At 37.2% G+C, this 288358-nt stretch overlaps 1 protein-coding gene and 3 pseudogenes across 2 annotated transcripts; 3 read left to right on the forward strand and 1 right to left on the reverse strand.

Annotated features, from left to right (window-relative positions):
* The first annotated feature begins 10296 nt into the window (after positions 1-10296).
* On the forward strand, positions 10297-158557 carry LOC131064599 (probable RNA-dependent RNA polymerase 1; annotated as a pseudogene). Its single transcript, XR_009111297.2, has 4 exons — positions 10297-11939; positions 91074-92990; positions 156108-156258; positions 157613-158557. The product of XR_009111297.2 is annotated as a probable RNA-dependent RNA polymerase 1 (transcript).
* Positions 74468-75798, forward strand: LOC131064600 (uncharacterized; annotated as a pseudogene).
* On the forward strand, positions 85296-86598 carry LOC131064601 (uncharacterized; annotated as a pseudogene).
* Positions 158558-197934: 39377 nt separating the features above from the next.
* Positions 197935-198261, reverse strand: LOC131864634 (barley B recombinant-like protein D). Its single transcript, XM_059215272.1, has one exon. The coding sequence runs from the start codon at positions 198259-198261 to the stop codon at positions 197935-197937; it is 327 nt and encodes a 108-aa protein (XP_059071255.1).
* Between the last annotated feature and the right edge of the window lie 90097 nt (positions 198262-288358).

A 288358-nucleotide genomic window follows, 5' to 3' on the forward strand; every position in this document is an offset into this window, starting at 1 on the left:
TCCTAATTTAGTTCTTATTTCCCACTTTCTTTTCTTGGGCCAACACTTTTAGAGAATGTGACTACCACTTGTTGGCTTTGTAGACTAAATACTTCAAGTCAAGAATCAAGGATATTGTATTTAAGGATAACCCCTAGGTCCATAGTAAATCATCTAATCATTAAATTCATTTACTTTACATCACATAATTAATAAGAACTTTCATCAACACCTACATACCATACATTACACATTTAATTATTTTGGAATCAAAGAACACTGAGAGGGGGGGTGAATCAATGTTCTACCAGTAAATGAATTTATGAACTTATTGCATATGAACTAGTTAATAGAAAATAAAATTAAAGTATATAAACCAAACAACACATAAAGAAGTAACACCATAACACCAATATTTATACGTGGAAAACCATGTAAAGGGAAAAACCATGGTGGGGCTAATACCCACAATATCTATATACTTGATCAAGGTATACAAATATTACATAGAGGGGATTGCACATGCAATCAGACTCACCACCTAGAGCTCACTACTCAAACAAAAGTCTCATTGACTTACACAACATTACACAATGATTTCATACAAAAATGAACTTATAAAGTGCATCTACCCATGCTAGGTAAGTTCTGGTTGAAGCTCTCTCAACCTCCTTTGAACCGGTTTATTGATATCCTGCTATGCTCTGTTCTGCACTACCGGTTAGGATTGCACACATGAAACTGCACACAAAAGCTTCCACTCATTGACCAAATCACATGCCATCAATCTTTGACTGATTCGCATTCAAAATCACATAACCATTAACAACAAATCCATCACTAAGTGTTCTCCCTTAAATACCTTTTATCTTTTCACCATGTCGGCCTCAATGAAGAAAATAAACCTATCAGCTGCCGAATCACGAATCATGATATGCATTATTCTGATGATCATAATTAATGTCGGCCTTCACATGTTACCATAAATTTTACAAGTGATTTTATCGGGGTCCCAAAATACCTTAACTGGGTCCTATACTTAAGCGGGTCCCAAATACACGTTATCGGTACCAAGACTAACTGGTTAACAAGAATAAAGAAAAGTGTGTGTATATCGGTTGTGTATAGTGTATGCCAGTTGGACCAATCAATACAAAATGATAAGACAATTAATCCGGATGAGAAATACCAACTCATAAAGATGAGTTTCCATCAATGAAAACCCTAAATGTGATGCACCATACCGAATGAGTGTTAATTACCAATAATCCCTTTTGGCATTGATGGTAAAACTCATGTGAAAAATGATATCATCTTTGAATCTTCTCCCCCTTACCTATACATCCATGCAATTATATACATCTAGTGTCCTCCCCTTGTGATATACATCCATTTTTCACTGTACTCCTCCCCCTTTGACATCAATGACAAAGAGGGTGTCCACCAAAAATGCTATACAAACATATACATATCGGTTCCTATACATGTTTCAAAATGTCAACATATAAAGTCTTAAAAAATGAAAAGTATATGTCCCAACCCTGCTTAAGAGAATCAAGAATGGAGGTGAATCCATTCAAGAGACTGACATAATATTAAATTGCCTCAAATTCTATGGGATCCTTCTTCTGCATGTTAGATATACACTCTGTCTTATGAAATAACATGTTATCAAGTTGAGGACCAATAAAATTTCTGAGCTCTATAGCTCTCTTTATTATGTTGTCCCTTTCCTTCTCTAATCTCAAAATTTGATCCATAACCGCCAAAATTGGACCATCAAAAGAACTTGTCAAATTTACTGTCGAATTATAAGAATTAGAAATCAGAATCAAGTTATCTTTACAATCCAAATTTTTCTTGTCTATAGGAGTTGTGATCTTTGAAAAATCTAGACAAGTCTTATTAACCTTCCCACCTTCTGCTAATGTTGCATCTATGAACTACGAACAAGTTTGAAGCTTAGCCTTCTTAGATGCAATCATGTACAAAAATGTTTGCTTCCGGGCCTCAACAAATTTATTCTTAGCCTCAGTTATTGAAATATTAACCAAATAATCATAATGCTTAGGAATAAAACCAATAATCTCATGCAATTTACCGAATGAGCTTGTTCTCTCCTTTGCCTGAAATTCCGGTACTAACCGATTCAAAACCTCAAAAGTGTTTTGAGTCAATTCTTTATCCTTAGATTCCTCCTGGGCCAATTCCTGTGTTGCCTGTGCCTAGAGTGCTACAACAACCAAAATTTTCTCTACCGGTGACATCTTATGATAAGGCTTGTCAAAACTGATAGAAAATTGTGGCATTTTCCCTTTGGCTAAAGATGATGTGTCAATTGCCAAGCTGGAAGGGAAGTCTGTTACTATCTGGTTGTCTGTGTCAGTTGGTGACTTATCCTCAATAACCTTTACATTTTGTGCACTGGTGGCTTCGCCACTTGGTGCCTCACTCACTTTTGGTGCATCACCTGAAACCTTATCCTTTGAATCTTTATCCTTTACAATATCTGCCTCTACATCCGGTCCATATTCTGCCAGAGGATTCTGAGTATCCTCAATTTCAAAATTGGACTCACTAGCCGATTGAGTAGTAACCGGTGGAGTGCCAACTGGTGGATTAGTGTTTACATTCTGCTCATCGGATTTTACCCATTCCTTGTCCCGTGGTAATTGAATATTGTGTGACTATACAAAACTGTGACTCAAATCATATCCAAGACTCAAAAGAATTATGACCCATATATCTATAGTCTCCTTCCGGATCTCTTCAATTTTTTCTAACATTAAGTTATTAATCTAGTGTTTAGGATTGAATTTTGTTGAACCTGTCTTATTGATTAAATCTGCAATCTCTGGTGGAGTTATTGATGGACATAGATTAACTAATTTTGTTTCCTTTATTTGCTGGTCCAAAGTTTGTGCATGTAATATCCTAACCTCTAACTTATCATACAATTCCTTAGGCAAAATTTTCTCTAACTCAATCAAATTCCTACTGAAAGAATCAAGGTATAAAACAATTGCTTCTTCTAACTACTTCTTGTCTTTATCATCAAAATCATCAAAGAATGTAGAAAAATTGTCCAAATTACCATCATTAATGATTTTATCAATAATGTCTTGAGCATTTAATTTTTTCTTACCGGTTCTCCTCTTTGCTTTCGGTTTAGATGGCTCATCTACCTTAGGCTTCCACTTATGTACAATTATGATTTTGGGAGTCTTTCGGGGAGGCTCCTTCTCAAGTTGTTTCTTTTGTTCTTCTTTATTTCCCCTCACAAACCTTACAAAAAGACCTTTCTTCTTTGGAGCTTGTTTATTCTCTTCATTAGATTCAATCTCCTCTGAAGATATAGTCATGTATTGTCTAGCCACTTTTTGCTTCCTCTTCACTGATTCCTTTAGTTTGGGGCTGGCAAGCTCACCAGATGGTGCTTCCGGTTGTTTTGATGACTCAGTAGAAATCAGAACCACATTAGGAGTGGCCTGAGATGCCTTCTTCGCTTCTCTCTCCTCCTTCCTCTTCTATTTCATCTCTTCCTTTCTCCGGGCTTCAAGGATTTTAACTTTTTCTTCAATTTCAGCCATGTCATGACCCTCACTAATTAATGTCTCAACTGCAACCCTTTTCATTTTCTTTCTTATGGAAGGTGCAACTTATTTTTGATGAACTTTTAAACATTTTTATTGAGTTGTGCCAATTTTTTCTTCTTATTCATCAACTGAAGCTTTCAATAAGTGTTGTGCATAAGTGTCCAGCGTGGCCTCATCCACTTCATAAACCATAGGCATGATCCAAACTGTTCTAGGATGGACTACCTCCATCATGCATTCATCTTTATTAACCATAAAACAAATAGTATCTTTATATTTTTCTACAATTTCCTTAGGAATTATAGCCCTGTTCTTCATTTCTTCCTGGAAAGTTTTGAAAAATGCCCATAGATTGGCCTTCTATTGTTTATCACCTTGACTATCTAATATCTGAGCTATTTGGGTGGCTACTGGTCTATCAAAATCCCATTGTATTTTACCATAACCGAGAATCATATTCAAAAAGTAAAATGCCAAGCATATGACAAAGGATCCATACCGGAATATGTTTTTCTTATCTTGCTTTATTTTATGAAGATTTGTCATTAATTCCTTCAGCATCACACTACACAGGTCATAGTGTGCGTCCCCCTTCACCATTTGATATGCAATGAGGATGTTGTTACCAGAGACAAAGTTCAGTCGGTTTGACTAATAAACTTTGTAACCGATTACCATTATTGCAAATTTCACATCAATATCTCTTATATCATCAACTCTCATTGATCTACCATCGAAGGTGGTACCAGTGAGTTTTCACAGTTCGGTGTTGGAGAGTTTTGACCTAGGGCTTGGAAAACCTCCGACCTTATGAAGGCATGTGATGTTCTTGAAGACTTCCTCAGTGATTTTGTAAGATCGGTCCAACCATATGAATTCCCCATGAATGCAACTAAGAATATATCTAACCCATTCATCTTCATCAAATGTCAGAAAATCCATGAATTGGGTAAAACCCTTCCTCTGCAATTATGCATATTCTGGCTTCAGCTGATTGTCGGTGATAAGATTTTCAGTGAAAACACAAGACATTTATAGCTCCCAATCTCCTCAATATCACAATGGATATACACCCTAATGTCTTTGGTATGAATAACACCATGGAAAACATTTGAAAATGCTCCCAATGACTCATCCAAAAGATATTTGAAAGGATGCTTCTTGAGTTCTGGATGAGGGCGGTTCTTAATTTCCACCACCAAAGGAGTATCAACGTTTGATGATGAAGCCATGATAAATATCGAGGGTTTCTACAAATGGTAAATACCTTAAGATCTTGTCAGATGATGAAATGCTCTTTGAATGTTGATGCTCCCACAAATCGCCTTTGTACTCTTGAAATGCTCTTGAAATCACTCTTCAGAATTCTCGATCGTTGTGTGAAGAAATAACTTAACCTTTTCCCTTTCATCTCCATTAACCGTAATTTTCCACTGTCATAAATGCTATCGGAGAATTTGAACGGATCACATAATTTGCATATAAGCTCCGATAAACACTTGAAATCGCCTGAGTATCCATCCGCAATTAGAATTCCCTGACTACGGATCTAATCCGAGGTGTTTGCATGATCTTCAATGATTGCCTACCCCTAAGGCAGAGTGCCTTAGTTATCGGATGAAGTTCCTGTTCTCGGTGCAGGACCTAATGGCTCTATCGGTTGATCTTCAGGTGGAGTATCTGACTTCCTAACCCATCTTCTCTCATGTTGCTTTCTGATATCTTCAACCTTTTCCTTTCCCTTCTCATCTACATTTCCATCAGCTACCAGTGGATTCTTACTTCTACAATATTTAGCAATATGTCCAATCTTGTTGCATGCATAGCATATAATATTTTTTTTCTAAATTTCTAAGTTGTACCCTTGATTTCCTTGGTTTCCTTTTGATCTGCAATGGTTAGCCATATGTCCAAATCTACTACATGCATGAAATCTGACATTTCCAAGACTGGTGAATGATGCATTGTTCTAATTATTCCTATTTCTGCACTGACTTGCTATATGACCATACTTATTGCAAAAAAAGAATGTACCATAGAATTTGTGAGAATTAGGTTGTCTTACCGGTGATTTCTGGTTCCGGTTGTTGGCATGCTTCTACTTCTGACTAGATGATTGATCTTGTTGTGTAGTACCAGAGCTTTCTCCTACTTCATATCCAAGACCTCTCCTGTCATTAGCATCTCTCTAGCTCTTTAGTAGTTCATCAAGTCTTGCAGAGATGGCTTTGAACTTGTCTTTGTACTCATTTGCAGTGGCTAAGTCATCTCTCATGATTATTATCTGTCTCTCAAGTTCCCATTCATTATTATGGGACTGAATCAACTCAAGTTTCAACATGTCATTCTCATGTGTCAGTCTATTGCATTCCTCAGATCTGTCCTTCAATGCTTGAGCTAGGTTTTCTTCATTCTTCTTCCTGTCTTCAATGTCCTTTCACATTCTTATGGTTAGGGCTTACATTTAATTCTTTAAGGTAGTATTCTCCTAAGTAAGTTTTCAACATTGATCTTTCAAAGCATATTCCTCATCACTATTTTGATTTTTCTATTGATCATAGAGTTTCTTCCTTTTGGCTTGAACAACTGATAGCTTTCTTTGCAATGAAATGATGTGTTCTCTGGCTCACATTAGTTCATTCTTTAGTTTACTATTTTCCAGCTGCTCATTATCAAGATCCTCAAGAGCTAGTTGAAGTTGTTACTGCAAACCGATTTCCATTGATTCCAAGTTTCGGATCTTCCTCAAGTTGTTAGACTTCTTCCAAGAAACTAAGCTCTGATACCAATTGTTGGAATCCAAGAACACTGAGATGGGGGAGGGGGGGGGGGGTGAATCAGTATTCTACCGGTAAATGAATTTTTGAACTTATTGCTTATGAACCGGTTAACAAAAAATAAAATTAAATTGCATAAACCAAACAACACATAAAGAAGCAACACCATAACACCAATATTTATATGTGGAAAACCCTGTAAAGGAAAAAACCACGATGGGACTGATACCCACAATATCTATATACTTGATCAAGGTATACAAATATTACATAGAGGGGATTGCACATGCAATCAGGCTCACCGCCTAGAGCTCACTACTCAAAAAAAGTCTCATTGACTTACACAACATTACACAATGATTTCATACAAAAATGAACTTATAAAGTGCATCTAACCATGCTGGATAAGTTCTGGTTAAAGCTCTGTCAACCTCCTCTCAACCGGTTTACTGATACCCTATTTTGCTTTGTTCTGCACTACTGGTTAGGATTGTGCACGTGAAACTATGCACACAAGCTTCCACTCGTTGACCAAATCGCATACCATTAATCTTTGACTGATTCACATTCAAAATCGCATAACAATTAACAACAAATCCATTGCTAAGTGTTCTCCCTTAAATGCCCTTTTATCTTTTCACCATGTCGGCCTCAACGAAGAAAATAAACCCGTCGATTGCCAAAACACAAAGCATGATATGCATTATCCTGATGATCATAATTAATGTCGGCCTTCACACGCTACCATAAATTTTACAAGTGATTTTAGTAGGGTCCCAAAATACCTAAACCGGGTCCCAAATACACGTTACCGGTACCAAGACCAATTGGTTAACAAGAATAAAGAAAAGTGTGTGTATACCGGTTGGCCCAATCAATACAAAATGATGAGACAATGAATCTCGATGAGAAATACCAACTTTTGAAGATGAGTTGCCATCAATGACAACCCTAAATGTGATGCACCATACCGGATGAGTGTCAATTGCCAACAAATTCATCATCTATGCATCTTGCGCTTCTACTTGGCATTTATTACAACTTGTTCATTAGCAACAAGGATTAACTAGTTACCAAGAAAATTTCACTCTTTACACACTAATAATATCCACAAGGTGCTTCATAGGACTAGTCATCTTTAGATACACATTCATAGGTACTATTTAGAGCATTAGAGTATATGAAGAAAATGTACCATAAGGATAGAACCACATTAGGTAAATTGGATAATAGATGGTAGATGCAACTCATTCCAAGAGTAGAGTAGACATTCTACGCGTGCTTGTGATAAAGCATGCAATTTTGATTTAATAAGTCAATCATTGATCACACAGTCTACATTAAAGAAATAATCATCAATAATACACAAGCAATCAAACAAAACTAAGCACATCCTTACCCTCTCTTTAATATTTTTACTTACTGAACAAACTCTACTTTATATTATATATCAATTTATTAAATTTAAATTAACATATAACATGTTTTATTTTCTTACAAGTATATGTCTCGTAATAAAGTGAAAAACAAAATCAGACCCCTCCATAGACCCCTCAATCTTAAATTAAAATTATGTGGTCCCCTCAATATTTGATTTTAAGGGGAAGAAAGAATCAAAGATAAGGTTGAGCATGACTTCCTATAGATTCCTCCATAAACCCATCAGACTTAAATTAATTTTTGTGATCATTTCAATCTTCAATTTTAAAAAAGGGAAATAATAAAATATAAGATGATGATGACTTCCCATGAATTTGTCCAAATAAATATACCTTTCTATTTATAACTTGCAAATCTATCATTGTTATAGTTAATTTTGCTTAATTAATTGGTTAATTAATCATTTCATTAGGAAATTGCATTGTTTAATCACTTCTTTTGCTTGCATGAGAGACATTATTTTTACAAAACTATTTCATTAGCTTTTCCCTTTTTGTATGAGTTTTATTACCCTTTGTCCTACATCCAACATCTCGCTAAGAAGAACTTATAAACTTATGGCTTCCCAAAAGAGTATTGAGCTTGGGTTGACTAACCTATTCCATATGAATTTGGGTGAATCCTCTATTCCTACACAAGACATACCTAACATTGTGGAGAACCATTCCCCTCATAATTCTCATGACGAGGATGACTCTTCAACCCAAGTAACCATTGAACAATTGGGGAAGCTTGACAATGAATTGTATAGGCTTCAACAATGTATGAGTCAAGAACACTTGGGTGGAGAGGTAGTCCCCATGACTAAAGGTTTGAGGAGATTGATTCAAAGTGATGAACAAGGTGTGAATGTGTTGCATGACATTGCTCATATATGCCTCACTACCCTCTTGTGTTATGCTCACTTTGGCCCTATCATAATCAGATTATCTTAAAGTTCAATTTGTCCTATTTTACATATAAGTTGATCCAAACATAAAATCTATTAGCCTATCATCCCACTTCAATCTTAATGGTATGCAATAACTTCCTATGCAACCAAATATGGACGCGTCTATTCTGGCTCCAAAACGACAGTGCAGATTGACTAACACGCATGTTAGTCACACGTTTTACACCGTCAATTTTGCAATAAATGGATGCGATTGACTAAGACATCGCTATCATGCTGTACAAAAGGTCCGTTTTGGAGCCAGAATAGTCGCAACCACCAAATATATGCCTCGTACTTGATTGTAACATGAATATGTCCCTTGGGCATGACACCCTTGTAGCCTAGTTCTCCTAATTTAGTTCTTATTTCCCACTTTCTTTTCTTGGGCCAACACTTTTAGAGAATGTGACTATCACTTATTGGCTTTGTAGACTAAATACTTCAAGTCAAGAACCAAGGATATTGTATTTAAGGATAAGCCCTAGGTCCATAGTAAATCAGCTAATCAGTAAATTCATTTACTTTACATCACATAATGAATAAGAACTTTCATCAACAACTACATACCATACATTACACACTTAATTCATCATCTATGCATCTTGCACTTCTACTTGGCATTTATTACAACTTGTTCATTAGCAACAAGGATTGACTAGTTACTGAGAAAATTTCACTCTTTACACACTAATAATATGCGCAAGGTGCTTCATAGGACTAGCCATCTTTAGATACACATTCATAGGTACTATTTAGAGCATTAGAGCATATGAAGAAAATGTCCCATAAGGATAGAACCACATTAGGTAAATTGGATAATAGATGGCAGATGCAACTCATTCCAAGAGTAGAGTAAACATTCTACACATGCTTGTGATAAAGCGTGCATTTTTTATTTAACAAGCCGATCATTGATCACCTAGTCCATATTAAAGAAATAATCATCAATAATACACAAGCAATAAAACAAAACTAAGCACATCCTTACCCTATCTTTAATATTTTCACTTACCGAACAAACTCTACTTTATATTATATATCAATTTATTAAATTTAAATTAACATATAAAATGTTTTATTTTCCTACACGTATATGTCTCATAATAAAGTGAAAAACAAAATTAGACTCCTCAATCTTAAATTAAAATTATGTGGTCCCCTCAATCTTTGATTTTAAGGGGAAGAAAGAATCAAAGATAAGGTTGAACATGACTTCCCATAGAGCCCTCCATAAACCCATCAATCTTAAATTAATTTTTATGATCTTTTCAATCTTCGTTCAAAAAAAAATAAAAAATAAAATATTAGATGACGATTACTTCCCATGAATTTATCCAGATACCTTTCTATTTATAACTTTAAATAAAAAACATTATTTTATCTTATCCAACAAAATTTGAAAAATAAACCCCTGGTCCACTACCAATCAAATATTAAAAGATTCTAAAGAAAAACAAATCTAAGAAACCTGGGCAATCCAAGTTCAACGAATTTTCAAGACCTCCATTGCTTTCACCATGAAAGCTCATTCTCATCATAACCTGGCTTTTCTAAATTCTTTTATCCAAAGGAAGTTCCGAGAATTTTCCTCTGGTTCACCCCAGCTGGCCTCTTCGGAGTGCAGCAACTTAAGAAGCAAGCAAGCCAGTCAACCGATTGTAACATATTTTCCTATACACGAATACTGTAGCAGAATTGACCATGGTACTCTTCTAATGGCGTTCTTACACATGTGAATTATGGTACCGAGCACTCTCTTTCATGGGTACGAAGCATCACTCTGGCTTTGGCTGTGACTTATGGTACCGAGCACTCTCTTTCATGGGTACGAAGCATCACTCTGGCTTTGGCTGATAACAACATTTGATGTTTCATGTAATTATGATGTTTCTTATAATGCCGATACTGTAGCGAGTACAAACACTCACGAAAATCCTGTGACAAAGGAAGCGACCTTGAGCTTTCTCCAACTAGATTCCACCCAAAAGCAGTCCACAATTTGTATTCTATTTTTTTGTTTTGTACCACATACATTTCTTCGTTTAGAAGAAAGAATAATACCAAATATGATACGGAGATCAGGAGAACCAGAAGCTTTGATAAATGGGTTTCATTCTATGCATCTGAAGTATGTTTTAGTGAAAAGATGAAAAGGCTCTGCAGATCTCAAGTTTGTCAAGGCCTGAAATTTGCTTTTACAGAAGAACCCATTTTAGTAGTATTCTCCTAAATGGTTAGTTACACTGCCCTAAAAATGATCTGATATAATTCTCTAGCATTGTATGGTGGGTTCATTTTGCTTAACTGGATCAGAAGTGGGATTTGAAGAACTGTGTAGTTGCTTGATCTTGTAGATTCAAGGCCAAGGTTATTTTTAATTGGAAACCCTTCTCTGTAGTCCATGTGCTTCATAGATATTTGAGGGTCAATTATAATTTGTCACATTTATGTTAAACATTGCATTGTAGTTCCTCCAGCAATTCACTTCAACAGGCTTGGATCATATGCTGAATATCAGATATTGTCCAGTGATCAATTTTTTAGTGCATTGCTGTGTTATTGTGAGGACAAATTATAGGGTATGTCTCTGATTGGGGTCATCTTAATGTAGTTGTACTTCTTGGGAGCTTACCCATTCAACTATCAAATTTACCAGTATGATAAGGCTCCAAAGTGCTCATTCGACAGCATAAAGCAATTACTGGGAAGGGGACTGTGTATGCATTGTAAACTAAGGACACCCAATTCTAACAAATCAAGGATGTATGCTCGTGCAGTTTGAAAGCCACAAGTTAGCAAAGGTAGTCCATGATTTGGTCAGCAGAGGTAATATTCTGCTACGTCACAACGAATTAAGAACCCAATTTCTAGAGAGACAGAGTATCCAAGCCAAAAAGCAGAGGTAATATTTCGCTAGGTCAAAATAAATTAAGAGTCCAATTTCTAGCGAGTGACAGAGTATCCAAGCCAAAATCCATGACAAGTCGTATCGAGGGAGGGAAGCTCTATATGGGCAACCTTATATCTCAGAATGCATTCTCTTTTCTATGGAGTTCTGATAATTCTGCTGGTGTCGAGTTTGGATTCGGTATTAGGAAGCTGAGCTTCTCTCTGAAAGAGCAGTCAGTTGAGTACAAGTTGGAGCTTGGCTTCAGAGATATTCGGTATATACATCTCCGTAATGCAAAGGGTGTGAAGCTCCTTTTGGTTCAGGTTTGTTCACTAGGACATCTCTTCCCTTCTTTTGTTCTGATTTTATGGATACACACTCCAGTTTATGCGTCAGTTTAAGTCAAATGTTTATGGTTTAAGTACCAGCACTAAAATCAAGATGTTTAAGATTTTTTAAAATATGAGGTTTTAACTTTTATATCATCTATTGAGACATCTAGTGAGTTCTTTTGTCACTATGCATGTGAAACTGACAATTTAACACCTGTATTAGCTTCACTATCAAAGAGCATTCCTTGCTTTAAAAAACATATGGGCACCCACTATTTCTTGGTGGTGAAGAATATAAATCTATTTCTATAGAGTCATGTTTTACCAGTTTATCGAATTGAATAATTCTAAGACCTATGCTCTTGTTTAGGGGCTCAGCATTCATCTTGCATAGATGAATAAAATATTTAATTTTAAGTTTGTATAGATAGGTGAGTTGGTCGGGCAGAGGGTTTGCGCTCCATCAGTCTCGGGTTCAATTTCTCTTTCAGGTTTAATAAGGGGAACTGCTTGCGAGCTGTAGATTCACTCCAGGGACTAGTCTTGCTCCAGGCTTGCCTTTAAGTGGAAATGCTAGGCAGGGCCGTGGGGATTGGGGATACCTTGGATACCAAAAAAAAAAAAAAAAATCTTTTCTAACTTTAACTTTCCATTTTTCATTTTGGAGTTCACACAATCAAATTTGAAAACAATTCATATCAATTTTATTTTTAAATTTACATGGGTAAATATAAATTTTCTGTTATGCAACTATCATACACAGATGAATATTGTAGTGGAATAGTGATTAAATTACTTGAAAGAAAAGGATGATCTGGAGGAGAGGGACTGTCTCAAGGACAATAGAGATATGTTGCTACCCACAATGAAATTATACAGTTTTGTTTGAATTGCATATCAATTACAAATATATTGTTTATTCGAGCATCAATATGAGACTAATACAAGCATCTTATGAACAAACACACTAAAAATCCAAAATGTCTATGAAGCACTTAGGATGCACCTTTGACTATATTTATTAATTATTTGATAATTTTAAAAACTGTTGTATTCTGTTTTTTTAATAAATATACTAAAATGTGCATCCTGGGTGCTGCATAAATCTTGCTGAAATCACCTATGGAGACTAAGAGTCACTACTTAGAAATCTACTTTTATTTAGAAACCATCCCACCAACTATGGAAGACCAAAAGTCACAACTTCGAATTCCACATTACATGTCCCTATAGAAAATTGAACTTGGGTTTCCACAATGAAAACTCAATGTTTTAACCAATTAAATTCAACATGTTGAACAATGTTGCTATCACCAAGTTTTTTTTTTTACTTTCAAAGAATCTAAATTTATAATGACAACACTGAGCAGCATGTTCATCTCCTCATAATTATAACTGGTCATACCCATCATTTTTGGGATAAATGGGTGACCCACTGGGCAGCAAGCCCAGCCAATCATTTTTGTAGCTAGGAAGATTAAGTCTGGGTTAAATGGGCCTCCCCACATTTTTGGATAATGTGGTTTGTCCAATTATTTGGGCAAGGAGCCTGGATTCAATGTATCCTGCTGTGAATGAAGCAGGGAGGAAATAACTATCCAGTTATCAAGATGTATCATGGCATCTATGGTTGGATGCTACATAATTAAAATTTTGACTTATTATTGATGAAGACTGTTATTATTTATTTGATACGATGATACAGTAAACAAACTGCAAGCAATCTTCATGAAAGAGAAGTCAAAACTTAATATTATGTAGTATCCAACCATGATAACAGGGATGCCATAAATAAATCATTTTATGACAAAGTCTATAAAAGAAAAACTTATTCCCTATAATTCTGTAATATCCAATCATGAATGCCATGAACATCCTGATAGCATGGATGCCATAATTAAATCATTTTATGAAAAAGTCTATGAACATCCAAAGATGCCATAAATAAATCATTTTATGACAAAGTCTAAAAAAAATAAAACTTATTTCCAGTCTATAAAAGAAAAACTTATTCCCAATAAAAATTATGACTCCACTTTCCAAGTCAGTTTAATAGCTGCGAACATTTCAAATTCATGGCATTAGAGTATAACAAATATTGAATCGAATAAATGATCATATCAAATTTTTTTCCCCTGAAAATGCCTATTTCCTGTAGATATAGTATGCTCGCATCTTGATTGCTATTATTTGATCTCACTTGTCCGATTCTACATTTTGAGGACCACTCCTGTCCCAGATTTATTATTCTGATCCATAATCGACATTATATGTCATCGCATGATTTCCTTAATATGTTGTTTCCAAGTTATACGGTAAACACTATATTCAAATGCTTTAATATGATGCTTTTTACAAATTATTTGACTGCCATCTACATCATACATTTCCATGTGATTCTATGAATACTCTCATAAATGTTGCATGCATCTATCATGTTTAAAATTTCAACTACGCATATCAATAGTATGATTCATCTTACACTTCCAGAAAATATATGTTGTTTTTTTATCTTTTGTAATAGAGTGAATTTAACTAAAAATTCTTTTATTAGGAACAAATCTTGTATTTGTGCTTATCCATTTAATTCATTTATGTGTTTGAGATGGTGAATTAATTGTAAGAAATGAAATTATATAATAAAGGAATTAAGCACACCAACATAAGATTGATAGATATAAAAAATTCTCTCTGAAAACATTTCAGAAAAGGAAGCATTAATTCTTCGTCTTCATGATATTCTTTTTAAAGTTATAAGCTTATTTCTCTCGTGAGGCCTTCAAGGGCACCGACATTCTTCAAAAGCATTCTAAAACTTACTACTATCCTCCATCATAGGCTTTGTATTACTCACAATTCAATTTGTAGCATGTATCTCAACATTAAGAAGCAAGTGCCTCAAAACATTGCCTTTAATTGGGTTCTATAACCTTCTTTGAAAATTCAGAATATGAAGACAAAACAATGAGAGATTGTTTCCTCTTTCCGTACGTTGCATCTTGAGAAAATCACTACTTCACACAATTGTTTGAAACAAAAACATTACATTAGGTGGATTGTGAAAACAAAACACCCCTTTATGCAAGTAACAAAAATGAAACCACCCCTTTTGCAAAACCATTTCCTTATACAATTTAAAAACTGCTCCTTCATGTAGGTGATGAAAATAAAACCATCATGAACAAATGAAATTGCCACTTTGATGTTCAATAACTGTTGAAACTTGTAGAGGTTATAACTTTTGCATATAGAATCAAAATCGTGTGTCCTTTTTTGAAAGTGTATAACGTTTCCAAGTGGCTTTTCTCTTAAACAACCTATATTTATGAAGCCATAGCATTTCAAAACACTTACAATTGTTCATTGGCTCAACAAAATTAGATGATGTTCATGATGCAATTTCAAATTACATGATGTAGTCTGGAGACTTCTAGTCTGACAAAATCTCTATAACAAAAAGACAAGGGTTCACCTTCTATCCTCTCAAATGGGATACTTGTTCTTCATCATCATTCTTTGAATGGTTATGCTTCTCTCTTAGAGAGTGTCATTCCCTTCTATACTTTGTGAAGCTATTTTGGTCTTAGAGTTTGGACTCCGAATATTTGTTAGTTGACCTCTTGCACTCGTGAGTGTCTTGATCCATCTCTTGGAATGTTCTCTTTGCACTCTTCATTCCTTTCCTATGCACTCAATTATCCTTCATAGGTCTTTCTGCTGGAATACACATGCTTTGCACCTGGAGTGAAGCTCTCTCTTAGGGATGGTTGTACTAGAAAACTTCCTTGATCCTCACATTTGTCAACAAATAAAGAAAACCTTTATATCATGAACGTAGCTCACAAAAAATAACCAATTTTATAAAATTGTGTCCATGTCCTATTATTCATATTTTTTTTAATATTATAATTTATTATTTGCATCAACAATAAAATCAATATACATGAAAATACCATTGTTTCAACGAAGTTGCCAATATCTTGTAATGAAAGATTTGTATCAACACCCATATGAAATTTTGTATTGTGACAAATTTCAAAAGCTATATAATTTTTCATTCCCTCAAGAATGAGCCACGTTTTAAACTTTGTTTGTATTGAATTTGTACCCATACAAAGTTTTCATATTGTGTCTAATTTATAGTTGAACTCTTATCCTTTCATTAATCATGTTTCCAAGCTTCATTTTGTTGGTCTTTGTTGTTGTTGCATTCCCTCATTTTTCATTGTGTAAGAACAATGAGTACAATATACTCAAAAGTTGGTAGTCACTTGCATAGAAGAATCAAGGAGGTGTTTAAAATAGAAAATGTTCTTGTCCTTTCCTTAATCATGTTTTCAAATTTTGTTTTGTTGGTTAATGTTGTTTTCATCTTCTGTCATTTCTCATTGTATAGGAACAATGAATACAACACTCAAAAGTTGTTGGTCGATTGCATAGAACAATTGAGAAGGAGGTTTTTGAAACAAGAAATTGGTTGTATGGTTTATAGGTGCATACTAGCGTACAAGAGTGCACCTCAATAATGGGAAATTGCTCCTCAATGATAGGAAAATTAATTGCAATATTAAATGTAGTACCATTAACACGTTGGATGGGAAAATGCACTTCATACTAAAAGGTTCAAATTTATAATCTCCTACTCAAGGTCCACATCGCATGTGAAGAGCGTGATTGAATTTAGCAAGTTTTAATTGGAAGGTCTTAGACAAAAGAGTGTATATATTTGTGAGTTTGAGAGAGAAGTGCATGCTTTCTAGTGAAATATGAGAGACCTAAGGTCAAAGCTCAATATAGAGGAGCACAACTATAGGGTTGGGATGTACCTTAAAGAAGAATTTAAATTTTGCTCAAATTTGGACTTAAGGGCTAGTTCATAGTACGACACTCGAAGGTTTCGAGGTACAACTTTGCAAAGAATTGTTCTTTTAAAATTAAAATGTGAAATCTAGGAAGCTAGACTCACACCAATACATGAAAACATACTATTAAAATAGAATCTTAGGCATGTATACATACCCATGCACTAGAATGCATTGGGGGTCAAATTTTTAAAAGTATAAAAAATCATTCATAGAGAGGTATGCCTAGTGTAGAGGGTGCACACCTCATAAGGGAAAAAAAGATGGGTTTTTTAATAACAAGATCAATCTCATAGTGAGGTGTGCATCTAGGGAGCAAGGGTGTATCTTATTAAGGAATAAAATAAATGTTTGAATAAGTCTTTATCTAGTGTACCCCTAATGGATAGGGGTGCACACGATTGAAGAGAAATTTTAATTTCAAAATTAGAAGAGTAAACATTAGCTTATAGTTGTGCACTTAGCTTGCAAGGGGGGCATATTAATGGAGTTCAATTTTAAATTATATGTTGTAAATGCACATCTTACCCAAGGGATATTTCAAATTTTAGAAATATGTTTTATGTTCACGAGTGTGCAAGTGGTGATGAAGTGGACACTTGTATAAAGGAAATCAAAAGTGAACATATCTTGAGATTTATTTATTGCCAAAAATATTTGTAAATTGTGTTATTTTGAACTCTTTCTTTTTAATATTTCTTTTTAATCGAAGTTACTTGTGGCCTGCACTATTTTTAGTGAGTTGATCATTTTGAGGAGTTAGTTATTGCTAAGATATGAAATTTAAGTGACTGTAAGTAATAGTTTCAATCACAACTTAATTAAAGATTGTTGGTGTTCAATTTTAGAATTAGTAGGTACACTTTGTAATAAAAAAATCATCATTTTGTACTGAATTTCTAATTCTAAATATAGAATTTGTTATTCATTTGAAATGGTATAATGTAATGTAGACACCTAAAATTGCCCTGTCTAATTAAATAAATATTTTTATTATTTAATTATTTTATGCTAAGTCTTCTATTAATTAAATAAATATTTAATTAATTAATCCTCTTCTAAGCCTTTTCTCATTTAAATAAATACTTTTATTTTTTAAAATTGTCCTTTTCCCTATATTAAACAAATATTTTATTTATTTAATTGATCTCACTTCCTCTATTAATTAAACAAATATTTATTTATTTAATTAATTCATTAGCCTTTTCTACCCATGACACATCTCATTCATCTGTTAATTCTTCTCTTACCTACCCTCTTACTATTTTTATTATTTTCTTTACCTACCCTTTAATCCTAGCCGACCATTTATCCTTTTCACCTTTTAATCTTATCCCTCCATTTCTTACAATGTTCTCTATATAAGAGGACACCCTCTTCCTTTTCAACCCTAATCAATATATTTAATCAATCACATAATGACATAACCGATCTTATGCAATCAAGCCTTCTTGCGATCAAGCTATCAACCACATTTCCGTTATTTGTTGAACTCTTGTGCATACATAAAATCTGAGAGAAAATATATCAAACAAAATCAATGGAGATAAGAAGAAATGGAGATTGAAACTCTACTTGACATGTGAATGGTATACTTTGTTTTATTTTGTTGATTTGCATGATCTTAAGTATCTTCATTTGTGTATGGTGGATGTTTTTCATTGTTAGGCTCGAGCTTTGTGGTTGGATCTTTGTTAGTCTTTCAATATTATTGTTTTCATCATCCATTTTCACGGTATACATGCAATATGCTTATTTTGCTTCTAAATTCTATTGAAGCATTCCACCTTATGTGATTGTGCTTTTACGAATTGAAACTTCACAATTAATAAAGTTTTTGCAGTCATAGGTGTTAGGTTGATCTCTTGTAGTTTTAAATGCAACTATTGTTTTTGATTAATAATGCTTGTTGCTTATATTTCAACCTATTTGATTCTTGTGTACTTGTATTATTTTGTCTTTACTTTAAGTTGAATGCTTCAAAAGTGTAGTTATTATATTTATTTTTGATCAAAAAACAGAAAAGAATATTTACCTTAAGAAAGAGACTTAATTTTATTCAACATTATGCAAAAAATTTAAAAGATACTATAAAAATTGTAAATAACAAATATATATATATATATATATATATATATATTATCATTGGTCTAATGGTGGAGACCTTGTTCTCTTGAAAGAGAGGTCACAAGTTTTAATCTTGTATGGGATAAGGTATGTAAGCCTCGTTTCTATGGAATATGAGGTAGTCCCATATATTATAAATCATTTTCAAACCCAAAATTAAATCACTTGATAGGATGCCTCCTTTATGGAATACAAGATAGTCCCATATACTATAGCTTGTTTTTAGACCCAAAATTAAATCACTCCATATTGTGGGCTATAAAAGGATCTATTTCCACTTCTATTTTGAAATGCAATCCTTCGACACATTTTTCGACACATTTTTTATGCCAAGAAGGCATCTGGAGGTGTTATTTATTACTCCAAATAAAATAGAACCCTCGCCACTTGTCTCCAGCTAGATTCACAACTTATAAAAGGATCCATTTCCACTTCTATTTTGAAATGCAATCCTTCTACACATTTTTTATGCCAAGAAGGCATCTAGAGGTGTTATTTTATTACTCCAAATAAAATAGAACCCTTGCCACTTGTCTCTATCTAGATTCACAACTTTTTGTGTGCAGCGATTTAATGGATTTGTATTCTTGATGTTCAGTATTTTATAGAAACATTTATTTTACAATGATTTTCTTTTATTATAATAAGATATCTCACATCACATTTTAACCAAAAAAAAATAAAAAAAATCAATCCATTTTCATTTCCCCTTTCCATACTAAAATAAAATCTTTATTTATGTCCATTAAAAGATGCCACATTGAAGATACATACTAGAGAGAAAATCATCAAACTTTCAAACTTTGCAGGCCTGGTATTCAATCGCGCGCCTTTCTGATGGGATACACGAGTATATTTTCCAGGTCAAATATAAGAAAGGCACCATGGTACAGTCATGCACGCCGCAAAAAAATAGAGTTCTTTTTTTCGAGATTAAATAGTAGGAGATAGAAGAAAGAAAACACTAGGCGCGCGAGCAGACAGAAGAGATAAAACCCTAGTTACGCGACATTGAACACTGGGAAAGCTTTTGAAGTTTAAAAATTCGTTTGTAATGCACAGTTGTCCGCTTTTGTTTACCTTATGTTTCCATGCTGTTGATTGTATTTTCTGCATTAAACAGTATTCTTATTAAAAATTAAAATTGTGTAATTTTTTTTTTCTTTTTCTTTTTTTTTTGAATAGTTATTGTTTAGGAAATAAAAATAGGTCATTGTTTATTGAGAAAAATACTAGTGTTTTCATAAATTTCCCTTTCTTTTATTTGTCATAATATTTTCTCTATTCTTTTATGCGTATTGTTGTCCAATACGACCAGTTTAATTTTAAGGTTTGAATGCTTGCATCTATGTATTATTGTTTTTCAAATGTTTTTAATAAAGATCGTAGGAATTGGGTAACTTTCTTTAAACGTGACAGGTGATGTTGGCATGATATATCCTCTAATATCATGTGAGCGATCTTATGCTTTACCACAAGAAGCTCTCACCAATCGAATTTATACCCATGATAAACTTAACTTTTGAATTGATTCTAATTTGTTTTAACTTAACTTTTAAATTGGTTCTGATTTGTTTTATTGTCATCAATCCATCGCTCTTGTTATGTTAACCAATGTCAGTTGTAGTTTTCCCTATTATGGTTAGGTGTTTTAACCAGGATTCTTTGTAAAATGTTTGAGGTGGCACTATTTTGAGTGGAAGTAATGAAGTTAAGTCGTGTCTTGTGCACTTCATCTTATTCTTCCGTCCCAATGATGACATAAAATGGCCAAGATGTAAGTGATATATGCACCAAACAGAATGTTTTAGGATTAATGAACCTTCATAGTTGAACTTAAAAGAATGAGAAAGTGATTTTTCATTGGGGAACAAATTGTCATTGTCAAAGGAGAGGAGAATGGATGTTGAGAGGAAGAGAGAGGAGTTATGTATATTTTGTTTGAAGTGGAATAGAAGTAGAAGTGTATGTGTCATTTTCTCTTTATTTTTTATATTCACAATTGTTTCTTATTTTCTGATTTTTTAGTCATTCTGACTTTTTTTTAAAGATTAGGTTTGAAATTGAATTCTTTTTTATCCATTTCTATAGATTACTGACTCTGTTTTAAAATATCAACTAAAATACATATATAATTGATTCTAGAAGTAATCTTTTGAGTGCTACATGAATTGTAGAAAACTTTATAGAAACACATATATCATTAGAAATGAAATTATTGATAATATTTTATAGTAAATTAATATTTAATATTTAAATTTATAATATTATAATATTTAATATTAATACAACTAATATCATTTCAGTTGCCTGGCTTTTATTTGTTTAGGGGTAGTCACGATGCTCTTAGGGCCTAATGCTTGCTGGTCTTTTTACAATTTCAGATAGATATGTGTCCTTATGTTCTGCTTTGTTTTAAATTTTATAGATATGTTTAGTCAAGAACTTCTCATTCAGAAGAGATGGTTAGTAATATCATTTTAGTTGTCCGACTTTGATCTGTTATGTTTTTTATGGTTTGTCCACTATTTTACTTTGCAAACTCTCTTTTTGTTGTTTCTGTGAAGTTCAAACTTACTCTATTAATATAAAATTTTGAAAAAAATATTAATACAACTAAATGTTAAATTAAAAATATTAATGATTTTAACACAAAATAATTTTTGAATATCAAATTTATTAGTTTTGATTTTACACTATTTCAGTTGGTTGATTTTACTTGTGGGCATCCTCCAACTTATAAAATTTGATTTAATATTTATCTAAATCTAATAATATATAAAATTTTAAATATAAAATAATAATTAATAATTTATAATATATAGAAACTTTGTCCACAAAAATTTGGCGATGCATTAGATTTTTTTTGGGTCAAATATGAAAAAAAGTAAAATTGTCATGTACCCATCCTTTGTTAGTTTTAAATCGAGCAGAGAAAACACATAATAATTAACACAAAACAATAGAAAGCAAATTAAAGCAAGCACAAATAACACATAACACAAGTTTTAATGTGGTTTACCACTAAGTGGCTACGTCCACCAAAAAGCAAGGAATAACTTCATTAACCAACAACGTTTACATGACCTGTACTCATCTATTTATACAAATCATATTCAGCTATCAGTGAAGGGTCTATGAAGATGAACAGTCATGCGACCGTTAGACTTCATATTCCTAACAATCTCCCCCTGAAGGCTAATCAGTACATCCATGCACAACATCCCCGCTCTCTATTTCAATTCTTACAGAATCAGGTCCATGGAAGATTTTAATTTTGCTAGACTTTGTTCATGAACACTGTGGATAAAACTTCTCCAAACCAAATCAGAGTCGAAAAACTCAACTCTTATTACAAACACACACATTAATTTATACTCAGGAACAAAACACTCTCCATCAAAGGTTCCTGTTTCTGTGCTCCACCTTAACATAAAATATAAAAACTTGTCATCTTGCTCCGCTTCACCACCATGTTCATGCATTTGTCTATCCATGCTATCAAACGACGGTAGGTACAAAACGACGTGCTTATGGATGACCCACGTTCTCCCCCCAACTGACATAACCGTTACATTTTCAAAATCTTTGAGCTTTAACAGACCTGTTACATTTTCTGAATGCTTCCAGAAAATGGGTGCAGCTCCATCACAGACCACACAGGCCGAGATGCCCTTGTTCCAGTGGCCCTCATTGCTCGCACCAGTGAAATCAAGCCGCTTGGCTACGACCCCTGTGGCAATAATAACTGTGGCTGCCTCAACCTCCAGTTTGTCTGCATAGACCCTAAATGACATGACGGAAAGACCAACACGAGCGATAATTTCGGTGATGATCTTTGTCCAGAATGATTGACCCATCATGCCACGGGAAGTTACATACAACAAATCCAACTGAGACCCATCTTGTTTGAGGCAGCGAAGATATTCAGCCCGTGAAGTCTCCATAACCATTGTGAATGGCTTGTGTCGCTTGGCCATCAGTTCCTCATCCTCGGCCTTGAGGTGCAAAAACTTGAGGCGCTCTACATCTCCCGCTTGTGCTGCCTCATACACCTTCCCTGCGGGCACCTTATTGTAAAGATTAAAAACAATCGATGAGCGCCCAACACTCTCAAAACTAACATTCTGACTATCATATGTAGCACTTGGATGCATTCGAATGCTCTGCCGATCTGCAAACTTGCGTTCAACTCCAAATCCAGCATTAGAGTACCTAGACCCTTTTAAAGATTGCTCTAGATTAGTGAGGTACGATGACATCTTGGCATCAACAAGTCGTTTCAGTTTCGATTGTTGATTTTCATTTGCGGGCTCTTCCACTTCTACATTCTCCAGTCTAAGGAAAGTTGCTCGGTCTTTTCTCTCGAGCGTCTGATGGTCCAGGGATTCCGACTCCTTGAAGCACTACCAGCCCTTCGGCTCTGCCACTGTTACCACACATTCCTGCAGCACATTCGACCCACCATCATTTCTCTTTGCCTCCACCGGTAGGCCAAATTCGGCGTCCTTCGTTTTAGGACCCAATTTGCCCAAATCTCTATCAGCCAATCTCTTTCGATAGTCAATATCCAGGCCCTGTCGATAAACATAATCAATATTCCGGTCTAACCCATTTTGGTACTCAGGTAAACCAACACCTGTAGACACCTCTGACACCGTAGACACAACAATTTCAAATAAAGGTAAGAAGTTGGCAGAATATGGATGAGAAGTGGCAAGAACGTTTAGTCCGTTATCCGCACAACGCCTCACTTCCCTCTCCAAAAACGCATCACAGAATAAGAAAAACAATCTTATCACTGACAAAACTTCTATCGCCTCCTCAACTGCTGTGACCCTTTGGCTCCATTCTGGGTACCGCAAATGACTGGTCACATGTAATAATTCTTCCACCACAGACTTCCACTCTGTTGCTGTTACAGAGTCCGTTAAACATATCTCCTCTGCTAAGGGTCCGTTAAACGAACCAAACCCGACACCTGCATGTTCCAGCCAACGGACAAGACTGAAGTCCCTTAACCGAGCGTTGAAGGTGGAATCAAGTATCACATTGCAAGCATTTACATCGCCCAACACGGCATGAGCACTGTGAACAACCTCCACAACGTTGCCGTTTCGATTCTCTTTCGTTCTTATAGAAGTCGTGCCTTCTGCAACTTTCTGCAAATCATCAAACGAATTCAATGCAGATCCTCCAACGCTGGCAAAAGGATCATCATATGACATCGTATTCTGGCTACTGTTTTCCAGCTCTTCCTCCTTCACGCAGCTCCCCTCAACCTCAGCTTGTTCATTATCGACGTTGGCAACATCATCCACATCCATCCAATCAGGTTGGTGAATGTCAATGCATTCTGGTCGAGATAAAACATCTCCTCCATTAGAATAAGTATTAACAGATTCAATAACATTTTCATTAACTCCATGTGACGCCTGAAACCACCTGGAGTGATGCCTATTGTCTTCTGCTCCTGTCAATGGTTGCTTTCGCTTCAAACCAGAAAACTGACTTTTATCATATACTATGTCATCTAAATCCATAGGCTCATAGGCTTCTATGAAATAATCTGCACAAAGTTTGTCATCATCATGGGAGTGCCTCTTTATTTTTGCCAAGGCCATGCCATCCGCAGAGCTCTCCGAAGCCAAAATTTCTCATAGGCCTCCTTGCCTTGCTACCTCACTCCAATCTGCACCCTCCTCATCCTGGGAGTCAACAACAGATTCAACTTGAGTCTCCAATGGCATACACTTTTCCTCCCACAATCTCTTGAGTTCATCCTCTTCAACAACCACCTCTTTTTCAGCATCTTTCAGCTTAGAAATTCCAGCGTTTATATAGGGACTATCATGGTGTTCAACCTTCACCACACGAATGCCAATAACTTCCCGGCCATTAACAGTTTGGCCAATAAGTGCCAAGGCTGGCTCAAGGGGAGAGCAAATAAGAATCCCAACATCCTTTTCCTTCGCTGCATTCTCCTCTTCAGCTAAGTCCCCCTCTTTCTTCCAGCCATCCCACCAATGTATGCGGCACTTGAAGCATAGTTTTAAATGGAACGTAAAACTGCCATAGAAGTTATAAGTTTTACCTTCTCCTTCTTCCTCCATCTCTGCTCAAGCTAACATGGCTCTGATACCAATTGTTAGTTTTAAATTGAGCAGAGAAAACACATAATAATTAACACAAAACAATAGAAAGCAAATTAAAGCAAGCACAAATAACACATAACACAAGTTTTAATGTGGTTCACCACTAAGTGACTACGTCCACAAGTTTTAATGTGGTTCACCACTTGAAGCATAGTTTTAAATGGAACGTAAAACTGCCATAGAAGTTATAAGTTTTACCTTCTCCTTCTTCCTCCATCTCTGCTCAAGCTAACATGGCTCTGATACCAATTGTTAGTTTTAAATTGAGCAGAGAAAACACATAATAATTAACACAAAACAATAGAAAGCAAATTAAAGCAAGCACAAATAACACATAACACAAGTTTTAATGTGGTTCACCACTAAGTGACTACGTCCACCAGAAAGCAGGAAATAACTTCATTAACCAACAACGTTTACATGGCCTGTACTCATCTATTTATACAAATCATATTCGGCTATCAGTGAAGAGTCTATGAAGATGAACAGTCATGCGACCGTTAGACTTCATATTCCTAACATCCTTTTCACATCATGACAACCAAGTTCTACAATTTTGTGAAATCAAAATTGTACCAAAAGATCTCACATACGTGATCGATAATTTGAAATACGTTGAAGACAATCATCATGATCAGAAGTTTACTCATCAAAGGTTCAAGAGCACCGACATATAAGAAACAGATCAGGAGACCAAGGATTGACTAAGTTTCCATCATTCAACTCAATCATCGATTTTGGAACTTATTTCTTCTTTATCCAGTTTTGGATCGCTCCTTAAGAGGAATTGCCGTAGGCACATAATCAGTTGCATAAGGAACAATATCTATATCAGAAATGACTGTTGCAAGCATCAAACGACTTCATCAAACACAGCAGCATCTTCAGAGTTGCATAAAACATATCGACACATCAGACATAGCAGAAGACGACAAGTATTCATTGCATACGGGGAAAAGCAATTGAATCAAGTTGTAGATTGGAAGATCATCAATAGCATATACTTCAAAAGATCAGATCAGAAACAGCTTCTATTAATATTCCATTCACTTGGCATTCATTTACTTGCATCAATTAGGGAGAGCGAGTGATATTGGAAATATCAATATTTGTTTATATTTGTATTCAAACTACTGATCTTATATAATTCATAGTTTAAATCTGAAATTATAATCAATAGTAAGATTAAGATTTGAAGTAACTGTCTCTTACTAGCCTATAAACCTAGAAGGGACATTACATGGAAAAACTTGATTTTTGTTTGGCTTCAGAGTCCCTAATCATCCAAGGGAAAGAAGCATGCTAGCATTTCAACATTGTTTAAGAAATTCGAAGGAATTTATTATGGATTTGAGGTATTTGTGGTCATTTGGGCTTGACGGCGAGACTTTTGCCTTTTGATCCTATTGGAGACATTATGTGTTGATTTTACAGATTTTCCTCCAAACAATGAAAAGGAGAACCTCCATCATCTCGAATCAGTGTTCTCAAAAAAGCTGCCTCAACCCACAAATCTTTCTCTTTTTAAAAAAAGGAAACTTCTATCTCTATTCGAAGATATCAAAGAAGACTTCATAAATGTCCAGATGGAAACCTCTATCTTTGTTTGAAGACCTCAAAGGGAACTTTTCCCTTATCCTTCAATGAAAATTTAATTGGAGGTAGATATCCTATTGTAACAAATCCGAGATCATTTGAAAGAGTAACCTGAGTTGAGGACATCAAAAATTGAATTGGATATTCATGCCTATGTTTTAATTCATTACCCATGCCACCAAGTTTCCTATATGGGAGAGTTGAGGAATTCTAGCGAGGAAAGAATCATTCCAAAAATTAAGAGAAAGGCTGGAGTGTGTTTTGCCAGAGACAATGGAGAAAGAAACATGTATCGGTGAGTGAAAGGAGAAAGACAAATGCCCAAAGGGAGACTAGATCAAAAGAAGGTTGATGGTGTAGGAACCCTTAGCCATGACTCCTAGGAGGATCGAGTTAGGTGCTTTGGAGACCCCATTCGTGGACCTCAATCTGCTATTCTAAGCATGGGATTAAAACCAGAATAATTGTACAAGGCTGGATATAGTTCCTTTTAATATTAATGCATTTATTTTTAAAACAATTTTATTCTTAACATATAGGGAGTTATAATTATTAGATATTTTTGGATTTGTAAATCGATATTAATATATTCATATATATATAGATAGATATAGATATAAAATCCAAAAAAGATTAATGAACTATCTAACTTCAATCTTAAAACTGAATTAGCAACAAAATCAACTTATCGTCAGTATTTTTATTGAGGCAATTTAGTTAGTGGAGTCAAAAAAATATTGTTCAAAGTCATCAAGGTGTGAGATTTTAATCTGTTTGTTTGGACAACACAAAATACGATAGTATGTGAAGATAAATCTCTTTCTAGACATTAGGAGGGGAAGCTCTTTAAAATGTAATAAGCCTAAAACTAAGTCAAACCGACCTTAGACTAAAACTATAGATAAGATTTATAGATATGGAGACTATACAAAATTCATTAAGAAGAATTTGCATACATAAAAATGGTTACATACCCATGTTTTGTCTAAAATTCAAAGGTAAAACTATTTAATAGCTTGTTAGTATTTTAATTTGCACTTTTTAATGCAATACAAAGTGAACCAAACATGTAGCAAAACAACTCTTGGAATTAGAAGGGGCACCTCTTGTAAAATAAAAATTAACTTATTATGAACAATATTAGTTGCAATTTACAATCTCTACAATATTTTTCTAGGATTTTAAGTTCATGTAAAATAAATTTTAAATGTCTACTTTTTGGGTTTGCTATGCTCTTTCATGTTTTCACCACAAGACAAAGCATTTTGTATTTTTTGGACTAAAATGAATATTTATTTTCTACATGCTTACATAGTTTAGTTAAATGTAGAGATTAAAAAAATGCAAGTACACATACAAAGTTGAATAATATAACACATAAACATGGACAACATGGCTATATTAAATGCAAGACTCAATACAAAGCCATGATCTACGTCTTTGAACTCACAATATTAAGCTTACAAATTTGCCAAAACAATTAGACTCTTAGCATGCATAATGAGACATTTAAATAAATATTTATAAGCAAAATAAATTTAATAAATGTCATTGAGTAAGAAACAAATTTTGAATAATAATATCGCTAAATATGTATTGAATAATAATTTCAATATTATGCTGCGTGAAAATCATCATTGATTGAAGCTAAGTCCAAAAAAACAATTTATTTATACTATTTGCAATGTTTTGATTATAAGAATTAATAAAATAAATTGATTAAACTCCAATATTAAACTCCAATTCTAACTATGTCTACTTGCATGAAATGAAAGTTTTATTGTAAATTATTTTATCCACTAATTATAATATTACAATATGTAACTACTAGTTGAAATCAAATCAAATGACAAGATAGATGATCTAACAATAGTCAATTCCAAGTTATAAAAAATAAATGTAAAAAAACAAAACAAAAAAAAACTATAAATATAGACTTTGATTAAAATAATCTTAAAATACACTCTTCTATTTGAAAATGATGATGGTAAAAAATAACAAACAATTTAGTTTTTTCAAGAATGACTCTAAATGACTCTGAATCATGATTAATTCTTGTGAAAACACTTTGAAAATCTTTTACAATTCAAACTTTGAATCTAAACAATTATCAAATAATGGGACAATTTAGAATGTAAACGTAAATCTTTACACATTGATAAGTATTAAGAATCTAAATATGCATAGAGACACAGGCTCTTCGAAATTTTGATAATTTATTTTTGAATCTAAACCATTAGAAAACTATTAGAGTTTGAATACGAATCTTTACACATTGGTAAGAATCTAGATATCGTTTGTATGCTTTAAAAAACTGACTTTAAAAACCTACAGCAGCTCTTCCAAAGATATCAATGAACACGCAATATTTCAGAATATCTAGTTGTATTGCATCACTCAAATCCTTTATATCACTAGTTCATTCATTCGGCCCCACCTCAAAGATTTGAAGCTTCGATATTGCTCCACATAGCAAGTGTAAGAATGTCTATCGCTTTTTCCCTTATTGTCAAAATGTTCGAAGTTGTGAGCTCATGAAATGGTGATAAGTGTCAACTTACAGAGGTGGGCCTAGGCTTCTCTTTGTTCTTTGGCCCAAAGGAGCGACCCCACCCATCTTGAATTTGTGTTTAGGTTGTTATCAAGGGAATTTTAGGTTTTGCAGAGCCTGAACTAATAAATTCTTTAAAAAAATTATAGGGTCAATCTCTAAACGAAATTGTGTGACAACATACATTTTAATATGAAAATATATGAAGAGTTGTAACTATAATTTAATATGTAATAGCACATATATAATTATATTTTCATTATTGCATAAACTATTCTTTGTTCTCATATTTGGATTTGAATATATATAAGTAATGTAGCCCTTTTTTGTTATTTATTTTACTTATCATTGTCATGACATATGAGAAATATAAACTAAAAGTCTAAAACCCCGCCCAAATTATGGAAATATAGAAGTATTACAAAATTTATAATATATCTATAAATTAACAAATTTACAATTATGAGCAATGTTGGATTATCCTATCAACTTTTGTAGTATGCTCCACTGTTCAATTGATAAAGTTGCAAGTTGTTCTAACTTATTTTATGTAGAAATTGCTTGTTTGGGGATATGAACAATTTGATAGAGGCAAGTATATGGCATTTCATCTTTAAGAATGCCAATTTGCAAGGTTTGCATCGAATGAGATCTCTGCATCTGCTTATGGTAGCAATACCCTGAGGAAGAAAGGGGTCAATACAACCAAAACAGGGCAAGAACATGACATTTCATCTTTACGAATGCCTATTTGAAAGGTTTATATTGAATGGGGTCTTTGCATCTACTTATAGTTGCAATAACCTAAGGAAGAAAGGATCCAGTATAACAAGAACTTTTGATTGCCCCTATGCATCAGTTCAATTGATATAGTCAAAATTGATGCAAACAGGTTCCTAAGAATTAGGGAGTTGACTGTCAGTTGGTTTTTCAATTCTTCCACTTTTATTTCCTAAATTGTTGTTGATTTTTGAATCTTCAAAGGAGTTAATTTTGGATCTGATCTGTTTCTATTTGAACTGCTATTGTTTAAAATGCCTCTCAGGAATTAATTTAGGAATTGATCTTTTTGTTTAGGAGGCAGTCTTAGAGTTGTGGAATAAAAAGGGATTGCAAGAATTGTAGGATTCACTTTTGGAGATGTAATTTTCAGTTGGCAAAATAATAAAATCAGAATGGTTGTTTCCTAGATTATGGAGTCCAATTACTAACCCTATAGGTTCTAAGAATAATCTGCATCAGTTTGGTACCAGAGCATCATAAGATTTGGTAGTAGAGGATTCTTCAAAAGAGTTTTAAATTGTTCAAAGCATAGTAAATTTGTTGTGGTTGATGGGGTTTAGTCTTGACAGTTTGAGCTACTCAAGGGTACTTGTTGATATGGCAAAAGTCGTACATCTACTCTTTCGATCAAACACAATAGAATTTTGAGGTAATCCCATTCTATCTTGCATAAGGTGGCTTCTAGTGCTACTAAAACGATCACGAGATGACGACCTCAAGGATCAAACTGCCAGTTCTTGACTGTGGGATAGCTCAATGGTTCATGTGTCTTCCTGGTATACACAAAGGGACTTGCGTTAATGGGTACGATATGCTTCAAGGTTCTATAAGGCGTCCCTAAGACTCTAGAAGTCTTATTCTCATCAGATTTACATTAAACATAACACTGCTTGACAGATATTAACTTCAAATTTATAAAAAAAAGGGAAAAAGAGTAGAGAAGAGATACTAAACTACTCTAACTAAAAAATAATATTTGGGCAAATAGACAAAAACTTTAAAATTACCATGTTCTGCTTCGCCAATTAGACACAACTAGGCAGAACTTGGTGCAATCTTCAAGGGGAAATCAGATTTTAAAACTATTAAATACAAGCACGGAATCTACAATATACATTCATGCAACTTACAAGCATTTAATAGTCGAACTAAATTCATAAACATTTTCAGACTAACCATACAGGGGAATTGACAGTGAGTCAATCCTTAATGGTATGAACGTAAAATTTCTATCAGATATCTACCCAAATATACTATTTGGAAATAAAATGCATAGCATAAATTTAAATATGGAAGAAGGGAACCATGCATTCACAAGGAACATATACAGCTTGAAATTCCATGAATCCTATAAATATTTCGACAGAGTTTCAGCAACAATTTTGGACTTCTTACAAAAATAAGGGAAAACCAGTCCCCTTTAAATAGAGTTTCAAAACTTGGATGAATGGCTAGGATTAAAGCAAAACAAGTGGCCCAGATTCATCCAAAAAAACATGGCTACCCATGCCTAGTTAATATGGAGCATACCTTTCAACTAACTTAAAAACTACCAGCCATGAAGCTGCCCCCCATAAGTGTATTGCACGGAGCTCAAAAACTGAAGCCGTACTTTGGTACTTGGGGAGAAATAACTAACTTTGGGGACTACACTTTTTATCATCCCAAAGTAGATATTTTCCCCCTTTACAATAAAAATTCATTTTCACCTTTTAAGTAGCTTTTCCATATGTCTCGGTCTGCAGCTCGCTCTGCCCGAACATATTCTTGGAACCTTATGCAGATGGCCCTTATCTTCGGTCCAAGGGGTGTAGCTATGTAGTTGATTCGAAACATGATGTCCTCGCAATGATTTTTTACCCTTTGCAATTCCAACTCCAAATCTTCTTTGTTGGTCTTGTACTCTCGCATTGCTAAATGTAGTTTGTTGGCCACTACCATATCAATCCTATTGTATGGAGCCCCTACATTTTTTAACCGACTTGTCCAACGTATTCTTAGCTTGTTATATTCCATCTTAGGCCTCCAATCGCCAACCAAATTCTGTAGAAGTCGTGTACAATTAGTTCCAATACGTGCTAAGGTGATCTCGTAGTCCTCCCATCCATCATCAGAGAGGTCCATGTGGTCCCTCTTTAATCACATAGTTCGGTACCAGTTTGTGAAGGTGCTGAATTCTTGGGGTTCGATGATTTGCCAGCCTGTAGGGATTTTAGAGAAAGTCCAGAATAAGGTTGTGATGACTGGAAGTGAGTTATTAACCACCTCCCTTAATTTCTCAAGCCCCTCCTTGGTGGATGATATTGTCTGAGTGGTCCGATCTACTTCATGCTCCAAAAAGGTCAAACCCCAGAGCGTCTGATTTTCCATTTTTGTTACCTATTCAAACCACTCCTACATTACCCTGTTTGAAGCTCTCAACCTTTCAAATTCAGCGGTTGTCTTTTGTGCTAGTGCCATTGCAGGAACATAGGCCTCTTCAGCATGTTGCAATAGTTTCAGTAGATGATCAAAGTAGCCCTCGACTTGCTCAGCACGTGCCTTATACATTTCTCTCTCAACAATCATTCTTTCTAGCTGGCTTAATATTGTATCCACGAAATCCTTGAATTCCTCCACTTCCTGACTTTTAGTCGCCCTTCCCATCGGGATTGACATAACATTGTAATCATCCAATGTGAGATCTTCACTGGACATGCCTTCGGGTGGAGCAACAATGTGCATGGTTCCGTTCCTTTGAGCATCTTTAGTCACCTTGGAATACGTCCTTGGTTTCTTTTTTTCTTTAACTTGGGACTGTCCTATTCGGGAGAGTAGGTCTTCTAAGCTTATAGGTGGCCTTAAGGTGGCTTTCCTTTGGGCTCAGGCCTGCAACCATACATGAAGGATAGATTGTCCTGAAGTGACAACCAACTCCCTACTTTGCTCTCCTTGTTGTCCTCATTTTTGTTCTAAAAAATGAAGGACCATTACATAAATTTTTGTCAAAAAATGAAAATTTTACTCTATGGTATGCTTCCCAAGGCATACTTTTGCTTCGCCCTTGGATTGGCTTAATCCTTAGTCTATCCTCGAACCACATTTCAAATTTCGTTGCATTCTGGGTTTGTTTGCTATGTCTTTCCATCAATTTCGGGTTTTTTCTCCTTGACTGCAGGTGGGAAATTTTCCTTAAATTGCAAGTTTTAATAATTTCCTTTGTTTTAGTCTTTGTAGGGAAATTTTTTAGCTAATTACAAGTGCACTTTATTAAAAAAAGAACTTGTAACTTACTTTTTATTTCCCCCTTGATGCTTTTTGGCTTTTTAAGTCATAATAGGGATTTTTTGGATAAGTTATAAGTTAATTTTAAATTGCATATTTAAAAAGTCACTTGTAATTCTTTTATAAAGTTCCTATTTTAGTGTTTTCACTTGTAATGGGGATTTTTTTCCCCTATTACATGTGTTAAGTTATTAAAACTTGTTGAAGAGATTTTATTTTCCCCTTTACAAGTTATTATAACTTGTATATCTCTCTCAAAAACCCGATTTTGCTTAGAATGGAGAAAAGTGATATTTTAAAACTTGCAATTGAGTCTCAAAAACCCGATCTTGCCTTGTGAAGAGAAAAGTGAAATTTTAAACATGTAATATGAACTTCAAAACCCAATTTTCACTATTACATGCAAAATCGAACTTGTTCTTTATTTTCAAAAACTCGACCAGCCAAGGAAGGCGATTTTGTTGAGAATTTCAAGCAATTTTTTGTGGAGAAATCTTTGGAGGTAGAAGGCATTTTGAATTCCTCCCTATTTTTATGCATTTTCAAACACATATCACGCCATTTGGAGGTTATGATTGCTGGTTTTTTGGTATAGAACAGCAAACAAATTTTTGGTGAATACCATGATTTTCTCTTTCAAGACGCACGAACCCTTCATCTCCCAAGTCGTTTTTGCTTGTTATACCTAGGCGTTGGGGTTTGATGGAGATTTGACCGGTTCTTGTGCCTTTTTCCTTGCAACTCGTGCCACGTTTTAGCTGCTGAAGATGTTTTTCAAAACGGTGGCTAGGGTTTTCAAGTTTGTTTATTGCTTACTTGAGGGCTTTGTCTTCTTCAATTAAAGATTGTTCATCTTTTGAAGAGGCATTTCGAATTGAAGCAAGGTATGTTTTCTTTTCTTCTTGTTTATGTTGTTTTCTTGTTTTTCCATTCTAGTTGTAAATTTGTGCATATGTTGGTTTTGCCCCAAAATCAGTTTTGTGAGAGAGATTTTCCCCTTTGCAAAGCAATTTGTGAATTGCATTGTTCTTCCCCATTTTCTCTCTTTACTTGTATTCGGGATTTTAAATCCTGATTACAAGTTGGATGAAAATAATTGATCTTCCCTTATGGTTATAAGAATTTAACCATCTTTTGTTGAAATTTCAAGTTGCAAAGATGAAAAACACCCATTCTTCCAAAGTCGGGTTTTTAGAACCGGATTGCATGTTGAAAGTTCTTCCCGTTCTCTTGAAAATGACATTCCCAAGAGCTTCCCATTTTTACCCATCCATATTGCCTATATCCGTACTTTCCGTTCACGTCATTTCCCACACGTCTAAATCTCATTTTTCACTCATTTCTCCATTTTCCGTTTTACAAGTATACTTGCATTTGGGTTTTAAAAATATGATTTCATGTTCGTTCTTCCCCACTTGTATACTTGTAAAACTTTCCCCAAGATCCGAAATTGGTCAAAGTCAAGTTTCCAGCATTCCCATTTATTTCCCATATTTCTCTCACAAAGTTGTGAAGTGCAAGGGTTGGAGTTCTTCCCATTTGAAGAAGGAAAAATGTTAGTTGCAGCTGATTATGATGTTGCCTTAACACTTTTAAGTCTTCATCTCAGTATGCCAGGTTATCTTCCAATGTCAGATTTGGCATCATCTCCCATTCCGAAGAAGATGAAATATAATATGACAAGTACTAGAATGAAGTTTCACTTTCGCATGTTTCCTCTCCTTTGGATCGCATCAAGGACACGGAGATAGGGCATGTTGACATGTCAGAATTCATTAAGAGGGTAGAGGATCCGCAGGATAGCAATATGCAGCGGCTGTTGGACAACCACATCCATCATGCATCATCTTTTCTAGTATCTGCCCTAGAACCTGAATTTGTTCTCGCTTGTGCCCATCACTTTGACAAGGAGACGAGAACCATTAGAAATGATGATGGTGAGGCAATAATCCGCCTTGATGCAGATACAATTGAAAAAATCTTCAGAATACCAACAACACCTATCTATATGGAAATTTCAAAGTACAGTGCAACTGAGTACTATGTTAAGAGGGAAAAGGACTACAAACGTCATATTAACAGGTGGATTCATGAGCCACGAGCCGCCTTCACAAGATGGGCTAAGTTGTACTGTTGTGACTTTAAGTGGGAAATTGGAGACATCAATACTCTCCTCAGCAGGATGATGGGTCTTGAACACTCTAATGTTTTTGAGCACTAGATGTATCAGTTTATCATGTTCATAAGGCAGTCCCATCATATATCATTGGGAGAGATTATCAGTGATGCTTTGTGCGAGCAACTTGCAACAGTCCCTACTACCATGACTTTCTACATTAATTCATACTTAGTGTATTTGGTAGCGTCACTCAGACATTTCCCTGGTCTTTCTACCAAGGGTGATCGCTCGCTTATACCTATGTGGGAATATTATGATCAACTGCCTTTGAGACCTAGCAGATTATATTTCAGAAGAGTTCAAGATGCATTCTTTGGTTACTTCATGTGCCAGTTTGACAAGACACTGAAGAACAGAAGGGTGTCAGATGAAGCATGGAAAAGAGTCAATGAGTATGGGTGTCTGTTTCTTCAATTCCTGACCTTTACTTATATGAGAGTCGGATGCTATAGTGGGCAGCCATACATGCTTCCTAGATACCCAACCGATAAGATCATTCTTATGGAGTTGGGAAGACAGATCATGGCTGTACACGCTCATCAGTTTGTCAGACATAAGGTCAGAATGAGGATTTCTACAACAAACCCATTGAAAATTGGTCAGTATTCTCTTGTCACATCCGTCAAAGCCAAAGCTATGGAGACTGAGATGTAGGAGAACTAACTCAAAAGGTTTAAGTCCAAGGCAGATTTTGACTACCGGGGTATGAAGGAAAAGATCAAAAAGTCCTTCGTGCATGTGCATCGTATTGAGGATACCTGGGTAGATCTCCATACAGAAATGGAGGTTCTCAAGATGGACTACTGTAGGCTTACTATTGAGCAGGTTATTGATCTGAACTTGGTAGACATTCTGCAAGGAATGATTGATGATGGGAATGTACTCGATCCAGAGTATGTCTCATGAAGGGTTGAAGAAGCACCACTTCCTTTAATCCAATGGTCAAATAAAGAATGCACGTCCATTCTTGAAAGATTTCAGCCTATCTTGGCTAACACCAACACTTGGCTCAAAGGTAATGGTGTTAGACTCATCAAGATCAAGGTTGGAAAAGAAGATGACTCCACGGGGCCTCTTGGACGTAAGTCTGAGATTCAGATTGACAACAAGGAAGGTGCATCATCTTCAGGCACTAGGATCAAATTGCAGGTTAGTCGAGCAATAGTGCTTCCTCCTGAGGAGGCGATAGTTTGTGGAAAGGAAAAGTTCCATCTTCATGTTCATGTGATCGATCTTGATGATCCAGAAGAAGGACAACAATCAGATGATGCTCCCAGGTCACTAGCTTCAGAGTCACCTCATGAGATTCCCTCACTTTCCATGGAGCTGCCTCTATCTCCTCCTGACATAGTAGTGGAGGAGTCTCCTTAGAATGTTGTCTCTATTTCAGCAGTTGAGCCTCCTATTGATCATCAACAAGAGAGTCTACTGGAAATCTTCGAGGATACTCCTGCGTGCATTCATCTATCAGAGATTGATACCTCTACTTCTAGCTTTGAGGAGTTTATGAAACAAACTTCATGTCCTCTAGTTACTGAGCAAACCATGGTTAACATCCAGAAAGATACTTCCCCCAGGATGACCACGGTTGCTCAAACAGAAACTGCTTCTCCTTTGCTTGCTGTTGTCCTCATTTTTGTTTCCAAAAATGAAGGACCACTACGATGAAATTTTTGTGAAAAAATGAAAAATTTTACTCTATGGCACGCTTCCCGAGGCAGAATTTTGACTAATCCTTGGACTGGCTTAATCCTCAGTCCATTCTCAAACTACGTTTCAAATTTCGTCCAATTCTGGGTTCGTTTGCTATGCCTTTCCTTCAATTTCGGGTTTTAAAACCCAGACTGCAGGTGGAGAATTTTCTTCAAACTGCAAGTTTTAATGATATTCATTGTTGTGGTTTTTGTAGGGGAATTTTTGATCAATAACATGTGCATTTTTATTTTAAAAATGTCACTTGTAATTTATTTTAAGTTTCCCCTTTAATGTTTTTATCTCTTTATTGTTTTTTGGTCATTTTTAGTTAAAATAGGGGTTTTTTGGCTCAACTGCAAGTAAACTTGCAGTTTGTTCAAAAAACCCCTACTTTAATGGTTTTCGCATGTAATAGGGATTTTAAATCCCCATTACATATGTGCAAGTGTTTTTTACTTGTTGTAGGGATTTTATTTCCCCCTTACAAGTATAATTAAACTTGTCATTTGTCTTTTAAAACCCGATTTTGACATAAAAGTGCATTTTTGACAATTTTAAACTTGTCATTTGTCTTTTAAAACCCGATTTTGGCTTGATGAGTGAAAAAGTGAAAAATTAAACTTGTCATTTGTCTTTTAAAACCTGATTTTGGCATGAAAAAGGGAAAAGTGAAAAATCGAACTTGTTGTTTTCCTTTCAAAACCCGATTTGCTTCATTTTGAACAAATCGAACTTGTCTTTTGCTCCCAAAAACCCGAAATGCAAGGGAAAAATGATTTTTGACCATTTCAAGGCGAATTTTGTGGGGAAATTGTTGGAGGAAGGAAGCGTTTTGGTTTGCACCCTATCTTCATGCATTGTTGGACATCTCTCACGCCATTTGGAGGATCCATTTGCTGGTTTTTTGCCCTAAATCAGCAACCACGTTTTTCTTTAATGCCACGTTTTGAGGGGTTAAATCTTTAACAACTTGCAATCTCCTAAGGCGTTTTGCCCTCTCTCACCTAGGCGTGGAGTATGGGATAGGTTTCAAGTCATTTAATGATGCCATATCCATTATGCAACAAGTGCCACGTTTTTTTCCCTAACGTGAATCATTATGGCCGCGTTTTAGAAGTATTGAATGCCATGCATCTTCTAGAACATGGATCGTTTTAGCTTGAAGCATCAAGGCGTTGAGGTTTAAGAAGCATACAAACATTTTACATGACATTTTTGCTTGGTACCACGTTTTGCCATATTTGGGGCATTTTTACAAAAAACGTGTTAAGGGTTTGATTGTCCGGTTTTGCTTCTTCATCTCAAGAAGTATTGCATTGTTGGAGAAGCATTTTGCATTTCTAATAAAGGTATGTTCTTCCTTTCTTCTCTTCTTTTTATTATTTTCTTATTTTCTTCATTTTTCATTATTTGTTGCATTTTTGGCATGTGATGTTCTTCCCCTAAAAATTGGTTTTCATGAAAGAAATCTTCCCTTTGAAATGCAATTGTTAAATTGCATTATTCTTCTCAAAATTCCATCTTAGCTTGTATTCGGGATTTTTAATCTCGATTACAAGTTCGCTGGAAATTCTTGTTCTTCCCCTACGGTTAAGGAATTTAATCATTTTTGGTTAAAATTCCAAGCTTGAAAAGTGTGAAATACCCCTCTCTTGCAAATTCGGGTTTTAAAAACCGGATTACATGTTGAAAAGATCTTCCCATTTTCATGAAAATGACTATCCCGAATATTCCCGTTTCTATCCATTCACGTTCCCCATATCCGTACTTTCCATTTCCATCATTTGCCGCAAGTCAAAATCCCATTTTTCATCCATTTCTCCATTTTCGAATTTACAAGTGTACTTGTATTCGGGTTTTAAAATCCCGATTGCATGCATGTACTTTCCAACTTGTATACTTGCGAAAATTCTCCCAAGATCCGAAATTGGTCAAAGTCAAGATTTTCCCATTTCTACATATCTTCCCTCTTCCTCTCACAAAACCGTGAAATTCAGAGATCAAAGTTTTACCCATTTGAAAAAGAAAGAATGATATTTGCAGCTGATTATGATGTGGCCTTAACCCTTTTAAGTCTTCATCACAGCATTCCAGGTTCACAATCAATGTCAGATTTGCCGGCATCGCCAACTCCAAAGAAAATGAAATACAAATATGACAAATACCAGAATGAGGTTACACCTTCCCAGGTATCTTCTCCATTGGATCGCATCAGGGACACAGAAATAGGGCACGTTGATATGGCAGAATTCATTCACAGGGTAGAAGATCCACAGGATAACAACTTGCAGCGGCTGTTGGACAGCCATATCCATCATGCATCTTCTTTCCCAGTGGCTACCCTAGAACCTGAGTTTGTTCTTGCATGCGCCCATCATTTTGACAAAGAGTCAAGAGTCATAAAAAATGATGATGGTGAAGCCATAATTTGTTTTGATGCGGATACAATCGAGAAGGTCTTCAAAATACCTCCTGCACCTGTTTATATGGAAATCACCAAAGAAAGTGCAGCAGAGTATTATGTGAAAAGAGAAAAAGATTGCAAGCGCCACATCAATAGGTGGATTCAAGAGCCACGTCCTTCCTTCTCAAGATGGGCAAAGTTGTACCGTTGTGATTTCAAGTGGGAGATAGGAGACACCATCACTCTTCTGAGCAGAATGTTGGGCCTTGAGCACTCCAATGTCTTTGAGCCATGGATGTATCAATTCATCATGTTCATACGGCAGTCACATCACATTTCATGGGGTGAAATCATCAGCGATGCTTTGTGCGAACAACTTGCAGCGGTTCCTACCACTATGACCTTCTTCATGAATTCTTATTTGGTATATTTAGCAGCATCACTTAGACACTTTCCAGGTCTTTCTACCAAGGGTGATCGCTCGCTTATACCAGTTTGGGAATATTATGACCAGTTGCCTTTGAAACCTAGCAGACTGCATTTCAGAAGAGTCCAAGATGCATTCTTTGGATATTTCATGTGTCAGTTTGACATGGATCTCAGAAATAAAAGAGTATCAGATGAGGCATGGGTCAAGGTGTCTGAGTATGGGTGTTTATTCCTACAATTTCCCACCTTCACCTACATGAGGATTGGGTGCTATGATGGACAGCCATACATGCTTCCAAGATACCCAACCGATAAGATAATGCTTATGGAGTTGGGAAGACAGATTATGGCTATTCATACTCTTCAGTCTGCTAGACACAAGGTTGGAATGGGAATCTCCAGCACAAATCCATTGAAAATTGGTCGATACTCCCTTGTCACATTTGTGAAGGCTAAGGCCATGGAGGTTGAATTGCAGGAAATCAAGCTTAAGAGGTTCAAACCTAGAGCTGATTTTGATTAGAGAGGTATGAAGGAAAAGATCAAGAAATCCTTTGTGCATGTTCATCGCATTGAAGACATCTGGGCAGATCTCCGCACAGAAGCCGAAGTTCTGAAGATGGATTACTGCAAGCTCACTGTTGAGCAAATTGTTGACTTGAACTTGGCAGATATCCCACAAGGGATGATCGATGACGGGCATATACTTGATCCTGAATACACTTCACGAAGGGTTGAGGAAGCTCCACTTCCTTTGATCCAATGGTCACACAAGGAGTGCGTCTCCATTCTTGACAGATTTCAGCCTATCTTGGCCAACACTAACGCATGGCTGAAAAGTAATGCTGTTAGACTTATCAAAATCAAGGTTGGTAAAGAAGATGATTCTACAAGGCCTCTTGGACGGAAGTCTGAGATTCAGATTGATAATAAGGAGGGTGCTTCATCTTCAGGCACAAGGATCAAGTTACGAGTTAGTCGTGCAGTAGTGCTTCCTCCTGAGGAGACAACTAGTGGGAAGGAGAAATCACGGTTCCATGTTCAGGTGATCGATCTGGATAATCCAGAAGAGGGGCAGCAATCTGATGATGCGCCTAAGTCTCCAGTTTCAGACACACCTCACGAGGTCATTCCTCTAGTTTCCATTGAGACGCCTCTTTCTCCTCCTGATTCGCTCATTGATGAGTCTCCTCAGAATGCAGTTCCCATTTCAGCATACGAGCCTTCTCCTGATCAACAATGAGAAAGTGTGTTGAAAGTTCCTGAAGATATTCCCACTTGCATTCAGTTATCAGAAATTGATACTTCCACTTCTAGTTTTGAAGAATTCATGAGGCAATCTTCATGTCCATTGGTAACTGAGCAAACCGTGGTCGCTATTCAAACAGATATTCCTCCCAGGGTGACCACGGTAATTCAAACAGAAACTGCTTCTCCTTTGCCTACAGCTGCTACAGGAAGTGAGTTGATGACTTTGCCTCCATGGCTTAGTTCTTTCACCCCGAAAAGAAAGAAGCAAGAGATCTCACCTGATGCCTTTGACTACCAGCAACTCAAATAGTCCAGATCCAAAGTTGCTAAGAAGGCAAAGACTATTTCTAGGGTAATTGTTGATAGCAACAAGATGAAAGTAGCTGAAATTGTGGAACCTATTGCAGATAAACCACTTGATGAAATGTCAGCTGCTGATTATAAAGTTACAAGGGTAGAATTGGGCAAGCAAACACATGAGGTCATTAAACATGATGCTCAGTTTTTTGTTGCTTCACTAGTGCAAAGGTGTGATGATCTTCTTGCGAAGAAAGACAAGCTAGAAGAAGAAAACCGACAGCTTATGGCAGCCATTCATAAAATCACAAAACCTGCTGTTGAAGGGAGTAACTCCATAGGTTCTTCTAGTTCCCAAGAATCGATTCGTGGAGTGGAAAGGGCTGCTCAGAAAGTACAAGCACTGGATTCCTGGGTTGACCAGCTTCATGATCAATGCGTGCAAGTGATAAAAGACATTTTTCAAATAATGTATAAGCTGGAAACCATTGAGGAGAAATTGGATCAGACTTCTAACACTTTCAAAAAGAATCTGGAAAGTGTTGAGAAAAGTCTGGCAATCTGGCGTACCATGCCCCAACAACAGCTCAATATCCTGCAGGATCACGCCATCATCTCTTCCAGGGTCATGTACTTGGAATTCGAAGAACTCATGGAAAACAAGACTCTTGTTCTTAAATCCCTCATCGAAGAGATCAGTGATGCAAGGAGATTCCGAGATGAAGTTTATCAAGGTATTGTCTCACATTGTGAAAGGGCCTCTTGCAATATAGTAAGTCAGGATGGAGAGCTGATTCCAGAAGAAGAGGTTCTTGCGGATTTACAGATGAGGATTCATGGTGAATGGAGGAGTGAACAATTCTCGGCAGTTTCAATTCAAGCATTGATGAAACACCAAGCCTTTTTGCATGAGATCCAGTCCATCCTGGATAAAGACAATTCCGCGCTCCTTCGCTATCACGACACTATTGTGAAGACTATGGTTGTTGCTAAGAACACCCATGAACCGAATCCCGAGGAACTACAAGCGAGCATCCGGAAATTTCAAGGATTCGTGTCTTCACAAAGTTCAACTTAAGTGTTTTTCAGCACTTAGTTGAATCTTCTCTCTTTTTGTAATTTCTTAGTTATGCATTTGTAATTTTGTTTTGACAAGTTACATGTAAAAGTATTTTTTGTAAAATGCAAGTTACACATTACTTGTACTTTTGTAATTACATGTAAGGCAACTACAAGTTGTGTCCGATTAGGACTATAGTTGGAATAAGTCTTAGTTAGTTAGAGTAACTCTTAGTTAGTTAATGAAGTCTCAGTTATTTATTGAATGAGTCTTGGTGGTTGAGAGAATCTCTCAAGTTAGTTAGGATCCTCCCACCTTTTTCTCAAGGCTCCTATTCTATAAATACTTGAGAGGTCCATTGTAATTATTATCTTTTGGAAAGCAAGCAAAAACTCTGCCAAATTTACAGCAAGAAGTCTTTGAGCTTATGTATGTGAATTGAAGGTTTTGAAGAATAATAAAGAAGGATTACTCAAGTTTTGAGTCTTTGAGCTACATGTTTGAGTTTGAATCTTTTATTTCTTCTATGCAAAGTGTTTCTAAAGGAGCTTAGTCCAATCTGATTTGAAGTCTTTGAGCTGCAAGTAGAGAAGATTAATTAAAATAGGAAACTCTCTTGAAGGAGCAGCAAGTCTTTGAGCTTGCGTCTATTCTTGAGGAAAAATTACTGTTTGATAAGAAATAGCAGCAAGTCTTTGAGCTTGTATTAGTTCTTGTCTTTGTGTTAAAAGAATAGATTATTTCAGTCTTTGAGCTGTTATCTTTTATTCGTTGTAAAATTTAGTGTAGCAAAGGGTAGATAGGACTTCCAATAGTCAAGTCTTTGAGCTTGATATTGTTGTCCCGTCCCGAAGGAAGTGACGAAAGTCTTTGCGCTTTCAGGAAACTTCATTTCCTTTCTCTTATTTCACTTGAAAGTGGTTACTGCTGTTATTCAATCGCTATCCTTTTCTGTGAAGAGAAAAGGATATTGTCTTTCTTGAAAAAAGAAGAAAGATTGTTGTCCCATCCCATTTTATTTTCCAAGTTGTAGTTAGATAGGGGGAGCCTTCCCTTAATTAGGAGAGTTTTTACTCATGTGCTGTGGTTGAAACCACAATTTTGTATATTTCCCCAAGTGTACAAAATTTTCAGCCAACACTTGCAGCTGCTACTGAAGGAGAGTTGATGGCTTTACCTCCATGGCTAGTTTCATTCACATCCAGGAGGAAGAAGCAGGAGATTTCTCCCGATGCCTTTGATTATCAACAACTCAAACACTCTAGGCCCAAGGTTGCTAAAAAAGCCAAGATGATCTCAAGGGTAACAATTGATGGTAGTAAGATGAAGGTGGTTGAAATTGTTGAACCTCTTGCAGATAAGCCACGTGAAGAGATGTCAGCTGCTGATTACAAAGTCACAAGGGTAGAATTGGGTAAGCAAACGCATGAGGTAGTAAAGCATGATGCCTAGTATTCTGTAGCTTCATTAGTACAACAGTATGATGAACTTCTAGCCAAGAAAGACAAGCTAGAAGAGGACAATAGGCAACTTGTTGCAACTGTTCGTAAGATCACAAAATTTATTGGTGAAGTGAGTAATCCTTCAAGTTTTACCGAGGCGCGAGAATCAATCCATGGAGTTGAGAGAGCTGTTTAAAAGGTACAAGCATTGGAATCTTGGGTTGATCATTTTCATAATCTATGTGCACAAGTCTTGAAGGAGGTTTTCCAAATGATGGTCAAGTTGAAGACCATTGAAGAACAATTGAACCAAGTTTCTGATACTTTCAAACAGAATTTGGAAAAGGTGGAAGACAACTTGACTATTTGGCTTAAAATTCCTCAGCAAAAGTTAAGTGTTCTTCTAGAACGTTAGGTAATTCCTTCAAGAGTTGAGTACTTGGAATATTAGGAGCTCTTGGAGAACAAAGCCCTTTTTCTTAAGTCACTTATTGAAGACATTGATGATGCTATGAGGCTGCAAATGGAAGTTTTTCAGGATATGATCTCTCATTGTCAAGAAGCTTCTTGCACCATCATGGGTCATGATGGGAATTGTTGGTAGAAGAAAAGGTTCTTTTTGATCTGCAGTTGAAGATCCATCAAGAGTGGAAAAGTGAACTATTTTCAGCAGCATCCATTCAAATCGAGCAGTGACTTATCAAGTTTACTTGCGGGAAATTCAATTTTCCTTTGAGAGAAATAATGCCACAATCCTTCGTTGTAGCGATGTTATCATGAAAACCATGATCGTGGCCAAAAATACTAATGAATCGGATCCTGATGAGCTGCAAATGATTATCCAGAAGTTCGAAGGATTCATGTCTTCACACTGTGCAGCTTAAGTGTTTTTCAACACTTAGTTGTATCTTTCCAAAATTGTAATCTCTTAGTTGTAGTTTCTCTTTTGACATGTTTACTTTTAAAATCATTTTGTAAATTGCAAGTCAAGTCATTACTTGCACTTTTGTAATTACAAGTAGACGAGTAACAAGTCAATTTAGAATAGGACTTGTAACTTTGAATAAGTCATAGTTAGTTATTGAATAAGTCTTGGTGGTTGAGAGAATTTCTCAAGTTAGTTAGGATCCTCCCACCTTTTTCTCATGACTCCTCTCGTATAAATACTTGGGGGGTCTATTGTAATTTTTATCTTTTAGAAAGCAAGCAAAAACTCTATCAAATTTGCAGCAAAGAAGTTTTTGAACTTTTATGTGTAAATTAAAGAATCGAAAGGAATAGAAGAAAATTGCTCAAGCTTTGAGTCTTTGTGCTACATCTTTGAGTTTGTGTTCCATATTACCTTTCTTGCAAGTGTTTCTTTGAGAGCTTAATCAAATCTATTTTGTAGTCTTTGAGCTGCAAGTATTGGAGATTAATTTAGTTAAAGTAAAAGTTCTATTGAGAAAAGCTGTAAGACTTTGTGCTTGCACTTGTTCTTAAGAGAGTTTGAAAGTAGATCTTGTGAGAAATAGCTGTGAGTTTTTGAGCTCACACTTGTTCTTGATGTCTTGTGTAGATAGAATAAGATATTTCAGTCTTTGTGCTATTATAATTTGTTCTTGATAGAATTAGTATAGAAAAGGGTAGATAGGACTTCACATAATCAAGACTTTGAGCTTGATATTGTTGTCCCATCCCGAAGGAAGTGACAGAAGTCTTTGAGCTTTCAGGAAACTTCATTTCATTTCAAAGGTTGTTACTTCTGTTTTGTATCAGATTGCTATCACTTTTCTGTGAAGAGAAAAGGATATTGGCTTTCTTGCAAGAAGAAGAAAGATTGCTGTCCCATCCCACTTTATTTTTAAGTTGTAGATAGATAGGGGGAGCCTTGCCTTAATTAGGAGAGTTTTACTCACACACTGTGGTTGAAACCACAATTTTGTATATTTTCCCAAGTGTACAAAATTTTCAACTAACACTCCTGAGACTACATCTGATCCACTTTCTATTCTTGGTTGTTTAGTTAGGGAGAAAGGCTGATTTCCCTTTGTATTTTGTTCTTTGTTTACAAATGAGATCTCTCCAACTTCACTTAGCAATTGTCGAGGAACCTCAAGCTCCAGCTATCCTTTATCTCTAGGGAGGTCTTCGTCCTTGTCCTCCTTTTTACCCTTATCATTATCTCATTCTTTTCAGCAGCTGCCTCATCATCTTTATCATCTACCTTTTCTTGTTCTTTCCATTCGACATCTTGCTTGTTATCTTCTTCATTGGGCTGCATCTCCCCTTCTTCAATCTGGTTCTCAGGCCCATCTAGATCAAGGACCTGCGTCCCCGACTCTTTCATGTTAGGTTCTTGCTGATCTGTTGTTTCAGCAACAACTAAATCAATTTGCTATGTGGGAGGAGTGGACTTGCCCTCCAACTCAGTTACATCTTCAGTTGCATGGGTATCTTCTGGTGAGGTGGCATTAGATGACCTCCTTATTGGTAATTTTTCTCGTGCATGAGCCTCAGGTGATTGGCTTTTATTCTTCCTAGACTTATTTGATGCTCGTATCCCTTTATTGGCCTCTGCTTCCCTTCTCTTCTTTTCAGGCTTCTTCTCGACCTCCTCTTCTTCCTCTTGTGTAACACTTGATGCTTCTTCCTCGTCTGATGAATGGGACTCAAGGCCTCCCATCAGGTTATAAGCGAATTGTGTGCCGTCACGAGTTAGCTCTTGAATACGCTGATGGAGCTAGGTATCAGTATGTCTCTTGGGACCCTCCATTATGATCCCTAGGTCAATGACCAGATCCTGAGACCAGTTGATCGAAGGTGGATGATCCTTTATTTCTTCATATGCCTGATGTTGTATGTGATCCCCATAATCAACTAATTGATTTGGAACTTGGGCATGCTCAAAGGTTCGGATTTGATGTAGATTGAGCCTAGAGTACTCTCTCCTATGAATCTCGAAATCATCTGCACAACTTGCCCAATAATCCTCTATATTCATTTTATGCTTATAGTGGTGACCATAAGATTTAAGTCCTAGCAATGAAGGACAAATTTCTTTCTACAAGAATGCATTTGTAGGCAATAAGATGCCAATTCTTTAATTTATTGCTCGGTCTATGTGGGGGTTTTGAAGTATACGTCGTTATCCCCTATTGCCATTGGAAATTTGACCCCAACCATTTTCTTGTCTCTAATGATCTACCCGTCTACATGCGCTTGCCTGGCAACCTCTAGGAGCACAATTTTATCAGTGGAATATCCGGGGAGCCAGTAGGGAGTGCCTTCAAAGCCCGAGATTCTCAAGTAAGAGAATCGGAGAAACTGAATATAACATGTTTCATATTTCCATATTAGCGCAATGGCCTGCTTGGATAACCTTTATTGCAGGCCCTCTTGCATCGTCCTAACCATACACATGGTAAACACATCATTCACGTGTTCATATTGGCCTATTGCATAGGCTATGTTGTTCTTCTCCCTCTAACTTATGTTGTAAAAATACAGCTGAGGGTAGCAATCATATACCTTCATCTGATTTGGCTCATTTCCAATGTCACCTAGGCGAATCAATCTCGACAATCTAGGATGTCTTGCAAACATATATTCCATATAAGAGGACAATGTGAAATACCTCTTCTCTGCAAGTTGGACTAGTTGTGTATGGATGTTGTCACTGATGATTTGGGCCTAGTCAAATTTGACCTTCCCTGAAGAGAGCTCCTCTGTGAAGTAAAACATCCATTCCTCAAACATATTGGATTGAGGGGGTCCCATGACTCGGTTGAGTAGAGTAACCATGTCTCCATACTCCTTGCTAAACTCACTCTGGTAGACTTTCTTGAGGATTCTGGTGCTAGGGGGCCTCTTTTCTTTAAACCAATTTTTATTCATTTTGCCCTTGCACTTATTGGGATTCTAATCATATATGGCCTGAGATTCCTCCATTGTTACTATGATTACTTCCTCATGCAAGGGGATATCGAAAGTTTCTCCAATAGCCTCAGGAGTGAAATCCACCATCACTGTCCCGTTCACCAATTCCACCATTCTATCAAGCATGTAATGTTTTGAGATTTCCACAATAGGCTCGCAATTCTAGATAGTCTACGAGAATCATGCTGCCTGTACAATCCCACTTTCCACCATCCTCTTCGCTCCCTAGTTGTCATTTGTAGTGTATACTCTATCCCTGCACCGTTGGATATCAATGTGCCCAAAATTAGTGTCGCTCACATTGTCCCAATTACTTTGGACCTTCGACTCTTGCATCAACCCCCAATACTCATATTTCATCTTTTCCAACTTGTGGGGGTTATCAGCTTTGGATGCTCGGGATGTCCTTGGTACGTCAGGTGCCTTAGAGGAATTAGCCACCTTGGGAGGCATCTACCTTGTATACTAGGATGAGAATTATGAGGCAGATTTAAGAGAATAAACGTGGTTAGCAATGCCCAACAATGGCGTTAGTAGTGAAATCATCAGCATAATGACAATAAAACAACATGATGGCAAAATTTTAAAAGTTGTAACTTGCTGTTCCAGTTTTTCAGATTTCTTACATGGCTGGGAATCTTGGTTTTGGCATGGTTCAAGTTTAAAATCTGCTGGTTTTGAGTGCGTTTTGGTAGGTTTGAACTTTCTTGAAACTTGTTAACTTATGGCATTTTGGGTTTCATAGTTGTTTTCCAAACCTAAGGAGAAAATATTTAGCAAATCTCATTTGTCTAACCAAAAGATCCTTTCTTCTTCAAAGTTTTTGAAATTTTTGCTCCTTAAATTGAGCATATATTTTTCTATTACTAAATTGATTCTCTGGCTCCGAAAATAATATAGATATTACCTCATCTATTTCCTTCCATTCTATATATGAATGATCTATAATCATTTGCAGATCTAGACCAGCTAATTGTTCTCTGATAGATTTTCCTCCAGTGGCAATTTCTCACTCTTGAACTAGCCCAAAATCCCAAGAGAGATAATAAGCAATCTTTTATGCCCAGGATTCATACTTAGATGGACGTAAACCTTGAAATCGCAATGAAGTTGGCTTTTTAGCTGTGGGCCTAGTAATACAAACATTTGGATAGGTTTTTCTAATCTGTTCCCCCCCCTCAAAATCGGACATGAAAGTTTCCTCTCATCGGGCTCACGTAACTATACCAAAATGGAAAGTGATTATGTATCATTATGCAAAAAAATATTTTTTGCTCTCTATTCAAACTAAATAGTTACTCTTTGCTCAAGTTCCAAGTGAATTCGATTATTGGTTTACGATTCGTATTATGACATAAATATGGAATTAGTGAGCAGTCTCCTCCCTTTTGAATGATACATTTCTTTGTGAAAGACCTTCAATTCATTTGAAATTCATAAGGGATTTACTTGTCTGTATCTGGTTATAATCTATCCTGTAGGTTTCTGTTTTACTTCGATGGTTACAATACTATTTGAAGCATATGTGCGATGAATAGACTCCTATAACCATATCTTCTTTTTGGTCTAGAATAAATAAAGGATAATAAAAATGAAACAGATTTTTCATTCCATTTCTTTATTTATAATAAAAGAAATTTTTTTATGAAGTTTTTTGGCATTTTGAGGGGTTTTTGAATGATGTTTTGAAGTTTTCTCTCTTGGCTGCATTCCCCTGAAATTTTCCCAAGTTGATTTTGTGCAGTGCAGTTATGGGTTATGGTTGTGTTCATTTGATCGGGGGGTTTAGTTTGAGATACAATTTCCAAAGTATAATTCATGTGCAAGCGTTCTAGCTAACACTACCATTTGAATGCAGCATTTTACCAACATTTCTAAAAAAATATGGAACTTTACATATGTGAATGAGTCATACATACCTGGAGTCAGACAAAATGCCCAAAATCATGGGGATATTTGAGGGCCTTTGGTTCAAGTGTCTAACAAGGGTGATTGGGAAGGAAAATAAAACTTCAAAACATCCGTGTTCTTCCTCCTATGATGGAGTGTTTTGCCTTGGCACAACGGATTTGGGCAAACACTCGGGGTTTTTACAGGAATATTTTGGATTCGCCCTTCTCATTTTCTAAAAAAAAAACACGAACTTTGCCCTTTGATTGCTGAGTTCAATCATTTAGCGACTTAAAGGGAATACTTTGGCGATTTAGTTGCAAATGTAAAAACCATTTGTGATTTGAAGTGATCAAACCCTCCTTCACTTATTCAACTTGTTCTCTAGATTAAAATTCCATTGCTACATGCTCAAGGAGAATTTTCGGTGAATGAAGAGAAATACGTAGGACCCTTTTTACTTTGCGTTGTCGAACCATGTAATCTGACTTTTCCCTTTGATTAACATTTTGCACTCCCAAAGCCAAACCTTTTTGATAATTCTTTGCTTTTCAATTCTCTTTTCTTTTGATTTTTTCCTTTTCTTTTCTTTTACTTCACTTATTTGGCCAGTAAGCAATGAAGCCTACATGGTATTGAGCATTACAGTGGTTGTTGAACCAGAGCTTCAAATTTTGACTTTGACATAGTGTCCTTTCGATGAACAATTAATTTAAGCAAATTGTTAAATCTAAAGTGCAGTAATCACGATGTTGAGGATAAGTTTTGACGAGCAACAATATTTTGAATGGGAAGGTTTTCTAGACCAACTGAATTTCCTATGGGGCGTCCCGATGATTGAGCGTTTTACGAGAGTTAACATCGGAGAAATAGTAGAAAACAAACCTTTGACTTTGTACACCAATGCCACGCAGCAAACACAACTCCCCTACAAAATGATAGAAAAACGGCCCTTTCAAAAGAAAACCCAAACTAAATCACGAAAACAAACTAAACTAAAGTAGAAAACGGGGAAACTATTCTAACTATATACATGGAAAGGCTTCAAATGAAAACTAAGACTGGAAGTAACACTTAATAAATTGACCATTCATAGGCAAGGGAACGTCCTTGCCTTTTAAGGTCTTCAGTCAGAATGCATTATCTCCCAGAATTTCCAAAATCTGGAAAGGACCGAGCCAAAGATTATCAAATTTATTGTTCTCTCCTTTCCGTTCATGTGCTTTGTCCCAGCAAAGTACGAGGTCACACATGCAAAATGTTTTCACCTTTGCCCTTTTGTCAAACCATCGTTTGACTACCTCCTGATGCTTGACAAAGTTCTCTATGGCGTTGTCCCTCTTTTCTTCTAGACATAGCAGTTGGGACCACCTTACTTCAACAGTGTTATCAATTCCAAGATATTCTTGCATGAACTGCAAGGTGGTGATTCTCAGTTGCACAAGAAAACATGATCTAGACCATATACCAAGTGATAAGGTGATGTACCAATGGATGACTTAAGTCTTGTGCGGTCTACTCAAAGGCAAACCTTAGTTGGGTGTGCCAATCCTTTGGTTTTTTGCCGAGCAATTTTTTAATCACCTGTAACAGGTTCTTGTTCGTAGACTCGACTAGATTGTTCCCTTGGGGATAGTAATTAGATGAAAATTTTAATGTGATCCCATAATCAAAAGCCTAGATAGAAAATTTCAAAGATGCAAATGCAGGACCATTATCACATACTAAAGTGCGAGGACAACCAAAACGTGTAATAACATTCTAAAAATTTAACAACAGCATCAGCATTGCATTGTTTTAAAGCTTGAGCTTCAGAACACATGGTACAAGAAGGTGGATTGATCATATTGATAAAGTCGAGCGCCCATTGTGCGAACGACTTCACCTCCACGATCGATTGTAATGTTATTGTTGGCGTCCTCTCCTTAGTGGCAACTACTTGGCAAACGTGACATGTCTTCACGTGTTCGTAGGTGTCCTTGAATAGAGTAGACCAATAATAGCCTACATGTTCGTAGGTGTCCTTGAATGGAGTAGGGCAATAATAGCCTACCCTCAATATTTGATGGGTCGTGACCAAGCCTGATCCATGTCCCGTTCCAAACTTGTTGTGGAACTGTTATATAATGTGCTTGGCTTCCTCCCGATTTACGCACCTCTGGTAGATCCCCTTAGGTCCCTCCTGTATAGGATTGCTCCTTGCAGCATATAGCAACTTCTTTTCAACCTAAGAGCCCTCTTTTGCACTGCATTGAGGTGTGATGGACATCTTTGATTCAACAAATAAAAAGTAATGTCATCATACCATTCATTTGGTGAGACTTGCTCAAGTAAATATTGCTGACGTACAATCCCTGAGCACTCTGAAGCAAGCATCTGCGTTAAAGCTTGGCCTTAGACTAGCTTCATTGGTTGGATTTCTATATTATACTCCTAGATGATAGTCACCCATTTGCCTCTTCGTTCTCTCAACTCATTCTGCATCAGCAGTCTTTTTATAGCACCATTCAGAACTATGGCGTGTATTTTACTCCTCAGTATGTAGTGCGAGAATTTTCTAATAGCCTTGACCAGTGCGTATGCCTTCTTTTCCACGTTTGGGTACCTTAACTCAACATATTTTATGGGGGTACTCATGAATGCAATCAGATGTTCCCCTTCTTCATCTTTTCTCTGAGTTAAGATGGCAGCACAAGTATGCTCAAAAGAAAATGGATATATATAGAATGGCTTTAGATAATCCGGGCTTACCAAAACCAACACCTAGACAATGGCTTTAGATAATCCGGGCAAAAGCTTTCCTAGCTATTGGGGTCCATTCTATTTTGGAATCCTTCTTGAGCATGTGGTTTAAAGGCCGGACTATTTCTGCAAATCTGGTGATGAATTTTCTAACAAAATTTATCTTCCTGAAATATGATTTCAACTCTTTCTTGCTTGCGGGAAGGTTGATCTGTAGGATGACTTTAATTATGTTGGGATCAATTGATATCTCCCTGTCTGATAACATGGCTGAGTAACTTGCCTTCGGTCACCCCGAACATACATTTCTTGGGGTTTAAGGAAACCTCAAACTGTTGGCACCATTGAAATTTTTTTCTCAAATCATCAACATGGTCTTCCCTTTTCTTTGAAAACATAGTTAAATTGTCCATGTAGATGATTATGCACTTGCCCCCCAGGGCTTTGAAGGCAATGTAAATGATGCACTGAAATGTTGCACCTGCATTAATCAGCCCAAAGGGCATCTGTCTATATGCAAACACCCCCCATTTGGTTGTGAATGTTGTCTTCAATATGTCCTCATACTCAACCATTACTTGGTTGTGCCCAGAATACCCATTGAGAAATGACTTCATTTGGGACCCATTGATGATCTGCAACACTTCATCCAAAGAGGGAAACAAATAGTTATCTTTCTTTGAGGCCTTGCTCATATTGCGAAAATCCACGCACAATCTCATTTCACCGCTTTTCTTTCTCACAGGGACAAAGTTTGCAACCCATGTGGAATGTTTGACTAGAAAAGTGATGCGGGTAGCCAATAGCTTCTTCACTTCTTGGTAAATTAATGGCTCTAAAAGAGCATTGATTGGTCGTTGCCTTTGCTTGAATGTCTTTGCATCTGACTTAAGTAGTATGGTGTGCTTAATGATAGAGGTATCATAGGTCTTCAGGTCTTCATACCCCCATGCAATAACATCTGGAAATTCTCTCACGTTCCTGAGAATTCCATCTTTCTCTTGAGCCATGCACACCTTTCCAATCAGCACATTCTTCTCATTATCTCTTGTGCCTACGTTGACCTTATTGCACGTGCCACATTCAGAATCACTGTCTTTATGAGACTTCAGCTAATCCCAGTCAAATATCCTTTCCAACTATACCATCTCTTGGGGAATAGTGTTTATCTTGAGATTCAGGACACCTTCAATATAAATTTTCGCCTCTTCAAGCTATTCTTCATCGATGATTTGTGCGGAAAACACATTTGAGCTTGTGATGAAATCTAAAATATGCTTATCGTCCTCAAATACCTAGAAATTGGTGATATTGTCAGGGATGGAAGGGACCGACGTCAACTCAACAGTTAACTTTTTCAAACTACCAAGGAATCAGCTACCTGATTCTATGATCTAAAAATAGTTTTGATGTTAAAAGCATCAGAACTTTCAATTAAATCCCACACGGGGTTGCGGTAGCAGTTCAGTCTCTTGTCATGACAAGTGTACTACTTCCCGACCTACCTTTCCACCACCTCTAAATCTCTGAAGCAATGCAGTACTCGCGCTCCCTTGTGGATTGCTAACAACAGGCCATGAACCAGAGATTCATATTTTTCCATGTTGTTGGTGCAGTGAAATTGCAGTCTATAAGTGGCCAAATAAGCTTCACCATTGGGGCTTATCAATTCGATTCTGGCCCCAACTCATTGCTTGGACTTAGAACCGTCAAACCTTAAGGTCCAAGTCTAATTTGAATCTGACAGTGTGCAGATCTGAGCCTCCAAGTTCTGATTTTCATGACCTTTGTGTTGGAAAACATTTTCTGGACTTGCAGGAGAAATAGCAAGTATTTGCTGTAGCATATGTGATCTTAACGTATTTGAGTGCCTCTTCTATACTTGATCTAATGCTCTCTTGCACAACGAACATGTGATTTCAAAATGTGCAGCGTTGTAAACTCTACATCAATTAGGCAGAAGTAAATCTTCAATAGGAACTCTATGACCTAAGTGTTGTGCCTACTCTGCACACTTGTAGACAAAGTTTTTGAAGTTGTCAAACAACTCATTCTCTTCTTGGGATGATATAGCATCATCTTCATCTTCACGCACCTTGGTGCTTTCTACAATTTTTTCTGTTTGCAATTGGTTCTGAACATTGAACCAGTAAAAATTCATTGATCGAGCCCGTATCAGGCCGGTAGGTTCCTAGATTGGACTCTAAAAATAGAGTCTCATTTGTTTGATTGTACCTTGTGATCGCTAACTTAAGTCTGGGTTTAGAATCTATCTTGATTTGGTTTGACACACCTCTCCAAGGTGGCCACATGTGGGTAAAGCTTGAATGTAGCCATCCATTGAGGACTTGGGTCCATTCTCTTCTTAATAACATACCATACGCATTGGGGATGTCCACAACTTGGATATCAATATACATTTGTATGTGTCAATCCGCTGCCAGATGCATATGGATGTTGTTCAATTCACCCACAACATTTACTTCAGTTTTATCCAACTGAGTTACCTTTTTGTTTATCTTGGTGGGAGTGAGGCCTAGAGCATTGCATACAGACAATGGCATGACATTGGTGAAGTCCCTGAATCTATCAAACAATTATGCAGATTCTTGCTAAAGATTCTAAGTGTTAGTAGGAAAAAGGAGGTGGCTCTAGCTTTTTTGTGAATATGTCAATTGTGGACTCTAGCTGGGCCACTTCATTATCCAACACCCCCTTAACCTAAGCTTTTCCTCCGGTTCTCACTTCAACATTGTTCCTTGCAGGCTCATTAATTGGAGACTCCACCTGTGTCACGCGGTTCATCAATGCACCTCTAGCATGCGTTGCCCCTCGATCCCTTACTTTGTTGTTATTTCTCATAGGATTCTCAGGCAGAGCTCTCTGACCTGGGTGCTCATCTCTCCTCTTTTCTTAGGTTTTCAGGGTTTCTTTAAGGCTGCACAACACTGCCTCTCTAAATTTAGTAGCCCTCATCAATTCAGCCAATGACAGGTTGACATTAATTTTTTTGAACTCTTCTTCCACCAATTGGCCCAACCTATTAATTTCTGAATTATCAGAGGACCGTTTTGCTTGGGCTGATCTTGTGGTTGTTGCTTGGTTTGGGGTAGTAGTTGATTGATTTAGGAAGGCAAGTGCTCTAGGGGCAGTTGCCGCCTTTTGGGGTGGACCTTGGTTCACATATTGTTGTGGTGCCTTTGGGTACCTTGGGTTGTTATTCGCATTGTGATCTGGAGGGACTTGAATGTCCTTTGGAGGGTTAGATGTGGTATGCAGGCCACTATTACTATTTTGGTTATTGTTATTGTAATACCCCAGGTTGCCACATTGGTATTGCTAGAATGCATTCACATCCACAAGCTGGCTTACATCAACTACTTCATTTTCTTCCTGATTTGGTAAGAAGAAAGGAGGGATGCAACTTTCTAGGACCATAGCCGTGTCATATCTAGGTGATGGTACTATCTTATAACTAGTGGGAGGGGGTGACGACTGAAAATCAGTGTTTTCAACCTCTTGCTGAAATATATTGGCTGCCACTTGGAATTCGTTGCATTATAGTTCTGAGTGTTGATTAGTGTTGTGTAACCTGCACCACTTTGATAGAGCAACCTTTGCGAGAAATACCTTGTCTGCTGGTCTGTTTTCAGCAGCTGGTGGGTTATCAAGTGGCGTAGGAACTCCACCATTGTTGGGGCGAGTGTTCCATGTCCTATTTGGCCTTTGGTAGTTCTGGTTTTGGTACTGATTTTGGTGTTGATTCTGGTGCTGATTCCTTTGCAAGTTTTGCAATTGATTGTTTTGGTTGCATCGATAAATTACCTCGGCAGGGAGTTTCTTCATTTAATCAGTCAACTCCTTCATTTCATATTTCTCTTCCCATGTCCAGGTGAATTGGACAATGTTTTGCAGATACACAAGGTGGTTAGAAGGTACTTGGGATATAGGTGGTCTAGGGTGGAGTACCAATTGGTTGGCAGGGGCTAGAAGTTGGCATGTAGGTTGTGGGATTTGATTCATTATAGGTGTATGATGTGCTAAAGCTTGGCCTATCCCATAGATTTGGTTGGGCATAGTGGGTGCTCCCAGATGAAGCAAGGGTCATGCGACATTTTGGCCTAAACCTTTGCTAATCTCCATGGCCTTGGCATATTCTTCTATCAGGGTGGTTGGTGCAGGATGAGACTATCAGACAAACATAGCTGTTAGATTGTCCAAGGCTGAATAAGAAATTTCCCTAGCTGAAGCACCACTAACCACATAGGGGTCTTGCAATTTGGTATAGGCTTTATGAAATCTGTTATTGAAGGAGCTGCTTGGCTCATGCTCCTGTCTCTTTACCTTTACGAACTGTTTATACAACTCTGTGAGTGTGATGGGTATACCATATTTGCCTGTGAAAGCAGTTTTCATCTTCTCCCAAGAATTAATGGATGAAGTTGGCAGGTGGATAAACCAATAAAACACATCTTCCCCTAAAGAATAAGGAAAGAGCCTACACGCAACATCAGTGTATTCAATTTGCCTATTATGCAGTGCACCCTCAAAGATTTTTATATGCTCTTCAACTGTCCTGTTTGGGTCATTAACTTGGAATATTGAACAAAACTTATCCGAACGTTTGGGCATGTCATGATAATTAGTGAAGAGTAACGGGGAGAGGTTGTCAACCAACCAAGTCGCACCATTTGGAGCAGGTTGGTTATGTGCCATTTGTGGCTGAACTGGAGTGATTGGAGGAGCTATTTGGACAGTAATTACTGAGACTGTGGGTTGTTGATTTGAAGAACTAGATTCACTTAGGTCTACAACCCTGCGATACTGTCTACGCCTATAAAATTGTATTCCAACAAAACTTTCACGCTTAGGAGTAGACCTTAGGACCCTTTCAAACCTCTACGGAGAGAAGGAACTGATTCTATCCAGCTTGGGCCCTCCTTCTAGTGCCAATTTTGTTGATGTGGCAAAAGTCGTATTTCTACTCTTTCGATCAACACAAAATAGAATTTTGAGGTAATCCCATTCTCTCTTGCATAAGGAGGCTTCTAGTGCTACTGAACTGATCACGAGACGACGACCTCAAGGTTCAAATTGTCAGTTATTGACTGTGGGATAGCTCAATGGTTCATGTGTCTTCCTGGTATATACAAAGGGACTTACGTTAATGGGTAGGATAGGCTTCAAGGTTCTATAAGGCATCCCTAAGATTCTACAAGTCTTATTCTCATCAGATTTATGTTGAACATGATGCTGCTTGACAGATATTAACTTCAGATTTATAAAAAAAAGGAAAAAGAGTAGGGAAGAGATACTAAACTACTCTAACTAAAACAAAATATACGGGCAAATAGATAGAAACTTTAAAATTACCATGTTTTGCTTCACCAGTTAGACACTAGGCAGAACTTGGTGCAATCTTCAAGGGGAAACCAAGTTTTAAAACTATTACATACTGTAGCGTCCTAAAATTGCACCCCTTTGCGATTTCAACCACATTGGATCCTTACCTTAGCATTTGCGCCCCTTGGCCTTCTTGGGACCTGATTATGCTCATGCCCCTTCCATATTGCATCACATGGCATTCATTTGGCGCTTGGCCCTTGCCCCAAAATAGGGTAGGACCAGGGCATGGTGTCTTGGTCCTCATCCCCCTCATTTTTGGGCCCCTTACAACCCTTTTTCACATTTCAAACTTGAGTGGGAATTCCCTCTCTGTGTTGGCTCATGTTGGAAAATTAATTAGTTTTCTTAGCGGGGAAGTATATAAAGAGGATTTCCCCTCTCATTTGAACATCCACAAGAATCAAGAAGTATTGAGCACATACATGAGATCAATAAATCAAGCATTCAAGAGCAATTGAGCATTTTCAGTCTTCCTTCAAGCCTTAAAGCAACAATAAAGTCAAGATTCAAGCATTGAAGTGGAGATCTACATCCTATTTCATGAAACCCTAATTCCATGCATAGGCAAGCAAAACTTCACAAGGAGGCATCGTCATTCAATTTTCGGTCATAATTCAACATCTCCCTCAAAAGGAGATCCTTTCAGTCATTTCAATCACATTTATTTCAATTTCATGGTCAATTCCAAAACCGGGGTTTGACCTAAGGCAAGCCCCTATTCCCAACCTATTTCCCTTTCTTTCTGTGTGCATGAAACAGGTATAGAGCTGTACTTCTCAGAATAAGCTTCATTCATAGAGATGAATCAACCCTTTTTGACACGCAAAAAGTTCAGAGGACCGTGGTGCCACATCCTAGTCCCGACTTTTTAGGAGCTTCTTCGAGGGTTAGATCTGACTCAGCTTATACTACCCAATTCCAACTACCCAACTCGATCCCAAATCTGTAGCTCACTGTTTTCTCAGTTCTCTCTTCATTTATCAGCATTTTACTCCAATTCAACATTTCAACTTACAAAAGAGAGGAAACCCCACGACAATTAATCAATCCATTTAGTATTCAGTCCTTAGTCTGATTTGTGACTGAATCTAGTGGATTCCCTTCCCTCTTTTGAATCTAATGGGCTTTCAAGCAAAATTGATTTGGTGATTTCTCCCTTCTATGTTGCAAATTGCCAAATCCAATTTTAACCATTACAAATACAAGCACTGAATCTACAATATACATTCATACAAGCATTTAATAGTCAAACTAAATTGACTAACCATACAGGGGGATTGACAGTGAGTCAATCCTTAATGGTATGAACGTAAAATTTCCATCAAATATCTACCCAAATATACTATTTGTAAATAAAATGCATAGCAGAAATTTAAATATGGAAGAAGGGAACCATGCATTCACAAGGAACATATACAACTTGAAATTCCATTAATCCTGTAAATATTTCGGCAAAGTTTTAGCAACAATTCTGAACTTCTTACAAAAATAAGGGAAAATCAGTCCCCTTTAAATAGAGTTTCAAAACTTGGATGAATGGTTAGGATTAAAACAAAACAAGTGGCCCAGATTCATCCAAAAAAAAATGCCTACCCATACCTAGTTAATATGGAGCATACCTTTCAACTAACTTAAAAACTACCAGCCATAAAGCTGCCCCCCAAAAGTGCATTACACGGAGCTCAAAAATTGAAACTGTGCTTTGGTAGTTGGGGAGAAATAACTAACTTTGTGGACTACACTTTTTATCATCCCAAAGTAGATATTTTCCCCTTTTACAATAAAAATTCAGTTTCACCTTTTAAGTACCTTTTCCATATGTCTCGACTTGCAGCTCCCTCTGCCCGAACATATTCTTGGAACCTTATGTAGATGGCCCTTATCTCGAGTACAAGGGCTGTAGCTATGCAGTTGATTCAGAACATGATGTCCTCACAGTAATTTTTTACCCTTTACAGATCCAACTCCCAATCCTCTATGTTGGTCTCGTACTCTCGCATTGTTGAATGCAGTTTGTTGGCCACTACCATATCATTCTTGGTATATGGAGCCACTTCATCATTTTTTAGCCGACGTGTCCAACATATTCTTAGCTCGTTATATTCCATCTTAGGCCTCCAATCACCAACCAAATTATATAGAAGCTATGTACAATTAGTTCCAATACTTGCTAAGGTGCTCTCACAGTCCTCCCATCCATCATCAAAGAGGTCCATGTGGTTCCTCTTTAATCGCATAGTTTGGTACTAGTTTGCAAAGGTGCTGAATTCATCGGGTTCGATGATCTGCTGGCCTGTAGGGATTTTGGAGAAAGTCCAGAATAAGGTTGTCATGACTAGAAGTGAGTTATTAACCACCTCCCTTAATTTCTAGAGCCCCTCCATGGTGGATGATATTGCCTGGGTGGTCCGATCTATTTTATGCTCCAAAAAGGTCAAACCCCAGAGTGTTTGGTTTCCCATTTTCGTTACCTCTTCGAACCACTCCCGCATTACCATGTTTGAAGCTATCAACCTTTCAAATTCAACAGTTGTCCTTTGTGCTAGTGCCACGGGAGTGTTGACGTGTCTGAAATCGCATTGCTGCAAACTCCATACGGCCAACATAGAATAGAATAACCAGCTGAGTATCCTATCCTCTCTTGAGATAAGGAAGTCCCTATGCTGCTTTTTTTATATTTGATCAAAGGGGACGACCTCAAGGTTTCTTTTGTCAGGTCTTGACTGCGGGATCTCTCAGTGGTCTGATGTGTTTATGCTGGAAACACAAGGGGGACTTACGTTGAATGGGTAATTTATAGATAAGTTCTCTGGAACTTTCATAATCTTTCTATCAAATGATTTCGGTTAAGTTGATACTGTTTTAATTGGACTGCAGATTTTCTGGATAAAAAAGGGGAAAAAGGAGGGAAGGATAGGGAGAGAGAGAGAGAGACATGAAATGTAAATTCTAACTAAGATAGCAAATCCAGTCAAGCAGATAGACACCTCCAAGAAACTAGATTGAACATCACCAGCTACTTAAGCACAATGTTTGCATAAATCTAGTGCAATCTTCAAAGGAAAAACAAGATTTTCATGTTATCAAGTACAATATTAGAACTTTTACATTCATAGTACGTGTTTGATAACCGAACTGAGCATGAAAGGTCCAGATTAACCATGCAGAAAGAAAGGCAATCAGCCGTTCCCTAATGGTGTGGACTACAAGGATTCTATCAGATGCTTGCTTGAAAATGCTATGTAAAGGAAATAAACATAACTGAAAGATTTCTAAATTAAGTGAAGAAGGAGACCATGCACTCACAAGGAAACTTGAAAACAGTCTTAATCTTTTGCATTAATTCCTATAAAATTTCGCTAGAGCTTTTGCAACAATCCAAGAACTTCTTACAAAATGAGGGAAAACCAATCCCTTAAATAGACTTCAAAAAGGATGAATGGCCTAGATTTAATCTAAACAAGTGGTCCAGATTCATCCATAAAGTATGGCTTCCCATACTCGTAAATGGGATGCAAATATCAACAACCACCCCAACATGGGCAATAACTACCCAAAAAGGGATAATTAAATCAATTTGAAATAATCCAAAAAGGTGTATCAATGAAGTTTTACATTTTGTTGACTAGAAGTCAAATGTCACCTTTTGGTGCAAAAGAGCACTTTTAAGATTTAGAGGGAAAAAAACACTTTTGAGAAATTACTTTCTCTATTTCAGTCTCACACTCCTTTTCTAGAAATTGATCTTCGCCATGCAAATATTCCTGCCATAAATCGCGACCTGCCGCCCATTCCTCACGAACGTATTCTTGGAACCTGATGCATAACTGGAAAAGCAGACTGAACGGAGGCATGGGAGGATGGCGAATTTTGTATTGCATGCCTTCGAGATACTGGTCCACGTGCTTTAAACCGTCCTTCCAGCTGGAGCGATTACGCTCAAAGCATAATATGTCTGAATGGAACTGACCAGCAAAACTCAAGTCCTTAGCAGAATAGGTAATCCTATCCGTTCCCAATCTTTCTTCCCAGTCTGGCTGGATTGCATTATCGGACAAGTCGTTTATCCATCCTGAAACCATTGATCGGAGGATGGTCTTACCTAGTTCTTGCATGTTTCCCAGAATCACTTCACATGCGTCACTCTCTTTGTCAATAATTTCTTTGGTGTTGTTCTTCATGGTGATAGTCCAGTACCATTCCTTAAGAAAACTGATGTTATGAGGATCTAGGATGGCGGACAATGTAGGAATCTGTGCGTGTGTCCAGAAAAGAGCTCTCATGAGGGGAAGGGTAGTGGCAGCCACTTCGTGCATGTGAAGGGATTCCCTCTTTACCTCTAATAAGTTGACTAGAGTGAGCTCCTGATGGAGGGCCATTTCTTTTACTTCCTTAAGGATTCACTCTCCCCTTTTCTTGATGTCTTGTATCCATTCCCTAATGGCCCTTGCAGTGTCCCGTACTCCTTCAAATTCTGTTGTGGTCCTTTGCGCCAATGCCATCGGGGGAATATGGGATTCGGAGGCATTGTGTAGTGGCCTTAGGAGCTAATTGATGTATCCCTCGGCTTGCTCAGCACGAGCCCGATACATGTCCTTTTCAGCCGTTATCTCTTCGAGCTACCTGAGTATATTCTGCACTGAATCCTTAAATTTTTCAACCATTCTTGAGGCATTGTCTGGGCTGATAATAAGGTTAAGTCTGCATTCTATTCTTTGACGTTCCCAGCTGACTCACCACAGATTTTTAGCGGCTCGGCTACTAGAGGAGTGAAAGAGGTGCGAAGCTCTTTGCTTGCAGCTAAATTTTCCCCTATTTCACTGAACAACTGTCTGACATCTTCATGTGATGGTTGTTCCTCAGTCCTTTCGAGCTCATGAGTCTCATCTATCCTTTGCTCTCCTTTGACGATGGAGTCATCTTTGGCTGTATTGTGGAGCAGCAACTCGTGGCAGCTCTGTTGAGTAGGTTCATGCACTTTGGACCCCTGGGTGGACGGAATCTCTCCTTCCTCTATTTGGTTGCCCAGTTCGGTTGATTCGAGGGCTCTTAGCTCAGCTTCCAGCATGTCAAGTGCGGGAGGATCATCAGTCCCAAATGCATCAATGTCACTTTGAGAAGGCGGAGCAGGTATATAATCTAATTCCACTACATCGTTGGACGAACTGGGGTCCTTTGACGATGACGTGACCTCTGGTCTCTTTATAGGAATCTTCTCCCTTCTTGTTCTTTTGGATGTCTGAGTCCCTCTGCAAGCCTTAGCCCTCTTTCTTTTCTCTAGTTTCTCAGTTTCTTCTCGGGGTGCACTAGACGTTCCCTCATCTTCGGAGGACTGAGAATCAAGGCTACCCATTAGGTGGTAAGTGAATTGGACTCCTCCATGTATTAGCCTCTCAATCTGCTGATGTAACCATTGATCTGTGTACCTTGCTGGGGCTGCCATGACTGCCTTGAAATCAGTGATTGGGTCCTAGGACCAATCAACACCTGGCAAGAGATGCCTTACTGCTTCAAATTCTCGGACCTGGAGGCAATTCCCTGAATCTGTGAGCTGATCTAGGACCCGACGGTATTCAAAGTCACATTTGCCGCACACTCAGCCTAGAATATTCACGTTTCCGGACCTCATAGTCATCAGAACAATTCTTCCAATAGTCTTCAACTGATTCCTTTGCTCTGTACCGCCTGCCATAGGCTCTTTTTGCTAGATTATCATGATCGAAATATTTTCTTGGAAAATGGTCCTGTAGGCCATAAGAGGCTAGCTCTGCAAGGGATTCCTCTGCTAGGGTAGGGGTCTTTAGGTGGACATCGTGGTTGCCTATGATCATGGGAAATGTGAATCCAGCCTGCTTACTTTCTCTGAGTAGGATGCCGGTCGGGCGTGACTGCCTTGCGACCTCCATAAGAACTTTGTTGTCGGTTGGGTACCGTGGAAGTCGGAGAGGAGCACCATCAAAGCCTACTATTCGGATATAGGAGAACCTTGGGAACTAAATGAACCAGGCTCCATACCTCTGTACTAGAATAGTAGCTTGCTCGGAGAGCCTTATATGTAATCCTCCCTGCATTAGCCTGACCAAGCGCATTGTGAAGGTATCATTGACACGCTCATATTGGCCAACTGCATAAGCTGGGCTGCTCTTTTCCCTCTGAGCTATATCTTGGTAATGCAATTGCGGGTAACAATCATAGACCTTTACTTGGTCAGGCCCATTCCCGATTTCACCTTTCATTATCAAACCTAGCAGTGGCTGGTTCTTGGCGATCATATAGACCAAATAAGAGGTCATAGTGAAGTATTTCTTCGTTTCAAGCTCAATCAACTGAGTGTGGATGTTGTCGCTTATGATCTGGGCCCAGTCAAACTTAGACTTCCCAGCGAAGACTTGTTCTGTGAAATAGAACATCCACTCTTCAAAATAGTTGGATTTAGGAAGTCACATGACTCGGCTGAGTAATGTGACCATATCCCCATGTTCATTATGAAAATCACTTCTGGGGGTCTTTTTCACAATTTTGGCTCTTGGAGGCCTTTTCTCCTTGTACCACTCTTCGTTGATCAGTGCTTTGCATCGGGCCGGATTCATATCATATGCCCCTTGTGCTTCATCTATAGTTGTGGCTGTGGGATTGTTTGGAAAGGGAATGTCAGATGCATCGCCAATGGCCTCAGGAGTGAAGTTGGCAATGGTCATGTTCTCAAGGAGCACCAATCTGGAATTTGGCTGATAGTGTCGGGCGGCCTCTACCACTAGCTCATAGTTCTGTACTGCTAGAGGAAATCCTGCCGCTTGGGCGATGCCACTTTCTACCATCTGTCTAGGCTTGCCATATGCGTTAGGTGAGAAGATCCGATTCTTGAAGTCTTGAATGTCAATATGGCCAAGGTCGGTATCATCGACATTGTCCCAGACGCTCTGCACTTTTGACTCCCTCAATCCTCCCCTCTGATATTGATACTTCATCCTTTCAACCTTGCGCGGGATATCTGATTTGGATGCTCGTGATGTCTCGACTGCAGCGGACGTTTTTTGATGATTCTACCACCGATTTAGGCATTTATCCTGCACAGTCGGACGTGAATTACAAGGCGATACACAAAGAAGTAAGGCGGGTTAGATAGAAAATACCCCAGCATTTAAAGGTTAATTCAAAATTTAGATTGGACATGGAGTGACATTTCTAGCTAAAAGGGCTTGATCAATTTTAAACCAAAGTATTCATGAAGATTTTGATCGCGCATTTATACTTAATATTTTCTGGATTTTGGATTAATTTTCAATAGAGACAAAACATGAGAAATTCTCCTAAGTTTGAAAATGCAATTCCTGGCTAAACCTTAGGAGTGAATTCTAAATTTTGACTACTTTGAACAACGTTTTACAAGCAAAAGAGATGCAGATTTCGAAAATTGAAGCATTTTAATTAGATTTCGCACACATGTCTGTTTGATTTATAAGCATTTCAGATGATCAAGGAAGACAGAGCATACTTACCTGACGAAAACGGATGGTGAAGAATTGCCCGGCCTTGCTGCGTGAAGGTGAATGGACGTTTTTGCAAAGTTTCGAATTCCAACGGTTATCTCCTTGATTTAAATTTCTCGCGGTTGTTAGATGAAAGAGAATTTATCATTTTAAATGGTTCTTTTACCCTGGGTAATTGGCAATCTGAATTTGAATGATTTGGGATAGTTTATGTAGCGTTTTACCTTGAATTACCTTAGATCGCGCGAAATTAGCTTTCTTTCCCTTTCAAAACCGGACGTGGTCTCCTTTACACGAAATGCAACAGCGTGGAGGGGGTTTCATCAATTTTGAATTTCTATATCTGGGCCTATGCGCAGCGATTTCGGAGAAGTAGAGGACTTTAGAATTTCAAATGCTTTTACCTTTCAACTTCAAACCTTTTGGCGAATGTGGAGGCCCTTCCAAAACCCACACTTTGCATTTGCCCAGCCTATGTGAACTTTGGAGCATATGGATGTCTCTTTCTGCGATTTTCAAATAACTTCGGCCCTATGGGATTTCGCGATTTCTTTTAATGCCTCTGGCGAATTTTAGAGTGCTTGGGGTTTTCGGCGAACTGGAGATTTTCGGAGCACTTAACCCGGATGCCCTCTATGCAAACTTCGGAGCATTCAACACCTTCTGCGATTTCGGAGGTTTCGCACTTTTGCCCCTTTGGAGTTTTGGGCATTTTGAAGCATATTTTGAGATTTTGAAACAAAATTTGGAGCTTCAATGTTTTTTGCAACTTATCGAAATTTCGGACCTAAAGAATGATTTTGTAAAATTCGGGGCTCTTGGATGTTTTCGCTATTTAGAAGAGTTTTCGGACCCTATGCCCATGTTCGTAAATTCGGAGCATTTGAACCCTTTTGCGAATTTCATCGCTTTTTCAATCTCGGCTCTAGGGTCTGAAAATGGAGGTTCTAAGTGTTTTTCGGACCAAATCACATATTTTGCAAGATTTAAAAGAAACTTCAGACCTTTTCACATATTTTGCAAGATTTTGCGTTTTTCACATTTCGCCCCAGGGTCCGAAAATGGACACTTTAAGTGTTTTTCGGACCAAATCACATATTTTGCAAGATTAAAAAGAAACTTCGGACCAAATCACATATTTTTCAACTTCGATATATTTTCCAATTTACCCCCCAGGGTCCAAAATTGGGGACTTAAGGCGAATTTCGGACCTAGACCATCCTTTTGCAAATTTCGGAGCTCTCAACACCTTTTGCGATTTGTCATATTTTGAAATTTCGGAGCTAGGGTCCGAATTTGGAGGTCTAAAGTGAATTTCGGACCTAGAGGAGCTTTTTGCAACTTTTAACATTTTTCAAATTTCACCCCAGGGTCCGAAAATGGACGTTTTAAGTGTTTTTCGGACCTTGAAGGTCTTTTTGCAAAATTTCGCACTATTTCGCATTCTCCAGTTTTCGCCCCAGGGTCCGAAAATGGGCATTTAAAGTGATTTTCGGACCTAAACCCACCTTTGCAATATTTAAAAAAGCATTTTCGGACCAAGTAGGAAATTTTGAATTTTGAAATTTTTGCCCCAGGGTCCGAAATTCGGCCCCTTGGGCGATTTTAGCAACTTTTTAACTTTGTGAAATTTTAACCTTTTGGCCTCTGGGTCCGAAATTCAGCCCATAAGGCATTTTTGGGAACTTAAGCAAAATTTCAGACTCTAGACCAAATTTCGCCAGATCTACAAATTTGGGTTTCGGAGGCTTCGGAATTCCAAGGCATTCGGGCAAGTTTTGCAACCTCGACACTTTGGTCAGGAAATTCGCTCCTTCATCAGCAGGCGAAAATCATCCTTTACTCAAATCCCACAAACATCGCAGAGACAAACCTTATGCAGTCTACTTCATAGCTCTTCGTGTGAAAAAAATGGCGACTTTGGTCCTCGTGCAACCTTTAGACACACTGCTCTTGCTTGGCGGGCTTCGCCAATTTCCATCACCTTACGTCTATCCAAGGCGATTTTCAAAATTTTGAACAAACTCTCGGCATTCGTGCCCGAGGGCTAGACTAGCCGGGAGGATTATCGGCTCTTTTCCTTGACATCATCACTTACGGACCAGTCGCAGACTCGCTTGAAACTATGCAAGACACTCTATGCGAAACCCAACAGGGCGAGGATGAAAGGCTCAAAAAAAAAAAGGAAGGGGGGGACCCTGTCGGCGACAGGGAATGTGTGCAACGCACAACAGGGAGGAACATATGCCTCTTCAGCATGTTGCAATGGTTTCAGTAGATGATCAATGTAGCTCTCATCTTGCTCAACACGTGCCTTATACATTTCTCTCGCAGTAGTCATTCTTTCTAGCTGCCTTAATATCGTATCCACGAAATCCTTGAATTCCTCCACTTCCTCACTTTTAGTCGCCCTTCCCATTGGGACTAACATAACATTGTAATCAACCAATGCGACCTCTTCAGTGGACTTGCCTACGGGTGGAGTAGCAATGTGCATGGTTTCGTTCCTTTGAGCATCTTTAGTCACCTTGGAATATGTCCTTGGTTTCTTCTTTTTTTTAACCTGAGGTTGTTTTATTCGGGAGAATAGGTCTTCTAAGATTATGGGTGGCCTTACGGTGGATTTCCTTTGGGATCGGGCCTGCAACCATGCATGAGGGATAGACTATCTTGAAGTGACAACCAACTCCCTGCTTTGCTCTCCTGAGGCTACATCTGATCCAGTTTCTATTCTTGGCTGATCAGTTAGGGAGAAAGGCTGATTTTCCTCTGTATTCTGTTCTTTTTCTACAATTGAGTTCTCTCCAACTTTGCTCAGCAATTATCGAGGAACCTTAGTTCCCATTGTCCGTTATCTCTAGGGAGGTCTTCGTCTTTGTCCTCCTCTTTACCCTTATCCTTATCCTCATTCTTTTTAGCAGCTGCCTCATCATCTTTATCACCTACCTTTTCTTGTTCTTTCTTTTCGGCATCTTGCTTGTTATCTTATTCATTGGGTTGCATCTCCCCTTCTTCAATTTGGTTCTCAGGCCCATCGAGATCAATGACCCACATCCCAGGCTCTTGCACGTTAGGTTATTGTTGATCTACTACTTCAATGACATCTGAATCAATTTGTTGTGTGGGAGGAGTGGATTGGTGCTCCAACTCAGTTACATCTTATGTTGCATGGGTATCTTCTGGTGAGGTGGCAGCAGACGGCCTCCTTATTGGTAATTTTTCTCGTGCATGGGCCTCGAGTGATTGGATTTTATTCTTCCTAGACTTGTTTAATGCTCGCATCCCTTTACTAGCCTTCGCCTTCTTTCTCTTCTTTTTTGGCTTCTTCTCGACCTCTTCTTCTTCCTTTTGTGCAACACTTGATGCTTTGTCCTCGTCTGATGAATGGGACTCAAGGCCACCCATCAGGTTATAAGTGAATTGTGTGCTGTCACGGGTTAGCTCTTGAATACGCTGATGGATCTAGGCATCAATATGTCTCTTAGGACCCTCCATTATGATCCCTAGGTCCGTGACCGGATCTTGAGACCAATTGATGTAGATTGAGCCTAGAGTACTCTCTCCTACGAACCTCGAAATCATCTGTGTAGCTTGCCTAGTAATCCTCTATATTCATTTTATGCTTATAGTGGTGACCATAAGCTTTATGTCCTAGCAATGTAGGATCAAAGTTCTTTCTGCGGCACTGCGTTTGCAGGTAATAAGATGCCAATTCTTCAATTGATTGCTCGACTTGTGCAGGGGTTTTGAAGTATACATCATTATCCCCTATTGCCATTGGAAATGTGACCCCAACCATTTTCTTGTCTCTAAGGTCTTGCTCGGCTACATGTGCCTGCCTGGCAACCTCCAAGAGCACCATTTTGTCAGTGGTATATCTGTGGAACCGGTAGGGAGTGCATTCAAATCCCGAGATTCTCAAGGAAGAGAATCGGGGAAATTGAATATACCATGTTCCATATTTCCATATTAGTGTGATGGCCTGCTTGGATAACCTTTGATGCAATCCCTCTTGCATCGTCCTAAACATGCACATGGTGAAGGCATCATTCACATGCTCATATTGGCCTACTGCATAGGCTAGGTTGTTCTTCTCCCTCTGACTTATGCTGTAAAAATGCAGTTGAGGGTAGCAATCATATAACTTCATCTGATTAGGCCCGTTGCCAATGTCACCCAGGCAAATCAATCTCGACAATCTAGAATGTCTTGCGAACATGTATACCATATAAGAAGACATTGTGAAATATCTCTTCTCTACAAGTTGGACTAGTTGCGTATGGATGTTGTCACTGATGATTTGGGCCTAGTCAAACTTGACCTTCCTTGAAAAGACCTTTACGAAGTAAAACATCCATTCCTCAAATATATTGGAGTGAGGGAGTCCCATGACTCGGCTGAGTAGAGTAACCATGTCTCCATACTCCTTGCTGAACTCACATCGGTAGACTTTCTTGAGGATTTGGTGCTAGGGGGCCTCTTTTCTTCAAACTAGTTTTCATTCATTTTGCCCTTGCACTTATTGGGATTCCGATCATATATAGCTTGAGATTCCTCTATTGTTACTATGATTTCTTCCTCATGCAAGGGGATATTGAAAGTTTTCTCCAATAGCCTCAGGAGTGAAATATGCCATCACTGCCCCTTTCACCAATACCGCCCTTCTATCAGGCATGTAATGTTTTGAGCTTTCCACAACAAGCTTGTAATTTTGGACAGCCTGCAGGAATCACACTGCTTGTGCAATTCCCCTTTCCACCATCCTCTTCGCTCTCCAGTTGGGATTTGCAGTGTATACTCTATCCCTGAACTGCTGGATATCAGTGTGCCCAAAATCATTGTCGTCCACATTGTCCCAATTACTTTGGACCTTTGACTCTTGCATCAACCCCTGATACTCATATTTCATCTTTTCCAACTTGCGGGGGCTATCAGCTTTGGATGCTTGGGACATCCCTGGTGCGTCAAGTGCCTTAGAGGAATCAACCACCTTGGGAGGCATCTACCCTGCACATCAGGGCATGAATTATGAGGCATATTTAAGAGTATAAGCATGGTTAGCGGTGCCCAACAACGGCGTTAGTAGTGAAATCATCAACATAATGATGTTAAAATAGCATGATGGCGAAATTTTAAAAGTTGTAACTTCTTGTTCCAGTTTTTCAGATTTGTTGCATGGCTGGGAATCTTGGTTTTGGCACGGTTCAAGTTTAAAATCTGCTGGTTTTGAGTGCGTTTTGGCAGCTTTGAACTTTCTTGAAACTTGTTAACTTATGGCATTCTGGGTTCATAGTTGTTTTCCAAACCTAAGGAGATTTTTCAGCATTTTGAGGGGTTTTTGAATGATGTTTTGAAGTTTTCACTTTTGGCTGCATTCTCTGGAAATTTTATAAGTTGAGTATGTGTAGTGTGGTCATGGGTTATTGTTGTGTTCATTTGACCTGGGGGTTTAGGTTGAGATGCAATTTCCAAAGTATAAATCACGTGCAAGCGATTTGGCTAACCCTACCATTTGAATGCAACATTTTACCAACATTTCCAAAAAAAATCATGGAACTTTACATATGTGAGCGAGTCATAAATGCATACAGTCAGACAAAATGTCCAAAATCATGTGGATATCTAAGGGCCTCCAATTCCAACGTCGAACAAGGGCGATTGGGAAGGAAAAAAAAACTTTAAAACATCTGTGTTCTTCCTCTTGTGATAGAATGTTTTGCCTTGGCACAGTGGATTTGGGCAAATACTCGACATTTTAATAGGAATATTTTGGATTCGCCCTTCTCATTTTCTCACAAAAAAAATGCAGACTTTGCCCTTTAATTGCTGAGTCCAATTGTTTATCGACTTCAAGGAAAGACTTTGGTGATTTAGTTGCAAATGGAAAAAGTAGTTGCGATTTGAGGTGATCAAACCCTCCACTTGTTCGACCTTTTCTCGAGATTAACTTATCCTTTTTACTATGCGTCGTTGAACCATGTAATCTGACTTTGCCCTTTGATTAACATTTTGCCATCGCTTCAAAGGGGAAAACTCAGTGATCCTAGGCAAAACTGCCATAAACCCTTTACGTTTTTAAAACGCTTTTGTCATTTTCTTTTATAATTCCTTACTTAGCATTTTTAAGGGAAAAAACTGACGATTGCAAGCCAAAGTGTGAGAAAGAAACACTTACAACTTTGCGATTTATGCTATTATCGAGCCCTCCCTTTATCCTTTCTTCACTTGAACGCTTTAATAGCAAAACCTTGACGACTCTAAAGGTAGAAAATTCAGCTATTGCAAGCAAGACTGTAAAAAGGAAACACCCTATATGCCCTTTCGGATTCCTCTTTACTTCACTTTGCCTTAACTCTTTGCGTTTTAAAGGGGAATTTTTGGCATTTTTGGACAAAAGTGCCGAAAGTGTTGTCTTACGCTTTAAAACATCTTCGTTCCCTTTTTTATTTGTTACTTGGTCGCTTTAAGGGAGAAAATCAGGCAATTTGGATGCAAATGCAAAAGGTTGCTTCATGTTTCGTATTTCATTGGAAAAGCCCCCCTTTATCCATTTCGCCAACTTTAGGGAGAAAGTTTGGCGATTTTATGTGAAAGCGCAAAATGCCTTAAAAGCTCCCCTCTTTTCTTTGGCTTTAACTTAACTTATTGCATTCAAAGGGGAAATTTAGGCAGTTGAAGGATAAAGTGCCAAAAGACACTTAAAACGTTTTCCCCCTTTCTTCTAATTCAATGTTTCACTACTTAGGGGAAAATTTTGGCATTTTCAACCAAAAGTGCCAAAAGCTTTTTCTACGCCGAAGCTTACAAAACTCATCAAATTTCCCTTCCTTGGACAAAAGCTTGACTAGCACAATGCCATCACAGGGGCACTCTTGAGAGCCTGGATTTGATGAAATTTTGGAATCTCAGCTTGAGCAACCCTTCTCAAATCCTATGGCATCCTTCAACCAGACTTCCTCTCTTTCACATGCCACTCTACCAACTAGACAAAACTCCTACTCGGGACCTCGGCGAGCCAAACAACGAAAGGGGGTCCCCTTCGACGATGGGGAGTGTGTGCAAGGCACAATAGTACTTAGTCTTATAAAAGCTTGTGGAGAGTTCTAGCTATATGAGTAATCCTTCCAAATACCATTAGATGTCTCTACAATAGTTTGTTGCTATCAATATGTTGTCTACGTTAAAGAGTGTCTAGAGTTGAAGTTTTTTTTTACTAGGTTGTGAAGTATTAACTTGTAGATCTGCTCTATAAATTTGTGTTTATTACTTTGAGAGGATAAAGAGCACAAAGAATGTTGGTACATGGTCAATGAATTATCCATCAAAAACAAAAGAGAAGGAAAGAGTTGCAAAGCTATTTTTAGGGTTGTTGATATGGTTATCTAGATATGGAGTTATACCATAATGCAAGAAAAAGGATAACCAAAGTGGAAGAAAAGATTAATAGAAGCAGAGGCACAATCTAACAAAGGACTGGCAAAATGAATTGAAACAATTAAAGCTTGAATTAAAGAGTTATGGTACATGCTGGAGGATGATGAGGCATACAACATTAAGAAGCCAAAGAGAAAGAAATCTACATCAAGGACATTGAAGAGTTGTGAGAACGTGAAAAATAATGGTAAAAATAAATATTCACTTTGTGGGCATGAGCCACTCTCAGAGAAAAAAGTCATTGAGTCAAGAATTAGACAAGGAGTGGAACTGTTAAGACAAGGATAAATAGAATTCTTTGAAGATCTGGCATAAATATTAATGGATAAGAGACCTTTGAATGAAATCTTCCAAGAGTCACGTAAAGCATACATATTTGAATGGGATGAAAATGAAGAGATAGTTGAGTTAGATGGAGTTGTTGATTTGTGTTACCCCAAAGAAGGGGAAGGAATTGAAGATTACAATGCAAAAAGAGAAGAGTTGAAAGATTGCAATGAGAAAGAATGCAACCTATCACAAGAAGAGGCCCAAATTGTTGTAGCAGTGGAAGTAGTCAGCATTGGAGAGGAATATGCATCAGAGATGGAGATCTTTGGGAGCTCCATATGTGATGAAGATTTATTGGTTTTAGAGAGCACAACTTGGTAAAAGCATCTAGAAGAATGTCTAGAGGATTCCATTAGTGATGAAAATGGAGTAAAAGATCTTCAATTCCTTGAAGAAGGAACAAGGATGATTGAGGCAAAGAGTAAACATATGTATAGTTATGGTATAAAGGACAATGTTCAAAAGTATTGTTATCTAAAATTTCATTACCCATGTAATTTTAGCCAAAGGATGCATATTTATCAAATGATTGCATTTACAAAAGGTACATTGCAGTGTTTAAAAAGAAAAAAGGCGTATTTTTCATTTGTATTGAACAATGATAGATTACAAATTGAGTTCATGCATCTGAAGCATATTTATATACACTGAGTTTCTTAAAACCTCACACAAGCCGTGAGCTTAGCATTTCTATCTTTCCTACATATCTGAAACAAAAAAGGATAGAATCAAATAATGAGTGTGAGGATAACCAGTCATTGTCTTGGGTTGCTTTGACTAGTTATTGCCTGCCCCGTTGCCCTTATGGATGTTTTCTCGATCTTCAGACTCTGAAAAACCCCTACTTTCCTGCACAAAAGAGAAGAGGTGTTAGATCCAACAGATCTAAGCAATGAAGGATTATCCTACAACATATCATTTATCATAGCCTATCATATTTCTGTTTTGAAAAGGGCGGGAAAGATAAAGACACAAATCACTGCTTCAGGAAAAAGAAATGTTTATGCTAATGTGTTTGTTTCATGTGCAGATAATTAGTTACTCTAATTGGCATGTGCCCCTGACCGAGGCTCCCTTCGGGTATGAGCCTGACATACCCTTTAGAGTAACTAATCTCAGAATATCAAAGTGGAATGATGAAAAAAAAAACCAACTGAAGTATCAAAGGGACATGTTTGTTTTAAATATGAAACCTTTTACTTTACTATTCATGATATGGCAGAGAAGGTGGTGGGATGGGCTGTGAGTCGTCATTTGCAGAATGATGGTGAGCCAGTCTTATTCAATGGAAGACTGGTTATAACAGCAGAAAGCATGCAACAAAGCCTTACAGAGCTACTATCTGTGCAAAGAGCTTCACCGATGAAAAAATCATTGAAGGATGTTACTTGTGACAATGATTTTGAGAAAATACTCCTCTCTGAAGTTATACCTCCTGATGAACTGGGAGTTACTTTTGATAGTATTGGGGCACTCGATAATGTTAAGGAAGCACTTAGGGAGCTCGTTATGCTTCCATTGCAGCGGCCTGAGCTTTTTACAAAAGGACAATTACGAAAGCCTTGCAGAGGATTGCTCCTCTTTGGCCCTCCTGGAACTGGAAAAACGATGCTTGCAAAGGCTGTAGCCGCGGAAGCAAGAGCAAATTTTATTAATATCTCAATGTCAACAATTACATCAAAGTGGACTGGTTATAACAGCAGAAAAGTATGTCAAAGCAGTATTCACTTTGGCTAACAAGATAGCCCCAAGTGTAATATTTATTGACGAGGTGGACAGTATGCTTGGAAGAAGAGGGAAGGACTCAGAACATTCAGCTATGCGTAAGCTAAAGAATGAATTTATGGCTAGTTGGGACGGTCTTCGAACTCGGGATAAGGAACGAGTACTGGTTTTAGCAGCTACAAATCGACCTTTTGATCTTGATGAGGCAGTTATCAGAAGGTTTCCAAGGAGGTTAATGGTTGATCTTCCTGATACTGAGAATCGGTCTAAAATTCTTAAGGTTATCCTTGTGGATGAAGACTTGGCACCAAAATTTAATATGGAAGAATTGGCTGCTGTTACTGATGGATATTCAGGAAGTGACTTGAAGGTAGTCTTTGTTGACAGATATTCTTATAGTTTGGTGCTTTCTGGGGAATATCATTTCTGATCAAAATTTATATGAGTTTGTGTACAACTGCTGCATATGAACGGATACGTGAGCTATTACATCAAGAATCTAAGGAGAGAGAGAGAGTAAAATCTGAAGGACGTCTACCTCCTCCAACCACTAAAACACCAGAACTGCGGCCCATAAGCATGGATGATATGCGCCAAGCTATGGAAAAGGTTCGTTCCAGTGTCTCTGCAGATGCAAGAAGCATTCTCGAATTGCGGCAGTGGAATGATGAATATGGAGAAGGGGGATCGAAGAAGGTGATGACATTAAGTTATTTCATGTGAAGTTGACTACATCCTGTAAGAGATGCTAGGTAATCAGGAAGATAAATCAGAGAACATGATATTAAGAATGTTCGGGTGGAGATCTCATAAAATATTATAAGAGATTATTTGCAATTATTTGCAAATTTCTGGAAGGTTGAGAAAACTGTCCAGTAAATTGGGTTCAGTTAGGAAAGCATTGGATACATCAGGAAATGAAATATTATTTTTGAGTAAGAAATTAAAAGATAGCACAGTCTCTAATGAGAATTTGAAGGAAGAACTATCCAAAATTTGCAAGACAGCTGAAACTTCATTTGCGGCTTTGAATGCGCAAAAAAATAAAAATGTCAGCAGCTTTAAGTAGCAAATTAGAGGCATCTGAAAGGAGTTTATTAGGAGAGAAGAAAAATAATAGGATGCTTCAAAGAGATTTTGAGGAAGCCACAAAATCGAAGGAATCATTTCCATACCTGTAGATCACGAACCCTCATGAAAAAATCAGAATGTCAATGGCGGCACCAAACCCTCGAGAACCTTCTTTGCTTTTCGCATTTTGCAAAATGAGAAATATGATGGAGTGCGAAACTTTTAGGGTTATAAAACCCTTTGTCATTTTTTATATTCTCCCTCAAGTCCGTTGGGCTTTATTATATGCAATATAATAAAAATCAAACATATTCGATAAAATAGATGTTGATTAATATATCAAATATGTTTTATTTTTATTATATTTTTGTTTTCATTCTTGGTCAAAAAGCTGGTATTTCTTTGTAAAAAGTATTTAATTACAATGCAATTATAAATTGTGATTGAATATTATTATTCGAAATGTAAAAGGTATATCCATATGCAAGAAGGAGACTAAGTCTTTTGACTTAGTTTTGAAGGAGGAGTTAATTCAGGAGAGATAAGGCTCTCATTGAAGAAGTCTTTTCAGTTTGGAGACATAAGGAGAGCATATAGGATCATGCATAACCACTTGGGAAACATTCAAAAGGAGTTGAGATAATTTTGGAAACAAGAACGTTTTTTATAGGAACATGAGGTTATTTAAAACCAAATGGAGTGAATCTAGGGAGGTTGGAGCACTTTTAGGTAAAGGGTCGAAGTTGGACTTTTCCACCATTTTGGGGAGCTTTTATTACATGGTTAAGTGTTTTGAGGTTGTTTCTAGTGATCTTTTGGGTTGGTTATTTATTAAGGAAGACTTTTCCAGGTTTATAGCCCTCTTTGGTGTCTTCTAGACTCCTCTTTTTGAGGCACTTTTCTTGCATCCGACCCAATTAGTTGGGGGTTTTTTGTACTTAATGCCTGAAGACACTTCATTTGGAGTGAGTTCAGATTTATGCAAGAATAGTGTTTTGTGAGACTTTTTTCTGTCCTTAGCATTTTTCTTTTGCACAGATTCTGTAACTCAGATTTGGAGATATAATATATGAAACAACATCTTTTGGAGCGATTTTCTATGGAATCAAGCCTTGTTATCCTTCCAATTTTTTTTGTGTACAAGCATGATTGATGAAGCTAAATTTGTGAGTAATATTACTCCTTGTTTACTTGTCTCAGTCAGTACCTTAATATAGGAACGTATGTATGTTTGCAGGTCATAGTATGTGTTTTAAAGTTCAAAATTTTTGAGTGAAACATTATTATTTCCTCATTGGTTCGTCTCAAGACCTTATTATGAAATACTTATGCAAACGTATAACAGGAAAGAAGTGTTTATCAATTAAAGTAGAATATTGCAGACTGAGATCAGTTTTTATTATTTGTCTCTCACATTTTGGGTGTATCACCAGGTTCTAGTTAATTTTAGTTCAGTTTTAAGTACCATTTCTGTAATTTCTTATCCTTTACCCTGCAAAGTCAGTCCAATATTAGAGAGTATCAGGTGATTATCCAATAGGAACCGGCCTAGGAACCGGAGGTTTCATATCAAGTTGCGCATTGCCCACATGCAGAAGTGAATCCCATGTTAGGCTAGATTGCTAAACGTGTAGTTTAGTAGGGTGCAAATTTGTGCCTTAACAGTTTTGGCACGCCCGGTGGGACCTTAAAGGAGGTTCATTTTCATATTTTATGCTGATTTTGATGCACTGTCAGCATAATAAAGACCTGTAAGAGGTTATGAATTTGTGTATCTGGCGACTCCCTGGTGAAAAGATCAAGTGAGCATAATTATTTTGCCTTATGAGAAGAATTGAAACTAGAAGTTCCAAAAACTTTGAATATTTGCAGCTTTCTTCGCCAAAAAGACAAGGAAGATCAGCCAAAAGAACCATATATACAAAAAGAGGCAAGTCATTACCTCCTATAAGAGTTTATCAAAGAAAAGGTAAAGCTGTAAACAGGAATCGAAGAGATAGACATTCAGCCTCACCTACTTGTAGAGTTGCTGCAGCAAGTACGTCAGTTCAGCTTGGTGTTATGGCCTTACCAAGAGCCTTTGCTTTCGTGCCTTTCGATCAAGGAAGCCCATTGAATTTTTCCCAGCATCATGACGTGCCTTTGGCGGCACTAAAAGGCTTACCAGATTTCACTGGAGAAGGCCAAACACTGGCAATAGACCACATCCGTGATGTGGCAAGTTTATGTAATGTGCACCACGTTACAGAAGAAGATGTTGCTGTGAAATTGTTAGCAGCATCCTTGAAAGGAAAAGCTTTAGAATGGTTCAGAACTTTGGCTGTGGGGTCAGTTAACTCGTGGGATGAGCTTGGGGATCTGTTAACCAAGTTTTTTGAAGACTAGTCTGATCACTTGTCCCTGGTGGAACAGCTCACAACTATCAAGCGTGCTCCTCAGGAGCAGATGACAGATTTCAACTCTCGTTTTCAAAAAACATGGAAACGAATACCAGCAGCGGTAAGACCAAGTGTAGATCATGCATTTTTGTATTTTCTAAAAAGTTTGAATAGTGATATCTCAGTTATGATTCAATCAATGGGTGGTACTTCGCTGCCCCAAGCTTTTGGCATTGCTATTAGAGCAGAAAATAGCCTTATACAAGCTGGTAAGATAGCACCTAGGCCTCCAATGCCTTATTTTCCGGCTATTCAACCTGACATACCAATTAATATACCACCTCTTGCCTCTTTGCCTGTTATACCAGCAATGCCTATTGCTGCTCCTCAAGAGACAACGGTAGCGGGCACGTCAAATGAAATACATGAGATAAGGAGCAGCCAGCAAAAGATAGAAAATATTTTGCAGACTCTTGGAAATGAGTTGACAAGTATTAAGAAGCATTACCAAGCTCCAAGGCCAACTTTTCAGCAACCAAGTCAAGGCTACAATCAGCAGTACCAGCAGAATAGACAGCCTTATCAGAATAATTACCAAGGTGCGAGGCAAAATATTAATCAAAGGTCTTATCAGCCTTCCAATCCAGCACCTTTGAATGCTGCAAATGCAGTAAGAGACATTGTACCTGCTCAAAACAATTTAATATCAGAGGTAGACTGGTGTTATCCTTGCAACCAAGCTCATAATCAGTCTACATGCTCTAATGGCATGATAAATCAAGCTCTCATGGTACAAAATGCTGCAAGCTCACAACTGGATATACCTCCAGCTGCGCCTGAACAACAGCAGGATATGCATACTATGGAAACTGGTTTTCTTAACTGGCAAGATGAAGAATTTAATGGCATGAATGGCGATTCACCGATTGCAGCCAATACTCGAGCTAAGAAAAGAGCTCTTGACATAGGCCAAACATCAGAGAAAGGTAAAGGACCTGCAACCGAAGAATCGTCATTCAAATCCACGCAAATACCAAGCATTCTGAAGAAAGTACCTGTTGCAGCAGCTAAGGAGCAGTTTCAAAAGGATGCAGATACGTCTGTTGTCAAGACACAACAGAAAGTACATTCAGCTGTACCTTACAGCATTGTGGACACCATGAAAAAGATGAATGTTACCATGAGCATGTGGGATTCTTTAGCTATTCCTGGACAAGTTAATAGTTTGAAGAAGGCATTGAACGAAGAAATTCCTCCTAAGGTGACATTTGCTGATGCTGGTAAGGAGGCTGTGTTGACTAATACTATTGTCCAGAATGATGAAAAAGGGAACAACAATAAAGAAGCAACTTCAATCCAAGGTAAGAACGTGAAACCTCCCCCGTTTTACGTTTCTCTTATTATTGGTGATAATTTGGTACACAACTGCATGGTGGATAGTGGAGCTACATGCTCTGTTATGCCTAAAAAGATAGCCGACCAACTTGGTCTGAAATATGATTTATTAGAAAAAGGCGTAGTACAGCTTGATGGTTCGGCTGTTAGACTATAGGCTTTATCAAAGATGCTAGTTTAACCTTACATGCTTGTCCTAATTTCTCTATATCACAAGATATTTATGTCATAGATCTGCCTCCATATTTTGCCCTGTGTTTGTCAAGAGAATTTACTGCCAAAATAGGAGGATATTTATCATCCGATTGGTCACACATGCTGTTCTGAACTAGATATGGAACCAAAGTGACTATCCAATCTGAATTGTTGTCTAAGAATCATATAGAGCCTTATACGCCTAACATCATTAATGCTAATTGTATGATTTTCGAGCATGATGAGTATGCAGTTGTTCATGAGCCTGTAACTCAGGTTAGTGAAATACCGGATGTCCTGTTAGATGAATGGGCAACAAAGAATGTTTTGGAAGATGAAACTAGCATCCTTGTGGATGCTGGTTTGGGGAATTATATGTTTCAAGAAGCTGGTTTAATTATGCCTAATCTGGTTAAAGGACAAGAAGCTAATATTGAATCTCAGAATGATGTTTGGGAGATGTTCTTTGACGGGTCACGAAGCAGGAATGGTTCAGGAGGTGGGGTTATGCTTGTTTCACCTAAGGGTGAGAAATATTATGCAGCTTTCAAGTTTGGTTTTGCCTGTACCAATAATACAGCAGAGTATGAAGGGCTGATTCAAGGTTTAGAGTGGGCAAGAAAACGTGGAATTAAAAACCTGAAGGTGCATGGTGATAGTGAGCTAATTGTTAACCAAGTTAGAGGTTTGAATGCAGTAAAAAATGATACTTTAAAAGCATACAAGCTCAGGGTTTGGGATTCCATTGAAGTTTTTGATGCATTTAACATTATAGCTGTTCCAAGAAGTAGAAATCAGCATGCTGATCGGTTAGCTGCAGTTGGAGCCCAATATGATATACCAAACAGTATAAAAGGGACCTGTGATCAGCAGCATATCAAGATTATTATCCGGCCCTCAATTCCGGATAATAATATTAATTGGCAAGTGTTTGAATCGGATGAACAAATTTTACAATTCCTACTGGAAGAAGATGTGTTTGCTGCCTCAAATCAGAACAGAATTCAGCAACAATATGGGGATCAAGTCATTCAATTGAAGTCAAATAAATTGCCCAAGGGTCTTGTTACCTTGGAGTCAATTTTTAATTCAGATGATCAAGCTAAAAAGAATAAGACCAGTTTGATGGTCCCGCAAGAGCATTATGAAGAGTTGGAGGTTGCACCCGGGAAAAACTTAAAGATAGGTAAAGTGAATTCCCCTACTGAAAAGGAGTCATATGTTCAGCTTTTTCAAGAGTTTGCAGACATTTTTGCATGGGAATATGGTGATTTGAAAGGTTTCAATCCTGAATTAGCACAGCATACCATCGAGTTAGAACCAAATGCTAAGCCAGTGAGACAAAAGCAGCGTCCTATCAACCCAAAGATAGAGCCATTAATGCAAAAGGAAGTTTTTAGGCTGATTGAAAGTGGCATTATCTTTCCCATCAAACACACCAGCTGGGTGTCCAATCTTGTACCTGTTAGGAAAAAGAATGGAGAGCTTAGATTATGTGTCGATTTTAGAGACCTGAACAGAGCATCCTTGAAGGATAGGCATCCCCTTCCTTCAATGGAACAAATATTGCAGTATGTGGCTGGTTCGGAAAGATTCTCACTTCTAGATGGTTATTCAGGATATAACCAAATTTTAGTCAGAAATGAAGACCAGTATAAAACAGCTTTTACCACTAAATGGGGTACCATGGCCTACAAAAGAATGCCTTTTGGTTTATCCAATGCAGGGGCAACATTCCAGAAAGCCATGGATATGGCATTTAGTAATCTGATGTACCAGTTTGTTTTGGTTTATCTTGATGATATCACAGTTTATTCTAAGAAGGCCGTAGATCATCTTGGGCACTTAAGGCAGATTTTTGAGCGCTGCAAGGAGTTTGGTGTTTCACTTAACCCTAAGAAATGCATGTTTGCTGTTCATGAAGGAAACTTGTTGGGTTATGTTGTTTCTAAGCAAGGTGTCGCAGTGGATCCGGAAAGAATAGCAGCAATCTTGGAGATACCCCTGCCACATCATAAGAAGGGATTACAATCTTTCATTGGGAGGATTAATTTTGTTAGGCGTTTCTTGCCTAATATTGCAGATTTATTGAAACCACTTACAGCCATGCTGAAGAAGAATGCTATTTTCCACTGGACAAAAGAAGCAAAGTTAAATTTTCAAACTATCAAGGAATCACTTGCGGCAGCACCTGCTCTAGTAAATCCAGATTTTAGCAAAGATTTCATTTTGTATGCATATGGTGGTTATGAGGCTATTTCTGCAATGCTGGTCCAGAAAAACACAGAAGGATTGGAACAGCCTATTGCATTTTTCAGCAAAGGATTGGAAGATTATGAGCAGAGGTATAGCTTTGTTGAAAAGCATGTCCTTGCTGTTGTAAACAGCCTTAAAAAGTTTCGGCACTTGTTGTCTCATAATAGGGTACACCTGAAGGTTGCTCATCCAAGTGTAAAAGAGTTTCTCCTCAGTAAAGATCTCAATGAGAAAAGAGCTGGTTGGATAACACGGGTTATGGAATACGACTTAGATATCCAGGTCACTAAATTGGTCAGAGGAAGAGGCTTGTGTGAACAGATTGTTACAAATGAAATTTCAAGAAAAGAAGAAGGAGTAGAAACAGCTCTGGTGATTGATTTGATGGCTGATGATAACAGTACATCAAGCTGGTTGCAGGATATGGTTCATTTTCTAAAGACTAGTGAGTGTCCAGCAAACCTAGATAAGGCAAAAAGAAGGTACTATCGGTTACAATCAGTTCCTTTTGTCTTGATTAATGATATATTGTATAGGAAAGATCACAATGGTGTCCTCCTTCGATGTATTGATTCAAATCAGATTACAAAAATCTTGCATGAATTCCATGATGGCCATTCGGGAGGTCATTTCTCTCCTAGGACTACTGCATATAAAATCCTAAGGGCTGGTTACTATTGGCCAGATGTTTTCAAGGACTGTCATGCATATGTAAGGAAGTGTGTTAAGTGTGTTATGTTTGCAGGGAAAGAACGGCTGCCAGCATTACCGTTACATCCTATAAAAGTAGAACAACCTTTTGACAGGTGGGGTGTTGATTTCATTGGTCCTATTAACCCATCGTCAAGTGCAGGCCACCGGTGGATCATTACTGCAACAGATTATTTTACTAGATGGACTGAGGCTGCAGCACTGAAGGATGCTAATGAGACGGTTGTTCTTAATTTTTATGATGATATTGTGAACAGGTTTGGAGTTCCTGACTCCATAGTGTCAGACAATGCACTCGCTTTTGTAGGCTTAAGGGTGACTGATTGGGCTATCAAACACAACATATATCTCAATACTAGCTCAAATTATTATCCTCAAGGCAACGGATTGGCAGAGTCCACAAATAAGAACTTGATCAGAATCATCAAACGGACTTTGCAAGAGAATCAGTGTGATTGGCATTCAAAGTTGAAGGCAGCCTTGTGGGTGGACAGAATCACACCAAAGCAAATTATTGGAAACTCACCTTATCGGTTGGTTTATGGGAAGGAAGCAAGGTTATCAATAGAAACAGAATTGCCAGCACTAGATATGGCCGCTCAAATGGTGTTATTTGAAAAAGAAGATCCTATGCAAGTGCGTTATGCACAGTTAATGGAATTGGAGGAAAGTAGGAGAAAAGCGGGACAAACAATGGAGTTTCAATAGTTGCAGGTGAAGAAGAGTTTTGATAGGAAAGCTAGAGCCAGGGAATTCAATGTGGGAGATATTGTACTCAAGTGGGATGAGCTCAAAAGCAGACCAGGCAAGCACACCAAGTTTGATTCGTTTTGGGGAGGTCCGTTTGTCATAACAGAATGCAAGGAACACAATGCTTTTCAGCTGGCCACGCTGGAAGGGGAAAATTTGCCATTACCGGTAAACGGTATTTACCTCAAACCTTGTTTTGAGGTCTGTCCTATTTTATAAGTAATAGATTAGTGGAGGAATAAAGTGCTGCTGCACTATTTATTTTCAGTTTTGGTGTTCCTAAGTGCTGTTGCACAGTTTGCAGTTGACTAGGCAGTAGGAATACTAATAATAGTAAGCTTATACCAACTAAGAGGGTTGTGTAATCAAATCCTGCATTCTATATGCTGGAGTATACTCAACATGCATACATCATGAAAAACCTCATTACCCAGCCCTCTTACTTCATACTACCTTGCCTATTATTAGTATCTTTAATGTCTAGCTAACTCTTAGTTTCCCTGTTTTCAATAAGTGTTTTGAACACAAGTTGCTGTTAAATATTCAATCTGATAGATAACTGAGACAAAATAGTCCAATATAAGATTCTGAATATACACCTATCCCTCAGGATAGGGGAGCCAAGCTATCCAGAGCCATAAATCTGCACTCAGAATTCTATCTTACACTATTTTATCTCAGCTATTTACCTAAGTCCAGAGTTGTTCCTAAAAGACTCACTGCCCAATGGATTTCTAAGGCTACTGGGTCCTGTATAGCAGGCATACATACAGTAGAAGTCGCCAAATTGTTATCTAAAATTTCATTACCCATGTAATTTTAGCCAAAGGATGCATATTTATCAAATGATTTCATTTACAAAAGGTACATTGCAGTGTTTAAAAAGAAAAAAAGGCGTATTTTTCATTTGTATTGAACAATGATAGATTACAAATTGAGTTCATGCATCTGAAGCATATTTATATACACTGAGTTTCTTAAAACCTCACACAAGCCGTGAGCTTAGCATTTCTATCTTTCCTACATATCCGAAACAAAAAAGGATAGAATCAAATAATGAGTGTGAGGATAACCAGTCATTGCCTTGGGTTGCTTTGACTGGTTATTGCCTGCCCCGTTGCCCTTATGGATGTTTTCTCGATCTTCAGACTCTGAAAAACCCCTACTTTCCTGCACAAAAGAGAAGAGGTGTTAGATCCAACAGATCTAAGCAATGAAGGATTATCCTACAACATATCATTTATCATAGCCTATCATATTTCTGTTTTGAAAAGGGCGGGAAAGATAAAGACACAAATCACTGCTTCAGGAAAAAGAAATGTTTATGCTAATGTGTTTGTTTCATGTGCAGATAATTAGTTACTCTAATTGGCATGTGCCCCTGACCGAGGCTCCCTTCGGGTATGAGCCCGACATACCCTTTAGAGTAACTAATCTCAGAATATCAAAGTGGAATGATGAAAAAAAAAACCAACTGAAGTATCAAAGGGACATGTTTGTTTTAAATATGAAACCTTTTACTTTACTATTCATGATATGGCAGAGAAGGTGGTGGGATGGGCTGTGAGTCGTCATTTGTAGAATGATGGTGAGCCAGTCTTATTCAATGGAAGACTGGTTATAACAGCAGAAAGCATGCAACAAAGCCTTACAGAGCTACTATCTGTGCAAAGAGCTTCACCGATGAAAAAATCATTGAAGGATGTTACTTGTGACAATGATTTTGAGAAAATACTCCTCTCTGAAGTTATACCTCCTGATGAACTGGGAGTTACTTTTGATAGTATTGGGGCACTCGATAATGTTAAGGAAGCACTTAGGGAGCTCGTTATGCTTCCATTGCAGCGGCCTGAGCTTTTTACAAAAGGACAATTACGAAAGCCTTGCAGAGGATTGCTCCTCTTTGGCCCTCCTGGAACTGGAAAAACGATGCTTGCAAAGGCTGTAGCCGCGGAAGCAGGAGCAAATTTTATTAATATCTCAATGTCAACAATTACATCAAAGTGGACTGGTTATAACAGCAGAAAAGTATGTCAAAGCAGTATTCACTTTGGCTAACAAGATAGCCCCAAGTGTAATATTTATTGACGAGGTGGATAGTATGCTTGGAAGAAGAGGGAAGGACTCAGAACATTCAGCTATGCGTAAGCTAAAGAATGAATTTATGGCTAGTTGGGACGGTCTTCGAACTCGGGATAAGGAACGAGTACTGGTTTTAGCAGCTACAAATCGACCTTTTGATCTTGATGAGGCAGTTATCAGAAGGTTTCCAAGGAGGTTAATGGTTGATCTTCCTGATACTGAGAATCGATCTAAAATTCTTAAGGTTATCCTTGTGGATGAAGACTTGGCACCAGAATTTAATATGGAAGAATTGGCTGCTGTTACTGATGGATATTCAGGAAGTGACTTGAAGGTAGTCTTTGTTGACAGATATTCTTATAGTTTGGTGCTTTCTGGGGAATATCATTTCTGATCAAAATTTATATGAGTTTGTGTACAACTGCTGCATATGAACGGATACGTGAGCTATTAGATCAAGAATCTAAGGAGAGAGAGAGTAAAATCTGAAGGACGTCTACCTCCTCCAACCACTAAAACACCAGAACTGTGGCCCATAAGCATGGATGATATGCGCAAAGCTATGGAAAAGGTTCGTTCCAGTGTCTCTGCAGATGCAAGAAGCATTCTCGAATTGCGGCAGTGGAATGATGAATATGGAGAAGGGGGATCGAAGAAGGTGATGACATTAAGTTATTTCATGTGAAGTTGACTACATCCTGTAAGAGATGCTAGGTAATCAGGAAGATAAATCAGAGAACATGATATTAAGAATGTTCGGGTGGAGATCTCATAAAATATTATAAGAGATTATTTGCAATTATTTGCAAATTTCTGGAAGGTTGAGAAAACTGTCCAGTAAATTGGGTTCAGTTAGGAAAGCATTGGATACATCAAGAAATGAAATATTATTTTTGAGTAAGAAATTAAAAGATAGCACAGTCTCTAATGAGAATTTGAAGGAAGAACTATCCAAAATTTGCAAGACAGCTGAAACTTCATTTGCGGCTTTGAATGCGCAAAAAAATAAAAATGTCAGCAACTTTAAGTAGCAATTTAGAGGCATCTGAAAGGAGTTTATTAGGAGAGAAGGAAAATAATAGGATGCTTCAAAGAGATTTTGAGGAAGCCACAAAATCGAAGGAATCATTTCCATACCTGTAGATCACGAACCCTCATGAAAAAATCAGAATGTCAATGGCGGCACCAAACCCTCGAGAACCTTCTTTGCTTTTCGCATTTTGCAAAATGAGAAATATGATGGAGTGCGAAACTTTTAGGGTTATAAAACCCTTTGTCATTTTTTATATTCTCCCTCAAGTCCGCTGGGCTTTATTATATGCAATATAATAAAAATCAAACATATTCGATAAAATAGATGTTGATTAATATATCAAATATGTTTTATTTTTATTATATTTTTGTTTTCATTCTTGGTCAAAAAGCTGGTATTTCTTTGTAAAAAGTATTTAATTACAATGCAATTATAAATTGTGATTGAATATTATTATTCGAAATGTAAAAGGTATATCCATATGCAAGAAGGAGACTAAGTCTTTTGACTTAGTTTTGAAGGAGGAGTTAATTCAGGAGAGATAAGGCTCTCATTGAAGAAGTCTTTTCAGTTTGGAGACATAAGGAGAGCATATAGGATCATGCATAACCACTTGGGAAACATTCAAAAGGAGTTGAGATAATTTTGGAAACAAGAACGTTTTTTATAGGAACATGAGGTTATTTAAAACCAAATGGAGTGAATCTAGGGAGGTTGGAGCACTTTTAGGTAAAGGGTCGAAGTTGGACTTTTCCACCATTTTGGGGAGCTTTTATTACATGGTTAAGTGTTTTGAGGTTGTTTCTAGTGATCTTTTGGGTTGGTTATTTATTAAGGAAGACTTTTCCAGGTTTATAGCCCTCTTTGGTGTCTTCTAGACTCCTCTTTTTGAGGCACTTTTCTTGCATCCGACCCAATCAGTTGGGGGTTTTTTGTACTTAATGCCTGAAGACACTTCATTTGGAGTGAGTTCAGATTTATGCAAGAATAGTGTTTTGTGAGACTTTTTTCTGTCCTTAGCATTTTTCTTTTGCACAGATTCTGTAACTCAGATTTGGAGATATAATATATGAAACAACATCTTTTGGAGCGATTTTCTATGGAATCAAGCCTTGTTATCCTTCCAATTTTTTTTGTGTACAAGCATGATTGATGAAGCTAAATTTGTGAGTAATATTACTCCTTATTTACTTGTCTCAGTCAGTACCTTAATATAGGAACGTATGTATGTTTGCAGGTCATAGTATGTGTTTTAAAGTTCAAAATTTTTGAGTGAAACATTATTATTTCCTCATTGGTTCGTCTCAAGACCTTATTATGAAATACTTATGCAAACGTATAACAGGAAAGAAGTGTTTATCAATTAAAGTAGAATATTGCAGACTGAGATCAGTTTTTATTATTTGTCTCTCACATTTTGGGTGTATCACCAGGTTCTAGTTAATTTTAGTTCAGTTTTAAGTACCATTTCTGTAATTTCTTATCCTTTACCTTGCAAAGTCAGTCCAATATTAGAGAGTATCAGGTGATTATCCAATAGGAACCGGCCTAGGAACCGGAGGTTTCATTTCAAGTTGCGCATTGCCCACATGCAGAAGTGAATCCCATGTTAGGCCAGATTGCTAAACGTGTAGTTTAGTAGGGTGCAAATTTGTGCCTTAACAAGTATATCTTGTGAACAACATCACGCTGAGCTAAAAGAAGAAGACCCCCTCATAAAATATGAAATGGAAGGCATGTCTAAATGGCAAAACACAAAAGAGGAGAAAGCACCTGTGGAAGATTTTTCTTCCTTGAACTTTATTTCTGTCTTAAATGATTTATGTGTAGGTGATACAAATGGTGTAAAATGCAATAATGATTTTCAATGGAGGAGAATGCTTGAGTCTTCAAGGAGCTAGAGGAAGACCAAGTGGCAAAGGAGAAGGATATCTATTCCAACAAGTGGTTGGAAGCAAAAAAAAGAAAAAATGTGTTGATTTGAAGAGATATTTAATCTAGTGGAAGGGAATGTTGTGGCTTGATTTTTTGAGTCAGAAGGATGGATCTATTATCTGTTCCAATTTCTTTTATGGATGTTTGATGCAATAGCATCATGAAACAAAAGGCAATCCTGAATTGCCAAAAAATGTAATAGTTAGATTTTTAGTGTTTTAACTGTCGAGGTGTATTCATGTAAATGGTCTTTGAACCAGGAGGTTCAAAATTTTAAAAGAAGGGGAGAATGATGCAAATGGGCTCCTAAGAATTAGGGGGCTGACTGTTAGTTGATTTTTCAGTTCTTCCACTTTTTTTCTCTAAATTGCTGTTGACTTCTGAGTCTTCAAAGGAATTAATTTTGGATCTGATTTGTTTCTATTTGAACTGCTGTTGTTTAGCATGCCTCTCAGGAATTAATTTAGGAATTGATCTTTTTATTTAGGAGGCAGTCTTAGAGTTAGTTGTGGAATAAAAAAGGGATTGTAGGGATCGTAGGATTCACTTTAGGAGATGTAATTTTCAGTTGGCAAAATAATAAAATCAGAATGGTGGTTTCGTGGATTATGAAGTCCAATTTATTTTTCGGTTCTGTGTTGTTTTATGTTAATTTCCTCAGTAATACAGAAGACGTGATTACTAACCCTGCAGGTTCTAAGAATAATCTGCATCAAAAATCCTCACAAGATATCTTTTACCAGGCACAAGGATCGCCACCCTAGTTGGCAGTTAATGGATACTATTAACATTCCGTTTGATTTGAATGTTTTAAGTTCAAACCTTGCTAGCATAAACTTATGACCTGTCTGATTTTGTATATGCTTATGATGGTTTTATATGAGAAAATTAGAAATGTATATTTGATTTCAGGACTCAGATGAATGCTGGTAGTTCGTAAATAGTCATGCTTCCTCCTTGGATTGTCCAACTGAGCCCTTGTAGTCTCAGACATTATCCTATTTATCAGATCTTGCATTGGTCTTGTGGTGGTGCTGGATGACGATACTGGCAGTTACCCTCCTTCTGTTACAGGCATTGATGCAGTCTTCTTTAACCTTTATTATCTTTCTTCTCACTTGGCTATTTACATTTGTACATGTATCTATTGTTAGGGTTTACTTGTCTTAGTTTTACCGGGTTACCCCCTCTTCTTTTGTTTTTATTGTTTTAATGGTTTTAGCTTTAATCTTAGTCACCTTTTTTGGCTTCTAGAATTTTTTCTATCCTAATACTGAACTATATTATAGTGGATGCAATTTGAGTATTAGTAAAAAAATAATTGGATTTGTCAAAAAAACTTGACAGACCTAGTTTTAACTCTTAGTGAGTTGGCAAATTAAAATAATATTAAATTCCATTAATTTGGCAAAACTTGGCAACACTCGACAAAACTCACCAAAAATTGCGGTGTCTTGCCAAGACTCACCAAAAGTCACAAAAAACTGAGCTGCAAAAACAACTCATTAGTACTCAGCGAGTTTTTGATCTATGATTTTGAGTTCCATTAACCTACTCCGGTCCCTTGTAGTCATAAATATAATTTCTTGCATTCTTTCTTTCTTTATCTGGTCACTTATAGTAATGTAAGGGCAAGATCTCTGTTTTATGATGCAATATTTATTTGCCAAATGCTAACGTAAGGAGAAAGAGGTATTTCTGATTGTTAGAATTCCATGCCCTTATATGAAAAATCTCCATTCATCTAATCTTCATAAAGGAAGCAAGAAAATATGTTTGTATAAAAATGTACTCAATCACCTAATACGACACATAACCCTTAAATGGACATCATGTATACAAAACGAAGAGTAATGTTCAAGAAGAAAATCACAATAAATGATTCTATGTTGGCATCATCACTCATAAGTTCTTAACCAGTCAAACTTGAGATTAATCTAAAATAAATTGCTAGTATTTAGATTTATGAGTGAATTAATATTTTTCTAATCACTACTCTATTCTTATTGAATGTGCTTTGCATTTTTTTCAGATAGATGCGCAACTTTGTAATCTGAACATAAATCTTTGATTAGGTGCCTCGCTAGTTTTTATATTGTATATTGTATGAAATTGATTTTGGATATCTATTAGTTTTAATAAATTTTGCATGGGTTAATGCGCATTGAAGAATGCCACCAGAGTTTCTTTTTTCACTTAAGATAAGGAGAGGGTGTTATTTTGCAAGTACTGTGAGTTGAAAGATTACATTATAATGATTAGTCAGCTTATACACTAGTCTCATGACAGTTGCTTGGCGCTCCAAAGATTTATTGCAAGGAAGAACCGTATTCAAATCATAATATGGAATATGTTCTCGACATTTTTAGGGACCTGCCCGACTTATACAGGGACAGTAGTGATACCTGGGTCAGAACAACAGATTTTACACGGTCTTCTAGCATAGGCCAATCGTCATCAGTATGCTTTGCACTTCCCCATGGCGGCAACATTTCTCAAATTCAACGGAATTTTGCTCATTACAAAGAAATTGAAGAGCAGTTCTCCCTCGAATCAGGGACTTCATTTTCTTCAACAAGCTTGGTGCCAATTTTAAGTCCTCCTGTGGAACTGAATGTGCCTTTTGAAATACTGTTCAAAGTAAATTCACTTGTTCAGAATGGATTGCTCTGTGGGCCAAACCTCAGCACGGAATTCTTCAAGTTGCTACATCCTAAATGGTTTCCTAGTAACTATATAAGTTGGGCTCTTGTACAACTAAATAATTTGAGAAACACATGCTATGATCCAGCGAAATTAATTAAGAAAGAATATGAAAGTCCTAAAAAATTCAGACATTTAGGAAGGCACACCGTTCCACTAAATGCTTATCTGGACGAGGGCTTGATGTGTGTCTACCGGGTACAAGTCACACCTTCTAAAGTGTACTTCTTTGGACCTGAAATCAATGTATCCAACCGGGTGACACGACAGTATGCAGAACATATCAATGACTTTCTCCGTGTAAACTTTGTTGATGAAAACTGGAATAGACTGTACTCAAATGACTTGTCCCCGAGAGTGCGGAATGGTGTAGAAAGACGTACAAAACTATACAAACGTATTCTCACAGTTTTGAAGGAAGGTATAGTGATAGGGAGTAAGAAGTTTGAATTTCTTGCATTTTCAAGTAGTCAGCTACGGGAAAGTTCTGTATGGTTCTTTGCTTCAAATGGAAAAGTTAATGGAAGGAGTATCCGAGAATGGATGGGGGATTTTTGGTCTATTAGAAATGTGGCAAAATGTGCAGCAAGAATGGGACAATCTTTCAGTTCTTCAACAGAAACACTTCATGTTTCTCAGTATGAAATTCAAAATATTCCAGACATTCGTATTGAGAGAGGGTAAAAATTATAATTTTTCAGATGGAATTGGGAAGATATCTTCATCCCTGGCAAAACAGGTAGCTGCAAAGTGTAAATGTGATAATATACCTTCCGCATTCCAAATAAGGATTGGTGGTTACAAAGGTGTTGTAGCTGTGGATCCTCGATCCCCGTATAAACTCTCTCTGAGGCCAAGCATGAAAAAATATGAGTCAAAAAATAGTAATCTTGATGTTCTTTCATGGACCAAATTCAGACCATGCTATTTGAATCGCCAAATCATAACTCTTTTGTCTACTTTGGGAGTTGGGGATGAGAACTTTGAGAAAATGCAGGGAGAAGTAGTTAAAAATCTAGATCAAATTTTGACTAACAGAGCCGTGGCCCTTGAATACCTGCAATTCATGACTGTGGGTGATTCTCACAATGCTCTGGTAAGTATGCTTTCAGCTGGCTATTTGCCTAATTCCGAGCCATACTTGTCAATGCTGCTTCATGCATTTCGAGCGACTCAACTGTTTGAATTAAGATGTAAGGCACATATATTTGTTGCGAAGGGGGCATGTTTGATGGGCTGTCTGGATGAAACTAGAACATTGAAGTATGGTGAAGTATTTATTCACGTTCCTCGCACTCCAGGAAACAAGCGATTTCTTGATTCAGGGCTTATTGCAGCTCAAAAGTGGACCATTGATTCTGGAACTAGCATAGTTGAAGGAAAAGTGGTAGTTGCCAAAAACCCGTGCCTTCACCCAGGTGATGTACGTGTTTTATCAGCGGTTAACATCCCCAATCTTCATCACATGATTGATTGCATAGTTTTCCCTCAACAAGGGCAACTGTAAGTAGATAAAGTTCTTGATTTTGCTTGATATTGATTTGACACTAGTTTTTCGTTTTCCCTGTTTTTTGTTGTGTCTTTACTTTACACACAAACACAATCATATTTGCTAAGAATTTGGTAACATAAAATTTCCCTTACATATAACACACATAAAGATTAAAAAAATTCATCGGTCACTGAAAAGATTATGATTTATCCAGCAATTTTTTTATTCAGCGATTGATGTGTGCATTGGAAGCTTTTGCAAACCTGCATTATTTTTTCCTTCAGATAAGCAGGACAACCTAATTTGCTATGCTGTTTATGAATTTATCAAGCTGAAATTTTCAAAAATGATCGTGTTGCTCATCTATGATTAATAAGATTTTCACATCCAAATCAATATTTAACCTGTGTTCGCATCCAAGCGACTATTATTTTCAGATTAATTTGAACCAATATCAATTAGTATGTTTTATTCAGAGCCCCTGTGACGTAGAAAAATATCATTTGTTATCTTATTGCTCAATGCTCATATAGAACCTATTGATAGATACATCTACATACTATTCCTCTTGTATAATGAAACTAATAGAGTGGGATGCGTTATAGACAGAATCTCACTGGTATCGTACACAAACTAATATGGATTGCTTTAAAAACAGTATCCCACAGGTTTCGTACACAAATCTATTCTCAATTGTGCATGTCATCAGAAATCACATATGGCGCCAATGAAGACCACGATGCATCCCAAGGTAGAGGAACATTTTTGCCCATTTCGTGCATTTTCTAATCCTAGGGTTATTTTCAACCTGGTACCTTGCTAGAGTTTGTGATAAGTCTTTCTATCATCCACTGGAATTGTGATGGCCTTGACTTTCAGACAATATGCTTAAAGATCAGGTTATGTTCGCAGATCTGGTGGTGTTACATGCCTTATTCATGAGAGCTTCTTGTTTAAGGCCACTTATTCATAATATCATGAATCTTATTTCACATTTGGAGAGTGCGAGTTTTAAGAAAACTTGGGAAAAACTTGCCAATTCAAATGTAAGAACTTTTAAAAAATTAGCCAAAAAACTTTCAGGTCAAAATATAGTTCATCAAAAGAAACATAGTACATATATAAAACATGTAAGTGTAACAGTTATCATTGTTGACATTAGATTGTCATTGATGTCAACAGCTGCAGTAGTGGGTGGAGATGCAGAGGATGAGTGCCCCAGAGAAAGATCAGATTGGTTGAGATGGTATTGTATCAGACTCGCAAGTTGAGTAGATTTGATTGTATGTGTGCAAGTTGAACAAGCAATGTGCTAACAAAGGCATTTAGTCAAAGGCCACAGAGAAGATAAAGAATACAATTGGAGTTAGCTATTGGATTTGTAATTGCACAAAGAAGACATAGGCCTTTGAGCTCGTAAGGCATTGAGCAAACTGGTCTAACTCAAAAAAAGTGCAGTTGCAGTAATGCATAATATGTCATGTTAGTCACACATTGCTACAGAGATAGAATAACACATCATGTTATTGCTATCATTGTTTCGCGGTCAACTCTTTGCATTGATCGAAGGTAGCTGTGAAACTACAACATGAGACAGGAGAAGCGCATAACACACTATGTTTGGGATTATCGCTATTTGGCAAGTCAACATTCTCCGTTGACCAAGGTAGCTGTGAAACTGTGATAAATGCATAACATGCAGAGAATGCTAGCGCTATTTCGCAGTCAACTTTCTGTGTTGACCAAAGGGAGCTGAGAAACTGTGATAAGTGCATAACACAAAGTTTCGTTGTTTTGTGGGTCAACTCTTTGCATTGACCAAGGTGGCTGCGAAATTGTGACAAGCGTATAACACACAATGTTAGTCAGGCTGTGGAATACGTCAGTTCAGCACATCGCCTATGATTTCAATGTGATTTCTTCCACATGTGGACCATTTGTGAGCACAAGGATTTGTTGATGGGTCCCACCATCCACCATGTGGTTGAGTGACATGTGAATCGTAGGTGGACAAATCTATGTAACTAAAAAAAAAAGGCATGCGTATCAAATGAGATCTTTCAGTTTGAACAACAAACAAGAAGAAAAGTAAATGTTGGGTAGAGTTGTAGCTAAAAATATATTTTCAAAATGGAGGTTGTGTGAAAAGTCAAATCAGATTGCAGAAATTGTTGAGCGAAGAAGGAAAGAGTCATTTAATGTGGATGGTTGCAAATCTGAAATGAGGAGACAAGAAATATTTTTGTAGCTGGAACTATTTCTTTTAATTTCCTTTTGGAGGGAAAATTGGGTGTACATAGATTAAAAAAAAAGATGTGAATTAAGTAGATGACTTAGAGGAAAAACAAGAGGAATGTGTGCTGTTGGAAGGCAGGTGAAGAAGCTTTGCAAAAAACAGAGGATAGAGAACAAAGAATAAAAATGAGACTGTAGAGAAGCAATTTTCTCAGGTGCGCATAACACGATGCCAGTGCAGGCATAACACCACAGAAGAGATTGCATGCAAAATGTTCAGATGTGTAGAGGAGACAAGAAGTAGTTGAAAGCAAAAGAAGAGAGCAGAAAAATAGAAGGCAGAGCAAAGAAGATAAAAAGGTACAACAAAGAGGTGAAAAAGATATGTGAAAACAAAAGATACAAAACAGAGAACTGAAAAGGAAGCAAAATAGAATGTGTCCCAGTAAGCTTGAGAGGACATTGAGCAGTGAGTCTGCGAATGCACAAAAGAGCAAGTGATTCTGTGCAAAGAGCTGAAAGAGAGGAGTAGTGAGCAAAAAAGATAGAGGGGTGTGAAAGATGCAAGTGAAGAGAAGGTGTGCAAAAAGGAGAAGAAAATAAGCAAAAATAGTATATGTAGAATAGAGTATAGAAAATAGAGCACACAGAGGTAAATCTGCATTACACAGAGGCGTACAGAAAAGAAGGCGTTGTTGAGCATAAAACAGAGAATACAGAAGTGCAGAAAAGAACTGAACACAAAAAACGCGGTGGGTTATTGTTGACGTGTATTTTGTACACAATCATACATAGAATAAAATACCCAAAGGCATCTTATCCTCTCTTGAATAAAGTCTCTAACTGCTGAAGATATCGCAAGAAGGATCTGTTAGGGTGACTCCAATGTTCTTTTTAGTAGGGTCTCTACGTGTGGATAAGCACCAGTGGTCGTTGTGATTGCTGTGTCATCAAGGGGCCTTACGTTTCCGAAGTGTGATTTCCTAAACTAACAAATTCTCAAAAAAGATCAAAAAGATATAGGGCTTGCAAGAGATCTAGTCTAATCTAACCCTAAGAATGACTCAATGTGGACGAGACTTGGCAAGATTCTACCAACTTCAATATTGCCATAAAATAACAACTCAATTGAAATTGATGCGATCTTCTAAGGTAACAAATGATTTTTTCAATTCATCAAGGATCAAGGACACTACCACAAAGGCACATATCCAAGATACAACAATGATTGAATGTTTAAGTGATTCAAGTTTCTCCAGTCGACCACGCAAGGCGTTCCTACAGTCAGCAAGAAGCTAGTGGTTTGGAAAGTGAATCCTACCAAAGATCAAGTCCAACACTTTGTCCTTCAAACTAAAACTACTTTGATTGAGAATGATTCAAGAAAATGAACAACCATGAAGATAACCACGAGAATTGCAATAAAACACCATAACTTCAATATTTTATTGATCTCAAAGCCATCATGTACAACAATTGTTTGAAATTCCTTTCTCAAAGCTCAATCTTGCTACCAAAAAGTAACTTGCTTCTATTAACTTGCTAATCTCTAATCTCTCTAATTCTCTAATACATCAATCATCTAATGACAAAATGAAATGAAATGAGGGTATATATAGCATCCTCAATTACAATGAACGGTCCAGATCAAAAAGCAGATCAATGGCCAAGATTATGACACCTAAACCCTAATTAGGGTTTATTACAAATAGCCCCCTTTTTACTGAACAATATTAAATGCATAGCCAAATATTAAATTCGGCACAAAAATCTAGGAGACATAGACCAATGACAATTAAAGTGCCACATCATCTATAACAACCCCTCATCTAGAATCTTGTTCCCTTTCCAATGCTCCTTTTTAGCATATGCAATGAATCTTGACACGATTCCTTCGATCTCAGCAATTGGAATCTCGGGAAGATTCCTCATTCTTTCTTCTAAGTGGATGACCTGATCAAAAGCTTTGAGAAGAGCAGCGTCCCATTCAGGTTCAAGTTCTTTAGTCTTTTCAATCAGGAGCATGGTAGCAAACATCTGGTCCCATTGCTCATCTGTGATAATAGTTGCATCTTTGCAAAAGATGACCTTGACCCTTTCTTCCAATTCCTGTAAATCCACATCTGTCTCAACTTCGATCCTCCTGCCAAGAATAGTACATAACACTCCAAACACTCTGTCCTGGATCGGGTTGATCACCTCCTCAACATGGTTACATTTGGTACTGATGTCCTCGAAGAGAACTTCCTTCATCTGGAGTAAAGTCGACCACTGAAGTAGACTATGAGGTCCTCCATCCATTATCTTTTCTTGTGCTAGGACCTTCCTTGAAGTTTGTCTGATTACTTGCAGGACAGGAATGATAACATCTTTAGTATGAGAAAAGGCGGCTACTGTTATCATCAAGTTGTGGATGATCTCAAGAACCTGGATGGCTCGGTAAATGGTCTGCATCATCCTTGTAGAAAAGTCCATAGCAATCGTATGAGATTGATCAATCCAAGAGCTCATAAGCTAGACCAAACTCCTGAATCTCTCTGCCTCACCAATTGATTGAAGGGGAAGTGCCTGTACAGGAGATCTTGCTGGATCTTGACGTCCTAAAGGTTGATTGAGATGGCTGAAATATGTTTTCCATGCACCGACCTCTCTCTCAAGCTTCCTATTTTTATCCATTTCTTCTCTAAGCTTGTCTTTTAATGCTTCAAATGAATCGGTGGCATCATCCATTGTCTGTTCGGCTGTGGATGGACCTAGCTCAAATGTCTCTACATCATATTCCTCCGCAAGGATCTCACCTTCATACTTGTCCACTGTTGGTGTAGCTATCTGCAATTTCCTGGATCCTGTCTCATCTCTGATCATCTTGGACATCTTAGTAGCTTTCTTCCTTTCTGTCACTTCCTGAGAATGTCCAACAAGGCTCTCTAAATCAATTACATTGTCTTCGTCCTCAATCACGATCACCTTTGTTAATCTTTCCTTCAACCAATCTGGAATGGCAGATCTTGTTTCTCTAACCTGTATCTCCTTATGCAATGTTTCTTCTTCTCTGAGAGGAGATGTTACCTCGTTATCTTCCTTATCTTCATGTAGCTCATTATCCTGGAGAGATCCACTTGGTGACCTTCGAGGTGCCTGTCCTTCTTCCTGTCTATCATTCTGTACCATCGACTCCATAGACTCCTCCAGTTCAAGTGTCCTCTTCTCTTGTCGAGAAGATGTGCCGGATGAGCGATCTCGGTTGGCTTCTTGCTTCTTCTTGGAGGATTCTCTTTTCTCAGGTCTCTCTTTCCTCTTCGAGCCTCACGGATGGGGATTGCCTTCACTTACGCTTCGATGATTGCCTTCACTTGCATTTCTGGGATTAGGATTACCTTCACTTACACTTGCTCCACCCTCAACTGGTCTTTCCTCCAAAGTGAAAGTCATAGCTATGCCCTGTTCTCTCAACTTCTGATGCTGCACATCAACCCATCTGCGAGTACAAGACAAAACTAGAGCCATCAAAGCATCTAGATCTACAACCTCGGGTTCATTCCAATCTAACCTTACTGATTTTCTTTCTCGATCATAGGATGATTGGAGATGTCTGCCACTGTCCTGAGCTTGGTCGGCCACTCTGTAAATCTTGCATTTCCTGATGAAATCCAAAGGCAATCTAGAATGCATCTTTCTTTTCACTTCAAGATCATCTAAGAGATTCATCATAAAATCTTCTATCTGAAACTCATGCTTATATTTTCTATCGATTGTCTCCTCTATATACCCATATGGATCAAAGCTCTCTCTCAAGGCAAAGAATGAAAATGAATACAAAGCTAATTCCTTCTCTGCATCATCCATGGCTAGAGCATTAGGACATACCTCAACTGAATTGCCCAATATGATAGGCACAGGAACTCCATTTCCATGTCTATGTCGGAATGCCTTCGCATAAGCTGCCAACTGTCTAGTTACCTCAAGCAACACTATTCTGTCTGTCGGATATCTCGGCAACATGTATGGAGGTGAAGGACATCCATGCACTCTAATATATGTAAATTTCGGAAATTGGATAAACCAAGCACCGTACCTCTTGACTATCTCTTGTGCATCCTGGGATAGTCGATTGTGAATCCCACCTTGCAACGTCCTTGTGATGTTCATCGTGAAGGTATCATTGACTAACTTGTAGTTGCTTCCTGGCGGATGATGCAAGTGAACATAGGAATCACAAACTCTGACCTCGCCGGGCCCTCTTCCGATCACTCCCCTGTGAGGTAGCCCTGCGTACTCAAAGCTCCTGATCAAGGCATATATGATGTATGAACTCATGTGGAAAGACTTGGTGGCCTTCAGTCTCCTTAACTGTACATCCAAGCAATGGCTAATCATTCTAGCCCAATGAATTGTTCCTTTTCCCTGAACTATCACTTGGATGAAGTAGAACATCCACTTCTCGAAATAGAAGGCTTGAGGGGCTCCTGTGACTCGGTTGAGTAGTGTAATCAAATCTCTGTACTCCTCCTGGAAATCGATCCTATGTGGTGTATTCGGGATCTTGCTCAGGCGAGGATGACTCTTGAGTAACCAATTCTTATTTATGATGCTCAGGCAAGCGTCTGGATCATCTTCGTACATGGACCTGGCTCCTTCTATGCTTTTGTAGATCATATCTCTGTGCTTTGGAAGATGGAAAGCCTCACTTATAGCTTCCTCTGAAAGGTAAGCCAAAGTGTTTCCCTCGTTGGACACGATCGATCTGGACTGTGGATCATAATGGCGAGCACACTCGATCATCAACTCATGGCACTGGACGGCTGGAGGGAAGCCGGCCGCCTTAATGATGCCACTTTCAATTATCCTTCTGGCGACAGGTGATGGCTTGCCAATGTAAGGGACCTCTCGAAACTTCTTCGTACTGAAGTTGCCCAAGTTGGTATCTCCAATGTTGTTCCACTTCGACACGATCTTGGTCTCCACTTCTTCGTTCTTTTGATCTTCCTTCATGAGAGCTGGACAACTGGTGGATGCTCCCGCCTTCGGGGTCGCCATCGTAACACCTACACAACATTTCATAATAAGAGATAGATCTTGCAATGTAAAACTATAGATTAGATTAAAGATCAAATTTAGGAAACTTCATGATAAGTCTTTTGAGTTATCATTTCCTAAATACGATTGAGCTACTGGAATTTCAAATTTTCAAAAAATTCAAAATTCAAGGCTATGACGATCAAAATTCAAAATTAGACACAAGAAGACTTCGCCATACCTTGCCTCGAGAGCTAACTCTAAAAGATGCAAAATTATGAAAATCGCCTAGGCAAAAATCAAAGTTTGAAGTATCAATGTGATCTTCTTCTAGCAAACGCCTCTCTAGTCAATTTCACCACCTTTTGGGGGTCTCCAACGAGTTGATGGCAACTTCGCTCCACCACGACTCAAGTTCGCACCCTTCTTGTCCTCTTGATGGAATTCGCACCTTGCAATTGATGAAATTCGCTCCACTTGAACACAATTCGCACTTCTCCTTGTCTTCTCCAAATCGCATGCAAATGGATATTAAATGATGATTTGAAAATGCAATAATTCACCTCCTTATATAGGCGCTTACCTCATCAATCCCCATAGGCCGACTTTGTAAAAATAAGGCAATTAAAGACAAATTTTAAATAAAAATCAAGGGCTGACTTTGCAAAATATAGAAAATAAAACCCAAGCGCTCTAGTTTATTATTTAAATTAATAATTAATTAATTTAATGCCTTTGTTTTTAATAGTTTCGATTTTTTTAAAGGCAAAATTAATTAATTAAATATCTTGTGCGCACTTATTAAATGCTAATTTTTAATTAAATATTTCAAATTTTATCAATTTTAGCATTTAATATAATTTGAAAATTATGTTAGCGCCAAAACATGGGAGAGGTACGGGGTACAAACCATATCGCTCTGGTCCCTGGGAGAGGGACAGGAGCGAATTAGCATTTTAGCCTTGATTCTCTTGCCTTTGACGTTCAAAACCACCTTCTCTACGTTGAAACTGGCATCTTCGTTGGGAATCTCAAGCTTGATCGATTCAATTTTGTGAATAAATGCCTCTTAAGGTCAATATCGCCCTGGTCCCTTGGTGAGGGACAGGAGCGAACTTTGCTTTTCTCCTTGATCCTTGTTTCTTTGATCACCAATCTATATCACAAGGCAAATAACGATTTTATCCATTCATTCCCCACATACTTTACTTGTCTTTTACAAGGCAAATTTGATGTTTGAGTGATTTTCGCCCTGGTCCCTTGGTGAGGGACAGGAGCGAACTTTGAATTCTAGCTCAAGTTTGTCATTTTTTAACCTTAACTTCTTGTTCATCACCCTTCGAACGACATTTTCAACCTTGTATGACTTTGCTTTGATGTGATCTTTTGGAAAGAATGATTGATTTTGTGAATATCGCCCTGGTCCTTGACTAAAGGACAGGAGCGATTTTGCTTCTTTGCTCAATTTAGTCGCTTTTTGACGTTAGCTTCCTTGCTTATCATTCTCCAAAAGACTTTTTCGACCTTGTGCGACCTTGTCTTGACGTGGGTTTTGAAGAAAATGACTAGTTTAATGAATATAGCCCTGGTCCTTGACTGAAGGACAGGAGCGAATTTTGGTTTAAAGTGCAAATCCTCCATCATATTGACTTGCAACTGTCTTCAAGGCATAGAATAATGTAAGCATACTTAGAGATTTCGCTCTGGTCCCTAGGAGAGGGACAGGAGCGAACTTAGGTACTTTTATCATGTTTGGCGATCTTTGCAACTTCGTTTCTCTTGAAGCACCTTAAAAACATCATTGCCTCCTCGTACCTTGGTCTGGAGTGATTTTAAACTTGGAAGGAAGGCAAAATAACTAAGATTTCGCCCTGGTCCCTGGCTGAGGGACAGGAGCGAACTTTCACTTGTAGGCTCAATCGTGCTTTGCTAACTTCCAAGTTTGTCTTCAACGGACTCATTATGCTCCCTTTCATTCACCTCTATCATGGAATTCGTTTTATCTTGGTGAGAAATTCTCCTTGGGAAGAAATCGCTCTGGTCCCTGGCTGAGGGACAGGAGCGCCTAGGACAACATGGACCTCACTTGCGTTTTTGTAATCTTCAAATTATCTTCAATGGGTTCGTTACGCCTCCTTTGCTTGCCTCAAACTTAACATTCACTTGATTTTTGTCCAAAACATGTCTTATAAGGAAAATCGCTCTGGTCCCTGGGAGAGGGACGGGAGCTACCATTAAAATTCGCCCTGGTCCCTGGCAGAGGGACAGGAGCGATTTTGCTTCTAGGTTCAATTTTCCTCATGTTTGCGCTTTCAAATTATATTCAACTGATAAAATGTACCTCCTGTGTTCTTCTCAAATTGCGAAATCGTTCAAATCTTTCAAGGACAAGGCAATTTTAGATTTTAAGCTCCGGTCCTTCAGTGAGGGACAGGAGCGATTTTTGTTCCTGGCACATTTCCTTGTTTGCAAATTTCTTCAATTTATATTCAATGGACAAAACATGCCTCCCTTTATCTCTTCCAATCCAGAAATGGTCTTGATCCTGCAAGGATAGTAAAATTTTGAAAAACAAGCTCCGGTCCTTCAGTGAGGGACAGGAGCGATTTTTGTCTTTGAGGGCAAAAATTCATCCTTTCTCCGCAAACAACTAAGTCCTGGCGTTTCATCATGTTGATTTCACCTTCTATCACGTCCTTGATGCTTCAACTTGATCAAAATGAGGTCAAAATAGCCTAAACAAGACATTTCGCCCTGGTCCCTGACTGAGGGACAGGAGCGATTTGGCCTACAACTTCCAAAATTTGCCATCTTTAAGTCTCAAAATCATCTAAATCTTCAATTCACGTTCATCTGTATTTCCTGGCGACCCTGCACAAGTCAAAATGAAACAATTAACGACCAAGATGCATAAAAACATGATTTTCGCTCTGGTCCCTGACTGAGGGACAGGAGCGATTTTGCTTCTGCAGGCCAAAATATCAAGATTTCAGGACTTTAGTCACTTCACAAGGCAAAACAAGCCAATTCCAATGCCCGGAATCAATTATCAAAATTCTCAAAATTTGGTCAAAATCATTCAATCAGACAAAATTCCATAATTCCATCATTAACACTTAGGCAAATTTGGACTTGCATTCAAAATTCCGACTGAACCTAGACAAATTCAATTGACCACCTGACGAATTTACCTTATTCAAAATTGCACCCTACGAGAGGAAGCTCAACAAATTCAAAATTGGACCGGACTCTGGCTTGAAATCATCAAAACGGAAACCCTAAGGGCTAACCCTAATCCAGACACCTGACTCACTAACCCAAAACCCTAAAAAGCAGAGAGAAGAACAGGCAAAACGAGCAAAAAAAGAGGGGGTCCCCATTTTAATGGGGCGATGTGTGAAATGGTCACAACAGTTATACACACCAAGTAAAGTAGAGAGAAGACCTTGACTTTGAAGAAAAGAATTGAGAGCAGAGAGCAAGCAAAGAAGAGAACAAGTATGAATAGAAGAGACCAAAGACCAGAGTGTCTAGAGTCGAGATAGATAATATGGAAGGTTATTCACATAGAATGGGGCAGAGAAAGAGGATAGGGTTTGATAGCAGAGATCAGAGAGTAGAGGACAGAGATTGGGAGCAGAGAAGAGTTAAAGTCAATCTCAAGTGCAGCAGAACAATAGTGAGTTACAAAACTTCATTTGTAACAAGGTGCTTAATTTGTAATTGAATATTTACTCATTGTAAATTGTCTAAGTTGGTGCTCAGATAGGGGGTTAATGCTCCTTGGGTTAGTGCCCATTAACTTCAGGGGTTAGTGCTCCTTTGGGTTGGTACCAATAAATGTGTAATCAAACTTTTTCTTGTGAGGTTGGATTAGAGTAGTAGACTCTAGCAACATTTCTCACTGATGTTTTTCCCCACCAAGGGTTTTCCTCGTATATCTTGTGTTATGTGTTTGCCTTGTGTGTGTGTCAAAATGTGTTTAATATCTCTGCTCATAGTTTCTTGACTTTTGTTACCATTGATTCACCCCCCCTCTTTGTGGTCCATTTGTGTTCCTTCAATTGGTATCAGAGCCCTAGGTTCCCTATTTGAAAAGCTTTCTCCAACTTGAGTAGATTATTGTTTGTGAACACAATGGCTAGATACATGTGTCACCCTCTACACCAATGTTTGATGGCACCAACTATGTTGGTTGGAGCTCAAGAATGGAAGTCTATTTGCCCTCCCTAGGTTATGATGTCTGGATGGCAGTTAAGAATGGTTATATTGTCCTTGCTACTCCTCCCACTAATCTTGATGCTAAAAAGAAATATGAGTGCAATGTTGAAGCCATGAAGGCTATTCTCAGTGGGTTGTTTGATACACAGTTTGTAAAGATCAAGAAATGTAAGTCTGCAAAGTACATATGAGACAAACTGAAAAAATCTGTGGAGAAGTGCCTAGCACTACTGAATCAAACTCTAGAAGGAAGAATAAAGGATCAGGTAAGTGTACAGATGATAAGAGTAGATCAATTAGTAGCTGCAGTAAAGATGAAAAGGAAACTCATCTATTCATGGCACAAGAGATCCAAAATGAGGAGAGAACATCAAGGTGTGATAATGGAGCTCAATCCAAAAAGTGAGACTTATTTGGCAATGATGAAGAAGGTAAAGAGGATGTTGATGTTGAAGCTGACCTTGAAGCAAAATTAATATGTGCTCTTGAAGAGTTAGATAAAATAAGCAAAGAATATAAAAAACACAAGTTAGTCATAAAAGAACAAGATCAGCTAAGCAAGAAACTTGAATAATCCAAGCTGAATATCACCACTTTAACAACTCAGCTAGTAGAAGCTAAAGAGAAAAGTGATGTAATAAAATTAGAGTTGGATACAAAAGAAAAGGAGTGTCATAAGCTAGAAGATGAAGTGGCGAATCTCAAGAAAGAGTTTGAGAGTTGCAAGGAAGATCTCAAGTTGAGGATGAAGTGTGAGAGCAACACCAATGCACTAAATAACATGTTGAGCAAGTAGAAGAAAAACAAGGACTCTACTGGAATAGGAGATGAGGTTGGACAATGCTCTACCAAGTGCGGAGTCATAAAAAAGGGACATAAACTTTGTATCTTCAAGCATGAATGGTCATTAGAAAACCTTCTAGGTTAGCAATGCTCTAAGAAAGAAAATAGACCTGACTACTATTGTTGAAAGTCTGAAAACACATGTTGCTGCTACTATGAGGAATCATAATGTTGATCCAAAGGGTAAGCCCAAGTTGAATGATGATGGCTTCATCAGAGTTAAGGACACAAGACGAAAGTTCAGAAGACCTCCTACTGGAAGAAGACCAATGTGGAATAACCATTAGTTCAACAGTTGATATCAACTTGAATTCTTTGGTTATTGCTATAAGTGTAATGTCTATGGTCACGAATTTTCAAATTGTAAAATCTATAGTAGACCAAAAGTTAATTTCATGAGTAAGAATATTTTTTCTCCCCTAAGAAATATGAAAATAGTTTATTATAATTGCAACAAACTAGGACACGGGAGTGCTGAATGCAAAAGTAGAACAAATCAGCCAAGTAAATGGGTTCTCACTCCTCAATTTAATGAGAACATAGTATGTTACAAGTGTAATAATTTAGGCCATATAGCAAAATATTATAGAACAAAAGTTCTCAAACAAGAAAAGAAAATAGGTTTAAGATATCATACTACTGCTCCCAAGACCAAGAACATGAAGAAATCAGAAGGAAAGATTGTTGCAAATGAACAACTCGAGATCAACAACAGAGAAGGAAGATATAGAGCAAATAGGTCCACAAGATCTCCACCTATTCGGCAAAATCATTATGTAAGAAATTCTTTTGTTCCTTTGGCTATTTATAAAAATATGGATTGGAGAAGGAAACCCTATCAGTCAAACATAAACTACATAAACTACTCCATTCCTCAACTGGACGCAAACACAATTTGTTATGCTTGTCATAATTTTGGGCATAGAGCACAGTATTGTAGAAGTAAGATTATGGAATCATCCAAATACAACAAGAACGACACTCTGATCAGGAAAAAACAATATGTTTATGAAAGTTTGGAGAAGTAAATATAATCTAGGTGATGAGAAAGGAAAGGATGAATCTATGAGCAACAACTGTGTACTCCATGCACAAGTGATATCCCCTTAATCTTAAAGAGAAGCTGAACCTTAGGGGGAGCTAAACATGATCATATCTTTCACCACCAATTTTTGAAAAAGATCAAGTGTAAAGACGATTCAATGAAAATGAACTAGTGACAGGGAAGCTGATAAGAATAATAATTGTTTATGTTTATTTTAGTTGATGTTGAGTCAGTTAAAAAATATTTGTAAATTTGTTGTAGTTGCTAGAGTTGCAGATGTTAATGCCCTGGAAATGATTAAGATTTGGCATTGTTGGCACACAGTTATAGTTTACTGTGGAATTTTCCTTGATTGTGGTTGCATGCTTTAAATAGATAAGGTTGAGTATAGCTGCAAGTGCTGAAGATAATTTGCAAACAGTCCACATTGTGAAGATGGTTTATGTTAAGCAGTTGCAGAACAATCATTGCAAACAAAAGTGCTACAATAGGGCTAATTTATAATGGGATAGATCTATGTTACTATTTAGAGTTTAGGTTTGAACATTTGAGCATGTAGGATGGGTGATAGATATTTGTGACAATACTCTGTTTTAGCATGGAGGGATGCAATCCATTGGATCATTAAAATGGGACTACAAGTAGTTTGATTGTAGTAGCAAGTCAATAAGGACATTAGGAAGAATTTTAGAAGAAAGAATGAAGTATGCAGAGCAGGAAAGGTAGGCTCCACAGAGGAAAGTGTGTATGTGTGATTCTGAAGAAATGAGATGTTATGTGAAAGAGGCGCAGAAGATTAAAGTGTAGAATTCACAGAATTCAGAAGTGTAGACTAATACAGCTGGTGAGTGTATGAACACAATGGAAGGTTGCACACAAAATGATTGTGTAGAGATAGTATGGGTACAAAAGAGTTAATCCAGAGCCAAAAATAGAAAGAAGAAGAATAGAGAAGAGGAGTTGAGAGTGCATGTACAACCCGATGTGTAATGTGAAGAGCAGATGGAAGAGAATAAAGGACATACCAACAAAAGTGTTGATTAGTTCAAGGCAATGGAAGAAGAATTGTAGCAGATGTGAAATCAAAAAAATTAAATCTGATCAGAATTTTTGCAGCAGAGAAAAGAAAGGATACCAAGCAAGATAACAAAGGCACGAGCAATTCTCATGAAGTGAAAATGAAATATGTAACATATCAGTGTATGAGAATGCAAAGTGCTTAGTTTAGGAGGAGATCATAACTTCAAATTATATATCCTTGAATTGGTTGGTGCGCTCCAAGGAAGGTGGAGCATAAAGATTATATTTTCTAGGGGGAGTCAATAGAGTTTGTAGAACATTAACTGGTGCTACAAATGTGCAGTGAATAGGAGAGAAGATATAAGTGGTCTTTGCATGATAAACATGAAAGTTTTCAGCTCTCCAAAGAGAAGAAAAGGCAGTCTGCATCCACAATTTATTGGTGTGGTTCTCAAGGGGAGATAATTGCTCAAAACGGGGTCAACAAAATGATAGCAGGTGTTGCAGATGCATAGGAGCATGGGAGGAGAAGCGAAATTAGTGTATAAAGCAATGTGTTATCTATCACAGGTACAGTGCAATTGTCATAGGGGGGTGACATGTGTTTCTAGCCAAGTGAAGAAGGTCAAAGGGGGAGAAGATGTGCGGTTGACGGTTGGCTGCCCCACCCTTTGCCATTATTGTCAAAGGGGGAGAAGGTCAGTGAGGTTGACATCAATGCCAAAGGGGGAGATTTTTGGCATTAGATTGTCATTGATGTCAACAGTTGCAGTACTGGGTGGAGATGCGGGAGGATGAGTGCTCCAAAGGAAGATCAGATTGGTTGAGATGGTGTTGTATCAGACTGGCAAGTTGAGTAGATTTGATTGTATGTGTGCAAGCTGAACAAGCAATGTGCTAGAAAAGACATTTAGTCAAAGGCCACAGAGAAGATAAAGAATACAATTGGAGTTAGCTATTGAATCTGCAATTGCAGAAAGAAGATAGGCCTTTGAGTTGGTAAGGCATTCAGCAAAGTGGTCTGACTCAAAAAAAGTGCATTTACAGTAATGCATAATACATCGTGTTAGTCACAAATTGTTACAAACATAGCATAACACATTGTGTTATCGCTATCTTTGTTTTGTGGTCAACTCTCTGCGTTGACCAAAGGTAGCTGCAAAATTGCGACAGGAGATAGGAGAAGCACATAACACACTGTGTTTGGGATTATCGCTATTTTGTAGGTCAACATTCTGCGCTGACCAAGGTAGCTGTGAAATTGCGATAAACACATAAAACAAAGAGAATGCTAGCGCTATTTTGTGGTCAACTTTCTATGTTGACCAAAGGGAGTTGGGAAACTGTGATAAGCACATAACACAGTCTCGTTTCGAGGGTCAACTCTTTGCGTTGACCAAGGTGGCTGCGAAACTGTGACAAGTGTATAACATGCAGTGTTAGTCAGACTGCGGAATATGTCAATTCAGCACGTTGCTCGTGAATTCAATGTGGATTTCTTCCACACGTGGACCATTTGTGAGCACAGGGATATGTTGATGGGTTCCACCATTCACCATGTGGCTGAGTGACATGTGAATCTTATGTAGACAAATCTATGCTAAAAAAAAGGCATGCATATCAAATGAAATCTTTCAATCTGATCAACAAACAAGAAGAAGAGTAAATGTAGGGTAGAGTTGTAGCTAAAAATATTTTTTCAAAATGGAGGTTGCATGCAAAGTGAAATCACATTGTAGAAATTGTTGAGAAAAGAAGGAAAGAGTCATTTAATGTTGACGACTGCAAATTTGAAATGAGAAGACATGAAATATTTTTTGTAGCTAGAACTGTTTTTTTCAATTTCCTTTCGGAGAGAAAACTGGGTGTACGTAGATTAAAAAAAAGATGTGAATTAAGTAGATGAGTTAGAGGAAAAACAAGACGAGTGTGTGCTATTGGAAGGCGGGTGAAGAAGCTCTGCAAAAAATAAAGGATAGAGAATAGAGAAGAAAAAGGAGGTTGTAGAGAAGCAATTTTCGTAGGTGCACATAACACTATGCCAATGTAGGCATAACACCATAGAAGAGATTGCATGCAGAATGTTCAGATGTGTAGAGGAGACAAGAAGTAGCTGAAAGCAAAAGAAGAGAGCAGAAAAATAGAGGACTAAGAAGGCAAAGCAAAGAAGATAAAAAGGTACAACAAAGAGGTGAAAAAGATATGTGAAAACATAAGATATAGAACAGAGAATTGAAAAGGAAGCAAAACAGAATGTGTGTCCCAGTAAGCTTGAGAGAATGTTGAGCAGTGAGTCTGTGAATGCACAAAAGAGAAAGTGATGTTGTGCACAGAGCTGAAAGAGAGGAGTAGTGAGCAGAAAGATAGAGTGGTGTGAAAGATGCAAGTGAAGAGAAGGTGTGCAAAAATGAGAAGAAGATAAGCAAAAACAAAATATGCAGAATAGAGTTAGAAAATAGAGCATGCTGAGGCAAATTTGAAACATCTGCATTAAACAAAGGCATATAGAAAAGAAGGTTTTGTTGAGCATAGAACAGAGAATAGACAAGTGCAAAAAAGAACTGAACACTAAAAACGCAGTGGGTTATACACACCGAGTAAAGCAAAGAGAAGACAAAGGATGAAGACTTCAAAGAAAAGAACTGAGAGCAGAGAGTAGATAGAGAAGAGAACAATAGTGAATAACAAAGACCAAAGACCAGAGTGTGCAGCGCCGAGGAAGATAACATAGAAGGTTATTCACACAAAGTGGGACAGAGAAATAGGATAGAGTTTGATAGCAGAGATCAGAGAGAAAAGGACAGAGATTGGGAGCAGAGATGAGTTAAAGTCAATCTCAAGTGCAACAGAACAATAGTGAGTTACAAAACTTCATTTGTAACAAGGTGCTTAATTTGTAATTAAATATTTACTCATTGTAAATTGTCTAAGTTGGTGCTTGGATAGGGGGTTGGTGTTCTTTTGGGTTAGTGCCCATAAACTTTAGGGGTCAATGCTTCTTTGGGTTGGTGCCCATAAATGTGTAATCAAACTTTTTCTTGTGAAGCTGGATTAGAGCAATAGACTAGCAACATTTCTCACCGAGGTTTTTCCCCACCGTGTGTTTTCCTCGTATATCTTGTGTTATGTGTTTGCCTTGTGTGTGTGTGCAAATGTGTTAATATCTTTGCTCACAGTTTCTTGACTTCTATTATTAATGCTTTGATTTTGAAGTAAGTTCATTTTTTTTAATTACCACTGATTCACCCCCCCTCTCAGTGATCCGTTTGTGTTCCTTCAATCATGAACATATCAATAAGCAATATAACATATGCCAACTAACACCAATTTCAAAATTTTATCTCAATGTCAGTTTCAAGCATCTTTGCTTTTGAGTGTATCACTGGTAACTACTAAATAAAAAGTACAAAGTTGTAACTGTCCTTTTAATGTTGTGGCTCCCTTCAGTTTGCGTATCTTTAGGCTTAGATATTTTGGGGATTTTATTTTTAACCATATCAGTTGGTTGTTGTGGTTTTTTATTTTGGTGCTTTTCCTTTTTTAGTTGGGAGTTTTGTCTTTTAGTGGAAATGTGTGTTTCTGAGAGGAGGGGGAAGGTTTTGGGGAAGATACTCAGGCTAATTCAAGGCATGTGGAATGGTGTTGTAGAAGGGATTTTGCTGTTGAAAATCTTCCTATTAGCTGCATCCATTTTTTTTTGTAACTGTTTAAATTATGATTCAGAACATTGATGTGACCATAGTTTGCAAACTCTTTGAGTATCCTCCAAGTTGTCAAGTACTCTTTATTATTTTTTCCAAAATAAATTTTTATAACTTTAACACGTGAGTTTTTATAGACACAAGAAAAATGTGGGTAAAAATGTCTACGCGGGTAAAGTACTAATTAAAACGCGTTTTTCATATTTTTTTTGCTATAATCTCATGCATTTTCTCTTTTGAGATGTCAATTTTTAATTTAATACATTTTGTAATCGAATTTTGCCAAAAAAAAAAAAGTTTTTAAAGAAATTTCAATTTTAGTACTTTCTAAGTTGCTTAGTTTTTGCCAAGTTCCTGTTGAGTATTTGCTAAGTTTTTGCTGAGTTGAATTTTTTGGGTTTTCCGAGTACTCTCCAAGGCCGAGTTTACGAGCTATGATTGTGACTTTTTTTGGCACAACCTTAATATTTCTCTCTTTCATTGGTTTTTGCTACTTTGATTATAATTAGTCTTAAGCATAGTTGAACTACTCGCCAAAACCAAAAACTTACCAAGGCCCCCAAAAAAAACTCGAGAAAAACTCAGCCAATACTCGGCAAAAAACTCGGGAACTTAAAAAATTGCTTAAATTTAAGTAGAAATGCATTTTTTTTGCAAAATTCAATGAGAAGATGCATCCAATGAGTCAATAAATGAGAACACAAAAGAAACAAGTTGAGTCTAGATATATTTAAACGCAAAGTGGGTACAAAATCGCATCTTAATGAGGATTGTTGATGGCTAGAAGCAAAATACTTTTTGTAGAACTAAAAGTAAATACATCAATACAATTACATCTTCCTCTTTCCAGCTCTAGTAAAAACTAGGGGAGAGGTAGAACCAGAGGGTCTAGTCCTAGAAGTTTGTTGTGGGTGTGCCACGTGACTGTGCCTCCTCGCTCGGTATGACTGGCTCACGTTGTGGCTTGTCCTCCATCCTAGATATAGCTCTACCTCTTGCTGCACCCAGCACTAGCAATGACTCATCCTCCTCAATGTCATCCAGTGTGAAACCAAATCCACCGCTTTCCTCCCCCTTAGCTTGCCCCTCCAAATCATTGATGTCATCATCTGTAAACAATGAGGCTGCTCCTACACTATCCAATCATTGTAAGGATCTATATCATCCAAATCAATTCGACCAGTTGGTGCTTCCGCTACCTTCCTTATGTGCAACCGAAGATTATATTGCACAAAAACAAGGTCATTGAGGCGTTTTTGGGCTAACTCTCTCCTCTTCTTCGTGTGGATGGCCTTAAACAAGCTCCAATTACACTCACAACTGGATGAACTACAAGGTTGACATAAGATTTTGAGGGCAAACTTTTTGAGATTTGGGGTATTTCCACCCTAACTTTGCCACCAAGCATTTGCAAAATAAAATTAGGTTGAGGGTAGCACCCCTTGCGAGGGTTTGAGGGTGAGAAAGAGAGGGGTAGAGAGATAGGTCTAGATCTTGGGGGAGAGAGGATAGAGTGAGATGGAGAATGGTAGAGAAGGGGATAGAGGAAGAATGATAGGGAGATAGATAGGTCTAAAATTTGGGACATATAAAGTGAATGAGAGAGAGAGAGAGAGAGAGAGAGAGTGAGAGAGAGAGAGAGAGAGAGTTCTAATAGAAGCCTATTGATTACTATAATTTGACTGTCTGAAAATTTAAAAGATCTTCTAAAACTTAGTATTTTCATTATAACTCCTAGAGATCTGAAACCACTCTCAAACATCCTGTCAATATATACATGAAATATAAATTAAAGTATAAGAAAAGAAAAAGACATATTGAAATGTGACTTGTACTTAAATGTTATAAGTCATGTATATATTTTGATGAAGAGAATGAGACTGTCTTGAAAAAAAAAATTAGATAATTTTTGACATGTTTGGGCCTTTTTTTAATGCAACCAAGTTTTTCTTGGAAACTCGCCAAAAACTTGGCAAGTTTCTCCTAAGAACTCAGTGAGTTTCTTCTGCGAGTTAAAGTCGTAAATACTCACCAAGCAAAAAAACTCGCGAGTTTTCGGCGAGTAGTCTCTTAAGTATTGTTGGTGTCTATTTTATCATCTTCCAAACATTAGAATAAGTACCCAAAGATAATTTATCCTCTCTTGAAAAATCACCGCTTATGCTAAGATTGCGAGAAGATCATATGGCGATTCCAAGGCTTCTTTAGTCAGGTCTTGACGAGTGGATAAGCTCAATGGGCATTGTGATTCACTGGTAATACACAAAGGGACTTACGCTTGGATTGTTCAATTCACAATGAAGGTTTAGACAATGAATCTCTATCATTTAGGACTTGGATCATGAAAAACTAAAAAGGAGACAAGGGTTTAGAAGTTCTAATCTATTCCTAAGAATTCCAGAGATGGTATTAACTAGGTGTTCTTGGGAAACCACACTTTGCTTCGCCACACTAAGGACAACTACACAAAGCTGGTGCAATCTTCAATGGGTTGTGCTTATGATCGAAGTTTTGGCATACACAGGGGATAGGCTTAGACTAACTTTGCACAGTGAAATGAAAATCATCCATTCACCAAAAGTATGAGCGGAGATACACCATTAATTAATACTTATCAAATCCTTCATTCAACTCTAACAACTTGAAAGCAAATCTAAATTAATTTCTAACTAATGTGTTGAGGAAATTGAAACCATGCTAATCACTCAAGTAACAGAGATTACAAAGCCTTAAGAGAAAGCGCACATGCAATGTATTATTTGAAAAATGACTTTCACGCAACAATATATCAAAAACCTCACACACTCTCCAAATGAGAGGAGGTAGCCTTATATAGTCATACAAAAGTTTTGAATGGCCAAGATCGAACAATGATCAAGGGCCCAGATTGAAAGATAAAAACCCTAATTAGGATTTCCCAAAACTAACTACCCCTCGACCAATGAGAAAATTACATTTGGGGACACTTGTCCTTCTTGCTAAATATGAACCAACTATGAAAATAGAAGGTTGTTGCAATGTGAAGTGTGCCCTTCTAGAAGCTTCTAGATAAGTCAGGTTCATTGAACCTAGACAAGCTGACTTGGAATAATCTGATTGGTTGGAAGATGACGAGGCGCCACCTCAGCATGTTGGATGTCTTCTTTGAATTCTCCAATTTGTGTGAAGAAATTGGCTAAGTATGGAAATTTGTTTCTTCTTGTCACCATCTGATTCTACTTGGGAGCTTGTCTTTAATTTTTCAGGAGATGAAATCCTTCAAGAAGTTGGAAATCCTTAAGTCTGAGGACTTTTCTTTTGTGATGCCTTGAGATTCTTTCAAGTGCCTTGAATTTAGGAAGAATCCCTTCGTGAAGTATTTCTCATACTTAGCCAAATTTTGGCCATCTTTATGCTTGGATGAACCTTTCTTGTGGACTTGTCTTCAATTTTGTATTTGGCTCGAAACTCCATTCGTGTTTTCTGCGATGATCCCGCCTTCAGCTGCCAATTTATGTTGCGCGGGAGGAGGGTAAAAAGATCTGGATAACTCCTCACAAATATGAATTGATGTGATCTAAAGTTCACCTTTTCAGACATTCATCGCGTCCAGCCATCATCCAACCTGCAAAACCAAAAGAAAATAAATTAGAATCCTCATTTTGAGCGTAAACTTTGAAGGTTTGATGGCAAAGTGTGCTCTGATTCTCCACTTCCTCAACACTTTTAGCTTTCAACAAGCTGCGAACACTTACAAATTTTAGAAACCCTTGAAAAATCAATCTGACTTGAAGGTTTGGGAGTGAAATTTGTCTTTGATTGCTCTGAAAATGAACAACTGAGTCCCAAAATTCATGAAATGAATGTCAAAATCAGATTTGGATATAGGGAAATGTCTGAAAAATAAACTAAGTTGTGAAAACCAGCTCCATTTTCTATGAAAATTTCATCAAAATTTGAAAAGTAGATTGAAAAACTTAACCAATCTGCCTCGAATACTCGTGTCACCTTCAGAATATGTGAATTCGCTCTTCAAAACAGTCAAGAATCTCCTTCAATCTGTGTGTAAACTTGTTGAAAATCTCAGACCTGCACAAAATCTCTCAAAAACTCTCTCCACTTGCTATCCAAAACTCAAACTTCATGTGAGAAAATGAAAGAATGAATTGCATTTGTGTTGAAGTTCGAATTCTCAATTAGAAACTCAGAAATCTCTCTAAAATCTGTTTCTAATTCATCCCCAGTCTTTCAAATCTGCAAGGAATGTTTCTAATTCAGTCTTTAGTTGACTTGTCACTACTATCAAGTTCGAAATCTTCATCTTGTCTTTCCAATGCACTTTCTAAATTGATTTTCAGTTCACAATTCGAACCAGATCTGCAATATTCTTTTTTGAAAAAACCTTCTAATTTGGTCTCAGTTCAAACTTTATCATCAAATCTAGCTAACATCACTCAAGAATATTCCTATTTCTTCAAACCTAGCATGTATCTCTCTCTCTTGGGCGGACTTATCTTAAATTGTTGTACTTTGCAACCATTCCCTAAGGCGGACTTTACAAATTTCATGTACCACATTACCTTGCAGATTGGGCGGACTTCACTGATCTTGAGCTCCATGAAGGTAGACTTTATGATGTTTAGGAACTTTATGCAGGTTAGGTAGACTTTCTTAACTCCAAGAACAAAGGAGGGCAGACTTTGTAATGTTTGAGAACCTTTCATTTGCAGCAAGGCGGACTTGGTAGCACTTAGTAACTTCAAGCTGCAAGGCAGGGTGGACTTTGCTTGTTTCATGTACCTCTTTACCTTATACTTGGTGGACTTCCTTGACTTCATGCACCTTCTTCATGGGCGGAGTTCAAGAGATTCATGCACCATCACCTTGCAGATAGGGCGGACTTTGTCTATTTCATGCACCTCTGACTTGCTGTCTCTACACACTTCAAGGCGGACTTGAATTGCTTCTCTCCCTCTTCTCCTTGCACATGGAAAGCTTTGTGAGTTTCTTTCTCCATCATGGAGCGGACTTCATCAAATTTAGGAACTGCCGGTTGCAAGGTAGGGCGGATTTTGTGATCATTAGGAACCAAGGATAAGCGGACTTCAAGAATCTTGTGTACCAAGGTAAGGGCAAAGTTCATCATTCTTGTGCACCATATTATCAACTAAGGGTGGAGTTCATGAGATTTAGGCACCATGACTTATCACCTTGGGTGGACTTTATCACTTCCTTACACCTTCTTCATGAGCGGGGTTCACCAAACTTATGCATATCATACCCTCTCTTTCTAGGGTGAACTTTGCTCTTCATGTAACCAAGGTAAGGGCAGACTTTCTGAGAGTTGGGAACCATCAAATGTTGATGTAGGGCGGACTTTTTCAGAGTTAGGCACCATCTTCTTGTGCTTGAGGTCTTAACCATAGGGCGGACTTTGTTGATCACTGTGAGCTTTACTTGCAGCAGGGCAGATTTCATCCATCTTAGGCACCACCTTATATACTGATCAAGGGTAGACTTTATTACTTACGCACCATCTTATACTCATCACCTTGGGCGGAATTTTTTGATCCAAGCACCACTACTCAAGGCAGACTTTGCTTGATCTTTCTTCATGATAGGGCGGACTTCAACCCTAGCTCGGACTTCAACTCATGATAGGGCAGACTTGGTGAACATTGTGGCACCTTTTCATGTTTCTCAAGGTGGACTTGAACAAACTTGTGCACCAACATCAAGGCGGACTTCATGAAGATCAGGAACCCCATGACCAAAACTTGAAATCTTCATAACTTGTGCCGTTTTTTACCAGATCACCTTGAAATTTGAAAACCATGCCTTAATCACTCACTGAATTCTTTGGGGTTCCTAAAATTTAGGAGATTAGCTTTTTCAGTCAAAACTTGGATTTTAGGAGGAATTTGTCGGTCATTTCAGTGCATCTCAGTGTGAACAGTGCAAACCCTAGATCCACTTTCTAAAAATAGAAAAAGCAAGTATCCCTAAAAAAATAGGAAAAACTTTCTAAAAATAGCCACTTCGAGGATCGTGCTCAAAATGCCAAAAACGAAACTTCCAAAAAAAATAGGAAAAAGCAAAAAAAGCAAAACTTTCCAAAAATAGAAAGTTTTCCAAATTAGCTCAAATCAATTGCGATCTTCATCCTTTGGGCTTTCTAGACACAATGACAACATCTAGACTCTGTTCTAACCATGGCTTGCACACACAGACTCATAATGTTCAAAACTTAGGTTGCTCAAAACTGACAAACTTGACAATACTGACGCGGGAAGGTCACAAGGCTCTAACAAAAACCCTAGAAAGCAGGAAAAAAGGAGGGTCCCCATTTGCAATGGAGCAATGTGTGAAAAAGGTCACAACAAGTATAAATTGCAGGAATACGGTATCCTGTTAAAGTTGACGGACACCCCAAAATGTCTAGCCATATAGGCATGCTTATCTACAAAAAGTGAGATCAAAAGATTGGGCATGAGTTATTAGAGATGGGAGGATTTGATCAAGTTGGATTCCATTCTCCAATCCAGTTATATCGGTGCCAAAAAGTGACAACAGTGGACAACTTTGTACTGATTACAGGGAACTCAACAAAATAGTAGTTGAAATCAACTCTAGATCCCTGTTATTAATGAATTACTTGATGGATTACATAGAGCTGCCCATTTTTTCAAATTGGATCTCATACTAGGCCTAGGGTACCATCAAATCTATATTAAATAGGATATCCCCAAAAGAAACCAAGGTTGACTGGAGATGGGGTACTTAGAGACTCTGGAGACCAATATCAGTACCTGCACAACTATTTTTGGGAAAAAGGAGACAGAGGTACTTGGAGACGTCAATTTTAAAAAAATATAATTTAATAATATTTATAAAAAATCTGAAAATATCATGACATTGAACTTTCAAAACAAGAACATTGATAGAGTCAAAACTTAAAGACTAAAGTTTAACATTAACTTTCAAGTTTTAGTACACAAATGGCAAATGTCATTGTGTCAAATTGATTACTTATTGAAATTCAGAAATCTTGATAGCTTCACAAGCTGATACGTAAACAAAAAAACAAAAATCAGAATTTTATGATCTACTCTTCTATGCCATAATCATCCATATCGAGGTCCTCATCTATGATGCTCTCCAAATAGTCATCACTCTCAAACTCAAGTGCCTATGTTGGTAGAATAAAAAGGGGTAAATCAGTAAGGCCATCCGCTTCAACCACTTCATCCACAATTGCTGCAGTTTCTCTATCAGCTGAAATTTGATCCCATTTTACTGAAAGACCCTCATTGTATCTAGGGTCTACATGAGAGAAAAGACGTAGTGAGCTATGAATGCAGACTAGGTTCTTTTCTTTATTTGACCCTAATTGGTTCCTCATTAGTGAATCAATGAAACCATAAGTACTCCAATTTCTCTCACAAGATGAAGAGTTGGCCACTTGTGAGAGAAATCTTATTGCAAATGATTGTAATTCAGGGGTTACACCACCACTCTATAGGACCTCTCTTTGCTTGCATATCATATAAAGCTTCCACAAAACCAAAATCACCTTGCCCATGTGAAAACTTATTCCATTGACTCCTCAAAATTGAAGTATCCTCACCTTGGCCATAAATCTTCTTTACTGCAGCCCAAATTCCCTTCATTACCTCTCTATCCTGATGTGGAACCCTCTTGTTGGTCACTTGTACATCATACCATTTAAGAATAAGGGCATACGCAGCAGAATGAAGAGATGTGTTAAGGTTGTTCCATCTTCCATGTAACTTTTCCTCTATCAAAGTATATAGAGAAAGATCTTTTGCATCTATTATCTTCTTGACTCTTTCACACATGGAATATATTGCTTCATAAACTTCTCCCAAATATGTCTTGTTTGAATTTGCAAATCTGATCACCTCACATATGGGCTTAATAAATTCCATTAAAATTTTAGCATCAGCCCAAAAATGATCATCAAGGACCATACCTCTCACCTCAATTGCATACCTCTCACCTCAATTGCAGTGTCTAATGTAGATTGCCTCTAGGTTGCCCATGCATCACTAACCACCATGGAACACAAAGCTCCTTTGACTTCACAAAGGCGGTCAAGAAGAATAAAGCAAGACACAAACCATGTATCAGCTGGTTTGAGAAGTTCCACCTTGGCAAACTTATGCTAAATGGCTTGTGTATGGTGATGGTTACATATGAACATTTGTATTTTTCTAACTTTTTCTATGAGGTCTGAAATCCATTGAAACTTGCCAATATCCTTCAATGCATTATTCAATGAATGCACACAACATGGTGTCCAAAATAGTGTTACAAGACTCGTAGAGTCCAGAGGTGGGTCGCCCTTGCTGAGGCCCATGGACTCGGACTCGGCTGAGTCTGGCCCAGTTTTGGCAGACTCGCCAAGTCTGTCAAACTTGGCAGACTTGCTGAGTCCCGTGGGTCAGACTCTACCATGTAGGCAGAAAATAATAAGTTAAAAAAAATAAAATGACATTAGTGGCGATTGCAGAGGCAGTGGCAGTGGCGATGGCAGAGGAGGAGACTAGAGCACAAGGAGACCCATTGGAGGACCTTGAGGATGATATGGACGAGGATATGTATGTGACTGAGCCTGAGCCTGAGCCTCAAACACAGGAAAAGATCATGGCTACAAAACGTTCTAGGACCTATCTTAGGTGCACATGTAGGACAATTGCAGGGTCGACTGATATTGGCTCCTCTGAGCCCTAGACTTCTAGGCTCTAGCTTTTATGTTGAACTTGATATTGTTGTGACCTTTTTCACACATCACCCCATTGCAAATGGGGACCCTCTCTTTTCCTGCTTTCTAGGGTTTTGTTAGTGTCTTGTGACCTTTTTGCTGCAGTTTCACCAAGCCTTGTCCAGTTCAGAGCATTTCAAGCCCTGACGATTGAAAGTTAGTTTTTGCAAGTTATGTGATTCCGAAGTGTGAACACCACCAGAGTGCTTAGAGAGGCCAAAGGATGAAGATCGCAATTTATTTGGACGAATTTGGACAACTTTCTATTTTTAGAAAGTTTGCTTTTTTGCTTTTTCCTATTTTTTAGGAAGTTTAGTTTTTGGCATTTTTAGCCCAATCCTCGGTATGGCTATTTTTAGAAAGTTTTTCCTATTTTTTAGGGATGTCTTCTTTTTGCTTTTTCGAAATGGGAACCTAGGGTTTGCACTTACACCATTGACCAGCTTCGACCAGGACTCAAAAATTCCAAGTTTTGACCTAAAAAGCTAAATACCTAGATTTTAGGCTTTTTTCTTTTTCGGAATGGGAACCTAGGGTTTACACTTGCACCACTGACCAGCTTCGACCGAAACTCGAAAATTCCAAGTTTTGACCTAAAAAGCCATATCCCTAGATTTTAGGGGGCGTGATGCCTCAGATGATCCACCTGGGCATGGATTTCAAATTTCAAGTTAATTCGGTTAAATTTGATTAAGCTGTGAAATTTTGAATTTTTTCTAAGAAATTCGGCTAAGTCTAGAATGTCATCCTGATCCTGAAATTTGACTAAGTCTGGAAAATTGGAGAATCCTCCAAAAACTAGATTTTGCATTATAAGTCCTAGAGACCTGAAACCACTCTCAAACATCCTGACAATATATATGAAATATAACTTAAAGTATACCACTTATACTTAAATGTTATATTTCATATATAGTCCACCCTCTTGAGAGCCTCCAAAAGTCTGCCTTGAAGAGAAAAGGTCTAGAAGTCCGCCCAAGGCTAGAGAGGTCATGTGGGAGCACTCACCAAAGTCCGCCCAAGGCTAGAGAGGTCATGTGGGAGCACTCACCAAAGTATGCCAAGGCTAGAGAGGTCATGGGGGAGCTAACACCAAAGTCTGCCCAAGGTGGAGAGCCCTCCAAAGTCCGCCCAAGGGGAGGTTGCTTGAAGTCCGCTTAGGGGATGGGTTTGAAGTCCGCCAAGGTGGGAGCCTAGCCTAAAGTCCGCCAAGGTGGAGAGCCCTCCAAAGTCCGCCAAGGTTGGGAGGCTAAGGAGGAGGAGTGATAGAAGTCAGCCCAAGTTGGGGACACCACCAAAGTCCGCCCAAGATGGGAGCCGCCACCAAAGTCCACCCAAGATGGAGGTCATGTAGCAGCCCTCTCCCAAGTTTGCCAAAGTAAGAGAGCAAGGTAGGAGGTGCCATGTTTAAAGTCCGCCAAGGGTAAACAAAGCTATGAGGAGGGACCTTCAAAGTCCGCCCCATGCCTTAGCCAAAATTTCGCCTTGATGGAGAGCCATGAGGAGAGACCTTCAAAGTCTGCCCCATACCTTAGCCAAAATTTCACCATGTAGGAGAAAAGGCTAAAGTCCGCCCCATGCCTTAGCCAAAAATTTCGCCTTGAAGAGAGCCATGAGGAAAGGTCTCCAAAGTCCGCCATATCTTGGAGAAGATGGAGATAAATTTCAAAATTCCACCTACGCATTGAAAAGTCAAACAAAATCAACAAGATGCCAGTGATGTCACAAAATCCACTGAGATTTCAAAATTAAATCCAAAATGAAGAAAATATCTAAGGATTATTAAAAATCCTCGAAATAAATCCAAAATAGAAAGTTTTCAAAAGGAGAATATTGGAAGATTGATAAGGATTTCGAACTTAAATCCAAAATGGAGAGTTTTTTTAAAGAGAATATTGGAAGATTAATAAATATTTCGAACTTATAGCCAAATTGGAAACTTTTGGAAGATATTTTCTTCGAATTTGGAAACATGACAACACTTTCCAAAAGAATGAAGTTAAAATTGGAAACATGATTTGGAAGATTTTAAGGGTTTCTGATTGAGGATTTAACTTTATTTACAAATACTTTGTTGTAAACTTCATTTCTACACCAAGAAGTTCGAAAATATTAAGGAGAGCATAGTAAAATACTTTCAGTTTGGAGTTCATCTGGAGAAAGTTTCGGATATTGCTGGAAGTTGGATAAACTTTTTTAACAAAAGTTTCACAGATTTTTGGAGAAAGACAACCAGTATAAGGATGAAATATTGAATCTCTCCTGAATTTTTTAGTATTTTTTGAAGGTGAAATTAAATTCATGATGCAGATTTATGTATTTTTTGAGTTTTTCCAGAGTTTGAGAAATGATTTTTAGTGAATTTGTTCGAATTTCTAAGGGAGGAAAATCATTTTTTTTGGCTAAGTATAAGAAATTTTCAGAGTTATAACACTTGGTGTTGGATTGTGATCACAGTTATCTTGAAGGTTGGAGAATTTACATGTGAAAATCCCATTCTCATGGCTAAGTATGAAAATGAAGTGAAATTTTCCAAACACTTAGCCGTTCGCAGCCTCGATTTTCTTTAATCCAAGATAGATTTCTAACTTATTTTCCTTTGGTTTTATAGGTCGCAGGAGGAAATAGAAGCGGGATCATCATAGAGATCACAGTTGGAGTTTCAAGCCAAACGAAAGATTGAGGACAAGTTCACAGGCAAGGTTCATCTGGGCGTGAAGATAGCCAAAATTTGGCTAAGTATGGGAAATGTTTCACAAAGAAAATTCCAATTTCCTCAATCATGATGAAGGCATGTCAGGGTATCGAGAAGAAGGACATGATCACAACGAATGCCTGAACAACTTGATCCCATCATTTCATATTTGCAAGGGGTTATCTAGATCTTTTACCCTCCTCCCACGCAACATAATTTGGCAACTGAAGGCAGGATCATCACAGAAAACACAAATGGAGTTTCGAGCCAAATTCAGAATTAAAGACGGGACCATGAGCAAGGTTTGTCCGAATATAGAGAGGGCCAAAATTTGGCTAAGTATGAGAAAAACTTCACGAGGGGATTTCTTCTCCAAATCCGAGGCACTTGAAAGAATCTCAAGGCATCAAGAAAGAAAAGTTCTCAGACTTGGTGAAAATATGGAAAAGTTAGATAAACTTCCAACTTCTTGAAGAATTTCATCTCCTGAAGGAATTAAAAAAGACAAGCTCCCAAGCAGAATCAAATGGCGACAAGAAGGAATCAAATTTCCATACTTAGACGATTTCTTGACACAAATTGGAGAATTCAAGAAAGACATCCAACACGTTGAGGTCGCGCCTCATCATTTTCCAACCAATCAGATCGCTCCAAGTTAGCATGTCCAGGTTCGATGAACCTGACTTATCCAGAAGCTTTGAGAAGGGCACACTTCATAATGCAACAACCTTCTATTTCATTGATGGTTCATATTTAGCAAGAAGGACAAGTGTCCCAAATGTAATTTTCTCATTGGTCGAGGGTAGTTAGTTTTGGGAAACCCTAATAAGGGTTTATAGCTTTCAATCTGGGCCCTTGATCACTGTTTGATCTCGGTCGTTCATTTATTCTTGAAAACTATATAAGGTTGCCTCCTCTCATTTGGAGAGGGTGAGGTTTTTGATGTATTGTTGCTTAAGGTCATTTCCAGATAATATATTGCATGTGCGCTGCTTTGTAATCTCTATTATTTGAATGATTTGCATGGTTTCAATTGCCTCAACACTTAGTTAGAATTAATTTAGATTTGTTTTCATTGTTGTTAATTTGAATGAAGGATTTGATAAGTGTCAATTGATGGTGTATTTCCGCTCATACTTTTGGTAAATGGATGATTTCCATTCTACCGTGCAAAGTTAGTCTGAGCCCATCCCTTGTGCATCCCAACATCTCAATCATAAGCACAACCCATTGAAGATTGCACTGGCCTTGTGTAGTTGTCCCTAGTGTGGTGAAGCAAGGTTTGGTTTCTCGAAAGCACCCAGTTGATACCGTCTCCGAAATTCATAGGATTAGATTAGCCTTCCTAAACCCTATCTCTTTTTCCTTTTCTTTTGAAAGTCTAAATCCCAGAAAATTCCCAAAAAAAAGAAGAGCCTAAAATTGCTAAATCCATCTAAGTCCAGCAGTTCAAGATACTTGTCAAACGTAAGTCCCCCCTTGAAATTTCATCATACACTACCCAAGAAGCTATTACACTAAAGTCGCTTGTTCGCACATATAGACTTTGGAATCAGTAGTGATTTTTCAGGAGAGGATAGAATGCCTTCGGGTATCCTATCCTAATGTTTGGTAGATGATAAAACAGACACCAACAGATATATGTTTTGACCTTTTGATGACATGGATTTTGTAGACATTTGACACTATCTATATTTCTAATGTGTTATTTAGTTTAGCTTATTTCGTTCAGCGCAAGCCTAAAATTTGCACTTATACTTATGTGATCAATGTAAACTTTTGTATGTGCTTCTATTTGATGAGATTATTGTGTCTTTAATATTTATTTATTAAAAAAATGCATGAAAGAAGTTTAAAATCGTTAAAAATATTTGGATTTCTTGGGTTTTTCAATTTGCCGAGTATAGGCGCCAAGTCCAAGTCCGAGTCAAAAATTAGCTTGTTGAGTCCGAGGCGAGTCCGAGTCAAAAATCAGCTTGCCGAGTCCGAGGCAAGTCCGAGACTTGTAACTATGGTCCAAAATATATGCTTGCGCTTTTTTTGCACCAACATGCCTACTGCTTTACAAACAGGGGCAACATCAATAACAACTTGGACTACATCTAATGCCCCACCTCCTCAATGCCCTCACATAGCTGGCTATGAAGAAATTCTGCCTTTTTTTGTTGCCTTGAATAATCTATTTCCTTCAAAAAATAAGGCTCTTTGCTGCAAGCTATCATGATATTAAGTAGTGGACGAATTCTAGCACTTGTCCACCCATCCATCACAATATTGTATCCTTCTGTAGACCATACTCTTTTCATTGGTGTAGTTTGTTGCTTTAATTGAACTTTTTCTTTATCAACTAGAGTAGTGTGAAGCTTTTCATATCCAAGTGGTTTATTCCCAACTGGTCCTATTGATAGCTTGGACCATCTCTCCATAGAAAGGTGAACGGACAACATTAAATGGTATACCATTTGAATTAAAGAAGTGTGCAATTGCCACATCAATTATTTCTTGACCTTGCTCATCAAATTAACTTCCTATGGGGTTTGAACTTTCAATGTGTGCTCTCTTGCAAGAAGATTCTACTCCTACAACTTGATCTATTGTTGTGACATGAACATTTCTAGAACACACATCCACCCTTGACTTAATATTTTGAGTTGTAGCAGTTGCCCCTCTTGTTGAAGCATAAGAGCTCAGGTTATAAACTTTCCCATCAGCCATTTCTTGATTCCTCATAGCTTCATATTGTTCAATCTCATTCAAACAAGGATCAACACCTTCTCTAGGAATGTGAAGGAAATGGGCCCTCACTCTTGTGTAAGTACATCACCATTCCATTTCACAAAGCTTAAATGTGATTGTGGTTGTTCCACCTGTACACTTTGCCCCTACAACATGATTGCAATACTTCCATAGTGGGTACAAACCAAAGAAATGGGTGTTGGACTCAGACTCGGGACTCGAAGTTAGACTTGGTTGGACTCGAGAAAGTGAAAAACTCAAGAAATTTAGAGATTTTTAAAGATTCAAAACTTGTTTCATGCACCCTTTATTGAATACACCTTAAAGACACAATAACATCATCAAACTCGGCTCATTTGATTACATACACAAGTATACATCAATCACATAAGCATAAACGCAAATTGTAGCTGAAGGAAATAACAAACATAGATATATAAATATTGTCAAATGTATACAATATTACAGAACTCATGGAATAAATAATCCATGTCATCATATGATTATCATCAAATGTTCCACACAAATACCAAAGGTAAATACAACTACAAGCCTATGGCTCAGAGGAGCGTGCATCCTCTAGCCCCGCCCCCCTGCGAAGACGTCTAAGGTAGGTCCTGGATGATTCAGAAGCCATAGCTGCTCCTCGTGACACCATGCCATGCTCACCAACATCAGGAACATCAATGTCACTATTAGTATCTGCCTCTGAATCTCCTGTATCTGCTCGTGCTCTCCGCTCCTCCTCTACCATGGATACAACCCCAACCTCTATATCTACCTAGTCGATCCAATTAGTCTCATCATCACTAAAGACAGTCGTAGGATCTATCTCAGTGGCCCACTCTACATCAGGATCAACCTCATCTAGAATGATAGGAGAGATGTCAACTAATGCATTCTTTCTCATTCTCAAGCGGAGGTTGTAGTGAACAAAGACAAGATCATTCATCTTCTCCATAGATAATCTATTGCGCCTCTTGGAGTGCATGTGCTCAAACATACTCCAATTGCACTCACAACGAGATGCGTTGCATGGTTGGCTCAAGATGCGAATGCCCAACTTCTAAATATTTGGTGTCATTGGGCCAAAAAAGCTCCACCAATTATCTGAGTTTGAAATGAGAAAAATAAATAAAATCAGTCTCACTCATAAACTCATTCAACAATATACAATAAAACTAAAATTAAGCCTTACAATTCATTCCTACTTGGCATCATAGTTGTCCTACTTTCTTTGGCGATAGGACGAAAGAAGGTCTACCCTTGTGCATTTGAGAACAATTATAGCTCTTGAATAAGCTATGTCCGAGTAGTACCAGCACGTGCCATCTTCTCTATGATCGAGTATAGCCCATTGGACCTCCACATTAGCCTTGAAAGAAGGGATAAAATGGAATGTCGGATTCAGATAATAGGCTGCTACATGCATGGGTCTATGAAGCTAATGATGCCATTTCCTATCAATGATCTCCCAAATGGGACCATACTTGCTCTCATCTCCTTCATAGATGGATTTGATGCCCTCCTTTGCTCTATCCATGCCCTCATATATGTAGCCCATTGCGGGCTTTTCTCCATTCACAACTCGCAACAAAACCACCAAGGGCTTAACAAACTGCAAAATTGAAAATACTTTGTAATTTAGAAAAATGAGCAAATAAGAGAATATGATGAATAAGCTATAAAACAAAAAGTTAAATTGTAGAATTTATAAAAAATTTACCTTCACTATCTCATCACAAGGGACCCAAAAGTCTCGCTCATCAAAAATGCAGTCTGCCATATCTTTCCCTGCAGGGGTGGCAGCATAGGATGAGGAAGACCACTCCTCACCAACAATCATACATCTCAAGGCCGACTTACAGTGAAGCATGGACTACAATGTAATGAAGTTTGTGGCAAATCTTGTGATTCCTAGATGAGCTAACTCCTTCTGCTTTGTGTATTGTCTCATAAGAGCCAACACCCATGAATGATTATATACAAATTTGCACACATTTCTCGCCCTTTCTACACATCTCTTGACCCATGGGAGTTTTCCAATATCCTCCAACATGAGGTCAATGCAATGGGCGGCACATGGAGTCCAAACTATAGATGGGTGCCTCTCCATCAATAGTCTACCTGCAACAACATAATTTGTTGCATTGTAATTAATGAAGTTACAAAATAGTAATTAATTTGCAAACAAAATTAGTTTGTAATCAAAAGTTTACCTACAACAACATAATTTGTTGCATTGTTGGTCACCACCTATACCACGTTCTCCTCACCCACCTCATCAATCACCTCCTCTATCTGCTCACATAGGTAGGTGACATTTTTGCAATGAGCTGAGGCATCAATGGACTTGATGAAAACGGTGCCCCCTGAAATAAAAAAATAAAGCAAGATCAATGATCATTCAATAAATCTTTAAATAAAAAATAAAAAATTAATGACTAAATGAAACAAATTAATTAATTACTTGCGGAAGAAACAAGAAAATTAAGGAGAGTTCTATTTCTCCTATCCGTCCACCCATCAGTCATGATGGTGCAACCTTTAGTGCTCCATATCTGGCATTGTTCACCTAATTCCTTCTTCACATCATTCACCAATTGAGTCAAATTGGGTCCCCTCAAATCAGGCTCAGAAAGGGCTTTGAACCTCGCCTTGCATATGGTAAGAGCATCAACCATTTCTTGCCAATAAGGAGACCTATCACAAATAAATTAAATGAGATAAGTTAAGTATGTACAAGAAAAAATAAAACAAAGAATCAAAGTATAAAAATTAAAACAATCAAACATAAAATATTCACCTGGCTGTAAAGAATGGAACACTATTGTAGACCCAAAACCTGCCAACTACCATTTTGGCGGCATCATGGACCTCCTTGTTCCAACCCATTCTCTCAAGTGACTGTTGGGACCTAGTAGTAGTGTGAGGCACAAAGAAGGTATCCAACCTAGATTTACAAATCCTAGGTCCAATGCTAACACTCCCACTACAACTACTAGTGCTAGGAACATGAGAAGTGGCAGTGGCACTGCCACTTATAGAAGTAGAAGCGGAAGCACCAACACCAGCAGTAGAAAACTGAGTGGGACGATATGGAGCTAAGGAAGAAGGGCCTCCAACACAACCTAACTGTATCCCTCTTCCTAAAGTTGCCTCTCTCCCAATGGCCGCTCGATCCTCCTTTTGCTTGTTTTTCCTTTCAATTTCCTAAACCATTACATAAAAATCACGTATGGCCTCAGGGAGTGCTTTTAGGCATGGTTCGGCATCATGTCCATGCACACCAGAAATATGGTATTTCATTCTATATATACCTCCATGGAATATTGTTTTGCAAAATGTACATTTTGTTTGCCCCTTTCCTTGCCCTGGAAAATCCTCATGATATTTCCAAGCAAGGTCCTTTCTAATGGGGGGTCTAGAAGCTGAAGTAGACATTGTAGGATAGTTTTGTGAAACTTGAAGTTGAGGCAAATAAGAAAGTAAAGTTTTCTGCAATAAAACATTACAAATACAAAATGAAATTAATACATACATTAAAAAAAACTAAGGCAGGGTTTGTAAATAAAAAAATATATATTGTAGGGTTTGTCAAACCCTACTTTAAAAAAAATAAAAAAATTACAAACCCTACATACAACCCTACATACTACAACTACATACTACATACTACATACAAACATACAAAAGATTTTGGAAGAAAATGTAAAACTTTCAAAATAAATGAATAGAAAATGGAATTTTTGCATATACAAGAAACAAAAAAATCTTCAAAAAAATAATCTTACCTCTTACAAGAAGCTTGAAATGAGCTGCAAACTCTTCATATCCAACTCTTGATGCACCAAATCCAAACACAATGCAGCCGCAATGTGATAAATTGAAGAAAACTTGAGCTTCCTCCTTGCTGGTTTTTCTTCTATGCACCCTTGTTTTTCTTCCCAACTCACTTTACTCCTCCTATTTTTGCAAGTGAATGAAATGAAGTTCACTTTTAGGGGTAGGAGATAATTAAACATAAAAACAGACTTGAAAAATCTATTAAAAATGTTTTTTTTTTGGGTCTTTTTTCAAGCTAAACGCCTGCCGAGACCCAGGCACAGGACTCGCTGAATTTGACGAGGTTTTGCCAAACTCGCCAACTCAACGAGTATGGCGAGTTTTCTCACCAGACTTGGCCGAGCCCGAATCTGAGCTCCAGAGACTCAGCGAGCATGTCTCGGGCTCGAACTCGCTAAGTTTGGTGAGTTTCAGGCAATTTTCTAATCTCTGGTACAAACCCTATTTTCCACCACCTGACATTCTAAATCTGAATGAAAAAATAAAAAAAAAGTTATTAAGTTTGGAAAATGGAAACGAGATAAAACAATTAAATTCAAAATATTTCACGGAAAGCCTCTGTCACTACATTTTGCATTTTTTCAGCCTAACATTCAATGGCAAATTTGATTGAAAGCATAACTGATGCTCCACTATTTCTCATATTGAAAGCTAGATATGCTTTTGATATGGTTTATTTGCTAACATTTTGCAGATAAGTTGATGCAAGTGGAGCTGGCAAGGATGCTTATGAATATGTTAGTAGTAATTGCCATTTTGGTTTAACTTCTATTTTATATTTTTTGTGTTGGGTAGTCATGTTAGTTATACCTATCTAAAAGGAAAACATGAATGATGAAACATTGCTTTTTCAAACAAAATCAATTGGAAAGTTCAAAAAAACAAAGCGCACTGAGGGTATCTCAACATCTGACATCATAATGTGCATGCTAAAACATTAGAATGAATATTTTTTTAACTTTTAAGTTTTTAATAGATGCATAAAAGTTAAATCGCAAATACTTGGTAATTGCATAGCCTAAAAACCTAGAAATCATGCCAAACACCTGGGAAAATCACGATGAACACCTGGAAATCATGTCGGAAAAAATAACCTGAAAATCATGTCAGGAAAAAACCCTAGAAATTGTGCATTAAAAATCATGTTGTGTTGGGAAAAAATGATGAAAGATGAGTCACACGTGTTTATGACTTAAACCCTCACATTTTTTATTCGCATTTTAGGGTTTTTTCTTTTTTTTTAACAAAAACATGTGGAGATGCCATTGAAACATCTCCCATGAACGGAGACACGGGTAGAGATGTCTTTGTTGTAGGAAACATGTCCAGGTCCCCGAGACGTGTCCCAAGGGTCCGGAGATGCGTCTCTCCTTGCTACATAGCAAAAAAATGCTTGTTGCACCCATGATGGTCATTATGAATTCTTGGTTATGCTCTTTGGCATAACTAATGCACATAGTAAATTTGAGCACCTTTTGCACAAAATATTTTGATCTTATTTGAGGAGTTTTATACTTGCTTTCTTTGACATGAATCTTGGTTTTACTCCTACTTGAGGACATTTGAATAATTTATATAATGTTTTCAAACTTGAGTCATCCACTTTATATCAAGTTGTTCATATGTGCTTTTGCTTAGTCAGGTTGAATATTTGGGGCATATTCTATCTCAAGAATTTCTCAACCTAGATCTATAAAAAGTGCAAGCTATCATCAACTACCCCCTCCCTCACACCATTAAGGGTCTTCACGGCTTCTTGGGACTCACTAGCTATCTTTGGAGGTGATGCAGGAGCATCCCCAGTTCATGGCAATCTTGCATCAACCAAAAATATTTTCCTTTCTGTTTGCAGTTTCAGCATTTCTTTCGGTGTGTACCAGTTTTGGCTCACCGGATCCTGTGGAGTTGGATTTTACTTGAAGACTTGATCATCTTTCTTATTTCCAAACTGCATCGCATTTGGATCATTTTCTGACAAGTTATCACTATCCATTTCCATGACAATTTTCTGTTATCGGTTGACAGTTTCTTGTTACTGGTTGCCTGGACCTATTTTAGCGATCTACTGGAACCCCTTTCATAGCTTGTGAAGCCTTGAGCATTGATTTCAATGTTTCTTGGCGTGTGGCCGACCTTTTCCCGCAATCCACACTTCATCCTTTGGATTTTTCGGAGGAATCTCTTGGCGGAGGCCGACCTCGTTGGTTTTACATGTTAGGTCTTGTTCTTCGGATTTTGATCCCTTTTTGGATCAACCGAATCCCCTTGGATCGTATATATCATTGTAATTGTGCATTAGATAGAAAAGGGTAGTGAGACTAAGCGTAGAAGATAGATCTTGAGATTTGAGGTCCCGGTTGTGACCTATTTTGTACTTTGAGCATGTTTTAGCAAGCCTGTGAGCCAATTTTTGTAACCCAGTTGTTACCGGTTGGTTGTAAATAATTTTCATGAAATAATTCGATCTGTTCTGCATTGCCTCCATCATATCTTTGTGTTTCCATTGTGTTTATTCTTGTTGACAAGTCCGGATTGATCTCTTTGATGTCCCTCCTAATCGGTGACTGCTTCAAGTGGGTATCGGAGCTAGTTTGTGAACCTGTTGTTGGAGGAAGACCCGGTTATGCACTAGTTGGTTGGAAAGGAAGTTGAGGTAGCTTGTGGACTTGTTTAGATCGTCGAACTAGATCAAGTGATGGGACTCACTTTTCAATTAACCCCGAGACACTGATGCAGGAGCACCGGAGTTGTTCAAACCGATTGGAGCAGTTAACTGTAAAATTGCTTGGAGATCATGACATTTCTTCATGTTTGAGAGTTTAGCGTTGTGGATTTGGATTTATCACCTTGAGTTCGTTGTCTTTATCATGTTCGAGATTCATGGCATTTGGATTTGATTCCGGTGAGATATCGATTCCGGTATTGACCTAGAGTTGATGTGTTCTTACCGATTAGTCTTGCAGAGTGTTGAGCGAAGTTGAATCGGGTTGCGGTTGATTTTCATGACTTGCGAATCGTTGAGTTATGTTTCTTGTGCCTTGTCCAATGTTCCCGGAAGACCGCGTGATGTTTTATGCACTTTGGAGATGTTAGTGATTTGAGCCGACATGTTACCATTAGCACGTTTCATTATGAACCAGTTGGTCTTTGGCTGGCTTGATCGATTTATTAACGCTTGCGGATGGTATAAAGGGAAATTTTAGTGATTCATTTCAAGAGAAGACAGAGGATAGAACAAAGAGAAAGAAGAGATCGAGCGAAGATGTAGTTGCTGAGAAGATTTTGGTATGGGGAGACTGAAGCCGGGATGGTTGAGGTCTGGATCAATGCAGAATAGTGCAGACTGTTATCGGAGGCTGAACCGATGATTTCTAGTCCGAGGGGACTGAAGTCGGGATGGCTGAGGACCGGATAAGTGCAGAACAGTGCAGACTGTTCCCGAAGGCCGAACCGATGAGATTTTGGTTCGGTAGGACTAAAACCGGGATGTCTAAAGTTCGGATTAGTGCAGAGCAGTGGAAGCTGTTACCGAATGATGATTTGTTGAGAGGATGATCTGCGGATCATAGATCTAAGTTATAAGAGTTGTTTTGTAATCTTGGGCTGTGGTCCAGCATGTGGCATATGTAATTCTTCAAACTGTTTTAAGAATTGATTATACTGTTTACCGGTTATGTATTTTATGTCATTACCGGTTGCTCTTTCTGCTTTATCTAGTGTTGTGTTACCGATTACTGGTATATCTTGCATGATGTTTGTGTTAGGCTACAAGGATAAGATGTCCTTCATTGGATCTACCTACCTTGATTGCTTCAGGAGGATTGTTAGAGACTGCTAAAATTGCAGCTTCACTTATAACTCTACTCACAAAGAATTATCTTGCTTGGATAGAATGGGATACAACAGGGTTTGAAGCCTTAAATGCTATTCCTACTAACCAATTATAATTGAATGTCTTGCATTTTATTTTGCCATTGGTGCAGTCTTATTGGAGGAAGGAACATCCATTTCTTTTGATATACAACTTTACTTGAGGCATCCTAGCAAATTTACTTATGAAAGAAAGATGTTAATTATCCTCTATGCCATAAAAAGGTTGCAATGATACTTATTGATTCATCAAATCAGATTATTCCACCCTTAAGTACTTCTTGGAACAAGAAATACTATTACTAGAAAAGTAAAAGCAAGATTTAAAATGCATGAGTTTGATTTTGAGATTATCTATAAGAGATAAATATAAATTGGTGAATGATGCTCTCAAGTTAGCATGATGACTCTACTTACTTATTTTCTATTGGTTCTCCTCTTCCAACTTGGATTGGACAAGCTCAAGTTGAATTGCATAGTGATTCCTCCACTCAACATATTATACAAAAGCTACTGTCTGATCCAACTTAGATTTGCACAATTCTCATAATGATGGTATTCTTTTCTATCCAAGTTGCATGTATTTGGTATTCCATTCAACCTAGAAGGATGTTATTCTCCAAGAACTTCATTCTTCTACTTTAACAAGACATGTTGGGTTCCTCAAGCAATACCATAGACTAAAATACTCTTTCATCTATCAACAACTTAAAAGCAACATTTATCATCTCATCTCAATATTGTACTCATCAACGAATTAAAGGAGAGGCTTTTGCTTCATCGGGATAGCTTTAGTTGTTCCTATTGTCCTCATTTTTGTTTTCAAAAATGATGGACCATTACATAAAAAAATTGTCAAAAAAATGAAAATTTTACTCTATGGCATGCTTCTCGAGGCAAAATTTCGCCTTACTCTTGAACTAGATTAATCCTTAGTCCATCCTCAAACCACATTTCAAATTTCATTGCATTTTGAGTTCGTTTGCTATGTTTTTCCTTCAATTTCGGGTTTTTTCTCCTTGACTGCAGGTGGGAAATTTTTCTTAAGTTGCAAATTTTATGTTTTCCTTTGTTTTAGTGTTGTAGGGAAATTTTAAGTTAATTTTAAGTGCACTTTATGAAAAATAGAACTTGTAACTTACTTTTTATTTCCCCCTTGTTGCTTTTTGGCTTTTTAGTCATTGTAGGAGCTTTTTGGACATTTTACAAGTGAACTTTAAATTATAAAGTTTAAATAATACTTGTAATTTCTTTAAAAAGTCCCACTTAAGTGATTTTAAGTTGTGGTAGGGTTTTTTCTCCTCCATTACAAGTTTTATAAAGTCACTTTAAGTTGTAATAGGGATTTTATTTCCCTATTACAAGTTTTGTTTTAAGTTTTTTTTGTGACTTGTAAAAGAAATTTTATTTTCCCTTTACTAGTCTTTTGTTTAAAACTTGTAAAGGGAGTTTTATATCCCTTTTACATGCATTTTAAACTACTTGTTTGCTCTCACAAACCCAATTTTTCTTTGTGCATGAAATAGTGAACATTTTTAACTTGCAAATAGGTTAAAGAACCCTGATTTCCTTGGTTTCATGCATTTTAAACTTGTCATTCCACCTCAAGGACCCCATCAGCAATATTGGAGGATTTTGTTGAAGATTTCCACCAATTTTTGTGGAGAAATTCAAGGAGGGAGAAGGCGTTTTGGATTCCTTCCTATTTTCATGCATCTTGGAACTCTTTTCATGCCATTTGGAAGACATTATTGCTGGTTTTGTGGCCTTCAAACAACAAACATGTGTTTGTAGAATGCCACGATTTTTTTCATGCAAATGCCACAAATATTCTTTCTTCCAAATCATTTTTGCTTGTCTTTCCTAGGCGTGGAGGTTGGATGTCTTTCTTGACCGATTTTTCATGCTTTTGAATAGCGTTTTTATCCATAAGGTGATTTTCTAAAAACGTGGCTATGGTTTGAAGTGTGGTTTGATGTCTATTTAAGAGTTTCAATCTTCTCTTTCAAGGATTTCTTTTTGCTTCTTGGAGGACTTTTTGATTGATCAAGGTATGTTCTTTTCCTTTCTTCTTTGTTTTCATTTCTTGTTTGTTTGGATTTCCTTGGTCAATTTGTATATATGTTAGTTTTGTTAGTTCTTGCCTAAAATCGTTTTTGTGAGAGATTTTCCCCTTTGTTCCAAATTTGTAAAGCAATTTGTGAAATTGCATTGTCTTTCCCCATTTTCCCTCTTTACTTGCATTCGGGATTTTGCAACCCGATTGCAAGTAAGATGAAAATAATTGATCTTCCCCTTTGGTTGAAAAACCTTAACCATTTTTTGGTGAAATTCAAGTTTCTAAGTTAGAAAATACTCATCCTTTCAAAATCGGGTTTTTAAAATCTAATTGCAAGTTAAAAGTTCTCCCATTTTCATAAAGATGATCTTCCCAAAATCTTTCCATTTTTATCCATACTCATTACCATCATCCATACCTACCATTCCCGCCATTTTCCACATGTCAAAATCTCATTTTTCACCCACTTCTTAATTTTCCTTTTTACAAGTACACTTGCATTCGAGTTTCAAAAGTCCGATTGTACATTTGTTCTTCCCCACTTTTATACTTGTAAAACATTCCCCAAGATCCGAAATTGGTCAAAAGCCAAGTTTCAAGCATCCCCATTCATTTCCCATCTTCCTCTCACAAAGTTGTGAGGTGCAAGAGTTAAGAGTTTTTCCCATTTGAAGAAGAGAAGATGATAGTTGCAACTGATCTTGATGTTGCTTTGACACTCTTAAGTCTTCATCGCAGCATACCAGGGTGTTCCTCAATGTCAGATTTACCATCATCTTTCATTCCAAAGAAGATGAAATATAAATTTGATAAATACCAGAATGAGGTTTCTCCTTCACAAGTTTTCTCTCCTATGGATCATATCAAGGATACAAAAATAGAGCATGTTGACATGTCAGATATCATCAAAAGGGTGGAAGATCCACAAGATAGTACTATGCAACGACTGTTGGACAACCACATTCACCATGTGTCTTCTTTTCTGGTGGCTGCCCTAGAACTTGAGTTTGTTCTTGCTTGTGCTCACCATTTTGATAAAGAGAAAAGAACTATCAGAAATGATGATGGGGAGGCAATAATCCGGCTTTATGCGGATAATATTTGTTGGCCATTTGGTGGAATTGATTGTGTGTTGCATTGATGTTTTGTCATTGATGCCAACACTAGTTGTTTGGATGCTTTACCGACACCCTTCTGGTCCCGGTAGGTTGAGTGCTTTCTGGTTGATTTGGATCCGACATGATCCGGTAGGCTCCAGTATGACTTGGTGATGGAATTGGCTTAATCATGATACTCATGCTCATATTCAGTAAGTTGGTTTTGGTCTGGTGATCGAATGCTATCATGATTGCTTAGAAGCTTGGTTTCTAGTTCTGACGAGGGTTTCAGCGGCATCGCTTTTGATGCAAATCTTTGATGAATTGCATAAGTGGTGTTGGTGCAGCTTCTGGTGGAGTTTCAGGATGCTGATGGTGATCATGTTCAAGACTTGGCGGATGAAGATCATTGTTGTAGCGTGTGGACCTATATTAGGTCCCGGTTGATCTAGTTTATGGACCGGTTGATGTAACGTGTGGATTGGGCCTCTCGATGCGTTTCTGAGATGTCTTATGTGTTGGATTTTATTTGTTTGATCTAAGGCCGACATGGTTTGTAATTATGTAATTGGTTTATTATTTGGTGGCTGACCTAATTGTTTATGGTCGAGGGTTTGTATATATAATGTAAGATCTCATTGTAGATCATCATGGTTATGGTATATCATAGGAATGGGAAAGGAATGTAATGTGTGAATAATGTAATATCATTCAGGCAGAGGATTTGGTCGATCATTGGAGATCGAATTGGGTTTATGTAAGAGGACTTAGTCCTCCAGTATTGAGCTAAACCGGAACTGTACTCAGGCATAGGAGATGCTATCTTTTGTAGCTCAACACTTCTCCAGATTGTAGTCTGGATTTCTATGTAGTCAGTGAGACTCCTTTTGTGATGAGCAGTGCGCTCTAGGTTGTTGGCCTTCCTACAAGTGCAAGCCCCTTTATTGTAATTCACATACTTACTGCAGAAGTGTTATCTGACTGTGAGTAGGCTTCCCACCGTGGTTTTTCCCTTTACCGGGTTTTCCACGTATAAATCTTGGTGTCATGTGGATGGTATTTATTCTATGATTATTGTTTATGCTTAATTGCTTTAACTGCTATTTCGGTATTAATGTTTTGGGTTTTGGTATTAAAGTTTTAAATGCTAATGGTTCCGGTAATAAGTGACAACTAATTCACCCCCCCCCTCTCCCTCAATTGTCTTTAGGTTATTTGAACTGTCTAACACTATTGACAAAGTTTTCAAAATACCATCAACACCTGTGTATATGGAGATTTCCAAAGATAGTGCAGCTGATTATTATGTCAAGAGGGAAAAAGATTGCAAACGTCACATTAACAGATAGATCCATAAGCCATGAGACGCTTTTACGAGGTGGGTTAAGTTGTACCGTTGTGGATTCAAGTGGGAAATTGGAGACATCATTACTCTTCTCAACGGGATGTTGGGTCTAGAACATTTTAATATTTTTGAGCCCTGGATGTATCGGTTTATCATGTTTATAATGCAGTCCCATCACATCTCATGGGGAGAAATTATCAGTGACGCCTTGTGTGAACAACTTGCAGCAGTCCCTACTACTATGATATTCTATATGAACTCATACTTGGTGTATTTAGCAGCATCACTTAGACATTTCCTTGGTCTTTCTACCAAAGGTGATCGCTCGCTTATACCTGTGTGGGAGTACTATGATCAGTTGTCTTTAAGACCCAATAGATTACAGTTCAGGAGGGTTTAGGATGCATTCTTTGGTTATTTCATGTGTCAGTTTGACAAGACTCTAAAGAATAGAAGAGTATCAGATGAGGCATGGGAAAGAGTGAACGAATATGGTTGCTTGTTCCTTGAATTCCCGACTTTCACTTACATGACAGTTGGATGTTACAACGGGCAGCCATACATGCTCCCTAGATACTCAACTGATAAGATTATTCTTATGGAGTTGGGAGGACAGATCATGGAGGTTCATGCACATCAATCTGTCAAGCATAAGGTTGGGATGGGGATTTCTACAACTAATCCATTGAAGATTTCTCGGTACTCCCTCATTACATTTACCAAAGCCAAAGCTATGGAGATTGAAATGCAGGAGATAAAAATCAAAAGGTTTAAGTCAAGAACTGATTTTGACTATTGAGGTACGAAGGAGAAAATTAAAAAGTCCTTCATACATGTGCATCGTATAGAGGATATATGGGTGGATCTTCGTACAGAAAAGGAGGTTCATAAGATGGATTATTGCAGGCTCACCCTTGAGCAGATTATTGATTTGAACCTGATGGATATTCCGCAAGGAATGATTGATGATGGGAATGTGCTTGATCCAGAATATGTTTCACGAAGAGTTGATGAAGTCCCATTTCCTTTAATTCAGTGGTCACATAAAGAATGCACTTCCATTCTTGAAAGATTTCAGCCTATCCTAGCTAACACCAACACTTGGCTCAAAGGTAATGGTGTTAGACTCATCAAGATCAAGGTTGGAAGGGAAGATGATTCTATAGGACCCCTCATACGCAAATCTAAAATCCAGATAGATAACAAGGAAGGTGCATCATCTTCGGGTACAAGAATCAAGTTGTGGGTTAGTCAGGCGATGGTACTTCCTCCTAAGGAGACGGTAGTTCGTGGGAAGGAGAAATCCCAACTTCACATTCATGTGATTGATCGTGAAAATCGAAAAGAAGAACAACATTCAGATGATGCTCCTAAGTCACTAACTTCGGAGTCACCTCATGAGGTTCCTTCCTCAATCCCCATGGAGCTACCCTTATCTCCTCCTGACACAGATGTGGATGCTTCTTCCATTATTCATTATGTTCCTACAATAGTAGATGAGTTTCCTCAGAATGTCGTTCCCATTTCAGCAGTTGAGCCACCTCTTGATCATCAACAAGAGAGTTTGCTGGAAATCTTCGATGATACTCTGCATGTATTCATTTGTCAGAGATTGATACCTCTACTTCCAGTTTTGAGGAGTTTATGAAACAATCTTCATGCCCTTTGGTTACTGAGCAAGCCATGGTTGCTATCCAGATAGATACTTCCCCCAGGATGACCACGAATGTTCAAACAAAAACTGCTTCTCCTCTACTTTTAGTTGTTATTGAAAGAGAACTAATGGCTTTACCTCCATGACTTAGTTCTTTCACTCCCAAGAGAAAGAAGCAGGAAATTTCTCTTGATGACTTTGATTATCAACAGCTTAGGCAATCAAGACCCAAGGTTGCTAAAAGAGCCAAGACGATCTCAAGGGTAACTGTTGACAGTAACAAGATGAAGGTGGCTGAAATTGTCGAGCCTCTTGTAGACAAGCCACATGAAGAAATGCAAGCTACTGATTACAGGGTCACTAGGGTAGAATTGGGTAAGCAAACGCATGATGCCTAGCAGTCTATATCTTCACTAGTACAATGATATGATGAGCTTCTAGCAAAGAAAGACAAGCTTGAAGAAGAGAATAGGCAACTTGTTGCAGCTGTTCAAAGGATTACAAAATCTGCTAGTGAAGGGAGCAATCCTTCAAATTCTTCCGGTCCACAAGAATCAATTCAAGGAGTTGAGAGAGCTGCTCAAAAGGTACAAGCATTGGAATCTTGGGTGGATCAACTTTATGATTTATGTGCACAAGTCTTGAAGGAAGTTTTTCAAATGAAGCTCAAATTGAAGACCATTGAGGAACAATTGAACCAGGTTTCTGACGCTTTCAAACAGAACTTGGAAAAGGTGGAAGATAGCTTGACCACATGGCTCAAGATTCCTCAACAAAATTTGAGTGTTCTTCTAGAACATCAGGTTATTCCTTCGAGGGTTGTATATCTAGAATACCAGTAGCTCTTGGAGAACAAAGCCCTTGTTCTCAAGTCACTTGTTGAAGACATTGATGATTCTATGAGACTGCGATTGGAAGTATTTCGGGATATTGTTTCTCGTTGAGAGAAAGCTTCTTGCAATATCATGGATCACAATGGGGAATTATTATCAGAAGAAAGGGTTCTCTTAGATCTATAGTTGAAGATTCATCATGAGTGGAGGAGTGAACCATTTTCAACTGCATCTATTCAAGCTTTGGTTGCCTATCAAGTCTTCTTGCAGGAAATTCAGTCTTCCTTTGAGAAGAATAATGCCACAATCCTTCGTTGCAGCGATGTTATTGTGAAAACCATGATCATGGCAAAAAATACCCATGAACCGAATCTCGATGAGCTGCAAATGATCATCCAGAAGTTCAAAGGATTCATGTCTTCACATGCTGCAACCTAAGTGTTTTTCAACACTTAGTTGCATTTTCAGAATTGTAATCTCTTAGTTGTAGTTTCTCTTTTGACATGTTTACTTGTAAGAACATTTTGCAAATTGCAAGTTAAGTCATTACTTGCACTTTTGTAATTACAAGTAGACAAGTTACAAGTCAATTAAGAATTGGACTTGTGACTTTGAATAAGTCATAGTTAGTTATTGAATAAGTCTTGGTGGTTGAGAGAATTTCTCAAGTTAGTTAGGATCCTCCCACCTTTTTCTCAAGACTCCTCTCCTATAAATACTTGAGAGGGTCTATTGTAATTTTTATATTTTAGAAAGCAAGCAAAAACTCTGCCAAATTTGCAGCAAAGAAGTCTTTGAGCTTTTATGTGTAAATTGAAGAATTGAAAGGAATAGAAGAAGATTACTCAAGTGTTGAGTTTTTGTGCTACATTCTTGAGTTTGCGTTCCATATTATCTTTCTTGCAAGTGTTTCTTAGAGAGATTAATATAATTTGATTTGCAGTCTTTGTGTTGCAAGTATTGGAGGTTAATATCAAGTAGAGTAAACATTCTTTTAGGAAGAGTTGTAAGACTTTGTGCTTACACTTGTTCTTGAAAGAAATTAGAAATAGATTTTGTGATAAGGAATAGTTGTGAGTCTTTGAGCTTATACTAGTTCTTATTGTTTTGTGTAAAAGAGAATAAAATATTTTAGACTTTGTGTTGCTATAGTTTGTTCTTGATATTATTAGCATAGAAAAGGGTAGATAGGACTTCGTATATTCAAGTCTTTGAGCTTGATATTGCTGTCCCGTCCCGAAGGAAATGACATAAGTCTTTGAGATTTCAAGAAACTTCATTTCCTTTCTAACATCTTATTTCAAGAAATTGTTATTGTTGTTTTGAGTTAACTTGCTATCACTTTTTTGTTTGCTATCACTTTTCTGTGAAGAGAAAAGGATATTGGCTTTCTTAAAGAAAGAAGAAAGACCGTTGTCTCATCTTGTTTAGTTTTAGATTAGATATAGATAGGGGGAGCCTTGCCTTAATTAGGAGATTTTACTCACACATTGTGGTTGAAGCCACAATTTTGTATATTTCCCCAAGTGTACAAAATTTTCAACCAACAGTTCCCTATTCCAAACCAATGTTGGCAGAAGATTTGTGGATCTCATCACAAGGCTTCCTAAATTTTAAGGTAAAGAGATTATTCTTGTAGTGGCGTATCATCTTTCAAAGAACGCTCATTTCTCTCAAATTCCATCTCGTTTTGAATCATATTGTATTGCTAAATTTTTGTATGAGAGATCTATAAAGCTCATGATTGTTCTAAGATCATTATTACTGATAGTGATCCAAAGTTGAACAAAAAATTGAAAGGAATTCATCAACCTTGTTTAGTTTCTAGATTTTATTGTGCAAGTTTTTTGAGCATCAACGTTTTGGATCACACTCTATGATCCATCATTAGGATGTCATATAAATTCCTAGGGGAATCATCAGAGCTAAACTATGAAATGTGGTGCTCTATCACCACCATACATCCTTGATCTCTTTCCTAAAATTGTTGTCCAACATGTTTTGAAGTAACCTACTACTTCATACAAATTTAAGCCAAGTGGAGGTGTGTTTAAGGAGCAAATAGAAATATTGAGTGTGCTGAAATGTAATACTGAATTGCTTGCACCTTAGAAGAATTTGAAATATCAGTGTCAATTCTTGGAGGAGGATAACCATATAAATTCCTAGGGGAATCATTAGAGCTAAACTATGAAATGTGCTACTCTATCACCACCATACAATGAAAATCCAATCAGCCCACTAAAATCATTTATTAGTTGGAACATATTGAAGATAGCTCTAAAAACACTTATTAACCATCTATTTGTAGATGGTACACAAAAATCATGGAAAGTTAAGTGCTCTACAAATTGATGAATTCCTCGTCATTAAATTTCCACAATCCATGAGATTAATCTTGTTTTGTTTTTGGATTTGATTATATAAGTTTTTTGAGCATCAATATTTTGAATCACACTTTGTGATCCATCATTGATTTTAGCAGGCTAATTGGATTTCCATTGTATGGTGGTGATAGAACACCACATTTCATAGTTCCACAAATCTTCTGCCAACTATCTCGCTCCTCCAAAATTTATAAAGTAATTAAGAAGACATTTATTGTCTGGCATGTTCCTATTTAGATAGAACTCCTTGAAATTACACGAAGGGAAAACATATGCTTGAACCCAAATCTATTTTGAATACTTGTAAATTTGTAATCACTAGCTTCATCATCACATAGTCACACATTACCCTTTAAATAGATTTAGCTACTTGTTAAAGGTGCCACTTGGGAGGATGACACATTTCTTCAATGCCATCCAACTTTTAAGGCTTGAGGAGAAGGCCTCCTTGAAGAGGTGGAGTCTATTATACACCCACTCTTAGATATGGCTATTGTTCTTCTAATCTCCCTAGATCTCCCTTCTTCTCTTCCTTTCTCTTGTTATTTTTCATCCCACATTCATCATATTATGATATGTTGTATCCATACAAAATTGTTCATATGATGCCAAATCTCAAGATGAATCCTTATCTTTTCTTCAAGCCAAGAGTCATGTCATAGTCTACTATATTGCTCTTGTTGTCTTTCTTTCACATCTTTGTAGAGCTAATGAATGAAGCTTTCAGAATCCTTCAAATGCATCTACAAGACAAAGAATTGAGTTCAAATCATGAAGAGATTTGTTAGTTAAAGTAGATTCATCAAGGTAAGGTGATGATTTTTCAAGACAAAGGAAGGGAGACAAGGTGACCATTTTTCAAGACTAGCACAATGCATGAGGCCATTTTACACAAGTATATTGTTATCGGCTCACACATGCATAGTGACCAACTAGCAACAAGAAAGTGGATGCAACAAGATTCCATGTGTCTTACATCACTTGGTTCACTAACACTTACCCTTTTAGTGCATCCTAGCCAAAAGGGAATGTTGGTGCCTCCCATACTACACTTGGGATCCCATCCTTTTCCTTTGTTCTTTGCACTAGTTGTGATGATGAACACACATTCCATGCTTCTTGTGATCATCAACAAATAAGGTGAATTGCAACAAAACACATCACTTGAGGCCAATAATAAGATTTCCACAACTTATTAATCATCTATGTCACTATACAATAATTTAAGTTACATAATTAGGATGTTTATTGTTTTACCGCAAACCCAAGAATAGTTCATGTATATTATCAATCACTTCACTTGAATTAATAATCAAAACCATGAAACCATATCTTAGGTAGACACAACATAGGAGACATGTTTCTTCTAATACACCAAAGCCAATAGTGAACTTCTTAGATGGGTAGATCTTGGCATTTGTTGCTTGCATAACACTCAAAAAAGTATATCTAAACCTATAAAATAATCACGTTCTTGACATCTATTGGTTGAAAATTTTGTACACTTGGGGAAATATACAAAATTGTGGTTTCAACCACAGCACACAAGTAAAAACTCTCCTAATTAAGGGAAGGCTCCCCCTATCTAACTAAAACTGAAATAAAAACAGGATGGTACAATAGTCTTCCTTCTTTCTTCAAGAAAGACAATATCCTTTTCTCTTCACAGAAAAGGATAGCGATTGAATATGAACAGCAGTAACTACTTTCAAGTGAAATGAGAGAAAGGAAATGAAGTTTCCTGAAAGCGCAAAGACTTCCGTCACTTTCTTCGGAACGGGACAACAATATCAAGCTCAAAGACTTGACTATTGGAAGTCCTATCTACCCTTTGCTATACTAAATTTTACAACGAATAAAAGATAACAGTTCAAATGCTGGAATAATCTATTCTTTCAACACAAAGACAAGAACTAATGCAAGTTCAAAGACTTCCTACTATTTCTTATCAAACAGTAATTTTTCCTCAAGAATAGACGCAAACTCAAAGACTTGCTGCTCCTTCAAGAGAGTTTCCTATTTTAATTAATCTTCTCTACTTGTAGCTCAAAGACTTCAAATCAGATTGGACTAAGCTCCTTTAGAAACACTTTGCATAGAAGAAATAAAGATTCAAACTCAAACATGTAGCTCAAAGACTCAAAACTTGAGTAACCCTTCTTTATTATTCTTCAAAACCTTAAATTCACATACATAAGCTCAAAGACTTCTTGCTATAAATTTGGGAGAGTTTTTGCTTGCTTTCCAAAAGATATCAATTACAATGAACTCCTCAAGTATTTATAGAAGAGGTGCCTTGGAAAAAAGGTGGGAGGATCCTAACTAACTTGAGAGATTCTCTCAACCACCAAGACTCATTCAATAACTAACTGAGACTTCATTAACTAACTAAGAGATACTCCAACTAACTAAGACTTATTCCAACTACAGACCTAACTGGACACAACTTGTAGTTGCCTTACATGTAATTACAAAAGTGCAAGTAATGTGTAACTTGCTTTTTACAAAAAATACTTTTACATGTAACTTGTCAAAACTAAATTACAACTAAAGATTACAAAAAAGGAATATTCAACTAAGTGTTGAAAAACACTTAAGTTGTATTTTATGAAAACAAATCCTTGAAATTTTTGGATGCTCGCTTGTAGTTCCTTGGGATTCAGTTCATGGGTGTTCTTGGCAACAACCATAGTCTTCACAATAGTGTCGTGACAGCGGAAGAGGCATAATTGTTTTTATCCAGGATAGACTGGATTTCATGCATAAACGCTTGAATCGAAGCTGCCGAGAATTGTTCGCTCCTTCATTCATTACGAATCCTCATCTGTAAATCAGCAAGAACTTCTTCTTTTGGAATCAGCTCTCCATCCTAACTTACTATGTTGCAAGAGGCCCTTTCACAATGTGAGACAACAGCTCGGTAAACTTCGCCCCGAAATCTCTTTGCATCACCGATCTCCTCAATGTGGGATTTAAGAACAAGGGTCTTGTTTTCCAGGAGTTCTTCAAATTCCAAGTACATAACCCTGGAAGAGATGATGGCATGCTCCTGCAAAATACTCAACTGTTGTTGGGGCATGGTACGCCAGATTGTCAAACTTTCTTCAACACTTTCCAAGTTCTTTTTGAAAGTATTAGAAGTTTGATCTAGTTTCTCCTTGACAATGTCCAACTTAGACATTATTTGAAAAATGTCTTTCATTACCTCTACACATTGATCATGAAGTTGATCAACCCAAGAATCCAGTGCTTGTACTTTCTGAGCAGCCCTTTCCACTCCATGAATTGATTCTTGGGAACCAGAGGTACCTATGGAGTCACTCCCTTCAGCAGCAGGTTTTGTAATTTTATGAACGACCGCCATAAGTTGTCGATTTTCTTCTTCTAGCTTGTCTTTCTTTGCTAGAAGATCATCACACCTTTGCACCAGTGAAGCAACAGAAAAACTGAGCATCATGTTTAATGACCTCATGCGTTTGCTTGCCCAACTCTATCCTTGTAACTTTATAATCAGCAGTTGACATTTCTTCAAGTGGCTTATCTGCAATAGGTTCCACAATTTCAGCTACCTTCATCTTGTTGCTATCAACAGTTATCCAAGAGATAGTCTTGGCCTTCTTAGCAACTTTGGATCTGGACTATTTCAGTTGTTGATAGTCAAAGGCGTCAGGTGAGATTTCTTGCTTCTTCCTTTTCGGGGTGAAAGAGCTAAGCCATGGAGGCAAAGTCATCAACTCCCCTTCAGTAACAACCGTAGGCAAAGGAGAAGCAATTTTTGTTTGTATCACTGTGGTCATCCTAGGAGGAATATCTGTTTGGACAACAACCACAAATTGCTCAGTTACCAATGGGCATGAAGATTGCCTCATGAATTCTTCAAAACCAGAAGTGGAAGTATCAATTTCTAATAACTGGATGCAAGTAGGAATATCCTTAGGAACTTTCAACACACTTTCTTGTTGATGATCAGGAGATGGCTCGTATGCTAAAATGAGAATTGCATTCTGAAGAGACTCATCCACAAGCAAATCGGGAGGAGAAAGAGGCGTCTCAATGGAAACTGGAGGAATGACCTCATGAGGCGAGTCTGAAACTGGAGACTTAGGAGCATTATCAGATTGCTTTCCCTCTTCTGGATTATCCAGATCAATTGCCTGTACATGGAATCATGATTTTTCCTTCCCACGAACAGTCGTCTCCTCAGAAGGAAGCACTACTGCACGATTGACTCGTAACTTGATCCTTGTTCTCGAAGGTGAAGCACCTTCCTTGTTGTCAATCTGAATCTCATATTTCCATCCAAGAGGCCCCGCAGAATCATCTTCTTTACCAACCTTGATTTTTATAAGTCTAACAACATTACTTTTCAGCCATGCGTTAGTGTTGGCCAAGATAGGCTGAAATCTGTCAAGGATGGATATGCACTCCTTGTGCGACCATTGGATCAAAGGAAGTGGAGCTTCCTCAACCCTCTGTGAAGTGTATTCAGGATCAAGTATATGCCCGTCATCAATCATCCCTTGTGGGATATCCGCCAAGTTTAAATAAAAAATTTGCTCAACAGTGAGCCTGCAGTAATCCATCTTCAGAACTTTGGCTTCTGTGCGGAGATCTACCCAAATGTCTTCAATGCGATGAACATGCACAAAAGATTTCTTGATCTTCTCTTTCATACCCCTATAATCAAAATCAGCTCTAGGTTTGAACCTTTTGAGCTTGATTTCCTGCAATTCAGTTTCCATGGCCTTAGCTTTCACAGATGTGACAAGGGAGTATCGGCCAATTTTCAATGGGTTTGTGGTAGAGATCCCCATTCCAACCTTGTGTCTGGCAGACTGAAAAGTGTGAACAGCCATGATCTGTCTTCCCAACTCCATAAGAATTATCTTATCGGTTGGGTATCTCGGAAGCATGTATGGCTGACCATCATAGCATCTTATCCTCATATAGGTGAAGGTGGGAAATTGCAGAAACAAACACCCATACTCAGACACCTTGACCCGTGCCTCATCTGATACTCTTTTGTTCCTGAGATTTCTGTCAAACTGACACATGAAATATCCGAAGAATGCATCTTGGATCCTTCTAAAATGCAGTCTGCTAGGTCTCAATGGCAACTGGTCATAATATTCCCAAACTGGTATAAGCGAGCGATCACCCTTGGTAGAAAGACTTGAAAGTGTCTAAGTGATGCTGCTAAATATACCAAATAAGAATTCATGAAGAAGGTCATGGTGGTAGGAACTGCTGCAAGTTGTTCGCACAAGGCATCGCTGATGACTTCCCCCCATGAAATGTGATGTGACTATCGTATGAACATAATGAACTGATACATCCATGGCTCAAAGACATTGGAATTCTCAAGGCCCATCATCCTGCTGAGAAGAGTGATGGTGTCTCCTATCTCCCATTTGAAATCACAATGGTACAACTTTGCCCACCTTGAGAAGGAAGGTCGTGGCTCTTGGATCCACCTATTAATGTGTCGCTTGCAATCTTTCTCCCTCTTCACGTAATATTCCGCTACACTTTCTTTGGTGATTTCCATATAAATAGGTGTAGGAGGTATTCTGAAGACCTTCTCGATTGTATCCGCATCGAGACAAATTATAGCTTCACCATCATCATTTTTGATGACTCTTGATTCCTTGTCAAAATGATGGGCGCATGCAAGAATGAACTCATGTTCTAGGGCAGCCACCGGGAAGGAAGATGCATGATGGATATGGTTGTCCAACAGCCGCTGCAAGTTATTATCTTGTGGATCTTCTACCTTGTTGACGAATTCTGCCATATCAACGTGCCCTATCTCCATGTCTCTGATGCGATCCAAAGGAGAAGAAACCTGGGAAGGTGCAACCTCATTCTAATATTTATCATATTTGTATTTCATTTTCTTTGGAGTTGGAGATGCCGGCAAATCTGACATTGATTGTGAACCTGGAATGCTTTCTTGAAAATGCAAATGTTTCTCCAATAATGCAACAATCTTTGGAATGAAGAAGCAAAATCAATCAATAAACCCAAACCGCAATCCCAAACCCTTAACACGTTTTTGCAAAAAACGTCTTATATTGAAAAAAGTGGCAGCAAACAAGAGTAAAATGTCATAGAAAATGCTTGAATACTTCTTAACCCTCAACGCCTTGGTACTCCGAGCCAAAACAATTCATGTCCTTGAAGATTCATGGTATTAAACACTTCCAATATGCAGCCATAATGATTCACGTGGAGGAAAAAACGTGGCAACTATTGCGTATTGGAGGGCATCATTAAATAGCTTGAAACTCCTCCCAAACTCCATGCCTAGGTGAGAGAGGGAAAAACGATTCAGGAGTTTGCAGTTTGTTGAAGATTTAATCCCTCAAAATGTGGTATTAAAGAAAAATGTGGTTGCTGATTTAGGGCAAAAAACCAGTCAATGCATCCTCCAAATGTCACGAAAGGTGTCCAAGAATGCATGAAAATAGGATGCAAACCAAAACGCCTCCTCCCTCCAACAATCTCTCCACAAAATTTGCCTTGAAATTGTCAAAAATCACTTTTCCTTGCATTTCGGGTTTTTTGGAACAAAAGACAAGTTCGAATTTGCATAAGGGAATGCAAATCGGGTTTTTGGGAGATAATGACAAGTTTTAATTTCACTTTTTCCACTTACAAGCCAAAATCGGGTTTTTTTGGAGCAAACTGCAAGTTTTATTTACTTTTTCACTTGCCAAGCCAAAATCGAGTTTTTTGGAGAGGAATACAAGTTTTAATTACTTGTAAAAGGGAAAGAAAATCCCTACAACAAGTTAGAAATACTTGCACATATGTAATGGGGATTTAAAATCCCTATTACATGCAAAAACCATTAAAGTAGGGGTTTTTTGACCAAACTGCAAGTTTACTTGTAATTGGGCGAAAAAATCCCTATTTTAACTAAACAAGACCAAAAAACAATAAAAAAGACAAAAACAAGAAAGGGAAATTTAAAACAAAGTGCAAGTAACATCTTTTAATAAAAATGCACATGTAATAAGCTAAAAATTCCCCTATAACAACCAAAACAATGAGTATCATTAAAACTTGCAGTTTGAAGAAAATTCTCCACCTACAATCGAGGTTTTAAAACCTGAAATTGAAGGAAAGATATAACAAATGAACCCAGAATTTGACATAATTCGAAACGCAGTTCGAGGATAGACTGAGGATTAAGCCAGTCCAAGGATTCGTCAAAATTCTGCTTCGAGAAGCGTGCCATAGAGTAAAAAATCTCATTTTTCACAAAAATTTCATGTAGTGGTCCTTCATTTTTGGAAACAAAAATGAGGACAACAACATCTATTACATGCATGCTATTGGTGAAAGCCAACTAACCTTATGATATGGCCAAATATTTCTTTTGGAAAAGCACATTTGGTGGCTCTTGTCACACTTGAGCAACGATAGGCTTATCTATATGCATACCATAGGTTTTACAATTTTGATGATTGCCTCAGGATGATCAATAGGCCAATTATCCTCTATATATGCCCTCATAGTCCCTTGATCAACCATATTTGCGATGCCTAGAAGTCAACTCCTATACCGACCCTAGTTCAACATTGTGACATTAGAGGGTACAAGAACAATGATCTACAACATATTGTTCAAAGGTTTACACCTAGCCTACTTAATCTAGTTACATTATTATAAAGAGATCCATACGTAATGTCTTAATTTTTGTTCATTCCAACATCTTTGCTAGCTCCAATTTTGTTGGAGAGTGCTAGTCTTTTTGGAATAGAGTTCAGTTATTGGCATTGTGTCTGAGGGATCGAGATGAGTTTGTTGATGCTTTCTAGAGACTATTTCACCATTTTAGGTGCATTTCAAACTTCTTGGAGGGATATTCTATTTTTGAAAAGTGTGAAATTTTATTAAGATTGATCTCTAGTCAACCTCAGAGTGTGTTGGCGTATTTAGAATTCACCTTTGGGCTATTTTTGTATTTTTTGTAACTTTGGATGGATCTATGAAAAATAATTTAATAATTAATTATAAGACAACTAGTTTTAATTATTTAATAAGGTGAGTTATAAGTGACTAAAGTGCTAGAAAAATTAATAAAATAAAATAAACTCACTTCAACTAGAAAGAAAAGGATTATTACTGAAAAAGTAATTTAAAATCATTATTTCCAAAAAGTTTCGAAAGTGTTATAGTTGATGTGAAACGTTTCTACATTTATCAAATCCACGCTGCGATGAAACCTCAATTGCAATCATCCTTCATGAATTTGGTATGAAACCCTTGGATGTCATGCTTAGCTATTTGAAGATCAGATTGTTATTAATGAATATGCTAATGTTCGATCACAATGAGTGCCTATGCAGGAACAAAAATGAGAACCCAAGTCCACAAGAGTTCAAACAATTCAAACATCATGTGCCCTCTTCAAACAAAACTTTTGCAAATAGACGAAAAGATGCCAAAACCAAAATTGAAGAAAATAATTAAAAAATGTTTTTGGGTGGCGCTGATTGCTTATCTGCCCCGGTGCTCCTGCCCTAGACACACAGAGTAGGAAAATTTACTACTCTTTTAGGTTGTTGGCAACCTGCAACAAACTCCATTGCTGACGTAGACAGAGATAGTTTCTTCCTCAGCCTCTTCCAACACTTAGCAGGGACACTTGCCATCCCCCACCAAGTGTTCACCAATTTCCTCTTCACCCACGTGGATTCACCTCCACCATAGACTATCCTCCTTTGCCAAAGGCACTCCCCTTTTCTTTCCATCTTCGTGGAATCTTGCTCATAGAACTCATCAAAATTTACCTCGTGCTTTTCTACTGCTTCAGCATCCACTTCATGCTCATCTTCATCATCTACAACCTTTTCACAGTCCACCGCTGCAGTCACATCTTCTTCATCCTCTTCAGCATTTATTGCTGAAACGTTTTCTTTATCATTGCTCCTTGCAACTTCTTCAATCATTTTGATCTCCTCACCACGCAATGTGCCATCTTCCTCAAGCAAGTCTCGCTCTTCATCAAGTTCTCAATCAACCTCTGCACAACCTCCAAGTCTACCTTCTGAATTTCATCCTCTTCTACTACCTCAATATGTGAGGTAACTTCACCTTCATCACATTCTCAACTTTCACTCACCAACTGATGGTCCGCCATGACCATTTCCTTTTCTCTTTTCTTTTCATTTGTGTGGGCTCCTTTCACTTTTCTTGCCTTCAACGAGCTTCTCCACATCCCATAACTCTCTTCCCAATATCACTCTAAAAATGAAATCAAAACAGTACTCCTCTTCAAAAACATCCTATTGTCTACTTCAAAACATTCACCTTTGCGGCTTACTAGTTCTCAATTGATCGAGACTTCACACACTTGCAATGATCCTTTTGAGCCCTCCACAACCGCTTCACACTCTCAAGTGCAAACTACCTCATGGTTGGTGATCTGTTCACACAACTCCACTCTTCACCTGCAGGTCCAGTGTAGATTGCCTCACATTCGGCTATCTATCTACACACTCAAGATCTTAGTCTCTGATACCAATTGATGCAAGACAGAAACGCTTGCCTGTAAACTCAGATTTAAAAATCACCAAAACAAAGCCTCTAATTGCAACAAAGAAATAAGATTTTATTTATTTTAAGTCTACAATACAATATTGACAATCATGACCTCTTGATGGCCTTGCAGTCTGCATAGTTCTATCGACAAGCAATTTTCTATAAAATTACACTACTCTGCCCCCACTAGTGCTGCTTACTCTCCTTGGCCTCAACCTTTCCTACGCAGCCGAGGGTATCACCTTCTCATGTATTCAAACCTTGGCTCTATCCTTGGATTTTCTTTCTCCTCACGCACTTGTCTTCCACATTTTGCAGAGTTTTTCCCCAATCAACACTTTCACATGCCCTTCACAAGCCTCACAAGCTGCTATCTCTCCATTGGTCCCAACTTAGGCCTCTTTTCTTCCCAGTCGATACCTTTCACAGTGCATTTTTCTGGTCGATGCTTCTCCTACGCATCCCCCCTCTTAGCGGCACTCCACACACGCATTTGGTCGATGCCTTAATATATATCTCCTTCCTATATCCATCACACCTTGCAATTTCATCAATTCGTATGATTCACATTATCGTTGTCTATTCATATTCTGCAGTAACATTGTTCGATGCCCTTACTATGTAGGCTCCTCTATTCAATGTGTCGATTCCTCTATCTCATTCGACCCGCCTCTCCTCACTCACCCCCTGGGCGCAACCTCCTTTATTGAACCGCCTTTATACATTCTCCGACTTCACCAATTAACCTCGAATTCTTTTCTTGCCAGCCGTTTCAATCTGTACGTTATCAAGGCTTTAGAAGTTGAAATGGTTTTAAGCCATGCCTCATTTTCCGTTGGAGTCGAACCAACTTTGTCCTTTTGATCGCTGCTTCGAAAAGAACAGCTTCTTTTGTTTTCTTTCTCTATCAATGGTCCAGTAGTGCACTGCCTCTTAGTCTCCTTGGTTTTGCCAGGGTATGTTGACTTATGATTTGGTATTCACCATGCTTTGCAAGGCAGTCACCTATGTTCTTCCTCATAGCACTTTCACCTCCTCTTTGCACTAACATTTCCCTTTTTTCTTTGTATTTTCTTTAAATTTTTGTGCTTTTTGCTTTGACTTATGAATTATCATCACTCTTCTCTTGTCCTCCACGTATTACGCTGTCTTCTCTATGTTATAATTGATGTGAAACGTTTCTACACCTATGAGATTCATGCTGCGATGAAACCTCAATTGCAGTCATCCTTTATGAATTTGGTATGAGACCCTTGGATGGCATATTTAGCTATTTGAAGATCAGATTGTTATTAAAGAATATGCTAATGTTCAATCACAATGAGTGCCTATGCAGGAACAAAGGTGAGAACCCATTTCCAAAGAGTTCAAGCAGTTCAAACATCACATGCCCTCTTCAATCAAAAAAATTGCAAACAGACAAAGAGATGCCAAAACCAAAATCAACTAAACCAAAACTGGAGAAAATAATTAGAAAATGTTTTTGGACAGTATCAATTGCTTATCTGCCCGAGTGCTCTTGCACCAGACACTCTCCAAAAATCTTTTCAAACACACCAGAAGCCAGAAATAACTTCAAAAAATGACAGAGAGTCCTCTAGACCATCTGAATTCATTGGCCACATCAAATAATTCTTCTGACAAGGTTGACACTCACCGAGATGGTCAAAGCTAATTGCAACACAATAGAACCCCAAAGTGGGAACATTACAATCCTTCTTCCCCAAAGATTGCTTGTCCTCAAGCAATGCCAACTCAGCCCCAAAATCACCTAACTGATCCAAACTGAAACCAAATATGATCCCAAGGTCCCAAGTAAACCTAAGAGGCCTGTAGCTCCATCTACTCAAAGCACTGTGTTGCTGGGCACCTGCACAAGTGATCTCTTGAAATCCGCCTACAAGAAGAGCAATCAAATACTACAAAAACTTGATCAACTCCTTAAATAATTGCTTTTTGAAGAAACTACTCCAAAACGTCATAAGAGTAAGCTCAAAAAAGTTAACATTAACTCTCTCATTTCCAACACTTTGCAATCCCACATGATAACTGTCACTGAAATTTAATATGTTGTCCCAAACATAAGTGCAAGATGATTATAAGCAGTGACAATTATTTGGTGCCCAAACAGCCAACCAACACCGAAATCGGTTAGCCAAGCCTGACATTCTCTCCATTGGCCAAAATGAAATTTCTGATCATTCCCCTAGCTAGAAATATCTTTCCAAAAGTAACCAACTTAGTAAAATACAAGTTTTGCTTATAAATTTATAATCCTCTCTAGTCCACTTGCAAGAGCTCAAATGGACTCATCTGATAACTGAGTAAAGAGGTAACATTATCATCACTTTTTGGGTCCATAACTTCCCATGGTATGCTTTTTCCATCATCATTAGTCACCAATAGCCCATGAAAACAATCTTGTGCATGGATACTAACTAAAAAGTTACTCCACCATGCTAATAAGGCCTATCCTTTGTCTATCTGCTTATTTTACATTAAATGTGCTTCCAAAAAAATTTCCAAGGAGAGGATCAACCATAATATTGAAGTAATCTGATGGGTTATTAGTATCACTATTTTGTATAGAGGGATAACAACACTAATTGTCCAATCTTTCAAGAAGTCCTCTTGAATAACATTATTGAAGAAGCACTTGATGCAACCTGCAAGGACTTCAATACCCCACTTTATATGCTCTGCTTGCAGCCCATCGATATCATGTGCCTTCCCTCCTGCCAACCTTTTTATGCCATGATTGATATCTTCAAAAGCTCAATGATTACATTGATTATCGGGTACCTATTTTATCTTGGTCACGCCCATATAGAAGTTTCGCATATTCAAGCCATTGCAAACTTGTTATATTGTTTTCTATGTTTAGATGGTTGTCATTTCTTTTTTCAATGGAGTGACAAGTTGCTTGATTCATGGTGCCCATGCCTTGCATTTAATTTGTTTCCTCTAGTAGGCTCAATGTAAATTAATGTTGTCCATATTTGTTTCAATCTCCTCATCTGCCCCTCTCCTTCCACCAACCTTCTAATTTATTTATTGATGTGCTTATCACATCTATGACAGGGATGTGACAATATCATGATATCGGATGCACTAGAAGTATTGCACATCGACACTGTGAGGGGTGCTAACCCTCAAACTTGTTGGAGGTTGCTGGCCCCAAACCTGTTTTCTGATTTAAAAAAGCAAAACATAAAAATTGTTTTGGGATATGCTGGATGGAAAACTAGAGTTTTTTCCTTTATTTGGCTTGAAATAACAAAAATTAGCATTTCCACCTTATTTTATGATTTTTAAACAATTTTTAGTCTTCCAATTAAATCCTAACTAATTGAATTTCTTTTATACTTCTGATTTGCCAAGTCTTGATTTCAAGTAATCCTCCTATTATCAAAATGGACTTTATGTTCTAGACATTCATTCATTATGTATCTCATGCATTATTTTTATTTTTTTGTATTTATATAATTTCAAAATTTGTTTGAGTCCTGAATCTTAGTCAAAATTGTGGCGTGCTGAGCTTTTGCTGAGTCCTAATTTTTATACTATGAATGGAACTAGTTAGAATGGAGTATGTTGCATGTATGTTTATGTTCTTGGGAGTTATACGCCCCTGAAAATGGCTTGTACTGGAGGTCGCACCCTATTAAAGTGGTTTCTGTTAATGAAGGTAGCAGTTATTGGATGTTTCCAGATGGTGCATAACAGTGGTTTCTTTTGGATTTAGTTCCTCTCTAATCTCCATTCACTCCAGTTGTTTGTGGTCACAGAACCTTCATTTACTAGCATGCTCACTCTTGTATGGTTTGAATTATAAGTAGCAGCTCTTTTAAAACTTTCAAGTAAATTGGTAGAAGAGTCTCAACCAATACAGGGTATCATATATGCTACTTTTCACCTTCTTGTTATTATGCATTCCTAAACGGTCAAGTGGAACACAATTTTCTGCGAGTCCAACATGCAAATTATATACCATGAAATTAATATACATGAGTTTCGCGACATTAAGTTGTTTGCTACATTGATCATTTGACCCAAAGGATTGGAAGGAAGACTTTAAATACCTGAAAATTTCTATCTATTTTCTTCTCTGTTCATTTTTTTTTAATTGGTTCATTTTTCTACTTTAGAGCGTTTTTAAGATAATAAAATTGGCCGAAGCCTTACATTATCATTTTTAAGAGTATGCAGGCCCCATCCAGACGAGTGTTCTGGTAGTGATTTGGATGGTGACCTATATTTTGTAAGCTGGGATGCGTCTCTTATTCCATCTCAACAGGATAAGCCAATGGACTATGCGGCAAAGCCAGATGAATTATTGGACCATGCGGTTACAATTGAGGTATGACTGGTACATGTAGTTTTGAGATTTCTTGTTCTGGAGATTATTCCACTGTTTCCGTCATGGAATTTACAGATTGCTGCTTTTGCTATCATTTTCGTTCATTTTCTTTAAAGCTTAGAACAACTGGCGATAATTTAGGCTGTTGGTGTAGGCTGGCCCACCTTCTTGTCTTTTTTCTTAGTGAATTATGTATTTTACAATGTGTTTTGTGAAAGGCCTCATTGTTCAGCTGATTTTTCTATAAATTTTATAATGAATAACTTTTATTTTGTATCATGTTAAAAGTAGTGCAGGACTAGGGACAATCAGTCCTGACACTTTTTATTTCTGTATTTTAATTTTTTTCTTATTGGAAATGATGATGAGCTCCTTCAACATTTCAATAGTCTTTTATGTTTTGTGAAAGGCCTATTGTTCAGGTGATTTTTTCATAAATTTTATAATGAATAACTTCTAATTTGTATCATGTTAAAAGTAGTCTAGGACAACCAGTCCTCACATTTTTTATTTCTGTATTTTAACTTTTAATTTTTTTCTTATTTGAAATGATGATGAGCTCCTTCAACATTTCAATAGTCATTTTATTAAATAAATTGTATGAATAACCATCTATCAAGATATTTATAGACTTTTAAATTTTGAAAAGCTTTAAGAGATTTTATGAAAGGATAAATGAAGTGTAATCAACACTCAAATCTTACTTTGAGTCCAGAAAATTTTAGGGCTTTGGAAGTGGTTTTCTTTTTCTGTGCATATTTATGAACATAGTTTCATTTTCACAGTTTTTAGACCCACTGAACCATTTTAGAAATCTGTGACTTCATGATGTAAAATTTCTTTAAAATCAATATATTATTCTAGCTTTGCCTTTTATGGATCCAAAAAAAAAAGATATTTATGCTTGTCCTTAATATGTCTGAAGATATCACGCTCTAATTATAAAAAGCTCTTCTAATTTTAATATTCTGAAAAAAAAAATATATACCCTTTCTTCCTATATTATTCTATGATAATGGTTCTGGTTTCTATGCTCTGACTGCCCAATGCTCTATTTCCCATGATTCTTTTGGCACCTGTTTGGCTACGTACTTTGCGAGACAAAAACCTTTCCGACCCTTTAGTCCTTACGCTTGAAATGTTCTCAAGTGTTGTGCTTGACAACATAGAGAAGTAGCAGTTTCTATCACTTGCCTGCTCTGCCCATTTTTCTTCAGAATACCAGCCTATTAGTATTTGTTGAAATAGAAAATAATGATTTCTTAAGGGCAATAATTCTACACTGCTAGTTAACTTACCATTCTATGTTGCTATGTAAAGGACTTTGCCTAATCCAGATTGCTTCACGATGCAGGAGATTCAAGAGTATTTTGTCAATTATATGGTAAATGACACACTGGGAATCATATCTAATAGGTATACTGTGTATGCTGATCTTGAGTCCCGCATGGCTCGGAGTCCGATTTGTCTAGAGTTGGCCAAGCTCTTTTCAACAGCAGTTGACTTCCCGAAAACTGGCATTCCTGCTCATATTCCTGCTTATCTAACTCCAAAATGTTATCCTGATTTCATGGAGAAAGAGGATAAACCCATGTATGAATCAAAACGAATTATTGGAAAACTGTACAGGTCTATCAAGGAAGTGGCAACAGAGGCTCTTTTCATAAATTCATTCACAAGGCAAGTTGCAGAGAAGGCATATGATAAGGATATGGAGGTATTGGGATTTGAAAACTATCTCGAGGAAGCATTGATGTGCAAAAACTGGTATGACTCCAGATTAGCTATTCTAATGTACCATTATGGGGTTAAGTATGAAGCAGAGATTGTCAGTGGAAACATCTTCAGTTTATCAAAGTTGCGTGGCTCTAGGCTTGGAGATCTTAAAGAAACCATCATGACAGAAATTAAGACTCTCAAAAAACAAGCAAGGTCATGGTTTGATGATGGGGAAAGTAGCTCCAATGGTGATAAGTTTGCAAAAGCATCTGCCTGGTATCATATAACATATCATCCTAAGTATTGGGGTCTCGGAGATTATGAAGGGAAAGATGGGAACAACCCTCATTTTATAAGCTTCCCATGGGTTATATATGAAAAGTTATTGCGAATCAAGCGCAAGGACTGGTTTTAAGGAAGTAGTCAGTAAAATAAGACAATTAAGTTGACATGGTAGGGGTGTCTATAATATCTTTATTTGTTTGAAAGATTGATCTTATTGAACAAAAATACTTTAAAATTATATTAGATGTATAAGGTGTATTTATAAATGTGTTTGTACTTGTATTTAAGATTATCATATCTGATGTATATGGTGTATTTATAAATGTGTTTGTACTTGTTTCGCCGAGAGGCGACCTACAATGATATCAATATTGTCCATAAACAAAATCTCACTTTAAGAAAAAATTGACGTGTATATTCCAGTTGAAAATCTCAGCTGGCAGAGTAGTGGCCTGCAGTGGTATTTAAATTTGTCATAATCAAAATCTGTCAGAATTAAAGTTTGACAGAATTCAGGCAAGCAGTGGAAGAGTAGAACATGCTATGAGTAACGGACATGAAGGAAAGTAACCTAAATATTCAAAGCATGACCAATCATACTGTAACGCCTCTTACGGAAATGAAGGTATATATTTAAAGCTTGGAGAAGATGGTTCAGGAAAGTTGAAGGGGACGGCTCAAACCCTTCCTGAGTTTTGCACCAGAGCACGATGGCCATGGAGGCATGATTAGTGAAGATGGAATGCCGCTGCCCCCCAATTCTTCTACACCATCAACATTCAATATTGGAGTGATTTTATCTTTTTTTCATTTAAAGGTTTTTTTCAGCTTTTGAATTTTGTCTGCGTTTTTCTAAGCCAGATCCCTAATTGCAAAAGTGAAACGCTATATTTTTTTGCACCACCCAACAAACTGTGTTTTGATGTCTAGCAGGTGAATGGAGTGTGGAGAGCGATTAAGGATGCAATCCAGGTGACAATGTAGAACACTCAAGCAAACAAAGAAATTGAGTCATGAGAGGAGCCAAGGTGCTAAGCAAGGTACTCACTACATGGAATGGTGTCGGCAGTAGAGGGAGGTTGAACATCTTTTCCAATGCTCAGATAGAGGGAGGTTGAACAGCTTTTCCAATGCTCAGATAGCATGGTGTCTCTTGTCCATAGGTTTTTTCAATAGATTTCTTTAAATTTAGAAATAAATTTCATGTAATTGAAAATCTTCACCTTTAACAGTAGAGAATTTTTAAACTATGAATTGAATAGAGAAAATTCAGCATCTTATATTATTAATATGTAATTAATAATATATCTTTAGCGTAACGCGATTTCCAGGTTTTAGATTTGATATGGTGGCTTGCTGGGGCTGACTCCTATGGCATTTAAAGATTTAAGCACCTCTAAATAATTTTTTTTTTATTTGTTTTTCAAATCAACATATTTGAATGTAGAGGAAAAACTTGAAAATCTCTAGATCATAAATATGATCTCAAAGTCCTTGGAAGGAAGAACTCATTTCGTCAGCCTATGATGCTTCAACGATTTATGCATTATTTTTTTATTATTCTATTTTTACCATATCTTAATCAAAGAATCTTCACAGTTTATGCATTATTAGTACTTACAGTTAGGCAATACTCTTGTAATGAATTTTTTTTTGTTATGTTTAAATAGTTATAAAAAAAATTATTTTGACCAATTATAAACAAATATTTTTCTTTCTTTTAAATTTTTTAATTTATTTTAAAGTATACATGTGTATATTTGTTAACTTTATAATTAAAAAAAATATTTCTCTTGTAAACGATTGGCTAATACTTTTTTTCCTGTTATACACGGGTTTCTCAGATGCAACATAATAGATTTCTAGGAAGCAACATAATATTTATTTGTTATCAAATAAATACACATCTGAAAAAAGGAGGAATGTTATTTTGAATTCAAAGGTTCATTTGTAAAATTTAAAAAGCTAAGGTATCAAATTATGTTTTTGGATTGATATGGCATTCTAACCCTAACTCTAAAGTTTATCATAACTTTAATTGTAAACCTAGCCCTAATTCTTTGATTAAGATATTGTAAAATATAATAATAAAACAACAAGTGCCACATAGTGGCTAGTACTTGCCTTGTTTTTAGTATAGTTTTAATAATAATTATGATTTAATTTATTAATTGGAAAAAATTAAAAAATTAAATTAAATTAATAAGAAAAAAGAATAAGTAACTCTTGAAATGAAATGTCTTCGAAAAGCTATATTTTTTAAATTTTTTTAAAGAATAAGTGATATATTTTTATATTTAATTTTTTCTAAAATAGTAATATAATAATAATAGTAATAAAATAGTTTATCATAACCTTGATTGTAAACCTAGCCCTAATATTTTAATCAAAGAATCTTGACTTCTTTATTACATGTATTCCATTAGATTTTTCATGCAATCAAGGTTATGTATATTATTTCCTTATCACTTAATGGAATAGGTTGAGGTTACAGATTTATCCCTTTTTTTTCCTTAATGAAGTTTAATCTATTTACAATCAGGTAATAAATCTATTGGCTCATATTTAATATTATATGCTATAAATTGGTTTGTCTTGATAGCCACTTCCAGTTAGGGGCAATGTCTATCCAGCTATTAGGATGCACATATAGATGTTGGATCATGTTTAATTTAGTCAGTAGGAAATCTTCCTACTGGAATAAAAAGAGGGAAATAGGCATAAGATAATGTGGGTGAGTAGCAAGGTTCCCAAAGGACATTAGACACCCTTTCATGTAATTTTTTTTGTTTTGAGAGCTTTGACAAAAACTTTAATAAGTGTTGTACAAGTAACATAAATATATATTTTTCTATTGGAAACAAAAGATTTTCAATTATTACATTATTGTATTAACAAATTTAATTTAATATTTAATATGAATATGAATGAATTGAAATTATTACCATCAGATTTTTAGTGATGTATTTATGGTAATGAAATTAGTTTGATGGTCTGTATTATTTGTTAGTTGATTTATAACCAATTTAAAAACAACTATTTGAAATAGGAGATTGATTTTCATTAGAAAATATTAAATTTTATTGTATCAAAATTCTCTTTGGAAAAAGGATGGAATTATGAGATAAAAATTTATGATAGAATTTTAGATTTAAACTCAATTGAAATTTTTTTCTAAAAATTAGATTTTCTTATTAAAATTTAAAATATCTTTTAGCTTAAAGAAATACTTAGGTAGTATTATCATATATTTTTTTGAAATATAAGATAAAAAAAAAAAAAACTTTCATACTTATAGAGTTATCCAAATTAGTTTCTAAATAAATAGTAATTATCATTTTAGTTTAATTATTTCTACATATAATATCAAGAAAAGACAAATAAACCTTTCCATACTTATGAAAGCAATCCAAATTATTTGGTCATATATGAAACTAATCGAAAATAGATAATAGATAAACTAACCATCTTATCTTAATTCTAAAAGTAAAATACAAAAAACAAATAATTATAAATTTTATAATTCAACAAATGAATAATATAGAATATTGGGTACATAAAAATTATAATTAGGATTAGGTTTCATTGTGAATCTTTTGAATGTTGTAAATATTTTGAATGTTGTGAATATTTACTTGCATAGCTCTCATTTGTACATAGAAGGTAGGTTGGTCTATTCATATTTATGAATGTTAAATATTTTGAAATTTGATATCTCTAGGCGAATTTTACGTAGATTTTTTGAAATATATGTATACTAGTATTTAACATTATCATATCATCTATCTTGATCTAAAATTTCATATATTAAGATGTATTTATAAATATTTTTTTACTATATTTAACATCATTATGTATTGGTTAAATTAGAAAGAAATGTGTTTAGTCTTATATCTTATTTAAATATGTTTATGTTTACATTTGTAGAGAGTTAACAATGTTGTTGAACTATGGCTAATGTGGACACTAAGTTAATGGGTCTTTGACATTATTGGCGTAACATGTTTGATCTACTTGAACTAATTGCCTCATTATTAAATCATGAAGTGAAAAATGTATCAATAATGGATGATTAAATAAGATTTAAAAAATTTCATTATCTAGGTTCTTTGTATGGGTTTTTCTTTGGTTGGAATACATTATTTGATTTCATTATCTAGGTTCTTTGTATGGGTTTTTCTTGTTATGATAATTTAAAGAGATTTTGTTACTGAAGAGCTCAATTTTATAACTCTCCTAATAATTATTTCTAGTGATAACAAGGGTTCATCTTATAATTAATTAATTCCAAAATGACAACATGATAATTATTTTTGGTTTTATCCCCTGTGATATTGATAATTGCATTAAACTCATTTCTAGTTTAGGTAGGGTGTCAATAACTTCTCTAAGGGTTTTAATTGGTTCTCACATAGGGTTGCTGTCTAAATGTTCTATCTCATGGGGACAATAGAGTTTAGTCATCATTTTTTGATGAGCTTTAAAAAAATATGATGTGGCACATATGTATAGGAGGTGGTATTTCTTCATATATATTGGGGTCTTATGTGGGTTTGATCTAGTTTTATTCAAGCAATTTGCAAGGTCGTAGAAGGGTTGAAATATTATAATTGTAATTATAATGTAATTTCATTAAAGTAGTATGCATTAAAATATGGATAAAAAAATTAAAATAGATAAGGAAATTTTTTTTAGTACTTTATATTAGAGAACAAACATTTAATTAGTATGTATTAATGATATTTTATAATATTAATTTAAAAATGAGGCATGTATTATTTAATTCTCTTAAAATTTATATGTATTTTGTTTTTGACATTAGAAGTAACAAAACAAGGGTGTTGACCCTTTATAATAACAACCCATAGGCAACATTAACAAATTCACAACACACAAACAAAACAACATATCAGAAATAGCTTAAAAGCCTTAACAATATATTTAAAGTGATAAAAATTCTTAGCATAATATAATAAATGACTTTAAAAACTAAAGCTAGCCAGCCAATGGCTATTTTCAAATTATATTAAATTTTTAAAATCAAAATTTTATATATAAGATATATTTATAAATGTCTTTATAATTATATTTATTATCTTTATATTATTTATCTTAATTCAAAACTTATCTTCAAATATCCTTTTAATTATATTTAGCATCATTATGTATTGACTAAATTAGAAACAAATGTGTTTAGTCTTATATTTTAGTTAAATATGTTTGTCTACATTTAAAGAGAAGATAATAATATTGTCGTACTATGACTACTGTCATTCTAAGTTCATGGGTCGACATCATTGGTGTAACATGTTTGATCTACTTGAAGTGGAAAATGTATCAACAATAGATGATTAAACAAGATTTAAGAATTGAATTTTCGTTATTCAGATCTTTTGGATGGGTTTACCTTTGGTTGAATATAGTATACAATTTTATTTTTTCACACTTTTTCCCTAATGACAATTTGTCAAACAAATTGCCTTCTTCTGAGAATGATATAGTGTTTATTGCTCAAGTTGCAAAGTTTAAATTCCACACTGACAGAGCATGACATACTTGAAATGAAACTACAATATTACATTCATCTAATAAAACATATATAAGCAAATATTCGTTGTTACATGAATAATTCAAAGGAAATCTACCATATAAAAAATAGAGGTAAATCTGACCTCTTAAACAATCATAACTTGGTCCATTTGAGGAAATATCAACATGTATAAGGCGACATTCCAAGTAACAAAATGTAGCAGATATATAAGGCATCTTTTAATGCTCAGACAAGAAAGTACAAAAACTTTGCCAAACTGCTAGTCTTTGTAGCATAGATGTATTACAAATGCAAATCGACCAAGACAAAATATTTTCCTACGTCACCATGGAGTATGAGATTGTCCAACTTCAATGAGGAAATTGTTTATCATATGGCAATTTTCTTATTATGGCACGACTTTATCTATTTTATATCCTTCATAAAGAGGACAACTCCTTGTTATGGTGTGATTCTTATTATCAAGAGGAGGAGTTCTCTATGCAGACATGAAAAGGGAGTCCAGGTGGATAGTATTTTATTTGATAATTAAATTAAAAATTAGAATATAATTGTATTTTGATTTTTTAATTAATTATTAAATGAAAAAAATTGTCTTTTTTGCTTTCTTTTGATATTTATATAGACAATCTTTTAAGATGACACTCACCTTATTCAAATCTCATTCAAATATTTTTCGAAGCTATGAAATTCTTTATATATGTTTTTGATTAAGGAAAAACAAGTTTTTAAGGGACTAGAAACCTTAGACAAGATAGGTTTTAGAAGGACCCGCAACCCGATCCGAAAGATAAACTTGAAAGACCACTCAAAGAAACAGAACACAAAAGGGATTTGGCACAACCAATCAAAAGAAGGGGGACAGCAATAAAACCCCCACCAAAAACTAACAGGCTGCAATAAACCAGCAGCCCAAACCCAACCAGGAAGGATCAAGAATTTGACCTACCCTTGTGGGATCGAAGGGTCATATCAAAAGAGGACTGGGACAATTTAGATTTTTTACTTTTAACAGTAATCCATCCCTCCTCAACCCTAGCAGCAGCCTTTTGCCAAGAGGATGGGTCCAGAATAGAGGACCTCCCATCATCAGGAGGAACAGAGCCAGCATCCAGAGAGGCGGAGATAGCAGCAACAACAATTTGAGATGCGGGAGGGTCATCCATCGAAGAGGAAGATCCAACATTTTTCAAACGATGACTCGGGATGCCACCGCAGGCATCCACACATTCCTAAGGCAAGGCAACATCAGAAACAGAGACAACAACTAGAGGCGCACCCTCAGCCCGAGGAACCTGTGCCACCACTTGGGAGAAGTTTTTCTTTTTAACAAAATAGTGTTCAGAGGATGCACCCTTCCACCAAGAAGCAGATTTTTTTTTCTTTTTACCTGTTTCACACCCTGCAGCAACATGTCCAGTCTGGAAGCACTTTCGACATCTAAAGGGGATACCTTCAAAGTCGAGTGGTTGGACCCAAGATCCCAAGGAAGATTCAATCTCTAACTCAGCTGGAAGCCCTTTAGAGACATCAGTGTTAACCAAAATACGAGCATAAGTAGAATGATAAATTTGATAAGATTCCTTATCAATCATTAGGAATTTTCCTAAAGCCTCCCCCACTTCCTCTAGTAGAGAGTCCGTCCATAGATGAAGGGGAAGGTTAGGGAGCCTAACCCAAATAGGAATCTCATTAAATGAATCAGTAGATGGGTTAAAGCCTGAGAACCAGGGTTTAACCATCAAAACATATTTGTCCTCCCAGCTGAAAGGATTAATCCCTAAGATTTTCGATCTGTCATCTGCGTATTCAAATTTAGCAATGAAAAAGCCCTTGGCTTAAGGAAAAATGTTAACTGAACCTTTTATGATCGGTTCCCAGCCTTGGGAAATCCAAGTGTGCAATTGAGGAAGTGATGCAGAGCATCCACACCCACACACACAAGCCCTACACCTTTTAGGAATCTACTTCACATTGTTGAGGTTTCACAATGATTAAACACTTCCCCTTATGAAGGTTTTCCATAATATTTAATAAAACTCCACACATATTGCTCTTGCCTATGAACTCTATCATACCTTCTAGACCAACTAGGATAGGTTTCTTGGCATTGAGGACAGCCATAAACCAAGGGAGTTTAAGTTTGTTTGAAGGATACCATAAATTCCTATAGGGCCTTGAGAATTCCACACACACTCTCAAAACTCATATCAACCCTTAATTATCAAACACCATGTACTCTGATCCAACCCTCAACATGTACAAAAGATTACTATTAAACAAGAACTTACTGGCCTCTTTGACACATGCGCACTCAGAGATAAATAAATTTTTCAATTGGACATATTTTTCAGATCCCTTTGGTGGGACTCTATAAAACTTGGTTATGAAAAACATATAAAAAAATCAGAAAGATCCAACGGTTAAATATTGAGATATTGACCCCGTATCGGGACTGTATTTTCTTATGACAGTCAAACCTTCTTGAGACAGGTTTTCAGTCACTTTCATGCCTCAAACCACGTGCAAACCTATCATGAAACCCTGAAACAACAATGGAATGATAATATACATAATATTACATTTTTCCACCAATATTTTTGGCTTGATCAACGAGGAACAAAAAGATATAGCATTATCTTTGTCTCGGTTTGCCTCAATTCTGGGTTTTGACAATTTTTAGAAAACTTATTGTATCTTTGCCAAAACAATACCAAATGACATGAAACCTAAAGGAAATGAAAGGTAATTTAATATTCTTAAACCCTCAAACCATTTTAATGAACCTTCAATGCATAGCAATGGTGAAAACTAACAAATTGCAGACTGAATGTGAGGAAAGTTCAGGAAAAACACATAATGTGCAAGGAAACCATTTACTATTATTGCCAAAAACTTCGATTTCAAAAATTATATATTTTGAGGATTTTTTTCACCATATTTATAGAGTTATAAGGATTCCCAACCGACTAACCAACTATAACTACCCAAAACTAACCTTTTTGTAAATGTTGTCAAGCAACTTTGAAAAGTTGCATCATCATTTCTTGCTTTTTGACAAATTTTGGTTTATTGTACTTCTTGATCATCCAATACCCCAAATAGGTTAAATAAAATGTTCTAACATTAAAAATGACACAAAATACTCCCCACAACCTTGATATTGCCATTTTCACTTGTTTTGACCACTAGGCCCTATTTGAGCAATTTGACAATTTTTAGGACATATGACTCAACTGACTCAACCTTTATATTTTATCGGCACTATTGGCCTTATTACATCATGTTGGGTCTAAATAGACCTTATTTGAACAAAACAAAAACAAACTAAATCATGCCCCACATATGGGCCCTTGAAAGGATGAGGTGCTCCTGCACTAGGAAGGCTTGGCCAAAAACCCCGAAACCTACAGATCAGACCATGAGCTTCAAACATAGAGGAAGTGTGGATGATCTCCATATCAATATCAGCAGACACCTTGAAAACCAAAGGTTTGCACATAGAAACAGCCATAGGCCCCAAGCCATGGACACCCCGATCAGCAGCAGAGGGCGTTGGATGCACCGTATCACCATCCTTTGAGGAAACCCCCACAGAGCCCCCATTCACAGCACCAGGAAAAGTCTCACCAGCCACACCAGGGGGAATAGGGGGCTGGATGACATCACCAGACATCCTTAGGGTAGATGGCTTCGCAATAGCGGACGTCCTTAGGGCAGCGGCGGTGGCAGCAGCAGACGCAGACGGCCTTAGGGCGGCAGACAACATCGCGACTATTTTTATAAATTCTTTATATATGTTACGCCATCAAAAGGATCACAAAAAAGGATATCTTGTGCTTGAAGAAGAATTAAAGCTTCCAACGAAAAAGTGACTATATTGTCTTTTTCCTATCCTTCACCGTGACTAGTGACCTCAGTCCAAAATGCTTAGAGTTTTACTTTTACATTAAAGCCAAATATTTGTATGCCTAGGTGATTAAGAAGAGCAATAACTACCTACAATGAATCATTTTGCATGCCAAAGAACAGTACTATAAAGTTCAAACACCTATGATGAGTCATTTTACATGCTAAAGAACAGTAACATAAAGTTCAAACGCCAAGCTCACATTTGAAGTCAATCATCCAATAATGTGGAAACTTCTTTGATCCAAACCCAAAACTCTTTTAATATTTTTAGGAATACTCTTGTTAGACTCTAGAATATTCAAAACAAACACAAACCCTGCAAATTAATCATATATGCAATATGCAATCTGTTGTGCCCAAGTTGAGACTCTAATTGAATGTCGTTCTATTACCATTGTAGCTAGTCTTCTTTGAGAGGCTTTTCGTCCTCCAAAAGGTTGAGATGAACCTAGTTCAATTTCATAGATCCGCAAGGTTTCACCATAGAGAAATAACACAATTGCATTAGGCCAAATGCGTCCCTAAATTGTATTTGATGCTTTTTCTACTTAACCTTTAGAAAGAACAATTTAAAATTCACGTTTTTAATTAAAACTCCATTTTAACTTTGGAAGACCTTTTTATTAAAATAATAATAATTTTGATATACAAGGTCCCTAATTTATGCATCCAAGATTAAAAAAATTTCATCCTGGTTTCAATGAGCTATAATATTATGGTGCTTTTAAAATATTTTAATTAAAATAAAGCAACCTTGGTAAAATAATTATAATAAAGACATTAATGTACTCATTCTACGAAAATTGTTGGAAAGTATTGGAATCAAAATTTGATTGCATTGGAGTGATTTAGATGATAAAAATGAGAAATGAAACCAACTGAGTGACTTACCATAAATAAATACTATCTCCAAGATTATTGGAGAACACCAAAAACTAAAATTGACTTTGAAAAGTGGCATAAGTGTCTTCACGACTAACTAAGCTCACTGACAACATCAAATAACCCCTTGGACAAGACAAGCACAAATTGAGAGGGTCAAAGCCAACTACGATGCTAAATAACCCTAAAATGGGGACATTATAGTCCTCTCCCTAAAAAATGTTTGTCAAGCAATGCGTGCACAATATCAAAAACACCAAATTGACCTAGATTGCAATCACATGTGATTGTAAGGTCCCACATCAATCTCAAAAAAAATCCAACATGTTGACATTGAACCATTTTGATTATAATTGTAAATGTATTGTGTCAAATCTCTACTCTTCTCTCCCGTAACCTAATACTATAACCATCATCAAAACTCAAACTAAAATACTTGGAAGGGCTAAAATCTATACCATGAAACATCTCCCATTGAAACATCACTAGTAAGATCTATATTTGCAATCCCGCTATCTAACATGATCCTGGGAAATAAAAAGATAATTTTCTCAACCATAAAACATAATCCTCAGCATATCTCTTTATAATGCCCCATAATTGAGACAAATCAGTCCTGTCAAGTGGCTCGTATAGAAAATGTTAGCAAAATTAACTCTTAAATTAGCTATCCTAGGAATGCCTCTACAACCATAAACTGGTAACATATCATCGACAATTAATCTTCAAGTGTCAAAGGGGCAATTCTAAGCGCATCAACAAACCCAACCCACTATAATTGTCAAATCATCATCTAGAGATATGTATTTCTAATTTCTTACTCTCACAAGATGTATGTATTTTTTATTTCTTACTCTCAAATTCTGATTAATTCTAGATTAAATTAGGTTTTTAAAATTTATTTTAATTTTTAGGAATTGAGAATTTGTCTGAGAATATTGAAAACCTGCCATCACCTCCTCATCAAGAGCCTTTTGAAGAAGAGGCATAACTAACCCCTCCTTCAATTCATAGATATCGCCTAGGCACACATGAAAACATATTAGGACACATTAAAAATAATAAAAAAATAACTTGAGGAGTCGATCAATAGGCTTAAAGATACTGTTTCAACAACCTATCATATGACAAGCCTTGCTAACTAACTACAATCTATCATGGCCCATGTACGTTCAGTGAGTGGATAAATTAATATGTCATCCAATAAAAGAGAAGAATAAAAACAACTTTATGTAAACAAGTTATCATATGTTGAAGTAAAGAAAAAGAAAATAAACAAAGTCAACTTGTGTGCACTTTTCATGGACCATCGAACCAATCAACCTTTACACCCTAGATGTAGGAGGTTCCCTATCCATTGGTACCACCACGAAGGGATAAGAAATAAATTTTGTATAGGTGGTGGATGGTTTTCAATTACCCTCCGTGCAATAATCATGAGGTACCTCAATACTTTTTGAGGAAACTCTATTGTGAGTTTGTCCTCAATGAGATCTCGAACTATTTTGACTACCAAAATTTCGAAGGTAGGAGTGGGGACTCCTCACATGACAAAGTAGGGGCACAATGTGACCCAAACCTACCACCGAGACTCTTGGCCAGACCTATGGTGGAGCATGTGATCGTTCCTTCCATTGTGAAGGAGAACACATCAAGGTGGTTATCTTAGAGTCCATTAGCTCCCTAACTCAAACCCTCATATAGTATGTTGCGCCTCTAGTGCATGGTGATGGGGATGAATCTTGTAGGCCTCAATTTCTAGCTCACTATTGCCAATCATGTAGGTCTCTTTGCACTTATGACCTTGATAGTAGTCAACATGCACCTACATAGCAATCATCTGCTACAGAGAATATGGTTATGAAAAAATCATTGTTGAATGAGACATTCAACATTGATAGCCAAGTAAACTTCTACAAGTTCATTTAATTTTGTTTTATAAATTTTATTTTGAAATGTTAGAATAACTAGATTAGTAGAAAATTATGGTGAAAATCCAGGGTAAGAGTGTTTTTTAACTACTTGTGATGTTCCCCTAGCCCTATTTTGCATGACACCATCATTATGTATTACAAATGAAGAGATATTAGCATGTCATTAGACAAGACTCCAAGTAAGAAGATGTAGAAAATATAGAAGGCCTCTTTCAATGCTCGGACAAGGAAGTTACAACAGTAAAGAAAGTACAATTTTTTTTCCAAACTACTAGTCTCTATAGCATGGATGTATTACAAATGCAAATCGACCAAGACAAAATATTTTCCTACGTCACCGTGGAGTACAAGATTGTCCAACTTCATTGAGGAAATTATTTATCATATAGCAACTTTCTTATTATGGCACGATTCCTTTGGACTCCCACAACTTTAATTCAATTTATATCTTTTATAAAGAGGACAACTCCTTATTATGGTGCGATCCTTATTACCAAGGCCATCAAAAGGGAGTCTCATAAGATAGTTTTTTATTTAATAGTTAAAATTATTTGATTTTTAGTTTAATTATTAAATGCAAAAACATATATCTTGTGCACTTGAAGAAGAATTAAGCTTCCAACAAAAAGTGTCTATCTTTTCTTTTCCTACCCTTCACCCTAACCAACGATCTCACTCCAAAATGCTTATATCTTGTCTTTTACTTTAAAGCCAAATCTTTGTATGCCTAGACGATTAAGAAGAGTAATAACTACATAGCTACAATGAACCATTTCACACGCCAAAGAACGGTAATATAAAGTTCAAATGTCAAGCTCATAGTTGAAGTCATTCATCCAATAATTTGGTAACTTCTTCGATCCAAACCCAAAACTCTTTTAATATTTTTAGGAATACTATGTTAGACTCCAAAATAGACTTCAACACAACTTTACTTGTGAATATATTGAATTTGCAATCTATTATGCCTAAGCTGAGACTTTAATTGAATCTCACCACATTGACTAGGTAGGATTGCTTGTTAGGATTTAGGTGTCATCAACCTTGTAAATCCTTCAATTTATTATTTTTCTAATGTCATTTGTAATTTACAAATAAAAGGTTAAATCATTTAACCAATGGTAGTGAAAGAGACCATGTAAAGGCAAAGTTATTTTTATTGTTTGTCCTCTACGAAAAAGACAAATATATAGCTAGGTAAACCCTCTTGGAATATTCTATTATAAGGTGATTGGACACTTGTCAGGAGTTATAAGAGAATATATAACATCTATGACAGTCATTATTGCTATGATAATATTTATGGCACAAGTGCACATACATGAGAGATTTTGTATGATAGTTGTAAGAGCATCTATAAGAGGCTTTTTTGGAGGTGGGTGTGAGTTTTTACAGGTGGTTTTTCTTCCTATTGTTTGGTGATACCATAGTGGTATTCATCCTCACAAACTCATATAAATTGGTGCCTTGAGATAGTGTTCTTCATTCGGTCTTGTTCTCTTTGCGGGGTAACATGGTGTTGTCAGGTTTTATAGAGATCTACAAAGAAGTGTATTACTATTATATTCTTCATTGGATTAGTAATATACTTGCCTCTCTTTCTATGATATATTTTTTTCTTGAAAGGGATTCTCCATGTAAATCTAGTATTTCATGTGCAATGGTTTTCTTGTTCTTGTTTTGATTCTACAATTATTGCATTAATGGTGAATATTTAGTTTCAGATTTGCAGTAACTTTGAGTTTAAGTTCATATTGCAAGCTTTCTTCACCTTATTTTACAATTTTAATAAATAAGATCTAAACATTGTTGTTGGGTTTTTCCTCCAAGGGGGAGGTTTTCCCAAGGTATATGTGTGTCATGTGTTGATTTTGTGGTTGTTTATCTTGCATCTTGATGTTTTGGTCCTTAATGCTTATCTGATTACTAAAACTAACATGGTATTAGGCTTTAGGTTCATTCTAAGTAATCAAATTAATAGTAAGCTTTCACCTTAACTGTTTTATTTTCAAGATGGTGACAGGTCTGAAAGTAGAGGACAGACTTGATGGGGCTCTTAATTTTACCTCTTGGAAGGTTCGTGTTCTCCTTGCCCTTGAGGAGATTGATCTGCAAAATTTTGTAGAAGATAATGATCTGTCTGAGCCCTCGGATCCATAAGAGTTAAAACAGTTCAAGAAGAATGCTCTTAAGGCCAAGAAGTTCCTAATTGATTTTGTAAAGGATCCTCTTGTCCCAATCATCTCCAAGCTACCTTCATCCAAGGAGATGTTCAAACACTTAGAGGGAATGTATGAGATCAAAAACATCAGTCAGGCACTTACCCTAAGGTAGCAACTACTTCAAGCCAAGATGAGTAAGGGAGATTCAGTAATGTCTTTCTTCATGAAAATTTGAGAATTGAAGGATCAACTCAGCTCCATTGGAAATGAAGTTGTGAACAAGGACATTGTCATGATTGCACTAAATGGACTTCCTGATTCCTGGGATCCTTTCATTCAAAGCATAAGCGAAAGATCTGAATTTCCCACATTTGATCGCCTTTGGTCTGATTGCATTCAAGAAGAATCATGCTTAGCTGCAAGAGGAATGCTCAAGGGCACTCATGGAGGTGACCATCACATGCTTGCATCTGAATGTGTCAAAGGAAGGGTGGTCATTGGAAAAGAAAACCTTCAAAAGAAATAGAGATTTCAGACCTCCTGTTGTTTGCGATTCAAGGAAGAAGCCAATTGATCTTTCACGTATCTGTTGCTTCAGATGTGATAAGTTTGGACACTATGCTAAAGAATGTCAGAATCTGCCCAAGTAAGGAGAAGCAAACCTAAATGAAGTTGCAGATTTGAAGGATAACGAAGACTTCCTCTTCATTTATGCCTTATCCAGCAATGTGCCAACTGACAGCAACACTTGGTTGATAGACAGTGATGCATCCAAGCATATCACGGGATATCAGGAGCACCTCTCATACTTAAAGGAGAAAGAGTCCAACCTTCATGTGGTAATTGGTGATGATGCTCGGTATTCGGTAAGAGGTTTTGGCAATACATCTTTAAATTTAGAATCTGGTATCTCCTTGCATCTTAGTGATATTTTATTTGTTCTTGTAATTAAAAGAAATCTAATCTCCATTTCTGCTCTAGAAGATAAAGGTTATCAAGTAGCATTTTCTGAGGGTAGAGTACTTGCATGGCCTAAGAAATCTAGTTTTAAATATGCTCGTGTTATTGGAAACAGATATGATAGTTTGTATAAGCTTTCAGTTCACCCTGTTCAAGCACTTATTCATAAGGCTCCCGAATCTAGCGAGCTATGACATAGAAGGCTTGATCACCTTCACTTCTAGGCACTTCCCTCACTTGAAAAGATGGTTAAAAGTATGCCTAAACTTAGCCATTTTCATGATGATACTTGCAAAGGTTGTGCATTAGGTAAGAACACTAAGAGTCCATTCCATAAAGTGAAAGTAGAGCCAAGGAAAAATTAGCATTTGTTCATTCTGACTTATGTGGACCTATGTCAGTTCCTTCTCCAAGTGGATTTCTATACTATGTTACATTTATAGATGATTTTTCTAGAAAGACTTGGATTTACTTTCTAAGATCTAAAGAATCTAATGAAGTACTAAGTAGGTTCAAAGAATTTAAGGCTCTAGTTGAAAATATATCTAGTAAAAGGATTAAAGTGTTAAGATCTGATAATGGAGGTGAATACACCTCAATTAGTTTTCATGACTTTTGTGTAGAGATAGGAATTAAGAGGGAGTTCTGCGTCCCCTATAATCCTCAGCAAAATGGTGTGGCTGAAAGGAAGAATAGAGTCATTGTTGAAGCAGCTAAAGCTATGATTCATGATCAGACTTGCAAACTTTCCTATGGGCTGAAGCATCTAAGACTACATCGTATATTTAGAATAGATACCCTCATCGTGTCCTGAAGAACATGACTCCCGAAGAAGCCTTCAGTGGAGTCAAACCTGATATTAGTCACCTAAGGATTTTTGGAAGTCATGTCTATGTTCATGTGCCAAAAGAAAAGAGATCTAAGCTAGAACCATTCGGGAAGAAAGGTGTCGTTGTTGGATACAGTGAGTCCTCCAAAGCATTTTGTGTCTACATTCCAGGACAAAGGCACATTGAGGTAAGTAGGGATGTTACATTTGAAGAAAATATTGCTTTTAAGAAATCTAAAGGTTCCCTTGTCAATAATGATAGAGAAGTTAATGATAATCAAGATATGGATATTGATACTAACCCTGAGATTTAGAGGGAGTCTATTGAGCCTCCCGAACCTATTGAGAATGGTGATCCTCCTGAGCCTCTAGATCTAACTGATGTACTTAGAGATATTGTAGTTAGCAAGAAAAGACCACTTTGGGTTAGGAGCACAATTCAAGAAGCAGAAAAGTTTGCAGCTCCCCGAGCACTAGTACATTCGGGTTAAAATTTTGACAGCAAATCGTCGGAATTCCGACACAATTTCATCGCACTACCGACAAAAAAGTCATCGAAAACTTTGTGTCAGAAGTTCCGACTATCCTTGTGGTCGTCGCAATTCTGACATCAACTCCAACCTTTCCAATGGCCGCCATGGATGCTCATACCCCGAAAGAATACCGTCGTGATCTCGGCCTATCGTCAGAATTCTGACTCCAAAGGGTAAAATTCTGACAGAGGAGTGTCGTCGGATGCACAGCATCCTCGTCGGAACTCTCCTAGAGGCCGACGTTGGAGTCAGAATTCCGATGATAGGCCGATTTTTTGGAAAAAAAAAATTTTATAGAAAAAGATTGACATTGGTATCTCTCTTCTATCTCTCTTCTCTATCCCTCTCTACTATCTCTCTTCTCTCTCCCCTCTCTAGGTCTCTTTCTCCATCCCTCTCTTCTTCTGTCCCTCTCTACTTCTCTTTCTCTACCCTCTCCAGGTCATTATCTCTTCCTCACACCCTCTCTCTCTCTCTCTCTCTCTCTCTCTCTCTCTCACCTCTATGGGTCTCACCTTCCATTCCTCCATCATTACCCATGTTGTCAAGTTGCAAGATATTTCCCAAAGTACTTGGTTGTTAGGGTTGATTTGCTTAAGTGTTGGAGTCGGAGTTAGATGAGACCTGCATGATTAAGCTGTATTAAGTGATCAAGTCACCAAGATCTCAATTGTAAACATGACTAGGTTCTAGGGTTTTAGGATATAACATAGGTCAAGATTGAGGTATGGTGGTCAATAATTACCTTCCAATGACAAAAGACATCCAAATGATGAAGAATGAAGGCGATGAACTCATAGAAGTTTGGAGGAGATAATTTGACTAAGTTAAAATTTTGTTTAAGTCATGGTCATGATACTAGCTTGCTCATCAAGAGAAATTTGTGCAAATGAACCCTAGAAATGTGCCCATGCTAGAGAAGCAAGAATTCCAATAAAACCTAAGGCAATGCTAGTAAGGGGTCAAAATTAAAGAATTAGGGTACAAAAAACAAAATTTGGCTAAGTCGAGATGTTGCTCAAGGATGACCTAAATCATGGAGTGTAAATCAATCATGAAACATGAGAATGGATAGGTCTTGACCCAAGCAACGTAAGTCCCCCTTGTGATTCCAGCAGATATCACATCACAATCATTGAGTCTATCTGCAATATAAAGTCAAGACCTGACTATTGGAATCTTGGAGTCATCCCATTTGATCACGTAGTTTAGCACTTGGGAGGATTTTGTTCAAGAGAGGATATAATACTTAGTATTTTATTTTGTGTTGCATAGTGCATAAAAAACACATCAACAGAAACCATTGAAAGGTTTGGTTAAAGCCTTCGAATCACAATCTCTACGAGAAGCTATCAAGAGTGCCCAAAATTTGGAAACCTTAGTATCCAAGAACATAATTCATAAGCCACCACTTTTAGAGCAACCAAAGAAGCCTATCAATGTAATATTTTATTTACCTTGGAAATGTTTTATCCTAAGTGTGATATTCCACTATTAAAAAGCTTAATTAGGTAATATTTTTACTTAGGTAGAATAAGATAATGAGTTGCACATTCTCCTTCTTTGATTGAGATTCTACTTTTTCCTTGTCACAAATTTGGAAACTTGGATAAGCAATTTCTTTTTTTGGTTTTCTACCTCTTCATGATCCTCATGGATTTGGAATTTTGGAAGCTATATATTGTAGGTTTTTCCTCAATTAACATATCAAATGAAACTATTGTGAGCTTTCATATCTTAACATACCAAGGGCTTAAGTCTGGGGACAACAGGGGGATGACGAAGGGGGCGGGGTGGGATGCAAACATATATACAACTTAAGAAATTAATTATAAAAGGATGTGTATAGAATAATTATAACAACTATAAATAAAACTTTGCCACACTATGTAAATTTTACAATAAACATTAAAAATATGTCAATGATTGCATTGAAATTTGAACATTAACAATGGTGGTAGAGTTTTGAAACTTTGGGAACAAACTAAGAATAAGTATAAGAATTGCAGATGAAACTTTGGCATACTAAGTGTTTAAACTAGTCAACATAAAAAAAATGGAAACGATTGCATTAACAATAAGAATGGTGGGTAGAGGTTTGGGGTCAATGGGTAGTGCCCCTTGTGGGGGGTTTGGGGCAGAGCCCCCATCAAGGTTAGGGGGCATTGCCAAACCTTTAATACGGATGACATTTTCACAATAATTTCACCATTTTTGTTTAGAATTGGAGTTTCTAATTGGGGGCCATGGGAGACTCATAGGCATCCTCAAGATGGTCAAGAGACTCCTTGGAGTCCCTAGGGTGTCCCTAAGTGGTGCGACAAGGGGATGTTTCCCCTAAGTATTGCATCCTAAAAAAATAGGGATTTTGGAGGGGGGGAAGGGGTCCCCATGTTTCAATGGTTTCAAAAGATTCTAAGTTTTTTTTTATCTTGTCATAACAAAATATACTCCTCTTGCATCCTTGGATGATTTGAAAATTGAAAACAATTTGACAAGAAAAAACTAACTTCTAAAGTTTAGACTTAGTTTTCTTTTTTTATCCAAGTCACTACAACATTTCAATGATCGAAGTAGCTTTTTTTTGGTGGTTTCGAAGCATCCAAAAGCCTTGATAAATTCAATGTTATCTTTCATTCCACCAAAATTGGAGATCAAGAAGCATGCTCACAAACAAGGATTTGTTTGTAACTTAAGGCAATCGACTAGTTTTTGGGGCATTTTCAGGTCTAAAGAACCTACCATTGTGTCAAAAAGGCCCATAAGACCCCATTTTCATCTAAAACTTGTCTCTTTTGGTCGTAGAAGCATTTAAGGAAAAAAAAAATCACACAACCAATGATATGCCTATACCATACATATTTGAGAAAATAAAAATAAAAAATTGACAAGGTTTGGAGACCATTGAACAATTTGGGAGATTGCTAATACATACACTCAATTTATAAAGTCTCAATTTGATGTACTTAATCTTCGAGAGGCCTATACAAAAGCATTTTGTAATTGTGAACTAAGATAAATTTCCATTTTTGGCAATTTTCATCATGGATTATGGTATTAAATTCCGACATTCTATTGTCAAGATAAATTCAGAGAACCATTTGTACTCGAAACAAGGGATAGTGAAAAATTACATTATGTAGGATCTCCTACCCTATCTCATTGAATTCATTGCTACACCAAGTGACTATGAACAAAAGCGTAGGTATTTAACAACAATGACATGGTCCATGGACTAGTGATCCTCCTCTTGATACTCCATCTACAAATAACATCTGTTATACACGTTGCTACTTCAGAATTAAAAGTTGCTTCTTCTAGAACTTTCCATGATTCTTTGCAATAGGATTATATGTCTTCTAGATTCACCCCACTAGGACACATTCCTATCAAGCATCTTTACTTTTTCATTTTCTCTCTTATGAAATCAACTATGTTATGCTATTTTGATTTTATTATCATTTATATTTAACAATTTTAAAAATGTTATCACTTACATTGATTTCTAGGTTAATATTTATTTTGTAGATTCTAATAGAATTGAATACCATACCCAAAAAATATCTAGTATGAACTAGTTAGTTACAGGCTAGGTTCCAAGCGTACTTGGTAACATAATTTTTGAGCTTGTGTTTGTTTATGATTTAGCGATTGATGCATCTAGCTTTGCTATGCATCTACTTTGAATACAATGAGAGGGTGATTTTGTCTAAGCCAAGAGACCCTTCTATCTAATATCACCCAAGAAAGATACTAATATTTTACCTTGGAAATATAAGCCTTTTGTAAGTATAATTCAATGAATTGTGATAATAACTTAAAACGAAGTGAATTAAAATTTGATTGAGTTCCCCATTGTATTTTAACAAATCACCTAGGAAGATGTTCGTTCCTAACAATTTCCAATTCTCTTTCCAAAAGGATGAAAAAGAAGAGAAAGGAACTAATTAATGTTGGGACAGAATTTAGAAGACCTATGTTTTGTGTCTGAAAGCTACTAGCCTAGAGAGCATGGAAACAATCTGAAGTCATGGGAGAGAGTTTCAGTTCTATCTCCAGAAATTATGTCCAGTACTCTTGTATTGAATTTTTAAATCCTTCTAAGTTTAAATGTTCACGAGGAAACTCTAAAATTTTAATAAAATACATAAATGAAAACCAATTTTGTTTTCGTCGGAATACTTTTGAAAATCACATCACCTCAGTAATTGAACTGTAACAATAAGATTGCATACAAAGTGTAGGTTTGCTATGAAACATGTTAAAAGGGTTAAACTGTTTCAATTAATACAAACACTAGAACTATTAAACAACAATAGCTTGTTGATGATCAAGATTTTGGACTATACCCACATTTTACACCTTTTCATACAGTTACAAAGAACATAGAAAACATGTATGTGGAACTACAGATTCCAACATATGTAAAAATACAACAATCTAAATAAGAATGGGAAGCATGTGGAGAATGGTTAAGACATGCATAAATAAAAGGAAAACAAAAATCTTTCAATGTGTATCACAAACAAATCAAGGAAAAAAGCTTTTAGGCAGGGACCGATATGATCATAAAAATTTCAAAACTTCCAAAGTATAGAGCATTTGAGATTTTACAGAGAATGCGCTAATTCAGCTTTATTCATGATGAGGCATATTCACAACTTTTGTAGTCGCACCATGGTGTTGTTCGTGTTGGCTCTGTTGGACCCTGCAATTAAGATTCAATATACGTACATTATTCAATAAGATTAACTGTGCAACATAATGAAATATTGAAAAGTGTGTTATCTTATTGAGCTTCGCTTTGTTTCGAGAATAGTTTAATATTCTCTACTTAACAGGGCCAACCACGTGAAGGTGGAAGCTCATTTGGCCCCTCCCCTCCCCCCCCCCCTAACATCACTCTAAATTCCCCATTAACATCTAACATTCATTCATTCTTTCATTCATTTTTTCATCCATTATTAAAATATAACATTCATTCATTATCACATAACGTTCATTAACATATAAAATTCATTAACTTTCATTAACACGCAACATTCATCAATAATCATCAACACATATCATTCATGAGCATTCATTAGTACATAATTACATTCATTAACACATAAAAATCAGTCATTATGAAATAAGGTAGATTACAATCATTTCTTTCTTTGTTTTTTTTTGAAGCTATGTAAAGTCTAAGTGGAGCATCATCTTCTTCATCATTTCCCCCATCTTTGGATGTTCTGCCCTCTTCTCATGCTCTTGATGTATGCCTAGTCCTATACAAAGGACGAGGATGCTGAACCAAACGGGGGTCCTCTGCAATAACAAAGAATTGGGTTAAATTCAAAACATTTTTTTATTATTGTTACAAGTATTTCATTAATTTAAAGAACACAACCGTTACACTCTTTACCTGATGGGGCCACATCATCTTCCACATCATTTTGTCTAGCCTCAACCTCGACATGCTGAACACCCTCTAGATCCTCTGGAGTTGAAATACGAAATGTTACATTAATCAATACACCAATTGCAATTAAATTTTTTTAAAGGAATAACAGTGGTCCTCTTTACCTAATTGGGGAACATCACGTTCCTGATGTTGTCTACCCGGATCATGCTCCACTTGGTCACCACCGACTACATGCTCTAAAATATTAACAATAAAGGTTACATTAATTACTAAACCAATTTTCAATTTAAGATGTTTAATTGTATTAATAATTACATGAAAAAAATTGAATAGCAAATGAATACCTGCACTACTAGGATGCACATCCGGACCTTCATGTACAAGTTCTATTCCACGATTATCATGCTGCATTCCAATGTCACGCGCAATGTTATCATTGCTTGCTTATTTAAAAAAAATATAGTCACTTTATGTTGAAACTTAACATCAAATAGATTATTGGTTAAGTATTCAATTTGAAATAATTTTCATTTAGCTTATTTACCATTGTGACAGATGCATCAGAATCTCATGTTTGCCCACTCAATTCTCGTAGCCGTTCAGCCACGGCTATATAGCCTTGCTGGTAGCCAATTCTCTTGTCATCTTCTGTGGGCGCTCTATTGAATTCAGAGCCCTGCATTTTTGCTTAGTATTGTGAATTTTGCTTGTATTGTTTGATAAAAAAAAAAATGTTTACAATTTATAAATATTTTGATGTGATACTTAATTTACTGATTCTTACAATTCGTGCGGCAAGTTTCATAAAACCACCAGAGCCGAGTTTGTGTTGCCCATGCTTTTCTTATCTTGCCTTGGTTGCCTTTGACGTGTCACTCAATCTATGAAAAGTTTGAAATATGTTAGATTATATAAATATAATGAATAATTAGTACATATTCACATTCTTAATAGTATCACATACCTTCTTCTGGCGTCTGGTGGTGTATTTCCTTTTTTCCTTTCAATTCTCTCCTTTGCATCCAAAATCAGGTCCTTCCACTCCCTCTCTAGAATCATGGGGGGATGCTCATACTTTATGTTCTTCTCTAAATGTGTCATATATTGGTCCCTCACATACTTTAGATATGTGCCAACTTTTTCCAAGAGCTTAGTCTTGTCGAATGTATCATTTCCAAACAACCCTACCATATGGTTTGTGAGTTCATCTTTTAACTTTTTTTCTTGGTCATTCCACCTTTAAAGCAAAAACAAAACTGTTAGATTTAGAAAGAAACTGAAGCTACCTTTGATATAGTTCAAGAAATAGATAAAAGGAAAACTATTCTAGCAATGATATGAAATCAAAATAGTGGATAAGGGTTAGTTCACGTATGATGTTCCACCTTTTATGTATGGTGGGCCCAAATATCTGCAATGTAATGTCATTAAGATTGTTATAAAAAATATCATTTCCTGCAAAAAAAACATGGGATCATTAGTCCAAAATGAGTGATCAGTAAGTAAATTACAATTAGACTATATATAATAATAATTTTAAAGTACCTGGAACCTTCTGTATCTTCAAGGGAATCAATTCTTCGTCGCTCACCACCAATGTGGCTTGCAACGTTCCCATACTAGCAATATGGGAAGATCCAGGAAATGATGGTATGTTATCACCAGTAGTCACCTCTAGCGCATCCTCATGTGCATCTCCTGCCACAGTAAATGAATCCACTATGAAATGCCTCCAAGAAAGAACACTTCAAGGGTAATAAACACATAACGAAAGAGAGAGAAAAAGAGGGATCTACCACCAGTGGGCGGGTCAACACGAGCCGGTGCAACAGACGATGTCTGCATGCTACGTGTTGTCGACATTGTAGTCGGCAATACAGTTAGGGTCGACCTCGGACCCATGTCAGCACCTGAAGAGTAATACATTAAATATATAAAACATTAAAAAGGCAAGTTCACAAGTCCAAAGGAGTGGTTTTAATATATAGAACATGGTCATCACCTGAACTACCCACAATACCTTGATCATCGCCACCAGGATGATGAGCTCTTATAAATTTCTGTAAAAACAACACATACATATTTTAGTTAATGACATAAAAGAGAAAAAAATATAAACCATTATTGAACTTTTGTTATGATTAAAGCTTTCATTACTACTTACTTGCAAGTTTTCCACTGTCCACAACAATAGTTGCACCCTCTCTGTTATCTCATTAGTCTGAGGGCTTATGGTTGCCAAATCAACAATCTCTTAGCCAATTTTTCTAATATTCGTTTGTACCAATTGTATAGGGTTTGTGCTAAGTGTGATGTCATCAACGCATAACACTGTCGAGCGCCCCACATCCCTATGGAGATGCTGAGGTACTGCAGGTTCCTTTCCCTTATCCCGAACATCCGTCTGTGACAAGAATATAATTAACACTATCAAAATTACTTCAAAACACTCAAGAAAAGATCATAATGTAATAGTTTGCTTCTATCTAATTTGTACAATTACAATGAGGTTTACCTGCTCCGTAGAAGTGTCAGGACCTACACCCCTATCTGTGCTATGTGGTGGATCCATGTGGCCCTGTGACAAAGAAAAAATATAAAAACGTTAGCGAAATGAAACCAATAGACTTCGCAAAAAAACTTAATAATGCAATGGTTTATTAGATTCATTAATTGGAAGTTGGCTTAAATGGTATATATATAGTACATACCACCCCCATGATAGTAACTTTGTTTGTATCTATATGATTCAAATTGTAATCGATTAGCAGCTCTTCCCCTGCACTTATTGATTTTATCGCACATACAAACACACAATTTCCCTCACATGCCTCAAATATGCAATTGGGTTGCTTATTAGTTGACCCAGGTCGTGTACTATTTATAAAACCTGCAATATTCCCTATTGCTTTTGGCCTTCCATCAATGTATACAGCCACTTGTTTACTTTGATCATTATCTTTTTGTTGTATATAATTGGCTGATAGTGCATACCTACGCATACTTTTTTTTATATTGAACAATCTGCATCCAATCATTATAATTGTAACAAGGTCCAACAAACTCCATCAATTCAACAACTTTGTTGTAACAGACCTTTATGCTGTCCATGGAAAATAGGCCCAAACCATGTAACGACGAAGGTGCTATGCGATATATCCTCTCATTAACACAAAAATCAGTGTTTATTGGAGGAAGTTCCTTGGGTACACATTGTTTCAATAGATGTTTGTACCTCAAGGGCACCTCAATGTCGCCTTTGGTCTCATCATCATAAGAACATGACCCCCCTTGAGCAAGAAAAAAATCCATGCATTTATTGAATTTTCTTCTAATCTTTTGACCTCTAGTTGATCTCCCTATTTGAGATCTACTACATGTCTTACTTTCCTCTTCTATTCTTGCATTTCCCTCACTCAAGGAAGACACATCTGACAAATACCTATTTGGTGATACCTGTGCACCATCAAATGAGAGAGTTAGTTGGTAATGAGAGAGATATTTTGCGAATGAGGGTAATATTGATGAAGAAGTCGGCCATAAAGTTGATGTTGAGATTAAAATTTGAGTAAGTCCAACTGGGGCCTCAAGTGTTGATAACTGTATTAGATTTGTTGCTAATGTTGAGGTTTAAAAAACTGAGGAAGTTTGTTTTTCTTGTAATTTTTTTAAAATATATTATTTCTATAAGGTGTATTGACTTATACCTGTCAATCCATGAGACTGTGCAGGATCCTCGTCAAAGGGGTTCAGGTTCCTGCACCAACAATTGAGCATCATAAGCATTACATTTGTAATTTGATAAACAATAAATACTCCAGTATCATAAGCATCATAAGAATCACATATGTATCATCATATATGTAATTGAGCATCATAAGAATCACATATGTATCATAATCCATCACATACGTATCATAAATCACCATCCATCACATAGCTAATAAGTAGTCCACATTCCATAAATAAACACAAAGTTCAAAAAATGTCACATGTATCATCATAAGCATGTAATCCATCACATATGTATTTTGAATCACCATCTATCACATAGCTAGAGGTGCATCATGAATTAATTAAGTAATGGCATTAGAATTCAAAACATATGAATTATTTATGTAACCATATAAGTCAAATCAATTTCTATCAAGATATCAATATTAAATAGATAATATAATAATCGCATCTCATACATTTCATTCATGTCATTGATCTTCTTCTTCATCCAACTCATCATCATGACCATCATCATCATCATCATCATCATCATCATCATCATCATCATCATCATCATCATCATCCTCATCGTCGTCGTCGTCATCGTCGTCGTCGTCGTCATCATCGTCATCGTCGTTGTCGTCGTCGTCGTTGTCATTGTGTTCATCATCGCCATCGTCATCACCATCACCGTCACCATCACCATCACCATCATCATCAACAGCAGCAACATCATCATCATCAGCTTCTTCTTTGTGTACATCGACTAACTGTCGATCGTGATCATCATCTATATCATCTTCTACTTCTTTGATATCTTCTTCTTCCATCACATTATACATTATCGGCCTTCATCTTGGATCATGTCTAACAACAAATGACCAACCCGGTTTATGTGGAACCTCCGAGTAAAATACCTGCTCACATTGACTTGGAAGAACATAGGGCTCATCCCCAACTCGTTCAAACGACCTTGTATTAACCATTGTAAATCCATTATCATGTTCGATAACAGTTCTATCAAGATCATTTTTATTCAGTCGTAGCCTATACCATTTGACGATGAACAGAACTAATTTGAAGGAATTAAAGTCACACTCAAGTATATCATCCAAAATGCCATAGTATCGATTTTGAGACTCTTGAGGATGTATGTCATTTCTAGATGAAATATTGGTCACCTCAAAGACTGCAGTTATCCCAGAATCACAAGTTTTCTTCGTGTCATCCAACTGTTTGATGCGAAATTTATGACCATTGCAGCACATAGCCTTGTGGTGTTTGACCTGCAATATGTCTAACATATTAAAATTATTGCATCATGAGTTGATAAACATACAGGTGATTAATAAAATTATACGTACCTGTTGATCTCTTAAACCATATGCTAAATCAATTTCCCTTGGTGTAACATTGGAATCTCCATTACGATGAGCTTCTTTAACCAATGAAGTGACATCATCCCATGTTAATGTGCGACCAGAATGTTGACATCGTTCAATCCACACCGTCATCCAATCAAGATTGTTTGCAATATACAAATGTAGAGCATCCCACTCCCGACCAACTGTACAAATAATTAATAGACCACTTACAACTAATTTATTTAGAAGATGAATAATTAATTTACTACAATAACATCTTATAATTACCTCTCACTTTCTTCAATCTACCTTTCCCCATCAAGTGCTCCCCTTCAAATTTATTAATAGGGTTGGGATCCCAAATGCGATCTACGTGGATTTTTGCTGCAAACTTAGGAAGATATTCAGTAATGTACACCATAGTTTGGTATACCATATATCCCTCCACCATAGAACCCTCAGGATGTGCTCTTTGTCGAACCAAAGCCTTCAAAAATTTCAAGTGCCTCTCAACCATCCACATTGACCTAGTGTGTACAGGTCCACACAATTTGATCTCCTCAACTTGGTGTATGAGGTAGTGTTCTTGTGCATTGAAAAAAGTTGAAGGTAGACACTTTTGCATTTCACACATTAGATGAGGGATTTTTCTCTTCCAATATTTTATATCTTCCTTGTGGATTTCTTTAGATGACAACCACCAAAAAGAGATTGAAGACGCAAAAATATATAAACAAGACTTTACAAAATAATATACAATATATTGCATAACAAGTAAAACAAATGGCAAATATAATATCTATACAACAAATTGAACAAACATCACTACTTACCTCATGTATTTTCCAAGATCATATATGACTTGCTTGATATTATTGTCGAAGTGGTCTAGGAGAGATAGAGGTAGAACGTACTGCAACAATTATAAAATGATCTTTTCATTGTTTTCTAACATAATACAATGAAAAGTACATGCGCAATATACAAATATATAGTAAATACACAAGAACGTGAATTAACTTAATGAAGGTATGCCAATCATGCGTTTTCATCCCTGGCCCAAATTCACTCTTCTTTGATATGAGATTGTTTATGTTCGCAACAAATCCTGTGGGAAATTGAATTTTTCGTATGACTTCTTTTATAGAATTGCTTTGCTGCTCCGCTAATAACCAAGGAAGGGCACTTATATTAATCTGATCTCCATTGCTATTTGATTGAATGACATTTTTCATTGCATGATTGGATTCCACAATGTCACTACAAATTTTGACAATTTTTTCTTTGTCATGCCTTCCATCCAATATTTTCCATAATGTCTCTATTATATTCTTTTCAATATGCATTGTATCAAACAAATGCACAATTTGTAGCTGCTCGTAGTAAGGCAACCTACTGAATTGTCTGGGATAACTTTTTAGTCCCTTTGGAAGGTGGTCATCCATGCCTTGACAACCTTCAGTATCATCAATTACATCATCAGTAAACAAAACACGATAGAAAAATTCAAATTCCAAACATAAACCATTAGATGGAATGACATTACCTTGATGATTAATTCTATTATATTCCAACTTCCATAAGTGAGGAGTCATTCTTCATGGCTTTGATGTAGTCTCTTCTTTCCCAATGAAAAGATGTTTTTCAGTATTCTAGTACTCATGATTTTTGTGAAGGAAGTGCCTATACTTATCAAACACCTACTTTCCTAAACTTTTTGAATGACAGGATTTCATCTTTAGACCACAAACTGGACATGCAAATTTTCCCTTTGTTTGAAGACCTACAAGATAATGTATAATTCTATTAAATCTGTTAATTTTTATAATTATAATTATCATGTGCAACTTGAACACTATAACATACCACAAAAATGTGTTAGCCCTGGGGCATCATGTATTGTCCATACAAGCATTGCATGGAGTTCAAATTGTCTTTGTCCTATTGGTCTAGAGATGTCATACATGGTCACACCATTCCATAACTCCAGCAACTCATCGATAAGAGGCTCAATATATACATTCATATCTTTAACTTGGTACTTGCCTAGTGGAATGAACAAAAACATTACATAATTATTATGACCATTTTACTGCAATTTTTATAATTAAATGTAGATGACTATTAAATGATAAAATACCTGGAACAATCATTGCCAACATTATGTGCTCCCTCTTTATTGACATCCATGGAGGAATATTATTGTTGATAACAAAAATAGGCCACACCAAGTAAACAGACCTCAACTCTCCAAATGGATTGACACCGTCCGCTGCCAATGAAAGCCTGAGATTACGAGGTTCTTCTTTAAAGTGTGGTCACTTTTCCTCTATGTCCATAAATGTTGAACCATCCGCAGTCATTTGAATAATGTCATCTCGACTTCTATTGCATGCATGGTAATCCATAAATTGTGCCAAGCTAGTGCACCTGAATAATCGTTGCATATGTGGAATAATGGGAATATAACGAAGAACCTTGCGAGGCACCTTTTTTGTTATTTGATCTGTTCGATATCTACTGATATGACATTTAGGGCATTCAGTTCCAAATTCATGTTGTTTATGATATATAATATGATCATTGGGACAAGCATCTATTGTTTGATACTCCATTCCAATATCTTTCATAATGGCAGATAATTATCGGTATGAGCGAGGTAGAATATTTGATGGTGGTAAGAAAAACTCACCTATCAATCTACAGCGAAAAAAAAAAGTTTGAGGTGTTAATATAAAGAATATTAATGGTACATGATTCACCATTTATTAACTGTAATGACATGTATGACACACCTTAACATACGTGAGATTGTTATGTTGGATAAACCATTCATAACCTTCAAGTTCACCAACAACAATACAACAAAGAGAAGAGTTGTTTGGGAGCATTTGTAAAGGGGCTCATATGCCTTCTCAAGAAGAGGTAAATCATGAACATCAAGGTCATCCTGATCATCATGATCAGTTGTGCTAGTACTAAATGTGTCATGGATCAATGTATTTGTACCATCATCTTCAATTGTGTTTTCTGGTGCATGATCGTCATCTTCCATGGGATCATTATCTTCAGCTTCGATATTCACACCTCCATGTTCCTCCACTTCGAAAACCATATTCTTCGGGTTGTGTTGGTCCATATCATGTGCCCTGGGGTGCTCGACCTATATAAAAATGATCAACATAAATAAACCATGATCATGATCTCATTATCAAGTGATTTGTTATGTATATAAATTGTTAAAACGATATAATGAACAACTTACCAGTGGATGATAATCATGTCCCCCTTCAATGTGACCATGCTGCCTACAATGTTTCTTAGCTGTTTTTATTAGAAGTCTTCTAGTCTGTAAGCCCTTACAAATTTTGTAGGGACAATAACATTTCCCATCAACTTTTCTTTTCAAGTTAGACCATAATCTAGCAATTGTCTCCTTATTTTGTTCTTCGCTGATATTATCTGACGTGGTCTTTCTTCACAGGCAAAAAAATCAGGCTATGGAAACTTCAGTGCAAAAGCTTCACAAAAATTGCAAATCGAACCAAAACCATTTAACTCTTCTTTTTCATCTTAAAACATTGAACTTAATAGAGAACGTATTTAATGTAGCTGATTGTGTGAATTTCTGAGCATTGTGTCTGCAAATTCTTACTAAAAGTTTGCCTGTTGCAGACTTTCTGAGAGACATTTTTTAGTATTCTAAGCCTTGGTTCTTGTATTTTCACTGATGATAAGTTGGAAACTTTATGGCAAACTTGTAGCCAATCGATCTAATTTTGACAAGTTATACACCAAGCAAACAGGCATCTAGAACTAGCATTGTTTGCAGGTCACCCCTACCCTATGCCATGGGTATATGACTACCCAGAACTCCAGTTTAAGCATTAAGTTACATTATTATTGACCTTACTTTGGGATGCTATGTATGAGATTGGAACCTTTTGTAAGGTGTGATCAATGTGCTATCATAAATGCAAAGCCAAAACCATTTTGATGAGATCATGATCCCACTAATACTATTTTGCCTTGTTAATTTTGTACCCACAAAAATGATAGAACCGGATATAATATGCCATCAATGCCCATATACCGACAATGCTCAAGATGAGCCACTTAGAGGTAGAGTTTAACCACTTTCCATATAGGTAGATTATCTCTAACCTCATTTTCCCTATAGGTAACTGATTAGGTTCATTTTAGAGTCTTATTTCCAAATATGTACCTCTATGTTAGCTTTTTGCTTTATTATTTGCCTGTTTATGCTTAATCTTGTCAATTTTGCATAATTTTACTTAGTTCTTGCATCTTCAATGAAATTATATCTAATCATATCCAATCACATCAAAATGGAACAATTAATCATATTGTTGGTCTCTCCTAGAGGAATTAAATTGAACCAAATTGACTATTCCCCAATAAAATGTTTTGAAATGGTGAATGTATAAGTTTGTAGTTTACTTTCCTAGACTAGGACCCCATTTCGTCAACATTTCACTATGAAAGCATAAATATTTTTTCTTGAAGAGAACATCTTACAGATTATGCTTCAATGTATAACACATTTTCATAATCAATCATTCGACTTCACATGGATAAAAGAATTCACATATTCTAAATCATGATCTGATGATGTGAACAACTCATATGCAACTATATGGCATGCAAAGCATTTATTTTAACATACACTTATTCATCCACATTGCAGGGATAACAATACAAGGCTCACATATTGGTATAAGAGGATGCCATGGTCTCACAAAGTAACCAAGAACCATATGAAATGATGGTCTTGAATCCACACACAACTAGGGAGGATCCATACGATTATGTATGACTTCCCCCTTGTTTGTTTAATGGGATTAGCCTCCAAGACATAGCTGTCAATAATCACTAAGAATGTACAAGTGGATCGTAGCTACCCATACAACAAACACTTACCCCTATCCTCAAATTTTCCCAATGTTTGATTCCTTATATACACTCATCCAAGGTTATCTACGTCGATCTTGGTGAGGAATCACATCACAACAAAGAATGCAACATTTAAAAATAGCAAGAGTTTCACTAAACTACCAAAGATCATAAATATTGAAAGAAATAAAAAATAGTACCAATAATAAGTCAAATAAATGTGTTCAATTCCAATAGCAAATCAAACATAGCCACAATAACTACACAATAGAGAAAACTCACAATAGTGATTAAACTAATTCAAACAAGATAAAATAAAATTGTTGGCCCATGCAACAAAGATGAGAGATCATCAATAATTGAAGGAAACTTCACAATCCTTAAAAGTGCACATTACATAACTATACGACTAGAAATTGTGGCTAAATAGAGTGAAGATTCATCATGACTCCAATAATAGTCCCTCATGTGTGCATTTGTGGCATGAACACAAAAACTCCCACATGGCATGGCCATGTACCTAATGGAGAAGACATGCCTAGGCTACATGCCCAAAAAACATGACTGTAATAATAGTCCCCAATGCATGCATTTGTGGCCTGCACACTACAAATCCTAACATATCATGGCAATACACCTCATAGAGAAGACACACCTAGGGCCACATTGCACATAGCAACGTGCCTCACAAAGAAGACATGCATAGGGCACATGCCACATAGCAATGTGTCTTATGGAAAAGTGTGCATGCATGTCACACACCAAAGCTATATGTATACATCATGAGGCACATTCATATGTTATCAAACACAACCTATTGTATCTAACATGAGTTCCTCTCTACATGTGTGCAAATCTTCCAACACTAATCGCCACTAAGAAGGAATAATATAAAATGCCTCTTCAAATATTTGTGTGTGTGTGTGGAATTGTGTCTTTGAACCCAAATCGCTACCATCAACAACATGTAACCATCACCTACACTATATCAAAACATAAGTATGGTGTGACATCATATCTATTTGCATAATGTCAAAACACATGCAAACATGAAAATCATCATAGCATGACAAAAATCAATCTCCACATGTTGGAACAAAGATATAAATAAGATAATAGGGTAAGAGGAAACCCGTACCAAGAACCACATACCAACTATCGGCAATGCCATCAAGATAAATGTAGGATAGGATACCACTATGAGCCATCCAATGGTCCATTCTATGAGGAGAACTAGGGGATACTATCTTTGAAAGGTGTGGTCAATAGAGATAATCCCTACTAATGCCACAATATGTCACCATATCTTCTTGAGTTTTCCATTCTTCTACTTAACACAACATTTATTGAGTTCCTTAACAGCGAGGTTGGTTCTCAATAGGATGCACAAACATGTAAACACACAAGCATGGTTTCATCATACTTGTACAACAATACAAATTCATTTTTCTAGTTAATTACTTAGTGTAAAAATAACTCCATTACATAACATAGGGCAATACTCACCATAAGTTTTCAAATAAACTGCCCAAACATCAATTGGAGTTACCCTTTCTAAGGTACAAACATAATTTTTTTATAACTTCAAAATTAAAATAATCACAATACATCAAAATAAGTTCAATAGTGCATGGAAATAGACAACATGATCCATAATTAAACCCATAAATTACCCTAATTGGAAATGCTAATAAAATGGTGTCTCAAATAATAGAGATTATGTTGGACCTATAATAGAGATCTGGACTTTGTTTCATCATACACAAGCATGGTTTCATCACACTTGTATCCAAATATACCATCCATAGATAGGTACTCAGTACCACAATCTCATGGGTACCCTTTTAGCTGAATTCACCCTATATTTAGGTGAATCTACCCTTGTATCATTCCTTGATCTAGTATGTCATTCCACCAATCAATAATTTTTCCATATTCTTGGGAGAATACACTATCCCTTAGGTGAATATGCCATATCCTTAAATGAATCCTCCTTGTCATCATCCTAAGTCCTCTTTTTGTTAAGTCTTATCCCTTCATCTTTAGGAAAATCCACCTATCCTTATGTGAATCTACTTTCTCTTAGGTCAATCTATTTCACATAAATCATTTATCTTATCCATCTTTCTTACGCAAATGGTGAATTTTTCCTATCCTTAGATGACTACACTCCCAATTAGGTGAATCTATCTAGTTTTAGTCTCCTTCCATTATTTTGTCCAAATTTGTATCCTCTAGTTTACATGAATCTACTTGTTCTTAGGAAAATCAACCCTATCATTCTAAGGAAAACTCACCTTGTCATCATCCTTAATCATCTACCTTTCAAGTGTATAGTCCTTCCATCCTTGGGAGAATCTAACATATTATTGGGAAAATCCACTCCCTCTTAGGTGAATCCACCTTTTCCACCTTCTCATTAATCTATTATTTTTTCTAAGAAGGACACAAAAGTGGATAGAAAACAATAGAGGAGATAGTACTCAAACAAGTACTAAGGAATTGCATTAGTGACATGTCACAAATGTGAGTTATACATGTTCCAAATTGATTGATTCCCATGAAGGAACTAAGTTATCTACAATAAATAGCCACCCAAGAAACCCATTTGCTTTAGGCAAACTATCTTCTTAGTATTAGCTTAATTCTTGAGACACTTGATTTAGATATGATCTTGTAAATGGTGTTAAAAAGAGTAATTAGTCACCAACCAACCACACTCTTCATTTGTATATTTAAGAATTAGTTTGGTCAAACCTTGATTGTAACAAGCATAACCAAATCCTCCATGATAAAGTTAACAACAAATATGTTATTGCATAACCAAATCTTTGTGGTGGGTGTGTTCAACAAATATATTATTGTGTGAATTGCTTTTGTCCAAAATGTAGGAACTTGATCTACATATCCATGAAGGCATGATTAGGTCTCTATACAACACTGTTTTGTTGATGCATATATGTAGTGGTTAGTTGTTTTCTTTTAGTTGTGGATAAACCATTTTGAGTGAATTTCTCATTTACTTGAGCATTTTGTGCATTTAGAGAACAACTGGATGACCATTCAACAAGGGGTTTAAACTCTTTGAACTTCACAAATGCTTGAGCTTTTCTTGTCAAGCAATGTACCCACATCTTAAAGACATCAAATTATGAAAGATGATAGTCCCAAATCTGAAAATGATTGTCACAACATAGTGAATAAGGGAAATCCATAGATACATTAATGAGTAGCCCTAGATCAATACAAAGGGAAATACAGTCATGTTTATCTCAATGAAATACAATCATGTTTATCTCAATGCAACGTTTGCCAGCATCCTCCCTGTGTGTGCCAAAATAGGAGCTTTGGAACAAGGTATGGACATCCATCAAAGCATAATCGAGAGAGCATTGGAATACAGGTCGATTCTTGTCCAACAAGATTCAGGACATAGGGCCCCCACTAATAAGAGAACCCATAGTGGGCATGGGAGGAAGTCGGGTCTTATGTGGTTCAATGCAATCCCCATTCCGTTCGTTCTAGTTACTTCATTAATGTCTTTCAAATTCTCAGAGCGGTTTTTTTAATCCAATAACAAAAATCGCAAAATGGGGTAGCATACACACAGCATGTGAACTGTATGACGGATGTTGGATTTTGCCAAGATCAAGGGGTCAATGAAATGTACAAAATAGAGACACAATATGGGACAAGAATAAACTGTATTCTCATCAATAGAAAATGATCAACAATCAACTGGATTACAATGAATAGAGGCCTGCTTATATAGGCAAGGCCATATGGATGTATGAGCACACAAACATGACATGTGGCTCAATGAGAAACAAGGGTAGGTAGGAAATAGGTATGGGTAGGTAGGAGAAATAATATAATATTCCACATGAGGTGGATCACCCACCGAAGGTGGAATTATCACTCCACAATAAGTGGATATGATAGTGTAATAACAAGATCAACACCATAAAAGGTGGAATTTCTCCTACACACACTATCCCAATGTGGCACAAACACCCAAGTGTCTCATATCCAAACTACTATGAAATGCATTATCCTAAGTAAACTTAAGTAAGTGTAATAATATCCATGATGAATAATTATTTACACCAACAACGGAATACCTCAAAGAGATGTCATTTCATGGAATTTTAAGATCGCAGGATATGCACAAAATGGATTAATTCGCAAAAAAAAACCAGTTGCCCTTGATTGCGAAAAAAAATTAGTTGCCCTTCATTGAAAAACAAAGAGTTCCTTTGATTGCAAAAAAAACCTTACCTTGCTTGTGCAGAGATCGCTCCGGCGGGGGGGGGTAGGGAGGCAAGACGGTCGCTGCTTGTGCTTTCAAAATGAAAATGCGTTGTGTTTTTTTTTTTAATAAAATGCCCGAGGTCATCGAAATTCCAACGAACACGGGCATTTAAAAAAAAAAAAATCAAATTTTCACACAATGCTCCTTGTTCGTCGGAAACCTCCGTCGGAATTTGACCCCAAATGTATTAGTGAAGGAACATTTAAAGAAAGTCGAAGACCTCAGTTATTCTCAAACTACGTTGTAATGATGTACAATATAATTGAGGCTGAAACATCAAGCATAGAAGAAGCAATGAACCAGCAAGCATGGAAACTAGCTATGGACGAAGAGTATCAATCTATCATCAAGAATGATGTCTGGGATATTGTGCCTAGACCTAAAGGTAAGTCCGTTCTTTCTTCTAAATGGTTGTTTAAAATTAAACATGTTGCTGATGGTAGTATTGAGAAATATAAAGCTAGATTTGTAACTCGTGGTTTTTCTCAAAAAGAAGGCATAGATTATGAAGAGACATTTGTTCTTGTTGCTAGATATACTTCTATTAGAACTATTATAGCTATTGTTGCAGCTAAGGGTTGGAAGTTACATCAGATGGATGTAAAGATCGCTTTCCTTAATGGTGTCATTGAGGAAGAAGTCTATATTGAGCAACCAGAAGGATATGGGACTCACAATAGAGAATCTCATGTATACAGATTGAAGAAAGCTCTTTACGGCCTCAAGCAAGCTCCTCGAGCTTGGTATGAAAGAATTGATAAGTATTTGGTTAGTTTAGGGTTTTGTAAGAATGATGTTGATCCTAACCTTTACTTTAAAGTATTTAATGGTGAAATGCTAATTCTGGTTTTATATGTGGATGATTTATTTATAACTAGTGAAGATAGTCTCATCATTAGATGTAAGAAAGAATTAGCGACTGAATTTGAAATGAAAGATCTAGGTTTAATGCATTACTTTCTAGGGTTAGAAGTATGGCAAAGATCTAATGAAATTATACTTAGTCAAAGAAAATACACCAATGATATATTGAAAAGATTTGGTATGCTGGATTGTAAACCTATGCTTACTCCTATGGAAACTAACTTGAAGAAATTGAGTTTATCTGCAACTAACTCTGATTTTGCAGATCCATCGGAGTACAGGCAGTTGATTGGATCCTTGATGTATCTAGTTAACACTAAACCGGATATTTGTTATGCAGTGAGTGCCCTCAGCCAGTTCATGAACAAGTCGAAGCATGTTCATCTTGTTGCAATCAAGCATATCCTGAGATATTTGTGATGCATAGTTGGCTATGGGTTGAAGTATCCAATCAACACTATCATCACCTTGGAGGGCTACTCTGATTTTGATTGGGTGAGAAGTGTAACTAATAGAAAGAGCACTTCAAGAATCTGTTTCAGTTTGGGTTTTGTCGTGATTTCTTGGGCCAGCAGGAAACAGTCCTCGGTTGCATTGAGTACTGCAGAAGCTGAGTACATTGCATCAAGTGTGGCGTCAAGAGAAGCAGTATGGCTTCGCAAGCTTCTTGTTGGGTTGCTTGGACAACCTTGGGAACCCACAATCATTCATTGTGACAATCAAAGTTGTATTAAAATGTCTGCTAATCCAGTGTTTCATGACAGGTCAAAACATGTGGAAACTCATTATCACTATGTTCGTGATATGGTACAGAGAGGTGCCATTCAACTTAAATATGTCAGCACTGATGAGCAGATTGCAGATGTTCTCACCAAGCCTCTAGCTTGTGTGAAGTTTGAATACTTTAGAGAGAGACTTGGATTTGTTGAGAACACAACTCTTGTTGAGAGGGAGTCTTGGTCTCAATGATGCACTAAGTTGCATCTACCACCCTCTGCGGACAATGCAAGGTGGAGTCGCCCTTTGCGGGCAATGCAAGGTGGATCCATCCTCTGCGCGCAATACAAGATGGATTTCATGGAAAGGTCCATGATGTGATTATTACAATATGTGGTTGCTTGCTATAATCCTCCCTAGCTAAGAGGGAGTGTTGAAATCAATAGCTAGAATCGGATTATTTAAATTAACCTTTTAATAACATATTGTAATAATTTGATGTAGCTTGTAAATCATGTGAGGCTGGCCCTATTTGGGCGTATAAGCAATGTGTAACGTGTTCTAGGGCAGGACCCAAATTGGGCAGTTGAGCAAACAACATATAACGTGTAATAAATATTGTTTGTATTTTTGGCGGCAAGTGTACTTAGCTGACCTAGCCTATAAGGCAATGTAACCATGTATAAATACAAGATATAGTGATGCCTTGTTATAACACACAAGCAATAATATCTTCTTCAGCGAATATCTCTGCAATATCAACGAACTTGTTTTGGACATCAACAAACACACATTAGAGACCAGCGATCACACCTTGGAGGCTTGCGATCTTCATCTGAGTCTCAACTAACATCATCTCTGCTCATAGTATCAAGTTCTGAGTGTATTTCATCTGTCAAATCTGCCCTACTGGTGATTGAAGGATATTTCAAGTTCAGATCAGAAGTTACAAGTCAAATAAGTCAGTCTTGCCTTTGCCCTAAGAGGGTGAATTGTATTTGATCAACTGGTGATATTCATAAATAAGATCTGAACATTGTTATTGGGTTTTTCCTCCAAGAGAAAGGTTTTCCCAAGGTATATGTGTGTCATGTGTTGATTTTGTGGTTGTTTATCTTGCATTTTGATTTTATGTTCCTTAATGCTTATCTGATTACTAAAACTAACACTATGAAGTAAAGACACCCAAAAATGGTGAGAATGTAACTTGTAGATAGGAGAAAACAGTCTAAAGCTATGCCATAATCCAATGTCTAAAAGAGTTAGAAACCCTGATCTGCATAATTATAACCATTAGACATACCCTCACAGACCGAATAAGAATGCACATGTAATGCAACTTATATGCACATTTACAGTGAACCAGTAGTCCATTTTCAATGCCGAAAAAGGACCAAGAATAATTACAGTTAAAAAAGGCTAGAACATAACAGAAAACAGAGGAGGAATCTCTGACCAACTCCATACATGCAAAATTCCCGTGTTGTCAACCTTTTGTGAAACCTAAAACCTAAACCAAATATCTGATGTTCTCTAGTTTTCAAAACCACTTTCCCACGTAAAATACACAAGGAAGATAAGAGAAATGCAAAGGAGCTCATCAACAATACCGGTTTACTTAAATATCACATATCGATTAGTACCATGCCTAGCCCAGTGATTCTTCAAGTCAATCGGTTGAGACAAAATATGGCCTTCAGAACTCAGCCTCCTCAACAGTTTCCTGAAAGCACCTCCACTCATTTTTCTACCGGGCACACGAGCTCCCTTTTTCTTGGGATTCATTGGCAGAGGGTACATGGATTCGTTGTTCGTGCAACAAGCAGACTGCCAGCCACCATTACCCCTTCTGTAACATTGGGCCACCCTTAAACAGCACACACTAAGCTTTGACTGCTTAGGTAGCTGTTCCCATTCCTTCCCCTGACAGTTCATTCCCATCCGTTTCCGTTTAGGAAACAATCGCCGTTAAGATTTTGAATTTTGAATTTTGAATTTGAACATGTTCCCGCGTGCTTCATTTCATAGAATAAAGCGCATGGGAGAGGGCACTCTCATCTACCTCGCAACTTTCATGGAATACCTCGTCACTGTGATATTTTCACGACTTTCTTGCTTTATGCAGCGGACAGAAGACATGGGTATCCTCACAACGCAGTCAATGCAGCAAACAGGCTTCCATTCCGATCAGTCTTATTTGCCATCGTACTCTCTGCCTATGCCAAAATGGGAGCTTTGAAACAGGGTATGGGCATCCATTAAAGCAGAACGTAAGGACATCCATTAAAGCGGGACGTAATGGCAATTATTATCAGATGCTACAATTGGAAATACTATGTTTGACATGTTCGCAAAATGTGGGAGTATAGACAAGGCATAGGAACTGTTTGATCGGATGCCTAAAAGAAACATGGTCTAATGGAATGCTATGGTTGCAGGATATGCACAAAACGCATTTGTTGAAAAGGATTTACAACTTCCAATCAAATGTGATTGGCGGGTATAAAGTCAGACTCTGCAACCTTTGCCAGCCTGTGGGAAAATGAGAGCTTTGGAACAGGGTATTGACATCCATCACAGAGATGATGTAGCTGCAACTACCATGGTAGACGTAATCAAAATGTGTAAGCTTAGACAAGGCACGCGAACTGATTGACAGAATGCCTCAAAGAAATGTGTTCTCATCTGATCGCTCTTGATTGCATACTATTAACAAAATGGAGTTTGGGTTATCTTCACGGATTGCGAAAATATCCAAAGATGGTCTGTAAAAACACACCAAATGTTTGAAAACCTTAAATCTTTACTTTAAAGATGGTCTGTAAGTGTTCCTGGATATCATGCAAGAGAGATGGAGATGGTCTGTAAGTGTTCCTAGATATCACGCAAGAGTGGACTGAGGAGACATTTCAAATTTATCATCGTTGAAGGCGTCTAGACTTAACTTGGATCCTAATTTATAATTTAAGGTTGCCTAAGGTGTCAATCAAGAGTAATTCTCAAACATAAATTAACAATTTTCAATCCATTTTAAATATATTGGTATGAAATCAAAATGCTACAAATTTTTAATCTTGGATGTTCAAATTTGTGACTATCATCCTTGAAAATAAAGAAACAAATGATTAGGAAAATCTGATTAGTGACACCTTACATAAGACATTGTTGCAAATTCAAGATGTCAAAATTCTATATGACTTGATATCGAGTTTATCTAATAACAAGGAAAGCTCCTTACCTTGGACTAGTTAAAGTTGGAATTATTTCTCTAAGTAAAAAAAGATTTATGAATCGTATTCTTAATTAGGCAAGACAAAAACATTTTAAAAAGGGATAAAAATGTTATGTTCTATTTGATCAAATTGATAGAGAAAATATAAATAAATGTCCATCTCCGGAGGATAAAACTACAATTGCAAAGTTAGGAAATTGTTTCATCTAATTTCTAATGTTTGCATATAGTTCCCACCTATTTCTTCTACTCCCCTACAAACTTATGTGCAATATGTTCAAGATGCTAAGAGTAGGGGAAAGAGTCAAAAGAAGTCAATTCATCTCTTGTTGAATTTTTAACATGGTCTAATATCACTACCAAGAAAATAAAGAAGGTTTCCAAATCTTTAGTAATAGATTTGCAAACAATTTCAACAATGTTATACAAACCACCTCAAGCAAAGAAAAAAATAGTTATTTATTAATTTATACTAATACACCATAGTCAAGGATAAAAAAATTGGTACTCTAATTGTGGATAAAGATAAAGAGATCTCCAACCATCTGATTATCAAGTGTTGAAGGTTAATTTGGGAGTATGGATAAGACAATTATAAATTGAGAATAATCAATCTATCATTACTTCCATCATTTGTAAAATGAATAAGCAATTAGACCAAGCATAAGCTAAAAGAATAGGGACTTCAATTGACCTCTTATATTAAACACCTAGTTATACCTCTTCAATGTTCTCAAGTCTTGCTTTATATACCTACTATTATCTCTCATGAGCATGCCTTAGCAATTGATGAGATGAAATATATTGCTAATGTAACAAAGCAATGACTCAATGAATTAGTAGCTCATGGGTCCATGGTTATTAAAGTTTCCACAACCATACATTAAAGAGTGACAAGTACGACACTTTGGCCAAAGTTTTAATTTTCGTAAAATTCATTGTTCGCTCACCTCTTACTCGACTTCGACAGTACTCTCTTCCTAGGGTTTGGTAAAAAAATTACAATCACAAATACTTAATGGTATGAACTTCCCCGTTGCATCTACAACCTAGAATATAGAGTCACTTCTCCTAAATAGTTATCGTTAGAGCCACCAATTAGCAAGAAATTCCTAGGCATAAGGAAACTCATGTTCAAATTTAAACTCGTCATTATTCTCGCGCGACTGTAATAAAGTGCTTGATCACATAAAAAAGGGATAGCCTCTGATCAAATATGATTACTGTAGTGCATAGAAGACATTATTTGTGATAAGTTTAGCGCAAATATAGGCACACAAACTATTCTATAGGATGCCTCGAATAAATGTGATCTCATGGAATGTCGTGATTGTAGGATATACACAAAAGGGATTTGTTGAATAGGATTCAAAAACTTTCAAGAATATGAAATTGGTAGGTGTAAACGCATAATCCAAAACCTTTTCCAAAATCCTCCCTTTCGTGCCAAAATGGAGCTTTGGAACAAGGTATGCAATCAATCAAAAGATAAAAGTTAGAGAGACTTTATCATATGTATGGACATCCATAAAAGCTTAAAGAAAGTGCCAAAATATTTGTCAAATATTATCATTTGAAATGCTCTAATAGACATATATAGAGAATTGAGAAGGATAAGCAAGGAACACAAACTATTTGATAAAATACCTCGAATAAATGTGGTCCCATGGAATACCATGATCACAGGATATGCAAAATTATGTGAAATATTTGATAGAATCTCTTGAAGAAAAGTGTGCTCATGGAATGCACCCATTGCAGATTATACACAAAATCAAATTTTCAATAGTCTTTAGAAACTTTCAAGAAAATGTAATTGGTAGGTGTAAATCCAAACTTTGCAACCTTTTCTAGCATCCTCATAGCTTGTACCAAAATTAGATCTTTAGGACATGATATGGACATCCTTCAAATCATAAAGGATAGATCAATTTATTAGATGGTGTGGTTAGAACTACCCTAATAGACATTTATGAAAAATATGGAAGCATAGACAAGGGGTGTGAATTATCCATTTACAAGGAATTATCCATCCTTATTCTATTATTTGTTTCATTTAAATTTTTAGCATTCTTTGATTGTTGTTATCTATTCTACCTTTTTCTAAAATAATGTACGTAATATAAGCATGGTTGCAATCTACATGTGTACCAACATCCTTATATCAAAACTAGACTACTTACACACTCCTTAATAAATAATGCGTGTAAAACTAGGCATGGTTATAATCTACAGGTGTGCTAACATCATTATATCAAAATTAGACTACTTGCACACTCCTTGACAAATATCACCATCACTTTAAGATATATCGTTTATTAAATCCACACTCATGTCCCTTTACAATCTAGTTCTCATACCTTCATCCCTCTCTTCTACCCAACCTCTTTTATTTTTCCCGTCACTCAATATTCCTCCACCTAAATTTTCATGTCTACTTATCCAACCCCACCCCCCCCCCCCTCTCTCTCTCTCTCTCTCTCTCTCTCTCTCTCTCTCTCTCTCTCTCTCTCTCTCTCTCTCTCTCTCTCTCTCTCTCTCTCTCTCTCTCTCTCTCTCTCTCCTCTCTCTCTCTCTCTCTCTCTCTCTCTCTCTCTCTCTCTCTCTCTCTCTCTCTCTCTCTCTCTCTCTCTCTCTCTCTCTCTCTCTCTCTCACCCTTATCCTTCACTTGTCTTTCTTCATTCTCTCTTTCCACTTTTGTCACCATCCATCCTATCCTACCCTAAACTTCACAACCCTTGACATACTTTTATCATATAACAAAATAAATAATGTCTCTTACCCGAGCATATTCCCAGCCTATCCCCTATATCTATCATTTACCATCTAGTTCAAGAAATGCTAATTATCTATTATCTCACTATCTTATACCTTGGGGGATGGAACCTTAAACCTCATCCACAAAATAATATATTAGGCTATAATAAATCATCCACAAGAGTTGTATTTCATCATGCTAAACATTGACATATGTTTGTATTTAATTATATAAGTGATCCTAACATACACATTCAATCCTTTATAGATCAATGTGCATTAATTACTACTTTGATGATCAATTTATAGCTAATCATTTCCTCACTTCATTGATGAAAACATCTTAAAATATTTCTACTCTTTAGCTACCTATTAAATGGGTTTCTTTCTTTATCTCACTTATCTTTTCATGGAACACATTCAAGTCAATATAGGATTGTAGGTCAATTTCATCAACGATGTACTGTAATCAAGGCATAAATGAGGATGTTATGGATTTTATCTTCTATTATTAATGCCCTCTTTCATAGATCTCGTATGTTCTCTCCATACACATCCAAAAAATTCTTCCCTAGGCAATCCATGAACTATTGGTTCATATTCTTCTTCTTCATGAAGTAACATTGGACACCCATTTGTTTCATCTTTGTCCCACTTTATACCTTACAATATATATACTTTCTATCTTTCTAGAGAATTTCTCAAGTTCTCTTACTGTGGTAGCCCTCTTCATGCCTCTAATTATCAAACATTCATTCCTTAGATTTTTTCCCTAATGCAATTTTCAAACCAAAACTCAAGTACTTCCTCTAGGTGGGGGAGAAGTCTCATCTTTCTCACCTTTCATTATAATTTATCACTTCAACATTACATTTATGAACTCTAATTAAATTGATCAATTTCATCCTTTCTTACTAAATCATTCTCCCTTATCTTTGACTATGATTCTATTATGGCAATCAATTGTACTACATCCTTATATCAAGAGAAAATCTTCTCACCTATTTCTACTATAATTTGAGAGGTTAAAAAATCAATTCATTTCTTTTATGTGAAGGCATCTTCTATCTTTCTAACCACACTTTAAAAATCATTGTTCATAATATTCTATTGATTCCTCAGTTTTTGTCATCTTATATTTTTTGTTCATACATTAGGTGAATGGAAATGGGTTAAGGATTATAAATGCGGTGTATCTATTGCTAGAAGAAAAAATGGCAATGGAAATAAGGTGGAAGACTTTCAAGGTTTAAAGATTGGCTTTACCACATACTTTATACCTTTTGGGTATGATGGTATGAGTAATCCTACAAGTAAGGGTTCCACAAGAAGGAAGGGAGAAGGGAAGTGGGTTGAGAAAAATGAGTAGGGAAAATAAACAAACCCAAGTGTTTTAGGGCTAAAAGAAAAGTGAATCCACAAATTAGGAATCATGGTGAATACTTAATGCTAAAGGATAGAAATCATGGAAATTGTAAATGGAGAAGGCTCGTGGATTTGTCTTTTAGCTTAATAGGTACAAAAATACATGGAGACATAAATATTAGTGCCAAAGGTAAAGCAGTGAGTAGAAGCATAAGAAAATCCTTGATAAAGTACATAGGTAATGAGGAGTTTAAATGACTAAAATAATCAAAGGTCTTAAACAAAAATGTAAATATTTGGTTTCAAGGAATGGAGGGAAAGAATATTGGCAAGAGGAAACTTATAAGCCCAATAAAGGCTACAAATAGACACAATCACCTCTAATACTTATAAATTTCTATAGGTTAAGATATTTAGGCATGTGACAAGTATAAGAAAGACAAAACACTACAACAAGAACATTTACTGATAAGGAGGTCTATTGAAGGATTTCTTAGATTGGTTATAGATAGTAGCCAAAACATGGTTCTATTAAGAAAGGAAGCACTTGCCTTAGATAAATTTGCACTTCCTATATACACCCCAATATCATCTAGAAAGGGGTAAGACATATATCACATAACTATAGGGACAAAAAAATAATTTTTTGATAAAATGTCAATGATGAGCTCCATAGATAACAAAGTCAAACTAAAAGAAATGAGAAGTACATTAGAGTCCTTTCAATAGGAATGATATAGAGAGTAAAGGCTTTAAATGACCAAGATCAACAAAAGGTTCCTTGATTTTATCTAAAATTAGAGATGATGTTGCAAGGTATAAGAATATTAATCAAATATTTTTTAAGATCCAAATAAAAAAATAGCATTGCTGAAATACTCGTAAACCTATATTCACATGTGATTTGCAGACGGCAATAAAACAAATGCACACATCTACCTAAAGTTTAACTGACATTTTATTGATAAAGTTAAGAGTATCTTCAAGATAAGCAACACAAACAAGTAGTTCAACCACATACATAATGATCAACTGAAAATGTAATGTAATAAAGGTTAATCATGTGACTAAAATATGTACAACTCACATTCACTAAACCTGCATGGCTGCATGCACATTTAGCACAAAGTTTAGTTTCAGAATATGTTCCAAAGTGCCTCACTAATTCAAATATATTTTGAGAGCATCCTTGAAAATTTCATTTTGTGCATATCCCACAAACACATTCCATTCTTGAGACCACCTTCTTTTTAGGTATTTTGTCAACAGTTTTCATGTCTTGTTTACGCCTCCACATTTTCCATATCTGCACATTTTCCATATCTGTCTATTGGAGCATTTCCAACGATAATATCTGATAAAAATCTGTCTTCAATTAAGCTTTAATATGTTAATTAAGCTTGTGGAGTCTGGCTCTAGATCTGCTGATTGTATTTTGTTGAAAGTTTCTGAAGCCTTTTGAACAATCCCTTTTACATATATCTTGCAAGCATGGCATTTCATGAGACCACATTTTTTAAGGCACTTTTTGCATACATATATATAAAAGCAGTTGCAACTATGATATCCCACATAATTCATTATCTTTCACTTGTGGTGGATGACCGTACCTTGTTCCAAAGCTCCCATTTTGACACAGGCAGGGAGGATGGCTCCCATTTTGACACAGACAGGGAGGATGATGGCAAAGATTGCAGTCGATTAGATCTTCCTGAAGGTTTCTGAAGCTTTTCCAACAGACACATTCTGTGCATATCCTGCAATCGTAGCATTCTAGAAGACCAGGTTTCTGTGCATATCCTACAGATAGTTTAGATGCGTTGTCTATTCTTCCATTTTTGCATACATGTCTACAAGAGGATTTCCTGAGGGACGCCCATACCCTGTTCCAAAGTGTCATTTTCGGCACAGGCCGGGAGTACGCATGAAAACTGTTTGGTCTGAAATGATTTTTGTCACGTATGAACATAATATGGGCGGCAGGATAAAACGATTCAAAAAAATTTAAAATTTGCGCCGGCTTGAAAACCAACGGAAACGGAGATGGTGAACCGCAAATGGGACGGTTGAAGAGGGCCCACTAGCCACCTAAGCACGGTAAGCGCTTAGTGTGTGCTGTTTAAGCCAGCCCGTAACATTGCTGAAGCACTCCTGTGCAAGAGCAAGCTAGAATAACCATGGTAGAAGTATCAATGAACACTTCACTATGCCCATCAGTCATCATCATGCCCCTTCCACTCATGTTTGGCAACTGCAAGAGGTGATTTTAAATCATCTCCCCCGCACCCAGTTGCTTGTTTCATTTTCTTCACTGGTCTAGGATCTGTTCGTCTTTATCCTTCCTCTGCTTCTGGGGTTCCTCCAGGACAAGAGCAGTTGAGGTCGGTACAAAAGGGTGAAGATTTTGGTGGACTTCCCTTAATGAATCGGCTGAATTGTGAGCTAATGCCTGCAGGAATTTAGCACTCACATCTGTGATGTAATGCCTGCAGGAATTTAGCACTCACATCTGTGATGTAATGCCTGCAGGAAGCGATATGCAAAAATTAATTATGCTAGATTAGCTACAGAGCCAAAAAATCGAATACAAGAGCAGACTGGAAATCAACATTTCACATACAAGAAAAGGATGACAATAACAAGTAATGAGAGTTAAATGGGGTTCCTTCATTAATTACATGAGCCTGCAATGCCAGTTGCATGTCATGTCCCTTTTGGCTCCATATGCCTGGCATCTTGTCTCTTTCACTCTTTGTTTTTACTTTTCATCTCGATGTGCCAAATTCGTAACTTGGCATCAAAACATCAGCCTCAAAACATTAGTTACAACTTGAAATGATCAAAACATAAATAATTTCATATGCGGAAATTTCAATGAGCAGTAATGTCATTCTTTCAGTACTGTTTTTTTTTATAAATTACTCTTCAATATAGTGTTAAGAGTTTTGGCTTATATCTTCATTGTTCACAATGATCTAGATTTTTATAAAGTTTCCCAAATCAGAATCTGCACTAATTTGAAAGTAATGACAGTGTGACGGAAGCCGATTACAATCTTTGTGAGAGGAACACGAGCTGGGTGTTTCAACAAATAAGGGAACGAGGGTATTTCAATAGACAAGGGAAGGAGGAGATTTCATTACAAACACCAATCTAATCTTATTCCATAGAAATAAAATAAAATCCAATTAAAGACTAGAAAAATGAGGTTTAAATCAGATGGAAAGGGCGGGTAGCAGAGATGACCACGCTATCAAAATCAACATAAAACCATTCTCCCGAAACAGTTATGGCACCGACAATGGTAAGTGAGACATTGATTACTCTAGCTCTATGAAGAATGAATTTGATTTGATATATGTCAATCACGCTATCTGTCAATAGAGAGAAAAGTTAAAAAATTGGTGAAAAAGATCTAGGGGAAAGGACCCAGTAGTTGAGCATGTACCAATTGTTGTGAAGGTTGTTGATACCTTTTGTTCCAAAAATTGAACAAATAAAACCTATTGTTTGAAACAAAAAATATCATTTTTTGTTAGAAAATGTACCAACAGTTGTTAGGAAATGTACCAATAGTTGTCTAATATTGTAAAAAGTAACCAATCAGGTGATGCCATGTCAGCTGCACAACTATTGGGGTCTCTTTTGCACGCCTATTGGTCTCACTTTTGGGGGGGGCTGTTTTGGACACCTTGGCAAAAAGCATGCTGATGTGGCATCATATTTGATGATGTGGCTCTGAAACCTTAGTTATAAGCAGGGGACTTGCCAAGTAAGCTGCTGTAAAAAAATCGAAGTGTTTTGAAATTTCCAAGTAGGATTTTGAGAAGCGTGAAGTTAGGGTGCACAACTATTGGGTCCTTTCCCCTAATGGTTGTAGACATTGCAATTGTCTTGCACTGTTTATTCATGAACGTCAACCATAGATTTTGGAAGCTAGTCCATGTGTTTCATATAAATAAATGTCTACGACATAATTAACATAGCATGTTTGTATAATCACATTTCATATATATCATTAACTAGATAAAAGTATGGTTCGGGGGTATAGTTAAAACATATAAAAGTCTCATAAAAGTAGCAATAAAGCAAGTGAAATAGTGGCAATCATGGACACACTAGAGATATTTTTATTTTATTTTATTTTATTTTATTTCATGGACAAGAAACTATATTGCACAATGCTCTTGTTCATTAGCAAGTTGAGCTCTATTTGTGTGTGTTGTTGGTGTGTTTATCAAAGAATTTTTATGGTTTCAATTAATGACACCTACAAGGATTTGGGCGATGGTTCTATGCACTCTTATTGTGGTTGTTGCTAGTCTTGATGACCAAGCATCTCAAGTTAGCATCAATGTCAATCAAAGTGTGAAGACAACATGATTGTAGAAATAAAAATCTATCTACAAGACAAAACAATTACAATGGTTTGTTGTTGACCATGGTGAGAAGGGATTTATAAAAAATCTCCAAGTGTGTTTCTACATGAGAATTCCCTAACATAATTTGATGAAGATAGAAACAAAATGACCTAATTATTACCCCATCTCTTATCTCCTTTAATGTAAGTTTAGAATTGAGGCTCTAATTATTGTAAAGCGGAAAAATCGAACCCTAGTTGTTCTCCCCTCCCCAACTCCAAGGAGAGAGAAGGGAGAGTCACTAGGGTTGATGGTTTTCACTTAGGAGAGACTTTACATTCAAAAGAGGGGTTGAAACCCACAAGATCCAATCCCACGCAATGCAAGATTGGATTCTATATGAGTTTCAAGGGTTAAGACATCAAGGATACCCTCTTTTGTAAAGAATGTAGATAGAAAGATTGAACTAGGAATGCATGTAAAGTAGGAAAGATTCGCTTATAAATAGAGATAGGGATATGGGATGAAGCTGTGGACCTGGAATTAGTAGTAAAATGTCGAGACGGTGCTGTTCTGCAAATTTGAGCGAAAGTTGACGGGACGATGGTGCCCGGCGTGCACACGGTCCTCCGAAAAATCCGCGAAACGAAGGGGGATCTGTTCGTCTCTGCACAAGGATTCTAGATCTTCAATTACAGCCGCGTACCTGCAACCTACACACAGAAAAGAGAGGACGATTGGGGGGTTAGGGATGAGGGGTTTGCCTTTAGGTCAAACCCCGGTTTTGGAATTAACCAAGAAATGAGAATGTTGTAAATGTAAATGTTTGTAATGTAAACAAGTACTGATACCTTGTTGTAAGAATGTTTGTATTCTTACATGCGAAGGTGTAATGTATGTAGTATGTTGTATGTTTTATGTGATCTCCTCTTCAATGGTTGAATCCTTGTCTTGAATGCAACACTTAGCCTTGAATGGAGACTTGGAATGCTCAATTGCTTGAAGGAATGCTTGAATGCTTGAATGTTTGAATATTGCTTCCGCGTCTTGCACACATATGTCCTTCCTCCTCCAAATGGGAGAGGAAATGTAGTTTATATATTTGTCAATTAGGGCTGATAGACTGATTTTCCTGACCTTAGGCCGACCAGGAAACATTATTTTCCAATTTGCAAACTTAAAGACCCGAAGCCCCATAAGAGACCGGGCCCAAAATAGGGCCAGGGACCAGGGTGCTGGGCGCCATGGTCCTGGGGGACCAGGGCGCTGGGTGCCCTAGTCCTGAAGGAGCAGGGCGCTGGGCGCCATGGTCCCACCTCCCGGGACAGCAGGGTGCAAGGAGGATCAGGCCAGGGTGCAGAAAAATGCAGTTTTTGATGTCATGAACAAGTTTCGGGGTCTCCATTCAGGTTCAACGTTGCGCTGCCATCGTGAAGACCCAAATGCAGTCGAAATTGCAAGTGTCACAATTTTAGGATGCTACAATTATATATCATTAACAACAACACAAGCAACATCCTAAATATCATTACCTCCAGTGTCACATAACACTATCCTTAGTGACTAAAAAACTCCCCTAATGATGGATGTGACAAAATTTTGAATTGTAACACCATTCTCAAGTAAACAAGATCCCACACCCATATTTGAGACTCAAATCCCTTTGGTAATAACATATATGCCCTTGGTCTCTCCTCTAAAATGCTTTCATGACAAAAGAAAGGGAAACACAATGCCAAAGAAAAAATGGTAGACTCGTTGCTTTGAAACCAAGTGTCACCATAGAATCTATTCTATTGAGAAAAACCATTTACTCCCTAATGAGATGTAAAGCACAAAGGAAGACACTTCTTATTCAACCATCTCAAGCAATATAACTTTTGCTAAAAAAATCTTGGTCTTGCCTTGAACCTCAAGAATTTTTTTTCCAAGAGGCACTAGGAAACATAAACTTGTGGATTACCTCCTCCTTGTATCATATAATATTACTTTTTTCTTTCAAATAAGGATTAAATAATTATAAAACATATTATATTAATAGAATGGGAATACCCGCACAACTATTGGGTCCTTTCCCTAATTACTATGAGCAAACTATATTGCATTTTTCATCCATCAACCTATATAAAATACCACTTTAGAAAATTAAAGAAAAATATTTTTGTTCACTATCATTAAAGCCACAATATTTTTGGTATCTAACACCAACTATAATGCATTTTCGATCAAGTGATGGCCCCCAATATCCATTACAGTTTCTTCCTCATTTTTTCAACCACAAATATAATCACATTCATATAAAAAAATACCTATTAAAGTCAACTAGGTCTTCTATGATATCATGAGTTCAGGTAGCACCATACCAAAACTATGGTCATCATCCCCATCCACCAATAGTCTTCACCTTATTATCTTTTCTTCTAATGAAGGCCCTTTGAAATCCCTAAATTTTGATTAAGATCAACAACCTACTCGTAACAAACCTCCATCTACCCCTATTCCCAACAAACTTTCCTCTACCATTCCCATGAAAACCCTTCTATCTCTCACTGACCTCATTCTCCCCTAGTTCCCTATCCTACAAGGTATTTATTCTTGAATGAAGTCCCTAAAAAGGGTAACGATTCCCTAAGAACCCTCTTTTTACTAACTTGCATGACCTTACATATTCTTCTTAGCTCTCAAACACAATGAGAACACACTTCCAATATTTCTCTTAGGAGTTTCTTCTTGAAGGAGTTTTCATGAATTCCACCATCTTCATCTATGAAAATTAGTTTAATGTACTTTAGCTAGACAATAACAACTTGCCCACACTTCTCCGATGAAGTATCATGTGCATCATGAAATATAAGACCCACCTTTATATTGGCTCTCATAAGCATTAAATGATAAATTCTATTTGGAACAATCTCACAGATATTTTCATGCTTCAAGAAGTAAAAAATAATACTATCCACTTGGGTGTCACTCTAGATGCTATTTGTCATTAAGTCCAATTCTTCCACATTAATCATATGGAGGGAAGTGGTGGATCCACGTTGGTCCTTGCACCTTGGATTGCTAAATCTATTATTGATTTCGATACTAACCCAAACTATTGCTAGATTTGGACTATCTTGTAATATTTGGGTAGACTACATGGGTTTTGTTCTATGTATACTTTGAATTCCCTATAAAATAAAAATTAGCTTTAGGAATGGATACATTTGCATGTAACCATGGTGGAATAGGTGGTGTGTGTGACTTTAACATGAGAAACATCATTCCAATCATAGTTATAGTTGGGAGAACCACTCCCACCTATCTCAATTTAAGTATGAAATGTGGACCTTAGCACTCAATAGCTAGGAGCATGATGATTATGGATAGTAAATTATGATCTAAACCATTAATATGATAAAGCCTCACATAATTATATCCATTTTTTAGATATTAATAGTATAAACTATAAAAATATTATGTAAAGTTTGACCCCCTTAGGAAAAATGGATCTTCACAAACCATATTGATTTACTTGAAACAATTGATGTAAAATATTTTTTAAGAAAATTAATAAGACCCCCTATGGTAAGTCTAAAACAACACATATCAACACCAAGTTAAATTCATGTTCAAACACAAAAAACAATGTGAAAATATAACTCCAAACACCAAAACCATCAAGCTTGTAGACAAGCAAAATAATAGCTAAGAAACTAGACGAAAAAAATATAACATAAATAAAAATCCGTCATATAGAAAAAAAGAAAGTCGCATAAACATTTCAAAAGCACAATATATTCTAACTTTGAAATGGAAGGATCAACTACTAAAATGTTGCTAAAATTAAGGGACAACATCTTGAACACAATCCAAATGCTTCTCCTTTCCTATCCATTGCTCCTTTTGAAAGGCAAAAAGGTTGGTGTCATATTTAGTGAAACTAATACAACTCATTAGATCCTAAATTTGATGGTTGTATGGTCATATTTAGACATTTTTATTGTAATGTAGAACAAAGATTTAAAAAGACTATATCGCGTGAAAAGAGAGATTTTATATACACTATTATATAGCATTATATTGATAAATATACTTAGTTTATTTGTAAATTTATTTGTAGAAAGATGTGGCTTGGTAGTTTAAGGAAACCTTCAAATGAATAACCATCATAAAAAATGTTGCTTAACAAATAAGATTGATTATTGAATTTAGAGCTTAGAAACGTTTACTAATGAGTCCTTATTTTTTTATTTGTTATAGATTTACCATAGTTACTATTGTCTATAATAAAATAAACCCAACAAATCTCCCTTTCAACATTATTCTTGCTAAAGACTCTACAACCTCCTTGCTAATTTGGTAAGTAGTCATAATGTTCAAAATATTATGTTTCTAGTTGGAAAAGCTCTAGTTCTTAGCTTCTCCACCTATTTTTAAAGTCTTTTAAAAGCATATTACTACCAAACTAATTTGGTAGTGTCACATCCCCAAATTTCACATAGAACTTCTTTTCAATTTTGGAAAGTTTACTTTTAACTATCTTGGAAAATGGTTAGTGAATTAGCAATGAGTATGAGCATAAGTTTGCTTTGACAAGATGAGATGTTATTTTAAATTCAATTATGTTCCTAAAGTTTGCGATGGAAAATCGTGGAAGGATTGTTGAATATATATCATATTATGCATGATAAAAATTTTGCTTATCTAATTGTAATGTTGAATAAGGTCTAATCACATGTTTGTGTTGACCAAGTGTTAACCAGGAGAAGGGGCGATTGAGACAACATCTCCAAAGAAACAGGGAGAGTATCATCAAGAAGAGGATTATAGACGAATGAGAATTGTGTAGATGCCATCTAGAGTCTTTATGAACACTGAACCAATTAGGGAGTGAGTAAGTACTTTGGCCATTAGTTTTGAGTCTTATCCTTATTTTGGGATTAAGTAATCATAAGAACCCTAATGTTAGGCTAGCATCGAGTCAATATGCATGGTCTAGAGATTGTCTTTGTTGGTAGGATCATTTCATCAAATTGTCATACTTTTTTATTAGAGTAAAATGTGTATGTTCTTTTATTTAAAAAGCCTAGCTATAATGAATTATGGGGGGGAGTTATTTTATTGTTGCCCACATATTGTGGTGGGGTAGGATTTCTTTGACCCTTGACCACCACGTAGGTGGGAAGGGATCAATTCTCTTTTTAATTAATACCACATAGTGGTAAGAGGTTGCAAGGAGTATGGGGGGATTGGGCACCCACCTTGGGTGGCGCACCCGAGTAAGTGCACCAAGATGGTGAACAAAAAGGGGGGTATAAGTGGCCACTTTTTTTCTTCTGAAAACAGGTAAACCTGAACTTCAAAGAGCTATTCAAAGGTCATGCACTCAAAACTAGGAGTTGAGAAAAGAATAAGAATTGTAGTACTCTGAATTTAGTTTCTAAACTACTAATTTTTAAAAAAATTGGATAAGATTAAGAGGGTCAAACCTTTCATGCACGAAAAAATGTTCCTGATTTTTTCAGAAAAATATAACATAGTTGTTTTTGTGCGCTGCATAAAATATATAGTTAGATTTAGTATTTTGCAAAACCCTTTGGTAGGATAATAGGTAAGAGTGAGATCTAGAAATTGTGTATTTTTTTGTAAGTTTCCGTTGAGTATTTTATTTTTTATGATTTTTGGAAGTGACCGCATCCTGAAAATTTGGTACTTGTTCGTGCGCTGGGCATAACTTGCATCAAAATAATGAAAAAATGCAATTTTTTTTAAAAGTGTATAGAATCTAGTGTAGAACAATAATATATAATTTATTTTGAATTTGGTCAAGTATATCAAAAGTTAATTAAAAAATGGTAGACATATGTCTGTGAGGACTGTTAAGGCACTGATAAAGAAAATTAAAGTTTACTATGCTAATGTTGTCCAAAAATTAAAAAATTTATATGATCAGAAAACTAAGAAGATGTGTGAGATTATGGTGGTAATTTTAGAGATACCCACTTCATCATTTGTAAACTTTATGATGATGAAGTCAATAAATCATGGTGGAGGATGAAAAAACGTGTAAAGGAACAAAAAAGGGGGGGAAATGGGCTTGCAAGCCTTAGGGTCATTTTCCAACCCTCTTACCAAGCCAAAACCCGCACGGGTTTTGAAGAACCAAAAGTACTGACGCCCTCCTAAATGGCACAAGGTTAGCTTAAGATCAAAGAACACAAAATCACAAGATGTTAGAGTTAATCAATCAAAAACTGAAACAATGAAGGCATTCCAAAAGAGACACTAAAAGAAACATGCTAAATATATCTAATAAATAGAACAAATGATCATGAGACATCTCCAACTGCCTCTTAGCATGGCCTTAGCTTCTTCTCCCTTGTTCCTCTCCTCTCCAAGTTCCAAAATAGTGTAGCTCTCAGCAGCTTTTTGCACTATGGATGCTTATGGAGGATTGAGATTTGTATAATAGCTCCAAATATGAAATGAAAAGCTAACAGTAATGCTAAAATGATGTATTTTAACTAAAAAGACAAGATTTAGTTATGCTATGCTAAAATGCTCTCTAAAATGGCTATAGTCTAAATGCATACAAGTTTTCAGGATCTGGATTATGAAGGAATGGGCTCTATTTATAGGAAAAATGGAGCAATGGATGGCCAGGATTGAATGGTTTAATCAAGGGTCAAGCTTGAAAGTTGGGAATCCATGTGCACAATTGGCACCAATAAAATAGTGACAAGTGTCAACACAGGATTGGGTTGAAAGAAGAGGTTGGAGGCATTAAAGGCCTGAGAAGACCTCATGGTTATCTAAAGGCTAAGGGTCAAGCCTAAATTAGGATTACCCACTGGATTAGGAGTTAATCCAAGGATAAACCTTTGTGCAAATGATTAAGAGATAATCATGGTCAAAGTATTAAATGCTTGATGAGACCTTTGTGGTTGGATAGAGGTTGAGTCAAACAAATGTTTTAACCATGTGGGAGGGTTGAATTAACCATTAATGGTTATTGAAGACTTTGGGGGATTAAGTGGTTGAAAGTTGGAAGCCTTTAATGGTTTTCAAAGACTTTGGGGTTTTTGGTGGTTGAAGGTTGAAAACCTTCAATGGTTATCCAAGACTTTGGGCCATTTGAGAAGTGACTCCATTTTGCTTAGGAATGTGACAATAATTAGGGGATGGATTAGGTTAATTAGGAAGAGGTTAGAAGAATCTAGAAGGGGATTAGATTTTGCAAGTGGATTTGGTGGGTGAGGGAAAATAGGATTTTATTAAAATAAAAATTCATTTATTTCAATAATGTGTGCAAGTTGCATTTGTAGGAAAATGCAAGTGGGGGGGGATAATGATTTAAATAAATGTTTTATTTAATTTATTTAAAAGAGGAAAAGGGGGATTTAATTAAATAAATTGATTTTATTTATTTAATTGATGGGAATTTGATTTAATGAATTAATTAAAATAAATTGAATAATTTATTTAATTAATAGAAGAATGTTTAGGGATGAATTAATTAAATATTTATTTAATTAATTGATGGCTAGTGGATTTTTAATCAAATAAATACGAAATATTCATTTAATTAAAATGGACAGATTTATGTGACTACATTTGCCCCTCTTTGAGACGGTGCAGTTTATCGCATCGTTTCAAAGAAAGAAAAACTGGTGTGAAGAAATGCCCCATAAAATGTAAATTTAATGGGTGGTATGCCCCCTCGAAAGATGGGCCGAAAAATTTCAAAAAATCGGGCAATCTCTCGAAAAAGAATGAAAATTGGCAGGGTGGTAGAAGAGAAGAAGTTAGGCATACTGGGGAAAAATAGAAGAAAACGGGGGAAACATGGAGAAATGGGGGGCTCGGGAAGTTCACGGGGACCACGGCGATGAGCGGGGTGAAGTTACGGGGACGTCGGGGGGGTATAAATGGGGTGAAAGGGGTGAAAATAGGATCATTTGTGACCGCGACCAGTTGAAAACTATAGCTCTGACAGTGACATTTGGAGGAGCAAGAAGGAGCAACGATGCCGTTTCCGATCACCGAGCACCGATTTGAGCGAGTCCGCCGGTACCAACGCCCAGCCGACTATGGACCAGTGGTATGCAAATTCGAAAACTTCCTTTTTATGCATTTTTGGTATGTTTTTAGCTAAGTCCAAGTCAAGTCGGAGCAAGAGCGCTGGAACTATGTTTTTAGCGCTTTTGCTCCATAAATTAGCGCTATTGTGCCGCAATAGCGCTTTTGCAAGCTAGTTTGAGCGCTTTTGATATTAATGAGCGCTTTTGCAGGCAAGTTTTAGCGCTTTTGTCAAATTAGCGCTATCGCAGGGTTAATTGAGCGCTATTGATGTGTAATAGCGCTATTGCATAGCGGTTTTAGCGCTTTTGATTAATTAGCGCTATGGCGTAGTTAATTGAGCGCTATTGCATTTTAATAGCGCTATTGTAGAGTGGTTTTAGCGCTTTTGTTTTTGTAGCGCTATTGTAGGGCTTTTTGAGCGCTATTGATATTGTTGTAGCGCTATTGCGTTAGGATACAAGATGCCCCAGTTTCGGACAAAATAAGACTCCGGATGCCTAACGATTGATGGATGGTGAGGTGAAGTGGGAGTTGTTTTGAACCATAGCAGCCCGATGAGACTTAGGTCATTTGTTAGGAGAAATGCCTGTTGAAGTCTAGGCGGCCATGATTGCTTACCTGTTGAGACTCGAAGATACTTGATCAAAGTATCTGATGATAGTCTAGGTTTAAACTTAAGAAAGTTTGATAACAAAACAACTGATGGTGGTTTGATGAATGTCTATGTGCAGGAGGATCTACGCGTGTTGCAGTTACGCGAGCGCCACCCTGCGACACAGGGGTTGCGAGATCGTTTGACTCAGATCGAGATAGATTGTATTGCGGCTACTGGGCTCTATGAGGTGATGCATATGCCCGTGATTCGGATGAATCACGGCCTGATTACAGCTTTAGCAGAGCGATGGCATAGTGAGACATGCACGTTCCATCTGGCTCAGGGCGAGATGACGGTGACTTTGGAGGACGTGTGGTGTATTCTTCGGATTCCGATTCGAGGGCAGCTGGTGACGTATGATCGATCCTGGGGGACAGTGTCTTGCCAGAGGATTTTTGATGAGGACGTATTCATTGATGATGGGTCGATTGCCTGGGAGGATATAGCGGCACTATATGAGCCCCTTCCAGCAGTTTTGTCAGGGATCGTGGGAGGGCTTCTGTGTCCAGACAGGCGGTCACATGGATTGGCGGTCGGATGGGGACAGGTGATTGAGATGATGGTGACAGAGGGGACTCGATATGCCTGGGGGCCGTGCGTATTAGCGCACATGTACCAGGAGTTACACGAGGTAGTGTACCGGGGGAGAGGTTCACTTGCAGTAGGCATGACGCTGCTGCATGTGTGGGCATGGGAGCATCTACCAGTGACTCGACCAGTGAGTCTGAGATTCCGAGCCGTGGACCAGCCCTATATGTTTATGTATAGTGGTATGATGAGCCAGCCCCACTTGGGGAAGCTAGAGTGGTGGAGGCGAGCATTAGATGACCTAGATGCAGTGATCTGGCGGCCATACTTGGAGTGTGAGCCATGGGAGGATGATGCAGAGGCACTACCTTATGTCTTCATGACCCGATTCCTCATTGGGAGGACTTCGTATCACGTGGAGAGACAGGTGCCAGGACGGGTTATGAGGCAGTTTGGACGGCAGCAGGGACTGCCGAGCGGATCAGGAGAGTATGCTCGAGTTATTCGAGAGCGGTATGCATGGGGTCCAGTGCTACCGTATGATCAGGCATTGGCAGAGTTCCGGACATTGCAGGCGAGGCCATGGGATCTACGACCGAGGGTCGTTGATGCAGGGGTTACAGCAGAGTATACCCAGTATCGGGCGGCGCACCCGATCCGACGGATATCAGATCCAGCGGAGCCGATCCCAGCGTTTGAGGATGAGAGGGGACGGGGACGGAGAGGAGGGCGAGGAGGTGGTGGTGGTGGAGGAGGAGGAGGAGGAGGAGGGGGTGGTGGTGGTGGAGGAGGAGGAGGAGGAGGAGGAGGAGGAGGAGGAGGAGGAGGAGGTGGTGGTGGTGGAGGAGGTGGAGGAGGAATGGGGATGCCGAGACAGCGGAGAGGGAGAGGGGGACTACCTCTGCAGATATCACATGGACCGTTGATGCAGGGAGGGGTGCAGCTGAGTGGGAGGGGGATGGAGAGAGAGATCCCGATGGATAGAGGTGCAGGAGAGGGTGGTGCAGGGGAGTGTGGTGCAGAGGAGTGTGGTGCAGAGGAGGGACCTAGTGGAGGGGGTGATACAGGTGCGGCAGCCATGGCCATGGGGGAGGGAGCTACTGGGGATCTGCGGGAGCACATGATAGGTTATTTGCAGACCCGGGTAGAGAGATTAGAGGCGGAGATAGCAGCTAGAGATGTGCAGCTATTTGCACGTGAGGCAGAGCTGACAGTGGTGCTGCGGGAGAGAGATACTGCGGTGGAGAGTTTAGCGGAGCTGCAGGAGAGAGTCCGGACTGGTGCGCAGGGGCCATCAGGGGAGATTATGAGAGAGATACGGCGAGCACAGGCGGAGATAGAGTACTGGCGTGGGTTATATGACCAGGTGGTACCGATTAGTCAGCGAGCTCTCAGCTATACCCAGATGCGGCAGGCTAGATCCGAGCGATCACAGAGGATGCAGAGCAGTGGGGGAGTGATGGGTCCTTTACGACAGGATAGATCAGGAGATGCAGGAGGGAGTGGGGGTTCGATGAGGCCTCCACGGAGAGATGGATCAGGTGGGGCCGGTACCAGCGGTGGAGCAGGTAGGGGGGGTGCAGGTACAGCATCTAGCCAGAGCGGCATCTGAGAGAGCATTTTTGCATACATGTATTGTATCATTGTCTATGTTTGGGACTGTATCTTGGATGGCTCTTGGTAGCCGATTTTGTAGACTTCATTGTACTCTGATATATGAGATGATATATATGAGGAGATCCCATATTTGTGATGATTATGCATGTGATGATGTATGGATGTTTATGCATGATGATGATTTATTGCTTAGAGGTATATGTGTTCATGGATGCATTTGATGAGATGTTTCTTTTATGCATGTTTTTATGATGATTTATGATGTGAGATACTGACATATGAATGCAGGTTTGATATGATTTTATGATGAGTTATGATGTTTTCTATTGCAATGTAATGATGAGCTGATTTATTGCAATGGTTGAATAAATGATATTATGTATAAATATACTAGGATGATATATGCTTATGTTTTTGATGGATGAACAAGATTGTATGATGTTTCCTTTTGCGATGTAATGATGAGATGATTTATTGCAATGGTTGAATAAATGATATTATGTATAAATATACTAGGATGATATATGCTTATGTTTTTGATGGATGAACAAGATTGTATGATGTTTCCTTTTGCGATGTAATTGATGAGCTGATTTATGTGATGATGTCAATGCAATGGTTAGATGAATGATTTTATGTATGGATATGCATCTAGATGTGTTTAGATGAATGTAATATGGATAAACAAAATGTTAAGTGAATGCATAGGGATAAACAAAAGGTTAAGTTCAAATGTTGATATGATGATGTCGAAATGAATGCAGATGGATAAACAAATGTAAAGTGCAAGTGTTTATATGATGATATTAAAATGAATGTAGATGAATAAACAAATGTAAGGTACAAATGTTTATATGATAATGCCTAAATGAATGTTTCTAAATGCGTTTTAAATATGTTGGTAAGTGCAAATGCTATTGGGATGATATGATAACTAATGGGGATAATAACTGCACCTTAATGTAATGATAATAAATGCAATGTGAATGAATTCTAAAATGAACATAATAAGATGCTTATTAATGAATGAATGAATGCACTGTGTATCTAAATGGATAAATGGATGTGTGTAATAATAAGTTGATAAGATGATAATGGATAATTTACACTGGATGAAATGTTTAGTAAATGATTTAAACAATCAAAGACAATTTGATCCCATGAATGAATCTAATTATTTATGATTGGTGCAAGGATGAAAATGATTTTGTTTAATGAAAACTAATGGCAACAATGAACTATATGCAATGTTTAAGTTTAAAAATGACATGAATGGTCGCAATGCCAGATGCACCTATATGCAAGGATGATATGATTATGCAAGGTTGTTTTAAGACTTTGCATAATGCATTGATGATGTATCAGAGTACTCGGTCGTGATTGTATCCAAGACTAGCTTTTATTAATCATTTTTACATGTAAAAGCCTATATATGAATGAATGGATGGGTGATATGCAACGGAATGCAAGATATAAACAGATGAGGTGAAATGACGATCCATAGTGCTCTATTTTCATCATTGAGCTTTAAAATGTTGGAAGAGAATACAAGCATCTTGACATAATGATTCAAGATGACCTGAGTATTTCTTTCATGGATTTTAATATAGCAAGTTAATACAAACGACTTGATATAAGGGTCAAGTCGACCAGAGTATTGTTTGCGGAACAGACAAGGATTATCTCCTTTCGTGCATGACTTGGATCGTCCTCCTTGATCTTAGGCTGATCAGATCCTGAGACAAGTGCATACCGTACTAAGAAAATAAAACCTTTAGCCAATTTGGAGGAAGAGGAATCAAAGGATGAGCATTGTACCTGCAACCAAACAGTATATATACATAAAGAATAAAGAATATGGATCCTTGGTAATGGTTCATGTTCATATAGTCGAGGTATACGCTGTAGTCAGCAAGCCGTAGTGATCTATGACTGCATTTTGCATAAGATCACGTAGCTTGGTGAACTTCCCACGTAGACACCATTAGTACATGCCCCAAAACTTCATCGGAAGTAATGCGCAAACGATACAAAACAATGCTGAAAAGATCCCGATACAGATAAACAAACGATTGTACTCACAAATCAACCAAGTATTTGATAGCCTAACATAATTTTCTTGTCAAAGAAAATGTCATCTTGTCTTTGTTTTGGTAAGGAAGGATGCATCCTTGGTTAAAGACAGGTTTGGATTGTTGATGTCGATTGTTTTGGTGTGATTGGTAAATGGTCATTTGTGTGAGTAGTTTGTCAATGTTTGTTTTGCATCTGATTGGATGAATATGTACAAGGTGTTGTCATGCTTTTGTGTGATTTTTGATGGGTTTTTCGATGTTTTTGGATTTTGTGAGTCATTTTTGAATGTTTTTGCATTTTGTGAGACATTTTTGAATGTTTTTGTATTTTCTTCAGGACATTTTCCAAATGTTTTTGTATTTTCTTCAGGACATTTTCTGAATGTTTTTGGTATTTTCTTGATGATTGCTTGAATGAAGAGCGTAATGATATATAAGACAATGTAGAATCCACTTCCATCACTTAGGATAAGGGTATTGCCCCCAGGTTTTAGACCTGAATATGAAAAGGTGGGATGCGAGACGCATTGGAGTACTTTCTTAATTGTAGATCAAAGAACAAGCCATGGTTGGGATGGATGGATGTATGTGTGCATGAATGTGATCACAACGAGCCTGAAAGATACTGGAGCCATTGCCTTTACGAGTGGCGCCTGTTTGCCAGGTTTTCACCATCGTACTTACCCAAGGTGCCACCGGAGTGGTTGTTCACCGTTTGGATGCATGATTTTTCTTTACTTTTTTGAATGTTTTTGTATTTTCTTCAGGACATTTTCTGAATGTTTTTGGTATTTTTCTGATATGTAGGGGAGCCTGATGCCTTGTACACCTTAGGTATAAAACCTTTTGAGGTGCATGCTGTTGATTGGATCTGCGAGCGGTTCTCCTTCTGGTGTAGCCAACTGATATGCCTCGGACCCGAATACAGTAGTGACAACATATGGGCCCAACCAGTTTGATTCAAACTTGCCTTGATGTTCTCTGTTTGGTTGGTTGCGAGGATTTTCTCGAAGAACAAGATCACCTACCTCAAATGTACGAGATCTAACTCGGTGATTGTAACTTCTACTCATGCGCTGCTGATAGGCTTTGAGGTGATTGTATGCAGCTTGTCTTTTCTCATCAAGTAACTCTAAGTCCTGAAGGCGTGAGACTCTGTATGCTTCATCATTGATGAGATTATGCAAGGAAACTCGTAATGATGGTATCTCAACCTCAATAGGTAAGATAGCTTCTGCACCATAGACCAATGAATAAGGAGTTGCACCTGTAGGGGTTCGAATGCTAGTTCGATATGCCCATAATGCTGGATTCAATTGAACATGCCAATCACGACCGGCATCATTGATTGTCTTCTTTAGGATTCTCAATATGTTTTTATTGGATGCTTCAGCCTGACCATTGCCTTGTGGGTAATAGGGAGTGGAAAAGCGATGTTGGATATGAAATTTCTCACAAAGTTCACGGACATCCTGATTTTTGAAAGGGAGACCGTTATCTGTGACAATAGACATGGGTACACCATATCGGCAGATGATGTAATTGAGGATGAATGAGGCGATCTGCTTGCCGGTAACTTGGGTAAGTGGAACAACTTCGATCCACTTGGTGAAATATTCAGTGGCGGTAATAATGAATTTATGGCCATTGGATGAAGATGGATGGATTTTACCCACAAGGTCAAGGCCCCATTGACAAAAAGGCCATGGTGTTGTGATTGGTTGCAGTTCCTGGGCCGGTGCATGTATCAGGTCGCCATGAACTTGACATTTCTTGCATTTCCTGACAAAATAGTAGGAATCCTTTTCCATAGATGGCCAATAGTATCCAACTCGCATGATCTTCTTGGCTAGTGATGGACCACTCGAGTGAGTCCCGCAAATTCCTTCATGTACCTCTTCCAGAACCTTTGTTATCTCATCTTGTTCCAGACATCGAAGGAGAGTACCATCAAGACTACGTCGGTATAGGGTTTCGGCAATAATGGTATATCGAGCAGTTTGGCGAATGAAGGTTTTTCGTTGGTTATTTGATTGGTTGGGAGGAAGGGTGTGATCGTGGAGATAGGTGTAGAAATCACCGTACCATGGGGATTCGGAACCGACAAGGCGACATATGATTTCGGATTCGGGGATATCATAAGCGGGAATCCAAAGCTGTTCTACTAAGAACTTGTAGCATGTTGAATTCTGTGGAAGATCTAAGAGAGATGCGATGGTAGCCATGGCGTCAGCAGCTCGATTCTGATCTCTTGGTATCTGCTCAAAAGTGATAGTAGTAAATGATGTCTTTAGAGTGTCCACCATTTGCTTATATGGCATGAGTTTATCATCCTTGGTCTGATATTCATTAGTTGCTTGTCGAATGACTAGTTGTGAGTCACCATATACTTGTAGTTCTTGTAATTTCCATTGTACGGCTAACCTGAGTCCTGTGATCAAGGCCTCATACTCTGCTATGTTGTTTGTGCATGGAAATGTGAGCCTGTAAGACTTCGGGATGCTATCACCTTGAGGTGTGATAAACAGAATGCCTGCCCCCGAGCCGTGCCTAGTGTATGAACCATCAAAATATAGTTTCCATGACTGTGCTTCTGTAATCATGAATATCTCTTCATCTGGAAAATTGGAAATGAGAGGATGATCACCTATGAGAGGTGCATCAGCCAACTGATCTGCAATAACTTGACCTTTGATAGCTTTACGGTCCACATACTCAATGTCAAATTCACTTAGAATCATTACCCATTTGGCCAAGCGACCTGTCAATGCTGCTTTGCTGAGTAAATACTTGAGTGGATCAATCTTTGCAATGAGTTGTACCTTGTGTGTTAATAGATAGTGCCGCAATTTAGTGGCTGCCAGGATTACTGCTAGGCAAGCTCGCTCAATAGGTGTGTAATTGAGTTCATAGCCAACCAGTGTACGAGAGATGTAGTATACAACACACTCTTTGCCTTCTGCATTATGTTGTGCCAGTAATACACCTAATGCTGTACTTGTCGCTGAGATATAAAGTAACAACGGTCTACTTGGATCTGGTGGCATCAACAATGGTGGATTCATGAGATAGTCTTTAAGCGCCTGAAATGCTTGCTGGCATCGGGCATCCCACTGAAAGCGGATGTTCTTGTGTAGCAGGTGTGTGAAGGGGTGACACTTATCAGCCAATTGTGCAATGAATCTGCGGATGGATTGAAGCCGTCCTTGTAGTGTCCTTAGCTGACTGATATTCCTTGGAGGTGGCATGTCCATGATTGCCTTAACCTTTGCTGGATCGACCTCAATACCTTTGCTTGAGACAATGTATCCTAGAAGCTTCCCGGAGGTCACTCCGAAGACACATTTCTTTGGGTTGAGTCGAACATGGTATTGTTCCAGTCTATCAAAGATTTTATCTAAGATGTGAAGATGTCCTTCTCTAGTAAGTGATTTTGCTAGTAAATCATCCACATAATCTTCCATCATAGTATGCATCATGTCATGGAAGATGGTGGTCATTGCTCTTTGATAGGTCGCTCCTGCATTCTTTAGACCAAAAGGCATTACATTCCAGCAGTATGTGCCCCATGGACATGTGAAGGCTGTCTTATGTTGATCTTCTGGTGCAATCTTTATTTGATTGTATCCTGAAAAGCCATCCATGAGTGAAAGCATGGCATGTCCTGCTGTCAAATCTACTATGATGTCAATATTTGGTAGAGGGAAGTCATCCTTAGGACATGCTTTATTTAGATCTCTGAAGTCTGTACAAATGCGGATGCCCCCTTTTGGTTTGCCAACTGGCACAATATTGGAGATCCATTCTGCATAATCAATTGGTCTAATGAAACCAACATCCAGGAGTTTCTTGAGTTCTGTTTTGACTAGCACGGCAATCTGAGGATGCATCTTACGAAGCTTCTGCTTGACAGGTTTGGCTCCTTTTGCTACTGTGAGATGATGCATGACTAAATCAGGATCAAGCCCAGGCATGTCTGCATATGACCATGCAAAGTTGATCTGACGCTGTTGGAAGAACTCTATAAATTGAGGTTGTTCCTCTGGAGTGAGAAGAGATGCCAGATGTATGATATGAGGGTTTTCAGGAGTCCCCACATTGTATTCTTTGGTCTCCTCAATGAGAATCGTCGATCGTTCCTGTTGTGTACTAGCAGGGAGAATGTCAAACCCTTCATCCTCAGGCGCCTCAGAGAGGTTTTCACCATTGGATACGCTCTTTCTTTTTACTTTTGTCGGATCAAACAGTGCCACAGTGTGGTTTTCACTGGAAGATCCATGTTTTATTGTTATATTTTTGCAGCTGAAGGGTTTGGCATCCGCTCCGAAGTATGCTGCGCTATTAAGTTGAATGGCGAATCCAGCTTTGTGATCCCCGCTTGGTAGATTATCCTTTAATTCCAAAAAGTCAATGATAGCCTCATCGTTTTGGAAGAGGTCAAGACATGGAGGATTTGATTGGTTCCATTCGATGAGTTCAGGGTGGATAATGGGCATTACTTCATCGATTAGGTTAAGTGCGGGAGATGTATCAGTGAGGGTTAAGACGGTGTGGTGAAGGTCGTTGATGGTACTCTCCCTGTCAGAATCAGGCGTAGGATGAGACGTAGGGTCTGTGGAAGATGTTTCCAGCTCAGGTACCCAAGTGGTCTTTATCTGTGCTTCTCCGTAAACAGGGATGTCTTTGCGGGGTGGAGGTGGTGATGTGTCTTCCTCATCTGAAGTGTTAAGTTTCACTGAATCGAATTCCCACTCATGTGAGTCGGTCTCTGAATCACTCTCCAGCATCCGATTGCTATACCATACTGGGATGTCTTTGGAGTTAAACACGGCAGGTGTGATTGGTTTATGTATCCTTGTAGTGATCGGTGTTGCAGGAATTGTGATGGGGTTTAATGGATTTGTCACTGGAAGTATCGGTAATGGTGACTCAGTGGCTTCTGCTGGAATTACTGGTGCCATAGATGTTGCTGCGGGTTCCAATATAGTTGCTGCTACAAATGGTGTTGCTGATAGGATTACTGGTTCGTTTGATGGGATGAGTGACATTGGTGATGGTGGAGTTGTGAGCCTTGAGGGGGCAGTGGGGATAGTGCTTGATGGTGCTTTGATTATGAAAGGTATCCTCTTTGCAGTAGGTGGGCAAAATGGTTTGCTGGGTTTTCCTTTGAATCTGAGTTTAGGAAGGATCTCTTTTTCAAAGCCAAGGCCTGTATTACCTTTGGGCTTGAATTCTGGTAGTAGAGGTTCGTGTCGTCCTTGTTTGCAGTATCCCAAAGCACTCTGACCATCATATCCCATTCTTTGCATAATGAGGAGGCCTTTGCCATATTGTTCCGTAGGAAGTGTAACTTGCGGTTTGTCAGTGGTGATGGGATCTTTATAGATCCAGTCCGCTAGGTCCTCATCTTGTGTTTCTTCCTCTTGACTCTTTCCAAGGATGAAAGGCGTTAAGGCACATGCTGGCGTGATTAGTCGTTGCTGGAGTAACTGCTGTGGTTTACCATGTGTTCTAGGAGAAGTGGGCATTTGTCCCACACAAAAGAGTTGACTTAAGTTATATTCCCCGGGACCTTCCTCTGCGACTTTCATCTTAAGCTTTTCTTGCTTGGGTATAGGGGTGTTCGAACTGGCAAGAGAGGTGGGATTTACATATGATGTGGAGGAAATGGCTTCCCTATTATTAGGAACAGTAATCTCTGGTTGATGGCTGATATTATGGCAAAATGCAAAGGGATTTGCATCACCCAGGATTGTGATCTCTGCACCATTATGTGGGAACTTGATACATTGATGGTAGGTAGATGGAACGGCTTGCATGGCATGTATCCAAGGTCTTCCTAATAATAGATTATATGGCAGAGGAAGGTCCAGAACCTGACAAATTATGTGTTTTACCACAGGGCCCACTCGGATTGGTAGCACCACCGCTCCTTTGGATGAACGCTCTGCATCATCATAGGCCTTGATGGTGATCTTCTTGCGAGGATCCACTGATTCTATTGCATATCCCAATGCTGTGACCAACTGTAGTGTACAAATGTTTAGGCCTACTCCATTATCTATCAAGACTCGCTTGATCCTGTGTTGGTTGACAAAGCCTTCAATGTGGAGTGAGGCGTTATGAGGTTGCTGGAACGAAGAGTTGTCACTTTCGGAAAAAGTGAGACAAGGTGATGACTTTAGATTTCCAACCATGGCTTGAAATTGGTCTGTGTTCAGGTTTGCAGGGACTGACACCTCTTGGAGTGCTTGATCCAAGATTGTTTTATGAGATGGCGATAGGCGTAATAGTTCTAAAATGGATATGAGCGCAGGCGTTTTGTCTAATTGTTCCACAAGATTGTACTGCTTTGGATTGGAGGTGGTGCCTTGTGGAGCTGCCTTGATGGTGACCTTGCCACGACGTGTAACAACATTGCAATTTGAGGTGGGATTTTTGAAGGTTATGGTTGCAATTTGTTCACTGGCATCATACAGGTGATTTACAGTGTAGTTATACGCAGCCTGCGTATAATCAGTGGTATCAGTGCCTCGCCGGGAAGTGGAAGGACCCCTTTGATCTTGTGATGGAAGTGGATTCTTAAACATTAAATGATCATTATTTGTCATTTTTGGATCATGTCCTTCAATCTCAATTTCTCCTCGATCAATAAGATCTTGAATGAGATCTTTCAATCGATGACAATTACTTGTCTTGTGTCCTCGTCCTTGATGGAACTCACAATGTTCAGTATCTCTCCACCATGCTGGTTTGACCTGAGGCTCATAGTTGGATAGCTTAGGTAGAGTGATCAAATTCTGAGAAAGGAGTTGTCGCAACACTGTTTCAATGGGTTCCCCTAAGGGAGTGTATGTACGTTTTTGTTTTTGTGGACGAGGTCTTGGTTCATCCTGAGATGTGATGCGACCTTGATTAGGAGGAACATTTGTGTTATTTTGAGGTGGAGGATTTTGTCCTGCAAACCGAACCACAGGTTGTGCATTTTGGATAGTTCGAGCATCCACAACCCCATCGTTGACGATATTCTTATTCTTGTTCCAGAAGTTTGGTTTATCACTATTGAATCGCGGGCGAGGACCATCTTTTGGTTCATTAAAGATTTTGATGAGTCCTTTCTTGATGAGTGCCCTTTCACATTTTATACCTTTGGTGATCATATCGTTAAAGGAGTCTGTGTCTTTGACATCCAGGTGAAATTCCATTTCTTCGTTTAAGTTGGAAATGAAAATTTCCACTAGTTCTCGTTCAGGTAACTGAAGAGAACGTCTGCTAGACATTTGGCGCCATCGTTGTAGGAATACTGAGAATAGTTCACCTGGTTTTTGTTTGGTATTGCATAGATCAGCCATGGTGATGTCACGTTCAATGTTATAAGAGTAATGAGATAGGAACTTCTGGATGAGTTCCTCAAATGTTCTAATCCCTCCTGGAAGTCGGGAAAACCATGATGTGGTTGTTCCTCCCAAGATTTGGGGAAAAAGGCGCATTAAGTATGTGTCTTCATATGCAACTTCGAGACAAGCGGAATGAAATTCTCGGACATGATCGCGGGGATCTCCCTTTCCTCTATATTTTTCGAATTTTGGTGTTTCGAACCCGCGTGGAAAGGGTGGCATATAAAGATTCCTATCAAACGGATAGGGACAGATGTCGTTAAGTGAGAATTGATTGGTCTTAACACCACTATGAAGTTGTTGGGCGAGATTCTCGACTTGTTGCCGCAACATCTCCATTTCATTTGGAGGAGGAGGTGGTGGGTTACCTCGAGGGATGTTATATCTGATGGGATCTCTACGCCTTTCCTCCTCATGGCGACTTTGTCTTTCTGATGCTTGTCTTAATTGGGCAAGATCAAAGTCAGAGGGGAGTTTGGCTCCTTCTTGAGCGAGTCTTAAAAAGTGAGCATCCGCATTGCTCCTTAGTATTTCATCAAATAATCTGTTAAAATGAGGGTTATGCTGAACCCTTTCGATTGTTGACGGAGTAGGAGTACTTGGGTTTTCATCATTTACATTTCCTCCAAGTGCTTCTTGAAATTCATTGAGATTGTCCTCTTCTTCCTCAATTTCTATTTCTTGTTGCCTTGATCGTGATCGGGTTTGAGCCATTTTGTTTGCAAGTTTGTGTTTGAAGTTGATTGAAGATGATGATGAGTGGTGATGAAATGAAAGATTGATTGGTTGGTGATTTGTGTTGTATGTAGATCTCTAGCACTTTAAGGTAAATGCAACCGAAATTCCTTCTTTGAATTGCTTGTTTGTGTGATAAGATTTGATGTGATAAGGTGTAGAGAAATCTGAGATGTGTTACAGATTTTGACTACCTAGCAATGAGAGGATTCACTCATGAACTAGTTTTAACCTGCGTAGATGTGTCTCTTAGGATGAGCTTATCCTAGATGTAGAAACAATCTAAAAAGTGATGTGATGTGTTTGATTTCAAGCAATATCCAAAAAGGAATCTTGGGACAAGAACCTCTTAATGTTTTGAGAGTTTTGGGATGGATTGATGATGAAGTGATGATGTATGAGTGAGATGATGGATGTTTTTGTTTTCAACTTCAATAAAAACTCTGTGTCACAGATGGGACAAACTCTACCTCTTCCCTTTCAGGCGTTGGTGGCACTTCTCGAGCTGTGTTGTAGGTGATACAGATGTTTGGGAAGAATTTGGGATCAATCTTTCCTCCTTGATTTTTGTGATAACTTAGAGCTCTATATTGCATAAAAGCTCTTCGGTTTAATGATTCAGAATCAAATTCGTTTGTTTTACCTCGAAGGTATAGACGCATGCGATGTAGAAAGACTCTATGTGAGACAAAGATTTGTCTATTGAGATAGAAGAATTTCCTCCTTTTGATTAAAGCTTTTGAGCTTAATGGTCTTCTTTTCAAGGTAATATTCTGATGACACTTCTTCTTTCGCAAGATGTGAAGAATGGTCATAAAAGTTGTGACTCTGTGTTGTTTGCACTTTGTTTTTGGTATTTTTGGTTGTGTTGACAGATGTTGGATGAATACTTTGTTTTTGGGATTGATTTTCTGATTTTTCTTTGACAAGAAAACAAAGCAAGCACACAAACACAAAATTGTAGCCTCAAAGGCACAAATGAGTATGGGTCTAGATCAACCCAATCCTTGGACTTGTTTTTGACCCTTCCTTTAGATGTATTTTAAGGTGTAATTCCAAAGCCTGAAGTCGGCTCAATTTGCTCTAGGTCTGTAAAACGAACACACTTCAAACACTCTTTATCCCTAAGGTCAAATGGCCAGTTGTGATAAATTTAGCCCACATCTTGATATTTCTTCGACTTTGGTACTACATACCTTATGAATCCCGCCGTGGCAGGTAAGGATGTGATATACTAAGTCTTGCACGAGCATAACAAATAGATGATCCCTATGATGGGGGAGTCACCACTTTTATCAAGCCACAAGTGACTTTTCAAAAAGCTATGTTTCTACTCAAGGAAATATGTATGGTGAGTATCTTGGGAGCAAAACCTTCTATGCTCTTGCACTAAATTATACCTCAAATATCCTCAATCAATAGAACAGGTGGGCTACTACTTAAAAGTGTTTAGTCATGTTCGATGGCTTTGGACATAAGTTCATTCTGCAGTGACTCACTTAAGAGCCTTGTAACTGGTGGTGGGGCCCATTTGTCCTTTCGGCCAGTTACACTGTAGGAACAGCTATACCCAAGGCTACAGCTTTCGCTCTCACCTGATTTCTATAGCGGCTCGAAGGATTTACCGCTCGAGGTCGTTCCCAAGAGTATCGATCCCTTGGCAGGCCTCTCTTAAAAAGATAAAATTTTGAGCGTTACTAACACTTTTCTCTTGCACCTAGGACCACGAGAGCCAAGGGAGAGGATAGTGTGTGTTAGAAGTAGGACCACTCGACTGACTTTTTGTGCACAAGCGTGCCAAACACCTAAAACACTTGTTCCTTTTAATCCAGCATTTGCAAATGTGATCTAACTATTTGGAGATGTTGCTCCAACAGCCATGGTGTTCTTTTTAACTTCAAAGCAATATGTTTTGTAATCTAGAAGTTGAAAGTCCTGGTCAACTTAATGAAAAACACGATTGCATGAAGGAAAATTTGTTTTTGCCAAAATGAAGACAAGTGGATTGTGTATTTTATTTGCACCAAAATTTGAAGTGTGGCTTGTGATTTTTAGATTTGATGCAAGAAAATGGAATTGTTTGGTTTTAAGCACCAAATAAAGTGTGTTTCCTAACTTGCAAGAAAACAAATGTTTGAATTTTGTTGTTCTTTTTACCTTGCAAATAAAGAAAGATGAATTTGTTTTAAGCACCAAAAACAAATTTGAGGTTCATTTTATGCACTCCAAAATGAGATGTGAGGTTTATTTTAACTTATGCAATAAGGGAAAAATGAATTCTTTTTAGCCAACTTTTTAAAGAAAGTAAAAAGAAAGATTTTTTTAGAGCATCTACTAACTCCTTTCCCTGCACACAAAAAGATTAGAACCTGCACCTGGTCAATAGTCAAAGCGTTAGTGTGGGCTTACACAAGCCTAAATGCTGATTTTGGGTTACAAAGCGAATTGGACAACACTCTGTCGCAATAGCGCTATTCTACTTTTTTTTTTTACAAAAGCGCTAATTAATACAATAGCGCTAGTCTGCGGTCGCAGAAGCGCTATTTTACACAGTAGCGCTGAAATAATAGAAAAATCCAGAAAGTCAAAAGCGCTAAAATAGTTGCAATAGCGCTAGAAATGTGACAAAGGCGCCAGAATAGAATCAATAGCGCTAAAACTTTTTCATTAGCGCTATTATATGGACAATAGCGCTAAAAGAAAATGTTGCAATAGCGCTAGAACGTGTTCAATAGCGCCGAAGCGCGACCTGTGTGGCAGTTTCAACAAGCAAAAATGTTAATTTTCAATAAAAAACACAGATCAGAAGGTTGCGTGTTCGATTCACGTCGGGTTCACCAAATGACGCCCTCCTAAATGGCACAAGGTTAGCTTAAGATCAAAGAACACAAAATCACAAGATGTTAGAGTTAATCAATCAAAAACTGAAACAATGAAGGCATTCCAAAAGAGACACTAAAAGAAACATGCTAAATATATCTAATAAATAGAACAAATGATCATGAGACATCTCCAACTGCCTCTTAGCATGGCCTTAGCTTCTTCTCCCTTGTTCCTCTCCTCTCCAAGTTCCAAAATAGTGTAGCTCTCAGCAGCTTTTTGCACTATGGATGCTTATGGAGGATTGAGATTTGTATAATAGCTCCAAATATGAAATGAAAAGCTAACAGTAATGCTAAAATGATGTATTTTAACTAAAAAGACAAGATTTAGTTATGCTATGCTAAAATGCTCTCTAAAATGGCTATAGTCTAAATGCATACAAGTTTTCAGGATCTGGATTATGAAGGAATGGGCTCTATTTATAGGAAAAATGGAGCAATGGATGGCCAGGATTGAATGGTTTAATCAAGGGTCAAGCTTGAAAGTTGGGAATCCATGTGCACAATTGGCACCAATAAAATAGTGACAAGTGTCAACACAGGATTGGGTTGAAAGAAGAGGTTGGAGGCATTAAAGGCCTGAGAAGACCTCATGGTTATCTAAAGGCTAAGGGTCAAGCCTAAATTAGGATTACCCACTGGATTAGGAGTTAATCCAAGGATAAACCTTTGTGCAAATGATTAAGAGATAATCATGGTCAAAGTATTAAATGCTTGATGAGACCTTTGTGGTTGGATAGAGGTTGAGTCAAACAAATGTTTTAACCATGTGGGAGGGTTGAATTAACCATTAATGGTTATTGAAGACTTTGGGGGATTAAGTGGTTGAAAGTTGGAAGCCTTTAATGGTTTTCAAAGACTTTGGGGTTTTTGGTGGTTGAAGGTTGAAAACCTTCAATGGTTATCCAAGACTTTGGGCCATTTGAGAAGTGACTCCATTTTGCTTAGGAATGTGACAATAATTAGGGGATGGATTAGGTTAATTAGGAAGAGGTTAGAAGAATCTAGAAGGGGATTAGATTTTGCAAGTGGATTTGGTGGGTGAGGGAAAATAGGATTTTATTAAAATAAAAATTCATTTATTTCAATAATGTGTGCAAGTTGCATTTGTAGGAAAATGCAAGTGGGGGGGGATAATGATTTAAATAAATGTTTTATTTAATTTATTTAAAAGAGGAAAAGGGGGATTTAATTAAATAAATTGATTTTATTTATTTAATTGATGGGAATTTGATTTAATGAATTAATTAAAATAAATTGAATAATTTATTTAATTAATAGAAGAATGTTTAGGGATGAATTAATTAAATATTTATTTAATTAATTGATGGCTAGTGGATTTTTAATCAAATAAATACGAAATATTCATTTAATTAAAATGGACAGATTTATGTGACTACAAGTACTATTCGCAGTTTTGAATAACCCATATGGGTTATGAAGACATAGTAATGTATGCTTGTAAACTTAGCATTTACTATACATGTTTTAGACATACCTAGATAATATGTGTTTATGTATGTATATATGCATATCTATAGTTATATATACATATATTTATATAGATATATGTATATATGTTTGTATACATGCATGTACCTCTTCTTTTCCTCTCTCTCTCTCGCCTTACTTCCCCCATCATTGTCTTTGTCTATTCTAAGCCCTAATTATCTTCCTTGAGTTGTATCTCATCTCTCTCCCCCACGCACCTCTCTCTCTCTCTCTCTCTCTCTCTCTCTCACACACACACACACACACACACACACATTGTCATATCCTATTCTCACCCTCTCCCCCTTCTCTCTCTTTCTCTCCCCCTCCCTCTCCCTTTCCCCCCTTTCGTTATCTTAAATCTCTCTTTCTCTCCCTCTCTCTCTCTCCTATACTCTCTCTCTCTCTCTCTCTCTCTCCCTCTCCCTCTCTTTATCCTATTCTCCCCATCTCCACCCTCCCTCTCCCTTCCTCTCCCTTCCTCTCCCCCTCTCCCCCTCTCCTTTTCCCAATCTCCCTCTCTCTCCCTCTCCCTTCCTCTCTCCCTCTCCCCCTCTCCTTTTCCCAATCTCCCTCTCACTCCCTCTCCCCCTCTCCTTTCCCCAATCTCCCTCTCTCCCTCCCCCTCTCCTTCTCTCCCTCTCTCCCTCTCCTTTTCCCAATCTCCCTCTCTCTCCCTCTCTCTCTCTCTCCCCCTCTCCTTTTCCCAATCTCCCAATCTCTCCCCTCCCTCCCTCTCTCCTCTCCCCATCTCCTTTTCCCAATCTCCATCTCTCTCCATCTCTCCCTCTCCTTTCCCCAATCTCCCTCTCTCCCCCCCCCTCCCCTTCTCTCCCTCTCTCCCTCTCCTTTTCCCAATCTCCCTCTCTCCCTCTCTCTCTCTCTCTCCCTCCCCCTCTCCTTCTCTCCTTCTCTCCCTCTCCCCCTCTCCTTCTCTCCTTCTCTCCCTCTCCCCCTCTCCTTTCCCAAATCTCTCCTTTTCCCAATCTCCCTCTCTCTCCCTCTCCCTTCCTCTCTCCCTATCCCCCTCTCCTTTTCCCTCCCTCTCTTCGTCTCCCCCTCTCCTTTTCCCAATCTCGCTTTCTCTCCCTCTCCCCCTCTCCTTTCCCCAATCTCCCTCTCTCTCCCTCTCCCTCTCCCCCTCTCCTTTTCCCTATACTCTCTCTCTCTCTCTCCCTCTCTCTCTCTCCCCCTCTCCTTCTCTCCTTCTCTCCCTCTCCCCCTCTCCTTTCCCAAATCTCTCCTTTTCCCAATCTCCCTCCCTCTCCCTTTCCTTCCCCCTCTCCCTTTCCCTCCCCCTCTCCTTTTCCCAATCTCTCTCTCTCTCCCTCTCCATCTCTCCCTCCCCTCTCCTTCTCTCCCTCTCTCCCTCTCTCCCTCTCCCTCTCCCCTCTCCTTTCCCCAATCTCCCTCCCCCTCTCCTTCTCTCCCTCTCTCCCTCTCCTTTTCCCAATCTCCCTCTCTCTCCCTCTCCCTCTCCCTTCCTCTCTCCATATCCCCCTCTCATTTTCCCTCCCTCTCCCTCCCTCTCTGCATCTCCCCCTCTCCTTTTCCCAATCTCGCTTTCTCTCCCTCTCCCCCTCTCCTTTCCCCAATCTCCCTCTCTCTCCCTCTCCCTCTCCCCCTCTCCTTTTCCCAACCTCACTCTCTCCCTCTCCCTCTCTCCCTCTCCCCCTCTCCTTTCCCCAATCTCCCCCTCTCCCTCCCCCTCTCCTTCTCTCCCTCTCTCACTCTCCCCCTCTCATTTTCCCAATCTCCCTCTCTCTCCCTCTCCCCCTCTCCTTTCCCCAATCTCCCTCTCTCCCTCCCCCTCTCCTTCTCTCCCCCTCTCCTTTCCCCAATCTCCCTCTCTCCCTCCCCCTCTCCCTCTCTCCCTCTCCCCCGCTCCTTTCCCCAATCTCCCTCTCTCTCTCCCCCTCTCCTTCTCTCCCTCTCTCCCTCTCCTCGTCTCCTTTCCCCAATCTCTCATTTTCCCAATCTCCCTCTCTCTCCCTCTCTCTCCCTCTCCCCCTCTCCTTTCCCCAATCTCCCTCTCCATCTCTCCCTCTCCTTTTCCAATCTCCCTCTCCCTCCCTCTCCCCCTCTCCTGGTTGTTTGAGGACTTTGAGACACATAGACATATTCTTCATTACTCAAACCTTCTTGTTGCAACAAATATTCATTTGATTAAATATCATGGTAGACCTCTTAACAAGGATTTGTGTAAAGTTCGTGAATCAGACCACGAGGCAATACTTGAGACACTAAGGGTTAGAGCTGATCTAGAAGGTTCACTTGATTAATTTTGGGCCATCTAGAAGAATAATTCTACAATATGGTAGAATAATTTTGACAATTTTGTATATATCTTTTGCGAAACGTTGTAACTTCGCTTTTTTGGATGTGCTCTACATGCATATGAGCTATAATGTGCATATGTAGATGCCAAATTTTGTATATAAAAACATCAATGAGTTGTAATGTGCATATCTAAATGCTAAATTTTGTATAAAAAAACAACAATGAGTTGTAATGTGCATATCTAGATGCTAAGTTTTGTATAAAAAAACAACGAGTTGTAATTTGCATATTTAGATGCAAAATTTTGTAAATATAAACAATAATGAGCTTGATCGTTTATATAAGATGCCAAATTTTTATATATGAAAGTGTCCATGGGGCTGATTTGCAAATTTTGAGATCCCAAATTTGTACCATTTTATTATAAATACATTTGTAATAAAATTGTACCATTTGATTATAAATAACTGAGTCTGATTCTGACATATGTTAAATAACTTGCAAATGGGTATCTAAATATGCAAAAAAAATTCCAAGTGTTTTGGGAAAGTTTTGAGTTATTATTGAATTACTCGATTTGAAGGGCTAGTAGGAATAGTCCGAATCTGAGATAGGATTCTGGTAGGCAGCGACAACACGACCCCATAGGTTCAAATGGATCATCCATAAGTGCCACGGTCTCCGAGTTACGCTACGTCAAAGTTTGACTGTTTTTTCTGCTTTGAGCGCTCAAGGGAAAACGTCGCTACGAGGTGGCTCGTAACGATCGGATGCTTTGGTGAGTGAGACAAGGGCACACCTAGCATAAAACCGGGCACCCAAATGTGCTTGCACTGACGGTTCATTCCCATGACAAGCAGAACGAAAGATGCACTATTTTGCCACCTCTCACTGACGGTTTTTGATGCGATAGAAAAAATCTCACCACAAGAAAATAGAATTGAGTTTCCCAAAACTGAGATAGGATTTTGTAGGCAGTAATAACATGACCCCATAGGTTCAAACGGATCGTCCATAAGTGCCATGGTCTCCGAGTTACGCTACGTCAAAGTTTGACCATTTTTTCCGCTTTGAGCGCTCAAGGGAAAACGTCGCTACGAGGTGGCTCGTAATGATCAAACACCTTGGGGAGTAAGACAAGGGCACACCTAGCGTAAACTCGGCCACCCAGATGCACTCACACTGATGGTTCCTTCCCACGACAAGCAGAACGAAAGATGCACTATTTTGCCACCTCTCACTGATAGTTTTTTATGTGACAGAAAAAATCTCACCACAAGAAAACGAAATTGAGTTGCCCAAAACCGAGATAGGATTTTGTAGGCAGTGATAACACAACCCCATAGGTTCAAATAGATCATCCATAAGTGCCACGCTCTCTGAGTTATGCTACGTCAAAGTTTGACCATTTTTTTCGCTTTGAGCGCTCAAGGGAAAACATCGCTACGAGGTGGCTCATAACGATCAGACGCCTTGGGGAGTGAGACAAGGGAACACCTAGCGTAAACTCAGACACCCAGATGTGCTCATGCTAATGGTTCATTCCCACGAGAAGCAGAACGAAAGATGCACTATTTTGCCACCTCTCATTGACAGTTTTTGATGCGACAAAAAAAATCTCACCACAAGAAAACAGAAACGAGTTGCCCAAAATCAAGATAGGATTTTGTAGGCAGTGATAAAATGACCCCATAGGTTCAAACGGATCGTTCATAAGTGCCACGGTCTTCGAGTAATGCTATGTCAAAGTTTGACTATTTTTTCCGCTTTTAGCACTCAAGGGAAAACGTCTCTACGAGGTGGCTCGTAATGATTGGATGTCTTGGGGAGCATATACCTGGCCACCCGGATGTTCTCACACTCACAGTTCATTCCCACGACAAGAAGAACGAAAGATGCACTATTTTGCCACCTCTCACTGACAGTTTTTTACAGTTTTTGATGCGACAGAAAAAAATATCACCACAAGAAAATGGAATTGAGTTGCCCAAAACCAAGATAGGATTTTTTAGGCAGCGACAACACGATCCCATAGGTTCAAACGGATCATCCATAAGTGCCACAGTCTCCGAGTTACGCTACATTAAAGTTTGACCCTTTTTTCCGCTTTGAGCGCTCAAGGGAAAACGTCGCTACGAGGTGGCTCGTAACGATCAGATGTCTTGGGGAGTGAGACAAGGGCACACCTAGCATAAACCTAGCCACCCGAACACGCTCGCACTGACGGTTTGTTCCCACGACAAGCAAAACAAAAGATGCACTATTTTGCCACCTCTCACTGACAATTTTTGACAGTTTTTTATGCGATAGAAAAAATCTCACCATAAGAAAACGGAATCGAGTTTCCCAAAACCGAGATAGGATTTTTTAGGTAGAGACAACATGACCCTATAGGTTCAAATGGATTGTCCATAAGTGCCACTGTCTCTGAGTTATGCTACGTCAAAGTTTGACCTTTTTTTCGCTTTGAGCGCTCAAGGGAAAACGTCACTACGAGGTGGCTCGTAACGATCAGACGTCTTGGGGAGAGAGACAAGGGAACACCTAGCATAAACCTGGCCACCCGGATGTTCTCACACTAACGGTTCATTCCCATGACAAGCAAAATGAAAGATGCACTATTTTGCCACCTCTCACTGACAGTTTTTGACGATTTTTGATGCGAAAGAAAAAATCTCACCACAAGAAAACGGAATCGAGTTGCCCGAAACCGATATAGGATTTTTTAGGCAGTGACAACACAACCCCATAGGTTCAAACGGATCATCCATAAGTGCCACGGTCTCCGAGTTACGCTACGTCAAAGTTTGACCATTTTTTCCGCTTTGAGCGCTCAAGGGAAAACGTCACTACGAGGTGGCTCGTAACGATCAGACGTCTTGGGGAGAAAGACAAGGGTACATCTATCATAAATTTAGCCACCCAGATGCGCTCGTGCTGACGATTCATTCCCACGACAAGCAGAACGAAAGATGCACTATTTTGCCACCTCTCACTGACAGTTTTTGACGGTTTTTTATGCGAAAGAAAAAATCTCACCACAAGAAAATGGAATCGAGTTACCCAAAACTGAGATAGGATTTTTTAGGCAGCAAAAAAATGACCTCATAGGTTCAAATGGATCGTCCATAAGTGCCACGGTCTTCGAGTTATGGGACGTCAAAGTTTGACTGTTTTTTCCACTTTGAGCGCTCAAGGGAAAACGTCGCTACGAGGTGGCTCGTAACGATCAGACGACTTGGGGAGTGAGACAAGGGCACACCTAGCATAAACCCAGCCACCTAGATGCACTCACGCTGATGGTTCATTCCCACGACAAGAAGAATGAAAGATACACTATTTTGCCACCTCTCACTAACAGTTTTTGACGGTTTTTGATGCGACAGAAAAAATCTCACCACAAGAAAACGGAATCGAGTTGCCCAAAACCGAGATAGGATTTTTTAGGTAGCAATAACATGAATCCATAGGTTCAAACAGATTGTCCATAAGTGCCACGGTTTTTGAGTTATGGGATGTCAAAGTTTGACCATTTTTTCCACTTTGAGCGCTCAAGGGAAAATGTCGCTACGAGGTGGCTCGTAACGATCGGATGCCTTGGGGAGTGAGATAAGGGCACACCTAGGGTAAAATTGACCACCTGGACATGCTCGTGCTGACAGTTCATTCCCACGACAAGCAGAACGAAAAAATACACTATTTTGCCACCTCTCACTGACAGTTTTTGACGGTTTTTGATGCGACAGAAAAAATCTAATCACAAGAAAACAGAATCGAGTTGCCCGAAACCGAGATAGGATTTTTTAGGCAGTGACAACACGACCCCATGGGTTCAAACAGATTGTCCATAAGTGCTTCAAATCTTCTTTTATAGGTGATGAAATGATGAACTTCACTCCATAAGCATGAAATGATGAACTTAAGCTTGAAATGTCTTAATTAGTTCTTGAAATTATGAACTTCACTCCATAAGCATGAGTTTAAGAAATAATAACTTCACTCTAATCTCTTCATGCACAAAGGACTCAAAGCAAATTCACTCAATCAAAATACAGAATATCAACATTACAGGTATCAGTACTTGGGTGTACACAATATGAGCAATAGATAGTTTAAAAGTATACGCCATATGAGTTACAAGTAATGAACAAATTGGATCACATTTCAAGACATATACACAACTAACAAATTTGATCACATTTCAATAGCAAATAACCAAGTTTTAGGAATATCATGTTTCATATATATCAATGAACAAATTGGATCGAATATCAAGTTTCATATATATCAAAATGAACAATAATCGTGTACATATATCAAAAAATGGCATAGATGCCAAATCAATAATGGTTACAAAAATGTGGAATGTGCCATGTCTGTCAAAGTCGATATATACATATACAAATTTTGAATATATAAAAAATTGGTCCTTCAATGACCACAACTATAACTATATGTCTCTATCGGTATCTATGACTGTGGCGGATCATCAAAATCAAGCCTCTTCGAAGCAGTACGTGGCTTTGCAGGTGGCCGCACAAGGACAATTCAAATGTCTAATTAGATATATTTTCTCAATATAACATCAAAATAACTAAATACTGAACTCTAAATTGTTTGAAGTTGAAATGTTGATTACCTCATCTCTGTCTTCTGCAATTCGATGAGGCTGAGGATCCATGGGATGTCCTGCAGGAGACTGTAACTGGCAAAACAACATTAATACATGTTAATGACATATATGTCAAATAACACATAATAACTAAAAATGAATAGACTAAAAAACTAAAGCATACCAGAGCCTCAGATGGATGTGTCATGGTCGTAGGAGGCAAAGTCACAGATGAATCAGTTACGACCATTTCCTATATCCATGGTAAGTGATCCAAAAGGAGTTAGCTAGACGGTTTCAACTCTGTTGTGCACTTAATGAAAAGGAGTTGATCTAAGATAGACATACCTTTTGCCTTGGTCGTGTTGGATCCCACAATATACATGTAGGACTTCTATTGAAATGGAATGGTAGAATAACAGTAGGAAGTTTGGAAGGGGCCTGTAATAGTTTAAAGACAATCATACAAGTTAATAACCCAAAGTTGTTGACAAACTAGATAAAACAAATATTTTTAACATATGTAGAAAAAATGCACACCGAAGCCTTGTACAGTTCTCCTGTAACCTTAGGAGGCCTAGTCGAATCTGATGCAGCTATTACCATTTTTGTATGAAAAATAATAACATATGATATAGACATAAAAGGATTTAGTTATTTCGAACAAGCAAGAATGCAATCCAAAGTGAATATGAAGATATCACCTCTTCCCTCTGCTGAACCTCATCGACATCAGGTGCATTCATTAATTCCATAAACCCCATATGTTTTTGTATATAGAACAAATAAATTAAGTGCATTTATCAATATCTACATATACATGTTTAATCATGATACATTTCAACAATTGAATTTAAATTGTAGTGAATTACCTTCTGTCGTTTGGGTGTCCGAGAGGATATCTTTTTCTGCCTCGGAGTGCTAGAGGATGGCTTTCTCACACGAGATGTCCTCGAGGTAGGTGGGGTAAACTAATAGAAAAAAATTAACATAAGGGAAAAGAGCATGTATTTAATATATCACTTAAGTAAAAAATATATAAATCTAAATGGTACTGCATAGCTATCTTGGCCAAAGTCAATGGCTGAAAGCGTGATATCATCAAGTTGGGACATCTCAGCCATTGATAAGCCCTACAAAATATATTTTGAATCCAATGTATTATTATATTTTTTAACAAATTTACAAATCTTTACCTCTGGTGGCGAAACTACTCGTGACCGTGGAGTCGGCTGAACAGTATGTGTTGTACTCCCACCACCTATTGCACCTGCAATGCATTTTATATGTCATAAACAAAATTAAACGCACCCGTGTCTGATAGAGTTGGTACAACATATTGAGTAGTTCATTGGTGAGGTCCACATCCTCTGCAGTGGAAGCATGGCATCTACTCCCACAACATGTACACGAATGAGATGTCCCACCATCCTCATCTGCGTCAGTGTCTACACTAGAACATACACCCTGGCAGGTGGGGCACATATGTTGAATGGGCTGGCTCGTGCCAAATGATGCATGAGGTGTTGTTGATGAAGGAGGTGTCGCTGAGGAAGGAGGTGCTGCTGATGAAGGAGGTGTTGCCGATGAAGGAGGTGTTGTAGGTTCTGGTACATCCTCTGCTCCAACCAATTGTGTGCCATGCTGAACAATGACATCAGTCAATGATGCAGCTGCCTGAAGAGTCTGTAATTCCATAGACTCCTTCAAGGATATAGGGACAATGACATGAACCATGGATTCAGGAGCTATACGCCTCCTATGTTGTGGATCTACCACCCTATGGGCCCCAGGTCTATCCTGCATAGAGCCTCTTCCTCTACCCTAAAATTTTCGGATGTCAAAGTAATTTGGCTTCTCGCCGAGGATAAACTCACAATACAACTTTCTCAAAAAATATAGAGGCACCTCCCAATTATTACAAGGTGGTTGGTCAAAGACCATATACCACCTATCCCAAAAAGCATCTTTCAACCTAGCATGAACACACCAATGTATAGGAAACCGAGTCGTATTTAGTTCTAGGTTGTTATTGGTAACAGGATCGGTGAAAAGAGCACATATGTCAGCTTTAACTATGCCCTTTTTCTTCACTTGATCATATGACAACCCATCCGCATAAAATGTTCGACATCTATCCCTCCATGAACCCCATTTTGTAACCTCCCTAGATACCTCATTTGCACTATTAGTCATTGTTTCTAGTGTTCTGGCAAGGGTTGAGTGGTGCTCAAGCCTAGAGGTCCTCAACCTATTCACCAATATAGAAATTTGGGCACTATTTTGTGTAAGGTGATTGATGAGATCCTCTTGTGTGGCATCTACATGATCTAATGGAGGACATGGAGGGTTTTGGGGTGGTGGTGGTTGTTGAGGAGCAACATTTTCAGGATTTTGAGGGTTTTCTTGTTGCTCGTGCGATGTTAACAGGGTTTTCTTGTGTTTCTTGTGCAGGAGGAGGTCTTTGTTGTCTATTTCATTTTTGGAGATTTCTTGAAGAATTTGACATCAAATTAATAAAAACAAAAATAAAATCAATTAAAAAACTCTAATTTAATTAAAATGCAAAGAAAAATAATCAAACAAATCAAATCTTACCTGTTCGACGGGCCATTGTTGAAAATTGCTTTCGATGATGGGAAAATAAAAAATAGTTGCAAACCCGTGTGGGTTCGATGCTTTTTTGGCTTCTCCTTGCTGTTGTTCCATGGGTTTTGGCGTTGAAAATGGTCAAAACCCGTGGCCTACACAAAAGAAATATGTTTCTCATAACCCGTACGGGTTTTGAGAAACTTTAAATTTTTTATTTAAAAAAAATGTTCCTCAAAATCCGTACAGGTTTTGAGGAACTTTTGGTTTTTTTTATTGTTTTTTCTCTAGGCTTGGTGTTACCAAGCCTAGCACGTTTTTGAAATTTTAGAACCCGCACAGGTTATGAAAAAATTTGTTTTTTTTGGCATGTGGCCACTTTTCTATTCACCCATCTTGGTGCACTTACCCACCCTACTCCACATTAATGAAACCATCATGTGCACCAACCGAAAAGGGTGAGGGGTTGTCGTTTAAGGAGGATGTAACGACTTTGAAAGTGGTAGAACTAGCAATTGCACCTTGGCATGCAATGGGTACGCCAAAGAGTTGTGGAAGATTAATTAGGATCAATTATGGTATAATATTTTTATGCTTTATGAGGCAATTTTTTACCCCATTTAACAAATAATGTTTTTTTGTTCAACAAAGGTTTCAATGGAGAAGTGATAGATTCAAATCAACTATGCATTGACTATATAGGGATTGAAACACTAGTAAAAAAAAACTCAAAAGCAATAATATAATAAGGCTCCATTACATGTATTATCATGTTATATTTTCAATGGTGAGGGAGGAGAGAGAGTGGGAGATAGAGGGTGGAAGAGATAGAGAGAAAGGGTAAGGAGGTAGAGATAGGGGATAGGGATATTGATGAAGATGAAGGTGGACGTGGACGTGAAGAAGGAGAGGGATATGAAGAGAAGGAGAGAGAGGAAAGGTGGGTAGATAGAGATGGAAGAGATAAATTTATAGAGGAGGAGCTTAAGAGGTAGAGAGTGAGAGAGGGGAGAGATGAAATGATAGATATAGGAAGTGATAAAGAGAGAGGGAGAGAGAGGGAGATATATATGGATACAAAGATAGAGATAGAGGGACAAATGAAGAAGAAACATGGAAAAATAGAGATAAGAGGTAAAGTTTTATTAGGTATAGTGGTTTACAATGAGAGATGTGGACAGAGGGAGAGGGAGAGAGATAAAGAGGTAAAGTGATATAGGTATAGTGGTTTAGAATGAGAGATATGGACAAAGGGAGAGGGAGAGAGATAAAGAGAGGGAGAAAGAGGGAGATATGTATAGAGATAGAGGTGGAGAGAAGAGGATGGAGATAGAAATGAAGCTAAAGGAAGAGAGGAAGAGGGAGATAAGTAGATAGAGAGAGGTAGAGTGATAGGTAAAGATATAGATAGATATGGAGATAAGGACGAAAAGATAGAGAGGAAGAGATAGTGAGATGTAGAGGAAGAGGCAGAGATAGTTTGAGAGAGATAAACAGATGGTGAGATAGAGAGGGGAGAGGGGGGAGAGAGACAAAAAGAGAGACAAAGAAACAAAGAGAAGTATAGATAGACAAATAGAGATAAAGAAAGGGAGAGATACAGAGGAGGGAAAAATATATGGATATAGAAGGGGGATGGTTAGAGATATATGTGAAGAAAGAGGGAGGGAGAGAGGTGGAGATGGAGATATAGATAGTTGAATAGGGAGATAATAAGGGAGGGAGAGATAGATCGAGAGAGAGAGAGAGGAGAGAGAGAGAGAGAGAGAGAGAGAGAGAGAGAGAGAGAGAGAGAGAGAGAGAGAGAGAGAGAGAGAGAGAGAGAGAGAGAGAGAGAGAGAGAGAGATGGAGGGAGAGATGGAGTGAGTAAGAGAGGGGGAGAGAGGGACATATAGCTCAATAAATAAAGGTGAGAGAGATATATATACATAGAGGGAGGTATGAATAGATGTGGCTGTAGCTATTTTGGCTCCAAAAACAACATGATTTTTGCATAGCACAAAGGTAAGTTGAAAATAACATATCCCAATAGAGCTCGGCAGAAATAGTTGTGTCTACTATTTTTTGACTGTTTGTATAACACAAAGGTTAGTCTATTATTTTGGAGCTAGATTAGGCATGCCCAATAGATATAGGGATATGGTGAGAGATAGATAGAGAGAGGGAGAATTATATGGAGACATAGAGATAGAAAGAGGGAGAAATGAGAGATGGGGAGATGGAGAGAAAGAGAGGAGTAAATTTATCTAAGGTGATATAGAGAGAGGGGTAGAGAGGGATATGCAAAGAGAGATAGCAAGATAGATGCAAGGAGAGATAGAGGGAGAGTTGGAGTGGATTAGAGAGAGAGATAATAATGATATACAAATAGAGAGGGAGATGGAGAGGGAGAGATGGCAGTATAAAGATATAGAGGGATAAACAAGTAGTGTGTGGGTGTGTGTGTGAGAGAGAAATACATATAGATAGAGATAGGGAGGGATAAATAGGGTGTTTGTGTACATGTGAGTGAGAAAGATATATAGATAGAGATATCAAGGGATAAATAGTGTGTGTGTGTGTGTGTGTGTGTGTGTGTGTGTGTGTGTGTGAGAGAGAGAGAGAGAGAGAGAGAGAGAGAGAGAGAGAGAGAGAGGAGAGAGAGAGAGAGAGAGAGAGAGAGAGAGAGAGAGAGAGAGAGAGAGAGAGAGAGAGAGAGAGAGAGCAATTGAGAGAGGATAGAAGAGTTGAGATGTATAGAAATAGGGAGCAACAAGAGATAAGGATTGAGAGGGATAGAGAGAGGGAAATATAGAGATATAGGTACAATGGGAAAGATAAAGGGTGAAGAGAGATGTAGGGAGAGGAAAGGTACGAGGGAGGGATAGAGAGAGGAGATGCAAGGAGAATTAAGGAGATGGAGACAGGGGAGAGAGATGAAGATAGAGATAGAGATACAAATAGAATTTTCCTTGGCTTGATGAATTTATTAAAGTATAATGTATCACAAAAAGTGGTGACAATTTTAAGCTCTAGAAGATTGATCTTGCTACTTTGTTATTAATTCCTCTTTCAATATCTTAGATGTTGCAACTATTATTTACCTTGCTCATTTTTTATTATGTATACCTCTCTTGATACTATTGAATCACCTTCTGAAGTTTCATTAAATTTAGTTTGAACCATCTAGGTTTTGAAATGTTCCTTTTGACTTCTTTCATTAATTTATAACATAATTAACTCCATTAGTCCCATTAATATAAGCTAGGGAATAAAATTTTATTATATGTTATTATTCAAAATAATCACACATATTTAGCACATTAATAAAAATAGTAAATAATGTTCAAAAATTCTTTAAAAAAACCTTACATTTTATATTCATATGCAATCTCAATAATACTATAATAGAATCTTGCACATGATAATGATATAAATATAAATGAAAAGTAAAACATAATCGACATGTATTTTAAAATAACTAAAGCTATAAAATAAATAAAATATCTCTTCAAATAAAAGAAAAACAAAATAATAACTCTTAAGTTAATAAATTTAATTTTAATGCAAACCTTTTCCTTGAAAATGTGTATTTAAATAAAAATAGCACACTTTGTCATTTAATAATATAGTTAGAGCCCATTTTAAAAATTGATTGTATTTTTAATGGTTAAAAAATATAAGGGAAGATTTCATTTTGTGAGAGGTCATCTTTGCATGCGGTGTCCCCTATTCACAACTATTGACATGGAGAATTTGCATAAAAAGCACCCACAAAATAGTTGAACAATAAGAGAAAGAAAATTAAACTAAAATTAAAATTATATGTATATATTTTAAATATTAGATTGTAAATTGTATATTTAAATTAAATAAATTTATTTATTATTCTTTAAGTTATATTTTTATTATAAAAAATATAATTTTTAAAATAAATATTTAATTTTTATATGTTAAATATCTAACACATATATTTATGATTTAATTATATATAATATTATATATTTTCTATTGCATTCTATATAATATATTATTGAATATAAATATAATATATAATTAATATATAATATTTTTTCATAGTAATATTATTTAAATTAATTTATATAAAAACAAAATCAAACCGAAAGAAGAATGAATCGATTTTGAAGTGAAATGTTTATGAATTTAAAGGGAGTTTTTATAAAACAAAAAAAATCACGTGAATTGAAAGGAAAAAAATAAAGAATTTTAGTTTATTTATAAATAAAATCTAGACATGTTCACAATGGAAATAAATGAAAATAGGTATAAGCAAAAGGAGCAGCTCTCAAAATATTTTAAAGCATTGACTCACTTCTATAAAATGTAAATAAAATTCAACGAAATCAAAGAATGATGGAAGATGGGGCGACACATTCTTCCATATGGTTGTATGTTGATGCACCCATCATACGTAGCAAACATCGAAAATGACACGATAATAATGTGAACATGAAAATACGGTGGTAATACAGGTTAGAGGAAGCAAGTGGGAGCTACCAACAGTTTTACCGACATGTCTATTCTGGTTTCAAAAAGACAGTACAGATTGACTAACACGTGTGTTAGTCATGCGTTTTACACCAAAGGATCCCCAAAATGGTAGGGTTAGGAAGGGGAGGGGGGAAAGTCCCCATAGAATAGTAGGGCACAGTCATACGACCCAAACTTTATAGATGTGCGGGGGCGGGTTAGGAAGGGGAGGGGGGCAGGTCCCCATAGAATAGTAGGGGGGTAGGATATAACCCCGACACGTCGATCATTCATCTTGCTCTACTGACTGGCCAAGTGACCTGCTTCCATAGAATAGTAGGGGCCCGGGTGGGAGGGGATAATAGGATTAGTCGATCCTTTGTCTAGCTCAAATCCTGACTGTGTACATAGTTACGAATATGCCACTTGATATTGACAATGATAAACACGTTGTGACTAGAAGCATTGAGGCATGTCTAAACGAATATACTAGAACCACTCGGGTAATCTATGATAGATGATGGGAATAGGTGTAGAAGTGAGAAGATGGGATGAATGGAAGAATGGGGAGCTAATGAAACATGTACTAGTATGTAGTGATTGGAGGCATCACTTGGATAATGAAATCGAGCTAGTCTCGCGTCGATTAGTTAACGATTGTGATTGACTAACTTGTCACTAACACGATGTACGACAGGTCTATTTTGGAGCTAGAATAGCCGTGACCCAGTTCTCCTGCAAGAAAGATTTATTCTTTCCAGAACAAAAATTGTTGGCAAAAATGAATGGTCAAGATGATTTACATCATCTTGCATGCTTTTGCACAATTTTAAATCGTCAATCACTTAAACTAAGACATTTTCTTTCATAGGGAATGACTTTGACATAATTATATTTCGGATCATTAGAAAACCATTTTTTAAGTGCAATTTAATTAATAACAAATTTATTCAAGGGACGCCTTCGACATAATTATATTTCAGGTCATTAGAAACCACTTTTTAAGTGAAATTTAATTAATAACAAATTTTTTCAAGAAGATTTAAATGTTTTATTGCTATTTTTTTTTCACATTACCTATTAAATAGGTAAGTGTCTATCTGTATAATATTATATTTTCCATTGAGAGGAATGATTTTCTCTCATCTAGAATATTTTTGGTTAAGAGGGATTAACCACCCAATTTATGAAGGAGATTTATTTCTTAATATGGTATAATGATATTATGGGATAGCCATTTATGGTTATGGATTAATATGCAAATTCAATTACCCCCTTTTTGGGAGGGAAATGGATAATTTATTTTGGAGGGATTTTCTCTAGGATGACCATATGATTTGAAATGGTCCTTTTTGGGAGAAAGCTCTTTGCATTGTGACTTTGTTTCTGAATTGTTTTCCTTCAAGAAGTTTTGAGTAGAGGGAGGTTTACTCACTTTCAATAAGGAAATAGAAAGAAGAGTTTTTCTTCGCATCTTGTAGAGGGAAAAGGGGCGAGGATTGGCTATAGGGAGGAGATTTCGAGGAAGGAGCTAGGACCTCTCAACCTTAATCTCCTAACGTTTGTCCAAAACCAACATGCATGTCATAAGTTTTTGTTGGAATATTTCTTTATCAAGTGTATGAATTGTTTTTGTTTGGAAGATTTGAATTTGGGAGTGTATCTCTTTGTAGAGCTCATAATTTGAATGATTTAATAATTTATTAAGTTGAAGAAAAAGAGAAATGATGGGTTTTCTATTTGATGTGAGAATCTTCCAATTTGTTCTTTAGAGTATTCCCAAATTTGGAATAAGATTATAATATATATGCATATATATGTCTATATTTAAAGGACCGAATGAAGGAATATGACATGAAGTCAAGATTTGATTTGCTAGTAAAATGGCAATGTTTAGTGTAATTATTTTGTGAAAATGTGTACGATCTTTGTAAAGGTAAGAGTTCAACATAAAATGAAACTAAGCAAATCAGAAAGACTAGTAGGTCAAAGGAATTCCAATTAGGAAACATGTACCTCTTTTTCATTGGCTTTGAATTAGGGGCTTGAAAGTGCAAGTCTTTATAGGAACTAAGATGGACTAAGATAGTAGTCTCATACCCCATGTCATAGTTGCAAAGGGGAGAAAAGCTTATCTACAAGTGATAACATTAAGCAATATCTTATGTGTTTTGGACTAGATGTCTTTAATTACCAAACCCTAGGAAGTCAAAGTAGTCCCCAAGTTGAGTAAGGGGTGGGTAAATAAAGACTTTTCTTTCATGAAACTTTGGCCAAAGTGTCATATTAGTCACTACATATGACTAGTCAAGTTCACGTGTGTGGCTGAAACATAAATTATTCCAGATTGGTCATACTTAGTTAGAAGAAAGTCTATAGTAGTATGGTTGGTGTGAGATATGTGGCACACAACACCAGTACCCAGATGACACCACATAGGTCCCTTTGTCTATACTTCTCATGAAGGGTAGGGCCACTTCCAGTAGGAAGGTGTGTGGGGGACCGTTGGTCCATGGTTGGAGGAATAGCACCTAGATGATGCTCTCCCTCCTACAGTTGACTTGCTGAGGCTTGCGAGATGGATATAGATCTTCCCTAGCGGTAAAATTGGTAAAGCACTTTTATGTCATGTTTTATTTTTATGAAAATCTTTGCAACGCGAAATGAAGAATATATTCCTTTCTTCTGGATGTTTGGTGAAGTATAGTTAAAGTAATTTTTATTTGAATGTAAAAAAAAAAAAGAAACAATTATTGTTTTATGTCAATTCATCTTGTGATAAAGTAAAATAAGATTATGTTTTCCTAAGAGTTAGGTTATGGGGTTGTTATAGGTAGGCAACATATTATTCAAAATATCATATTTCTTGTTGGAAAAGCTTTAGATCTCTATATCCCCACCCATTTTTAAAGCCTTTTGAAAACATGTTACTCCCAAGGTACTTATTATTATTAATAATAATAAATCTTTTTGAGTTAAAGTGCCTATGTCTAGGGAATTGAACTAGTGACCACTTAGCAATACAATTAATCATTCTTCCAAATAGTATCACTTGGATAATATCTCTTCCAAGATTATGTCCACACAAAGAATACAATGTAGAAACCCACTTTCTATCTTTGTATCATGTTTTTTTTAGGCACCTATCATATTTCTTTCTTCATGAGATGTAAAGCTTTTTTTCATTTATTGTTGTAGCTATAATTGGGACATTGTCGCAGATGATGTTGTCAAATGACATTAATCAAGCCTAGATGTTGTGCAAAAGGCTAAAACAAATACACATTTTCTTACATATAAAAAATACTTGTTGTCAATGCTCTTCTCCTCATTTTTTCTCTAAATGAACCTTGATTTTATCTCCTTATGTTGCCATAGGTGCCTCATAATGTGATGGAAAATTTATAATTCTTGGAAATGTAAGCAACAATAGAAAACAAATGATCAAAAGATGTTAATTTTGTAAAACTAGAGATCAATATTGGTATATTTTTTTTCTCGTTGCACATTTTAATAGATATCAAATATAAAGAAAAAGAAGCCCAATGCACCTATTTAACTCATATAATACATACACAATTTGGAACAAAAATAACAATAATTTTTTTTTGAAAATAATGATTGGTATATCAATTTCAAGCATGTTCATGTTGCTAATACTTATAATCTTTCTTCTAAAAGTGACTCTTTTCATGTCTAAGTTTTTCTAAATACTAAACGTTAATTTAGTTAAGGACTCAGGGGTATCCATAACACTGTATACTAAATGTTATTTTAGCCAAGGACTGAAGGATATCCATTCGGCCAAATTTGCCCAAGGCATGATCCCAACCTCATCCTTTTATGATGTGAGAGGTTCACACTCAACAAAACTTGATCACTTGATCGCTAGTGAACTTGTTAAAAACCTTTCAACTTCACCAACAAACCATGAGCTTATTGATTGTTTTTCATATATATAGGGGAGAGGACTTAGTAGTTGTGCACCCTAACTTCACGCTTCTCAAAATCTTGCATGAAAATCTTAAATCACTCCCAATTTTTTACAGCAGCTTACTTGGCAAGTCCCCTGCTTATATAACTAAGGTTTCAGGGCCACATCAGCATGCTTTTTGTCAAGGTGTCCAAAACAACCCCCCAAAAAATGAGACCAATAGGTGTGCAAAAGGGGCCCCAATACTTGTGCAGCTGATGTGGCATCACATGATTGGTTGCTTTTTACAACAAATGGTATATTTCATTCAATTATTGATACTCATCATAGCAATAACAACTTTAAAGTCACAACTATTGGTGCAATGTTGCATAAAAATTGGACATTAAATCAACAAGTATGGGGTATTAAATGAACTTCTTCTTTCATAAGAATTAGAATGCACTCAACTAGTCCTTTCCCCTATATGAATAAATAAAATATTTTGTCTTATTATTGTTGAGATTATCCACTTTTGATTGCTTGATCTACAACATATTTTTCTATCATTGAAATTGTTTTGTGATCTTTCAATGATATATCTCTTGTTGCTCCCATGACCTACCTATACTTTCTTTTAATCTAATTTCTTTTCTTTTCAAAAATCAGATAAGTGTTCAATCACTTGCAAACTTAATCCCATCTTTCTACTTCTTGAGCATTCTTAACAACAACTTAATCCCATTTCAACTATTATAAATAAAAACACTTACCTATCCAGCAATGAATGATCTAGTCCTTATTAAGATTTACTGTGTACAAGAAAGAGCACATGGTTTGTCAGCCTTCCAAATGTACAGACCAAAGGTAAGTGATTGAAGGCTGCAGCTATTCTGACTCCAAAATGATCAAAACATACACCATGATATTGACAACTGAAAAAATTACAATCATAAATAGCGAAATCATGTTATTGACAAAATGTGTTTTTTAATGCGTCCGTGATTGAATGCCTGCGAAGGTGCAATACGAGGCACCAGGTTTTGAGCTCCTCGACAGCCACTGTTTCTGATTTTGACATTTAATGGTCAGTGCCTGTCTTGCATTTGAAACTGTCACATTGTCAAATGTACAATGTCTGGCGTACTTAATTGCTAAGTAAAGCCAATCTCTCTTAATTACATTTTTACCCTGAAAGAAGACATAAATTTCCAGTTTACTGGAAGATTGTCGTCAATTCATATGTAATTCAAACCCTAGGACAATCAGGCGCTGCACTAGTATGATTCTTGGCCACTAGTTAAAACCTCGTCTCGAATGCAAATAATTACTCAACAGCCAGTCCAGTGTGGCAAATTCAGGATTAATAGGATAAGGTGAAGCCATAATGGCAGCCATAACACCCATACACCTTTCTCTTTCTACACATAATTATTCATCAAGATTGCCCCCAGGGTCATTTGCATGGCCCATCATAGGAATTCTCCACCAACTGGGAAAGCTTCCCCACCATTCCCTTGAAGAGCTTGCCAAAAAATATGGCCACATCATGTCTTTACAGCTCGGCTACTTTCCTGCAATTGTTGTCTTCCCCTGAAATGGCCAAAGGGTTCCTCAAAAATCACAATTTGGCTTTTGTTAGCAGATCTCCAGCCGCAGCAGGAAAGTACCTGGCTTATAATTACAAGGGCCTGGCGCTGGCTTCTTACGAAGCTTAGTGGAGACTGGTTCGAAAAGTATGCGTCACAGAATTGCTTAGTACGAAAAGATTGGAATCCTTTAGATTTGCTATGTTTCTATCAATGTTAGCAAAACTGTAACATCACTTACCTCTGCTATTATTTGGCGAATTTTGGCTGGTACTAAATTTTCTGATGAAGATTTGGTCGGCAAGGAGAGAATTCAGAGCTATAGTACATGAGGTTACTGGGACTATTGCGGCAATTAATATTGGAGACTTTATTCCTTACATAGACTTGTTGGACTTGCAGGGTATCAAGAAAAGGCTAAAAAATGCTCAGGCACTTTTTTGACAGAGTTATGCAAACAATAATAGATGAATATGTTAATTTGAGGCAATCGCAGACTGCAGCTGTGAAAGACATTCTCGATGTGCTTCTAGAAGTGACCGAGAGCGGTGAAATAACTATCAAAGACATTAGAGCCATTATTTTTGTGCGCTCCCCTGCCTATTCTGCTTTTATTTTTAAACCCTAATTTTAAAAGAATAGCTTAAAGAATAGACGCGTTCTGGTCAAAATACCTGCTGTTTAGGTTTCGGATCTGATGTATTGACCGCAATAATAACAGTTTATGGCCAGAGAATGTTGATTTAGTGGAAATTGCTGTATGTGCAGGTTCTGTTTATTGCAGGAATAGAGATAACAGCTACTTCTGTAGAATGGATTATGAGTGAGATGGTGAGAAACCCTCACATTGCCAAGAAGCTGCAGCAAGAAATTGAGTCTGTGTTAGGGAAGGACTGCCCTGTAAGAGAATCTGATCTTGGTGGCATGGAATACCTGCAATGTGTGATTAAAGAGTCATCGCAATTATACCCTCCGGGTCCATTGTTGCTGCCCCATGAATCTACAGAAACTTGCATTGTGGGGGCTCTAGGTTTGTAATACCCAAGAAAATAAGGGACGCGTCTATTTTGGCTCTAAAACGGCAGTACAGATTGATTAACACGTGTGTTAGTCGCGTGTTTTACACCGTCGATTTTGCAGTAAACGGTTGCGATTGACTAACACATCGCTATCACGCTGTACGAAATGTTTGTTTTGGAGCCAGAATAGCTTCGGCCGAAAACAACGCTTCTGGTTAATGTCTGGGCAGAAGAGATCCACCTAAGGGAAAGGACCCAGTAGTTGTGCACCCTAACTTCGCGCTTCTCAAAATCTTACTTGGAAATTTCAAATCACTCTGATTTTTTACAGGAGCTTACTTGGCAAGTCCCTTGCTTATAACTAAGGTTTCAGGGCCACATCATCAAATATGATGCCACATCAACATGCTTTTTGCCAAGGCGTCCAAAACAGCCCCCCAAAAAAGTGAGACCAATAGGCGTGCAAAAGAGACCCCAATAGTTGTGTAGCTGACATGACATCACCTGATTGGTTACTTTTTACAATATTAGTACATTTCTTAACAACTATTGGTACATTTCCTAACAACTTTTGGTACATTTCCTAACAAAAATTGATATTTTTTGTTTCAAACAATAGGTTTTATTTGTTCAATTTTTGGAACAAAAGGTATCAATAGCCCTCACAACAATTGGTACATGGTCAACTACTGGATCCTTTCTCCTATATGAGAAGGTCCTTTTACATTTAAATCAAAGAGATTTTTGGGTAAAGATATTGATATTAAAGGGCTAGACTTTGAGGTGCTTCGCTTTGGATTTGAAAGAAGGGAATGCCAAGGGCTGGAATGCCTTTAAGCATTATGGAGCTTGCATTGGCTCAACTCATTGTTTTGGTTGGAGGATTCAAAGAGAAATTGGATATGATTGATATTTAGAATTTATCAAAGGAAATATTAGGATTAAGGTGTCATCTATCTTGTAAATCTTATGACATAATTCTAGCATCATTGGAAAGTAAAACACTTGAAATATATTAAGAAAATAATTTATAATATTTAACTTTCACCATATTTGTAATATATTCACAAGGGGTGATCAGTTCCACTAACAACTATAAAAGTGGGTTGTAAATACAATTATTTAATATTGTTTTCCACACTTATGGACATGTAGAATACGATATTTAATGACCTAAGACATGGAAAAAGAGTGGTCTTTGTGCTTCTCCAAGTGGGAGCATGTAAGAGGCAATATGTGTCTCTTGGTGTTTCATCATTTATTACATTTAATGTAATGTTTATCTTGCAAGAATGAGCATCTAAGTTGGAGGGAAAGTATTGGAAACAAAATCAGTGTCTTTTTTAGTTTTATGGAAGCATTCCAAGGGTTGTGGTCGTAAGAAATGAAGAGGCTTCTTTGGGCATCTCTATTGGTGGGTTTGTAGCTCTTGCCATTCTATAAATTCAACCTATTGGGTGTAGTTTTTAAGGTGTACCAATTGAATGTAGATTTCTCCACAAGAATGCAAGATGAGTAGGAGGCATAAGGAGGTTTACATGTGCATAGGTTGCTATGATGGAGGCAAAAAGGAGAATGAAAGTGATTTTATTGTAGGCACATTTATTATTGATAATGCAAGCTTTTCTTTTCTTCTTGGTGGAGTTTTTTCTTCCAAGGGTTTCTCCACGTATGTCATGTGTTGATCTTATGTTGATTTATGCCTTATTGTTGCTATCTTATGTTGATGTTAATCATTATTTATTGTTGTTATAATTTCACATAAGATAGGTTTATAAAGTATGATATATAAATTGATTTTTGGCATCATAAAGAAGTAGGATCTAATTTTGGTTTTTCACATTAAGGCAACTTAATTTTCAGATTTGCATATGAGTTTCAGATTTTCATGTGGTAACTATCCAAGCCTTGCATCTCATGCTTTGATTAGTTTATTGGATAGAGACTAATTTTCACAATCTTTCGTATTGAATCTGTTTATTTCCCAAAAAGAAAACATTTTTGTTACATTTAAAAAAAATAAAAAATAGAGGTCTACAAATTTTAAAATAGGAAATTAGCACTTGAATTATTTATCTAAATTCAAAATTGATGAAAAATACTAAAATATGAAAATAGATTAAAAACTCAAAAATAGATTTAAAATTGAGAATAGAATTGAATTTGAATAGAAAAAACAATTAACATAATCATACTTTTCCATAACTAGATTCAATTTGAACTAAATCAAATTTGCTATCCTCCAAGAATCAAAAGATCCAACACAATCCTTTTTTCTCATTGAAAGAAAACTATTAACCTACAAATTTTAGGACATGAAAAATACATTTATGAATTTAATGTAAAAGAAAAGAAAAGAAAATTTACAAAACAAATTATTGAGCATCCTAAAATTACACTTTAAGATCTTTATAAATAATTTTGCACCTTACATGTTTGAAAATTTACACCACTTTAACCAAATCCATAATATAAATTACAAATAAGTTCTCCAAATTTCATTTATACAATATAAACTTAAAAAAATAAAAATAAAAATCATTCAAGAGAGATCTTTTCAATAATTTCTTCTTTATTAAATTTTGTGCATAAATTCTAGCAAAAGCTATTGTAATTGAAAGTGACACTTTATATGTTATAAAATTCCACTTTCAATTATAATTTGATGGGGTACATACCCTCCAAAGCTCCAATTTGAGTAGAGGTAAAAAAATGCTTGTCAATATTGAGTAGTTTAGTGTCAATTGCATTTTCTTATGAGATTCTAAGGTCTTTTAAACAAGCATATATGGTGAACATATCTTGCAATCATGACAATCTATGAGCCCACATTTTATGAGGCATATCACCAAATAGTTCACATGTCTTGTCTATACTTCTACACGTTACATACATTTCTACCAAAGTTCCTGCAACTACAATATTTGACAAAAATCCTCCTTTCATAGCTCCATTCCAAAGATTGATTCACTAAGGAAGATCTCAAAGACCTTGCTCAAAATAATAATAAAGAAAACCTAAACCAAATATAAAAACATAAAATCTACATCAAATTATCAATTTTAAATTAATAATTCTATTTCAAATTAATTAATATTAAATCTAATAACATTTTAAAGAAAGCTTCAAGCCCTACAAGACACCAATATCATATACAACCTTCTTTTTAGTGAAAGAATATGCAACAATATTTATGAATAGTCCACAATTAGACTCATATAAAACCAACCTAGATATTAGACTAATGTAAAACCAACAAGATATTAAAATAATAAGTGCACATTAAAGCATCCCAAATCCACATTCAGTTGATAAATCACCAATTTCAAGCCATTTTGTTTGTTTTCTAGTATGATATTTTGAACATAATATATAAAATTAATTAAAAAAATTATCAACCCAAATTTTGGAATATAAAATGCGTATCAATATTCTTGATCTTATTGTAGACATCTAAAAATGTCTCATAGATCATGTACTAAGTATTCCTCTAATTGATTAAATAATTCCTTAATTATTTAATTAAGTCAAATAATCTTATTCTTCTAATTCTTCTATTTCTTCTATTTTCTTCTAATTTCATATTTCCTTATCATCTTATTAATTATTCTATTTTCTATTTCTATCATCATTTAATCATTTTCTAATATTAATTAAATATTTATTATTTAATTAATTATGATTAATTCCTCAATTTAAATAATCTTTATTATTTAAATAAGTTACTAATTATTCAATTTCTATCTCCAATCATCTAATCATTCAACCCTCTTCTAAATATTAATTAAATATTTATTATTTAATTAATTGTGATTTAATTCCTTTAATTTAAATAATCTTTATTATTTAATTAAATTCCTTTTCTACATAATTAAATAGTTTCTTTAAATTATTTAATTAACTAATTAATTCTTCCATTTCCAAATCTCCAAATTCTAAATTCATTTAATTTTGTTATTCTTCTAATTTCATTTAATTTCATTATTTCTTCCAAATTCAATACATGTGCATGATTTCAAAAACCAAATTGAAAATCAAAGTCAAGTTCTAAATATATTCAAATGCTAAATTGAATTAATAAATTCAATTATTTGAATAATATCTCATGCAAAGATTAAATTAAAAATCTAAATCTAAATGCAAGCACATGCTAAATTAATTAATTAAATCATTTATCTCTTCAACTTCTATTTCCATCTTTCAGTTAGCTTTTTCTAAATTAAACTCTTTGTGTCATCCTCTTAATTTCTACCAATCATTCTTTTTCTTCCTTCAGTCAATTTTTTCTCAATCAGTTAACTCAATTAATCTATTGAATATATTGAGTTTCACTCCTACAATCAGCAATTCAACTATCAATTTTCATTTGAGTTCACCTGAGTTCACACCTCTTGATCAATCTGTTCTATCTTTCAATCAATTTTCTCCAATTTTCTATAAATTGAGTATCCAATCTCCATTTTCAACAATCACGAACTTTGAATCTTTGTGTCACTTGCAGGTTACCAACACAATATCTGAGAGCCATCATACCACGAAGAGGAGAAGAGCAATGGAAGTTCTACGCAGTCACGGAATAGGGAGTTTTTTATTTTATTTGATTTATAATTCTTATTTCTTAATTGCGTTATTCCATTGTATTGTTTGTTAAATTCTGATTAGGATAGGGATTTGTGATTTCTCTTGTTTCTAATTGATTACTTTGTTAATAGAAGATGAATTTTGCATCCCACATTTTGGTGAACCCGACATGAACTAACAACAATTTAACCTTTTTCTGTGTTCTGTGTGATTTTTGCAGATTGTGCAGATTTTTTATTTTTTCGCACGTTGCACGAATTTCAACAAAAGATTTTCCATCACGCAATCGAGCTTACATCGTCACGCAATCACATAGACAGGATCACACATTCGACCCTTCGGGGTCACGCATTCGTTCAGACAGGGTCACGCAATCGCCCTGTCCAGATCACACAATCGCCCTTTTGGAATCACGCATTCGCAGGAATATGTTCTGTTTAATTTTTTTCTTCCGTCTGTTATCTGTTATGTTTAATTGTCTTAAAATCGGTTAATCTAGGATCAAATTGTTTTTTATTTTATGATTTGATTAACATTGTTTATGGCAAGAAAAGTTCAGTTCAAGATTTCAGGTGCAAGAAGGACGAAACAACAAAGGAGAGAAGCCAAATGATATCAAAAAGTTCTCCAGGCAGAAAAATTGATACAGGATTCAGAAGAACAACTGGCCTTAGATAGATATAATAGCCTATTTCTTTCTTATACAGTTAAATATGATCTAATCAATATTGAATGGATGATGAGGGATTTGGCTAGGGCTTCACAATTGGTTTCGCAGGTTCCTGATCGGGTTTAGTTTTTCTTATTTTTTAAAGTTTTTTTTTGTTGTTGTATGCATTCTGTCACGCAATCGACCTATTAGTGCTACGCAATCGACCAGATACCGTCACGCATTCGGTCTGTCAAATTTATGCATTCGTTCTATCAGATTTACGCATTCGGTTTGTAGGTATCACGCATTCGCTCAGGTAGTATTACGCAATCGCCTTTGTCAAGTTTTGAGTTTCTGTTCTTTGTTGGTTTAATTTTACTACTAATCTTTTATTTACAACCCGTGGTGGATTCGTAGAGAGGATTAGATTAGTAATTTTGCATGCACACTTCACACTTCAATTTTTAGTGTTTAAAATAAACAACAGTTAAAAAGGACATGCATGGATAATCTCACACTTCGTTGTTGGTGTTTAAAATAAACATGGGCTAAAATGGACATGCATGGATAATCTCACACTTCGTTGTTGGTGTTTAAAATAAACATGGGCTAAAATGGACATGCATGGATAATCTCACACTTCCTTGTTGGTGTTTAAAATAAACATGGGCTAAAATTGACATGTGTGTATCTCACAGTTGGTTTTTAGTGCTTAAAAATCAAACAAATGGTTAAAATTGACATGTATGCCTTCATTCTTGGATTTGGTGTTTATAATTGACATGCACATGCAGATATAACACCTAAATTTGGGCTATAAAACGAACGTGAATCAAGCTGCATTAGATTAAATCATTTTCTATTTTTTTAAGGTAAAGAACTTTTTATTGTTTCTGGGGTGGACCTACTGTTGCACTAACTGACTTTCTACCTGCCATCGGGCTCTTGGGAGAAAGAAGGAAGGTGACAATGACATCCAGATTTTCTTTTATTCTACGTAGTGAGGGGTATCTTTGATTGGGGATTTCATCACCCCACAGAGGTACTTCGAATTGGGATGCGTTGGGGATATCATCTCTCCCAGCGTACTCTCGAGCGGGTTTTTCGAGCCGCTATATAAATATATTGGTCAGGTGGCTAGAGTGTTGAGTGAATTCGACGTATGTGGGGGCCTTCCCTGCACCGATAAGCTCAACTAAAGCCTTAAGTGGCTTGCTCTGAGAATCCATTGTTGGGTCGGGACCCCTCGAAACCTAATACTAAGAACCAATTTAGTTGCCAAAAATCCTACATTCAGTGGTTTCGAGAGTGCGGATCGTACCCCATAGATACCCTTCATGTACCTTACACTATGATACAGGAATCCCTCGGCTAAAATATCCTCAGATCTTCAGGGTAAGAGAGACTGGCATGCCCGAGAAGTGTGTGCTGTGGAGTGGAGCCAGTACTGCCAGACTCTCTATCTATTTATTTTGTCTCGGTATTTCGTAAGGGCCTCACTGAATGGTGTCCACTATCCAGCCTAAGATTGTATTCGGTGCTTTTTTATGTATCATTGTGCTAGACCAGTATTGAGTCAGTCCCTTGGGCTATTTCAGACCCTATCCCACGTATCTCTGAATTTTCTGAGATTGTATGAAAATTGAGTCAGTCAGCTATACATACCTACCAGCAATTGTTCTCAGATTTAGAAAACTACAAAACATTGTCCTACACATGAAGTTACCAAAAACAAAGTCTATTTTGAAACCGATTCTCAAAAAGTCCTTACATACTTGTGACCCTAGGCAGTCCCTTACATAGTCTCTTGCATAGTCCCACTTACGTCCTCATTATCATCCTAAGTCTTATGCATAGTCCCACTTATGTCCTCATTATCGTCCTACGTCTTTTGCATGGTCCCACTTACATCCTCATTATCATCCTAAGTCTTTTGCATTATCATCCATGTTAGTTACATAGTCCTACATTATCATATACATCTTCATCTAGACCTCATATACCTATGTCTTAGTTCATCGTCATTTGCATAATCATCCTAGGAAGTCATACACCAAACGTCCAAATCAGAGGATCAATCAAACTCAACCTCAACTTAAACAAGTTGGTCAAGTTCAATCAAACATTGTCACATCTAGAGAAATGGAGAAAACATCTTACATGTTGTGATCCCATGTCCAAACCAAACAAGAAAATATCATGGATTGGAATTATAAATTTCATAGGGAAGGTGGAGGATTCATCCCTTCCATTCCTATTCCATCACCATCCATAGAAACCTTAGCTCAACAAATTAAAACTTTGCAACAACAAGTGACATACATGGCTAGTCCTGACAACCATAGGGGTTGGTTAGAAAACATGATGAGAGAAGTGATGGCCATGAGGGAATCAGTATCAGACCAACATTCTTATTCTTGTGAGACCATTCAAACATGTCAACCTTCATTCTTCAACAAAATTGTTCGTACCTCAATTCAACCAACATTAGAGTTATGTAAACCTTCTTTTTCTTTCAACCCACTACATCAATCATACCAATCATATCAACCCAACATTCAAACCCATTTCAACCAAAATAAAAAACCCTTTCAACCAAAGTCCAAATCAAAATTCACATCAACCCAACAATCAAACACCTTTCAACCAAAATCAAACCCTATTCAACCAAAGTCCAAATCAAAATTCACACCAACCCAACATTCAAATCTCTTTCAACCAAAATCAAACCCCCTTCAACCAAAGTCCAAATCAAAATTCATTCAACCAAAATCAAACATCTTTCACCCAAAATCATACTACTTTCAACCAAAATCAAATCCCTCTCAACCAGAGCCCAAATCAACCATATTCATCCACCATTTCATCATCCCCTAAAGTCACACAAGACCAATCCATGCCATCTCTATCTAATAACATAACCTCCCAAGGGGTATCCATAGCACAAAACCAATCCAATCCAAGTCATGATTTAGAGAGTCTCATTCAAAATCATTTCTCATCAAGTCAAAAGGTTGAAACATTCCAAGAATCTCCCATGAATTTCCAAACTCCTTCCTCGTGTCAAGAGGATCATCCAAAATCAGAAGAAATGAGTCCTGAAATAAATAAAGATCAAGAACAACCACTTCCATCTTACCCAATTTTTTATCAAGATCCCACCGACCAAAAACCTTATGATGATCCCCTTGCTCTTTTCTATTCCATTCATAATCAAACCCTTCCATCTCAAGAACAAAGTGTCCTTTCAAGTCCCATCCAACATCCACCTCCTAAACAAGATCAAGACATCCCTTCCATCCTCCTTAATAATCCCTTTACAAACCAAGATCAAAGAATACATTTACCTTCATGTCTTAAACAAGATCCCATTATTTCTCCAAATCTTGATCAAGGTCCCTCCATCCCTTCATCTCCATGTCATAGTCCTCCATGTTCCTCACAAGATTCCCTCTCAAATGAACTTGACATTTCTCCTAGTGATCCCAATACCTCTACACAAGTTGTTCATGAACCCCTTATCAATTAAATTACCAATCTAGATCATACTACACAGAACAACTTGTCAACAATTGTTTCATCATCTTCTTCAAGCATAAGCATAACACCAACTAATGAGATCAATACCTAGTTGATTTCATCATCCTTTTCAATTGCATCAATAGAAACAAGCATAACACCCACTCATGTCACAACTTCAGAACTAGAATCTATTTGCCTCATACACCCACACTTGAAAGACTGGGGGCAAGAGAACCTACCACAATTAGATTTCTTTGAAAATGATAACACTATAGCTGAATTCATGGGTTCCAGAGTTGGATTTTCCTCTGATGATCCACAAAATCAAAAAACTAATAAAATCAACATTGGAGATTTTGAACATGTACACCCAGCTGAGTCCTTATATCCTATTGGAAAACACATTTTTATCCAACTTTTCAAACAAAGGCCAATAAACTACCTACACAAATATTATACCTAAAGGCTGGGTTAGTTTAGGTTTTACTTCCTGCATTGCATACCATTTTATTCAAAACACTGCATTACATGTAGTTTCTTTTTCAAGCACATCGTATTCACAAATTTCATGGCATATAGTTTATGCATTTTCATATAGCCGCACCAATAAAACAAGGTAACTGTTCAAGTTTATCATTCGTTTACATTCAAGAGAAACAAGGGTCATCTCCTTTCTTAGATATTCAGACATGAAGTCTTTGAGATCTTAAGGTCATTCATTCTCAATACTACCCTGTGATGACGCTTTACTTATGGTTGGGTAGTGATTTCACTATTGGAGACTTGTTAACCCAAAATCTATCAATTGCTATATCTTAAACATATTAACAAAATCTCTAATTCATTCTAGACACCTAGTTGATCATATGACTAGTGAAAAATCTAAAATTCTAATTCAGCGCCGCTATAATTGTCACACCCAAGTAGGTTTCATTACTTACAAGTCAAGGCAAGAAAAGAAAAATAAAAAGAGCTATGCCAAATATCCATCTAAAGGCAAATAGAGCAATGATATATAACTGAAATATCATGTATACAAATGCGATAAAAAGCTTGACTATGGGAACATGCAAGTAACTCCATCAGGGCTATGAACGCCTATTGGCAATGGAGCAATATTTGAGAAATTACAGTCTATAACCTCGTCAGGGCTCTCAAGGCTTGCTGCCAGCAAGGCTCTATTCGGGATGCTTTTGAAGTTAGAAAAATCATGTAGCTAGTCATATAGGATGCTAAGGATCTTTAGTGAACACAAGAGTGGGAATTAACGCATTTTGCACACACATGGGCAAAAGAAGATCAAAGTTTCAAGAATGAATGGAGAAATTTTCCGCGTCTCCATTTGTAAATCCTAGTCACTAAGTGTGTTGAGATGAATGTTCTAAAGGGCCTTATAGATCAATTGACCGCTTATCTATGAGATGTTTTGCACCTCCATTTCTATTGGTGTATTACAAATGCAAAAACAAACACAGTCTACCTTGTTCGAATAAGAAATGCATCTTCATCCTACACGTTGCATTCACATAGGTCATGTCAAAAATTCATTTGTCTCCACATACATTTTGTAGATCATCATGTCATACAGGTCTGCACACTAGGGGCATAACTGAAAAATCCTAAAAATCAGATAAACTCTTGAAAAAATCCCCAAAAAATATATTTTCAAATATTCAAAAATATCCAAAAATATTGAAAAACTCAAAATCCACAAAAATGTAAAAACACTGAAAAGCTCAAAATCCAAAAAATACTGAAAAACTTAAAAATACCAAAAACATTCATATAACGTCCTTCGAAAAATCAACTAAAACATTCCAAATACGATCCTGAAAACATCCAAAACATCCATATAATGTCCTAAAAAAAATCATCCAAAAACATTCAAAAATGGAAAACATAACAACCAAAAACATCGGATAATGTCCTGAAAAAATAAACCAAAACACTCAAATAGTAATCTACATAATCCAAAAAAATCGAAAAAGCTCTTGGAAAAGAACTAAAAATCGAAAATCAATCAATCAGAAAACTTGCAATAAAATGTCTTGTGAGAAACAAATATCCTAGCAAATATCTAGCAAACACTTCACACGAAGTTAACAAAGGATACGACTATCCAGTCAAACATCTGCAATCAACTGATCAAACTGTCTTATCAATCGTATCATATCCATATCAATGTGATCATTATCTTGTCTTAAACAGAAGAGGATACACTCGAAATCAGACAGGTCAGTCTTAAACGGGGTCCGCAACTTTCTGAGATCAGACATTATCAACCATCACATCAAACAACTGAGAACGAAGGCACAAGGTCAGTATAGCTGCTGAATTTTGTCTGGGTCAGTCTTTATCTTTTTATCATTTGGTGACAGATATTGTTCCTATGCTACTCAAGGATGTCCACAAGTGACTAGAGGAGCTATGATGGGCATTATCTCTTTCTTTGTTTGCTCCTTGTCTGCTACGTGTTTGTTTCTTCAATGAGATATCTTGCATCTTGGTTCCTTATACCTTGAAGTGCTAAGCTCCATTGTTCAATAATAAGGCTCAGTGATGAATATATATTGACCCAATAAAATATGTGACATAGGTTCGTGATTCATTCAATTTCATTTTCATCTCATATGTTTATTGCTAGTTTGCTAATTATTTTCTCATCATCTCTTTGTAAATCATTTTCTATCATCTAGCATTATTCTATTTCATTCTAAGGTTCATTCTCTCATATTCTATCTCAATATCATCTTCACATCACCTATCTCTATCTCTAATCAACAATCTCTCGAGGGGGCATTACACTCTAAGTATCACCGGGGCATACTGGGGCAAATTTTTTTGTTTTCTTTGAAACAACGTCATTCTGACATTGTCTCAAAGAGGGGCAAATGTAGACACCTAAAAATGTCTCATTGATCATGTACTAATTATTCCTCTAATTGATTAAATAATTCCTTAATTATTTAATTAAGTTAATTAATCTTATTCTTCTAATTCTTCTATTTCTTCTATTTTCTTCTAATTTCATATTTTCTCATCATCTTATTAATTATTCTATTTTCTATTTCTATCATCATTTAATCATTTTCTAATATTAATTAAATATTTATTATTTAATTAATTATGGTTAATTCTCCAATTTAAATAATCTTTATTATTTAAATAAGTTACTAATTATTCAATTTCTATCTCCAATCATCTAATCATTCAACCCTCTTCTAAATATTAATTAAATATTTATTATTTAATTAATTGTGATTTAATTCCTTTAATTTAAATAATCTTTATTATTTAATTAAATTCCTTTTCTACATAATTAAATAGTTTCTTTAAATTATTTAATTAACTAATTAATTCTTCCATTTCCAAATCTCCAAATTCTAAATTCATTTAATTTTGTTATTCTTCTAATTTCATTTAATTTCATTATTTCTTCCAAATTCAATACATGTGCATGATTTCAAAAACCAAATTGAAAATCAAAGTCAAGTTCTAAATATATTCAAATGCTAAATTGAATTAATAAATTCAATTATTTGAATAATATCTCATGCAAAGATTAAATTAAAAATCTAAATCTAAATGCAAGCACATGCTAAATTAATTAATTAAATCATTTATCTCTTCAACTTCTATTTCCATCTTTCAGTTAGCTTTTTCTAAATTAAGCTCTCTGTGTCATCCTCTTTATTTCCACCAATCATTCTTTTTCTTCCTTCAGTCAGTTTTTTCTCAATCGGTTAACTCAATTAATCTATTGAATCTATTGAGTTTCACTCCTACAATCAGCAGTTCAACTATCAATTTTCATTTGAGCTCACCTGAGTTCACACCTCTTGATCAATATGTTCTATCTTTCAATCAATCTTCTCCAATTTTCTATAAATTGAGCATCCAATCTCCATTTTCAACAATCACGAACTTTGAATCTTTGTGTCACTTGTAGGTTACCAGCGCGATATTTGAGAGCCATCATACCACGAAGAGGAGAAGAGCAATGGAAGTTCTATGCAGTCACAGAATAGGGAGTTTTTGATTTGATTTGATTTATAGTTCCTATTTCTTAATTGCGTTATTCCATTGTATTGTTTGTTAAATTCTGATTAGGATAGGGATTCATGATTTCCCTTGTTTCTAATTGATTACTTTGTTAATAGAAGATGAATTGTGCATCCCACACTTATATGCCATCTAAAAACCTAAACGCTTATAATTCAAAGCCTATATGTTGATCAAATAGAAACCAAGTCAAATTTTACAACACAAAAATCAAATTGAAAGAGCATAATAAATCCATACCCACTCCTAAAATAACTATTTTGAAGTCCTAATCGTTCAACCCACCATCATTAATTACACTGAATCAAAAAGCCTAAAAAACCACTAATTTTGTAAATAGAAAGCAATCAAGAATGCAAAACCTCATGATTCAGAAACCTAAATAACTTCACGAATATTCGTATTAATAGATCTAAAAGTAAGATCTAAAATTTTAGATTCTATTTTTTTCATATAATTTAAACTAAAAAACTTAAATATTTCATAATATGATGAATATTTACACTAAAATATAATTAACAAAAAATATATAAACAACACATGACAAATTTATAGTCAAACCAATAGCAACGTTTTCAAGTTAGCATTTAAATAATAGATAAAAAATCTAAATTGAAAAAAAAAAATAGAAGCATAGTCTCCATTAAATGATACAAAATTACATACAAATTTGAGAAGATCTTCAATGAATGGTTTATCAACAATCTCTTGTGGAACAATATATCCTATTTTTATCTCTTTTATAGGATTCTCATTATATGTACTTTGAGATTGTGGAACAATATATCCAATTTTTTATCTCTTTTATAGGATTCTCATTATATGTACTTTGACAGGCATTGTTGAAAACATGGAGCTATTTATCTCTTTTATAGGATTCTCATTATATGTACTTTGATAGGGGTAAGTGCACCAAGTTGTGGTACCAAAAAGGTGCCACTTCTTACTTTTTCATAAAAATGCGTCATTGGCATGAAAAGGTTGTCCAAACCTACGAGTTGGATGCCCAAGGCAAATCCAACCCAAAGGGTTGGTATTCTCCCAAGAAAACCATTTGGCGAGCGCCAAATATGGCACTCGCCAAATGCAAAAATTTGAATTTTCACATTTGGCGCATGCCAAATTTGGCGCTTGCCAAATGTGAAAAGTCAATTTTTTGCATTTGGTGAGCGCCAAAGGTTCTGCATTGTCCAATGTGAAGGTTTTGTGAGGTAGTAGATTTTTCAATCTTGGCACAAGTTAAATCCACCCCCGAAGGAGAATATATACATGAAATATAAAATTTAAGTATATCTCTATAGGACTTATAATGTAGATTCTAGTTTTTAGAGGATCATATAAAATTTCAGACTTAGTCAAATTTCAATAATCGACATATCAAATTTTAGTAATCAACATGATCCCATTAGCATTCTTTAGCTATATATCTCACTCTCTTTATCTTCCCCAAACTCTAGACCTATCTCTCTCCCTCTCTTATCTCTCTCGCTTCTTTATCCTTGACTCTCTCCCTCTCTCTTCTCTCTCACTCCCTTATTGTTTCTCTCTCCTCCCACTCCTTTCTCTTGGTCACTACCTATCCCTTTTATCCTCTCTCTCCTCATATCTAGGGTTGTCCCTCCCTCGCTATTCACCTCACTGTCTCTCCCTCCCTGTATTATTACCCACCTTTCTTTCCCCCTCTAGGTTTCTCACTTATCTAATTATCCACCCTCTAGTTCTCTCCCTCCCTCTCCACCTTTCTCTCCCTTCTCCTTACCTCTATCTATTTATGAAATCTCTCCCTCTCTTATCTCTCTCTCTCTCTCTCTCCAAACCTTTCTATCTCCTCATTCTCTAGGTCTCGCAGTCCCTCCATGTCTACCTCTCTATCCATCTCCTCTTACTCATCTCTTTGTTCTTCTATCTCTTCTATTCTCCCTCCCTCCCCTCTCCAGGTCTATATCTTCCTTTCTTCCTCTCTCCCTCTCTATCTCCCTCTCCCACTCTCTCATCTTTTCTCTTCCTCTCTTATTCTCTATCTTCATTGTCTAGGTCATTACCTCTCCATCCCACCCTATCTCCCCTCTGTATGTTTCTCCCTCCCTTCCTCTCCACCTATCTACCTCTGCATATAGGTCTCGTTACCCACCTCTCTTTATCCCCCTCTATCTATCTCACTCCTCTCTAGCCATCTAGGTCTCTCACCTATCTATATGACCCCTCTATAGTTATCTATGTCCCTCTCTACCTCTCTCTCGCTCCTCCTTAACCCTATCCCTTTACGAACTCCCTCCTTTTCTCTTCCTCCCCTAACCTCTTTATCTCCTCCTTCCATAGGTCTCTCACTCCCTCCATGTCTACCTCTCCATCCATCCCCTCTTACTCCTCTCTTTTTTTTTCTATCTCTTCTATTCTCCCGCCCTCCCTTCTCTAGGTCTCTCCCTTCATTTCTTCCCCTCTCCCTCTCTACCTCCCCATCCATAAATACCCCCATATATATCTCACTCCCCTACTTTTTTATTCTCTCTCTCTACATTCTAGGTCATCAACTCTCTCTCACCTCTCTAGGTTTACCACTTCCATCTTCTCCACCTATCTACCTTTGCATCATGTCTTATTACTCACCTCTCTCTCCCTCCCCTATCTATCTCATTCCTCTCTCTTGTCATCTAGGTCTCTCATCTCTCTTTCCCAATATATTTCTCTCCCTCTCTCTTCCCCTATATCTCCCTCCCCCTTTACTCCTATTTATTTTTGAACTCTCTCATCCTCTTCTCGCTTTCCCCCCACCTCTGCATCATCTCCTTCCCTAGGTCTTGTAGTCCCTCCATGTCTACCTCTCCCTCAATCCCCTCATACTCTTCTCTCTCTCTTTATTCTTTCATCTCTCCTCTTATCCCTCCCTCCCATTTATAGGCATCTCCATTATTTTCTTCCCCTCTCCCTCTCTATCTCCTTCTCCCTCCTTATCCCATCTCTCTCTCCCTTCCCTACTAATTCTTATTCTCTCTTTACCGTCTACATCATTAGCTTTCCATCACACCCTCTCTAACCCTCTCTAGGTTTCTTCCTCATTCCCTCTCCACCTCTCTACATCTCCATCCATATCTCATTACAAACCTCTCTCTGCCCCCCTCCATCTATCTCAACCCTCTCTCTCTCACCCTATCTAGGACTCTCAGGCCTCTCTCCCCCTCTAGGTATCTTATATCTCTATATAACCTATCTAGGTATGTGCAGGAGCATGGTGGGCCATATAACCCCTTTGGAAACCATTACTATCTATCTTAGGAAACCATATGACCTCTTAGGATAACATATGGTGTCGTTACAAGTCATATGGTTTCCTAAGGGGTCTTATGGTGTCACTACAGGTCATATGGTGTCCTAAGGGGTCATATGGTGTTCTATGACCCCTTAGGATACCATATAATCTCCTAGAACACCATATGAGTCCTAACGACACCATACAGTGTCCTAAGGGGTCATATGGTGTCCTAAGGGGTCATTTGGTGTTTTATGACCCCTATGGACACCATATGACCCATTAGGATACCATATGACCCCTAATGACACCATATGACCCCTAACAACACCATATATTGTCCTAAGGGGTCATATGGTATTCTATGACCCCTTATGACACCATATTCCCCATAACAACACCATATGGTGTCATTAGGGGTCATATGGTGCCTAAGGGGTCACATGGTGTCGTTAGGGGTCATATGATGTCCTAAGGGGTCATATGGTACCCAAATGGGTCATAGAATACCATATGACCCCTTAAGACACCATATGATCCCTAACGACACCATATGACCCCTTAGGGCACCATATGACCCCTAACGACACCATATTATGTCTTGAGGGGTCATATGGTGTCACAAGTGGTCATGTCCTGTACTAGGATGTTAAAAGGGGTCATATGGTGTCCTAGGGGGTCACAAAACACCATATGACCCCTCAAGACACCATATGACCTCTTAAGACACCATATCGTGTCGTTAGGGGTCATATGTTGTCTTAAGGGGTCATATGGTGTTGTTAGGGGTCACATGGTGTCCTAAGCGGTCATATGGTATTCTATGACCCATTAGGATGCCAAATGACCCCTTAGGACAACATATGACACCATATGGTGTCATTAAGGGTCATATGGTGTCTTAAGGGGTCATATGGTGTCATAAGGGATCATATGATGTTCTATGACCCCTTAGGACACCATATGACCCCTAAGACCACCATATGGTATCTTGAGGGGTCATATGGTGTCGTTAGGGGTCATATGGTGTCATTAGGGGTCATATTGTGTCCTAAGGGGTCATATGATGTTCTATGCCCCTTAGGACACCATATAACCCCTAAAAAAACCATATAGTGTCCTAAGGGGTCATATGGTGTCCTAAGGGATCATATGGTGTTCTATGACCCCTTGAGACACCATATGAACCCTTAGGACATGTCATATGGTGTCCTAAGGGGTCATATAGTGTCCTAAGGGGTCATATGGTATTCTATGACCCCTTAAGACACCATATAACCCCTGATGTCACCATATGGTTTCCTAAGGGGTCATATGATTTCCTAAGGGGTCATATGGTGTCCTAAGGGGTCATATGGTATTCTATGACCCCTTAGGACACCATATGACCCCATACACCATACAATTCCTAACGCCACCATATAGTGTCCTAAGAGGTCATATGGTGTTCTATGACCCCTTGGGACACCATATGACCCCTAATGACAACATATGGTGTCCTAAGGGGTCATATGGTGTTATATGACCCCTTGGGATTCCATATGACCCCTCAGGACACCATATGACCCCATACGACACCATATGACCCCTCATGACACCATATTGTGTTCTAAGGGGTCATATGGTGTCCTAAGGGGTCATAGAACACCATATGACTCCTTAGGACACTATATGACCCCTAACGATGTCAGATGACCCCTTAAGACACCATATGGTGTCGTTAGGGGTCATATGGTGTCCTAAGGGGTCATAGAACACCATATGACCCCTTAGGATACCATATGACCCCTAACAACGCCATATGACCCCTTAGGACACCATATAGTGTTCTTAGAGGTCATATGGTGTCCTAAGGGGTCAGATAGTGTCCTAATGGGTCATAGAACATCATATAACCCCTTAAGACACCTTATGATCCCTTAGGACACCATATGACCCTTAACGACACCATATGGTATTGTTAGGGTCATATGGTGTCCTAATGGGTCATAGAATACCATATGACCCCTTAGGACACCATATGCCCCTAACGACACCATATGACATGTGCTAAGGGGTCATAGAACACCATATGACCCCTAAGAACACCATATGACCCCTAAGGACACCATATGACCCCTTAGGAAACCATATGGTGTCATTAGGGGTCATATGGTGTCCTAAGGGGTCATTGAACACCATATAACCCCTTAGGACACAATATGACCCCTAATGACACCATATGACCCCTAACGACACCACGACACCATATGACCCCTTAGGACACCATATGGTGGTCTTAGGGGACATATGGTGTCCTAAGGGGTCATAAAACACCATGTGACCCCTTATGACACCATACGACCGGTGTCGTTAGGGGTCATATGGTGTCCTAAGGGGTCATATGGAATCCTAATGGGTCATAGAATACCATATGGCCGCTTAGGACACCATATGACCCCTAATGACACCATATGAGCCCTTAGGACACCATATGACTCCTAACGATGCCATATGGTGTCCTAAAGGGTCATATGGTGTCTTGAGGGGTCATATGGTGTTCTATCACGCCCTAGGACACTATATGACCCATTTTAACATCCTAGTACATGACATGACCACTTGTGACACCATATGACCCCTCAAGACACAATATGGTGTTGTTAGGGGTCATATGGTGTCCTAAGGGGTCATATGGTGTCGTTAGGAATCATATGGTGTCCTAAGGGGTCATATGGTGTCATTAGGAATCATATGGTGTCCTAAGGGGTCATATGATATTCTATTACCCATTAGGATACCATATGATCCCTTATAACACCATATGACCCCTAACGACACCATATGGTGTCATTAGGGGTCATATGGTATTCTAAGGGGTCATATGGTGTCATTAGGGGTCATATGGTGTTATATGACCCCTTAGGACACCATATGACCCCTAACAACACCATATGGTGTCCTAAGGGGTCATCTGATGTCGTTAGGGGTCATATGGTGTTCTATGACCCCTTAAGACACCATATGGTGTGGTGAGGGGTCATATGGTGTCCTAAGGGGACATAGAACACCATATGACCCCTTAGGACACCATATGGTGTTTTTAGGGGTCATATGGTGTCTTAAGGGTTCATATAGTGTCCCAAGGGGTCAGAGAACACCATATGACCCCTTAGGACACCATATGTTGTTATTAAGGGTCATATGGTGTCCTAAGGGGTCATAGAACATCATATGACCCCTTAGGACACTATATGTTGTTGTTAGGGATTATATGGTGTTGTATGGGGTCATATGGTGTCCTAAGCGGTCATAGAACACCATATGACCCCTTAGGAAACCATATGACCCCTTGGGACACCATATGATGATGTTAGGGGTCATATGGTGTCTTAAGGGGTCATAGAACACCATATGACCCTATAGGACACAATCTAACCCCTTAGGACACCATTTGGTGTTGTTAGGGGTCATATGGTGTCCTAAGGGGTTATAGAACACCATTTGACCCCATGGGACACCATATAACCTCTAATGACACCACATGACCCCTTAGGACACCATATGGTGTCATTAGGGGTCATATGGTGTCATGTTGGGTCATGTGGTGTCCTAAGGGGTCATAGAACACCATATGACCCCTTAGGACATCATATGACCCCTTAGGAAACCATATGACCCTTTTGGACACCATATGGTGTAGTTAGGGGTCATATGGTGTTCTAAGGGGTCATAAAACACCATATGACTCTCTCATATATATTCCTTACTCTCTTATTATCTCTCTCCATTCTCAAGGTCACCATCTCTCTCTTTATTCTTAAGGAGTCATATGGTGTCATATGACCCCTTAGGACACGATATGACCCCTTAAGACACCATATGGTGTCATTATGGGTCGTATGGTGTCATAAGCGGTCATTAGGTGTCTTATGACCCATTAGGACACCATATGACCCCTTAGGTGTCTTTAGGGGTCATATTGTGTCCTAAGGGGTTATATGGTGTCCTATGAACCCCTAGGACACCATATGACCCCTTAGGTGTTGTTAGGGATCATATTGTGTGCTAAGGGGTCATAGGGTGTCATATGACCCCTTAGGACACCATATGATCCCATAGGACACCATATGGTGTCTTTATGGGTCATATGGTGTCCTAAGGAGTCATATGGTGTCAGATGAAGGATACCGTATGGTGTCCTTTATGGGTCGTATGGTGTGCTAAGGGTTCATATGGTGTTTTATGATCCCTTAGGACACCATATTGTGTTGTTATGGGCTATATAGTATTTTAAGGGGTCATATGGTGTCCTATGACCCTTTAGGACACCATATGACCCCTTAGGATACAATATGGTGTCTTTATGAGTTGTATGGTGTCCTGAGGGGTCATATGGTGTCCGATGACCCCTTAGGGCACCATATGACCCCTTAGGATACAATATGGTGTTGTTATGGATCATATGATGTCCTAAGGGGTCATATGGTGTAGGACACCATATGATGTCCTAAGGGGTCATATGGTGTTATATGGCCCATTAAGACACTATATGACCCCTTAGGACACCATATGGTGTCATTATAGGTCGTATAATGTGCTAAGGGGTCATATTGTGTCATATAACCCCCTAAGGGGTTGTTAGGGGTCATATTGTGTCCTAAGGAGTCATATTGTATCCTATGACCCCTTAGGACACCATATGACCCCTTACGACACAATATGGTGTTGTTATGCATAGTATTATGTCCTAAGGGGTCATATGGTGCCCTATGACCCCATAGGACACCATATGACCCCTTAGGTGTCATTAGGGATCATATTGTGTAATAATGGGTCATATGGTTTCCTATGACCCCTTAGGACACCATATGGTGTCGTTATGGTTTATATGGTGTCCTAAGGGGGCATATGGTGTCCTGTGATCCCTTAGGAGACCATGTGACCCTTTAGGATACCATATAGTGTCGTTATAGGTTATATGGTGTCCTAAGGGGTCATATAGTGTTCTATGACCCCTTAGGACACCATATAACCCCTTACGTGTCATTAGGGTTCATATTGTGTCCTAAGGGGTCATATAGTGTCCTATGACCCCTTAGGACACTATATGACTCCTTAGGTGTCGTTAGGGGTCATATTGTGTTCTAAAGGGTCATATGGTGTCCTATGACCCCTTAGGAAACCATATGACCCCTTAGCACACCATATAGTGTCAATATGGGTCATATGGTGTCCTCAGGGGTCATCTGGTGTCCTATGACCCCTTAGGACACCATATGGTGTTGTTATGGGTTGTATGGTGTCCTAAGAGGTCATATAGTGTCATATGACCCCTTAGGACACCATATGACCCCTTAGATGTCGTTAAGGGTCATATTATGTCATAAGGGGTCATATGACCCCTTAGGACACCATATGACCCCTTAGGTGCCATTAGGGGTCATCTTGTATCCTAAGGGGTCATATGGTGTCCTATGACCATTTAGGACACCATATGACCCCTGAGGACATCATATGGTGTCGTTATGGGTTGTATTTTGTCCTAAGGTGTCATATGGTGTGCCCTTAGGGCACCATATGACTCCTTAGGTGTTGTCAGGGGTCATATTATGTCCTAAGGGGTCATATGGTGTCTTGTGACCCCTTAGGACACCACTTGGTGTTGTTGTGGGTCATATGTTAAGGAGGAGGGGGAGAGAGAGAGAACTATAGAGGGGACATATAGATAGGCAAGAGACCTAGATTTCAAGAGAGGAGTGAGATTTATAGAGGGGGATAAAGAGAGGTGGGTAACGAGACCTATATGCAAAGGTAGATAGGTGGAGAGGAAGGGAGGGAGAAACCTAGAGAGGGTGGGTTGGAGAGTTAATGAACTAGACAATGAAGAGAGAGAATAAGAGAGGAAGAGAGATAATGAGAGAGTGGGGGAAGGATATATAAATGGAGAGGGGAAGAAAGGAAGGGAGAGATCTAGAGAGGGAAGGGAGAGAAGAGAAGAGATAGAAGAACAAAGAGATCAGTAAGAGGGGATGGATGGAGAGGCAGAAATGGAGGGAGCGAGAGACCTAGAGAATGAGGAGATGGATCTAGGTTTGGAGAGAGAGAAGAGAGGGAGAGTGTTCATAAATAGATAGGGGCAAGGGAAAGGGGGAGAAAGGTGGAGAGGGAGGGAGATAACTAGAGGGTGGACAATTAGATAAGTGATAAACCTAGAGGGGGAGAGAGAGGTGGGTAATAATATAGGGAGGGAGAGGTAGTGAGGTGAATAGGGAGGGAAGGAGATCCCTAGATATGGGGAGAGAGAGGATAGAAGGGATCGATAGTGAACAAGAGAAAGGAGTGGGAGGGGAGAGAAATAATAAGAGAGTGAGAGAGAAGAGAGAGGAAGGGAGTCAAGGATATAAATTAGGGTACAAGGAAGGGATGAAAGGTAGAGAGGGTGGGATATACCTAGAGAGGGGAGAGAGAAGTGAGAGAGACACGAGAGGGAGAGAGAGGTGTAGATTTTAGGGAAGATAAAGATAGTGAGATACGGATCTAAAGAGCGCTAATAGGAGAATGTTGATTATTGAAATTTGACTAAGTATGAAAGTCAATATGATCCTCTAAAAACAAGAATCTACATTATAACTCCTATAGAGTTGAAACCACTCTCAAACATCCTACCAATATATACATGAAATATAACTTAAAGTGACTTATACTTAAATATTATATTTCATGTATATATTCTCCTCTCATGATGGGTATAACTTGTGCCCAAGTTGAAAATTTTGCATCACAAAACCTTCAAATTGGACAATGCAGGACATTTGGCGCTCGCTAGATGAAAAAAGTTGACTTTTCTCATTTGGCGCATGCCAAATTTGGCACGCGCCAAATGGGAAAAGTCAATTTTTTCATTTGGCGAGCGCCATATTTGGCGTTCACCAAATTTTTTGCATTGGTAACTACCAACCCTTTGGGTTGGATTGTACTTGGGCATCCAACCCAAAGGGTTGGATAACCATTTCAGGCCTGAGACGTGTTTTTGATAGAGGATTAGAAAATTTTCACATATTTTTGGCCGTGCTCTCCATCAGGTTTGCACGTGTTTCAATAAAATTGAAAAAAAATACCATAGAGACCTCGATCTCTCTCTTAGCTATCCAAGCATGTAATTCTTTTCGCATTTTGATTTCGTTAAGGCTTTCATCTATAATTTCTTTTGTTAGTGTGTTCATTTCTGGTCAAAAACCAACATGCACTATTTTGGGTATAGTTTTTTACACGTTCATCGGATTTTGAAGAAACTTACATTTTTAGAAACTAGACTCCATTCTACACAATTTAAAAAAAAAAGTTTTGATTTTTTATTAGTTATCAATGATTTTAGGGGGGAGCACACTCAAGTTTCTATTTTTCAGGATGTGTCCACTTCAAAAATTAGTAAAAAATCATATACTCATTAAAAAATTAGCTGAAAAATTTGGCATAAACTACAAGGTGTTAGCTAATTTCTCACTGAAGTGATTTTTTTTTTTTTTTTTTAAAGTTAACATTTAAGGGGGGCCACAACAGACGCTATGTTATGTTTTTTTCATAAAAACAGGACCACTTTTTGTGGCCCCCCTTTTTGAAGCCCTTAATCTCCACCATTTGAAAAAAAAATTAGTAGTTTAGAAAGTAGACTCGAAGCACTGTGACTCTTGTTCTTGTTGCATCTTCAAATTTGGAGTCTAACTATCTTCAATTTTTCGTTGAAGTTCAAAATTTGTTGATTTCAGAAAAAAGTGGCATCTTAAGACCCCCTTTTGGTGCCACAACTTGGTGCACATACCCATAGGCATTGTTGAAAACATGGAGCTAGGTCATTACAAAGAAAAAATTCTTGAATCCAGCCCCTAAAATTGATTAACCAATTTTTTTTAACTAACAAATTAATATTTTTAAAAAATGATTTAAAAGAAAATCTACCACCTTAAGAAATAGATTATAGAATCCTTAACATTGATGAACAAAATAGACAATTTTAGAAAAAAAAATTACTCATTTTAAGCAATATGCAAACCTCACCATTTCCATTAAATAAAGAACTTAAAAACTAAATGATGATTGATTTTCCCCTATCTTTTACCTATTTTAGTGGACCTTCCTACAATATATATTGATGCAATATTTTGGGAGGTGAATCCCTTCTTATTGTTAAAAAAGTAGAGTAGAGGAACACTAGTGATATCTCTACTTGTGACCAAAAAATCTAACCAAGGGTTTACATTAGATAAATACTCATGGCTTCAAGTGCATTATTTCATTTTTCAACCATGTAAGGTCGTGATTGTAATTATTAATTTGAAGTTAAATAAAAATTTAAAAAATCTATTTGATAAGTAAGGTAGATGAATTAGAAGAACAATTAAACTATTCACCTGGGTGAGTTCCACTAAAGCTTTATAGATAAATGTTTAACTACATAAAATAAAGTCTTTTATAGGTAGTTTGTCTTTTCTAACAAAAAAAAACCAACATATTTGTATTTTCTCAATGTATTCTTTTAGCATTATAACAAATTGCACATTTAAAAGAAAAAACAAATCAAATAATTCACATCTTTCAAATACAACCAATACAATTTTAGAAATCTTCTTTGGGTTACATGTGCATGGAAATGAGAAAATCAAAATAGTTATGCTCAAAATTTGAAGATACAACAATAACAATGGTCATGGTGATTTTCTTTAGACTGTAGGAATCAGGTAGCCCCCTATAAATTGTAGTGCACTTGGTAAACTTTTTAATGTGACCAATGATGTTGACATGACACGTCCTCTAGTACCATGTGGTCTAGGGAGAGATTGGACCTCATGCTTTACCATAGGAAGCTCTCACCAATCAAGCCAAGTCTCCAGTCCTTGACAGTCACAATGTTTTGAATCTACTAACTAAACTGCTATTTTTTTAAAACGGTGGATATTAAGGGGTTCAAATAGGGGGAGCACACAAACTACTCTTGTTTCTATTGGAAAAATATGACATAGTGTCCATTGTGCTCCACTAAAAATGTTAACTTTTTCTGAGTATTTTTTCATATTAAGTATAAAAGGAAAACATCATACTGATGAAATAGCTCTGATTCCGGGAAGACAACTGAGAGGGAGGCGGGGTGGTGGGGGTGGTGAATCAGTTGTCTCACAAACTTACACAAATCAAAATTATTCTTAGATCTGATAATTAAGCATGAAAGCATAAATAAACAACACATCAAGAACACACATAACACAAAGATTTTTGACGTGGAAAACCCGGTCAAGGGAAAAACCACGATTGGAACCTACCCACAATATGATGATACTCTGTTAAAAGTAATAAAAATATTAAAATGGGGAATGCACAAGGGCTATAACCCAGGGAAGACACTATCTTACAAACAAATTCAAATCACATCCGGAAGATCATGAACTGAAGAATAGCATCTCCTTAATGCCTGGTTACAATTTCAGTTAAGCACATAACAAATTTCTTCTCACACTTCTTCTCTACCTCCAAAAGATGTATACTATTCAACACACATACATTCTGATTCTCATCCATACACACACACAATTACAAAGATATTACATCTTTTTATACATGACATCAACCTTGTGAAGATCATCAAGGTCGGCTCAACACATAAAACTTAATTACAAAGACATGACCACACATGCTACAATATCACATGTGGACCAAGCAATGTCGGCTAAGACATAGCACAAACCCCTCACAAACTTACACAAATCAAACTTATTCTTAGATCTGATAATTAAGCATGAAAGCATAAATAAACAACACATCAAGAACACACATAACACCAAGATTTTTGACGTGGAAAACCAAGTCAAGGGAAAAACCATGATGGGAACCTACCCACAATATGATGATACTCTGTTAGAAGTATTAGAAATATTACAATGGGGAATGCACATGCATTTAGGCACACTGCCGAGAGCTCACTACTCAAAAACAACAAGGGCTACAACCCAGGGAAGACACTATCTTACAAACAAATTCAAATCACATCTGGAAGATCATGAACTGAAGAATAGCATCTCCTTAATGTCTGGTTATAGTTTGTGTTAAGCACATAATAACTTTCTTCTCACACTTCTCCTCTACCTCCAAAATATGTATATTATTTGGCGCACATACATTCAAATTCTCATCCATACACACACTCAATTACAAAGATATTACATTTATTTATACATGAAATCAACCTTGTGAAGATCATCAAGGTCGACTCAACACATAACACTTAATTACAAAGATACGACCACACACGCTACAATATCACATTTGGACCAAGCAATGTCGGCTAAGACATAGTACGAACCCATATCACATGCCTTGAACACGAAACACCTCCAAGAATTATGCATCAAACATTCACAACACACTACAAGCATCTGGTTGGCCACAAATATGAAGAAAACTAAAACATTAGAGAAAATCATCAATTTCGTGCACAATGATCAATGTGAACCACCAACGTAAAAGGCACACAATCCAGAAACATCCACAAGCATCTTGAATTACCACCACAACATCCGAACAAACATGAATTACTAGAATCATTAGCATCATTATACTGGACCTCAACAACACTAACTGCAATGACTGTCAACCTTGAAAAATAACTTGTGGAGCTTCAAACCATGAACCAAATGGATTGAAGATACACATCAACGTCCCAAACATTCCTCCAAATCCGCAAGTCAAGATATTACAATGCGGAGCAATGCAGATCAAAATACTGAACATTGTCATCACTGAGCAACTGAAAAAACAACCACAACAAGAATATCCATAACTTAATCAAATCTTCATGCAGACCTTTGAAACTTACACTAGATCATCTATACACAACCCTCTACAAACCCTTTAATCTGCAAACTCTAATCATCACCATACAGGACAAACCAACTCACTGAACTTCACTGCATCACTGTCACAAATAGAGAAATATGTTGAAATTAATGATAACACATCTCTTAGATACCTCTCAAGCATATATTTGCAACATACTTCCAACACTCTCCCCAAACATCCAACAATCTCCCCCTTTGGCATTGATGGCAACATATGATGTGAAAAACAATCAATGACAAAGAAATCAACAACTCTCTTATATTACTCTCCCTCCCTTTCATGACTCTCTCCCAACACAGTTTTTCACATGAATTTCTCTCCCCCTTTGACATCAATGGAAAAAACACATATTTGCACCACAAAACACAAAACTGACTCACTGACTACTTCCCCTGAGTAGCAACCTCCACTCATCAATCTGGATTACAAGATGATGAGGGCACAACCCGAGATACAGAAAAACACAAAAAAATGCAATAAAAGACTATATTATTATTATTTGAAAACTAGCTGCAATACATGCAATTACATTCAAGAGGAATAAATCCTCACTGGCTACAACACATTACAACTTACAGAGTTTATCTGGAAAACCCTTACAATGCAATTTCCAACCCAGAAACTAAACTCCCAAAAACTCAACTTACAAGTTCCCTCAATGAGTCCTAAATAGCCTCTCTTCCTTTTGGAGCCAAAAGTACAGTTTAGAAATTACCATTTGGCGGACAAACAACAAAACTTGAAATTAGAAATTTGAAAATTTAGCCAGATTCGAAAATTGTAAATTTTTGAAAAACTGTCCAACTTTCGACAACCATAACTTTTGATTCCGGAATCGGATTGATGCATTGTTTGAACCGTCGAAAATCTCTTTGAGTGAATAATATTCTAAGAATTTTCTCTATCAATTCCCACAATTTTTGGGGCCGTTCGAAACCGTTAATGCCTCAAATGTGACTCAGAAGAATTTTTTTTTTTTTGAGAAACTGGAACTTGAATAAATTTCAAACTGTTAATGATTTTAACCTGATTATTATTCCAAAGTTCTTATGTTTCCATTCTCAAGCTTCCCGCAAAATTTGAGCTCCATTCACCTTTAAATAAAAACTTTCTATTTTGGGCAGTTGACTAGAAAAAGCAGCTTGTCAATTCTGAAAGTTGGAATCTCTTATTCATCCAAATGGGTATCCAGAAATGCAAAAACATTAAAAGAAAACCAACAAAAATCAAATATTTTTGGGTGATGCAGGATTGCCCTTACACCATCAGATGCTCCTGCATCACAAGATATGACTGTGAAATGCACCAGACTGATGCATACCAATGCATCTTAGTTCTGATTAGGAGGGGTAGTCACCCCTAGCTTCTCTCTGAGATACTCAAAAGTATATTTAGGCATAGGCTTCGTGAAAATGTCTACAATATGTTCCTTTGTCGCCACATACTCCAATCTAACTTCCTTCTCATTTACCTATCTCTTAGAAAGTGAAACTTGATTGATATATGGTTAGTCTTTGAATGCAACACCGAATTCTTAGAAATGTTAATTGCAAATGAATTGTCACAATAGATAGCAATAGGCTCATCTGATATCTTTCAACATTTGCTTCATCCATACTACTTTAGTACAATTGTTAGCAGCAACAATATACTTTGCCTCTATAGTAGATAGAGAAATTGAATTATGCTTTTTACTCAACCATGAAACCAATCTCTATCCTAAGAAAAATGCACCACCACTAGTACTCGTTTGGTCATCAACATCTCCTTGATCAGTCAGCCAAATCCATCTGGTTGCTCTATGTACACCTATTCTTCCTGATGCCTTGCAAAGTGGGCAAGGTTAGTCTAAGAGAAAAACAACACAAGACACACAATGAAATCATTAGTGTTATTCAATCGAAGACTAATCTAAATAGGCATACCAAGAGAGACACTAAAAACATGAAAGTATATTTAACTAAAGAAGCAAATATGATGAGGCATCTCCAAATACCTCCTAACATGCATTTAGCTCTTTCTCCCTTGTTCCTCTCCTCTCCAAGTTCCAAAATAGTGTAGCGCTCAACAGCTTTTTGCACTATGGATGCTTATGGAGGATTGAGATTGTAGTATTGTACTCCAAATGTAAAATAAAAAAGCTAATATTAAGCTATTGATGCTAAAATGATTTATTTTAACCAAAATGACAATACATGAGTTTGCTATTCTAAATGCTCTCTTAAAATGCCTATAGCTTAAATGCATACAAGTTTTCAGGATCTGGATTATGAAGAAATGGGCTCTATTTATAGGAAAAATGGAGCAATGGATGGTTGAGATTGAGTAATCTCAACAAGGGTCAGGATTGAATGATTTCAAATCCATGTGAGGGCTTTCAACCCAATCCCAGGATGACAAGTGTCAATGTGAGATAGGTTGAGAGGGGAGGGAATAAGCATTAAATGCTTGATATGACCTTGGGAGTTAAATTCAAGGTTGGTTGAATGAATAAACTCTTTATTCAAAGAATAAAGCTTTTATCCAATGGATAAACTCTTGTGCAAATGTGAAATGGATGAATATGGTCAAAACAATAAATGTTTGGGGAGACAAGTTTGAAATAACCATAAATGGTTATGTAAGAGCCATAAATGGTCATGTAAGAGCCATTAGTGGTCTTGGAAGACTTTGGGGGTTAATTTGTTGAACACACAAAGCATTAAATGCTTTTCAAAGACTTTGGAGTCTTTGAGAAGTGACTCCATTTTGCTTAGGAATGTGACAATAATTAGGGGATGGATTAGGCTAATTAGGAAGGGGTTAGAAGAATCTAGAAGGGGATTAGATTTTGCAAGTGAATTTGGTGGGTGAGGGAAAATAGGATTTTATTAAAATAAAAATTCATTTATTCCAATAAATGTGTGCAAGTTGCATTTCTAGGAAAATGCAAGTGGGGTGGGGATAATGATTTAAATAAATGTTTTATTTAATTTATTTAAAAGAGGAAAAGGGGGATTTAATTAAATAAATAGATTTTATTTATTTAATTGATTTGAATTTGATTTAATGAATTAATTAAAATAAAGTGAATAATTTATTTAATTAATAGAAGAATGTTTGGAGATGAATTAATTAAATATTTATTTAATTAACTGATGGCTAGTGGATTTTTAATCAAATAAATAGCGTTTATTTATTTAATTAAGCTGGACAGATTTGTGTGACTACACTTCCAATTCGCCATTTAGGAATGTTGACTTGACATCCATCTGATAGACTTTGAAATTTTTATAAGCAGCATAAATTTTTATAAGCAGCATAAGCAAGAAACAATCTAATAGCTTCAATTCTTGCCACCGGAGCAAAAGTCTCTTCAAAATCAATTCCTTCCATTTGAGAATATCCTTTACAAACAACTCTTGCTTTGTTTCTAACAACTTCACCTTTCTTATTCAATTTATTCCAAAAGACCCATTTGGTTCCAATTACATTTTTGTTTTAGGTCTGGGAAAAAGAATCCATGTATTGTTCTTTTCAATCTGATTCAATTTTTCTTCCATTTCTTTTACCTAGTTCATCTTTACATGCTTCATTCACACCCTTAGGTTCAATCTTAGAAATCAAACAATACTCGACCTGATATTCTGCAATTCTTCTTCTAGTCTGAACACCTTTATTTCTATCTCCTATAATCTTATTTCAGAATGATTCAACCTTACATACCTAAGACTCTTAGGATTTTCTTGAATTTTAGGCTCTCGATTCCTTTCTTCAACACTTGCACTAGTTCCTTCCTCTTGATTCACTGGATTCACCAGAATGATTTGAACTTGATTCTGACTTAGAGGTTGCTTCCCTTTGTTTGGAGTATCATGTTCTGATCATCTAAATCATATCTGCAAGATCTGTATTGTCTCTCATTGCTTTCATCAACCCCAACATTTGCACTCTCAATTATCTTCCTTAGTCTCTTGTTATAACACCGGTAGGCCTTGCTTTTAGTAGAATAACCAAAAAATATTCCTTCATCACATCTAGCATCAAAATTCCCTAGATCTTCATCCCTTTTAATATAACATTTACTTCCAAAAATTATGAAATATTTAACAGTAGGAACATGAACAAACCATAATTCATAAGGATTCTTACCAGTATCACCTTTGATATGCACCCGATTAAGAGTGTAAACAACAATACTCACAACTTCTCTCCAATAGACATGTGGAACATTTCCTTCCAAGATCATTGTTTTAGCAACTTCCTTAATGGTTTTTTTCTTCCTTTCCACAACTCCATTTTGTTGAAGGATTCTCGGAGCAGACAACTGCCTTATTATCCCATGTTCTTCACAAAATGCATTAAACTCACCAAAAATGAATTCACCACCTCTGTCAGATCTCAGACACTTCAACTTCAAACCTTTCTTAGTTTCAACCATAACTTTGAAAATCTTGAATTTCTCTAAGGCTTTAGACTTCTTCCTTAGGAATGTAACCCACATCACCCTAAAATAGTCATAAATCAGCAACATGAAATATATGTCTCCTTGCAAGCTTCTAACACTAGAGGGTCCACACAAATCAGTATGCACAAGATCCAATAATCCATTTGAAAAATGCTTCTTACTCTTGATAGTAATTCTGGTTTGTTTCCCTAACTGACATTCCTTGCACATAGGGTTGGTAGGTTTCATCAACTTAGGAAGATCTCTCACAGCCTGAGTAGAACTTGTCTTAATAATGTTATCAAAATTCACATGACACATTCTCCTATGCCACAACCAACTTTCATCAACTTGAACAATCAAACATCTTTTACTGACATTGTTTAAGTGAAAGATATTACCTTTAGTCTTTGTATCTGATGCAATCTCAATTCCGAAGCTACCCAATATTCTACACTTGCCATTCTTTAATTGAAGATCATATCCCTTGTCAACCATCTACCCAACACTCAAAAGACTATGCTTTAGGTCTTCCACATACAAGACATCATCAATATTATGCTTGCCATCAAGAGAAATAGAACTTCTCCCATAGATTATACCAGCTTTGTCATCACCAATCTTCACAACTACTCCTTCATACTTCTCCAAGCTCATAAAATTACTCTTATCACTTGTCATGTAATGAGAGCATCTGTTGTCAATCACCCATTTATCTTTCTCTTCAACTTGTGCAACCAAATTTATTTCCACATTCATGCAACTAGCAGAATTAGTAGGGCATTGGATCATCTTCCTTGATAGCAATAAACACCCATTCATTATCACTTGTATTTCCTTTATCTAATTCATCATCTGAAACACCTTCATCAGCAACATAATAACATCTCTTCTGAAATTTAGGCTTGAAATTTTTTCTAGGACCCCTTTCTGGACACCTTGAGGCAAAATGACCTACCTTATTGCAAGAAAAAAATTTAAGAGGCAACTTTCCTTCATACTTACCAGCTCCTTTAGGTAATCTCTTGGTAGTCAGTGCTTCAAGCTCCTCAAGCTCTCACTCTTCTTCTTCAATTTCTTTCCTCTCCTTCTCATATTTGGACATCCACCTTGAAGAACTTTCTCCTAGATCATATCTTTGCTTATCTTTTCCGGAAACAGTGGCTTTGAATGCAGATTCTACCTTAGGAAGAAAATCACCAAACTCACTTAACTCAAAGGTTGAAAGCTTACCAATTAACATGTCTCTGGTTACACCAGTCATGATTGAAATCTACTCAATAACAACAACTTTATGTTTGTAGGATGCAGGTAAGGATCTGAGCACTTTAGCAAAAATCTCTGATTCTTCCAACTTTTCACTGACACATCTGATATTGTACACTAGTTCATTCACCTTCTGCATAAAAGAAGTGATGTTCTCATCTTGGCCCATCCTTAACATCTCATACTTTTGTTTTAGGCTTTGCAACTTAGAAATATCCACATAACTGTCGCCTTCATATAGGGTTTCCAACTTCTTTCAGATCTCATGAGTAGTCTACAGTTCCATAATATTTGTCATCTCAGAGTCAGTCAGAGCACTCAACAATGCTTCCCTAGCCCTAATATTGCATTCAACTTCCTTTATCTCATTCAGAGTTGAGGGACCATTTGCAGGAACAATATACTTGTTTTTAGTAATAGTCTAGTAATATTTGCCAATGCATCTCAGGTGACACTCCATGTGTCTCTTCCAAAGAGAGTAGTTAGTACCATCAAATCTCAGACTATCCTTCTTGTAATTCGCCATCCCAGATCACCTCAAGTGGTTAAGATTCTTTGAAGGAACTTTCTCTGATACCAGTTGATGAAATATCTCTGATTTCGGGCAGACAACTGCGAGGTGGGGGGGTGAATCAATTTCCCCACAAACTTACAAAAATCAAACTTACTCTTAGATTTGATAATTAATAATGAAAGAATAAATTAGCAACACATCAAGAACACACATAACACCTAGATTTTTGATGTGGAAAATCCATGGTGGGAACCTACCCATAATATGATGATACTCTGTTAGAAGTATTAAAAATATTACAATGGGGAATGCACATTCATTCAAGCACACTGCTAAAAAACAACAAGGGTACAACCCAGGGAAGACTCATTGTCTTACAAACAGATTCACATCACATTCAGAAGATCATGAACTAAAGATTAGCACCTCCTTAATGCCTACTTACAGTTTCGGTTAAGCACATAACAACTTTCTTCTCACACTTCTTCTCCACCTCCAAAAGATGTATACATTTAGCACACATGCATTCTGGTTCTCATCCATACACACACTCAATTATAAAGATATTACATTTATTTATACATGACATCAACCTTGTGTTTGCTCAACACAACACTTAATTACAAAGATATGACCACACACGCTACAATATCACATGTGGACCAAGCAATGTCAGCTAAGATATAGCACAAACCTATATCACACGCCTCAAACACAAAACACCTCCAAGAATTATGCATCAAACATGTGCAACACGCTACAAGCATCTGGTTGTTCATGAATATGAAGAACACTAACACACTAGAGAAAATAATCAATTACGTGCACAATAATCAATGTGAACCACCAACACAAAAGGCACACGATCCACAAACATCATGAATTACCACCGTAACATCCACACAAACACGAATTACTAGAATCATTAGCATCATTATACTGAACCTCAACAACACTAACTGCAATGACTATCAACCTTGAAAAATAACTTGTGGAGCTTCAAACCATGAACCAACTGAATTGAAGATACACATCAACGTCCCAAACATTCCTCCAAATCCGCAAATCAAGATACTACAATATGAAGCAATGCAAATCAAAATACTGAACATTGTTATCACTGAGCAACTAAAAAACCAATCACAACAAGAATATCCATAACTTACTTAATTCTTCATGCAAATATCTGAAACTTGTATTGAATCATCTATACATAGCCCTCCACAAACACTTTAATCCGCAAACTCTAATCATCACCATACA

Source organism: Cryptomeria japonica, chromosome 2, assembly GCF_030272615.1.
Source record: "Cryptomeria japonica chromosome 2, Sugi_1.0, whole genome shotgun sequence".
Taxonomy (NCBI): Eukaryota; Viridiplantae; Streptophyta; class Pinopsida; order Cupressales; family Cupressaceae; genus Cryptomeria; species Cryptomeria japonica.

Bases quoted from the DNA above. Each gene is read 5' to 3' on its own strand.
- LOC131864634 (XM_059215272.1), bottom strand. From the start codon at position 198,261: ATGGGAATGAACTGTCAGGGGAAGGAATGGGAACAGCTACCTAAGCAG.